This window comes from Anthonomus grandis, unplaced genomic scaffold (genome assembly GCF_022605725.1).
Source record: "Anthonomus grandis grandis unplaced genomic scaffold, icAntGran1.3 ctg00000319.1, whole genome shotgun sequence".
Taxonomy (NCBI): Eukaryota; Metazoa; Arthropoda; class Insecta; order Coleoptera; family Curculionidae; genus Anthonomus; species Anthonomus grandis.
In genome coordinates, this window is record NW_026088459.1 from 1 (window position 1) to 234,694 (window position 234,694).

The following is a 234,694-nucleotide window of genomic DNA, read 5'->3' on the forward strand; positions in this document are numbered from 1 at the left end:
CGATCCATGCCTTAGAACCAATAATTTCAGTATGTATGAAGATATTAAATTACATCATTATGTGTGTTTGCAAACAGCGAAGCAAACCATACATACAGTAATATTTTTCTTTTTGATTTGAAAGAAAGTGATACGGTTTGGTTTGGAATTGGAATATGGAAGCAAATAATTTTCGAAGGGAGCTTATAGATCAATAAGAGCCGACAGGTACACTGTAAAAATTTAAAAATAAAATAAATTATACAGGTTGATTATCCTGATTTAGGATGTCTAAATTAGACTAATATTTTTGTAAAACTTAAGTCATAAACTCTTTTTTTTTTGCCCTACATTACTAGGATAAAGTAAGAAGAAGAAAGAGTTATGTACACAATTATGCCACCCTATATATAATATTTGCTTATGTATATGCTTACTCAGTTATATTGTATTTCATGCTTTATTTGCATTATTTAGTCTATATAATCACTTGTAATATTAAGTTAAGTTAATCTTCGTTCTTGCTAAGAGTACACTGTATCGCGGCTTGTCAAAATAAAAGTTTTTTAAAACGTTATTAACGTGACAGAAAACATAACTGGCGCAGTCGGTAGGATCAGGGCAGTTTTCGATTGAGATTTGCACGTCATCGAGACGATCAATCGTAAAAACGTGAGTTTTAACTCTTCGGTCCTGATACGAACGTGGAAGCTGAGATCAAACCTTATCAGAATCGCTCTGAGACGAGAGATCAGTGGAAACACCATTTGGACACATCTCGTGAGAGTACCTTAGCAACGCGGGGATTCATCTGATTGGAAAAAGGTAAGTGCCAATTTCCTTTCAAACCCTTTCCCTTACTTTGGATTGAGCGAGTGGAAAGTTAGTTTTAAGATTATTATTATTTTAAAATTTTTATTGAAACACATATTTGAAAAACTTATTTTGAATTTATCTTTATCAATTGAATATTATTGAAATTACCATTGAACTTTCTTTTGAGCAAATCCTATCGGAATATACTCTCTCTTTATCGTAAAGGAAGAAAGATTCAAATAATTTAGTAGTAAAATTAATTTTAGAATTAAGTTTATGTTATTTATTAATAACATTATTTTTATTTTTACTCTATGAGTGAACCAAACGTTGACGCATTAGCTGAAGAATTTTTCAGAACTCTCAAATTACAACAACAAAATTCGCATTTAGAAACAATCACTGAACAGTCCGAGTTAACTAATACAATGACTACTACACGATCAAATTCTATAAATTACACTCTTCTAAAAATGTATGTTGATACAATTCACCCTTATAATGGTGATTCTAATACTCTTAACAACTTCATTTCTGCCGCAGATTTTCTATTTGAAACATATGATAACCAAGAAGATCCTATTTTAAAAAATTACCTTATTAGAACTATTAGAATGAAATTAATTGACCGTGCACTAATATTAGTAGGTTGCCGTATGGAATTATTATCCTGGGCACATATTAGAACTGCTTTAATAGATTGTTTTGGCGATAAGCGTAGTATAGAATGCCTTGAACAAGATTTGTTTGTAGCTATCCCAAATAAGAATGAACAACCGTTAGATTTTGCAAAAAGACTACAAGTATTGCGTAGTGCTTTAGCTCAAAAAATTAATAGTTTTGATGATAATTTTATGACAGCTGAAACAAAACTTATTCATCTTAGACAATACGATACTATATGTTTAAGAACATTTATAAGAGGACTAAACAACCCCTTACAAAGTATTATCCGATTAAAAAACCCAGATTGCATAGAAACCGCAATGACAATGATATCAGAAGAAGAAAACTTCCATTATACACAAAATTTATACAAACCATTTATACCAATAAACCATAACAAACAACCAACATTAATACACAAACCACCAGCATATTCACAGAATAACTCGCAACACAAAAATCATAATAATAATATACAATATCCAAATCAAAATAATTTTAGAACTCCAAATAATAACTTTTATCAACAACATAACTATAGACAGAATTTTATTCCACCTAGTTATCAGAATTTCAGTCAAAATTCAAATTTTCCACGAGGTCCAGTTCCAATACAACCTAGGCCAATGCCTCAGAGACCTCTTCCAACCAATCGACAAGTTTTCGGTACCCCAAAGAATGTTTTCAAACCCACAGGTCGAACACCCCTTGATAAACCTGAGCCAATGTCAACCAGAACATCTTATACAATGCCAACAAATTCTAACATTCACCCCAATAATCATTTTAAGCCATCTGGCCCAAGAAATTTCATTTCGCAAGAACTTTTCCAAATGGAAAATAAAAATCTAGAAGAAAATGTCACAACCAATTACCACCCCAGTGAAGACAATGTTGATTATTACGAAAATAATACTGAAAATCCTTATGAGTTAAATTCTTACCAAACAAATAGAAATGACCCCTGTACATCAACAGATTACAACGATTTTGAATATGGACCAGAATATTCTTATGATGAGAATACATTCCCTATTCCAGACCAACAAATAGAAAATGAAAATTTTCCTATTACCAACCCTTCGAAAACCCTAACATAACATACGAAGTAAATACACAAGTCACTAATAGCCTCCCTTATATCGAAATTCAAAACCCACCAATTAAACTGTTAATAGATACTGGCTGTTATCCATCAATATTACGACCCTCCATAGCTGAAAAATATTTTCCTGACAAAATCTATCAATTTTCATCGATATTAAAAACCGGAGTTGGAGAAAAAAGTTCTCTACAAAGCCAATATTCCAGCTTTTGCAGAATTGCAAACAAACGATTCGATCGATTTTATACTCTATGATTTTCATAACTATTATGACGGGATTTTAGGCCTTCGAGAATTAACTAAATTTATGTTTAACATTGACCTATATCATAAAAGGCTGATAAAGTCAGACGGTATTACAACCTTGTCATTCAGATATCGCGAGCCTGACTCAACATTTAAAATCACGGTCAACGCCCACGAAATTCTAAGCACAAAGGTACCCGTGACAACACATGATACTATTGACATAATTATACCTGAAGGAACAATAAATGACTCTTTATACATACCAGAAACGCTCTGCACAGCAGAAAATGGTTTTGCACGTGTTGATATTCAGAATAACACAGATGAAAATATTACTGTTGAATTAATGAGTCCAATTGACTGTAAAATTTTACCAGATTATCATAAAGATAATTTCGAATTTTTTCATTTAGACAATTTAATTAATTCAAACCCAGAAATATCCCATAATAATTACACTACATCTAATAAGAATCTCGATATTACCCAATTTATAAGACATGACCATCTTAATAAAGAGGAAAAATCAAAAGTTTTTTAAATTAATCAGAGAATTCTCAGACATTTTTCATAAAGAAACTGAAAAACTATCATTTACAAACAAAATCAAACACGAAATTAAAACACATCATGAAATCCCAATACACTCAAAATCATACAGATACCCTTTCATACACAAGGAAGAAGTCCAAAAGCAAATCAACAAAATGCTGAAAGATGGAATTATAAGACCCAGCCAAAGTCCATGGAGTAGTCCAATATGGATAGTAAGTAAAAAACCTGACGCAAGTGGAAAACAAAAATGGCGAATTGTCAATGACTACAGAGGAGTCAACTCTAAAACAATTGATGACAGATACCCTCTGCCAAACATCAATGATATACTAGACAAACTAGGAAGGTGTACATACTTTTCCACAATTGATTTATCATCAGGATTCCACCAAATAGAAATGGCACCAAACTCTATTGAGAAAACAGCATTCACAGTGGAAAATGGCCATTATGAATACGTAAGAATGCCATTCGGATTAAAAAATGCACCAGCCACCTTTCAGAGAATCATGGACAATGTACTGAAAGATATTCAAGGAAAAACCTGTTTAGTCTACATGGATGACATTATTGTCTTTTCAGCAAGCCTAGAAGAGCACATAAAAAACTTGCACCATGTTTTCCAAAGATTACGAACGGCAAGATTGAAAATTCAACTTGATAAATCTGAATTCCTAAGAACAGAAGTTGAATTCCTGGGACATGTGATAACAAAAGACGGAGTTAAGCCGAACCCTAGAAAAATAGAAGCGATCCAGAAATTCCCGATCCCGAGAACACCAAAGGAAATAAAATCATTCCTAGGACTCTTAGGTTACTACAGACGCTTTATAAACGGATTTGCGAAATTAACAAAACCATTCACGAAATGCCTAAAGAAAGGAGCAGTAATAAAACACACCCCTGAATACATACAAGCCTTTGAAACATGTAAAAATTTGCTATGTAACGATCCTATACTACAATACCCAGACTTTAGAAAACCCTTCGTTTTAACCACAGATGCCTCAAATATAGCAATAGGAGCCATATTAAGTCAAGGAAAAATAGGACAGGATCTTCCAATTGCATACGCATCTAGAACGTTAAACCAAGCTGAATGTAATTATTCGACCATAGAAAAGGAACTTTTAGCCATAGTATGGGCTACAAAACATTTCAGACCTTATCTATTTGGCAGAAAATTTATAATCGTCACAGACCATAAACCCCTGCAATACCTCTTCAACCTAAAAGAGCCAAACTCTAGATTGGTACGATGGAGACTAAAATTGGAAGAATTCGACTATGAAGTCCAATACAAAAAAGGAACACAGAATACAAATGCTGATGCTCTATCCAGAATAGAGATTAACATGATAGAAAATGATTCTATACTTGGAAGCCCTGGAGACATCACTGAAGAAATTGATCAATACATTGCAAATGAAAACGCTACTTTAGATGATTTAGACCAATTACCAGATCTATTTAACCCTGCTTTAGATCTAGAACCAAAATCGAATAAAATCAAAATTCTTTCTGATATACAAATATTACCCCCTCGTGACCAACGTCCACAAAATGGAGATACAATTCACTCAGCAATAGATGACCCAATATTAAATATACCTATAACAGAAAATTGTTTAAACACTTACAATCATCAAGTTCTAATTACCCACAATACAAATAAACAATATTGTGCCTTTAAAACCAAACATTTTGAGAACAAAATTAGATATCACTTAACTTTGACTAGCAACTATGTAAACGAAATCGTATACTTTTTCCGAGAATATATCGATCCTAAAGTTGTACACTGCATGTATATTCAACAATCTGAAATTGACAATTTAGGAAATAAAATAGGAGTAATCTTATCCAAAACATTTAAACATAACTCTTACAAATTAGTAATCTCCAATACATTCTTAAACGATATAGTAAATGTAGAAATGCAAATGAATTTAATAAAAAACCATCACGAGAAAACTTGCCACCGAGGTATTAATGAATGTATGATGTCACTGAAAAAATTATATTACTGGCCCAATATGAAATTAGACCTCACACAGTATATAAACAATTGTGACATATGTCAACAAGCCAAGTATGACCGCCATCCTCCAAAAATAGAATTTTCATTAACACCTACACCTCGAGAACCTCTAGAATCCATCCACATGGACACTTTCCAAATTTCTAACATAAAATTCCTAACAATAATAGATGTTTTTTCACGTTACGCCCAAGCTTACCCCTTAGAACCTAGTTGCAACGCAATTACACTTCTAGATAATTTAGCAATTTTTATAAGTCATCATGGACTACCTCATCAGATTACCTGTGATAATGGCACAGAATTTAAAACTTCCCTATTAATTGATTTTTGTAAACTTCACAAAATAAAAATTCATTTCACTACTACCGGAAATTCAAATAGCAATAGTCCTATTGAAAGAGTCCATTCAACCTTAATTGATCACATTAGAGTTTTAAAACTTAAATTCCCAAATGCGACAATGAAACAACTAATGATTTACGCGATTACAGGTTACAACCTCTCTGTACATAGTGTTACTAAACAAAAACCCTTTGATGTCTTAAATGGACGTCCAAACGCTTTAGACCCTTTTGACCTTACAGATGAGATCATATTAAATAAATATGTTAATGATCGTAAAGACCGATTAAAAATTATCTATGACGAAATCTATAATCAATCTCTTAATTCTAAATTACGTTTAAATGAAAAACAGAATAAAAATAGAGAAGCCCCTATAGATATCCCATCAGGATCAAAAATCTATGTAACAGATAAATCCGCTTCGAGAACTAAAGATAAAGCGCGTAAGAAAATAGAATACGTTCAAGAAGATATCGGTAATAAAATCATTACTAAAAACAAGAAAGTTGTACATAAATCTATGATACAAAAACCTAAAAAACACTTTCTTTTCCCTAGAAATAATGAACCTCCTGACACTTCAGAAGAGCTTCGCAGTTCTCCTACAAGTATTATCGACAACAGTGATAGCGACTAATCCTATCATAACCCCAATCAAATCCCCTTTATTCCCATTTCACTTAGGAAATGCGAGAATTATTGAAAGTAAACATACTTTCCTCCATTATGTAGAAATTAAACCATTAGTTATAGAGCTTACTAAACTAGAAGATAATTTTAGAATTTTAATTGCTGCTTGTAATGAAACAAATATTATTAACGCTTTGCTTTTACATCATATTAACACATTAGATATGCTTAAACATGCTAGCTTCTTTATTAATGAAATCAAAACTAAACTTAATAACATTAAACCACATAGCCGTGAAAAACGAGGCTTAGTAAATATATTAGGTAAAACGTCAAAATGGCTTTTTGGTACATTAGACTCCGATGATGGAGAAAGATATGACAAAGCAATTGAAGAATTACGCTATAGTCAAAATACATATAAAAAAGAAATAAATATGCAAATGTCATTAACAAAGGATTTAATTAACAGTTACAATAACACCATACATACTTTAAGTAAAAACCAGAACTCTTTAAAAAATCATGTTGACCTTTTCAAAAAGCAAATGAATAAAACAATTAATGATCTTTCTATATATTTAAAACTCCAAAATACTATAAGTCAATTAATTATAAATTGTCAGAGTTTTATTACTTTCCTAGACAATTTAGAGGATGCGATAATGTTTGCTAAACTCAACACCTTACATAGTACCGTAGTTTCAGCTATCCAATTAGAACAAATAATTTTGAATCTAACTACCCTTTATGGTGAGGAAAGACTAATATCATTTAGCGACTTAAATTATTATTATCAATTAACAGGACTTCAAGTAAGTTTTTCAAATGATAAAATAATTTTTGCTATTCATTTTCCTATATTTATAAAAGAAACTTTCGAACTTTTCCACCTGTTTGCTATTCCAACAAACCAAACCATTATAATTCCCAAACTTCCTTACCTTATAATTGGCACTGATCTACACCAATATCAAGAAGAGGCCTGCCCATTGATTGAAGACCTATACATCTGTCAAAATGCCCTAGGACCCCAAGTGGATGACTGTACTACGTCCCTCATAAGAAAAGCAGAAAACCTAAACTGCAAGCTGCTTAAAGTTAACGTAACTACCCCTATTATCCATCCCATAAATCAGCAATATGTTCTAGCTATTCCTGCTAGCACCAAAATAAAAGCACAACAAACGTGCCAAAACAAGCAAATATTCTTTATTGATACACCTAGTTTAATAGAAATACCATATAAATGCGGTATAAGCTTACTAGGATCACAATTCTGGAATCAAGAGGATATCCTGAGATCCAACCCTTTTCATCTACCGGATGTAACATTTACTGACTTGGAAATGCAGCTGCCAGAGGAAACAATCCAACTAGATTCAATCGACTTCAACCACATCAGATCGTTAGCAGAACGCTCCAATATCTTGAAACCCCTTCCAGAGGAAGAAGAAAGAATTCACCCTGCAGCCTGGAGCTTTAGTATAACTCTTGGAACCATACTAGTCATATGCTGTATAGTCTTCGCTATCTACACACTTATCCAAAAGAAAAGGTCTACCGAAGAGGAACTAGAACTTCAAGACAAAGAAGAAGCTGAAGAAAAAGATGCTACCCCTGGTACCTCGAAAAACAACACACCATCCCTGTTGTTTTCGACTTAGGCGGGAGGAGTTATGTACACAATTATGCCACCCTATATATAATATTTGCTTATGTATATGCTTACTCAGTTATATTGTATTTCATGCTTTATTTGCATTATTTAGTCTATATAATCACTTGTAATATTAAGTTAAGGTAATCTTCGTTCTTGCTTAGAGTACACTGTATCGCGGCTTGTCAAAATAAAAGTTTTTTAAAACGTTATTAACGTGACAGAAAACATAACTAAACTCATATAGAATCTTTGTCAAAATATGTCAAGAATCTTCAAAAATTGCAAAAACATACAGGTACAACTTCTTACTTCAAAAAATGCGCAACTCACAGAACACAAATATAGAGAAATGTGTGTTGCCTAATGAACAGACAGAAATTCTGTTGACAGCTTTATTGACGTTGTTGACAAAGACGGGGGCATCCATCTTGGGTGGCGTGTGGCGGGAAATTTAAGCTTGACCTATTGCCTGGTATTTAAATTTCAAGTAATTTGCAGTTGCATTACAAAGTTGATGCGTTAACTGACGAGTGATGAGATATATTCAAATAGAATTTTATTTTATTTAAAAAAAAAACAGTATACTTTCATTTTAGAAATACCCACATTTAATTAAAATCGTTAATTTTAAATGTTGAGAAAAAATTAAAATATTGCATCTCAGACATCCCTCATCACTTTAATCAAGAATTAACACATCAACTAAAATATTATTTAATTTAAATTTGGTTCTCAAGACATTGATTATTGCTTATTTAAGATATTTAGCTATAGATACTTACCAAGAATTATAAATTGGCCCGATAGATATGGGACTAAATTTTAAATAAAAAAAAAACAAAGCTAAATTGTCTTGTAAATGTTTTATTTTAAGATGAATTAAAATAAATTTAACAAAGGGTTTTAAAAAGGGCATAAGAAAGTTACAATATATTCTAAATGAAATACTGCAAACTGTAAGTATGGTATTAATAACACCTTTTATGTAAAAAATAGAATTGTTGCAGGTATAAAGCATATTTTAACTGAAAATCCTAATTTCTGGAGTTTCAGAAAAAAATTACCTGCTTTTTTTCATTTCCATAAGTATAAAACATAATAAGAAATATGTAACAAACATACCTAAATAAAAAATTAAACATATATATTTTTTAACCATCTATACAATTGCAATAAAATAATATATATCCACAAATTATGGAAAACAAAATATAAGCTCTTATAAAGACAGAAACTGAACCTATCTCTAGAAATAAATCTGGCTTTTCATTGTAAATAAGTTAATTAATAATGACTAGATATAACACAAATACATATGTACGAGTTAATATGCATGTTTTTTTCCATTTTATTTTTTTAGTATAAGCAAATAAAAACAAAATATGACTTTTGATTAGTCACAATCGGGTAAAGATGTCACAAGTCAGTGGGGTTGTCTCCAGTAGGTATGCAACATGAAACATAAGAAAACAGATTAAGACAGTGTATTTTGTATACAATATTATATATTCTATCGGGTTAAAATTAAATCTCCTAAAAGTATTTCATCCTAATAATCCAAAATACATAAGTTTTCATTATTAGTAAGTATTGATTATCACATTAGTTATGATTACAATAATTAAGGTTCTAAATAATACTGTAAAGGATTTGATATTAGTCCATAATTTTACTTTAAGCTAATAATATGAATTTAATTATGGGTCAGTAAAAATAAAATAGGACTGTAAAAAGCATAGCATTTACTATCAAAATGTCTCAGGTAATTTAGGTATTTTAAAAAATAAGATATTACATACTAAAATCTTAGCTAAAAAGTTAAAAAACAAAATTATTCTGAGTGTGTAGGTGTAGGATCATGAGTATTAAATGAGGCTATTCAGGATTTTTGTTTTTTTAAAGGCATTTTAGATTGTCAAATATTTTTCTGTTTTTTAGAATGTCCAACACTTAAAGATTGTTGTTGTGGTTTTGAAGTTGGCTTTTGATTTTATACTTTAAATATTTATAAACCAACCAAAACTTTTTCTCTAAATTGACTAAATGACCATGGCTATCCATCCATAAATGTGTATAACTTAAGGTGGATTAAGTCGATTAGGGAAATCAGTTTTTGAGAAGTATATGTTGCGGTTTAGTTATTAATGAAACTCTGGTACCAATGCTATAAATGCATTGTTTAAGATTTTATCATTTATATTAGCTTTTAAAATCTGTATTAATTTTTATATAAATTCGTGTATAAATTTTTATATAAAATTGTAATATCTTGTATGTAACTGATGGCTAATAAATGACGTTTTCAAAAAAAAAAAAAAAAAAAATCTGTTTTTGTTAAATTGAACAAATAGGTATTGTGTTTATACTCCATGTGAATATCATTTCTACTTAAGGACCAGAAAAGTGTTTGGAACATTTTTAGTCGGACTTACATGACAGACAAGATTTTTGTAAGGATGGATTCAATGGCAATTAAAAAAAATTATGATTTCTGTGACTGTCTGGGCAATTCCTCATATATAAACTAGTGAATAAAGAATATTTGTATGAATATCTTAATCTATAAGAATATCTTATAGATGAAGACAAGGAAAAGGAAATACTTCATATTTTCCCAGTGAAGGTTCAAGAATTAAAACTGAATTGTAAAAAAAAAGTTAAATTGAGAACAGTGACATAGATATGTCCAAAATAGGATTAAATCTATAATTATATCCTGGAAAATGATAATACATCCAAGATACACCTCAACATTATTAGAAAACACTTAGGTATGTCATAATTGAAATTTACCTGTCTCCTGCTCTATGTAGTTGCACGATGATTCGATGTTGGCACGTTTGTAAAATAATGTATCAACCCAGAACTCAAAAAAACTACAAAAAGCTATAAAATTACTTAAAAACTTTAAATTGGAAGAAAATCATGAGGCTTGGCTTGTTTTTCACCCAAAGAAAACTTAAAAAAGACAATCGTCAAATACGACAGTTAAAATGTCACTATTGTCATATTTGATGTACGTCAAAAATTAGACAATCATAATCAACCGGCCATCTTGGGTGGCAGACTATTCCGCCCCGCCACATTCAACCTTCATACCGGTGCCGCCACATTCAACCTTCATACCGGTGCCGGTGGGCGCAACTAAAAATACTCATTGACGTGTTTTAATTTAAATCAACATAGCATAGCGCCGCCGCCAGAAAAAAATGTAGGGGGGTCACAGTGGCGGCTCGTGACTGATAAATGCGGAGGTCTTGCAAAAGCCCGCAGCGCAGGCGCAACCGGAGGCGGAAATTTTTTTTCAAACCCAACCCAAGTTGAACCCAAAATTCATTAAACCTAACTCTATTTAGATGACAATTTTAAAATTACATTACTTAATTTACTGTATCTCTCATCTAAAAATATGTTTAAAAAATTTACATTTAAAAGTAAACCTTCATACTCAAAGTAAAACATCACACCATAAAGAAATAAAAATAAGAGAAGGTTTAAAAGGATACCCATCTTTGACACATTAATTTTGACATACAGTTGTGGTCACATAAATAGCACACTTAGCCTTTTCATATATTACTTACAAAAAACAAATTCCTGATTGATAAGAAAATATTTAAGCAGTTAATCTCCTCCTAATATGCAAGACTTTATGTTTATTTTAAAAATATATGCACATACAGAATTTCATTCCAATATTAACGTTTTAAGGCTGGACACATAAATAGCACACCTTTCATTCTTATTAAATATATCGAGTGTTAATTAGTAAGTATTATTTTAACTTTTAAATTTTTGAATATTGTCAAGAGTAGTTTTGTTTTTAGTGGGTAGAAAGAAACATTGTGGACCAGAGAGGAGAGCTCTTATTATAGAAAAGAAAAATCAAGGCTTTTCTATTTCTGCTATAGCAAAAGATTTAAATTGCTCTAGGAAAATGGTTTATAATGCTCTGGCTCTCTATGAGACCACTCAAAGCACAATGAACAAGAAAAGATTAACAAGGCCTCGAAAAACCACGTATAACATGGATAAAATTATTATTAGAATAAGCAAGGGTAATCCATTTTTAAGTTCCGCCCAAATAAAACGTGAAATAGCAGACCAATATGGCGTCAATATTTCTGCAAGAACAATAAGAAGAAGATTATGTGAAAAAGATCTCAAAGGTTGTGTAGCTAGGAAAAAACCACTTGTTTCAAAAAGAAATATTAAAAAAAGATTGGCATTTGCTAAACAACATATAAATAAGGACATTAATTTTTGGAAAACCATATTATGGAGCGATGAAACCAAGATTAATAGATTTGGAAATGATGGAAAATGCTATGTTAGACAGACGTCCTCCCAATCGTGCCTTAAACCCTAGGTACACAATTAAAACTGTTAAGCATGGAGGAGGATCAATTATGATATGGGGAGCAATGTCATGGCATGGTGTTGGACCTATTCATCGTATAGAGGGAATAATGGACCAATACAAGTATAGGGAGATTTTGCAGAATGTTATGGAACCATACATGGAGCATTTTATGCCAATTACATGTAAGTTCATGCACGATAATGATCCAAAACATTCTGCAAAATCAATAAAACGATGATTTACTAAAAATGTGGTAGATGTTTTGGAATGGCCGCCACAAAGCCCAGACCTGAACCCTCTGGAAAATTTGTGGGATCACGTTAAAACCAAAATTAAGGTATTAAATCCCTCAAATCTGGATGAACTATAGCAAAACTTCCAAGAGGCTTGGAACAGTATTCCGGCAAGCGTGTGTGCAAAATTGGTGGAGTCAATACCCAAGCGATTAAGTGAAGTTATAAAAAATAAAGGATACCCAACAAAATATTAAATTGGTTTTGGTGAAAGTAAATATTTTTTAAGTGTGCTATTTAAATGGCCAGCATTTCTTTAGTTTTTTTGTTATGTTTCTTATATATTTAAAATACTCTTTTAATTTTAATTAAATACAACTCTTTGTAGAACATCTAAGCTAAATATATTATAAAAAAAATAGAAAATGGTATTTAATATTTTTTATCGCAATTTAGAAAAGTGTGCTATTTATATGACCATAACTGTATTTGACATTTATCATTAGTTGAAGAACTTAGTTTCGAGGGCGCCACCAGGTGACAGTTCACAGATGATTGATTTGACATTAGCAAAAGTGGTGAAGGGAGGGCGAGGGAAATTAAGGGAAAACGGAAAGAACAAAGAAGAACGTAAATTTCAGTGGCGGAGTTTTCTTGCATTTCGCGTTTTAATTCAGATATGATTTTAAACTTCGTTCAGTGTTCTGTTTAAGATTATTCTGTTTATTAACTTGTTAGTTATAGAGTAAATTCGTTTTTCTTTAAATTTAAACATTAATTTAATTACCTATTTTTAAAATTAAAAGTTAAATTATTATTTGAAAATTGCATATACGCTAATGGGCATTCAATGAATGTTTTATTTACTACTGCGTTTCCAAACCCATGCCGCGTAGCCAGAGCTCCGTCTGTCATATACAGACTGTAGATAGTTATATACCTACGCCACCTTTTGCCGGTTTTTAGAACAATTTTCGATTTCCGCGGTTTTGAGAGCATTTTTGCATCGCTCGTATTTATATAAGTATGTTATATTTTTATAAAATTTCAAAATTTCGTTTAAATTTTTGATAATATTGTTAACACTGTTTTATATTTGAATAGCCAGGGGGGGTCGACCGACCCCCCCTGACCCTCCCTGCCGGCGTCCCTGTTTCATATATCTTACAATGGTATAATTTTTTAGGTCCCATCAAATAAAGAGCAATGGCAACAAGACGCAAATGATTTTAAAAACATGTGGAATTTTGAAAATTGTTTGGGCGCAATGCACGGAAAGCACATTATCATCAAGAAACCACCAAATAGTGGATCATACTATTATAATTATAAAGGCGCTTTTAGCGTTGTGCTGTTTACAATAGTAAATGCCAATTATGAATTTTTATATGTTCACACTGGCACCAATGGACGAGTGTCAGATGGAGGAATATGGAGTAAAACGGGAATTTATACACGTCTGAAAGCAAATAAACTAAAAATACCAGATCCAAAAAAACTTACTGATACAGATGACGTTTTTCCTTATGTATTCATTGGTGACGAAGCTTTTCCATTGATGGAAAACTTGATGGAACCATATTCGCAAAAAGGCATAACCCACAATGAAAAAATGTTCAATTATCGACTTTGTAGAGCTCGCCGTGTTGTGAGGTCAAAAAAGAGTTATATCACAGAAAAGTGCATAGATCGTGAAGATATATGCACAGGTATATTATACTAATAACAGGTACTATTATACCAGGTGAATGGAGACAGACAAGTAATTTACTGAAACTAGAAGGATCCAAATCGAAGAATGCAAATACCTGTGCTAAGAAAGTAAGAGACTTGTATAAAGAGTGTTATACAATACTTACTTTCTTTTTTAGTGTAGTTACGTTTGACTTTTAAATTAATTTTCACAAAAAAACCTTAGTTTGTAGAGTTTTGTAACCACATGTATATCGATAAGTTATTCATTGTTAATATCTTGGCAAAAAATTATTAAAATCCCTTTAAAATTTCAGGAGATACGAGAATTATATCTATTAAATAACAGCGAGCGCGGACTATAAATAGGTTGCTGACAAACGACATATGCTGTGTTCCCGATTTGGATACGAACGGACGCAGCTGCAAACATATTCATTTGCTTACCTTCAGAGATTTAATGACCTTATTAACCAAGTCTGGGAATTTCTTGAAATCAATATTTCTGTACAGATTCCTGTAATTTCTCGAATTTCAACCTGGACCTACCATAATACAAATTATGTTGAGAATCTTTCTGTCAAATTCCGGAAGTTTCTTTGTTGATATATAAGATGGGAATTCGAATGCCGGCCGACAGTTTCGCAATTGTATTTCTCGAGTTTTACTTAGATTTGTGGATAATTAGTTGAAGTTTGTGCTTTATACCAAAATGTCTCTTATTCCATTGATGTTCGGCGATTACGAACCGATGTGCCGCCCATCGAGAATCCTGGAACAACATTTCGGCCTGGGTTTGGACCATGACGACCTTTTCCAACCCTTAAACCTGAACAACAAAATGTTGACCAGAACTCCGGCGGGTTACCTAAGGAACTGGCGCCCCAACGCTGCCAATTTGGATTCTGGGTCTACTGTTCACTTTGACAAGGACAAATTCCAGGCCAATTTGGATGTGCAACAGTTCAAGCCGGAAGAAATCACTGTAAAGGTCACAGGGGACAATGTTCTTACTGTAGAAGGCAAGCATGAGGAGAAGCAAGATCAGCACGGTTATGTATCCAGGCATTTTGTAAGAAGATATGTGCTACCCAAGAACTACCAGATGGACAAAATCGAATCAAAACTTTCTAGTGATGGGGTTCTAACCATCACTGCTCCCACTGTCGAGAAGATGGAGATTGAGCACAAGTCTATTCCAATTACACAAACTGGAGAGCCTGCCAAACAGCAAAAGGCTGTTAAACAAAAAAAGTAAATAGTTCTTACTAATGTGTATGTAATTATATTTCTTGATCAATTCATTTTCTTTTCTATTACCTACCTTCAAGTGTGGTAATGCTTTCATTAAGTTTTTTTACACTTTCAGAAACTGTTAATTTTAATAATAAATAAATACTTTTTTTCTCTATTTATTGTTTTATTTAATATGTATCTTTATTTGCCATCATAAGTACTAATGGTACAGGGATATCTTGCTTTTTGAGATAAGTATTTATTATAAGCAATATTAAAATAGCATAATTATTAATACAGTCTTTTAGCATAAAAAGTGACAGAAAGCAATACATTTCCCAAAATCCAATAAAAATAAATTAGTCAGAGAGGTTAATAATAATTTTTATGCAACTACTGCAATTATACACTTTCATTAGTATCAGTATGGGTGGGAGAGATAAGAGTTGGTTGTTACAATTTTTAATTCAAATGTAGTGCCTTCTTGCATTATTTGTGTGTTATGGGGGGAGTATATAACTTTTTAATATATGTTAGGATATTTAGTTTTGCATTATACTTCATAGTATTCATAAGGAAACATGAAATGATATCCCATTACATTTGTATCAACTTACAGCACTTCAGGGCAAAATGTTTCATGATTGGGACAGGTTGTTACTTTATAAATAAATAAATAACGGCTTTATTTGTACTTTTCAATAGTGTACATAGGCGAAGTCTAGCCAAAGGCTAATCTACTTAACCTACTTAAAAAAAGTAAGCAAAATTATTTTAGATAGCACAACAGAGAGAAAAAAAATTAACATTTGTAATGGTAACACTAATATTATTATAAAAATTAACAGATATACACCCATTGGTCCATAAAAATCAAAAAATTATAAAATAAGAAATACCTACTGACAATTTAGCTATTCTGTTTTGTTAACAAATGCAGCTTTAGTTTTTTCTTGAAACCCGCTACTGACATTTCTTTTATAGGATTTGGAACAAGGTCATTGTAAATTGCCACAGCATTATACAGAAAACTACGACGAAAGAAGGCTGTTCGATATCTAGGAATTGACAACTTATTTATAAATCTCAGATTTGCATCATGTAAATTTTTCCGAAAAGTAAGTTTTTTGCGGAGGTAGGGAGGAGTAGTTGACGCTAGCAGTCCATGCACAAAAACCGCCAATTGCAAAGAGAATAGATTTTCCACGCGCAGCCAACCAAGTTCACATAGCCTTGCAGAGACTCTATCATACTTTCTCAGTCCATAAATAAACCTGCAGCATTGATTTTGCAGCTTTTGCAAACGGTACGCAGTGATTTTGTCTAAACATGGAAAATAAACAATATTGCAGTAATTCATAATAGGCAATACTAAAGACTCCCACAGTTTTTTCCTTACCTTAAAATTAATTATATTTCTGTTTGCATACAATGGCTTTAAAGAATAGTATGATTTTTTAATAACATTAGAAATGTGTAACTAAAAGCGCAATTCATCATCCAAAAGCAATTCAAGATTTTTTGCACATTTAACCATACTTAGCTGATTACCTCCCACAAAAAGCTTTAAACCGTCCAATGCTATTCTTTTTTTGTTCTTAGAAGTAAAGCACATAACACAACACTTTGAAGGATTGAGTTTTAAATTATTTTGAGAGGAAAAGAAGGAAATTCTAGAAAGATCGTCGTTTATTTTATTTGATGCCTCCAATACAGATTCACCTTTAAAAGAATGATAAATTTGCATATCATCCGCGAACCCCTGGATTTGGCAGTATTTTACAACTTTAAACAAATCAGAAATAGGAGAGATCCCAAAACAGATCCCTGAGGTACTCCAGATGTTATATATTTGATATTTAAAAAAAGTCTGATCTTCCAAGACCACCATTTGCCTTCTGTTGGATAAGTAGGATTAAAAAAACATTTGGGAAACATTATCAAAGCTATAATAAGCCAATTTTGCCAAAAGCAAATGATGATCCAAGGTGTCAAATGCTTTGGAAAAATCAAGCATTATAAGTGCTGTGGAGTCACCTTTATCCATTGCAGAAATTATCTCTTGGGTAACGTTTAGTAAGACAGATGTCGTGCTATGTTGTTTTCTAAACCCAGATTGCTTATGCGGAATAATATTATTGGAGGCGAGAAAGTCATAAATTTGCGGCTGTATAAACTTTTCCAAAACTTTAGCGATGACCGGGATAATTGAAATTGGTCTAAGGTCGCTGAAATTAGTTGGATTATTAATTTTAGCCAAAGGTGTTAACGGGAAATACCCAGCTTCTAGGCAACAGTTTATAATATGCGTAATATGTGGAGATAGCTTTGGAATACAGTGTTGCAACATTAACGCTGATATTGAATCACAACCGTGTGCATTTGATTTTAGGCTTAAGACTATTTTAGAAATTTCCTCAACTTTGGCTAATCGAAATGAAAAATTTAGATCATGTTTAAACTGTTTGTTCTGAAAATTAGCAACTTCTTCGGGGCAACTACCTAACGGGCTATAAATTGAAGCAAAATAGTCATTAATTTTGTTTGGATCTCGGAGATTTAAAGGAATAGAACGATTAGAGACATTTTTTAGACTTAGATTATTAATAGCTCTCCATAACTGTTTACTATCTCTTTAATCATTTCTTTTTTCTCGCCTAATCATTCCCACCACAAGATTACGCATCTGTCTATAATATGCCCAATCAGTCAAATTTTTAGATTTTTTAAAACTTAACAATGCCTTATTTTTTTCTTTTATAAAAAGCTGCACATTTGCAGTTATCCACGGGGTATAAGGCTTCGAAATTTTTGACGTCGTAAAGGGTGCATGTCTATCAAATAATGAGCAAATATTACTATACTCTATTTCAGAAGTGTGTAGAGCAATAAAACCCAGGTATGCAAAAGTGATACCTGGTGATCCACCAATATTTTATGCCACTACCTTAGTTGGGTATTAGTTTCAATGTAAAATTCTTTTTTTTCGTTGATTGCAGGTAGTGCCACCCGGTTTTGGGTCAATTTATGAGTTTTGCCCATTGTTACCCACTGATAAACATTGAAAACGGTTCGCCAAAGGCGTGCAACTGGGACTTGTTGTTTTACCTTATAATTAATGTACTTAAATGCTATTTTATTTTAGAAAGTTACTTTTGTTTAAATGGAATAATATTTTTTTTTTCACAAATTTATTGAACATAATATGTAGAGTAAAACAGTTGAAAATGTCACTTTTGGATCTGGCACTTTTTGAACAGTGTATAACAATTTTAAATTATAATAGATTGTAGTCTTCTTCGTCATCTGACGAACTGTCATCACCTCTTGACATTATAATTAAAGGATCGACTGTCTGATCGATGAGGTTGTCAAGATCCCACATTTTGTCCTCTTGCTTAATTACATGCTGGACTGCTTTTCACCAATTCTCTGGTGTCGCTTCCGTAATGGCTTGATCAAACAGTAGCTTAACATCTTTCATTTTAAAAGTCGTGTTTTGTCTTGCTACAAATCCTTTTACCTGCGCCCATATCAGTTCTATAGGATTTAGTTCGCAATGATATGGCGGTAAGCGCAGTACAGTTATATTATATTTTTCGGCTATATCTTCCACGGCGTATTTCATGAAACAAGTTTTGTGTAAGTTTGCTATTGCCAGCAGTTCTTTTTTTATCAAATTTGCTTCAAACGCAATACCTTTTGCAGTCAGCCAATCGATAATTTCTTGCTTTCTCCAACTTGAAGTTGGCGTCTTCTCTATTCGCCGTGAATGATAGCTTGCGTTATCCATAACCACCACCGAATTAGCCGGAAGAAATTTTATCATATCACCAAAATAGTCCTTGAAAACGTCTGAGTTCATGTCTTCATGGTAATCTCCTGTGCGAGTCGACTCAAAGGTTAGCAGACCTTCTTTTAAAAATCCCTCTTCCCTTCCAATATGTGTGATTATAAGTCTTTTTTCTTTTCTCGAAGGTACTTTAATACCCGTAGACAGGCCTTCTATGAAAGCTTGGCGAGCACTGGTTATATTTTTGTCTTGCCACATTTTTTGGACTATATAACCTTCGTTAATCTACGTCTCATCAAGATAAAAAACTTTCTTTTGCTCCCTGCGGTAATGCTTGATACTTCTCAAGTATTGTCGTCTCCAACAAACAATTTCGTCGCTCTCCAGTAAAAGTGCTTTGCGGTTATGCTTTTCCCAGGCAAAATCCATATTTTTTAAAGTTTTCCATAAAAGTTTTCTACTTATCAACGGAATACTGTCATCTCGGCCAAGCTCCATTAAAATTTTGTCTAGGGTGTATATTTCCTTTTTAAAATAAAAAGAGTGAACTTTTGTTCGAATTATACATTTAGCATTTTCATCAAGGACTTTTGTAGGTCGTCCTGGCTTTTGCTTGGGAGATTCCACTTGACCTGCTACTTGTCTTTCCCGCAACAATTTGAAAATGGTGGACTTCAACAATTTCTTGCACAGTAAAACTAGGGTAATCGTGTTTTATGCAATCATGTACATTTAAAATAATAACTTTTTCACTCAGCGATAGTGGAGAATTTTTAGTACATCTTTTCGTTGGACTGAATACCTCCATTTTTTAAATATTGGGATAATAATATTGTGATTACACTACAGCGTAGCAGTGACTACTAACGTTTAAAATATGATTTAAAAGTATTTATAGTCTGTATATATTACCTGACCCCATTTTTGCATGTTACAAAGCGTTAAAAGATAGGTACCTATATAAAAGGATTAAAAGTATTTATTTAGTATTTAATCTCTTTCAAAATAAAGGCATTTAATCCGTGAAAATTAAATTCATAAATATTCATAAGTACCTACGCCTATGAACTACCACGAAATGTAGCCAAACAGAACGGAATTCCCCAGTTTATTGCTCTATACACTTCTGAAATAGAGTATAGTAAGATACTGAAATTTTTCGTCTAGATTATTGATATAGTACACATTATCCCACACAATTTTATTCATGTCCTTATAAAAATAATTTTTATTAAAATGTTTAAAATTACGATAGAGTTTCGTTTTTATCTCCCTGTTTTTATCCATAACTTTATCCATAAATTTGTAATAATTTATTTATATATTAAGAAAGGGAGAATCATATGAAGAACATTATAATATTTAATTGTCTGGAAATAATATCCAATCCAAAGGATATTGCCACCCTGGTCATAGAACAATGCACTGAAGCTAGAGAGGCAGAAATCCAAGCTTTTGGCTTAGGAAAGTTCAATAATAACAGAAGCAGGCCCATTAAAGTAATTTGTAAGTCTCATGATTTTGCTATGAGCATTTTGCATAATGCCAGGAAACTGAAACAAAACTCTCAACTAAAAAACCTGGTAATTAGCCCAGACAGAACTCCACAGCAGCTTGAGGAATACAGAGGCCTTAAGCAGGTTTTGAGGGATCAATTAGATGGAGGCGAAACAAACTTGAAAATCATACACTGAGGTGGTAAACCTCAACTTGTTAGTAATTAACATTTAAACTAATTGGCTTGTCTAGCAAGAATATTAGCATTATTTATGAGAATGTTAGAGGTTTGAACTATAAAATTAGTGAATTTTTGAAATCTGTATCTTTTTTATGTGAAAATAAGCTGGTGGCCATAACTGAGACTTGACTTCAGGATGGGGTCTTAAATGGTGAACTATTTAGCAATAATTATACAGTATTCAGAAATGATCGAAGGTGTTCTGCTTGGGTGCAATCAGAGATACCATCCAAATAGTATATATTTTTGTAATTTACATTAAAGCAAACTCGCCTCCAGCTATCTACCAAACTGTATTCGATTTTTTTTCCTCTTTTTAACCCATTCCAAGTAGCATTAAAGAAAAATATAAATTCTGATCCATTTACATTTAGACTTGTAACAGAACTTGAGGTGCTTGGTGCCTTGAACAGTGTTGGGAGCGGTAAGGTTGGGATAAACGGAGTTTCTATACGCATGTTAAAATCTTGTATTTCGACGTGTCTAGGCCCTCTTGTTAATATTATCAACTTGTCTTTCATGGCTGGCGTTGTTCCTGATATCTGGAAAAGGGCTCTCATAATGCCTGTTCCTAAAGTTTCCAGCCGAACTTCTGTGGGTGAATTACGGCCAATTAGTATACTGCCAACTCCATCCAAAATAATGGAAAAAATTGTAAAAACCCAAATACTAGATTATCTTCTTCCTAAATGTATAATACCTAAATATCAGTCGGGATTTAGGGCTAACCACAGTTGTGCCACGGCCTTGTTGAAAATAACTAGTGATATCGCAAGGTCCTTTGATAATGGTCACTGTTGCCCAACAGTGCTCATTGACGTGACCAAAGCTTTTGATACGTTAAACACTGATCTTTTAGTAGCTAAATTAAATTATTATAACCTAAAGGCTAATGGATGGTTTGGCAGCTATCTGGGAAATAGGAAACAGGCAGTAAGAATTACAGATGCTGAGGGAGCAGTGAGCATCTCAAGCTGGAGGGTTGTGGGCAGGGGTGTGCCTCAGGGTTTTATCCTGGGGCCACTTTTATTTACACTTTTTACATCAGATTTGATTCAACACATAAAACACTGTAAATACCATATGTATGCAGACGATTTACAAATTTATAGTTCAACCCCGGCTAATAAGTTGCCCACTGCTTTAACCTTCATTAATGATGACTTGGAGCGTATCTCTCTTTGGGCTAGTCAAAACTCCTTATTTATTAATTCTAAAAAAACACAGGCTGTATTGTTTTCTAAAAATGAGATAAACTTAGAAACTGCCACAGCTGTAAAACTTAAAATTAACGATTCTGAAATTAATTGGACTAATCAAGTAAAAAACCTTGGTCTGCACATGGATTGCAGGTTGCAATTTGATGCTCATGTAACTCATGTTTGTCAAAAATCATATCACAAACTCAAAATTCTGTATGAATTCAAAAATGTCTTACCCCTAATTAGTAAAAAAATTCTTACTGAAAGCCTAGTACTTAGTATACCTGCCTACCTTAATATTGTATACGGTCCATTCCCAACTGAAATTAACAAATATAAAATTCAAAAAATACAAAATTCATGTGTGCGGTTTACTAAAGATCTTTCACGCAGGGATCATGTTAGTCAGCATATTTCAGAAATTTATACTTTAAATATGGCAGAGAGAAGATTTGCAAATCTTAGCAGTCTAGTATATAAAGTAAAAAATCTCAAAGAGCCTGCTTATTTGTTGGAGTTTTTGATGGGCCGTGGAGATGCCCATTCAGTAGATATTCGCCATAAAAATATTTTTTCTATTCCTCAACATCGCACTGAATTTTTTTAAATCTTGTTTTGCCTACACAGGGATCTATACTTATAATATCTTGCCTGTGAGTTTTAAGGAAGTGAGTCACACTACTTTTAAGCATAAAGTTAAGGACTATATAAGGGAGAGCAATATATCAAATAATTTATTGTGACACATAATTATTTTACTGAATATATACATATGTATAAATAAATAGGTAGGAATATTAGCAGTCTTAGTTTTAGGTTTAGATATTTAAGCACGGTGGTTATTAAAATAAGCGTAGCGGTACTTTCCACCTTTGTATGGTATTCTTATTTTATGTCATACAATAAAGTTTATTTTATTTTATTTTTTATTCAAGATAATAACACGCATGGGATTTTTTCATAGGGGACTTCAATATTACATCTAATTCACAAATTAATAAGTTGAATGACTTTATGGCCTTATGTGGTTTGAAGGAGCTAAGCTCCATTACAAATTATTACAATAATCTATTAGATCTTGCTATCTCTAATTTTGAATGTGAGGTCACTAAAGAAGATCTACCTCTCGTCCCTGAGGACAGGCATCACCCGACTATTAGTATCTCTTTTTCTCTTAAGAACAATTCCTCAAACTTGAACTTTGAACCAAATTCATGCAGTAGAAATTATAACTTTAAAAGGGCAAATTTTCCATTTCTTTATAGACTGCTATCAGAGACTAATTGGAACTTTTTAATCTCCATCACTGATCTCAATCTATCAGTTGCACTCTCCTATAACTTCTTGTATGATACTTTAGATCAAACATTACCTCTTCATAAACCTAAGAAATATAAAGTTAGATATCCTATCTGGTATACAGGGCCAATTATTAAAGATTAAAAAAAAAGGACAAAGCTCATAAAAGGTACAAAAAATATAAATTGCATACTGATCATATATAAATTTTTAATTAAATTTTTTTATTATATTTATTTTAATTTTCCACAGTTTTGGATATGTTCTTGTCAAAATACATTTATTATACAGGGTGTTTTTTATATATTGCGACAAAATTCAGGAACGTGTTCTTTGGACAAAAATTCGCAAAAAAGTTTTTATAAACATAGGTCCTAAATCTTTTAGATTTTGATCTACAGGGTGGTAAAATTTTAACAAAAAAAATATTTTTTTTTGGATAACTTGAATACCCCTGTAGATATTTGTCCAAAGATTGGTATGCAGGGTCTGTGTATCCAGAGCCATTTACCAACATACTTTTAACATTTTTATGTTCTCCAGTGGCGTGTGTGCGGGTTTTCCGCTGAATACTCTTATAAAGAAAAATGGTACGCCACTGGTTTTTCTTGTATTAAAACATATTTTTAAATTCCCCGTTTTATTTGCAACATTTTTGATCCCTTGGACTTTGTCCGTTAGATGCACGGTTTTCGCACAAAAAATTAAAAAAAAATTGAATTCATTACTTTGAATTCATTAGTTCTTTCACTCATCCTTAGCTGCGATAACCTGTCATCGACTCAAGCTGCTCAATAGAAGCGAGAAAAAAATAAATAAAATAATTGTTATAAAAAATGTAGAAAAAATTTTAAGCTATGATGAAAATGCTTTATAAATTAGCGTATATTATTAATAATAAAAATGAAAAATTACATAATTTCCTTTTTGAAATACTAGCATTAGGTAAATTAAACTTAATTTGTGCTTACATGTTTTAGGTCTTATAGATTATGTAAAATACCTTAAAGGCAGATACAGCGAAATCGAAAAACCATTACATGTTCCATGTTGGTATCCATTCGATATCAATAAATTTTATGGAATAGTCATCTTCTATGAAATATCCTCAGTTTACTATGCTGATATTTTGAATATAGGTTTCCAAGTTCTATTTAACACTTTTATGATACAAATTTCTGCTGACCTGAAAATTTTACAGTTCAACTTTAAAAACTTTTCCAAAAATATGGATACCGGAGAGGAGTTATCTGAGAAAGAGGCCTATTTAAATTTTAGAGAATGTGTTATTAATTACCAAAAATTATTGAGTAAGTAAAAGTTTCAGGATATTATTATATACGTGCATATAATGTGATCTTAAAAAAACTGTAACTCTAAAGTTTTGCGTTTCTCAGAATACTTTTAAATCTTAAATATACTTGTATGTATTTCGTCGAGCACACTACCGAATTTGTTTCTTTTGTAGACACACCTATCGCTTAAATAACGAGCTGAAGTATGTCCTACTGGTGGAATATAGTATTTCCTCCATAATGCTTGCAGCTGTTTTAGTACAAATTATGCAGGTATAATTGTATGCGAATAATTGTATTTATTTTACTAGGGAAAACTGCTTTATTTCAACTAACCCTTTTTTGCAATACTTTCATTTCAATGGGGATTACTAGCTTGGAATGCCAATGAAATAGTACTACAGGTAAAGACTTTTGAAAGTCAACTAAATTTCAACCATTATTTTAATTATCAAATAATTAATTTAAACATTTTATAAAGGTGTTATTTTTATTAGCTTTAACTAGGTTTACATTTTAATTTGCTCTATAATACTATCACCACAAATACATAGATAGTGATAGCCATGTCGAGTTACCAATTTATATTACTTCCTGTTTTTATAATTTAATTTTTAGTTAAGTTATAAGCATCAAATTGTGCAGTTTCCCATAATTTATTCTCTTTTTTTTCCATGTCAATGGTCACCACCGAATTTAGGACACCTTGTACAGAATGTTTATAAATTTTTCACTTATTACAAATTGACATACAACCGCTCGTCTTACTGACATTAATTTAGCTTTCTCTTATCATCACTTTTCCCAATCAGTGCTATGAATACTGTGGTAGTAGCAGCAACGTAAATTCTTGCCTTGTCTGAGATAAGCTTTCGCGACCTAAAAAAAGTCTCTTCCTTACGACTAATTTGGGTGATGCTTGCTGATAGAAATGTAAGAATAACTAGTTTATAGCTTGATTTTATTTATATGCTTTTGTTTTGACTTTTTTTAGATATTCTTTAACTTTTGATTTGGTAATTAATAAAATCTATTAATTTGTACCCTTTTACATAATGAGTGATGACACGGGAACGAATCTGCCCAGCTAAACAACCAGTATCCAAATGAAATGTAAAATCTTTGGGAAATATTACAAGGAATTTTGTTACTACTAAACGATATTAGTAACTATAAGTTAAAAGTGAACCAAATACATCCAAGGTCATAAGATACACACTCTTCAATAAACAACACAATTTTTTACTCAAAAACTGATTCTGGTCCGTTTGTTGTTTACTTAGAATCTACAAAACAGGTTGGCTTCAATATAGGAAAATTCAATAATATTAAAATAGCGAGAAACATACTTAATTTAAATTTGACAGACATTAAAAAAATTGCCAATGAATTTACTATTTTTCAGTCAGCTAATGACTTTATTATAAATAAAGTTCTTATAAATAATTGTTACGAAATATTTATCCCATTTAACTGTGTTACATGCAAAGGAATTGTACGACAAATAGGCTCTGACATATCAAAAGACGAAATTATAAAAAGATGCAGTGTAAATAGAGATATTGCAATTATATTAATAGAGATATGACTTCTTTTCTACTTTGACTGATCGCTAAAATCTATTTTTTCTATGATCGTTATAAAAAGTAAGTTTTTTTTTATATTTTATTTAAAATTTCATTGTAACGTGTTAATATTTCACGCTTCCAAAATCGCGAAGTAGCCTGTGAACTTTTTTTTAACGTAACTACGGACAACTCCGCCGCACTTTTAAACATTCTTGTTTAAGAGTTTAATCTTTTTACCACATTCTTCCTCTGCCCACGATAAAGTTGATATTTGTAGGATTTTGTGATATTTTAAATCGTAGTCACTGTCCGCTAGTTGACAAGATTAATTTGTTAAAAAAATTGCTAACAATTACACAAATAATGAAATGTGCGATATGCACTTCATTTATGAACTGGCTAACGGAAACGCACGAGAAGCCTTGCGTATTTATGCTGAATGTTACCCGAATCGTGTTATTCCTCATCACTCCATGTTTACGCGTTTACACCAACGTCTAAGTGAAACCGGCAGCTTTAAAAAACTCACCGCTCAAAACGGACATCCCCGAACAGTTACTCCTCAAATTGAAGAACAGGTACTCAATGAATTCGAGGAAGATCCCACCACAAGCACTAGGAAAATTGCTCAGACGGTATATACACATTAGTAACTTTACAGTTTGGAATATTCTTAAAAGAAACCTTTTATACCCGTATCATATTCAGCGGGTGCAGGCACGGCTTTGTGTCGTTGGATGCAAGAACGCATAAGGCAAGATACACCGTTTATAAGAAAAATACTTTTCAACGATGAGGCTAATTTCTCCAGGGACGCAATTATGAACTTCCACAATAACCACATATGGCATTATGAGAACCCACATGCTGAAAACCGTCATCAGCACCAGTTTTCACTTAATGTATGGGTCGGCATTATTAAAAACTCATCGGTCCATTTTTTTTACCAGCAAGGTTGACTGGACAAGTGTATCAAGAATTTCTTGAAAATGAATTACCAGCGATGCTAGAAGATATCCCCATTCAGCTGATACAGCAAATGTTTTTTTTACATGACGGTGCTCCAGCCCATTTTAGTTTAGTGGCTCGGCAGTATTTGGATATTACGTATCCAAATCGTTGGATAGGTCGGGAAAGTATTCACCCTTGGCTCCCATGGTCTCCCGACTTAAATCCGCTAGATTATTTTTTGTGGGGCCACCTTAAATCACTGGTTTATAGAAATCCAATTGATAATGTGGATGAATTGCGTAATCGCATTATAACGTCCTGTGACATACCTTCGGCAGACACCAGGAATTTTTGAACGTGTCCACCAATCAATGCGACGTCGATTAGATGCTTGTATTGATGTTGGAGGAGCACACTTTGGACAACTTTTGTAAAAATAATAATATTACTTAAATAAATAATAAAAAATTAAATATTTTTTTATCACTTAAAAACTTGTATTTTAAATTAAAGATTGTAGAAGCAAAAGTTTTAAATCCTCAATTACAATTTTATTAAATTGGGTTGGCTTTTGTACTAAATTAATTAATAAAAATTTTATTATTTATTATTAAAATTGCAATAAACTAAAAAAACGAATAATTAACTAATCAAATCTGAGCAACATGTCCATGGTTTTTAATTTTTTGTGCGAAAACCGTGCATCTAACGGACAAAGTCCAAGGAATCAAAAATGTTGCAAATAAAACTGGAAATTTAAAAATATTTTTTAATACAAGAAAAACCAGTGGCGTATCATTTTTCTTTATAAAAGTATTCAGCGGAAAACCCGCACACACGCCACTGGAGAACATAAAAATTTTAAAAGTATGTTGGTAAATGGCTCTGGATACACAGACCCTGCATACCAATCTTTGGACAAATATAATATCTACAGGGGTATTTAAGTTATCGAAAAAAAATCATTTTTTTGTTAAAACTTTACCACCCTGCAGCTCAAAATCTAAAAGGTTTAGGACCTATGTTTATAGGAACTTTTTTGCGAATTTTTGTCCAAAGAACACGTTCCTGAATTTTGTCGCAATATATAAAAAACACCCTGTATAATAAATGTATTTTGACATGAACATATCCAAATGTGTGGAAAATTACTCAAATCGTTCCAGTACATAAATCTGATGAAAAAATCAATATTTGTAATATATCACTGCTAAGTCACTTTGGTAAATTTGTTGAACTACTTATTTTTAAACAACTTTTCTTTGGTGCGGTACAAAGTAAAATTTTCGGCCTTTGCCTAAACACCGTAAGAGTAATTTTGTGTATCCATTTTTTAGGGACAACACGCGAACAAAGAAAAACAAGGTCGTGAAAGTAGCAGTGGAAGCGGAAGTGATGAAAAAGACAACCATCATAAAACTACTCATGTAATGTTAAGATCATTGCATGCTAACATTGGGCAAGCGTCACATTCCCAGCAGAACCTGTAAATATATCTGTTGTCGACTATTCTTCTCCATCGACGTCCCAACAAACTTATGACATCAACGTCGATCCTGAAATTATAGTGGACGATGGCTATCATGAAAATGATCTGGGTCGTTATGTTGGGTTGGCTACCCAGCTATCGATAGAAAAGAAGAGGGAGTTGTTACAAAATCCTTGGATCCCGCTCAGAAATTACATTTTGAAAGTGATGTAAGCCATTTGAAAAGAAAATTTAATCATGCTTGGTTGGATCAATGTGCACCATGGCTAGTATATTCCAAGCGACTAAAAGGTGCTCTTTGTAAGCATTGTGTTTTGTTCCCTCCGCCCATCAGCACTGTGAAAGGAATTTTGGGATCATTTATGGTCAGGCCATATATAAAGTTCAAAAATATGCAAGACTACCGAAAGTATGCTACGACCAACCGTCACCTAACAGCGACAAATGCTGCAAAAAATAGGCGTGCGATTCTACGACGAAAGCAAAGGGAAAATCAGAGAATTTGTAGGGTTCGTTGAACTAAAAGCTTAAAATGCTTCAGCAATTGCCGAAGGAATGGACAATTTCTTGATTAGTTCTAACCCTCCTACCGAAGATTGCATATGGTTTAGATTCGATGGCTGTTCTATATTGGCAGGGGAAGAGAGTGGCGTACAAGCCATTTTGAGAAAAAAATTACCTCGTGCTTTATATTTTCATGTCACAAACTGACCTTGACCTTGTTGTGAATGATGCGAACGGGGTGCCAGAAATTAGAAATACTATCGCCACTGTAAAGGATGTTATAACGTTTTTCAGAGAATCGACTTCATGTCAAAACTACGCTCCAAACCTATCACGATTGTGTGAGACGAGATGATCCGAAAAATAAATCAATTAGAAAGTTTTCTTCAAATTTCCCAGCTTGTATAATCTCTAGAAACGTTATCCGTAGAGGGAAATTATGCCACCAGAAAATCTGCATATCAGTTGCATTCAGCCGTTACAAAACCAGTGTTTATTATTGCTCTTCTTCTTCTTCTACCTCAATTACAATGGACTCGCGTCGTATTTCGACGGCCGCCCAATTTTGTTGTTTTTATTATGGACCTACAGTTTAATGTGGGTTCCGAACCACAAGTGCTTTGTTTTTATAAGACAAACACAAACAACCATGCCCATGCCAGGATTCAAACCTGAGACCACACGATCGCATCGTGAACACTTTGCCCACGGTGCTACCGAGGTCGGCTATTATTGCTCTACAAACACTAGCCAAATATTCAGCAGTTTTAGAACCAGTAGTTAGCGCACTGCAAGCTAAATCGATCGACATGATCTCGGTGGGGGACCACATCAAAAATATCAAGGACATTCTTAGAAATGACCGCGAGTTTCCTGATAGAATAAGTAATGAAATGCTTCAAAAAGCGCGAGCTGTTTCAATGGATTTGAACATAGAAATTTCGGTTCCACGTCTTGCTCACAAGCAAACACATAGAAGTAACCCACCATCAGACAATGATAACGAATATTGGCGGCGTTCCCTGATAATACCATACATTGATTCACTCATTTCATCATGGAATATTCGATTCTCCCAATAAAATACTCCGGCGTTTGCTTTAAGTAAGCTACATCCCTTGTATATGACCAAGACCAAAACCAGCATTATAGACTTACACCAGAAGAATTTTATAACCTGGATATCACCGGAGAACTGAACCTTTGGCATAATTTATGGGTGAAGAAGGCGTTATCAGATGATCAACTAAGGGACATCGAAGTAGTTGATTTGTTCAACGAAGCCATCATTTTTTACCCTACTGTCAAAAAGGCATTGATTATTTTAAGTGAGTAAAGAAAGGCTTACAGGTTTATGTCTGATGAGCATACATCGCAATTATTTAAAAGAAAGCAGTGAGTTTATTGAAAATACTGTCATAGACAAATTTTCGGCAAATCCGAGAAGATTACTGTTAAATTAATATACATACCGTAAAGTAGGGCTACTTTGTGACATTGCCACTTTTAACTAAAATTATTTTTTTTACCAGGTCGCTAAAAACGATAGAACGATCTAAATTTCATATAACAATAGTGTACCGGGTGCGCCATCTAGATCAATATGACAAAAGCCGGTAGCAAAACATCGCTCCTCATACCAGAGCAGAGTTGAAAATTAGGCAAACAGGTGTTTTTCGATTTGTGTCATAGAGAAATTAATATTAAATACTTTTACGTACTTTTAATTACTCTATGATTTGTGTGTAAACTTTCTATTGAGCGCAAAAAACCGTGAAAGATTTTTTAACTAAGGTAAGTTTATATTAAAGTATAATATGTTGCTTGCTTTACTGTAAAAATTGTATACTTTCGAGTCTTTTTTAATTTGTTTTTTCTATTTTTACGAAAAAAGTACAAAACGGGGAGCGACTTTGTGACAAAAAAAAATGTCACAAAGTAGCCTCTTACCTGTTAAACAAAGTCCAAAAAAATTGTTTTCTTTTAGATACAATGTCAAGGGCGTACAAAAAAAATATTGGCTGCCGCAGCTACAAAAACTATACAGAAGAAACGTTAGCTGAAGCTCTTAATGATATAAAAAATAAACGAATATCATTACGCGGTGCTGCGGAAAAATATGGTATACATCGAAATACTTTATGGCTGAAAATTAAAGAACGGCACAAAAACAGGCCTGGACAACAAAAAGTATTTACCGACCAAGAAGAAGATGCCTTTGCCGCCCATATTATCACTGTGTCAACTTTTGGTTTTCCCGTAAGCACATTTGATCTAAGATGTATAGTCAAATCGTATATAGAACGTCAAGGCAAAAAAGTTAAGCCTTTTAAAAACAATATGCCAGGACCTGATTGGGTCAAGTGCTTTTAGAAGCGACAACCGCAGCTTTCACAGAGAATCGCGCAGAATATTACACATGTTAGGGCTGCCACTGATGAAGAAACTGTAAAAAATTTCTTTGATAATTTGGAGGCTGAGTTAGAAGGAATTCCTGCAGAAAATATATGGAGTTATGACGAAACAAACCTTGTTGACGACCCAGGCCAGACAAAAATAATAACCAAAAGGGGAACAAAGTACCCTGAGCGAATCAGAAACTCTTCCAAATCCTGTACTTCTCTAATGGTATATGCGGAAATGCCGAAGGTCAATTAGCTCCACTTTATATTAATTATAAATCTCAAAAATTATGGAATACATGGATTCAAAATGGACCCGCAAACGCGCGATATAATAGAACGGCTTCGGGATGGTTTGACTACCAAGTTTTTGAGGATTGGTTTTTAAATCTTATGCTGCCAATATTAAAACGGCAAGAAGGGCGAAAGGCCCTTATAGGAGATAATCTTAGCTCGCATTTAAATCAGCAGGTAATTCAAGCATGTGAAGCTAATGATATTCGCTTTATACTTTTACCTCCTAATACAACGCATCTACTCCAACCACTTGACGTGGCCTTTTTCCGCCCAATGAAGGAAAAATGGCGCAAAATTTTAAACGAGTGGAAGGCAAGCAACTACGGCAGCAGAGTCTCTTACCAAAGGATGAATTTCCAAGCCTTTTAAAAAAGCTGATGAGTCAGTTAGAAGAAAGAGGACCTGATAGCCTAAGATCTGCTTTTAGAAAGACAGGCATTTATCCTTTAGATCGAAACGAGGTCATGGACCGTTTATGCACTCGTATTGTAACAGCAGATACCGAAATAGCTGAGGTTGTGGGTAATAGTTTTATTCAACACCTTACCAACGTAAGGACTGATGCAACCAAAGGGAGGCAGATTAAAAGAAGAAAGCGCCTAAACGTTCCACCAGGTAAAAGCATAAGTAGTAGTGATTTTAACATCCCATCTGCTCCCACTTCTGCTGAGAATACGCAAAACAACGATGACCCTCAACCTGGACCCTCCGGCATCCAACAAAAGAAACGCCTAAAAAGCGGTCGAGATAATGGATCAACATCAGATAGTTCCAGTGAAAATCAGGACCAAATTAAATACATGGAAAGTGATGACAGTCCATGGGATGAACATTTTTTCAGTGATGAAGATGAACGGGTACTTGAAGAAAGAACTGTAGCCCAAAAAGCAGAAAAGTCAGAGGGAAAGTACGTCGTTGTTAAATTTGAAGGAAAGTATTTTCCAGGTCAAGTTACGACCGTATACAGCATAGGAGCGACAGTAAATGTGATGGAACGTGTTGGAAAGCAGTGGAAGTGGCCTCAAAAGAAAGACGAGATATTTTATAGAAATGAGGAAATTATTATGGCCATAAATGCCCCAGTTCATCGTGGAAGAAGAGCGTTATTTGACATTCCAGAGTTAAGTGATTTTGTTGTGTAATCACCGGTGTGTGTATCATATATTATTTACCACCAGTTTTATTACTTAGTTTTCTTTTGTTTAAAGTTACCTACACATTAATAAACATTTTGTTAATATTTTGCATAAGAGCATTTAGAAATGTAAAATAAAAGTTATTTTGTAATTATTTATGTGTTTTTATCTATCAAATATCCTTATTTAAAATTTTAATATTATATATTTTTTGTAGATAAATAGAGCATGGGTGTTACTTTCTGCCAAAATTGTATTTCACGGTAAATATCAAACAAAATGATCCCTGTCACAAAGTAACCCCGACCCATGGGGTGACTTTGTGACACTTTATTTTGTTTTTTTCTCAAATTCTACTTCACATGTCGAGTTATCGATTTGAATCAAGAAAGAACAAATGTGAAACGATAAGTTGGTATATCTAAAATAATATTATTTGCAAGTTTACATGATTTATTATCAAAAAACCTAAAAAATTGTCACAAAGTAGCCCCACTTTACGGTATATATTATGATTATTATACAGGGTGTCGATTTGAAAACTTCCCACCCCTATTATCTCGAAACGGCTTAGGTTTTTATAAAATCGCTAGGACACGTCGATTTTATTATCGAGGGGGAACAATTTTTATGCAGAAATCACTTCGCCTCTTTCAACCCCCTACCCCCCAGAACCTCCCTCTCAAAAATCTTAAATGGCAATAGGGGTTGAGTGATACCTCATTTGAAAGAACTTTTTATTCTCTACATTTTGGCACCTTATTTTTTAAATTTGAGTGCTGCGTTGCCAAGTTAGGGTTATTTAAACATTGTTAAATTACTTGTTATTAAACATTATTCCTGTAAGTGTTTTAATTACGTTAAAGCTATGATTTGCATTGAAACATGTTATTTAGGTTAATATTATTTTTACTAAACATTTGCATAGCCGTTACAATTATGGTCTTTATAAAAGCACGCCTAAAATTTATTTTATTAACACATCTACTTTAAGAGGTGTTCAAAGTGTTCTCCATTGTTCTCCAAACAAAAATAAAGTCTATTCTCAAATTCTTCCCGAACATTCTGAAATACCTCTTCTGGAATAGCCCTACTTGCCTCTGTAATTCTTCTTTTTAAATCTTCGATATCATCAGGCTGAGTTTTGTAAACAACCGATTTTATGTGCCCCCATAAAAAAAAATCTAACGGCGTTAAGTCTGGTGACCTAGCAGGCCATTCTATCGGTCCCCTTCTACCAATCCATTGGTTAGGGAATCTGTTATTCAACCACTCCCGCACTGGCCGAAAATAATGCGGCGTAGCTCCATCTTGCTGAAAGTGTAGTTCGTTTTCTTGCAAAATGTTACCAACTTGATTTTCCAGTTCAGTTGTTATCAAAGGATCAATTACATCTTCAAGTAGGTGTAAGTAGAGCTCTCCAGTTAAGTTTTGTTCAATAAACAACAGTCCCGTCCTATAACAGCATTTCCAAGAATACCGGCCCAAACATAAATTTTTTGTGGCCGCTGTGTAGCACCCTCTCTGAAAATGTGGGGATTGCCCTCACTCCAGTATCGACAATTCTGTCTATTGACATGGCCGTTTAGGAAAAAGGTACATTCATCACTGCAAATGTTGCTTACCACAATTGCACGAGTGTTTATTAAGTTGGATATAATTTCGCAAAACTCTATTCTCCTATCAAAATCGTCCTCATGAAGTTCCTGTAAAATTTGCATCTTGTACGGATGATATTTATGTAACTGTAATGCTCGTCGTACAGTTTCATGTGACATTCCAGTTAGACGTGCTACTGTACGGAGAGAATTGGTGGGTTCTGCAACGAATGTTCCCAAAATCTCTACTTGAGCATCTTCGTTTAAAACACGCCGACTTGCCATTTTTTTGTTTCCAACTGAACCCGTTTCATTAAATTTAGCTACTACGTCCAAAATGTATCTGTGACTTACATTACAATTAGGATTTCTATTATTAAAAACTTCTGCCGTTCTTCTTGCGCATCTTCCTTGCTCGCCATAAATAAAAATCATTTCAATTCTTTGCCTAAGCGTGTATACCATAGTAACTAACAATAACACACAAATTATCGAAATAAGTTTTAACTGATTTAAATACCTAGTGACATTGACTGGTAGGAAAGTTCACTAAATACTATTTTAAATTTCGGATCATATCATCGAACTGTATTGAGACGAATTCCATTGCAAACGAAAATAAACAAAAAAGAAAAAAAATTAAATGTTTATCTTTCATGACCAAAAGAATTTGTCGGATTGATAAACACTTTCAGTGAGAAATGCACCGGTTCGCTTTATGGTCAAACACGTTCCAATAGAAATCATAGCTTCAACGTATTTAAAACACTTACAGGAATAATGTTTAATAATAAGTAATTTAACAATGTTTAAATAACCCTAACTTGGCAACGCAGCACTCAAATTTAAAAAATAAGGTGCCAAAATGTAGAGAATAAAAAGTTCTTTCAAATTAGGTATCACTCAACCCCTATTGCCATTTAAGATTTTTGAGAGGGAGGTTCTGGGGGGTAGGGGGTTGAAAGAGGCGAAGTGATTTCTGCATAAAAATTGTTCCCCCTCGATAATAAAATCGACGTGTCCTAGCGATTTTATAAAAACCTAACCCGTTTCGAGATAATAGGGGTGGGAAGTTTTCAAATTGACACCCTGTATAATATTTTGTTATGTGTCAATCAAACTTATTTATACAAACCAAACTAATAAAAGTCAATTTTTATGATTTTTTGTTTTAATATACCCGACCGACCATCTTCTCGAAACAGGTATGAGCTGCCCCTCCTAGCTGAAATCCTGGGTACGCCCTTGCACGAAATACTATGAACTGAAATACTAAGATGTAAACGCTCTGCGATATACACTTTTTGAAATGAGATTTTCAGTCATGCTATTTCGACACCGCAACAGACTTGCATAGTTCAAGATACTTTAATTAACCTGTACATCTGATAATTGAAGATGGATAATCATTCAAAAACGTTAGAGAAAACGTAGAGCTAACTTGTGCAACATATGAAGGATATGTTATACAACTCTTTGGCGCGCCCACATTCACCGTGTGTATTGCTCGCACTTTAGAATACGTTTTTGCAATTGAACTTGGTCTTAGGAGAGTGACAATATTTATAATATTGCCAGTCGAAAAGACCCATATGACGTGCGTATATACGTTGATTTGTACTAAAAGCTATGCACTTTCGCACTTTTGACTGGCAGTACTTAAGACCCTGAGAGTAGGCTGCCAACATTTAAAGTCATACAAAGACTGTTGAGTAATATTTTTTATTACCAATTTAAGAACGTAAAATGCTTTTCGTTTTTGAGTAGCCGTCCCGCCGGGTTTTGATTTGTATGTTAACACATTAATCTCTCTTAATTAGGTGACTTTAAGAAGAAAAGTTAAAATAAAGCTATGTCCTTAACTAAAAATAAATTTAATTTTTTTTTACCAATAGATTGACCATGCATAAAAATGTTTTTTTTCCGCGGTCATCGCATTTCGGACGAAAAAAAGGCAAGAAATAAAATTCGCCCTAAAATGAATGAAGATTAGATAAAATATATCTTTATTTTACGGAAAAGCAGTAGAGTACATAATCTTTTTCAAAAATATTTAGTCTACGTTCCTGTACGGACGTCACTGGGGAAACTTAAAAAAATCTCCTACACTACCGCTCAAAAGAATTTGCCCACCATGTATTCTTTTTAATATTTTAAATTAGATACAAAAGTCTTATCTTTATACCTATATTTAGATTGTATCTCTTTTGTAAATTGCATATACAGTGGCGGTCACATAAATAGCACACCCTAAATTTTGTAAATAAAAAATGTTGTATCAATTATTATAAAGAACTAAAACCCCATTTTGAAACTTTAATCCAATTCTCAGTTGACGTGTCTCGGCGATTTTTTTAAAAAGTTTTTATAATGCCTTTTTGTCACCATTAAAAAAAGGTATAAAAATGTAACTTTTTTCTGTGTAGATTTAGATCAAATTTACTGGTCCCATTCGAAAGAGCAGGAAAAATTATATACCCCTTAAATATTTCATGACAATTGACCAATAAATAGTCTAGATATAAAATTTAAAAAAATGGCAAAAATAGCGCTTTTTTCACGATTTCTGCAAAAATAGGCGATTTTTGTCATTTTTAAAATTTTATATCTAGACTATTTAAGGTTCAATTGTCATGAAAATTTGGAGGGGTATATAATTTTTCCTGCTCTTTCGAATGGGATCAGTAAATTTGATCTAAAATTACACAGAAAAAAGTTACATTTTTATAGCATTTTTTAATGGTGACAAAAAGGCATTATAAAAACTTTTTTAAAAAATCGCCGAAACACGTCAACTGAGAATTGGATTGAAGTTTCAAAATGCGGTATTAGTTCTTTATAATAATTAATAGAGAATTTTTTTTTTGCAAAATTAAGGGTGTGCTATTTATATGACCACGACTGTATACTTAAATAGCATACCTATCAACTATGGTTCGTTGAAAAACACTGAGTATTTAAAAATAGTCTTGCAAATAACAAATAATGTAGTGAAAATATGCACTTCTTCTAAAAAACTAATCTGTTTACAGCTCGTTTCCGATTAAATTTAAAACATTTAAAGGTCTTTAGTCTTCAAGAATTGATTTTGTGTAACATTTGTAGGGGTTTTCCCATCTTATTTGAGGGAAGTAAACACCACTCGTGGATATTCAATTTTTTATTTTACGTAATATGGAGAATTACAGCCATTTGCCGCGAGAGCAACAACGCAGCACCTTAACGTCTTAACGTACAACCCAAGACTCCCTTTTTTCTCGCCGCATTTCGCACGTGAATAATGACAAAGAAAAGCGGCGTTGCCGAAGTTAACAAAATTAAAAAATGCCTCGATTAAATAAAAATATGACTTAACATAATCGCCCCCCTTGAAAGGCTGGACTCAATTAAAGAAAACAAACGATTTAAACTAAATAGACTAATTAAGTAAACTAACACTAATAAAGAAATGAATTAACACTCTAACAGTCTATTTAAGTCTATTGAGTTCACTCTGTTGGCAACAACGCTAGTCTGGTGATACTTCTCTTGAATACACCACCTTTCATTTTTATGGTCACCACACGAGTGACATTGTCCTTTCCAGGGTGTAATTGTACAATTCTTGCCAAAGGCCAGCACATCGGGGAAACATGGTCTTCTTTAACGAGTACCAAACTACCAATATGGAAGTCAGCATCATTATTGAACTGCCATTTTGTCCTTTGCTGTAAGTGGTGAATATATTCCTTCCTCCAGCGCGACCAGTAATGCTGTCCCATAAGCTGAAGATGGCGGTACCTCTTGACAAAGTTGATCTTATCATCCAACAAATTTCGCTCAGGCAATGCTGTGAGCTCGTGACCAATTAAAAAATGGGCCGGTGTGATCGCTTGCAAGTCATTGGGATCGGATGATAAAGGAACAAGCGGCCTTGAATTTAAAATTGCCTCGATTTGGGTGGTTAAAGTATAAAACTCCTCGTAATGTAACCGCATGCCATTCATAATTCGTTTTAAATGATGTTTGCAGGACTTTACTGCTGCTTCATGTAGACCACCGAAATGTGGCGATTTCGCCGGCATAAAATGCCATTCAATATTGGAGTAACTCACGTAATTCTGAACAACCTGCGATTCAATCAATTTCTGAATTGAGAGTAGATCGTTATTTGCACCTACAAAATTAGTAGCATTGTCGCTGTAAATATAGGAGCAGAAACCTCTCCTGGAAACAAATCTTTTTAACATACTTAAAAAACCGTCACTAGTCAAATCGGTGATAACTTCAATGTGAACAGCCTTTGTTGCAAGGCAGATGAAAATGCATACATAACCCTTAACTACCTTGTTCGATCTACCCTTGCTATCTTTTAATTCAAATGGCCCCGCATAATCCACTGCAATAGACAAAAACGGACGTGATGAAGTGACACGCGTTTTAGGAAGCTCACCCATTTTAGGAAAAATGATATTCGGTTTTGCTTTAAAACATGGAACGCACTTTCTAATAAATGATTTTACCACTTGCTTGCCGTTAAGTGGCCAGTATTTTTGCCTTACATGAGATAAAGTTCCATGAATACCGGAATGAAAGGAACGTTTATGTTCGCTATCAATAATGAGTTGTGTAAAAGTATGCTTGGCGGGAAGAACTATGGGATGTTTTACGTCATAACTGAATTTTGAATTCTTTAATCTTCCACCAACCCTAATTATTCCATCTTGATCGATAAATGGTGATAAAGCCTTGAGCTTACTTTTTTTTGATACACATTCCTTACGCTTAAGCTCATAAAGTTCTGATGAGAAATATTGATTTTGTACTAACTTTATTAAAGTTAATTCCGATCGATTTAGTTCAAAAGAGCACAACCTTCCGTTGAATCGCTGCTCTCTCGAAAATTTTAAATTATTAAAGAATCTTAAACAGTATGCGACAACTCGTATAAGTTTATTTAAACTCGAAAATTTTTCAATAAATTGTGTATTTAAATTATCTTGTACAATAAAAGTTACATCTGACCGTGTTTTAATTTCAGGCACATAATCCCTTGAACGAGTAAAATTAGAAATATTTGAACCTTGTGGCCAATGTTCGAGCTCAGTCAAAAAACTAGGCCCGTGAAGCCATAGTTTTGAGCCAATTAAATGTTTAATAGTTGAGCCGCGAGAAATTATATCAGCCGGGTTTTCTTCGGACGAAATATAATTCCAATCTGCAATATTTGTTAATCGATGAATTTCTGCCACCCGATTTGCAACGAATGTTTTCCAGATTCTAGGCTCATTTGCTATCCAGGAAAGCACAATTGTGGAGTCTGTCCACAAAAACGTTTGACTTATTTCAAGTTTCAGAATTGAGTGACATTTTGCAGTTAATTTAGCTAACAACAAAGCTCCTAAAAGCTCTAGGCGTGGTAAAGAAAGAGATTTTAGAGGACTTACTCGGGATTTAGCGCATAATAAGTGACTTTCGACATTAGTATCCACGTTAATGGAACGTACATAAATGCAACATGCATATGCCTTTTCACTGGCATCCGAAAATCCATGCAATTCAATTACTTTTGGTTGTCGGATTACAACATGTCGAGCGATTTGCATTAAACCGACTTGGGAAATTTCATTTTTTAAATCAATCCATTCTGAAAAAAGCTGTTGCGGAATGCTTTCATCCCAGTCAATTTTCAATTGCCATAGTCTTTGAATTATAAGCTTTGCTCTAATAGACAATGGACCCAATATTCCGAGAGGATCAAAGATCTTCGCGACAAATGAAAGAATAGTTCTTTTCGAAACATTTTCTTGATCTGCTACAATGTTATGAGAGTTGTACTCAAATTTATCGCTACTGGGAATCCATGAAACTCCAAGCGTCTTAACGCTTGAATCATCTGTGATTAAATATTTTTTATTATTGAGATACTCCTGCTGAATATCTTCAAGGACTGTTTGATCGTTGGATTGGAACTTTCTTAGTTCAAAACCGAAATTCGAGAAAATCTTACAAATATTGCGCCTCAAATTTATTAAAGAATCAACACTTGTAGCGCCTGTTAGAAGATCATCAATAAAAAAATCTGACGCTAATACTTCACTTTCTAATGGAAATTCCTCGGAAACGATTGAGGAAATTTCGAAAAGACATCGAGTTGCGAGAAAAGACGCTGACGCCGTTCCATATGTAACGGTATTCAACTGGAAATGTTTCACTTCCTCTTCAACAGAATCACGCCAAACTATTCGCTGTAAGTTTCTTTCGTCTTCATGAATTAATATTTGACGATACATTTTGGTCAGATCGCCGATTAAAACATAATTATGTTGTCTAAAACGAATCAATATTGAAAATAGGTCACTCTGTATCGTAGGACCTACCTTAAGGACATTGTTTAACGAGATATTAGTAGAAGATTTACAAGCGGCGTCAAATACCACCCTTACTTTAGTAGTGGTACTATCAGGTTTTTCAACACTGTGGTGTGGAATGTAATATATTGGAGATTTCGATACGATATCACATGGAATTTCCGACATGTGTCCCAAATCTCGGTATTCTTTCATAAAATCGGTATACGCTTTTTTAAGTTCTGGGTTTTTTGTTAACCGTCTTTCAAGAGAATACAATCGATTAAGTGCGGTTTGGTTGGAATCACCTAACTTGGTGAAATCATCTTTTAAAGTTAATCTTACAATAAATCTACCCGTTTTATCCCGAGTCGTGGTTTGTTGAAAATGCTTCTCACATTCCATTTCCTCAGCAGACAGTAAGGCTCGTGGATTTACGCTAACTTCCTCAACCAACCAAAACCTTTCTAGATTTTTATCTAAAGAATCCTGGCTAAGAAAACAGTTTGACAACATGGCATCTTGTTTAGTAGAGTTACTCTGAACAAACGGAACATGACCACTTACTATCCAGCCAAGTAACGTTTTTTGCAAAATAGGAAGATTTTTGCCTAACTTAATTTGCCCTATGCAAAGAAGTTCGAAGAATACTTCACATCCTAACAACATGTCAATTTCCATAGGAACATTAAAATTAGGATCTGCCAAAGATAATTCAGAAGGAATGTTTAGTTTTGATGCGTCAAAATAATTTTGAGGTGAAAACTGCGTTATCGAAGATAAAACGAGAAAATTTAATTTGGCCTTATAGCCAGAATGTTGCGATGCAAATGTTACATCGACTCGACGATCTATTTTTGTTTTGACTTGATTTATACCTATAACTGGAATGTCAACCCTTTGAGATGGTAAATTTAATTTTTCTAACATTGCAGAGCTAATAAAATTTGATTGCGAAGCAGAGTCGAGCAATACCCTACAAGTGATGACGTTTGTATCTACGTCATAGACGTTGACGAGAGCTGTGGATAAAAGGATAAACGAATTAGCAACATTTTGACATGTAATTGATACTACCGTATTTTCTTTAGGTTGGTTTGCATCAGCTTTAATTTCATTAACCTTTATGTTTGAATCTTCTTTGATTTCCGTGAGATATGTTTGATTTGGAGTATCGCCTTGATTGTTATTAGAGTGAATGCGATTGGGATTTAAATTTGACATTTCTTGAGAACGATGAAGTAATGTCGCATGTCTTTGATGACATTTTCTACAAGTTGACGAACGACATTCAGAAGTTTTGTGTCCATATCGTAGACAGTTCGAGCATAAATTCAATTTTTTCACCTTGTCCCAACGGTCTGAGACTGATAGTTGCTTAAAATTATCGCAGAAGTATATAAAATGTTCGGCCTTGCAATAAGGACATTTGGGACGAAATGTTGTCTGAGCAGTGAGAAATGTTTTTGACTCTTGAAATCTTTTACTATATGAAGCCGTTTTTGTATCAAGAGCTTCTAAAATTTGACACCTTTGAGACAAAAATTCATTAAAATTTTCGATTTTTGGGAATTTTATTGACCCACAATAAGTTTCCCACTCACGTTTAGTGTTACTGTCTAGTTTTGTAGAGAGAATGTATATTAAAATCGTGTTCCAGTCGTGAACGTTTTCCCCGAGAGCTTCTAAACACCGATAATTTTTAAAAAATGAGTTTGAGAGTTGTCGCAACGAGATATGATGTTCTTTACTTAAAGCGGGTAACTCCATTATTTCTTTTAAGTGCGAGTTTATAATTATTTTTTTATTTTCATATCGTTTTTCAAGAAGCTCCCATGCTATAATATAATTTGCATCTGTAGGCGTTAGTGAAGCTATTAAATTTTTTGGTTCACCCTTAAGAGACGATTCTAAGTAATAAAAACGTTGAACATCTGATAATGCGCTATTATTATGAACAATAGCCCGAAACATATCGCGAAATCTCTGCCAATCACTATATGAACCGCTAAATTCAGGTAAACTTATCAATGGTAATCGTGCCCCAGCATTTGGCAACATAGCGCCGCCCGCGACTGTATTTTCGTTCCCGGAACGACCGCCGTCTATAAATAGATTTGAATGTCTTATTAATTCATCCCCGCTACTACGGCGGGCGCTTTGAGTTTCAAACCGCTGCCGATCCAAAATCTTACGCGCTGATGCCAACGCTTCAAAATACCGAGTTTCGAAGTCATCCCGTTCCTGACTATTTGCTGTTTCATCGAAATCATCGGGAAAATCAGCCAATATTAATTCTTCGAACTGGGACTGAACACTTTTAAATTTATCGAGAATATTTTTTATAGATTCGTATCGTACTTGTAATAATTCGATGGATTTTTCTAGATCTGTTTTATTTAAAAATGTAATGAATCGGGTTAATTCGGCTTTGATTTGAGCCCTATTATTTTTTAAACGATTTAGATCGAACTCTGGTTGAGCGATTTGTTCATCACCGTGATATGACATTGTGTTTGTTTTATTTTTCGAGTAACAAAATCGTTATAGTTATCTGCAAACTATGTATTTAAATAGGAAAGTTATGAAGATTTACGAGTAAATTTGCAGATATTTACAGTGACAAATGCCAAATAAAACACAGCGTTAATTTTATTAAATAATACGTGAAAATCGTGATTTATTCCAATATTTCGTAGATACTTTGTGTAGTAAATGAAACAATAAATTGCTTACATAAATAGGTATATAAATAACTATAATATGCAAAGCTAACGTGAAATGTTTAAAGTGACCCTTCAATCTTTTGCCTAATAAACGAGATACGAGATATACGAGTTTTAAAAGTTTTACGAGGTTTTACGTGATAACGAGGTTTTACGAGATTTTTCGAGATAACGAGATTTTACGAGATTATGAGGTTTTACGAGATTACGAGGTTTTACGAGATGTGGTGCATAATCTCACTTAAAACGAGAATGGCTTTTGGTACGAGAAACAAATAAATTGTTTAAATTTTAACGCGATTACGAGGCAATATTAATTGCAAAGTCGACAAATTATAGGCAAATGATTGGGGTAAATAAAGGTATGGAAAGGACTGACCTTGTACGTGCGATCCGGGTTCTGGTACTGCGTGTAACGTTTAACTTCGACGTGGAACGTGGATGATCATTACTTTACGTTTGGCTGGAACTATCCAGGACTGAAGGATCATCAATATCGTGTCTACGCTTGGCTGGAACTATCCGGGAGCGAAGGACCATCAATATGTAGGGGTTTTCCCATCTTATTTGAGGGAAGTAAACACCACTCGTGGATATTCAATTTTTTATTTTACGTAATATGGAGAATTACAGCCATTTGCCGCGAGAGCAACAACGCAGCACCTTAACGTCTTAACGTACAACCCAAGACTCCCTTTTTTCTCGCCGCATTTCGCACGTGAATAATGACAAAGAAAAGCGGCGTTGCCGAAGTTAACAAAATTAAAAAATGCCTCGATTAAATAAAAATATGACTTAACAACATTGGTAAATAATTTCGCTTGCTTACTGACGATTGTCACCGTTTCTTTGCTGGTTTTTCAACATTCTTTAAAATGGCTAAAACAAAAGAGTTATCGGTAGAAACAAAAGGTATTATCATTGGACTTCATAAGGCTGGAAAGACTAACCGTCAAATTTCGACGGATTTGGGAATTCCATGGCGGACTGTCGATTATAATGTTAGGAAATTCACCAGAGAAGGGACTAAATATTATAATTACAAGCAAACCCAATAGACGCCTTACCGCCCCTGAAATCACAGCAAAAATCAACAAGGAGCGTAAAAAAGCGGTCAGTGTTTCGACAGTAAAACGGCGACTTTATAATGGTGGTCTTAAAGGACGTTTAGCTGTATCAAAACCGCTACTGAATGTTAATAAGAAGAAAAGACAGTGGGCCCAATCACACAAAGAATACACCATTGATGACTGGAAGAAAGTTCTCTGGAGTGACGAGTCGAAATTCGAGGTTTTTGGAACGAAGAGGCGAGTTTTTGTTCGCCGTTATGCCAATGAAAGGGTCGCTGAGAACTGTACGGTGGCCTCAGTTAAACACGGTGGTGGTTCGGTGATGGTGTGGGGTTGTTTCGGAGGATCTGCAGTGGGCGATCTAATTAGAATAGAGGGAATTTTTCGAAAAGAGGGTTACAAAACAATTTTAAGTGACAATGTACTTCCTTCTGGTACTCGAATAATTGGGGAAAACTTCATCTTTTAACATGGCAATGACCGAGCACACGTCGAAATTGTGCAAGCAATATTTAGGTCAATTACAAAGGCAACATCTTCTGAAAGTTATGGTATGGCCCCCACAATCACCGGACCTCAATCCTATCGAATTACTGTGGGATGAACTGGATAGATAAGTGCGAAAATCATGCCCCACATCAAAAGAAGACTTGTGGAGGATCATCCAAGAAGAGTGGCACAAGATACCTCAGGAAATTTTAGACAAATTAATTAGAAGACTACCAAAACTCTGTGAAGCTGTTATTAAAAATCGAGGCGGACATCTAGATGAATCCAAAAATTAATTTTCTTAAATTTAATTAATTGAAAAATGTATTGTTTATATTCATTTTGTTATAAATAAACCGTTTCATAAGAATAACTGATTGGGTTTATTATTTTTAGTTATAACTTTAAAACAGTGGGCAAATACTTTTGAGCGGTAGTGTACATAAGAAAATGGCTTATGATATGGCTTAGAAACATATCTAGCTCTAATCTAACGATTTTTTTCTTAAGATTTTAACACCCTGTTGCTCAAAAGTTAAGGGGTTTAGGACATACCTTTATTAATACTTTTCTTCTTAAATTCACCTAAGCATTAACATCCTTAAGAATCAGCATCTTATTCTGTAACACCCTATATAGAAGGAAACACAAGGCAGTCATGAATTTAATGACATTTTATTAAAAGAAAATTCCTTTACAAGGTAACATTATTGTTAAAAATAATTTATTTTAAACTTATTCTGCATTATTTACAAATTATTTTTAAATTATATAAATGCGATTTACATTATTTTCTTAACTACGAAAAACAAAATATCACAACCATTTTTATTAAAACCGCATAGAGGCGTATAATCGATAATTAGAGATGATAGTTACAATACATACATTTACAATATTAGCCTTGATAACAACTATAAAACTTAAATAATTTCTAATTCTTTCTTTTAATAATTATTTATTTAGTTAGTTGATGCAAATTTTTCTTTCATATTTTAAAACAAATTTTGAAATTGAAATTTAGAATTTTCTAAGAGGGACAAATTCTTAAAGTTTTTTTTATAAGTAGAAAAATAATATTTTTGTAGTCACTTATCTTAGGAGGTTAAGTAAGCAGTTTAAGAGTAATAACTAAGATAACAAATATGCAGCTACATTAAATAACTTCAAGAGAGTCAATCAATAACAAATTATGTACGGTAAAACGGAGCCATTATAGAAATAAGGGATTATTTTGGAAATTGCTTTTTTATTTTAAATCTGGCAACCATGCTTACTCATGATGCGATTGCGCGGCAACGGTTTTACATCTTTCAATAATAACCTTGCGGCAGTTGACTAGTGCACGTGGTGAGTCTGGACGGGTTGTTTGATGTACCGTGATGGTGTCTTGAAAAACGATTAAAAATTAAGAGAATTTTTAGCTGGTCAAATTTTGCCTTCTGTACCCTCGTTGGAGTGAGTATTTCAGGTAAATTTTTAAAAATATATTTGTGTAAGTCTTAATATTACTTAGAAGTAGTATTTTATGGATTACTTAGACAGAAAATTTTTAGTGGACGATTTTGGTGAACGGTGCTATTTTAGATGGAATCTTACAAAGCACAATCTTATTGAAAATAATACAATTTTTACTTTTATTTTAATTATATAGGTATATCTTAAAAGACTTTCTCTTATTTCAGATATAAACTCGCAGAATATAATTGCAGCAGCTAATAAATGTATAAGTAGGGAGTTATCAATTAGGGAAGCGGCAAGATGCTATAACATATCCAAAACTACGCTTATCAGACACGTACAATCCTTCAGAAATTCGGGAGCTGCAGAATTTTTATATGTTGCTGCCAATAATGTGAAACAGCTTTTTAATAGAAAAGAAGTTGGTTGAGTTAAAAACCTATCTTCTCACTGCTGCACGCCTGCATTATGGGTTGACTAAAATGGATGTTCGTACCTTAGCATACCAGTATGCAATTGCAAATAATAATTTACATCCGCCTTCTTGGGACCAAAATAAGATAGCTGGAAAGGAATGGCTAAGGCAGTTCCTTAAAAGACATGCAGATTTGTCTCTTCGGAAGGCGAGAGACGAGTTTGGCCCGATCAACGTCCTTTAATAAAACAATACCTTCATTAGGAATTACAAAGAAGGCCTATCTCGCGGCAATTTCACACCAGAACCTGTGCAGAACGAGAACAAAACGTTACACTTATAGCCTCAATAAATGCAATTGGCAATCACATCCCGCCAATGATGATATTTCCAAAAGTAAATTGTAAGTCCCATATGCTGAAGTGTTGTCCATTTGGAACCATAGGAGGTGCAAATCCGTCCGGTTGGTCAAACGAAACATTGTTTTTGCAGTATTTAAATCACTTCAAGAATCATGTGAAACCATCAATTAAAGATCCAGTTATCCTAGTCTTAGACAATCACGATAGCCATGTGAATGTCCCAGCTATTAATTTTTGCAAAGAAAATGACATTATTCCGATTACGTTACACCCCTATAGAGTGGATGATTATGCATCCTGGACAAACCATTATGATTTATGATGTAGCTGAGCTTGCAGGCATTTCCAAAAGCATTTACTACATCCAACATTCGGAAGGGGTTTGAAGTAAGAGAGGACCGTTTTTTCAAAACTCGCTTTGTCCAAATTGTGCAAAATTGAGAAGTCGATTGAAGAAGTCGGTTTTTGCAAAACTCGCTTAATCCCAACCATAGGATATATCAAAACTCGCTTTATCCGGTACATATTGGTAAATATATACATAAATAGAACTTGATGCATTATATATTTACATTTCGTGGTTCGTTTAATAATCGTTTATTTTGATCTTAGTTTGGTATAAGTAGCAAGCCGATGCACATGTGTTACGCAGTTTAAAAATGTCTGAATATTTAACGAATGTCGTAGAAGTGCCTGGAGGACGCAAACCAAAAATTCCGCGGAAAAAATCAACTCGATACACGGAAGCGAACGCGGGAGTATTGCATATTGTGTGCTCACATGCTGAGCAGTTAAATAGGAAGCACTACTGTTCAGTAGCAATGCTGACACTCGAAGATTTGGAAGCTACTTTGTTTTTATTCTATATGTAAAGTAGTGCCTTATTTTAGTTTTATTTTTTTTTAGGTTTTCGGAAGCTTTTGTATCTAAATAGCACCAAACAATCGCAGGATGCATTTTTGCTCAAGTATATGAAGGTTAGTGCACCAAAGCGGCACCGTGTTAATCCTGATACCGCACGATGTCCCAAAAATTTATCCGTTAGGTACGAAATCAGAAAAACGAGTAGTAATGAACCACTGCAGATTTGTGCAAAATCGTTTCAGTCGATTACAGGTACTATCCTTTCTATCCACGCAACAATAACTGTATTTAATAACGTTTTATTTCATTTAGGTGTATCGAGGGACCGGCTTGCACGAATAGCTCGTCTGTTTTTGGAAACTGGCCAAACACCCAAAGAACAAAGAGGGGGTAACACAACCAAAGAAGATGGAAGGAAGGTGACTGCAGATGTCATTAATCACATAAAAAAATATAAGTGTAGGGATAGTCATTATAGTCGCAAGAAATGCACCCGAGCTTACCTGCCACCTGAGTTAAATTTGTCCAAAATATACGAACGTTTCTGTAAGGAGCAATATACTAAAAAAAAAAAAAAATATGCTCCATGAGTAAATTTAAAAAAGTTTTCTATGGGCAATTTAATCTGGGATTTGGCTCTCCCCACAGTGACACTTGTTCAACTTGCAAGGAACTATTGATTAAAGTGAAAGTGGAAAAAGATTTGGAAAAGAGAAATGATATTAGAACCCAAAAAAAACCAAATGCAAAAAGATTCTTTGAGGTAATGAAACAAAAAAATGAAAATGAAATTGACATCACTTTTGATATGCAGCAAAACCAACCCATACCAAAACTCTCCATCCAAGGAGAGGTTTTTTACTTAAGGCAAGTGTGGCTTTATAATCTCTGCATTATGACTAATAACACTCAAATAGATAAAAATAAAGTATCGCTGTACACATGACTAGAGACACAAGCTGGAAAAGGAGCTAACGAAGTAGCTTCTGCGTTATTAAATTATCTGCAAATTTTGGAACAAAAAATAATTAAAGAGCAAAGAGAATGGGAGCCTAAGGCACTTCGTCTTTTCTCTGATTCTTGTGCGGGGCAAAATAAGAACTCTTGAAAAATCGAAGGTTTTTTTCAAAATACAGCAAATTTATCCCATTCGCGGTCACAGCTAGGGTTTGATTCCGACATTTTTACGGACATTGACTTTGAAACTGCTCAAACGACAGAAAGGGAAATTGACGCTGAACCAAAATTAATTGAGGAACTTGTGCCTTCCACATCTGGTGCTCAGCGCACGCCAGAGTCAATAACTCCAAACAAAGAGCAGATAGAGGCAGATAATATTGAAAAACCATTAGAAACTTCTGATAAAAAATGCCATCAGAGCCCGACAATCGAGTCGGGATTACCTCCTTTGCCCAAAAGCTACCATCACTTATAATTTCTAGCACGCCCGTTAAAGATGCTTTAGAACAAAAGCACAATGAAAAACTTGAAAAAGAGAAGAAACAACAAATAAAAGCCCCGCCGAAGAAAAAAATCAAAAAAATAAGCAGCATATCGGTTCAAGAAAAAAATAGTAAAGCAAATAAACAAAATAAAAGCAGAAGTGTAAAGCGCCAAGTATTTGAGTCATCTGATAGTTCTGTAGATGTAGCTGTGGTGGATAGTAATGATGACATGGACGAAGAGGTTGAAGAAGATGACAGACTGTGCATTTTTTGTGAAGATGAGGGCAAACATAATGAGCTTTGGTTTCGTTGTAATATATGCACCAAGTGGGCACACGCAGAATGCACTGGACTTAATTTGAAAGAAGCAAAAGCCAAAGTGTGGGTGTGCGATTTTTGTCGTGTTTAAAATTAAGTTACAATTTGAAATTTTGTGTTCGCCCTTAGATTTTTTTAATATTTTTGACTTTCCTTGCTTTTAGTATTTGTTTATTTTATAAAAATAAATCGTTAAAATGTTTAAATGTATTGTTTTATTGCCTTTTTACTATATTCGTCAACTTACCCACAAACGTTCGTCATCTTGTCAGCAACCGCGTGTAAGATGACGATAATTACATTTTTTTCCCCAAATAAATTACCAGCCACAAAGTGCAAATTTCAATTAAAACAGACTCAAATATTGATTAGTCACTTAAATATTATATGCCCTGTTTAAAAAAAAAAACATTTATTGGTAAGAAAATAGAGTTTTAATTGGACCGCAAACCTTAAGTTCGTCATCTTAGGGCCCTCTCCCCTACATTACTCGTTTGTACCTTGGGTCATCTTTTAAGGCCCAGCTAAAACGTCTTTTTCAAAAAACTGGTAAGTTAAAATTATGTTTAAAAACCCAAATTACGTATGCAAAGAGCTAGTATAACTAATGTATGGAATAAATTTCATAAATATATATTTCTAGAATGTATAAAAATAAAAAAACAAAAAAGACCCAAGGTACAACAATTTCCCCTACTCAAGATAGATATAATGACATCCAATAAAAAGAATACAACATCTAAGTGTTTAACGGCTACTAAAGCCGACATTCAAATTGACAATAGTCAAATACAATGCAGCATATTTTCGAGGGTCTGTCTTAGAGATCAAAAGAAAAGAAAATGCATATAAAGTTAAGGCAATAAAAGCCAATAGTTCCAAGTGGAAATGGCTAAAAGAAAATATAATAACAGTTATTAAAGAGCCAAAGATTTTAAACAAAACAGGATTTTACCTTGTTCCACAAATAAAAAACTTTAGGTTTCAGCTATGCATATTAATAATGTTTTTACCGGTGATGTGTGATGCCTAAATAAATGTCTTAATTGTAATATTCTTTTGTATTTAGAACATTTTATTTTTAATTTTTGTAGATACATATATATGTTATTTATTTATTCTCTGATGTAATAAAAGTAATTATTATGCAGTTATTTTAACAAAATAAAGAATATATTACGTCCATCTATTGGGTCAATTCGTGTCATTTTCATGGTCACATTCGTGTTTTCAATTTGTTTTTTGTATTTTAAATCTAATTATGACCTTTTGACACTTGTAGAGAATTTTAAAGTTGAGTTTTCTCCTTAACTATCCGAACATTGGTACATTTCCCTTACTTAATATTTTCTGCGACATCATCGTATTATTCGTGACTTGTTCTCTTACCACAATCTAATATCAACAATAACGCCTTTTTGTTTTATTATTATAAAGAATTCAATAAATCCGAAAAAGGCATATCAGTATGATCCTTAACTTTCATAAAACTATCAACAAACGCTTTCCTTTGGTTATCACTGGTTAGATTGTTATAAAAATCGGCCCCTGCTATACAAAATATTTTTTTGTCTTCGTACTCATACCTTCCCACTCTACTTTGGACGTAAGGAAAATATGCTTTTAGCCACAAATTCGGACTCGCACTAATGAAAAAGCACGTAAGACTCCAAACTGCCATGTTGGAGAAGGATTGCGTAAAATTGGAAAGGCTGAAAACCACCCAATCTTGTAGGAGTGATAGTTGGTTTAGTTGAATTGCACTGTCAAAAACCTAAAAAAAAAGAGTTGATTTGTTACACATGTTATGTATGTGGTTAACTTTAAATAAATATAATTAAATAATGATAAGGAATACATTGATAGTGATAAAATATTTAACATTCATAATAATAATAATATCTTTATTTCCAACAGGCAACTTGGACAATAACAGGAAACAGTTGCAAAACAATGAAAAATATAGTTTAAAGAAAAAAAAAAACAAAAAACAAACCTAAAAAAATAAAAGAGTAAAGTTACAATCTTAAAAGTTATCCAAAAAATTAGAACAAATAACTATTAATATGATATAAAAAGCCAGTTATAAAAGTTTAACAAGATAATCACATATTCAACATAATTAAATTAAATTAACTGCAATATACCTACTAACTATAACTTAAACACATGGGTCTTAATCTCAAGAGTAATGATCCACCAAGATATCGACAATCACTTGAACCAGATAGAAATTTATATCACACATGTGACAGATCCGATTAAATGTAGCGCATATTGTATATAGCGGCGATTTCAACAGGATGTTAGTATGAGGCCTTGGTAGAAAGATTGTTAGGAGATGTCTAGCATTAAGCCTAGGCACCATGAAACGTACACCAGAAAGAAGTACAGGACTGTCAATTAATCCATTCAGTAACCCATGCAGGAATTTTACAGAGAAGATCATTCTTCTGAGACGTAATAGATGTAGATTGAAGCGTTCCAATAGTTGCCGATGATCAAACCCTCTAACTGGATCTATGCCATCCTGTCTGAAGGCCAAAAACTTAGCAAATCTAACAGATTCGAGGTTCCATATAATGCAGCCAGACTCCAGTTTTGATCTCATAAAGCAACAGAAAAACAGTCTTAATGTAGATTCCAAAGTACATCTCTGACAACTTCTAATTATGAACCCAAGCCTTCTCAGAGCTGACTTGACTATGTTGTTGAAGTGTGGAACGAATATAAATTCAGAGTCATATAAAAAAACTAAACAGGAGCGGATTCAGGTTCGAGCCCTGTAGTACTGAGATGATCTGTACAGAGATGAGTTCTTTTGCGTGACTAAATAGCGACCGATTCAGGATAATTTCGAAAAGTTTTGAGAAGTTACGGAGTAATGAGATTGGCCTGTAGTTCACGATTTGAGTCCCCAGCTTTTAAAATAGGTATTATTTTAGCAGTCTTCCAAATTTCAGGAATCTATTCTGTTGACAGTATTAAGTTGAAAATATAGGTCAGCGGATCAGCCAGGACACCAATGCAATCTTTAACCAAGAAGCTAGGTACACCGTCTACACCAGATGTTAACCTATTTTTGAGTTTTTTACTAGCCAAAATAATCTGGGAAGCATCAATGTGGGAAATGTTAAAGTAAGGCATATTATCAGACGTCGATGAATGGTTAATGATATTTGATTGTATAAATGCCTCATCAAATAACAGTGCAAAAGCATCAACTATGTCTTGTGGGTCTTTAATGACCACGTCATCGGGTAGCCTTATCATACCAGGAATCCTGGTACCAGCCTTACTAGAACCAATAAAATTCCAAAAGCTAGATGGATCCGCAGAAATATTCTTTTCAGTGTTTGAAATATACAACTTATATTCATTGCGTATTTGTAGTTTGTTAAGGCGTCTAAGAGAAATGCAATTAATAGATAATGCAATTAAACGGAGTATTTAAAGGGTCGATGTACAATCTTGGTAAGGTGATAGAACAGACAATTTTGAATCTTTTAAGCCATACCAACATACGTTAATACAAAGTCTTATAGTTTCGAATTTTTTAGAAAATAAAAATATTTTCTGCGTTTGTTTCCCGTTATCACTAAAATAGAACATCACGCTTTTTTTAATTCTTTGTTTTCAAGTTTAAAAGGGATTTTAAATTCAGATCATATTGTCAACTAATAGAACAGAGGGTGAATTTAGGGACTGGTACTAATCCTTTTATTTCTAATAGATATTTTTAAATTATTTTTGTGCATACTTTTATTAACAGAAGAAAGGAAAACCAGGAAACCGAGATGCCCTATTTAGCATGGGTCGACCTATAAAACTATTATAGAAATAAACTATTATCGAAAACATGGGTCATGACATGCTCGAAAAATAAATACGAGCCGAGCTTGTGATGCATCATCAGCAGTAACATCGATTGTTGATATTTCGAAAATGAAGTGGAATGCAACGTTATAATAATTTAATTGTATAATGTATTTTTAGACAATATCATATTTTATTTATATATGTAGCACATTTTTGCTAAATAAATATACATTATTATTAATACAAAGTGGCGCATCAAAATTAGAACAGAAGCGACTTTGGGCAATACGTTAATTTTTTTTTTAAGGGACTTAAAAAAAAAGTAAAGCTTTAGACTTTAGGACTATTTTATAAGTGAGATAAAAAAAGATCATTTAGCATTTTTGACATGTGGTAAAAACTAAAACATGTAATTAAGTAAGAACTGTTTCTATCTTTCTATTTCAAATTATTACATTAGTAAAACAAATTATAAATTGTATTTTTTTTTTTAAATTTAGAAATTAGAATTGATGCCACCCTCTCCTAGGAGGTTGCAAATAAAATTGACAGGCTCCAGAATTCTGAAAAAAGCTAATGGATTGTCCGAAATTGCTTCTGTTTTGTTTTCGATGCAGCGTAGTTGCAGATATGCTTTGGCTTAATAGTTTTAAATTCTTTTAAAATCCTAGTGGCAAATAGGTATAAAACAGCTTTATATTATATTAGGTCCAATAGGCAGCAAAAATGAGTGATAGACGCAAACGACTATCTGGAAACCAATACAAATATTTAACAGAGGAAAAAAAGAAAACGAAAGAAAACACCCCTAAATGGAAAAAAGACATGTTTACGAAACTAACGAACCGGGACCGTCGCCAGTATATCGGGCCGGAGACTGTATCCCCTCCACAATGATTGCGTCACACTAGTGGCCGGCGGAAATCGCGCATCGCGCCTCTTTTTTAAATATTACTATTGCAATAATACTGCACAGTGAGCATTTTGGGGCCCAAATGGAAAATTCGTTTTGAAAGAATTTTTACATACAACCGATAATTCAACACTCAAAGCATCAGTGATTAACAGTACCACTACTAATACTATTATTAATACATTTAATGATTCTTTGTTGTATAACGAAATAAGCATATCTGATAATGATTTAAGATATGACTTAAGTATACTAAAGATTATTTTAATAACATAATTATAAACATGTACACTTTGTTTTAAACTATTATTTCTAAAAGATACTCAAAGACATTTTTAAATTTCACTGAATTTTCCTACAAAATCATTTTTATAACACTTGCGGTAAAAAACTGGAGGTAGCAAATTTTGAAATGGATAAATTCATTTGTGACTGTGGTAACAACTTATCAAGACTTAATAAAAAATGTATTAACACCTTTTCAAATATCCTTTTAAATAATTATAGCAAGGCCAAAAATAATATTATCGAGGAAGATTTATTAAAAAAAAAGAGAAAGTTGGAAAACTTTTATGGAAAATCCGAAGTTGGAAAAAAAGAGAATTCGAAAATGTACTGAAGAGGCTGCTTGTTTATGATTTTTGTTTAGATATTAATTAAGTATATTTATAAATTATTTTTTTGTTACCTATATATTTTTCTTTTTGTACAAACACTTTAAATAGGTTTGTGTATAATATTTTGTGTTATTTTTTTCCGGAAAATATATTATTTGAAATAAAACGTGTCTAATAATTATCTTGTTTTAACATAATTTTATCCTAGGCAATTGTGAGATATGTTCATTTTCATACTGTAAGGCTTAAAAATAAAAAGTAACTTTTTAAATTTATGGCTAAAAATATTCCATGTCCAATAATTTTTACTTCAACTTACTACGAGTAATTGTTTCCGAGATATTTAAATTTAAATATATTTTCGACGCCGCTCTGTGTGTTAATTAAACGGGGCAAAGCTGCAATACACGGCCACTAATGTGACGTCACCAGTCTCCGGCCCGATAGACTGTCGACGGTCCCGAACGAACTCGGATACACAGGAGCAGGACGATCAGGAAGCACAGGAAGATTCTTCCTCTAATTCTGTAGATTTACCTGAAGCCTATCTGGAACCACCGACTACATTTTCTAAGCCAGAAAATAGATGTAGTCCTGGCTCAACTTTAGCACAAAAAGAAGATTCTGTCAACATATCAGAAGATCCTAGTAACTGGACAATAAACAAATATACATGTAACTATATTGCCAATGAGAATCTCAAACAGGATATCAAAAATATTGAATTTTTCAAATAGCAAACATGTCTATTCAGATCAGATACGATATTAGGTTTGTTCTCACTGCAAATTTCTTACAAGTTTGAAACTGTTTCCAAGCCATTCTTGATACGCCTGCCTAAAATATTACAACTTCTGATCGATTTGAAACCCTCTGTGCGAACATCAAATACGGGTTGAGTGGAGAAGAAAAATAACATCACTTTTTTATGCCAGTGGGCAATGGGAAAATAAATAAAACATAAACAAACAAAAATTTACACTACCACTTTAAAACAGCTGTACATTATTAATAGAGTTAAAGTGTGATTATTTGCTACTTCAGGGCTTACTCTAAAATGGTCGAGAAATTCTATTCTAATAAATTGGGATACAGTTTCATCAAAATAGTTTTGATTTTTGGGCCTTATAACCTTCTTCAAGTACAAAACACAAACAACAATTTAGAGGTTATGTTCATATTCCGAACATCGGCGTTGACTGGCTACACCGATTCTCTGACACTTTGCTTGAAATAAATCCGAAAACAAGTCTGACTGTCAGATGACAATCAGAAATTTGTGCAAGAACATCAAACTTTTGATTTGAAACCGATCAAAAGTTTCTGCGCGAACGCATTTTACTCTATTGCGCATGTTTATTTGTCGAAAACTTGTGTCTTACCGCTGTGACAACAAACCTATTGCCTATTATCAGTATTCCGGAAAAAATTACCCAATGGTGAAGAAACTAGCCGAGACTGGATAGTTTATCCGGAAAAAATAGGGCGAGTGTTATATGCTGTTTGCTTGCTTTTAAAAAATATGGATTCTCAATTTGGCTTGGGTGGCTTTATGATGTGTGCTCGGGAGCAAAGTCTTCATCATTGGAAGTTAACTGTGTTATCCCACAGGGCTCTGTTTTGGGTCCTGTCTTGTTCTTGCTATATATTAATTATCTTGTTCAGTTGAATATCTCTGTTTACTTCAGCCTTTTTGCCCACGATACTTCAGTACTATGGCAGGACATGGAGATTGGGCGGCTAAAGCGAACAATAGTTGATAATGTGGTTTGACTACAATCGCTTGTGTTTAAATCTGAGCAAGACTCATTTGATGGGACTAAAATGTGATCTCACAGATTTACTTTTTAATGGACATCTTCTTCCTCAGGTGTTTGTGACTAGGTTCTTGAGAATCCTTATTGACTGTGATCTGCATTTTGAGGAGCATATCCTGGGTTTAAGTAGAGCAGACACTCTTAGGGATGCTTTGCAGTGAGGAAAGTTAGGGAGGAATTGGATCGACAACTGGCTAGAACTGTATATTTTTCTTTATTTGAGTCGCATCTCCGGTATGGTATACCGTTCTGGAGTGTGGCTAATCAAGGTCTTTTAAATATCCTCTTCACTACTCAAAAGAGGGCAGTTAGATTCATTGTAAATGTTCCTCAAAGAGAATCCTGCAGAACGCACTTTGTGGACCAGAGGATCTTGACGCTAAGGTCCAACACCACTGCATATGACTCGTCAGAAATTTAATTTACCCTTACCGATTCCTAACAGTACTTTGGTGAGGAGGTCATTGTTGTATGAGGGTCGAAAAGTTTTCAATCATTTGCCTATTAGCTTAAAAGCAACTTATTCGTTAAGGACTTTTAGAGGATTGCTGAAGAAGTCACTTTTAAGCAAACCTTATAACTTGGAAGAGTTCTACCGGGACTTCCTGGAGGATATTGTATAGTTTTATGGGTTCCTTTCTTGTTGTGAATGAGGCTTTATTAGAAGTTTTATTTATATAGCTTTTTAATTAGTTTTATAGTTTATGATACACCTATTAGTTTTTACACCTTTAAATTTTTATTTGTTATACTTTTAGTTTTACCAGATTTTGATATTTTATTCTGTTTTACTTTTTCATAATTCGTTTTATAACTTAAATCCTATGTTTTCCAACTACATTGTATATTCTATAATTTATATATTTTACTACTTTATCGAGGTATAATTATTTTCATTCATCTTGCACTTTTTGACTTTGACTTTGATTGGAAAAAACTATGCGAAGAAAATGTGTGTACCAAGTAAAGTAACGTCCGAAAAAGACTACAAGAGGAGTATTTTCCTCCTCCTGGCTAAACTACGACCAGGTGAAACTACAGATAACGAGGTAGTTTTGACTGGAAAAGATGAGTTTAGAGCTTCAACGTTTTTACCTATAATTGATTCCCATCTAGTTGACATTCTTAAACCGCGAGCATGTTACGAAGAGTTTTATAAAAAAAATCTTTACTAGATATTACCCTACTGAGGAATATAAGTTCTGGTGAATTAAAAAGAACTGTTTTGTAACAGGAGAGCTATCCTAATGACCTGGACGTAAATTCTAAAGGTGAAACATTGCATTTTCTGGAACATGTGTTTAATTCTAAAAAAGATACGGGTGTATAAGTGGTTGATAAATAGGTGGTTTAATACAATGAACTTAAAAAGTATATATTCAAATACTGACATTGTATTTAAATTGTGTTTTTGTTTACCGGTCTCAAACTGTTGTGCTAAATGAAGTTTGTCTTGTTTTAAACGCATTAAGATAAATTTAAGATCAACCCTCATACAAGAAAGACTAGAAGCTTTGGTAATATTGAATATTGAACCAGATGTGACAAATAACTATATATAAATTATATATCACAACCGGTTTTGCGAAAAAAGAGAGTTTGAAAAAATGTAATACATATTTCTTTTAACATTTCATTTTTAATTTTTATTTTTTTTAATATTTTATGAAATGTGTTTGTTTTAAAGAATAATTGTTTTTTTCAGTTTGCGTTTTACTTTTGTTAAATTGGTTTATTAAATGTTTATATATATAAAGTTTACATTAATAATATAATGCTAAATTCCTCGCTCCGATATACAAAAAATATTGACTTTAAAATATTAAATTAGGGCGGCAAAAAGTCCGGCATTGTGTAAAATAGTGGCATTCACTAACAAACAGTTCGCAAATATCGTTTACTTGTATGGCAGAGCAGATGGGAATGGACTAGAAGCACGACGATTGTACCAAGAGCGATTTCCTGGAAGAAGATTGCCTAATCTCAGAGTGTTCTATAATATTTATCAACGTAATGAACCTGGTGTCTAGCGACCGAAGATCTAATTGTGCAAGCATTTGCAGATGATCCCACTACAAGTACTAGGAAACTAGCTGCTGATCTTGGTTTGTCGCCATGGAAGGTTTGGAGTACCATGCAGTGTGAAGGTGTACAAGGACTTGAAGATGGTGATTTTACAGTAAAAATCAACGGTTCTCAAAAAACATTCTATGAACGACGAATCCAATTTTTCAAAGTAGAATATTACAAATGTTTACAATTGGCATGAATGGGCTAATAAGCAGGAAAATCCACACTGGAAAAAACGGATGTCCACAAATTTTACGTATATATATGCATCTTTGGACAAAAATTAATCGTTCCTACTTTTTTGCCTGAAAGATATTAGACGGCGACAGTAACAGTTATCTACATTTTTTGCAACATTTTCTTCAAAAACAAATGATTTTCCAGCACGTACAGCTTATTTATACAAGCAATGCAGTTCTCCGGTGAATTATAACACATTTTCTGAACTTAGAGCAAAATGCAAAAAATATTTTTTAAATTAGATTTGTTATAATAAATATATACTTAAACTTGAGGATAATGTTAATAATAAAAAGGACTTTTGAAAATATTTAAACTCCAAAAAAGAAAGTTATGGTATACTAAATAACAAGCACTTGGATCATAAAAGAGATGCATCATCTATTGTTGAAATAGCTGGTTTGTTTTGTGAGCCTTTTTTCCACAGTTTATGTAAAGGATGATAACATTTTTTTTCAAAATACTTGTGCTTATAATTTTAATTCTGTTGGCAATAATTGCTGTAATGTACACATTAATGTTATTGATGTTTGTAACACCATTGAAAATTTAATCTAAGTTGTGGGCCAGACGGAGTTATTTTCTTGAAAAATACAAAGTTGTCAAATGTCTTGCAAATACTCTATTAGATCTTTGAGTTTGGGTATTTGCCCTGTGCTCTGGAAACAGAGCTACATTACACCTATATATAAAAATGGTGATCGTTCTGATGTCTTTAATTATAGATATATATACAAAATGTCTCTTAAACCCACAATTTTGGAATCTCTTATTACTAAAGCTCCAACATCCCAATTTAATGTTGATTTAGCAACAAAACGGATTTATTAGGTTTAAATCAACTACATCCAACCTATTGGAATTTCAATCTAATGCTGGGAGCCCTGGAGAATCATTATCAAATGGATATAATATACACTGACATCTCGAAGGCTTTCGACCAGGTAAATCATTGTATTTTGATTAACAAACTTGAAGTAATAGAAGTTGGTGGTGCTCTACTCAATTGGTTGGGCAGTTACATTACAGGACGAACCCAAGTAGTAAAACTGAAGAATGTCCTACCTAGAGAGATAACTGTTTATTCTTGTGTTCCTCAAGATAGACACTTGTCTCCATTTCCGTTTAATTGTTTCATAAATGATCTGTATGGTGTTTTGACTTGTGATTTTTTACTGTGTGCCGATGATTTGAAAATTTTTACAGAGGTCAAATCTATTAATGACTGCTTTAAGCTTCAGCAGGATTTTACATCAGTCATGCAGTGGTGGAAATTGAATAAATTAAAGCTTAATATAAATAACGTGTAAATATAAAAAAACATTTAGTAAGAAAAATTCGACAAGCTCTTCAAGTAAAGCAGCACGATAGGTTATTAGTTTCGAAGAAATTAAACTGGAAAATGCCAGCAAACCACGTGACCACATAACGGCCATGCTGGAAATTCCATTCGAAGTGATCATAGATGATCCCCAATCATGGGAGAAAAAAGAAGTACCAAAAGCCGACAATACATCGCTATGGTACACAGACGGTTCCAAACTAACAGAAGGAGCAGGACTGGGCGTGTCAGGCCCTAACATTAAGATCTCAAAGTCACTGGGCAAATACCCTAACATCTTTCAAGCTGAAGTGCTTGCCATAGACATATGTGCATAAGAGTGCATCAACCAAGGCCTCCAAAGAAAACACATATTTATACTATCAGACAGCCAAGCTGCTCTAAAGGCCCTGAAAGCTTTTAAATGTGATTCAAAGCTAGTCTGGGAGTGCAAACAAACCCTAAAGCGCCTTACAATAAAGAATCAAGTAACACTAATGTGGCTACCTGGCCACCGGGGTATAGAGGGGAACGAAGAAGCCGATCGCCTTGCAAAAAAAGGGGCTCAAACACCATACTATGGTCCAGAGCCATACTGTGGTTTAATGAAGACCTACATCACCGAAGACCTAAACAGGTGGGAAAAAGAACAATTGCTGTCGCACTGGAGAAGAGCACCAGGATTAAGACAGGCAAAAAAGTTTATAACCACTTCTAGAAAAAGAGCTGAACAGCTCCTAGACATGAACAGATCAGACATCAGAACAGCAGTCGGACTCCTAACCGGTCATTGCCCAGTGAAATATCGCCTAAAGGCAATAGGTATAACAGAGGACGACCCGACCAATGTAGATTCTGCAGCAAAGCCACAGAAACAGCAGAACACCTGTTCTATGAAAACCGACCCAACTCTGCAAGAGGCTCAAGTACCTGGAAGGGGTACAACCAACACCTTAAGAAGTGGGACAACTACCTCCCAAAAATATAGCTTTGTACGGCAGAAGTCTAAGACTTTTTGAGACAAACTAAGACAAGTAGAGTTATGCACAAAATATCTCACAGGTAGCAGTGCTGAGCGGCGGATCAGCCGAAACGACTCTCTTCTCAATCTACAATCTACAATCTAGGTTATTAGTTAAAAGTAGCGAAGTAAGACGTAGAGCTTGAAAATGGATTATAAACAACAGTCCTCGCTTAGAACACCGTAAAAGCTTATAGTTTATTTTGTTTCATTTGCTTTTATGATTAAAATTTTATTTGTCATACTGACATAAATGTCCAGGTTTCTTGAACATTTTAGAGCCAACTGGAAACGCAAACACATAAAACTCGTTCAAACGGCCATAAATTAAATATGTTTTTAAATTTCATCTATGTGTAATATTCTATTTGAGTGATATTAGGAACAAACGCAGAAAATATTTTTGTTTTTATTGAAAATCGAAAATCTCGCAAACCCTAAGGCATGCGTTAAAATTTTTAATATTTAATCAAGTTACCACGAAAAAATAGTTTCCACTGTATTTTATTCTTTAAATTTTTTACACGCCTATTTAAAATGTAATATTTTTTGGTATTTATTTTATTTTTTAAATTGCACATTATTGGGAACATTCAATTTTGAAATGATTTTTGCCGCAATTATTTGATATGATTTTTTTTTAAACCGATTGATAAATGAGCACAAAAGAAAAAAACTAAGTCACGTCATAAACGTATTTAACTTAATTTCTTTAACTTCCAAGGACGGGTTCATTAATTATTTTTCAATTAACATAATACATGACACCTTGCCAAGCGCAATTATTATTTGAAATTAAAATAAATTTGCCGCAGTTTTTTAAAAGAATTTAAGTGTTTAATATTATTTGAAATGTTAACCAATAAGAAAAAGTTGATATGCTTTTAGTGTACTTAGTAGTTATTCCCAATAACGTGCTTTTATTAACGAAATAAAGTAAATGGCAAAGATACTGGTTCGGATATTTTAAATAGGCGTGTAAGAGACTTAAGTAATAAAATACAATAAAAACTATTTTTCCGTAATTACTTGATCAAAAATTAAAAATTTTAACACATTCATTCGCCCTATTTTACAATTTTAAGAGTTTTTCTAGGATTGTAAAACAAAAAGTAGCAAATGCAGTGTCATTGTTCTCAGAATATTATTTTCTATCAAAACACTTAATAATATAGGAAGTGTTATTTCCGGTTAAATCAAAAGTGACGGGAAAAACCGAACATATCAAAAGATGTTCTTATAACCATTCTATAGATAAATAGATATACCAATTTTCTTGTTATTAAGTGTTTCGTTTTCTGTGTTACTTGGTATAGTAGAGTTATTAGTTAACGTCATAACAAGATCGATTATTCGTTAAATATTTTTTTAATGAAATCTTCTATTTTTTTTTAAATAATTACCTGAAAAACTACACCACTCATTAATTTTGGGTGAGGCTGTTGCGAGGATAAAAATTCTCCAATTACTTTAGTGAGGATATCGGACGGGCTGAAAAAATCCTTTAAAATTAAAGGTAGTACGGAACAAAGAACTTCAGCTTCGTTTATGTAGCTCTTTTTTATTCGATCGAAAATGGCTGATATCTTTTCGATCGTTTGCACTAAATGGTCTGGGCTGGTCTGTTCGCTGTCTACCTCGGGTTTCTCTAGGTGCTCCCAACAGTCTAAAATTTTATTTAAAGTTAATAGGTTAAATGTTAATTTACACATTTAATTTTCTAACTTACCAACATACATATAAGTAACAAGTAACTGAAATCCCAAAATTGAAATAGAAGGATTTTCGTCTCTCATCTTCTCTAATGCCAACTTTTGTAAGCTTTTTCCTATTTTTTCTAGAGTGTACATTGGTCTTATTAGTAATAACCTCTCCAGGCCCTAAAAAGACATCTGCATGTGAAGTAAGGTAATACTAATTGTCTTAATATTACTAGATGTAATGTCTTAATAGAACTACTTTATACCGGGTGACCCAATAAGACTGTTCCTCGGCTATATCTCGGACACCATTCGTATGGCTTAGGGGTCAAAAAAATTATTTTACTAATACTAATTTTAATTCTAAACTTGCATTTTGATTGAATTTGATTGATTTTTAAACTAAAGGTAAGAACTCAGAGATTAATATTAAAGTGACTTAATAAGTTCAGGATGCGTTTATTTCCTTTGGAGCAACTTGAATGTTCTGATGATATACATTTTTTAATAATTAATATTTTTTAGACTCACAATTGCCTCTTTAACATCTTATTCATTTTGTAGATACATTTTTAATAGTTTTAGGAAATTTACCGCGCGATCCTTGCCCTTCAAAGATCCATTAATTTTATTTCCCAAGTCATACGACGAACGGTTCCGGAGATATGGCCGAGAAACAGTCTTATTGGGTCACCCGGTATACGTGTAAACATGAGAATGCCCAATAGTCATTGTTGTATACAGGAATATACCGGGCCGACAAATCTCTCCTTGGGTGTGAAAATACCCATGTATTAAAATTCAACACGTTTTATTATCATATTAAATACATGGTATTTGTTGATAAAGCTACTTATAATATAAAACAACATAAATCGACATATTCTAACATATAATTAAAAAAAAAAACAATACTGGGTTCAGCATACTGTTTACTAGCATAAATAGCAATAACACAAAATTTAATTAATTCAAGACGAAATGAGTTCAAATTTTCTGAGAGTAGTATCACAAAAATAATATAAAATATAACATGACAAAAAATCAAAGCTTTAAATCTGTATTAAAAACGAATTATGTCCTATGGGCCTATCACAATTATCTTCAAAAAACTCTGTTCAAAAATGGCTGTAAAAATACTTGCTTTTAAGCAGTTCCGTTAAGGACTTTTTAAAGCAAGGAGGACTTTTAAAGGTTTTGATGCAATTTGGAAGATGGTTAAAAAATTTTATGCTCAAGTATATAAGGGAATTCCATATTAGTTCACTCTTCGGGATGGATTGGAATATTGTCATTTTGTCTGGTATTGTAATGTTTTGAGGAACCATAATTTACAAGATATGATTTATATTTTTTATATATTAAGCAAGCAGACTCCACAATAAACAAGCAACATAAGGTAAGTATCTTTAAATCTTTAAATAGGGGTCTACATGAGTCCTGTAGAGATTTATGACACATATATCTGCAAACACAGAGTTAAAAAGCTCTTGACTGCAGCAACCCCAAAATGCTATTCCGTGCCGTAGGTGATTTTCAATAAAAAAAAAGTAGACCGATTTTGCAGATTCCAATCCCACTTCATTTGAAATAACTATCAAAGCATAACGTCCTCTAGCCAGTTTTTGCTTCACTGCAGATTATCATCAATAACAATTCCAAGAAATCTGTTAAAATTATTTACTTCCAATTCTTTGTTGTGAATAATTAACTGATTTGAACATACAAAATTAAAACGTAACGATTTAGTCTTATCTAAATTTAAAGACAACAGATTAATTAGCATCATGCCACTGTTTAACCATTAGTAAATCTTCAGAAATTGTTTTTGTTAATGTGCTTTTTATTATTGTCTGCCCATAAGATGGTGATGTCATTTGCAAAAATAGTGAAGAATCCTCTTATCTGGAGAGACGCCAGGTTATTTATATGCAATAGAAATAAAATGGGACCGAGAACTGAACCCTGAGGAACTCCATGACTCAAAGTGCAGATAAAGTGCCATTGGGCCGAACAGACTGTTTTAAAGATTAATTCTGAAAGATTTAAACCATTCTAGAGCAATTCCCCTAAACCAACTTAACCAACTTAACAACTTTGCTCCTCAAGTAATTTCTTAAGAAAAGATCCAGGTACTCACGACGGGTCTTGCAAAATCATGAACAATGATGATTGTTATTTTATAGGGTTGAAATTTTCCAGCTCTAAGAACTCTTTCCACTGAAGTTTGGCTAATTTCGAGTTCCCTAGCTATCTGCCTAGTGGGAACATAGGGATTTTTTTCGAGAGGGAGTACATTACTTTTGACCTCTTCACTGAGCGCATTCCAACGGTGATTTTTTTTTGTTTGCCTTAAATGCCCATTTTCTTGGAACTCTTTTTCGATCTTACTACGATACTTTGCGATATGGGTGGTACATCAGGATATTTCTGTCTGAATAAATGTCCGTAGCAAATCATTATTAGAATTTCAATCTTGTGTGTTAAGTACGGCATTTTACAAATGACGAACAACAAACTGTGAAACGACTAATAGTTTCGTCGCACAAATATGAACCGAATTTGATACTACTCTCGTTACTTGTTTCTATAACTTATTTGTCAAAGTCAATGCATGCATTTATTAAAGATATACTAATGAATTGAATTCATTTTTCGAATTAGATACTGTCTGTTAGATATCTTTTAAAAGACAAAGCGTGAAATTTGGTACGCATTTATTGTTACAACTTGTTAAATCCTTTAATAATAGTCATTAAAAAATTGTTACAAAAATAATCTATGGCGTCAAATCTTACATTTAAGATACCCTGTATAATTTTTTCTTACATAAAATAATGAAAATTTAAAATACTAATCGACGTGTCCGAGCACATTATCGAAAAAAGACCACCTTTGATTTAATAAATTTAGTCCAAGTTATAGACTCGCACTGTATAGTAGACATATTATCAGTAGTATACAGGGTGGTCCAGTTTAAACGTCATTAATTTTAATACGTGATTAAGAGAATTTAAAAAGAAATAGACTTTCATTAGAAATTTTTTCTCAGAAATTTTTAATAACAAAGATACAGGGTGTTAAACTTAAAAATAATTATTTGTTTATTTATCATAATTTTTAAACTACCAGCTCAATTTTAATTAAATTTTGCATGCAGGTTATTGTAGTAAATTTTCAATTACTTATGAAGCCAATTTTTAAAAAAATTGCCAGTTGCGTAATATACGGAGGGACTTGGTCCTTTTTTGCCTCAAATCTGCGAGGTTATAGAATATTTTTTTATATGAAGTCAACTGTTAGATTCTCTATTTAATTTGGATAAAAAAGTTACTCTTGCAAAATTTTGATTTAAGGCACTGTTTTTAAAATATCTTAGTTTAATTGTACAGAAGCGCCAGTTAAAATGCTACAACTGGTTATTGACGCAACTCGCTCTGGAATAATCTATATAAAAATCCCGTAGGACGCTATTTTAATAAAATGAAATTGGATGTATAGAGTTTATCAAATGGAAAAGTCTATCTCTACGTCTTTCTCTAAGGCTTTAATTCCAGTGAATAAAAAACCCGAGTATAAAAATTTCCTCTGATATCGTCTAATATTGTCTCGTTTCTACATATGAGTAATTTTTAATGAATAATTAGGTAGTAATGGCCATTGTAATATGAATTCTTTCTATAAAGTCGTTTTTGAACCTTAATTTTTTCCAAGCTCTGGGTGCCTCTTCGCTTCATTCTCTATTTAAATTGACCAAAAATCTGCAAAAATCTAACCAAATCTTAAATAGAACGTTCCTCAGACAAAATTCCGTTTTAATTTTAAAAAATCTTACTGCCTAATTTTCATTTTAATCACTAAATGTTATAAGACATGTAAAAAAAGTGGGATGCCTGATAAAAGGGTTATTGATAGAATAGATTATGTGACTGCCTCAAAACAAACTTTCATAAATATGTAAATTATCTTACAGCACTATTTCCACATTTCAATTTGGAAGATCAAGTTGTCTTCCTTGAACTCAAGCAATGTGTCGATCGTTTTTATAATATATTAGATGAATACGATAATATACAGGGGTAAATAGAGTTAAGTAGTGAGGATCCAGATATTCAATATAGTGAATCCGAAATTTTGAAACTGCGTTATTGACTTGTCCTATGTTTATTGATTGTCTCTATTCAATCAAGCTTGATTTGTGAGACTTTGACTTTGAGTATACTTTTTCTTCCTTTGGTCATATATCTAAGTCTCTTTGAGAATAATGGATGATTATTTTGAATTAATATAAAAACATTCTTTAATATTCAAAAACTATACCCACAGCCTTCTAATTGTTTGCGAAAATTAGTTGACACTGTAACCACTGACCTTCGAGCCTTGAAAATTCTAAATGAGTCTGTCGATACTTGGGATACGTTGATTATTTATCTGATAAGCGGCAAATCAGATCATATAACACTTCTTAAATAAGAACAGATGAAAACATTAAACACAACAAACACTTTAGACAATTTAACATCGTTTTTGAAAGAACCGGCATCTTCTTGAATGATTGGAACAAAATAAAGTTGTTGAAAATACACATAAGCGACATAGAAAGATTAACTCCTTTGGAGTAGAAATGCCGTTTATAAAATCTAGTTGCTCTGTTGGTAAACAAGATAATTTTGTTCAAAATGGCCCAGACCTTTTTAAATTAGGCATAAATCAACGTAAAGAGGAAGCTAAGATAAGCTATACATTGGTGCTTAAATTGTCTGAGAGCGGGACATACAATCTAAAAAAATTGTAAAACATGTAAAGCTAAGCACAACACACAACACATTGTGATATCAATTCGGGTAAAAAATAATAGAGAAAGAATTCATGAAAGTATCAATTTGTCGTCTATACTAAATTTATCCACCGAAGAAGTATTGCTAGCGACCGTATTAGTTGACATTGTGACCACGAGCTCTACTTAATGTCGGTTCCCAAAGCAGCTTTCTTACTGAACTACACTAATCAGAAACATCTGTTACGATTAACAGTTTCATCAGAATGTTGAATCAGAATTTAACGAAACTCAATCGGATTGTAAAAGTAAATATATCACTCACATTAAATCCAAAGCTAACGGTTCTTGTATTGATATTTCTTGTTTAGTAATACCTCACATAACGAATAGTTTGCTAAACTTTGAGTTTAACAAATTCAATTTTAGTATTTCTAACATAAACTTTAGCCGACCCCAATTACGATATACATTATTATTTTTCGGACTTAATTTCTGTAGGTCAAATTAAACTAAACGTAAATTAACCTTTTAATCAAAAAACAAAACTCGATTAGTTTATATCTGGGCGTGTAGCTAGCGAATCGAGTCAAGAAAGACAGTGTAACCTTAAGAAAAAAAATATTGATATTGACAAACAAATTACGCGTGTTAGGGGCATTGAAGAGTTTTCACATTTAAAACCATTATCGAATTAGGAAAAGGCTGATGAGAAACACTTTGTAAATACACTTAAACGCGATGAAAATAGAGATTCTCTCGTGACTCTAAAAGAAAGTTCAGAAAAGTTAGGAAGTTCTTATGATATTGCTGAAAAACCATTTTTAATTCTTGAACGGAAATTTGAATGCAATGGGGCCACATGCGTTTAGGTCAAAAGTAATAAACACAATAACCAGATTTTTTATTATATATACATGGTGTTTAAAAACACAGTAATATGATGATCAAGCTCCGTGTGGTTTTTGACGCCTCGTGCCTTAGTAGCTCTGGAATATCATTTAATGATATTCACATGACTACTGACCTGACTATCCAGTCAGATCTATTTACCATTTTAGTTCGTTACCGTCAGCACAACTATGTCATAGCTACAGACATAAAAAAAATTTATTGCATGTAACAAGTTTACGAAAAATAAAACTCTTTGCAATATATACTGTGCGTGACAATAAAAACCAAAAATAAAGAGCAAGATGCCTTTATCAGATAGGAATTGATTACGAAGCAGGATTTCCTCTAATATCACGTACTGTAAAAGAACATTTCTATGTCGATGATCTTCTAACCGGTTCTGATTGCATAGAAAAAACTGTTGAAATTGGTTTGATACTTGATAAAGCAGAATTTCATTTAGGAAAATGGGTTTCTAATAGGAGAAGGTTTTTAGAAAGGTTAAGCACTCCTGATAAAGCCATTTTGATTGATATAGGCATAAACGAGGACACAAAAACTTTAAGATTATTTTGAAATGGCACAAAAGATATTATCTTTTATAAAATTAGTATTGGATCACAAAATCATATTACCAAACGTTTAGTTCTATCTATTCGATCCGTTGAGCTTATTAAGTGCAACTATAATCTTAGCTAAAATAATCCTACCAGATATTTGGTTGGAAAGGATCAAATGGGATAACTTTTTATCATACGGTTTGGATTCAAGATGGTTAACATTTCGCGAGCAATTAAGCATTTCAAAATCTCCTTCATATTGAAATACACGGATTCTCGGATCTTCTTATGCCTATGGACCATATGTGTATATTAAATCGATAAATAAAAATGACGATACCTTTACTCAGGCTTATTTGTGCCAAACGAAAGGTAGCCCCGCTTTAGATAAAAACTATTTCTAGGTTACAACTCACATCTACCTTATTACTTTTAAGATTAATAAACAAAGTAAGATTATCGCTAAATGTTTTCATTAGTAGAGTGGTTTATTGGTGCGACTCTATAATACAGGGTGTCCATTTATAAACTGACACAGTTTAACTGCTTATAAGTCGAGAACGAAAAATAACAACAATGTGCGGTTTTCACAGAACTTCATCAATATTTTTAAAGTTTTTTTTAACAGTGTAGCCAAGTTTCAAAATTTAACTGAAATAGGAGGAAAAAAATTGATGATTTTCAAAGGCCGATTTCTCAAAAATTTTAAATGTAACACCCTGTACTTTTTAATTTCACATGAAAGCCTGTTAAATCCCCTTTCCGGAAATGTATAAGTTGTCTTAAATTCATTATTTTTTTTTACAGAGCCAATTTTAGTAAATGACACCTTTTTGAAAATTTTCCTAGAATACATATTCGGTGATTGATGAACATTTTCTGGTAATTGCCTATGTATCGCTTTAGCATGATCATAATTAAATAATTTGCGCTATTGCCATGTCTATAAAAAGTGTTTATTCTATGTATTAAAATACAACTATTTACAACAATTTTAACAAAAAACAATTGAAGAAATTAATTTTAATTTTTAACTAATAAATTAGCTGCTGAATATGACCCCCATTTTGCTCGGAACACAAATGTAGACGGAGAAATAAGTTGCGTTTTGTAGCATTCGCGGTGTAATTTGGTTGAAAACGTTTACTATGTTGTTGCACAGTTCATCCAAATTTCTTGGGGTTGGATTGTAGCAACGGTCTTTTACATATCCCCATATACAAAAATCTGGAATGGTTAGATCGGGAGAATAAGGTGCCCACTCGATTGGACCTGCTCGCCCTATACATCTGTTTCCAAAAGTAATATCTAAGGAATCCCTTGCGACCCTGGAGAAGTGTGGTGGTGCACCGTCTTGCTGGAAGTAGACCGTGTCTAAAATTCCATCCTGCTGAAGTTGAGGATAAAAAAATGTTTCCAACATATCGGTGTAATTGTTTCCATTCACTGTTGCTTTTTGAGAAAAAAATGGCCCATAAATTTTAGATTTCGATACTGCAAACCAAACGTTCAGCTTAGGAGAATCTCTTTCAAATTCGTTATACACTCAAGGATTTTCATCTCCCCAAATTCGGCAGTTATGCTTATTTACTCGACCACTGATGTGAAATGTTGCCTCATCAGACATTATTAAATTGGTATCCGGCTCATTTCTAAAAAGATCTAGTAGTGTTTCGCACATTAAATATCTTTTTTCAAGGGCGCGATTTTCTATTTTTTGGAAAGTTTAAATTTGTAGGGTTTAAACTTAATTATTTTTAGAATATTATGTACTTTACTTTTTGACATATTTGTCGTTTGAGGTATCTTTCTAATAGATATTTGGTTATTGTTTAAGGACAACACTTCTTTTACCAGTAAAATATCATGCAACAGATGCTTGATATCTTGTGCATTTAGGTTTGTTCTAACTTTTCTTTTAACTGTTCCCTCCTGGGAAAATTGACATACCCAATGAAGTATAGAACTGCGTGAAGGTGGAGCCCTTTCAAACATCAGCCTAAATCTTCTTTTCGTTTGCATTCTCTAAATAATAACACGCAACGTGCCTTTTCCCGGGTGATAAAGATATTTAAACCTTTCAAAATCTTTAAAAAATGCAAAAATACATATAGAAATCAAATTATTGGGACTCCCCAACGAATGACCTTAAAAAGATTTGACAGTAGTTGAAGCCCACAAAACAAATTGTGCAAATCACAGCCTCCTTGACAAGCTACAATTGTTATTGTTGTCACTTGATACCGAGAATGTTATTTAATAGGTATTTATTGTAGAAAAATTTTCAAAAAGGTGTCATTTACTAAAATTGGCTCTGTAAAACAAATAATGAATTTAAGACAATTTATACATTTTCGGAAAGGGAATTTAACAGGTTTTCATGTGAAATTAAAAAGTACAGGGTGTTACATTTAAAATTTTTGAGAAATCGGCTTTTGAAAATCATCAATTTTTTTCCTCCTATTTCAGGTAAATTTTGAAACTTGGCAACACTGTCAAAAAAAAAACTTTAAAAATATTGATGATGTTCTGTGAAAACCGCACATTGTTTTCATTTTTCGTTCTCGACTTAGAAGCAGTTAAAATGTGTCAGGATATAGATGGAAACCCTGTAGTTCTGGGTATTTATAGCTAATCATAATATTGAGATTCAAGAACTTTCAGACATTACACAGTGGCGACATGCTCCAACTCAAGACAACCCAGCGGAATGTGTTTCTCGTGGTGTCAGTCCAAATGCGTTGTTGTCACTTAATGTTTATAGGAATGTTTTTTTTAGAAAATCTTCACGAAATTCATAAAGTAGTTCAAGCAAGCACCATGATCCCTGCTCTTGGATCTATTACTGACTTTTCAAAATATTCAAGTTGTCTAAGTTGTCTACTTAGAATGTATAATTATATTTTGTTTCGATTTATATTATTCGATTATTTATTTATTTGCCTATTGTTTTAGATTTTAAAACGATTGCCCAAGAATTAATGAATAACGAAAATTTGGCGCGCTTGAAGCAGCAGAATATTGTATGCAAGAGTAGTAAATGATTAAGACTAAATCTACTTTTACCTGATTTTGGGTTAATTAGAGTCGGTGGAAGATTGACAAATTCGAATTTTAGATATTATAAAAAAAACTCTATCAAAACATGCATTTACCAAATTATTAGTCCTAAAATCAATTTATCATAACTGTGTCTGTTGCTTCAAAAATAACCCTACGCCTATTTTTTTCAATAATGGAGACCTTACGAGTAAGTCCAGCGCCACCATTTTTTTTTACCACAGATCACAAAGTCGCGGTTACAAAATCTTATATTTGTTTTGTTACGAAAGCTATACACCTTCAGTTAGTTTCGGATATGACTACAGAAGTATTTCTTACTTACTTTAAACGATTTTTCATGGTAAACCTTATCAAGTGTTTTTGAATTACGGAGGCAACTTTCTCTGAGATAATCAAGAATTAAAACAACTTGGAATATTCTTACAGGAAAATAGTATATACTTTGACTAAATCTCTTAATAATGAGGATACTTTATGGTCTTTTATACCCAATTATTTTCCACATTTTGATGGTCTGTGGAAAGCCGGTGTAATGGCGACCAAATCTCATCTCGAGCGTGTGCAGGTAATTATTTATTAATATTCAAAAAATGTTACATTTTGTTAGTTCAAATCAAGGCAGTCCGGAATTCGTGAACCATAACGCCCTTATCTAGTGATCCAGAAGGTGTAGCAGCATTTTTGATGAAGAAGACTTTTCTATATGGCTTAAGTATGTTTCAAAGTTGCAGCAACGACTTAAGTGGCGTAATAATTATGACACTAACGATTGGTGATCTAGTTATTATTTATAAAGGAGGATAATCTACTTCCAACTACTACTCCTATTTCTTCTAAGTAAGTGGTCATAGCGTAGAATCGACATGCTTCATCCAGGTAAGGATGGAACTTAAAGGGTTGCGCAAATCAAAATTAGGAAAGGACTTATCGTTCATTTGCTTCGACATGCTTTATCCAGGTAAAGATGGAACTTTAAAGAATTGCGACAATCAAAGCTGAAAAAGGACTTCAATAAAATCAAATGAAACATTCGTCTGCTAAGATCTGCCCATTGCCGTTATAGTGACTTTAGTGTAAGACATTTGTACTTTCAAGGTTGGAAGCAATGTTTACTTTAAAATATTTATGACTTAACAAGAGCGTAATCGGCAACCTCGCTAAATTTTCTGGGAAGCAAACCGGTCCATCAGCTTGAGCGTTTTCAACAACTACCCAACAGTATTACAAGAGAAATCACAACAATGTTATGCTTATGCTTCCATTACCTCTTTTGTGTCTCTCGTAAAAAACCTATATTTTAATTTTATCAATATCTTACCGAATAATAAAAGGCTTATTCGAACAATTTGTAATTTTAACGTGTAGTCTTGTCTTGTTTTACTTATTAGCACTAACGATGTAAGAACCCAAACAATATACACTCCACTTATAACAAATCCAACACAACTTGACATAAAAAAGTTTTGGCAGACATAATATCCAAGTACTCAATCACCCAGTTATAATGTAAGCTTACTTTTCTAGTGCAACTGACGTGGAACGAACACAGTATTGAATTTTCCATTCATAAAAAACTCATCAATTCAATTTTAAAATCTTACCTTTAATATACATTTGTCAATGCAACTCATCGATGTTTTCTGAACCTTATGTAGAGCTAGTTGTAACGTATTAGCAACAAAATTACTCTCCACATGATGTTCATCGACATTTTCTAGAATATAAAAGGCTAAAGACCACAAAACCAAGGCGTGTTCCTGGGATTTTTTCAATACAGGATGATTGCTGCTTAAGTTGACTTGAATATATTCAACAGCGCATGGCAGAATTAGTTGTAACTCTTCGGATATTCCCCCAATAGCAATGTTTGATAAAATACATCCTTCTAGAACATAAAGCAAACCATGTAAAGAAGAAATGCGAGTTGGAAGGAAAGGGCTCTTTAAAAATTGGACTAAGAGTTTTTTGGTTTGTTCATATACTTCCAGGTCCTAAAAAGAAACATAATGATATACAAATATTACACATTTAAAAATCAGGTGGTATACCGGTGTTAAAACTCCTACAGCTTTACAAATACCAACGATTAGAAATTGGTGTAACAGTTCATCTTCAACCGCGTGAACCTTTGCTAAATCTAAAAATATATCCAACATCCAAGAAAACTGGGATTTGTCATTGAATAAATCTGATATATATAAGGTCGATCTGACAGTTTCATGAAGAATTCGTAAATCAACAACGGTAGACTGAAAGTAAATAGTTATTCTTTGTTCAATAATATTGTCAGTAATATTTACCTGAGATTTCATTATCTGTGTATAATAATCCAATAAAAATTGCAAACATGAGTTAATATCCAAACCGCTTTCTTCCAAAAGTTGATTCCTCTTTTTAAACATAATATCAGAATTTTCGCCATCGGTACTGGTACATGCTAATAGATATTTCACGGATACCTGACCATATGAATACTGATCCGTTATTTTTTCAAAATTTTTACTGTTGAATACGTTTTTTATATCTTCCAAAACACAAGTGCCTAGTTCTTCATTGTATTTGTATTCTATATGATTTTGAATCAGTTTAAGCTTTCTCATGCTGCAATAGAACAAAAAATAAATAAATTAAAATTCGCTCTTTATTAATAAAACAATCCTGTTTATACCTTATAGAAGTTTCTGACATAGGCGTATTTCTAGATACATGCATAATTTTAGATACGTTTTTGTTGCCAAGTACGGGGTATCTAAAAGACTGCAAAAGTTGGGCTGTAATAGCTTTTATAGCTAAAGTCGAGGCGCGCCTAGCTAGGTCAGCTGTATCTAAGTCATTAGAGTCTAGTGGGGAGCACAAGACACTGAGGAAGCACATCCACATTTCTTCGAATTGTTGCCTAGTAGTCCAACCTAACAGTGTGGCTCTAAAATTTTACATTATTATTATTCATTACCTTATGATGTGTTACAGAAAAAGTTTCTGTAACACCGTACAAAGTACCGGATGTCCTATCGTTACTAAGAATGTTTGTGACTATTCTAATAAAATATAAGAGATAAACAATTCATTTTGGTGTCATTATATTTATTAACTTATACAGTGCATTCCAAGAGTTATGTTTAAATTCATTGAAAATTCAGGGGTGTGTTCGAAAAAAATCGCTCGGACCCGTCGATTTATGTTTCAACTTGCGCATTTTTGTACGTGAAGTTTGTATATACAGGGTTGCTAAAAAATAAATTACGACCATCAACTTAATTTTTTCAAATGAAAGCACCTTTTTTTATTTCATTTTTGAATTTCGCGTGGAATTCTACGTATGTTTCATGCATCATGTCCTATACCTAAAGTCAACAGTTATCGAAAAAAAGACGACCAAACATTGAGCCTAATGAATAAAATTGCAGCAATTGCTTTTCCTTATAAAATGTAAGTATTTGCTTGAAAAGCAATTAATAAAACGTGAAGTAATTGCTTTTGCCTCCAGCAATTGCTGAAAAGGCCAGAAAATGATTCTAGTCAAAGCTTTTTCTTAAATATTAGAAGCAATTGCTATCACTTGCTGAAAATGTTATGAATAAATTAAGGAATTGCTTTTTGTAGTGACGCAATTGCTCAAAAAAATGTAAGGTAGGTCTTAGGCATCATTTTGCTTGATAACAGTAAATTCGTTCATTTAAGGCTACAAACCTAAGTTTAGTGTGTCGTGTCGGTGTCGCTTAACATGGCTGCATATACTTAGAACATTGAAAGGCCTTTCAATGTTCTAAGTGCATATATGACTGTGCGTTAAACTAAAATATACAGTGTATGTAAAAATTGCAGAGACGATAATTTTAAAAAGTTATATCGATTTGACCGTGAAAATGTTGACTGGTTAGCAAATTACTTTTCAAATAGTACTGGTGAAAGACGAGGAGCTGCATTATCACCTCAAACTAAGATAAAAATATTTCTGAGAGTATTGGCAGATCCAGGCTTCCTTCCCAATGCCATCGGAGTGATAGACTACACGCACGTAAGGATTCCAAATTTCCAAGAATTCGGTGATGAATATATAAACCGAAAAGGATATCCCAGTATTAACGTGCAGGCGACTTGTAATGCAGAAGAAATATTCACAAGTGTGGACTGCCAATGGCCAGGCTCTGTGCACGATAGCAGAATTTTAAAAAATTCTAACATATACAATATCCTTAAGAACAGCGCAGAAAAATGTGTACTATTAGGAGACGATGGCTACTCAATATCGCCTTGGGTTATGACTCCCTGGAGAAATCCGACAACCCAACAGCAGCAAAATTATAATAATGTTTTCTGTCGAGAACGTGTAATAATTGAACGATGTTTTGGGCAGTTAAAAGCAAGATTCCCTATCCTTCAGTACAAAATTAGAAATAAATTAGAAAAAACACCATCGATTATAATTGCCTGCGTTGTGCTTCATAATATCGCAAAACATCTGCATGATGAAGATTTTAATTTTATTGAAGAAATCAATTATGAAATTGACGACCAAAATAACGAAATGCCCACAAATATAGTTCGCCAATTAGGACAGCAAAAAAGAGAATTAATAACTGAAATGCTCTTCAATAATCGTGTAAGTATCTATAATTGTAGTTCTCAACAGCAAATTTTATAGATTTTATATGCAGTGCCAGCGTAAAGTCACGCATATATTTATTAAAGCGTAAGGAAATGTTTTTTTAGAAAAACGCTTTACTTTACTGTATAAACATTAAAATAAATGAAAATATGAAAATAAATTTGACACATTTTGAACTTAACATTCTTTCTTACGATTTAATCCCAATTAAAATATAAATTCTAGTTGTAATATGTAAGGAATTGAACTAATTAATATGGATGAAGAAAAATAATAGTGCTACAAATATAATAGTGTTCTGTAACTATAATTTGCGAAACACTTTGCCCCCTTCTGTTACAAGATTGCTTGATTCAAGTGAGTCATCACTTCCAAGTTTCCTCTTGAGAATTTCTTCCTGTTGCATACGACACAATTTTAGCTGCTCTAATAAAACCAATCGTTGCAGTTCAGCAGTCGATAATATTTTTGTTTCATTAGTTTCCGGCAATTTAGTTGATATTTTTACTTTTTTTATGGGTGCAGCTGCAGGGATAGGAGGATCATACGCTAATGTAGACCGCGCCGGCGGCATATCAAGTATTTCTTCATAAGCTCCAACAGACGCAGCACCTAAAAGTTTATATTTTTTATTAAATATACATCGCTAAAAAAATGTTATGTAACATACCTGGTATTTTTTTAAAAACGGGATTCTTTTCTACCTCGAAAATTTATAATAATAATTTTTCCCAAGGTTTATAGATTATTGGTTTATTACCCGTCTTATTAACATAAAACATTTTTTTTATCTCTGCCTTCATATTACTAAGTTTCTTTAACAGCTGTTTTGTTGTAAGTAGGACGTTAAAAATTTCTTTATATTGCTTTACTAACACGGTTAAAACGGCTTCTTTTTCTACTTTAACTTGCGGAACTTGTGATTTATTAAATACGATTTTATTTTCCTTTAATTTGTGTACGAATATTAAATTCTTGTCTATAATTTCTTCATCACTATCAAATTCTTCACTATCACTCAAATCCCCCATATTACCATTATTTATCTTTAAAAAAATATATATAGACTTGTACCTATGTTCTAAATAACTCGTTAGTTCTGCGAACGACAATACGAAATTTTGGTCTCTTATAGCCGAACTGAGACATAAATAGCAAATGTTTATAAAAAAAAACACAAATATCTGGGATGGCGACGATAAGGCAGGAATTTTGATGAGTGGACGATGCAAAATTTTCAAGTTCGGTACCAAATAAAAACCTATAAATATGAGTGGAGCCGCGTGGACAAATAAGCAATTACTACATACATATAGCAAAAGCAGCATTTGCTTCAAAATGTTATTCATATCAAGATCCAGCAATTGCTTTTACTTATAGCATTTGCTAGTTAAGCAGTTGCTTTTGCTAAAAAGCAATTGCTTCAAGTAATTGCTAGATTTTTATTCATCAGGCCCATTATTATTGAAGTTCACCTTACGAGGCACCTTATCTCTAAAAATTTTTATACAGAGCAAAATCCATTCATTCGTGTTTTTTTATTGTTGGCTGGTGACCGTGTATTTTCATAGAAACTGTATGACAGTTGTACGCCAAACAGATATTATCAAGTGTGAAGTGTACGAGCAAAGTTGCGGTTTTCACAATGGTAAAGTTAACGGAACGAGAAAAAATAGAAATTCTGTGCATGGTTGGGTTTGGTGATAGAACACGTGCTCAAAGAGAAGCTGCTCAATTATTCAATGAAATCCATCCTGATCGTTCTCCGATATTACAAAAGGTGATGAGTAGAATAGAGGCTAAATTTAGAGAATTCGGTCATGTTAAGATCTGCCGAAATCTGGTCGTCCTGCTCGAGATGAAAATGAACAACTTGACGTTTTGCTTTCTTTGGAAGAAAATCCATGCACTCCTCTGTCGCAGACTGGGGCAAATTTACACATGGCGAAATCTATAGTTCACCGAATAGTTAAAAAGCACAAATATCACCCCTACAAAGTTATTGCTGTGCAAGAGTTATTTGATGACGATTTCGATAGGCGAAATAAGTTTTGTGAACCCTTACAAAACATGTGCAATCTAAATAATAATTTAGTAACAAATATTATTTTTTCCGATGAAGCCACGTTCTGTTTGAATGGTAGTGTGAACAGACAAAATTGTCGATATTGGGCAACAGAAAATCCGCATTGGATGATGGAGCTAAACACCCAGTACCTTAAAAACTAAATGTGTGGTGTGGAATAGTGCGCGGAAGAGTAATAGGTCCCTTTTTCTTTGAACAGACTTTAACGAGACAAGTGTATCTCGATTTTCTCCAATTTGAATTAGTTCCAGCATTACTAGCTTTATTTCCAAATTCACTGGACCCAGACTATCCTGACGAAGAACTAATTTTCTAGCAAGATGGCGCTCCTCTGCACTATGCTGCCACTGTCTGTACATTTTTGGATGAAACCTTTCCCAATTGGTGGATAGGAAGGAGAGGAACCATCGAATGGCCTGCTAGGTCGCCTGACCTAACACCAATGGACTTTTTTTTGTGGGGATACCTCAAGTCGAAGGTATTTGTTAATAGGCAAAATAATCTAGACGTCTTGAAAGAGAGAATTCGAAGAGAAGTGCGCGCCATAACTCCAGAAATGATTGAAATTGTGCAACGAGACTTTATTGATCGCCTTGCATATGATCAAGCCGTAATGGCAACCATTTTGAACATTTAACTTAATTTTTGTTCTTTTTTTATTTGTGACATGAATCGTCTTTTTTTCGATAACTGTTGACTTTAGGTATAGGACCTGATGCATGAAACATACGTAGAATTCCACGCGAAATTCGAAGATGAAATTAAAAAAAAAGGTGCTTTCATTTGAAAAAATGAAGTTGATGGTCGTAATTTATTTTTGAGCAACCCTGTATATACAAACTTCACGTACAAAAATGCGCAACTTGAAATAAAAATCGAGCGTCCGAGCGTTTTTTTTTTCGAACACACCCCTGAATTTTAAATGAATTTAGACATAACTTTTGGGATGCACTGTATTTATTATATTTATTTTTTAATTTAAAACTGATACTTTGCCGTCAAATACCATGAGGAACAAAAGTTTGGAATTTTTAACCCATGAGTTGAACATTCAACATATTTTGATTAACCCCATCACAGTTTAACAAAAGGTAAGAAAAAATAAATTATTTTTCAAATTTTCTAATGGCGAATTCTCAAAAATATTTAGATTAGTTGATTTATTTTCGATATCGAAAATATCATTACACAAAATTTTTTTTATCGAGTAATATAGAATTTCAAAAAGTGGATTAAATTGGTAGCGTTACTAACATACTGGGATGAATATGGATGGAATAGGATGAATGAAAGAGATTAAATTAAATTTTTATCTCAGGAATTTGAAAAAGTAAATTTTAAGGAGTATACCTAATATTTGAATTAACTAGATGAAACTTTATGAACTATTAATACTTCTTCTATCGACATTTATATTCCTTACCTGAAAATGTATTCTTCCAAAACATCGATTTCTTGCAACATGTCAATAGGCAGCTGAGGTACTTGAGTAGAAAACTTTCCACTTAAATCAGGATGCCAACCCAATTTCCAAACCTTGTGTGGTACAAAAATAAATGAATTTACCAGTGGCAGCCTCGCTAAAGAAACGATTAAACTTTTGATTCTACATAGTAAAAATATTGGAATCTTCACGTATTTGTTTTGATTCTTGTACAACCAACAAGTCAAGGTATATAAATTGTGGCACGCGTTCTGAGCTTCACTATTGGGACTTTTTGTAGATAATTTGAACACCTGCCTATCAATAGATGGTAACGGTTCATCGTTTCGTAATAAAAATTCTATTAAATGATAGAGGGCACTCACGCCGGCACACAGCCATGAAACGTTGGCATCCAAACCAATATAGCTAGAAAACTGAGACTGTTTTAAAATCTCGTTGGCACAATCAAGCAAAATTTCTAGGGTACTTATATCTAAGTAGCTATTATCTGCTTTTATAATAAAATTAATATGATCCAAGGCAATTATAGAAAACTTAGCAATGTTTTCGCAGTCTATTTCTGCCAGTTCCAAGGTAGGAAGCTCATATAGATGTTTACTGAGCGCTGATAATGAATAACATAAGTGCTCGAGTAAGTAAGAAAACGTGTCGTTATCATAAAGTTGCTTACTTAGGTCTCTGGTTTTGATTTTTATGGAAGCGGTTGAGCCCTAAAAATAAAAAAAATTAAATTAAAAACAGATATGAAATGAAATAAAAAAATGCTTTATTATAAAAAAAAAAAATCTCATTTACAAAGCTACAAAAGAAAAATACAATATACAGTGTGTCCAAGATAAGGATGTCTATCATGGGGATCACGGCAGCTATAGGATAGCCTGAGGATTTTTCGAAATGATTTGCAGATTGATGAAGACATCTATGTAGAACTTCGAGCAATCGAGTCCCCTTTAATCGAAAAACAAGATACTCATATGAGAAAATCCATTAGCACTAATAAGTGTGACCTAATGGATTTTCAATAACACTAATTGTGACCTTAAAGTGTTTGACCACTTGCGAAGTTTTGAGGTCTTAAAATGCACAGCTATTATATGCCTTGGAAAAAAATATCCTGGAAACATGTAAGGCCGTCTGTAAGTTTTGAAATATTTAAATATAATTATTTTCTGCATATACATAATTTCTCACTAAAACGGACTTCATTCTTTTAGTTTCCAAATTCTAAGAAAGAATGGCTACTGGTTGCCAATTGCCGATTTTTTCAGTAAATACAATTTTCCATGCCCACAATTGATGACAAGCACGTTAGAATATCACGCCCTCCAATAATAAGATATTTCTTTTATAACTATAAAGAATATTTCAGTATATTAATAGTAATTATTAATGCTAATTATGAATTTATACTTGTTGATATTGGAACAAATGGGCGAGTGTCAGACGCTGGAGTTATTGAGAACAATAGTTTTGATGAAAAATTAAAAACCTATGCCTGAAATGTACTATCACCCACTAAATCCTTTAATAATTCTAAAAAACTATTATATTTTGTTTTTGTTGGCGTGGCCAAGCTGGTTTTGTCTTTTCCTTACAGAAATAAACATTAAATTATCCAACATAGAACTAGCTGTCTGTGTAATTTTTTAAGAAAAAGGTGCATATTGTCAAGTATTTTTTTAATTTACCAATACATTAGAAGTGATTTCAATACCTTTGTTGAAGCTATTCAAAACGTAACAGAAAGAGAACATGCTTTTGGTGATTTACCGTGTAGCAAAAATCGTAATCCATGTGATGCACCCAAATTAATTCGTGAACAGTTTTATTCCTATTTTAATAATGAAGGCCAAGTAATATGGCAAGAGCCTAAGTAATTTGTCAAATATTGATGTGTTGACAAATTACTTATGTGTTGACAAATTATTTAGGCTAATATGGTGTACGTAGAAAGTAAAAATTAAATACATTTTGGCAAAAATGAAGTACTTTGGGTTTGTTGATTATTTGACTATGTATTAAGTTAGGGATTATTATATAATCTTAGAAACAATTGGAGATGATTGTTTCGTAAGAGTTCCTAATTGAGATTCAAAATAAACCTCATTGATAAGTCTCTTTGCGAAAATTGTTATCGCTGGTTTAATTCTGTACATGCAATAGGAACACCAGATCGCAAATTAATTACCGCAACATGTGAACTAGAAACGAAAACGATCGGAAGACTTTGGCATTATAAATCAGTCAACTGGAGACATTTAAAGCAGTTTCTCTCTTTGATTCCTTGGAATGATATCTGTTTCAAGACCAATGATTCTTCAGTGTGTGCGAGCGAGCTTTCAGAGATCATTTTGGCAGGTATGTAGGATTATATTCTGAACATCCTTAAAAGCTCTTCAAGCAGCAAGCCGTGATTCGATAAAAGTTGCACCAAGGCAGTCAACAACAAAAATGCTGCTTATCGCAAATGGAGTTAGGACCCAAGCCCTGCGAATCGTGTTAGCTTTGTTGCCTTGAGAAATGCGTGCAAGCAGACGATTGATACCTGCAAAAAATATGATGAGAGAGTGAAGAACAAATTTCTCAATTGCCCAAATGGATCAAGATCGTTCTGGTCTGTAGCAAAAGCAGTTGATCAAGGTTTCTGTACGTAAAAAATTCCACCACTAACTAGGGAAGATGGTTCCATTGGCAATGACCGCAATGAAAAAGGCACTTGCTGGGTCAGATGTTCGCATCAAACTCTACCATAGACCCACAAGGCAAAACACCACTGACTTTGCCAAGAAAGGTTTCTTCCATCCCAGAAATCTCGAAAAAGTTCTCAAAGGCTTGAACACTAACAAGGCCACCGCCCCTGATGGAATACCGCGAATAGTATTAAAAAAGTGTGCGGATAGTATTAAAATAAAAAACATATTAAAAAACATTGTAAACACTGTTTTCTCTTTCATACAAAAGAGGACTATTCCCTGCAAACTGGAAGCTTGCGCGGATTTAATCCCAGATACCCAAAAACGGAAAAAAGGCGGTGCCTATCAAGAGTAAGCTTACTGTCCGATTGCTTTAGTCCCGGCAATCGCCAAGGTAATGGCGAAACTTGTCAACCAGAAAGTTTTGAAATACCTGGAGTCCACCAATATCAATAGACGACCGTCAGTATGACGCATGTTTGGACCGAGGCTATCGAGAAATATGATGAATCACGTGCAATAGCTCTGGATATTTCAAAGGCATTTGATAGGGTCAGGCATGGAAACATCGTAAACAAACTATATTCTTATGGTTTGCCACTAACTCTCGTTGCTTTGCTTGATAGCTTCACCAAGAACCAATCCATTTAAGTTGTCGTTGATGATAACACACGTCGTATAGGTGTCAAATTAACGCTGGTCTCCCTCTGAGATACAGACTGTCCCGTTATACAGGATGTTTCAGAACCATAGGATCACAATAGGGGTTATTCAGTGCAACAGTATAAAACATTTGTGTATAGGGACTCATATCCGGAAAAGTGTCACTATGGCACTACGGCCCTAAGATACGTTATAATTTAGAAAGACGATGAATTGCCTAAACAAGATTTAATGCATTTAATTTTTGCCTTTTGTCCATGATATCATCACAATAATGTTCGAAATGCCTTCCTCCAACCTGAATACACCACTTTAAACGTCGCACATGATTTCGGCGAGCTTGACTAAACATTTGATACTTTTTGAATGATTTCAAATGCTGCTATAATTCGTCCGAATAAGTCTTGTTCTGTTTCTAATGGAGTTTCGAAGACCAAAGACCTTACATGTCCCCACAAATAAAAATCCTATGATCGGTTTTCTTCGAAAAACTGCATAGAGATTTTCTTTGTCTTGATGCATGTTGGTCTTAAACATGCCTGTCTCGGAGAGCCGCCGATGAATAGGATACTTTTGAGGAGTTTAATAATAATATACTTTTTGTATTCTGAAACACCCTGTATATCAACCACCTTCTCGACAAGACTTCTAATTCAATTTACAGGTTTGCTGACATTACAGTACAATGGTATCTTCCTTCAAGTCGCTCTACCAGATAACTTCAGCCGCCACCCAGTGCCATAGACGTCATCAGCCGTATTAATGCTAACCTTAACATAATTTTTCAGTGGCTCCCTCTGTCGCCCCAAGCTTTAATATGTCCAGCCTTACTTTGCCGCTGTCTTCGTCAGTTCGCTTAATAGGTGTAGAGGTTGGAAGCTCATAATGCCTTGTGTGCTTAGGTATTATGTAGCAGGAATAGCTAAAGCGGCTTCTCAAAAAATTCGGGCTCTTTTTAAAACGAAAAGTATACACTGCAACAGCTTTTAACGCTTCACAAGGCTCAGATGCGTCCATTTCCTGAGTATATCTCTCACATATGGAGCTCTGCACCAAAACAAACTTTGAAGCTGCTTGATTCCATTTAGAAGAGTGCCATATTTTTTATAGGATATCCGAAGATAAATTGAAGCTTAGGCAGTTTGGCGCATAGAAGGAAAGTCATTCCCCTGTTTTATCATCATCATCGAAAATACTCTTCCAAACTGGCCCATATCATTTCACCTAGAGCTATACATGCAAAATCTACTTGATAGTACAGATGCGACTCATGAAAACCGAGTGCATCTACGGACGCCTAGAACGTGGCTATATCGCAACTCTTTTTTATGCAAAAGTGCAAGTATGTGGATTCAACTCACAAAACACGTCTTTCTCGAACATTAGAACTTGCAGAACTCTAAGAAAAATATCCACAGACACCTTCGTAGCAGTGGCGCTACTCGTGTACCATAAGGTTCGCTCTCTTGTGGCAGAGTATTCCGTAAAAAAGAATCTGTAACATGCTTCTCAAAAAACTAAAAAAAAAGCTTCAAGGAATGAAGTCAAATTCATCTTCATTTCTAGAAACTTGTAGTTTTTGGCTTACAAGTGTGAGAATTTGGTCAGATTCATCCTCTTCTCTGCTTTTAAACCTTCTTTTTTCTTTGATGAATCGCTTGAAAGTTCTTTAGGGATTAACGGAGTTAAAGGTGACTTTAAGAATTCATGATCGTGGGGGAAATACCCGATTTTAGAAAAAAAAATAAATCTTAAGACCGCCGTTATCCATATTTTTTTAGAAAAAAGTTGTTTTTGTTTAAAAGTTTCGAAAAAAAATTCAACTTTTTATTAACCCCGTTTAATAAGAAATCGGCAAAAAACTATTAAAATCGATGAAATACTGAAAAAGTTATTAAGGATTAAATTTGAACCAAATTTTCGTTGTCCGGTTAATTTTGCGGGCCAGTGTATATTATATTTTTCAGATACTGTACAATTTCTAATTTGTATTTGACAATCAAATTAAAAAATCATTCTGTTAAACAACTCATTTTCAATGTCGATGTTATATTATAAAATACGTTATTTGAAGTTTGTGTAGTATTTTGTGAACTTTTATTTCGGAAAATAAATATATTCTTTTAGACAGTCTTTTAATTATTAAAGAAAGTCTGAAGTTTTATTTGGTCGATTATATCTAAATAAAACTCATTGAATTTATCAACCTTGAAGCGTAAAATCTAAGACGATTAGGACATATGTTCATAGAAACTTTTTTGCTTGATTTTATCCAAGGAACACGCCCTTAAATTTTATCGAAATATTTAAAAAAACACCCTGTATATACACAACTCTATGTTAAATAAATAATAAAAAAACAGTATTTGCTTAATAAATCGACGATTAAATAAAAGCTGACTCATTTAATGCCTTTAAACGATAGAAACCACGAAAAAGGTATGATCAGCGAAAAATTTACATTTTCTTGTACTTACCTCATAACTTCCACATTGTTCGCAAACGATCTTGCTAATATCTTTTAAAATATTATCAATAGTTGCCTTTAATATAGGAGGTTCCTGCTTTAAATCTTTATCTTTCATTAACTTCACACCTTTTTCTATACAGTCTCTAAATATAATTTTATTAAAATCGGTGCTTGACATGAAACTAGCTAATTCAATGTATTCTAGTTTCGTCATAATCGTTGAGGTTTCCTGCCTCAGCATTCCGTCCTGGTATTTTCCCTGGATTTGAGACAAAAGCCATTTTCGGTTTATATCCAATTTTCTTATATATTCTGGCTTTATTAAACGCGTCTGGCTAAAGTCTAAGGGACTCATATCGTAGTACCTTACTAACAGTTTGTTTAGAAGACTAATTAGCGTTTCGTACCTAAAAAAAGTAATATTTCAACAAATATTATAATATATATGTAAGTTAAGGAATACACCTAAATTTATGATTAAAAGATATGTTTTTATTCAGCTTTACGACAACAAAGTGACTCATTCCTCCACTGGCAAAAAATCTTTTTTATTCGGCAGATCAATAAATAATATAAGTAGAAGGGAAAGATTGTATAAACTATATTTTATTATATTTCATTTGCCTAAGGTAAAATTCTGTAAAATATATTTACGAAAACGGTTTCCTGTGATACTATGGTTTTATAATTTTCTATTCTTTGCGAAAAGATTAGAAGTATTCGTTTCACGTATAATTGTAGGGGTTACAATAAATATTATTTAAAAAAATAAAACAAATGTAATTGACTCTTCCTCGCTTATCTTTTAGATTTATTAAAAAATTTTATGCGTGGAAATGTCGAAAATTTTAAGAGAATATAATAGTAACCTTGTCCTAAACGAATACTCATCTGTATTGTTTAATGCCAAAATGTCACGAATTAGCCTCAGAAACATACATCTGTAAAGAAAACAGCCCCTTTAACATAACTGAAGATCCATAATGTGAAGTGCAGATGATAATGTTCTCAAAACCCTTTAGATTGGCGAGCGATGTGAAAGCCTTGGAAACTAGTCTTTGGAAATCCAGAAAACCAGAACGAGATGAATCATCGACTCACCATAGAAAACTGTAGATGTACAACAATGCGGCCAAAACAAAGACAATATTCCAATACAAGGCATTTTTCTCCAAGAACTCAACCCCAGCTGTACAATACAGGGTGTCCCAACTCTATTTAAACACGATTTTTTTTCGTCCCTGTATATGAGAGGAAAAAAAAATTGACAAAGGCAAAAAGTGTTTGGAAATACTAATTTTTTGTTGACAGTATTGTAAATGTACAGAGTGTCCCACAAACAAAGTTTTCATTGTTGATTAATTAGTTGAATATTGATGGGTTTTGAGATAATTGCTTATTAGGATATTATTTAATTTTTATTCAATCTACTATTAAAGCAGTTAAACTGTTTTAATAGTAGTTTAAAAAACAATTATAAAATTAGAATAATTTAAAAAACCTTATAGTAAAAGTTCAAATGGCTGACCGATCTCGGTTTCGCAGAGTTCGTACATTTTTATTAGCTCACTGGTACAGGCGCTTCTTTTTACTTCTTCCGGAAATGCTCTATAAGCAAGTGTAATTTTGTTTTTTAAATTTTCCAAATTTATTAGCTCTTTAGTGTAAACTTGTCCCTTTAAACATCCCCACAAGAAAAAGTCTAGGGGTGTTAAGTCAGGTGATCGGGCTGGCCATCTGATAGGACCTCTATTTTCGATCCAGTACCTTCCAAATCTATTGTCAAGGAAATTTGATATAATCTGCGAGTTATGAGGTAGAACACCATCTTGTTGAAGCCACATATTACGTCGTTCTGCTTTTAGCCCCTTTCGTAGACCCCGAACCGTGTCCCAGTCTCAGTAAAAAACAAATCTCTCAGGCACATAATAACTGGGACAAAAAACAAAGAAGAATTAGAGAAGTACAGAAGGTTGTAGACAGGCAAAGGGGATGATACCAGATCATGATGGCTCTAAAGCAAGGCGACTGCTAGCAAAGACCCGACAAGGTATCAAATACTTGCTGGCTGAGCACAATTGTCTACACCTTCTTAGTATAAGAGAAAGCCGGCTCTGTCCGAATTGCCGTACAGGGAAGGAAACTTCATATCACATACTAGGTGGAGTCGCCTGAGAAGGAAAACTTTTATAGCAAAGGCACTTAAACGGGAAGATCTTGAAGATCTGCACTGGGACAACGTGCAAGTCTTTGTTCAAAGGACGGACCGACTCAGTAAAGAGCGCGCACTGGGAGTGGAGGCGTAAGGGTGGGTAATTCTGGGTTTCCCCAACCCATACTACTACTACTCTGTCGTTCTGCTAGAAGTTATCTCGAAAACTATCAATATTTGACGTATAGCGTATTATAAATTTTATATGTAGAATTAAATGAAGAGTAAAAAGTTTGTAAAATTTTCAGGGCATTCTTTTTAAACAAACTTACTTGACAATGAAAACGTTGTTTTTGGGACACTCCGTACATTTACCAATACTGTGAACAAAATCAGTATTTATAAAAAAAAACACTTTTTAAGTTTTTTTCATCATATACATACACTGGGGTGAAAAAAAATGGTATGTAAGTAGGGTAAAAAAATGCTATGTGAGTTGGGACACCCTGTGTACATCCAGGTTTTCCAAATTAGAAACTACCATGGTAGCAAAAACATATTTCACTATATAGAGCTGCCAAACCACCAAACAACCAGGCAGGTTGGTTGCAGCCAAACAACCTGCCTTCCCATCAGAGATTTGCCACTCTTTGAACTCGACCATTTGAACTTCGACGGAGTGACAAACATACTAACCATGATTGATATCCAAAACAAAAAATTCGAAGAAACCAGCCATGAACTTATCCAAGTTACAAAAGTCATTCGATGGACCATTATCCTCTACTTCCTAATCGTAGATACTGTGGCTTAAATATTACTGAAGATGAAGAATTTTAAGAAGCAAACTATTAATAATGCCACCATAAAAGAAGAGACCTACAGCATTCAAGCTACGAGGGCGGGGTGAAAAGTTTCGGGCCTGACCTAGAGATGACGCTAGCAGGTCTAATATTCGACTTGTATTCTATAGTACTACTGTATCTCATATACATTTGAGAGACTCTCTGAGACATTCTAAATTTAAGAAAGGTCGAACGAGCATTTCTCACGAACCACGTTCAGGACGCTGTACAAGCGAAACCCCAGCGAATTTTTGCGATTATATATCCGATTTATAACTGTGGATGAAACTTGGATTCACCACTACACTCCTAAAAGTAAACAACAGTCGAAACAATGGATTGGACCAGGTGAACCAACCCCAAAGAAGGCAAAGATAATTTTATCGGCGAATAAGGTTATGGCAACAGTTTTTTGCGATGCAAAAGGAATTATCTTCATTTATTATCTAGAAAACCATCAATGGTATTCACCATTGATGGTGAATTTATATTACGCACAGTTATTGCAAGTTTGAAAGACGAAGTGAAAAATAAACGACCTCACTTGGCGAAGAAAAAAATCTTGTTTCATTATGACAACGCACCTGCTCATTCGTCGGTCGCTGCGATGGATAAAATCAACGAATTAAAGTTCGAATTGTTCCCCCAACCACCATATTCGCTAGACTTAGCCCCCAGCGACTATCATCTGTTTCCCTACTCTTAAAAAGTGGCTTGAAGGTAAAAAATTTGAGAGCAACGAGGAAGTCATCAATGCTGCAAATTTATTCCACTGCAAAAGTATTTTGAGGGACAAGATGAATCGGACTATAAAAATGGTATGACTGCATTAAAGCACCGTTATGAAAAACGTATTAATCTTGATGGAGATTATGTTGAAAAATAAAGCGAAAAAAAAAACGAAAAAAGTTGTTTTTTTTCTATCAGGCTCGAAACTTTTCACCCCGCCCTCGTATATGACTCGTCAAATGATTCGCCCCTAAGCTCATCTCTTGAGAAGAAAGGAGTTAGAGAGCACTAACCCGCTACCTTATGCCGACCCTACTTATTAATTATGCATGATAAACCTTGTTAGCAATATTATAAAGTTCATAGATTTTATTGTAAGCAGGTTCATTAGTTTTAAGGACTTAAGTAAATTGTAACCGTTGTCAAATAAATTTGTTGTGTTTTAAGCAAATAGCCGGAGCTATCATTTATTTAACTTGCATGGTGGTTTTCGTAAGCGTATTATTAGTTGTTAGCCTGGCAAACACACACGCGATTTTGCGCTTTCTGAATATTGTCTCTAAAATTACTTAACAAATTCAGTGAATGGAGATCACGCCCCGAAATAATAGAATGGAAAGGGATTTTAGATTTTATTCAAAAAGAATTAGGCAATAAGTAATTTTAATAGAAAATACTAGTAGTTTTTAATAATTAATATTTAATAAGCTAGGATTTAAATCACAAATATAAAATAAAAATTACTTGATTAAATGTTGACACACTATGTATTTTTGAAACCAGAATAAAAACATGTTTGTTTGACTAAAAATATAGATGTTCCCTTAAAAAAATTAAACTTGTTAATAACGTTACGATCTGCATTTGGTTTTTGCCAAGGCCAAAAAATAATAAAGGAAAACTAACTTATATCTTATCAACTTTTGTTTTAAAAGTTTGTTTCTAATACTTTTGGTAACCCCTGTAAGTATTATTCCTTATAAAAAGTGTTTCAAAATTCGTAGGAATAATAAAAAATACATATTCCTGCGGTTCAAATATAACATATACTGGGTGAGTCATTAATATTGCACGAAAATTTAAGGGCGTATTCCTTGAGTCAAAATATTTTAAAAAAAACTTCCGATAGATCTATGTCCCAAAATGCTGATAAAATACCGAAAATAATAAAATAATAAACAAAAATAAAAAGTAAACTTCAAAAAAATATGGGAACTTTCATTTAATTTTTATTGTCAAAGAAAAACATATCTATGCATCGCTCGTATATCACAAAGAATGCAAGAAAAAAAGTCGATTGTTGGTCAAAATTTAAATACACTATACTCTCAAGTTTTTGTTATTCATATTGTTGCATTTTTGTAATCCCATTTACATTATTTCTAAAAAAAAAATTAAGTTTTAGTTTTAATCTCTCCAGACCCTTATACCACATATTCAATTTGTCCCTTCGAACTGGAATGTTCCCAGACTATTGGAAAGAGAGTTTCCTAAAACCTATTCACAAGTCGAGCGACAAAACCAGTGCTACCAACTATCGTCCTGTCACTATACTCAGTGCAGTTCCCAAAGTTTTTAAAAGCTTAGTATGTGACATCATCACCCCCCTTCTTGAACCTCTAGTAACTGATCAGCAGTTTAGATTTAGACCACGCAAATCTACGGAGCTGAACTTTCTTACTCAGGTGGACTTTTTGTTGGATGCCTTGGAGAAGGGATATTAAGTGAATACAATCTACACAGTTTTCTCCAAGGCATTCGACAAGGTACCTCACAATATTTTGTTGCATAAACTAAAAATGATTGGTATTGATGAACCTTTATTATCCTGGTTCAAGAGCGATTTATCTGATCGTAGACTTATTGTTAAAATTGGTAATTTTCTTTCTAAAACTATTCAGGTTCTATCTCGAGTGCCTCAAGACTCTCATCTCGGGCCACTTCTTTTTAATATTTTTATCAATGATATAGGTGAATGCTTCACTAGCTGCCTATTTTTGTTATTTGCCGATGATTTGAAATTGAGTTGTATATTCGAGTCCCCTGATGATTGTGACAAATTACAATATGATTTAAATAATTTGGTAGTTTGGTGTGAAGGAAATGCTATGGAACTTAATCCAGCTAAATGTAAAATAATGACCTTTTGTCGTTCTAGAAATACTATTAATTTCGACTACAACATCAGTCACTATACCCTTGAAAGAGCTCTTCTTTTTAAGGATTTGGGTGTCACTTTCGATACAAGCTTACAATTTTCTCATCACTTAGATAGTGTTATCAATAAAGCTTTCCGAATGCTTGGTTTTGTTGGAAGATGTACTCAAGACTTCACAAGTATTGCCGCTTTGAAAACACTCTACTGTGCCCTGGTCCGTCCTAATCTGGAGTATGCCTCCTGTGTGTGGTTTCCTTTCTATGGGATACATATTGATGCTCTTCAACTAGTTGAACACAAATTTTTAAAACTAATTGCATATAAATTAAATATCTTGGATAATTACAATGATGCAGATATACTTGATATGCTACATATGGCCTCCATCACTATCCGCCATAAGAGGAGGGATCTTATTACTTTTTACAATATCCTACATGGGAAATCTGGAGCTTCAGAGCTACTCCAAAAAATCAATATTCATGCTCCACTAAGAACAACTAGAGCCACTGATAGATTTCATTACCCAATACACCGTACTAACTACAATCTTAATAACTTCCTCACTAGAACAATGAGATTAGCAAACCAACATCATGATATTGACCTTTTTGAAACTTATAACAAATTCCTGCGTCAAGTTTTAGTAAGCTTACGTTAGATATTATTAATTATTAATACTTAATGATTTTTTGTATTTCTGTATATTACCTATATTATGTATAACTGTTGTGAATTTAAAAGTTTAATAGAATTGTAATTAGGCTTTGCCCGGTTATAAATAAATAAAAAAAATAAAATAAAATAGACAACCAAACATTACCATTTTGTAATTCTGCTCGTAATCTGGGTGTTATACTTGATTGTCAGCTTAATTTTTTCCGATCATGCTAAGGACATATATATCGCTTAAACAACTATATTCCAACAGAAACCTTTTAAGTACCAAGTTAATGGCAATGTTATGTGAAACCCTTGTACTTTCCCACTTTAACTATGCTGATTTTATTTATGGCTCTCGTCTTCGTCAAGCGGAACAATATCATATTCAAAAGGTGCAGAATATCTTATATATTCGTCTAATACGTGAGTACTGATCACATAATATTAAAAAGTTGAACTGATTAAATATATCTAACCATAGAACTCAACATTTGGCTGTTTAAAGAACTCAACAATCGGGTGTGTTGGGTTTTTCTAATTCAAAATTCATATCTAAAACTCTAAAAAATAAATTTAAAACCAATTTAAACGTCCATGATATAAATATCAGAAATAAATCTAAATATATTATTCCTCGGCATAATACAAGAACATACAAAAAATGTTTTACTTATAATGCGATTAAAACATGTAATTCCTTGCCAAACAATGATGTACTACTTCATAATTTAACTAAGTTTAAGTCAGAATTTTGGTTGTATTTGTTAAGAGTACAGTTGAGCTCCTATTTTTTAAGTCACTAGTATGGTGTGCTCCAGGGGTAACATGATGGCATACCATTGCATACAAAGGCATTTGTTTGTCAGCAGTCTTGTTTTGGTGCAGCTTGTGAGTTTTATTTCTCCCCCGTCTTGGGTATAAAGAAGGGTAAAAGTATTTTTTTTAGCGGGAACAATTATTTCTTTATAATATGTGAACTTTATATTATTTTTCTTATTATTATTATTATGCATGATTACCGAAATTTATTTATTATTTAATATTTTATTATTTTATTTATAAGTGTTAAGTTTGAGTAGCCTCACGCCAGACTTCGCCCTTTTTTTCTTTTCTTTTGGAATATTTGTTGTTTTTTTTTTCATAAAAGTCGATTATTATTATATGGGTGGGAATTATTACAGATAACTTGATTGGTCCATTTTTTTTGCCAGAACGATAACAGTAGATGTTAATCGGCATTTTCACGTAGAAGAACTGCCTGCATTATTAGAAGAAGTTCTTAAGCAAGAAGGCTAGGACACCAAATGTATTTTATGAACGATAGTGCTCCAGCGCACTTTAGCTTAAGTGCTCAAGAATATTTAGATAGAGAATATCCCAATCGCTGGATATGTCACGGAGGTTCACAACTGTAGCCTCCACGATCTCCCGATTTAAACTCATTAGACTTTTTCCTCTGGGGTTACCCAAAACAATTAGTTTATGCTACTCCGATTGAAAATGTTGAAGAGTTAAGAAATAGAATAGTGGCAAGTTCGAAACACAGCAGGCATTTTTAAACGAGTGCGGCAATCAATGGTTCATAGGGTAGGTGCTTCCATTGAAGTTGGAGAGCAACACTCTTGACAACTTTTATAACCTCTATTCCTAGTTTGTGTTTTATGTTTGTTTTCATTGTTGTATTTTAAAACTCAAAATGTAATACGTGGCGCCCTCTATTAGTGACATCAGAACTATCAAAAAATTTAAATTTAACACCTTAGAAAATCTCTTTATACCTAACTTTAGTGGCGTAACTACCGGTGTTCCACTGTGTTCCATCGAACACGGGCCCCCTCGCTCCGCTTACTACTGCTGACTGATATCGGAAAAATTTTTAAAGAACTTTCGGCTAATTAAATTTAAATTTTTTCCTAACATTTAATTAGTTATTACCTGAAAAATCTGTCCTGTAAAGTTGCAGGGGGCTCCCAAATACTTTATAATTTTAATGTTTGCAAGATTATCAAAATTTTTTTCGCAAAATTTTCGTTTCGATCGTAAACTATAAAAACATTTTCTAATGTTTTTGAGTATAGAGTTTTTATAGAATATATGGGGCCCCTACCAAATTTATGGTTACTGAAAATCATATTCACATTTTTCTACATTTTTATTTGATAATGATCTACTGGGGAAGATATTTAAAGCAAAGAAAATCGGACACTTTGTAAATCTAGCCTACTTCAGGCATTAAAAAATTAAGATATCTTCGTGTCTTGGCCAAATAATGCAAATACAGGTCGGGAGCCCCGACATTCAGCTCCTTGAACTTTATTAAGGTTTTTTCACGGGGAACAATGACAAGAAAAGCATCGAGATTTCATAAAAAGTAAGATTTTATATAATGGAAAGTTGAAAAATTTATATTTTTCTGGAAAGGTAAAATAATTCAAGTTTTTCCAATGAAATTTTTTCAAACAATTCATAAAAAATTGATTTAATCAATCAAATCCGCACTTTTTATTTACTGATTATTATTCTATCCCTAATTTTAGCGTCATTCAATGAAGTTCTTTAAAAAAATATTTTTAAATTCAAAATACGAAATTTAATATTGAAATTTTTTATTTTCAATTTCAATATCTAAAGTTAAATTGTGAAACAATAAATTGAAAATATAAACTCACGAAAAAGCATTTCGATTTGGTCCATAATTTACAGATTTGTTCAGAATAAAAAATAAACTTATCAACGTTTGATATCAATTTTGAAATTACGCCAGTTGAAAATTGTGCGTGTCGCCATCTGTTATCGCCGAACAGTGTGACTACGTGCAGCATAAGCAAAGTGATGTTTTCGAAGTTGACCTCTGCTGCTAGATGTGCATTGTTTCAACCAAACATAACCAAACATTTTATCAACATCCTAATGGGCAAAACGTGTGCCTTTATATTACAAAATCCAATTTCAACATGAATCGGACTTATCAGTCTGGTGCACAAAAACGAAAGAAAACAATTCAAATTGAGAACGAAGAGAATAAGTTGCCGAAAATAACATCATTTATCAAGAAAAGCGTTCTTCAAAAAGATACTGAAAGTAAGTTTACATGTACTATAAAGTTTTCTTCTTGATGTGGATTGTATGATGATTACTAGATTGGCTTAATTCGATTTTTATTTTAATACTTTTATATGATGTCATTTTTCATGTATTTACTAAAAATTTTAGTTTGTAATTAAAAATGATAGAAAATAAGCTGAATAAAATAATATCATTTTGATGAATATAACCGTATGATATGACCGAATAAATATAACCTGAATATTATTTTAAAAATTTTCATTTGTGCAGTTCAGCAACGTGATGTTGGAAACAAATATGATGTTCTCGTCGATTCATCGAATACAACTCAAAAAGAATCTTGTTCAGATACTGATTTTCTGGCCAATACTTCAAGGAATCAGATTGAAGATTTGCTCAACAACAATCAAAATACGACATCTAATGATTTGAACTTGATTTCATCTGGAAAGGAACCATTGGTTGAAATTATATCTAGTTCTCCAGTCGATAATACAATTCTGCGAAAAGAAACTGAAGGTTAGTTTTCGAAAACTGTCGATATTCAACTTGACTCTTCTATTCAAAAATAAATTTCTTATTGGCAACAAGTTTTGAAAAGAATAATTGATGTAACTTTAACTTTAACATCTTGCAATTTAGCGTTTAAAAGTCACGATGAATCTATTGATTCCTCTAATCCTGGAAATTTTTTGTCTGTAATACAACTTTTGGCTAAGTACGACCATGTGTTGAAAAATTTGTTGGATAAAAAAACGAAAAATTCAATCACCTATCTCAGTCCTACAATTCAAAACGAAATAATCAACTTGATAGGAAACAATGTGAAGCAAAAAAAATTTTCTGACATAAAGGATGCTCCTTTTTATTCTGTGATAGTAGATTCCACTCAAGATATTTCAAAAATTGATCAGTTGAGTATCATTATACGTTACGTTATGCTGGAATATGAAAGTCAAAAACCGTCAAGAATTGTCATCAAAGAGTCTTTTCTTGGGTTTTTTCCTACAGTTAGTCAAACAGGAGCACATCTTGCTTAAAAAATAGTTAACTTTCTTGTTGAAAATAAATTATCTTTGAAAAAGCTATGCGGTCAAGGTTATGATGGAGCTGCAAATATGAGTGGTTGTTATAAAGGTGTACAAGCAGAAATTTCCAAACTTTCTCCAAATGCAGTATATGTTCATTGCGCAGCACATAATTTGAATTTAGTTCTTAATGATATAGTAAAATCTGTCACTGAAATTGAAAAATTTTATAGTCTTGTTCAAGAGATTTACGTTTTTTTCGGCAACAGCATAAAACGTTGGGAGTTGAAATGTGATATGTGTAGGTCTAGGCCTGATGATGCTCCGACAGGAGCGAAACACGTGTAGCTTTTAAGCTTTTTTTAAGAAATTATATAGATTGGATGAGACCGTGACTTTGTGTCCTTACCTTTGTTTTTGTTTTCGTTTGGTCTCTTAGAGAAAAATGGATGATACGTTTCTACTTTACTCCAATCTGAATCATCAAATATAACTCATCATCATCAAATATAATATACTCATGTAACATTAACTTCTGAAGACAAACTTGAGAGAGCGAATGCACTATCCTTGCGACAGAATTTATAAAAATTTGATACAGTACTTCTGATTGTTATTGAAAGTAAGATTTTGTATGTCGTTGACTTTATTTCAAAAGAATTACAAAATTTAGAACAAGATGTTCAACGTGCTTCTGTAATGTTCAAGGATACATTTGAAAAAATAAGCAACTTTCGTAATGACTTTGAAATTTTCAAAAAAAAGGCCACCGAATTAGCAAAAACGTGGGGCACCGCAGAAGTTTTCACTGTTAAAAGAAAATGTCTCCCTAAAATAATGTTTGATGAAAAAAGTGGCCATCATTCCATCACTGATGATGAAGAATATTTTAAGATCAATGTTTTTTATCGAACCTTAGATATATTGACGACTCAGTTGAAAGAACGTAGTGGCAGTCTCGTTAAAATCAACAGCACGTTTTGCATTATATCTCCTTCGTATTTGACGAGTTCGTCTGATGGCGAAATATTCAATGCAGCGACTGAATTTCATGAAAGATACTCTGAAGATGTTTCTGGTGAATTAGGAAATCAGTTGTTATCTTTCAAAGCTTGTTTTGGCAACAGTGTAAAGAAAATGGAGTCAATGAAACAAATGTTAGAATTCATTTTGATTGAAAACTATTCATCGTGTACTAGCTTCTCAGAAATAATAACGGCTTGTTACATGTTTTTGACTATCCCAGTTACTATTGCGAGTGCAAAAAGATCATTTTCAAAACTGGAAATCATCAAAAACTTTCTAAGATCCACAATGGGACAAGAAAGACTAAGTTCATTAAGTTTACTGTCAATAGAAAATAAAACTGCACGAAACCTTGATATTTGTCAGTTGATAAAGGCATTTGCAGAAGCCAAAGCACGAAAGAAATATTTTTAATGAATATGTTTATGCGTACCTACTGGAAAATTTAATTGGTTAAGACAATCATCTTCGGCATTTTTGATTAATACAACAAAACCTATGTAATTTTCATTATAAAAATATTTTTATTCAATAAATTATTTTGAGATTGAAAAATGATTGTATTTTCACTTATGATATGCAAAAACCGAAAAAACAGGGGGCGGAGGGGGCCCCCGTTAGTGTAGGGGGCCCCGTACGATTTTTCGAACACAGCAAATTTCACCGTTGTTACGCCACTGCCTAACTTCATATGGTTATAGTAATAAATTATTTAGAAACATTGAAAATGAAATTTACATTTGAACGCCCTGTATCTCCGCAGGGAACCATTTTCAAACATAGGTTTATAGGAAGTTTTTGTGAATATTTTGACCCAAGAAATACGCCCTTGAATTTTCGTACAATATTAATGATTCACCCTATATAAGAAATATATTGACTAAAACTATAAAATTATGACTTTCTAATACTTACTTCTTTGAAAAATTCTTAATGTTTAACTCTTCCTTTATGATAAACAAATCTTCTTTCGACAACTGCTTTAGGACCTCTTCGCTCGTCATAGTGGACAAAAACTCAATTTTCCTACTCGCCAAATGAGCAGCTGAGCGGGATACTGCCATTTGGCGACTGCACAACATTCTTGGAATTAATAATTTTATGACAGCACCGGTTTGAGATATATGGCAGTTTTCAATCGAGTCTAAAATTTTCATTTTAAAAACGGCCTAAAATTGTATAAAAAAATACTAGGTTACAATACAATAGCTCCTACATTTATATTTTAATTGATAAATTCCTGTCTTTCCTACGTAAGTTTAAGGTCTTTGTATTATACAATACATATTTTAATTTTTAACAATCTTACGCATCCGTTTCACTACCAGTTTTAAAGTTTTTTTTTTCGTAAATTGCCTTGTTCCCAATTATTTTTTTCTTTAAAACTTAAAGAGATTGTTAGGAATATAAAATTTTACATAAATTGTAAAAGTTTGAGTCGTTAACAGTTATAAAAATAATCAAATCCTTTTAAGTTTATGAGATTAAATGAAATAAATAAACAAAATATTGTAGATGCAATAATAAGATGTTACACGTGTTTGGGCATCATCATTTAAGGCACATCAGATCGGTAAAGCTATTCATTTAACACCACAAACATTTAAGTTAAAACAAAAAATAAATACATAAAAAAAAGTTTGTGGTGTTAAATGAATTGCTTTACCGATCTGATGATGCCTTAGGGCGAAACACGTGTAATAGTTTTTTTAAAAATAAACATAATCTGAGACCATTGACTTTGTGTCCCTTCCATCTCTGAATTTTTATTATTAATAGGTCTCTTTGAGAAAAATGGACTACTTTTTTGAGTTTTTTGTTAATATTTTCAAAACGCCTGGTCGGTATTTTTTCGAAATTTTTATCGTATACTACTGTGATTATTGCTATCTGATTTTATAACATTTTACGCTAAAATGTATACAGGGTCGTTTAAAATTTGTGGTCAGCAAAGATAAAAATGTCATAACTTTTTTTCTGGTAACTTTTTAATTATTTGGATAGTAAAATTGAAAAGAACCAACATTTTTACATAAAAAAGGTATTCTTGTCTTATTTCGTTAGAAGCTTACCGTTTTAAGAAAAATAATTATTAAGTTTAAGTAAATCATGACTTAGTATTGAAAAGGTAACTATGTATAAAATTAAAAATAGTAATTGGCAGTGCTTGTAACTTATGGAAGTTTGGAAGAGCTCGTGGACAAAGCAGGCTACAAGCAAATCATAACTTGGAAAACGTCTTAAACTATTTCGAAGAAAATCCTGGAACAAGCATCAGAACAGTGTCACGAGCCACATATATCCCTCGTTTAATAGGAATTATTTTTAAAAAAATACTGCCGACGTTGGTAATAATAAAAATTACAAAATATTTTTTTAGATAGTAAGAATGGTAAGAATCCAAGGCATCATTCTACATATCACACATCTCTATCATTACCAGAGAGTTCAAGAGTTGGTACCAGACGATTTTGCGCTAAGGGTCCAATTTTGTAAATGGATAATTAACAACCCAAACTTCTTGACTGACTTCACTAGAAATGGTCCGTTTAATATGCATAATATGCATGTTTGTGCAGATGATAATCCAAGAGCGATATGGCGTACCAAATTTCAGAGGATGTTTTCAATAAATTTGTGGGCGGGATTAATCAGCGACTAACTTATTGACCCGATAGAGTTACCCAACCGTCTTACCTCTGAAAACTATTTAAATATACTGGCAGATAATCTTGAGCAGCTTTTAGAAGACGTTCCTCTAGACATACGACAGAATTTAATATTTCAGCATGACGGAGCGCCTACTCACTTTGTTCGTCAGTAGATAGATATCCATTTTGCTGAAAGTTGGATAGGTGGTCCTATAAATTGGCCTCCTCGATCTCCAGATCTAACTTCAGTAGATTACTATTTATGGGGTCATTTCAACGAATTGGTATATGCTGTAGAAATTAATTCCCGTGAAGAATTAATTCAAAGGATTAATTGAGCGGTTAATGGGATAAGAGGAAATCCATTTTCTATTTTAAGGGCTGCTCGCGCAATAAGGCGTAGGGCAAGATTATGGCTCTTACAAAACAGTAATAGGTATTTTGAAAATTATAACAAAAAACCATCTTTAATAGGAATTCTAAAACACCCTGTAACATGGAAACGATTCACTTTTCAAGATTCCTGTATATGAAGTTTTTGTCTTATTTTTAGACAAAGATGCGGTGTTGCGATGTATTTTCGGGACACCGCATCTTTATGTATAGCGATGTATAACGATTATTTAAGTTAATTAGGATTATTAGAGGCGAGCCTTTTTGAACTTTATGTAGTTAAGAGTAAAATGGATTAAGCACGTATTTTTATATTTTAGAGATTTTTTTCTCTCCTACTAAATATAGGTAGTTTTTTTAATTAAGCTTCTTTTCTTCTGTTTTATACATATTTTAAGTTACTTTTTTTGCAATGTAGGAAGAACAGAGCTTGCTTCTTGTAAGTTGCAAGAGTCTGATACATTTGCATTTATTTACCTTATTATTTTATTGTCCTGTTTTTTATTGCTACTACATTTATACTTTTTTGTAAGGTAAATAATAAACGCTTTTATTATTACTAATATTACTACTATTAGAGATAACCGAAAAAAGAATTCTAAAAATTAATCTGCATAAGTCAATACGGTTCCCTAGTGAATTAATCTAATTAATCTATAATTATATTATTAATTATAACCTAGCAAATGTTTTAACTGTACAACAATTGTACATAACATCAGTTGTTAAATTATTGTTGAGTGGGAAATATAAGTGACTAAGGTCTAGACAAATTTCTGAAAGAGATATTAGAGTTCCTAAAATATTGCTTTACGCAGTACAAAGAAGCCTTTACTACACCGCCTCAAAAATATATATTTTAATTCTATCGTATTTGAAATTAAGTAATTGTCAAAATATCCTATCAAAAACGTGATAAAATGGCTTTTAGAGACAGGAATATAAAATTAATAATATTATGCTTAATTGCTTCATTATTTGATTGAAAAGTTAGTAGAGGAAGTCTTTTCTCCACAAAAATAAAACGCTAATCCTCTAATTTCAGGAGTGATGCATTTCGGCAAGTGTTCTTGCCATCATCAGACTCTAAAATATATTTCAAACAGTTCAAAAACATATACGAACATTTTTTTCTTGACAGGTGAAAATACAGATAAAATAATGAAATTGTAAAATACTTACTGGGTTATTTAACACACAAATTCTAAACAATAACAAACAATACTTGAATAGTACATTGCACAACATCTAGTAAACAGTTAAAATTACAATGAAATTAAACAATATGTGGTTAGCAGATTTCTACTGAGTACTAGGAGTGAGTGAGAGAGAACCATCGGACTGTAGTGCTATAGGGTGTGAACAAATAAACAAATAAATATGTGTTAATAAGTCAGATCAAATCAAATGTCCGTGTTACTGTTAGGACCCAAGGAATTAAAGAAAGTGTTTTGATGGCTTTATTTATTTCCAGGATTTCCAAAAGATCCAACCTTAACCCCTTCTGAGAAACATGGAGCATTTCGGTATCCGCCCCATGCTCGAACCCATGTCCGGTCTCAATAATATGATTGGCGAAAGGAGAAGAGGTATTGAGAGGTATTTATATTCAAATAAATTTATTTTATTCTTTTACGTCTTGTTTTCCATGCAATTGTGTTTTTTATTGCAATTTTTTAATTCTCCGAGCTAAAATACATCGATTATCTGTCTTGAATTTCTTGAAAAATACAGCGAAAATTAAAACAAATACCGTTTTTACTCGTAAATAGTTTATCCTGTACGTATGTATTTTAAACTTACGTCGGTTATGTGTAGGCATTGCTGCGAAACACTGCTGATAAACATTTTACTCAAATCGGCATTTCTGTGGACGAAGGAAATAAATTCTGATACTGGTGCTTCCTCAATTAAATTTATTAGTGTTTCTGAATGGTTTAGTAGTATCCAAGAGAGCTGCTCGGATTCTGTTAGATTTTCGCTCTAAAAAGTTACGATATATTATTATATTTTTACATAAAGACATATAAAAACTCAATAAATATTAATCAAAAATATACTTACCAAATAATCACATAATACTATTACGCTTCCCGTCATTACGATAGTTTTATTAATAGAAGTCTTTTCTCCACAAGCTACATTATCCCACCAACCTATTTTATTGTAGTTTAAAATACTTAGTATATGAGACCACTCATTTACAACTGTGGGATAAATTGTCCTAATTCTCATAAAGTTGTTGTTAATTTTATGTAAATTAATATCAGGGTGATGAAGTAGTAATGATGTTGCCTGAGAAACTTTGCATAATCCTCCTAAAATTAGAAATTACTGACTAAAAGCATGTGGAAAGTATATTTTGTTACCTGACTGAAACATGTAAGACCAGAACAACAAAAAACTACTAAATTGATTTACTAAAAATTCCTCGTTAGTATCACTGGACTCCATAATTTTTGTAGAAATTATTGAAACAACTCTCAGAATCAATCTCGCAATAATGGTTTCGGAAGACAAATTTTCAAATGTATCAGCGTTGTTATACACATTCAGTGGATCTGCTGTTGCTATAACGTGTTCAAATATACTTCCGGGGCTGAACTCACATTTAAGAACGTTAATTTTTGATAAGAGTTCCTCCTCTTTTAGCGGCGAGATTATTAGAAATAGAAGAATTAATTTGGAAAGCCATCGGCAGAAAATAGTACAATCTTCACTCTGGAAAAAAATAGTAAACTTTGCATCAATATTATTAAATTATACTAGCTACTTAAAATTAGATTATTTCGTAAAAAATGTACTACGGTGCGAAAGTACTCACTCAAGACACCCTGCAGGGTTATAAAGTTTAACTTTTCATAAACTAGTGTTGAAAGTGATCTGACTTTTATTTGCCATTTAATTCATAATTTGTCAACATTATCAACAATATAGGTTTAGTAGATTTAGTTTAATTGTAAAACTAGACGTACATATTTTGCTTAGATAGTTGCATTTAAACAAAATATTTTACGATCAAAAATTAGAAAGTAGCAATGTAATACAAATAGTTGTAAAAATATACAAATATCCGAAAATGCTATATGTGCTATATTTTTGTAGAAGGTTCCATTTAAGAAAAAAAATATTCTTGCTGTCACACTTTTTTGCGACACTCTGTAAATTTACCTTAAATGTCAAAATATGCCCGATCTAAAAATAAAATAGACGTGTCCGAGGATTAAAAAAAGATACCCTTCTCTTCCCTTTTATTGAAGTTATTCGTTATTAAATCACAACTTTGTATATACAGTGGCAGCCAAAAAAATAAGAGTGTCTGGTTTTATTTGAATATTCCTTATAATATATTGTGCTACAGAGAAAAAAACAATAAGGATTTCATATTTGTACAATATATGCCATGAGGCATCAGTGATAAAAAATAAATACATGTTATTATTTATTAAGGAGAATCCTGTCCATATTCTGGAAGTTCTTTAGGGCACAAGAAGGGGTCAAAAAAAGTTTTAATTATCCAGAAAATTCCTATTTATTGGCTACCAGTTTCGTGACTTCCACATGTCACATCATCAGGCCAAGGACTAAAGTAAAAAGAAGACATTACAACTTTAAAATATAATAGAAAATACAACGTTTTTCTGGCGATACAAATTATGTTAGGTACTTACAATTATAAAACGAGATTTGTCAACATCATAAAATTAAAACACATAGAAACACAATGGACATTTATATTAGTGTACGTGGACAACACAAATATAATAAACACTTTTAAAAAAAATTACGTCCACATTAATATAAACAAATAAAAAACCCAAGATCAACACTGTACTATACGTGTATGTAGGTGTATATAATTTTCAATGTTAAAATCGTAAAAAAACGGACGCCACATTAATTTATTCAAACAAACAATATCATTAACGACATCTATCTATTTACAAACTAATAATCAATTCGTGTATATAGGTTACTTACAGTACTATGTATCTCATAGATATAAATTGCCTAGACGCGCGATAGATAGCTCTACGGCTGTAGATCGTTCATAAATAATTATTAGTCAAATAAAGTTAATTAGGTTATTTTCTCCCATGTGAACTTGTATATTTAAGGAATTGTGATGGTCTTTCTTAAGTGATCTTTGAATTTCTAAGAACTCTAAGTTGTTCAAAAGGCGATTATCCTGTAAACGATAAATTATTTTAAAATTACTATTAAAATCTGTCCAGTTTCAATTATATGTTTAGCAAAAAGAGATTCCGAATTGTGTTGTCTGATACATCTATTATGCTCTGCAAATCTGCTCTTAAAATTTCGTTTTGTTCTTCCGATGTAATAATGTCCATACTCACAGGAAAGTTTATATACACCCTTGCACGCTAAAATATCATCTTTATCTTTATTATTTAAAAGGAGATTACCCAATGTCTTCTGAGATTTAAAAGCAACTTTGATATTGTGTGAAGTTAAAAGTTTTTGTATTTTATAGGAAACAGGGCCATTAAATGTAAGAGTAACGAATTTTATAGGGTTTTGATCCCGGTCATCATTCTGAAACGTGTTTAAATATACATTACTAGTTGAGTTACGTAATGGTTTTTTATTTTTAATTTTATCGATAATTGTTGAGGAAAAACCATGTTTTGTGGCAATTTGCTTAATAATATTAAACTCCTTTTCTTTATGTTCCGATGTCATTGGGATATCTATGGCTCTATTTACGTAACTGTTTAATGCAGCAATTTTATGACTAGTGGGGTGAAAAGATTCGTTATGTATTATTACCCCAGTATGGCTCGGTTTCCTATAAATCTCAAAATCATGCCTATTGTTAAAGTTGGTTATAGTTAGGTCTAAGAAATTAATTTTATTATTAGCTTGAATTTCTAGTGTAAATTTAATATTATTGTGTATGTTGTTTATGTTTGACAAAAAACTATCAAGATCTTTTCGATTTCCATTCCACAATAAAAGACAATCGTCGACATACCGATAGTAGTAAGCGATATTATGACTTAATTTGTAATTATAAATAAATAATTTATTTCTTACACGTTTTATGGTGGACAAAAAAATTAGAGTATTTTTCAAAAATGGCAATAAAAAATTATAATTACAATGTACCGCAACACAAACGGCAGCATTAGATTAGCAAGTCAGTACTTGGTAGAATAACCTTTATTCTTGAGGACGGCTGCGCATCTTTGTGGCATCGAAGCGATCAATTTTTGACATGTTTCAACTGGGATGGAATACCAAGCTTCCTGAACTTCCTTCCATAAATCTTGCTTATTTGTTGTTTTTTTACAAGCTACTCGATTTTCTTTTTCAAAGGTTTTCAATAGGGTTAAGGTTAAGCGATTGTGATGGCCATTCCAGAGCCGAAACCCTATTTTGTGTAAACCATTGTTTAACAATCTGTGTCGTATGTTTAGGGTCGTTATCTTGTTGATACATCGACCTTATAGCCATGTTTTCTTCGGCAGATGGTAGCATGACTCCATCCAAGATATTCAAATACATTTCTTTTGTCACGGTCTCTTTAATCCAAAATATGGAATAGGTCCACTGTAGGAAAAACAGCCCCACAATTTGATATTTCCATCTCCGTGTTTAACTGTGCCTATTGTGTTCCTACGATTATATTCTTCATTCTTCCTCCTTCTAACGAAAAATTTTCCATCTGATCCGAATAAGTTGATCTTCGTCTCATCACTAAAAAGAATGCTGCACCAATTTCTTTGAAATTTTTTATTAAAATTATTCTTAATAAATACCAGTTTTTGTTTTATATTCTTTTTGCTTAGAAATGGGACTTTTCTGGCCATATAATTTTTGGTCTTGCAAACGTCTTCTTATCGTTCTAGTGCTAATACTTAGGCTTAAGTTTCGTTTTATAGAGGTAGATGTGGAAAAAGGTTGTTTACTGACTTCGCGTACAATAAGATTATCAGTCTTCCGTGTGGTTTTTCTCAGACGGCCTCGATTTTCAGGAACATTTTCCGTTTTATTTTGTATTTTTAAAACTCTGGAGATAAAACTCGTAGGTGATTTTTTAACTCTTTGAAGTACTTAGGGACAAAATTTAACCCACCTATTATACAACTCTACATGTATGTTGGAGTAAAATTTAACCCACCTACAATTGTTTGTTTCCCAGTAATGTACGTCGGTTTATTTATTAAACCGTCTGACTATATGATCATATAAGCCTTAAAGATTAAGCGTATAAAGTGCAGATGTCGCTAGTTTGTGCCTAGTGATTTAAGTGGTTATTCGTTTGTTTATGTTTTGTTGTTGCACGTTTCGTTCTAAAAAGGGTAAGATATTTTTTTTTTAAGTTTTATTGTTTTTTTTGTTAGAAATATTTGATATACTTTTTATATAACTGTTTTATACTAAATAACTTGAAATTATTGAGTTACTTACTTCTATATTCTGTATTTTTAACTATGGGTTAAATTTTGTCCCACCATACAAGTAAGGTTTTTTTTAGGTAGGAGCAAGATATGGCAAGTGACCGATTTCCAGAACCATTACCTTTTAAGAATATTGGTTTGACCGAAAAGGATCTTTATAATGAAATTGAAATTATTGAAAATTCGGACAGTGAATTTGTAGGCATTCCATCAGATATCGACTCGGATAACATTATAACTAATGATAGTTGTAATGAAAATGATGTAGACGAGCCAGAAATCACAAATAATTTATCAGAACCGGATAATATGGTAATATCATAATCTGATGAAGAACCGGAGGAATGGGACCCCGAAGACCTTATTCCACTGAGCGAATTAAAACATTATTCATAAACAATAATTGAAACATTATTCAAAATACAGTGGAGTAAGAATAATAAAACGGTTCCACCTGTCCAATTTATGGAATATTCAGGACTAGCCCAAGTCATAAAGGAACTAGATAGGGTGACACCATATAATATTTTTAAACTTCTGATTTCAGACAAAATTGTCGAACATATGGTGTTTCAAACAAACCTCTACGCAGAGCAAACTTTTCACAATTCCGGTAAAAGTTATAAGCCCACCGATAGTGTAGAAATGCGTACATTTATTGGTATAAACTTACTAATGGGTATCAAAAAGCTGCCGTCATATAGGGATTACTGGAGTACAGATCCAATTTTACATGATCCCTATATTAGTAGACTAATAACTGCCCATCGCTTTGGTTGGCTCCTAAGTAATGTACATCTTAATGACAACAACTTCATGCCCAACCGAAATTCCGATAATTTTGATAAATTATATAAGGTAAGACTATTTTTAGAAATGTTGAAATCCAATTTTCAAGCCTGTCTGCATCTCGACGAGCAGACGAGTCTATGATAAAGTTTAAAGGCCGATCTACGATTAAACAATACATGCCTGCAAAGCCAGTAAAGAGAGGCTATAAAGTGTGGATGATAGCTGACAGCACTGTATATTGCTGGGATTTTGAAATATATTGTGGCAAAACCGGTCCTGTTGCAGAAAAATGTTTGGGTACCAAAGTAGTGCTTCAGATGACACAAAATTTAAAACACAGGTATCATAAAATTTTCTTTGATAACTTTTTTACAAATGTCCCCTATGAATAAGCCCTAATGAATCAACTGTATCAAGAAAATTTATATGCCTGTGATACTGTTAGACATACCAGAAAAAATATGCCCCAATTTCTGGAAGATAAAGCAATGCACAGAGGTGATTCTGACTGGTACCTGAGTTCTACAGGACTTTCAGCATTTAAATGGCGCAATAAAAGAACAGTTCACCTTCTTTCAAATTATCACAACCCAGATGACAAAACTAAGGTCAAAAGGAAAGCGAAAGACGGTAGTGTAGAAAACATACCTTGCCTAATAGCGCTGACCGATTACAATAAACATATGAACTCAGTAGATAAATTTGACCAAAGGAGGGCAGTTTACGGCCTCGACCAAAAAAGCAAAAAATGGTGGCATAGAATCATGTTTTTCTTTATTGATGCTGCTGTTGTTAATACTTACGTGCTTTACAAGTTATCTGAAGGGCCTAAAATGAACATGAAAGAATTTCGTTTGAATATTATAGAACATCTAGTTGCTGACAAATTGGTAACATCATTACAGGGTACCGAAAAACCATTACCAACTCCCATCAAAAAAAGGAAACCTTCCCAACCAGAAACGATTAGACTTACTCAAAGTACACATCAGCCAGTACGAACCGGTAGACGAAGATGTGCAGTCTGTAGTTCCAAGGAATTTGAAATACGCACAAACTGGACCTGCAGCGAGTGTCAAGTTCTCCTATGTTTGGGAAAGAACAAGTCTTGTTTTCAGTCCTACCATACAAAATAACTTTAGGTTTAGGCAGTGGTATGGTGGGTCAAAATATGTACCATGGGTTTTGTACCAAGAAAAAAGTAAAAAAATTGATATTTCTGAATGTTATGTTTTATTTAGAGCACCTTGAATTAGTTTTTATGTTTTTTTGTTATAAATAAGAATATTTTTTTTTGTACCACTTGGGAAAATTTTTACCATTTTTTCTGTACCTTAAAGAGTTAAGCACATTTGCAATAAATGCATAGGATTTAATTTGACTCCTCAATTGCAAAATTGGACGCCTTTTTTCGGAGGTAAAATGCTTTGCGCGACCCATATTAACCAACGCGATGCAACGATCTTGTTGAAACTGACTTGTATTTATGGAAAACATCACAAACAAATATTTTACCTGAATAAACAGAGACCAAATAGTTACAATAAAGAAATACTCTTATTTTTTGTCCACAAGATTTTTAAACAATAATTTAAGAAACTTGCTTTTAAACGTTAAGGCATTCTTGGTTTATTTATAAATTTTATCAAGTAGAAAATGCGTAGTATTTTATTTGCAAATTCCAACATATAGCGAAGCTAATTCAATTTGAATTGAAATTTAATATGCACTCTTATTTTTTTGGACGTAGGTTGTGTGCGAAATATATCAAGTGTCATAAAAATGTTATGGGATATTATTATCTAAAACCACTGCTATGCCTAAAGACATAAAAACTCCTAAAATCCCGATATTTTTTAAAGCTATTTGAAATAACAAACGAAAATTTTAAAAGTTAGCAACTTGTGCCATTAATCTTAATTTATAAAACAAAATAGGCTAGTCAAAGTCAAGTATGGATATACATACATTTCCAAATGTCAACTTACAGAAGTAGGTGCTTCCCGGAAAATCATAATAACCACATCATCTAACGGCTTAAACACGTTTGGATTTAATGCAAAAATAAATTTCCTTAGTGACACAAATGAGTTTCTATCGTCAATTCTTATCTTGTTTAACTTCAACATATGCAGAAAAATATTTGCAACTTGGCCAGACCATCGCAGCCATTTGTCCGTGTCGTCGGTGCAATACTTGCTATCTTCCAGTACTAACGTTACGAGGTCTATTACTTCTTTGTATTCCAATAACCGCAAAAGCATTGAAAGTATTACTTCTCTTGTAGTTTCTAATTCTTTCACGTCCGTCGCATTGGTACTGAAAATTAAAAATAGTATATTTATTTTCTCTAGTCAACACATTTTATTTTAATGAAAGTTGGTGCAAACATTCTAATGCCAAGAGAAGGAGTGTAGATCGAAAGTTGAAGATAAGGAAGATGAACTTTGAAACTTGGGTCTCCATCTCTAGGAGATGAGCCCTAAGATACAAAAAAGTTGCAGTACAGTATTATCAAAATTAAAGCGTTATTCCAAAAAGAACTTAAATCGCCCCGCGGATTTTCTACATTAAAACTTCGCGGGGTGACTCTACTAGTAGTGCATTTAATATCATTAAAAAATTTCACGTTACTATTGTTAAAAAATTACACAACAATTGCTAGATTTAATAGAAGTAACTTATATCATGGAGGTATCATAATAATGTTTATTATCTATCATAAGAATTATAATCTCTATATTGTTTGTATTTACAAAATTCCCGACGCGGACGTAAACATATTCTTTCAAACATTACTGAGCTTGCTTGAGTCCCTACCTTTAAAAAGCAAATTAATTTTATGTGGCGATCTTAACATTGACTTCTCGAGTGTGTGTGCTGCTCAAGAATCTCTCCAGTCGATTTTCGACTCACTTGGTATAGTCATGCATATTAGCTCACCAACTGGAACTTCTAAAACTAGCTCCAGCACCATAGATTATGTAGTTTCATCTTTCGGTCCAGGACTCATTGACAATTCTGTCTTAAGTTCAGGTGTCTCTGACCATGAAACACTATTGATAAACTTTGTGTTGTCGTCAAGCACAGGCAAAAATTCCTCGCGAAAATTGAGCCATACTTTTTGTAACAAAAATTCTCTAAATTTCAAGAACCTCTGCCTAACAACTGACTGGAATGTTCTCTCTGGAGATGTTGATACCGAATTCTCTTCCTTTATAAAAACATTATCGAGTTTAGCGTTTAAATCCTTTCCTCTTAAGCCTGTCAAATCTAAAAAACATAAACCTTGGACCACAAAAGGTCTACGTACATCAGCTAAAATCATGCGCTCATTATCCCACCTAAAATTTTCAGACAGCACTTTCTTTCTTAATTACGTAAAACTCTACAGAAAAGTTTACCATAAGACTATAAAGGCCGCCAAGGACATTTATTATGATAGGAGGTTGGCTAAACTTAACTTAACTCTGGAAATCTTGCCAAAGAAACTTGGTCTATTGTAAATGATTTAAGAAATAAGGCTCCCACATCTAGCTACATCTCCACTTCACCGACCAGCCTAAATGATTACTTTGTAAATGTGGCTAAAAATGTAATGAGTACCATAACCCTGTCAATTAATCCAATGTCATATCTTTCTAATTCTAATGTAAACTTGCATAGTTTCTTCTTCACACCCATGGTAACAGCAGAACTTAGTACAATTAAAGACATTAAAAACAAATCTTATCGGGAACTGATGAACTAACGCTAAAAAAGAACTGTCTTAAGACTGCGATAATTATTCCCTTACATAAAGAAGGAGATAAGAAGAAAGCTTCGAACTATCGCCCAATTGCACTTCTCCCTACGCTGTCAAAAATCATTGAACGATTAGTTAAAAGAAAGGCTCCTATCGTTTCTGTCCAAATACAAAATTCTCACTCCTCATCAGTTTGGATTTTTGAATAATTAATGCACAAATGATGCTATGTTTTCTGTTTTTAATAATGTGTACTTCAGCCTTAACAACCACCATTCAACAGCGACAATCTCTCCTGAGTTTTCAAAAGCATTTGATTGTGTAAATCACAACATTTAAATTAATAAGTTACAGTATTACGGATTCAGAGGTACGCCTCTTGAATGGCTTAAGTCGTATCTTAATAACAGAAGTCAGCTTGTAAGGGTTGATTCGACGATGTCTTCTTGCAAGCCAATTGAATATGGAGTACCTCAGGGACCTGATTTAGGCCCTATTTTGTTTCTGCTGTTTATCAACGACCTTTCTAACCTGAATATTAGCGGGAAAATTTGTCTCTTCGTGGACGATAGCAGTTTTACTTGGAGCAATCCGGACAACACAACACTCCATAGTATCGTTTCTATTGACTTATTGACTATAAAGTGTTGGTGCGATTCTAATCTCCTGTGCCTTAACATTTCTAAAAGTAAGGCTTTATCATATAAAAGTGCGTTGAAATCTTTTATACTAAATAACACCACTATTGACGTCATTGATTCAGTAAAAGTATTGGGACTTATTGTGGATAACTTCTTAAAATGGGATTTGCATATTGACGCTTTATCAAAAAAATTAAGCTCTGCCTGTTTTGCGCTCAGATCAGTTTCTAAGGAACTTAATTTGTCCACTGCTAGAACAGTATATTATGACCTTATTGAGTCGCATCTCTGTTCCATTCTGGGGTACGTGTTGCGTTACTTAATTTTAGCGTATTTCCAAGCTACAAAAAAGAGCTGTTTGTTAGTCACTTGGGCTAAACAGTAGAACCCACTGCCAGGATTTCTTTAAAAGATTCAAAATTTTAACACTTCCTTCCTTATTCATATTTGAATCTATTTGTTTAATCCGTAAGCACGTTACAGCTACTTCAGAAGGGCCACTTCACAGTTACTCACTCAGGAACGGAAAGTATGATCTTTATCATCCAACCCCTCGCTCAGAGCTAGTCAAAAAATCGATTCTATATAATGCGAAAAAAATGCACAATCATCTGCCATTAGCAATAAAGTCCATACCTTCCTTTCCCTCATTTCGCAAGGCATTAGATATCGTACTTGCTGGAGAGAGCCTTGTATGCAACGACTTTTTTCTTCATACTTAAATTTAATTTCCACACACTTTTTAATTAAGACAAAAAATCAAAATAAAAATATATTTTTTTAAAAATATTTTATTGTACGCCCTTGTGTTGCTATATATTCTTGATTTGTTTACCTCTTGACCTTGTATATATTTTAGTGTATATTGATTTTTCTTTTTTATTTATTTACTAATTTATTTATTTATTTTTTGTTTGTATTTTGACCTCATACAATTTTGTTAAATTGTATAAACTTTTGTATGTTTGTTTTCTTTATATGTGTATTTTTTATTGTAATTTTGTATGTTCTGTATTCTCTTATTTTTACTTAGGTTTTGTCTACAAATTGTAAAATTTTTTGACAATAACACATTATATTATTATTAAATTAAAGAAAAATGAAAAATTACTGATTCGGCAATAACGACCTTAAAATAAAACACCTTTATTTAGACTAAAGTCTTTATTAAGACTCAAATCTTTTCTGAAAAATGGGTGTTGCTGTGTTACTCATAGTTATAAAAGAGATAGTCAGATTCAAGTAAAAATAAAATTGAGATAATATTGAATAAACAATTACTCTGTACTCGCTCGTCAAAGTTTTTCTAACAAGATCTCAAAGACATAAAAACATAAATGTGGCGTCCTGACGCAAACCCGGAAGCAAATGATTTCACTAGAGAAAAACTTTATTAATGACAAAGAAAGACTTTATTAATGACATGTATCCATGGAAGAACGTTATTCAGACCATAGGTACATCTATTTTAACCCTACAAGTCGGAACTCCAGAGGCAACTAGTGTAGGTTGGTAAAAAGATAATGTATTTAAGTGACCGTGTGGAGAAGTTGACAGATACAATTCTAAAGTCTGTAACCTGGTGGGAAAGAAAAATTGAAAAGATGAGGAAGACAGTAAGAAAGATATTCAATGAGGTAAGAAATGTTGATAGGTGGGAGACATATAGAATACATTTCAGTCTTGACAAGAATTGACAATATCCAGCTCAAAAAAGCGAAAAGGGATTCAGGGAGGCAATACTGTAAGGAACTAGAAAATAGATTCCAAAATATTCGTGTTCAATTACAGGTCTTCCTGTCACTACACTCATTGTATAATTAGACCGAATACTTGGCAATGAGTCTACCCCAAAGATGATCGGGAAAACTGGAAAGTTGCTAAATAAGTAATGACATTTGAGAAGTTCAAATGGGCTATAAGCACCTTAAAAATCTGCTGGACCTGACGGTATCATTCAAGCAATGACGCAACATGAACCAGAAACTTTAATAAATAAGCTGATTGAGATAATGCTTATGGTTATATTCTCGTGAGGTGGCATCAGTCAGTCAGGGTGGCGTTTATACCCAAACCTGGAAAAATCGACCATTGCCAAAAAAAAACCTTTAGAGTAATCAGCCTAATGTCATTTCTTCTGAAGACACTAGACAAAAAAGTAGACCAACACATTAGGGATTAAGCATTAATTTATTTTTGTCCTCTCCTTTAAGACTAATGTGCTTACACAGTAGAAAATTCAGAACAAAGGCAGCGATACATAGAATGGTGTACAAGGTAGAGAAGATTCTGGAAAACGTAGAAGTGATGCTGACCGCTATTCTGGACAGAGGAGGCTTATTTGACAATAAATCATTTGAATCTATAACGAAAGCCGCAAGGGGATCGACTGAGATTTGAAAGCAGCGAATTGCTTAACAACGACAAGGACGATAAATTCCTCTATTGGGAGAAGTTAAATACTTGGGAGTAACCCTAGACTCGGAAACGACCTTTATGATAGTTAGACGAATGCGTGACAGATATGGGGTTTACAACCCAAGATAGTACATTAGACCTACACCAGTAATAAGTAATGATAAACAATTCAGCAAAAAAATATAAAGCCTTAATCATGTTTTAATGGTGTGTTTAAATTTTGCGTTTGTGTATGTACGTTACGCAAGGTTGCCCTTATCCCCACAATAAAATGCCAAATCTTTAAACTTATGTATTATGATTGAATTGCGGCTACTGTGTGCCATCACCAGACAGAACTATACAGTGCTTTCATTTCAAAATGAACTTAACGAACGAACGAACCACCCTTAATAACTTCTTAAAATAATTAAATAAAACACGTCAATTTAGATATTCAGGGACTCTTTAATTTTATATTTGACAAAGTTCTATCAATCACCTCCTCACCTCCAGCTAACCTAACTTTGATATGTCAAATGGGAACTCCCATCGCAGGACACATCATTGTAAGCAGCATTAAAATGTCTATTCAACAATGCCAAAAGAAAAATTAAATCCTTAGAATATTGAAAGACTAGAATTAGTAAGCAACAACTTTGTTTGAGTTCATCATGTGTACAGGGGTAAGGGGGGTTGCTTTGTTTACAAACATATTCACCGATTCTCTGTTCTCAAGCTTTCACACGTTTTCAAAAGAGGAAATTTTCAACTATATATCAACGCATATAATAATGTTAATTTAACTTATTGGTATTAGATTTTGGATTAAGTATAAAAAGTAGAAATAGATATATCTTATTCTAAGCGCAAAGAAAAGATCTTCAAAGCAGAAAAAAATTAGTAACATTCTTATTCCTCAAACCGCCTTTAAAGAAGTTGGAATGGCAACACCGCAAGCAAAAACTGCTGTCATCTTGTCAAACGGATTTATGTTTACATTCGGCATTTGTGAAGTTCTCCATTTTTATGGCACCATAGAAAAAAGGCGATTCATGCCGATCTTTTCACGAGTAAATACCGATACTGACATGACATCATGATACTGTCATCATAAACGTAGAATAATAAAACCTTATTAAGACATCTATAATACTTATAAAATACTTAATTTCCATAAAAATGCTTTTTATTAGATAGGTGCCTTTATTCTAATGAAGTATATTGTAGAATTCTATAAAGAGATAATAAACGGTAATACTGTTAATAATTTAAAACATAATCTAGTATTAATAAATATTTATCATGCAAATATTTTTTGACGACGTCACTGGTAAAGATTCCTTGTGTTGGTGGAATCAACAATGCGATCAAGCGGCTTCATATTTTATTAAAGAGGAACATTTTTTTTGCCATTTCTACGTAAGCATTGGGCATCATTGCATCAGAGATGTTGCAAGCAAACAAACTGCCCATAGTTTCATGGCAATGCTAATTTTAGCCATTCAATGTTCTAAGATTAAATCGGTTGACGTACCAGCGAATAGTGAGCTAAAATGTCTGGCAATAATGAATATTTTATCGACCTCAAACTCATTTCAAATGGCTTGCCTAAGTGGGATACATTATTATATTAAAGGGCATATAATCTCCTATCTAATCAAATCGAAAAAAACAAAATCATTAAGCGAATAGGAAGCAAAAATGTGTGGTAATAAAATACATTTTATTAATTTAAACATTGGTAGGTCAAATGGCTGGCTCATAGTGTCACACATTTTTTTATGGCAAACAATTTTCCATCTTACTTCGCAAAATTGATGCAAGTTGAAGCGATTTACCAGTAAAAATGTATGATAATAAACAGTTCATTGAGTCCAAATATATTTTTTAAAATATGCATTCATTATTTGCGAGAAAATAACTAATGCCATTTTGAAATTCTTCCTAAAATTTTTTGCAGTACCTAATAGTTACAACAATAACACTGCACTAACTAGCATTTTTAAGTTTAAAAACCAGTTGATTACATAGGTCTACAAAATAACACTTTTTGAGAGATGTTATATATAAATAGAGAGATATAAATTTGATACGCTGATTTCAATTTTGTCATCCATTTTTATGCATCACATAAGATGTTTTTGCAAATCACAAAAAATTAATAATATAAGCCTTAAATACAACTATATTTATTAATTAAAGAAAAATATCAGGTATGCTTAAAATATAACGTAATTTTAATGCTTAACTTAATGAAATCTTCGCCTTTTTATTAGAAAACTGCGTTTTGTAGAATTTCTACTGTGAATTTTATGCGTATTATCACGTTGTAGCATCCAGCAGTAGTCTGCTATCATCGATACACTCCATCTACTCTGGTAACGCCTTTCCATCTCTTTAATATCTTGGTGGAAACGTTCTCCTTGCTCCTCGCTACTGCCCCAAGATTTCCCGGAAAGTGGTTTAGATGTGCGAATAGAAAGTGTACCTTTAAACTCATGTTGCAGGCTAACACACGAAAATGTTCCAACATTTTCCTGACTATGCTCTTATAGTCTGGATCCTTGTTATTTCCCAAGAACTTGTCAATAACTTCTTTAAATAGGCACCAGGCTTCCTTTTCGATAGGCGTCATAGAATGTTGAAAGTCTTGGTCTCTACATAAAGCCCTAATATCGGGACCTACAAAAACTCCCTCCTTTAATTTGGCATCTTGGGAAATTTTGCAGTAATATACTTGAAACAGTTTCCGTTTTTGTCGAGAGCTTTGACAAACTATTTCATCAGGCCCAATTTTATATGCAGAGTTTTTTTTGTGGTCAACTAAGGTATTGTACTTTATATTTTTGCTTCCCGGCGTAAGGTTATCTCTTGTAGGCCACTCCTTTTGATTCCACTGTTTATCTCGTGCTCGGCTGTCCCATTCACAAATGAAGCACGGATGTTTAGTATATCCTGACTGCTGCCCAAGAAGCATACAGAGGACATTTAAGTCTCCACAAAGCATCCAGTTATGTTCTCGGTATTTTATTTTTTCCAAGAGAAGTTTCAAATTTTCGTAATTTACCTTTAGGTGAACAGAATGAGCAACAGGAACAGAGGCTAGCATATTACCATTGTGTAACAAAACACCTTTTAGACTTCTTTTACTGGAGTCAATAAAACGTCGCCATTCTTCCTTTTCGTAAGAGGTAGCTCCTTCCTAGCTTTATAACTACTTCAGGTATATTGTTACAATATACTAAGGATCCTTTTTGAATGAAAATATGGGCTTAGATCTTTTTCTCGATTTCTGTAGAAACTGGTTGATGTTCCTGGAGCCAGCAAATTCTTGTCACGAAGTCTGGATGCTAGAAGTTCTGAGGCATTTTTGGGAAGATTAAGGTCTTTTACTAAATCATTTAATTAAATAGTTCTGGCCTTCTTTCGGTTCCAGAAGTGAAGTCGACATCAGTGCCAGTCGAGTCAACTACAGACTGCTCCGAATCAGATGATAACAAATTTTCAATTTCCTTAGGTGGAACAGGTAGATCAGGACCATGAGGAATAAGCCTAATAGCGGAATTTAGATTGAGGTATAAAATGTCCTTTTTATTCTTGCCATTAAAACCTTTTAAATCGAAGGAACAAAAGTAGCAATCATCAGTATGGTTTTTTGACTCATGCCACACCATAGGAACCGCGAAACTCAATGACTTTTTTATACCCTTTGTCTAATTCCTTAAAGCTTCTACACAAACCCTACATACAATGTGTGGTGCCCAAGATTTGTCTTGACTTCCAATTTGCACTCCAAAGTAGGCACAATACGCATTACGCACAAATGAGGTTCTGTCTCTGTTTTGTAACCACAAAAATAACAAAAATAGTCTGCTTTATTAACACAGCGTCTCCTTTCCATGGCTCAAAAAAAAACACAACGATTACGGAGCACGGCAAAACACTCACTCGAACCGTTAAACAGTGACTGGTTTTTACGGTTTTTGTTAAGTTCAGTTACGGCTGTAAGAGCGAACTCGCGGTTTTACGCTAGTTAACAAATATTACAATGATGCCACAATTCAGTATTTTAATTAAATGTTTTTCAAATATTGGTTTTTGTCATATTTATGCTAAAAAACTTTTTGCAGAATTTTATATATTATACTATTTTCTTATAAAATAAGGAATTTGATCAAGATATCAGTTTGTGAAAAATAAGGATGTGATAGGACAAAGTTAAGGTCAGTTTCGGATTTAGGAGGTCAAAATTAGTTAAGAAGAGATGTTGATTCAAAAACATTGCAATTTTGCTGTAGACCTGTGTTATTATTGTTAAAATTGTCATTCTGACGCCCAGTTAAAATTTCAGAAGTGCGAATAGTTTAAAATGATGTATACGCTAGCCGAAAGAATATAAATGATTTTTCTTTATAGCGCTGAAGATTCTTATAGAGAATTTAATGACAGACATCCAGACAAGAACGTGGGCCATAAATATGTGCTAGAATTGGTAAGGAAGTATGTTTGCAATAAAAAGTGTACTGAGGAAAGGGTTCTTAATGAAGCATGCCAAATTGAGGTACTGGGACAATTCCCAATGGATCCAACATTATCAATCCTTAAAGTCGCAGAGTTAACTAATATTTCAACAGGTTGTGTACACAAAATTTTGAACACAAATACGTTTTTTTTCCCTATACAAAATTCAAATCCTTTAACAACTACGACAAGACGATTTTGATAGGAGAATTGAATTTTGCGAACTGATGTGCCAGCGAATTGATGAGGACCACTATTGAGTAAAGAACATCTGTTTCAGTGACGAGACAACTTTTTTTTCTAAATGGACTGGTAAACCCGCATAACTCTAGATACTGGGATAATGAAAATCTACATCTTTTTCGAGAGACGAAAAATTTAACGAAATCATCGGGCCATTTTTTTTAAAAGAAAATTTAACTGGACAAATTTATTTAGACCTCCTCGAAAATGGTTGTTAAAAAAGGGGGTGCACAGGAATGAAGAACGAAGAAGGTAGGGAGGAAAGGGAGGAGGAAATCAAAAACAGGTGCTCAAGGGACCAACTTTAAAGGGAAGTCGACTAGCACAATCACTCAAAAGGTATAGTGGCGTGGGTAGTAAAAACAAAAGTAAAATAAGGGAGCGCCACCTGTTTTTTCCCTGATGGAAAAGAAGATCCCGATGTACTTACCGAAAACAGGAAATCTAACTAAGACAACGTCTAAAACCTGAAATTAAATCTCTCAAGAAAACTACTAGGCATAGGGAAACACAAACAATATATATTAGCTGCAACCTCTATTGTACACCTTAATTACAATAAGCTCTTTCTTATTTTATAATTATGCTCTTACCTACTTACCCCTATCAAAAGTATTTAATTCTAAACGCAAGTATAAATCCACCCTAAATAAATCTCTGACCTTTCTTTACGACCGGCAACCCAGAAAACAATAGAAAGGAACTTTCAATAACTTATAAAAGATAAAGAAAAATGGAAAAATATTTTTCTTGTGAGGTTATGTTAACAGCTTATTCGGCCTCTTACTTTATTTGTTCAAATAATGGCAAAAATTTGGCATTTTGTGTTTATAAAGCCGTTTCACTTACAAATCAATAATCATAATCAACATTTAGTGCAAAATTACCTTCGAAAGTCTAAATGATAATGACTTTTAAGGATATTTAGGCGTTAGTATATAAAGTCGCTTTTGGCAAGAGCTAATTGTCTTTAAGTGCTATCACTTTTCTTCCATAAAATTTGTAAAGTGGTCCTACCAAGAGGATTCTAAAGCCTACTACTAACATCACAACATGTATCAAACCTGACTTTATATTGCGAAGCTGCTGGTACTATAGGACCTCAAACAGGTTTCAGGAATGGAAGAAAACTTGGCGGATATTCAAAAAGCTGAAGCCATAAATCTTAAAAGAGAACTTCTCTCTTGTGTGCTTCCTTAAATTGTCCAATGTAGCTTAAAACAAAGCTTTGGAGGTGGAAGAATCTTGAAAAAGTTGAGAGTAAGCAAAGACAAGCATGGAGAAGACTTCTCTGGTACTTGCTCTTCTATGGAGCATAACATCAAGGAATGGGTTTAGCTCAATTTCACATATAAGTTAGAGCACACACAAGAAAAGGGCCTGAAAAGAGACTCCAGTAAGTAGGGACTCCTCAGAAATAGCCAAAGGAATAAAGTTTTTATGTCTAACGTATCATTAATACCATTTTTCCCACCATAAAATATAATGCAAATTTTGTGAAATTAATTAAACCAAAGCACAATAAATGAATAGTAGGAAAATCCTGGGACTTACCAATGTAAATTGACCTTTTTCCATACACTGACACAAAACCTAAATTGCGGATAGAACAACACCTTTTTAAATCTGCACTAAGGCAAGATGGTACTTACTAAAAACAGAGGATTAAGCTACCAAGACTAAGGTGAGTTTTGACTTTTGGAGTTCAAATCGGCAAAAAAAACTAAGAAGTAGACCTTCTCTAAAGGAAGCATCTGTTAAACTCCTAGAATGTTAGGATTTTTACACCAGTCATCAGCATAGTGGGGGAATTGGATGGAAAATAGTGGGTTAGGATTGGCCAGAACTTGACTTTTGACAACTATGAAATCAAAACATAACAAAAAATAATAAAAGAAATTATTATTTTGATGCAAAATTCGAGATTATTATTAATTGTTTATTAAAGTCAAATAAAAATTAATAAGTTACCTTTGTATTTTATTAAAATCGATTCAAGATATCTCGAGAAATTTAGCATTATAGTTTTTTTTGACTTAATTTTGAAATAAAATAATTTAAACAGTCTTAAAGCTTAAATATCAATTGAAAAGTGCTTAATTAGCTAAACCAAATCTCTATAATTAATATGTTTAACATTTTAAATAAATTAAATAGTATTTTTCAGAGTTTGAAACTTAAGGGTGATAGGAAAATGTACACAACTAATTTGGTTTCGTTAAGGCAACTTTAAATGAACCTGACCAAAGAAAATAAACCGTAACAAACAGTTTCCAGGGATGTGGCAGGCGTGGTGCAATTGAATGGCCCGCACGGTCGCCAGACTTAACATCACTAGACTTTTTTCTTTTGAGTGTATTTAAAAACCACAGTTTATAAAACCCCACCTGTAAATATTAATTATTTAACGGTTTGAATTACTTGCGAATGTAGAGATTTTATCGGACAAACACTTGCTAATCTTCGTGAGGAATTTCATAATATACATTATTATTGTCTCGTGAATAACGGAGCTCATTTTGAGCACTTAATAAAATAAATTTTGAAAACTGATTAAATTGTTTATTTTTTAAAAACCCTTTTACATCCTTACTGTTTATACGTCTACACACAATCCTATTCTATATTTAAAACTAAAGCCACTCTTGAAATAACTATCTTGAAATCTAAGAAAAAATTATCTTGAAATAACTGTAATTATGTTTAAATCTAATGTAACAAGAACACCTTAATCTTATTTTAAGTCAAAATAAATTTGTAATGGTTCAAGAACAAGCTATATTTAACATTAGGGAAAATATTGCAGTTAAATTAACTGTAAGTTTCTGTTATTATAATTACATATAATGTTCTCACAAATATATTTTCAGTGCCTTCACACAAATATTTATTTTTCTTAAATCAAGAATTAAATTTTTTCAACCGGAAATAATTATTTAGCCTTCTTGAAATGCACAACAGATTAATTAAATTATATCTTTATTCTCTGCAAGATGCCAAATTATTCCACCCGATATTTGCTATACTTGGATCCAGTTAAAGGTAGAATGGAAACATCACGTGGTAATACTTCGGCCAATAGCAGAAGCGAGTAAATTTCATTTAGACTCGATTCGATACCTTCTCGATTTCCTTTTTAAATTGTTTGTTTAATAATTTGCCTTAAACGTAGTTTGTGATTTGTGATTTCCACGAGTGTTATTTCATCCCACCAATACAATTGATCCTTCAAGGTATGTGATAAAAATGAACCCAGTTTTGATTTCTCCGTTTACATTACTCTCTGTTCAAAATGCTTAGTGATACATACACCGGTGTCGGGTACACGTTGCATGGCTGTGTGTGATTGATATCACTCAAAATGGAGGATATTATAATAGTGTTTTATATAAGTCCATTGTTTAATAGCAAGTGTGTATGTACTATTTTATTGATTAAATTTGGTTTGTTGGAAAAATACCGGGTGTTCTGGAATTTTAAATATTTTTTGTTTTGGAATTTAAATTCTTTCTTAATTGGAAAGTTGTTAATTGGAAAAAATTGTTTAATTCGTTTCTAAATTTTCTTTGCTGCATGTAAATGCCTCCTGGAGGGGTTTTTTTCTTTAAAATGTTTTAATGCAAATTCATTCTCAAAACCCTAGAATAGAATAATTTTTTTTTGTTATGAATTATTCAGTCCACATATATTATATGGTATACCTACTGTATAAAAAAGAATAAATATTTTTTTTAATGTTAATATGAGTTTTTGTTGCCTAGACTTACGTTGTTATATGCTTTTATTCCATAATGAAATAAGAAGCTTGACCTACATGTTATTATATTAATATACGGATGGAGACCAAATTATAGGGTAAAATTCAATTATAATTAACCAAATTACCTACATTATAAATTACGGCTAACGTTATCATTTGTATTAATGACTTGTTGACAAAAAACTTAAATAAATGCCATAAGATTTGAGTTTCTTTTTACCTAACCTAATTAATTAATCAATCTATTGAAGAACTGTTGAAAATTTGCTAGTAGGCGAAAGTAGCTTTTCTTTTTTTTAATTCTATCGCATTTTTCAATTTCGATGATACAGCAAATGTTATATTCTTATTAAAATATACAAGCGTAACTTATCTTTGTAATAAAAATCCTAGTATTAATAAAGTATTAGCTATACTTATTTCAAGTTTACTTAACTAATAATACAATTAAAAAATTGTATCAAAAGATTACTATTTTTAAATAAAGCTTTTATCCTATTGTAGTAATATTTGCAAACGTGTTCTGCCGAGTATTATTGCTATACTAAGACAAATATTATTACTATTTAAATAAAATGTAATTTTTGCATTGGATTAACACCAATACGTTTTCTGGAATAAAATTAGTTGTCATTACGGATATATGAATCTAAGCTTATCTTCAGTCAAGATTATTATTCTTAGTTCTAGTGAAGTTTTTTTTCGTGTACACTTACATTTTTTATATACCGTTGGGTAGTAAAATGATGCCCTTTAAAAAGATGTATCACACACTACAGGATAGCATTTGACATACCAAAGTATGACGTCCATAAAATATTTATTATTACCAGATATTTTAGCTCACTATTCGTTAGCTGGAGGTGAGGAGGTGATTAACAGAACTTTGTCAAATATAAAATTAAATGTCCCCCTATAACGTGTTTTTTTTTAAGAAGTCATTAAAGGTGAGTCGTTCTGAAATGAAAGCACTGTATAAAACACATCACATCAAGTCTTAAAATTTAAAGATGTTTTACATTTTATTGTGGGGAGAAGCAAGAGAAGAAGTCCTCTGCTAAGTATGGACTTCTGCACTACTATTAAGTTTGTGTGTGTGTTTATCTTCATTCCACTATTACAGTGATGACTTTTAGTATTTCTCCAAGCTCAATTAAATGCTCCAAAATATATTAACGAATTTCTGGAACCAATTACTGTACTGTACTTTCAAAGGAACGACATTTAAAAAAATTACCGTTAAAGAAAATGCTTAATCATTTTTTCTTGTCAAATAAAAAAGATTTCTAAAGGTTTCTACAGGGTGTTTTTTAGTAAAATATTTACTATTTTTTAACTCTTTTCTTCCAAGAATTCTTGTAAAAGGGTCACTTACCGATTTCTCAGCAAAAAAATATCTTCAACGATAGGCTTCAACGCTGGTATACAGTGTGTCTGTGGATCTTGTCCACTAGCCATTAGACCATCGCAGAGTTGAATAATTTTCGGTACATCTATTATCATTTTGCTATGCTGTTTTGAATAGGATAACTGAACCAAAAACTGGAAAATTTTGGGTATGAGTTTATCGGAATGCCTAAAATTCATAAAAATTAAGTTTTTTTTAATACTTCAAATTCAATGCTATTAAAATGGGAAAAATGAAAAACATTACTTTACTCCAAGTCGCTCTCATTGCGTTCTTTTTTAATGAATTTGATTGGTAGTGGGTTTAAAACTGAAAATATTATCCCTTTTTGATAAAAAATTAGTCCTTTCAGCCTTATATTTTGCCGTCTTTAAAATTATTTAACTTAAATAGTTTAAAAATATATTGCAAAATTATCGACCAACCATCAATTTTTCGAAATGTTATGAACGTACTTTTCACTCACATATTTTATCTATACTTGAAAAATTAAATTTAAATTCATCAATAGGTTTTTTTGAATGGAAGATCAATCAGTACTGTATTAGTTACCTATACCAAATTTCTTGTTCATTTTTATTCCTAATTTAATTTTGATTGAATTAATCTCAATTGTCAGATAGACGTTATTTACACGGATTTTTCGAAGAATTTTGACAGACTTGATGGGATTCTTATAGGTAACTAATTTAGATCAATTTCTACTCCAAATACATGGATTTGTCAATAATGTAAAAGTGACTTGGTGGTTAAGACGTCATTATAAGTTTTCCACTTTACCGATTTCACTCACGTAGTTCGCACGTGGTAGCATTCTGTATTGTTAAACAGCCAATTTTCATTGCAAAATAATAGCAAGTTGGCGAATAAAACTATGCCTATAATCTTCCGAGGGTAAAAACTAATAACTGTGTGTAAATATTATGGTTCTTATGTTATACGCGAACATAGCCACAGATATTCACATTTGTACCGTGGTCTCTAAATTGTCCCTCCCCCCTCTTATCTTTTGAAGCGTTTATATACAAATTTGAAATTTGGCACACATGCTACTTTTTGGTCCCTAGCTCATATTGCAAAACTTCAAAATGGCGGCAGAACGCCATCCACTGATCTTTGAGATTATTGAGGGCAATCCTTATGAATTTGAGTTGGAAACAGTTTTTTAAGAAGATGGGGCACCGCCTCACTTTAGCAGAAATATTAAAAGAGAATATTTTACTAATACTTATCCTAATCGGTGGATTGGTCGTCGAGGGCCTACTGAGTGGCCAGCCAGGTCGTCCGATCTTACACCTCTGGACTTTTCTTTACGTCACCCTGTCAGAATCTATCTTCGATCTACCTCAAAGAATAATTGATGCATATGGCAATATTGATATTGCCACTGTCCAAAATCTACGTGAAGAGTACTTCAATAGATTATTTTACTGTCTTGAAGTTAATGGTGTACATTTTCAACATCTTTTATCGTGAAATAGTTCTGTGGTACCTGTACAGTTCTGTGTTACCTAAAGTTTAATTATTTGAAATAGAAATAAAAATGCGAAGAAGTTTTTGAAAGGCATTTCGCTATGGGTAGAAGTAATTACTTAATATTCTAGGACCATAAAGCATTCAGTGGGAGCTTTCATACGATGCATGACTCCCCCCCCCTTTTAATTTAATTTTATTTTTCAAAACGGCACACCGTCGACATTTTGAAGATTTGCAAAATGTGCTAGGGACCAAACAGTAATATGCAGGTTGCAAATGATGTGTGCCAAATTTTAAATTTGTATATAAACTCATTCAAAACATAAGAGGGGAGGGGGACAATTAAGAGCCGCACTGTATAAAAGAAGCAAAGAGGTATATAAAAGAAGATAGATACATTTTTACTAGTATTATGGTTTTTAAGGCCCTTAAATACTTACTATAAACTTATAGTGGAGACAATTAGTAGAGACAATCTCATCTCATTACCAGGTCTGACAGGTAAAAATTCTTATTATCCTTATAGGCAATTACATATATAGTTTAGTTAGTGTTTAAGATTTGTTTGGCCATGCTTCATTGCTCTTTCCGCTCTATTAGTTACATCATGTTACATCTTCTCCCGAAGATGCTAACGTCGTTAGTGAAACACGTATCGAGAGTAAAAATAAAGAGTTTTGGTTAGTGGTAAAACTGTCTCGTAATTTAAATAATTCGCCGACGGTGAACATACAATCGGCCTCCAAAAACTTCAATATCACACCAACTGGTCTTCATCCCTCGATTACTCGAGCTCGACTGACTCTCTCCTTTCTCTCATGGTTCATTAACGTCGCGCGTTGGCTGGTTGAGTCACATACTTTTGGATTTCTATATTTATAGGAACCCTTCACTGACGCGCGGTCTGGTTAGGCAAAGTTTTGGCTTACAAAATATTTATGGGTAATAACTATATTGGCCCATTACAATATCTTCTGTAAATAGGTATTCATCAATCTTCATTCGTCGATGAAGAGCACATTACCCCAATCACTTATATTCCAATCTTAGTTCGAAACCGACTTCCACTGATGTGTTTTTACCTTTATTGCAGATTGCCTCAGGATGTGTTTCGGTTTCTGATGATATCCGTACATTTCGAGTGGCACCTAACTCAGGTTGGAGTCGAGTTGCTGTTACATGTCCTCGACAAAGAGCTTGCAGAATCAAATATCGATTATCTACGGGCTGGTTCTGTTCGCTTGTCGTACTCTACTGTTTCCTGGTACCTAACAATCGCACTGTTTATTGATTAACGCCAACTTAATTAGCAATATGTCACTGACTGTGTCCATCTTGAAAAAGATAAATTATTCTGATCACTTGAGCTCATGTTAAATTTGAGTTTGTATTATGTTCCACATTCAATCTTTTTTACAATTATTATTATGATTTAACCAGAAAAGTGTGCTCCTAAATGATTCAATTTACGGACTGGCAAAACACAAAATTAACAAAATTGTTTTATCTGCTTTTCTCTAATGCACATAGAATTTAACCAGTATAAGAATATTATCTTGACCAAAATAGTTATACTTAAAAATTAATTGTCTCTAAGCTAATTGCTGGGACGGAGTGTTTTGCGCGTAAACGCACTTTTATGCAACCACTTGTGTGCCACTTGTAGTATTGCGTTAAGTGTGTTAAATCAAAAAAGTTCTGACCACTTTTACGTCATTTAATTAAAAAGAACCCAGGGCTCCGTTTAGCTTTAAGGTCTAATTTATACTGACTATATAAAATATGAAACGTAACCACAAAAACGGTGCTACGTGACAAAATCGACCGCGAACCCCCTTTGCCTACACACCAGTTCTTAGAAAAAGAAAGAAAAATAAACCGAGTGTCTCGCCGCGGACCTTTCGATTGCTTAGCTTGCATTTCTTCTGGTCTCTTCAAATTACGCCGATAAATAATTGAGTTGATAATTCGAACACGGGGTATGGGAGTCTTTAAGCCCAAGGGCTGAAATCTCAGGCACTAGTTTTATATTACTTTCGATTTATTTTGTTTTAATGAAAAAAATATATCTAAAAGTTTCAGTTGCTTCATTTTTCTCCAATCGAATAATAAAATGAAATGTATTTTTCTTATAGAACTCATTCTTCTTCCAAAAAAAAAGTAATAAATAATTGATATTAAGGTTTTTGTGTATTTTTATATGACATGATTAACGTTATTGAGGAACACACTTACTTCAGGAATACTCTTTTATGTGAGGAATACACTTTTTATTGACAACGGTCAAAACTCTAACCTGACTCGCGTTGACTGTCGTTTAATTGTTTCCAAGATAAACAACAAAATTAATTAAAATGTCATGAAACGCGATCTCTTTTAAAGACCCATGTAACAATTTGTAAATGTTTAGAATTTTCATTTACGTTTACATTGTTTTTCCTAGGGAGACCAATAATTTCAAGAGAATACTGACAATTAAAGCAAGAAAGTATATAAGTTTTAGATCATATAACTTAAATAACCTAAATTGGGAACCAAATGGGGCTCTCTAAACCAAGATGAACCTCTAAAACTAGATATTATAGGTGAAAATAATAAACTTAACTCATCAACTTAAACTATCAAATACAAGCAAAACAGTACTTGAACTATGAGAATAATTAATATTTACATTTTCATATGATTCAACATTTTTGCAGCGTGAGTATAATCATATTCCATAACCTCTTACAAACTTATAACTTTTAATTCTAAGTAACATACACTTATAAAAATAAGAAGTTTATTCCATTTAAAAAAAAATATTTTTTTAATTCAATTTTTTTTCTATTTTTTCTTAATTGCCCTGTATTAATGTTCGTCAAATATTATAGAAATACATGACACTAAGTCGATCCTTCACTTTAAGAAATTAAACTTCTAATAAATTTAATAATGAAGACCTCTGTATACGGAAAAAAAAATACGATTTCTTTATAACCTGAAAACATTTTATGCAGTCATTTAATGCATAAAATTAAAAATATCTCAAAAACCATTCCACTTAGGTATAGGAAAATACACAAAATGTGCTCAGATTTTCATGTAGAATCTATAAACGTAAACGTCACTCTCTATTTTAATCATAATAAAAAAAACTATTTAAAATGTATTTTCGAACAAAAAACTTTTCTTTTGCAGGCTATGAAACCAAAATATGAGGATTGCCTTTATTTTAAACATTATATTTCTTTTGTCCTTAACTCGCTACCAATCTAATTCTTTCGTAATTTAACATAAAGATTAAAATTGTTTACCATAATTTTTTAATAATCATATCACGAAATAAATGTTAATATTCGTTTAAATTCACTTAAATTAATCCCTTAGAACATTGAATACACTAGAATAAACATTGGCTGCTTGGATTGAGCGCAACATCTACACAGGGGGTAGAGGGGATATTTTGTTGATAAACATGCTTAGTATTTCATGTTGCCAGTGATTACTCAATTTACTCAATTTTAACAGAAGAAAATAAAGTGATGTAATAAATTATTATAATTAGCAGAAACTGAGTTGTATTCTTTATTATAAAGCAAAAAAAAGAGTGAAACTCGTTTAATAACCAAAAGTATTTTATACTATATTTACACTAAACAGTTATTAATATTTCATTTGGATTCTTTAAATCACCAAATTTTCACACACCGCGGCAACGCTGTAGTTTTTGCCCAGAAATATTCTCGCGATAAAGGTATTTGGCAACTGCGCTCGTTGTTTACTTTTGGATGGTGCACCTTTCGTACAATATTAGTATTAAAAGGTTGTTTTGAGTGGATTCAGTGCGTTTTTAATTAATATTAAAACTAAAAACTCCCTTTTTGCTGAAAAATTATGAAGAAATCTGAAGTGGGTCACATATATTGGAAAAAAGGAAATTCAAATCGTTCCTTTCACAGGCGAGTTAGGTGTCATCCTTGTTATAATATTAAGACAGCATATTTGTGAAGTATCTATATAAGTATTGGATGCCAAAATGTTAATAAAAATGTGTAATTAAGTATGTTATTATAATCTAGCAAATTTATCGCTTATTCGAACCCGAAAAGCCGCAAAATTAATGTGTGCAAAAATGAAGGTAGTATCTAGTCGATATCCAGCAACCAAAATCGAGAATGCAGCATATGTCGTTTGACAGCAACATATTTATAGTCGGCGCCCATTATTATTTAATCAATATAATGCCCGTGTCTAGATATTAACTATGGATAACTAAATCGGTTTATAGTGGGTATAAACTGTGACAAACTAAGAAAATTAATTAAAAGGTTAACTTCCAAAGGATTTGAATTAAACTTTTTCTGTAATATATAATAAATATCTAAAAGGATTTGAGATGTTTGCAAACCTCTACAAACGAAAGTTTTTTGTTTAAAAATTATTAAGTAAGTTATAAATGGCTATAACTGCCAAAGGATATGGGTAAAACTTTTTTTTATAGCCGTTAGGATTTACATAGCCCCTTATATTTTTTACAATTTAATAATTTTTTGCCCAAAAAACTTTTGTTTGTAGAGGTCTTGCAACCCTCTCAAATGCGTTTAGATATTTATTATAGAAAAAAAGATTAATTCAAATCCTTTAGAAGCCTTTTTCATTTCGTTGACATTCGACTTTTTACGTAATTTTTACAAACACAGTTGTAGAGGTTTATAACCACTATTTAGTTTTTAATGAAATCTGTTAGAGGGTTGAGTTTGAATAGCCTAGGCTAGACTTCGCCAACTGATAGGTTAAGAAACATAATATAATATTATATAATGAATTTTTGCAAATAAAAGTCGTTTATTATTATTATTATTATTATTATTAAATTGATTTAGTTATTGATTGTTAATATCTGGACAAAAAAATATTAAAATTCCTTGGGAGTATCAGAAGATACGGACATTATTACGATTAAATAACAGCGGGCGCGGACTATAAATAGGTTGCTGGCAAACGACATATGCTGCGTTCTAGATTTTTGGTTGCTGGATATCGATCGGGCGCTAACTTCACAGATATGAAAAAATATCTAGAGCAACACAAAGCAACACAAAGTGGCAACTTCGGATACGTGCATTGTAAATATAGAGGTATTCTAAGTTGCCAAGTTGCTTTTTTTTTTATCAACTTTTTTGTCATGATTCTTTTTTTTTTTATTCTGAAAAAAATGCTCTCAAAGCATATTTTATTAGTCGGCAAATAAACGAAACTTTTAAAGAGTACAATTCTCACCTGTTACAAAATACTACAACACATGATTAAGAAAATTATACATTGAATGAAAAATCGGAAAGTCTATTTGACATCATTGTCTGAGAGATGGTGAACTCAAACAATCTCGCCCATGGTTTGCAGTTACGCTTATTCTAGGCATTCAATGTTCTAAGATTAATCCTAATAATCAAAAGCACTTACGGAACAAATCCTTCTTCAATATATTCAAACTGCTTCAAAACGAAATCTTTAAACACCTGCTTAGAATCTAAAAGGCAATAATTTACTCGCAGTTGGACCAACTGACAGAGCAGTTTTAACACATGGCTTTGAAATAGTACATCACTAGTAACCGTGTATTGCTGAAAATAAAGTTTTCGTTTATGCAAATTTGCACGAATTGTATTTTTGATGTAATAAGTAATTTACCTCTAAAGAATTAATAACCATAGACTCAAATATCCGAATATAACTGGCCAAAGTTTTATCCGAGGTCCTGCTAATGACGGGGTTTTTCTTAACATCTCTTCGGTGCAAATAACCCATAATGGTTCTATCTCTATCACATTCTATCTTGTTAATCGAGTTGAGAGCTTTGATGCAGGCAGACATATCTTCGTAAGGTTTTTGAAATAGGTTGTGGTAAAAACTGGAATTTTGGTCCTAAGAAAATTGAACATCATAAAAATACGTTTTAAATAGTTTTAAAAAGATTCAAATTCAAATATATTACTTAAAATTGTACAGTATTGTTACAAAGTTAGTGTTTGTGCCCTAAGTCACAAGTGACTTGTCGGGACACAGTATTTCAGAATACAATAATCATTTAACAATAAATTTGAGAGCTTGTTATAAAAAACAAATTAAATTAACTTAGATTAAATTTGTAAAAGTAATATTTAAATAAATTCATTCTTCTATTCTATCAATAAATAATATTTGCAAATATACCTGTAATTATAACATTTGTTTACGTAAGAAAAGGTAGCTTTAACAAAACATTTTCATAGTTACACCTGATCCATTCGGTTATGCGTATATTAAACAGACTTATTTTTCTTATAGCCTTAAAAGCGTGTGGTATAAAATTAAAGATTCTTGGCCCCACATAAGAAATATGACGTTGACAAATTGTAAAATCCACCTTAGTCAAAAAAACATATTCTCTCGTGACAGATCTAGTAATATTAATAAATCAAAGGAGAACAACACAAAGTATCGGTCTCAAAAAATTCTTTTATTTGTTAGAGTGGTGACACGTGTTTCGCTCCGAAGAGCATCATCAGACCTAAAAAATAATGTAAACAAAACCGTATATAGTAATATTAAGGCGTTGGGGTAGAATAAATGTTTTTATTCTTCATAAAGTTAAGGGTGCTCTTCAGGTAAAGTTCTCTTACAGTGAGAGCACCACTTTCCAAAAACAAATTAACTGTTGGGTATCTTTTTGGTTTTTGATTTATTATTTTTAGTATATATTTTTGAGTGATAACCAGCTTTGTTAACATTGTGCGACACGCACTACCCCAAATTCTTATACCATAATTGAGAATTGAGATATTGAGGACTCAACCAGAGCCTGAGAGACCAGTTCCAACAACTCACGAGGCATAAATTCGCGTAGTTGATAAAACTTATAAATTGTTTTCCTTCTCTTTTTAGTTATGTAATCAATGTGCATATTGTATCTTAAATTTCTATCAATATAAACGCCGAGGTATTTTGTGTACGAAACTGAAGAAATCTTAGAATCACAAGTACAATTTTCCATCTGATTTGCGAAACAAGGATAAATATGTATTGTTAGTTCGGCAGGTTCTTCTTGTTGATTACTGTTATAAATCGAGAAATTTATAAAGTGGGTTGGGTTGGGTATATATATATATATGTACAGGGTGGCCAAATAAGCGAGGTAAGCGGTTGTATCTCAGGACCTGTACATCCGGCAACAATGGAATTTTTTTTATTATTATAAAAGTGGCCATGAGAAAATTCTGGAAATTATTTTTAAGTTCCGTATTTCACCGCAAGAGGGCGCAACTGAAAATGAAATAAACGAAACGTCTTTTTCTCCGAAAACTTAAATATTAACCTATACTTTTGATATTATTTTTAGTAAGCCTAGATAATTTGCTATAATTTTGGTTTATTAATTATTGACGTACGAACGATATTAGGGGTGGGGGAAGCTATTGAAAGTGGAATCATTAAAATCGGTGTAAATTCTAAACCACTTATTCCATTTGAGCAATTCAAAATTTATTTGCAAGATAAATGTAGCTGCTTTAAAAGTTTGATCTCATCACTACCCTATACTTCCTAATAAAACCGCCAGAAGGCGCAATTTGTAATAATTCCAGTTTTTTTCATTTTGCTCTAAAAATTCAAATTGAATGGTATATTTTTGACATCATATTTAAAAAGTAAATAAAATTTCCAAAAATACTGTGAAAACCGCACCATGATATATTTGCTTGTTTTAAAGTTATAGCGAATTAAATTCTTTTACGCACCGAGTCCAAACTTATGTACCGCCATCTAGCGCTCGGCCTCTAGTTAGCGTATAGTAGGCGGCAAAAATAAAAGAAACTTTTAAAAAGGATTGTATGGAAACTTCAAATATTTATTAGACGGCCAGTTTAAATCTGTTTTCAATTTTCTTTGCTCGATTTTTTGTAAAATGCCTTTGACAAATAATAAAGCTGTGGATTTAATTGCGGTTTTCTTTGAGTGCTTTTAAAATGCAGCAATAGCTGAAAGACAGGATGCCCTTCGGTATCCAGATCGCCGCCATTATGGCAGAAGAATTTTTCCACGGTTGGTACAGCGACTACGCGATACTGGGAGTTTTAGTCGGCCCAAATTTAGAAGGCGTCGCGCTACTAAAAGAACTGAAGAAAACATTATTAATGTGTTGGCCTACATAGAGTTTAATAGGCATATTGGAACTCGTGCATTATCTTTCGATTTGGGAATAGCTCGAACTACTGTTCAAAATATACTTAAAGACCACAGGTAATACATCTTTTTATTATAATTTTCTTCTCGAATATAGGCATTTATTTTTATTTTAAGGCTACACCCTTCCCATATAATCCTACATCAAGCTGGATGCGAGAAGTCCAGCACCAAGCTGGAGTGTAAACGTGTGGTGTGGCATTATCGGAATGAAAATTATTGGTCCCTATTTTTTTGATGGCACATTAACCGGTAATGTTTTTTTTGCATTTTTTAACAAATTCCTTGCCTATTTTATTGGAAGTAAGACGGATCATGTATTTCCAATTGGACGGGTGCCCAGCACATTTTTCCCGTTTGTTGCGGCATCATATAAATAATTACTTTCAAGGGCGCTGGATCGGAAGGGGGAGTCTATATCCTTGGCCGGCCAGCTCACCCGATTTAACATGCCTAGACTTTTACTACTAAAAGATATGGTGTACCAAACTCCACCTACAACAAGACAGGATATGGAAAACTGAATCCGTGGTGCAATAAATGAAATATCAGCTGCTGAAATCGAAACACCAGTTTTTATCCACGCAAAGAAGATTGGAAGCTTGTTTGGAATGTGATGGAAAGCAGTTTGAACACCTATCGAGGCATTAAATACCAAATATGATTGGGTTTAAAATCGGTCCTTTTCAGGACCATAATTTAAATATAAAAAGAAATTCGTTAATAAAATTATTCGCCTTAAGAAAGTCACATAAACTTCCAGTTATTCTGTGATACATAGGTATTATTAATTTATTATTTATCAATCAATTATTACTATAATAATTTATTAATTATGACATCATGGTATTTTAGTTGTGGTAATGCTAATTAGAGATTTTTAGGCGGGACACAAGTTTAGGCTCGGTGCGTAAAAAACTTTAATTCGCTATAACTTTAAAACGAGCAAAGATATCATCGTGCGGTTTTTACAGTACTTTTGCAAATTTTATTTACTTTTTAAATAAAATGTCAAAAATATACCATTCAATTTGAATTTTTAAAGCAAAATGAAAAAAACTGGAATTATAACAAATTGCGCCCTCTGGCGGTTTTATTAGGAACTATAGGGTAGCAATGAGATCAGACTTTTAAAGCAGCTACATTTATCTTGCAAATAAATTTTGAATTGCTCAAATCGAATAAGTGGTTTAGAATTTACACCGATTTTAATGATTCTGCATTTAATATGCTTTTCAATTATATACTTACTTTTGTGATAGCTATTTGTTTTCACAGCAATATCAAGGGCAAAAGAAAAAAACCACAAAAATTAAAAAATTAAAAAATCAAAATTTCATTAAACAAATCTAAAATTATAACAATTGTTCAAAATGTCTTCCCTCTTGTTCAATACATTTGATGCATCTTCTTCTGACACTATCGACAACCCGTTCAAGTTCAACGCATTTTAGTCGCATTTCATTGTACACACACACACTAATTCGATTAGTTAGTTCGTCTCGAGTATTAATGTTAATACTATAAACTTTAGATTTTAATGTGCCCCAGACATAAAAGTCAAGTATCTTCCGATCCATTTCTCCCCAAAGCATTGATTCAAGGAATTTTGCACAATTCTGCCATTATGGGCTGGGCATCCGTCCATTTGAAACCAAAATTCCTGTCTAGCGGCTAAGGTGATTTCTTCCAGAAAGTCAACAAGGTCATTATTTAATAAATTTGAAAACTCATTGGAATTAAGCCGATCAGGAAGTATTACAGGCCCGAAAAGGCGACCTCTCATTAATCCTATCCATACGTTGACCCTTATCTCATGTTGAAAATGTGAAACAACAGTCGCATGAAGGTTTTCTGTATGCCATATATGGCTAATTCTTAAATTCATTAATCCGGCTCTTGTAAATGTTGCTGCATCTGTCCAAAATATTTGATCTGTTCCTCACTCTTGCAACTTATTAAAGTACCACCTACAGAATTGAAGCCTCACCTCACCATCCACTGGCAATAAATCCTGGATTTTTTTCAAATGAGCATCCGTTTCAATTATTTTTTTTTTAAGAACTCTATGTTACAGTGGAATGGTGAATCCTTAATGCAGCACCAATGCGCCGAGTATTTCAAGATATATCTTCTGTAACAGCTCTCATAATCGCAGGTTCTTGTCTCCAGTTTCCCCACAGCGTCTAAATACTTCTGCGAATGTACAGGGTGTCCCATTTTGGGTACTTTTGCGGGATATCTCCGTTATTTTTAGAGATAGAGAGTTGCATTTTTTCATTTTCATTTTTTCATTTCATTTTTCAAAACACTTTCCTTCAAAAAGAAGCTTGACTTATTAGAGAAGATGGAGATCACAAGGGCAAAAAGGAGTCCTGTACCGTCTTGTGTGAATGATGTTTTTACCTTTGAACCGCATTTAATTTTTAACAATATTTATCACGACCTGGATAGCACGTAAGTTTAGCGCTTGCCTACGAACCCGATGGTCGCTGGTTCATTTCTCGACCAAGTCATATTTCAGTTTTTATTTTTATTTTATTTTTTGCTTTATTTCCGTTCTCCCGTTCAACTTAACCTCATTTTGCTTGTTTTGTGTACTTTTATTTTATTTAGTCTTGACACTGGATTTAATGTGAACGTCAGCATTATTTTTTATTTTTTATGTATTTATTTTTGTTTTAACTTAAATGTTTGTGGTGTTAATCCAATAGCTTTACTGGTAAGTCATATCTCAATATTGTAATTTGTGTCTATGCATTGTTGTTTTTATACTAGAGTTGCTTTCTATTTTCTTTTAGATCTGACGATGCCTTAGGGCGAAACACGTGTAATCGTTTTTTTAAAAAATAAACATAATTTGAGACCATGAGACCAGACTTTGTGTCCCTCCAATCTCTGAATTTTTACTATAAAAGTATGCAAGAACACTGAATGTCATAAAAGACTTAAGTATGTGAACATAAGATTTCATTTTGTTAGACATAAGATTAAAGACAATGTGGTTATGATAAAATATGTTAGTACACATGAACAAGAAGCTGATTTATTTACTAAATCCTTAGGTTTTAAACACCTTTAAAAGCTGTTTAAAATAAAGTAAAAATTTGTGATTTCTCATTGAGGGAGGGAAAAAAACATCAGTTTTCTTATAGGAAAAATTGAAAATTATTGTACGGTCTGCAAACGTAATTTCACATAAAAACTGAAATATGTCAAATGTTAGACTTAAATAAAAGAGGAAATTATACACAAAAAATGTTTAGATTCTAGTGTAGAATCTGAAAAATCTCACCTTGAAAATATTTTTGCCAAATTGTATCTATCGACTTAAGTATATTGTCAAATTTTCAGATTTTTCCTAGTTATAGTTTACCCTCAATCTATTCCCCAATATACAGGGTGGTCCGGTTTCGATGGCGGAAAATTAAATGGACAACGGAGAACGAAAAAATAATAAGTTTGCTATTATAAATAATATTCGAAAAATGTTTCGTTAAAAAATTACAGGGTGTCAAAATTCTAATTAAAAAAATCAATTTTTTTTATTTTTCTTAAACCACTTTAGATATTTTAATGAAATTTGGCACGTTTAGACAGTTAATCAAGACGCATTTTTTTGTGCAAAAATTATTAATTTTATTTACCAGTGGCGTGTGTGCGGGCCGATCTTCATACAATTTTAATTAATTTTAATTAAAAAATGATGCGCCACTGTTTTTTTTTTTAATTTCTTTTTTTATGAAATCCTTGTTTAATTTAAAATAAAAAACATCTCTTTACTTTTTGTCGTACGACACACCGTTTGCGAGTAAAAATGCTGATTTATAAAAACACATAAGAAGATCACACATTTAACTCGTTTAAAAACAATAACAAAATAAAAACAATTAATAATTAAAGAAGTTGTTCAAAATGCAGCCCACCGACCTCAATACATTTTCTACACCGAGTTATTAAGGAGTTTATTGCAGCCAGTACCACAAAATTTTGATTTTGCATGTCATTACATGCTTCCTGAATTCTTAAGATGAATTCCTCTCTGTTAAATACGGCATAAGCGTAAACTTTATCCTTAATGTTTCCCCAAACGTAAAAATCTAGTGGATTAAGATCCGGTGACCTGGGTGGCCAGGGTATTGGTCCAATACCATTTTGATCATTAATATCATTCCTCCCTAGCCGGCCGTTAGTTATAATAATTACCCTGGAAGGCCGTTTCTTACACCTATTTCAAAATGTGGGGGGGCTCCATCCAGTTGTATCCAACTTTCATGTCTCAAATTAATGGGTAAATCCTCAATGTAGTCCGGCATTATTATTTCAGCATTATCAGCACTATTATTTAAAAACTCCAGAAATAGTTGTGAGTTTAGCCTTGGAGGTAGGAAATGCGGACCACAAACATTATCACGAATAACGCCCAACCAAACATTAACGGAAAATTCATTTTGAAACGATCTTGGCCGAATTGCATGAGGATTCTGTTGTGCCCAAACATGAATGTTATAAAAATTTATCACTCCGCGTCTTGTAAAACAAGACTCATCCGTCCAAAGTATCTTGTGTAAAAAGTCGGGATTTTCCTCTGTTGAGTTTAAAAGCCACTGACAAAATCTTACTCTCTTTTCAGCATCACCAGGGTGTAAACCCTGAACAGGCTGTAGGTGATATGCATGCCTGTGGTCAGCGTGTAAGGTTCGCAATATTTGAGATTTAGGAATTTGTAGTTGTTGAGCTGCCTTGCGAGAGCTCAGCCTTGGATTATTATCAAAAGTGCGCAGTACACGATTTTCATTATTATTTCTCTGGTTTCGGTATTGTTTATTATTACCACGTAGACCAAAGTTCCTAAAATGTTGATGTGTTCTAATGAACACGCGAACATCTGGAATTCTTCTATTTGGATACCGTCTTCGATATTCACGAACTGCCGCTTCCGCATTTCCATCATAAAATTCATAACAAAAATGAATATCAGCGTATTCATTACTTGAAAAACGCATTTTTCACAATACTTTTAACAACACTGTTAACAATAGCAAAATTAATAAGTTAACCAACGCAATAATTTCACTTACTTAAATAATTAACTGTCATAATAAAATACAAACAAACCGTTTTTGGTTTTATGCATGCATTGCCTTCTTGCCGGCATTATTATATTCATTATTTATTTGAATTTCGGAATCCAGATTCTTGTGTCTTTTTTAGAACCCAACAGAATAATTTAGTCTTTAATTAAATTTAGTATTTTCATATTTTTTGTTTAATAAAAAAAATCAGCATTTATAAAAAATTATTTTTTTACTCGCAGTGTGTCGTACGACAAAAAGTAAAGAGATGTTTTTTATTTTAAATTAAACAAGGATTTCATAAAAAAAAGAAATTAAAAAAAACAGTGGCGCATCATCTTTTTAATTAAAATTGTATGAAGATCGACCCGCACACACGCCACTGGTGTATAAAATTAATAATTTTTGCACAAAAAGATGCGTCTTGATTAACTGTCTAAACGTGCCAAATTTCATTAAAATATCTAAAGTGGTTTAAGAAAAATAAAAAAAAATTGATTTTTTTAATTAGAATTTTGACACCCTGTAATTTTTTAACGAATCATTTTTCGAATATTATTTATAATAGCAAACTTATTATTTTTTCGTTTTCCGTCGGCCATTTAATTTTCGGCCATCGAAACCGGACCACCCTGTATAACTCCTCAATATATAAGTAAACAAAAAATATGTTCGTTCTCAGGTAAATATTTTACTCGCTGCTTTTGAAATTTATTCAACGACGTAATATAGAGCGCAAAACCAAACAACATTTATTTTAATTAATTTCTTTTCAATTTATATGAGCAACATTTTCAGGCAAACTATGAATTATACAGGGTGTTACAAAATTCGGTGCAAATATTTTAAGACCGTATTGTTGGAGTTAAAATAATACTTTTTTTTCCTATAAACATGTGTCCTAAGATGCACCTCCTCAGAGCTACAGCCCGAGCAAATTGCTTGAAGAAAATTGATTATTTCAAACACTAACTACTGTTATACGTCAAATCATTTGGAAATTTGCAAGTTTTAATTTAAACTAATTATTTGATATTTTCCGTCCCAAAAATGGTGTAAACCCAATTTTAGGAAAGGATTCAGAGGGGCTTATTTTTTTGATGGTCCCTATTTTATGTTTGCATTGCATAAATTCAAAAATGTAGAACACCATCTAATTAGCCATGAAAAAATCTAAAATTATCGGTTTTTGCATTTTTGCATAAAATTTAATTTGATTTGACAAAAAAGAAAACAGTTACAGCCCATTTTGTTTTTTCTAATTTAATAGATTAATCGGGTTTATTAATACCTTTCCGTTTATCAGCGATTTTCTCGAAAACGCCTAATTATACAGGGTGACCACGGTAACTTTGGCATAAATTGTAGCGAAGGTGCGGGCTCCATAGGTAAGTATTTTGAGCATAGGAACCCATGTCCGAAAAAGCCCTCATTCGGAGATGGGGCTGTTTCGCGGCAGGTGGGTAAGCAACCCAACGTACACGAAAAGTTTTTTTTACTTTTTCTGAATACCATGTATTTTTTTTGTCAATGACAGCGTGTTTGTAAATGTCGACCGCACACTACGGGAAACGGGATCATTTTAAGTAAGTCTTGTTCTTTAAAAGTATTTTTTTATTGCCAAAGTATAAATTTATTGTAAGTCGTTTATACGGGACTGTTAACTAGGTACCGGGTGTTTCAAATTCGAGCCACATCATTGGGATTTCGGAAACGGTAAGAGATACAGGGTCGGTTAAATTGGGGCAAAGTTGCGTATTCTTATGCTTAACAAAATGCCGTTTTAAAATTTAAAAAATTCCGACTACGTACGAAGTTATTCGGAAAATACCGAAATTTTGGAAAATCGTTTTTATTTTTTTGTGAGGTTATTTGAAAACATATTTTAAAATAATTGACACTTTATTATTGTCACTTTTTCTCCTCTACCAGATGGCGTCGTCAAATTTAAAATCCGACGTTTCGTCTTTTGGCAACCATCATCAACTTTATTTTTTTAAATACGGCCCTGGAATTTTTTTTACTCATTTTAATTCCCCTTTTTATTCTTAGAGATTTTCCAATATTTTGATGTCAAAAATTTACTTTTATTAAAAAAAAGTTAATACTGTCCTGTTGTTTGAAATAAAAAGTAATAATTTATCTTAACACTATCATTTATTGAATAAATCAATGTTTTTAACGAAATTTTTTAATTATTAACATGGTAAAAATAGTATAAATTTGATATATTATACTAAATTTTAACAATAACAATAGTAACAACTATAATTTATTACTAATTTGTATGTTGAACAACACAAACTAAAAATAATAGAACTTAATGCAAAAAAATGCAATATTTTAAGTTTAAAGTAAATATTCAAATAGTTGACCCTGCACCTCAATACATTTCTGTATCCTTCTACGTAAATTTCCAGACACTGCCCGCTGGATAGTCCTGGCTCGTATACCCCTTAATTCTGTCAATAAATTTGCACGTAAAATGTTTATATCATTTGGGGTGTTCTTAGTCTGTTCTTTAAATAGCCCCAAAAAAAATAATCCAACGGGGAAAGATCGGGACTTCTAGCTGGCCAGCGCACCACCCCTTGATTTCCAATCCACTGATTAGGAAAATTATGATTTAAAAATCGTGTGACATTCCTTCCATTATGGGGTGGTGCACCATCCTGCTGCCACCACAAATCGCGGATAATATCAAGAGGTTCATTTTCAAGAACATCGAATATATTTGGCAGAATTAAATCTAAATAGCGCTCAGCAGTTAAATTACCGTCGTATATAATAGGTCCCAAAATTCGATTCCTGTAAAGACCCACCCAAACATTGAAAGAATTATGCCCCTGTCTTCTTACTTCGCGGTTTTGTCTCGGATTTTCGACTGAATAAAAATGTTCATTATTCCGATTAAATAGCCCGTTAGTCGAAAAGTAACATTCATCTGTCCAAATTATTTTGTTTAAAAAGTCTTCATCATCTTGCAGTTTTTCGTTCAATCAATTGCAAAACTGAAGCCTTCTATCGGTATCTCCATGCCTAAGTTCTTGACTGATATGAAGTTTATAGGGGCGATAGCGATTTTTTCTCAATACTCTGTGGATACGGGTACTTGGCATATTCAATTCACGGGAAAATTGTCTGGTTGAACCTTGCGGATTTTGGGTAACCTTTAACGAAAGCTATCTGATAAAAAGTTATTGTGAAAGTATATCGTTGTAATACTTACAGCATTAATAATCGCCTGCTCGGTTTCAGGATGCACTCGAGTCCCATACATATTTCGAGGTTTAGTGAAACTTCCATAGAGGCTAAGGTTCCTGTCCAAAGCTCCGAAATACGTATAATTAGGTTGGGGGCGCTCTGGATATTGCTCCAGATATTGTTGGCAGGAGCGTTGCGAATTTCTATTCAAAGAATAGTAAATTTGGACCATATCACGTTGTTCGCTACTAGAGAATACCATTTTTGATTTCACAAAATATCGAAAAAGCCAAATGTCAAACAGATATAAACAATTAATGACAGATGGTCGTCCATTTTTTTCTAATTCAAAGCCATCTTTGCTAATAAGAATTTTCAAGTTTTCAGCCGGAGACTTAGACATCAGGCCCTGCAGAAAAATTTGTGAAAATATAATATAATATAACATATTAGCAATATTTTTACCATGTTATTGATTGAAAAACAACATCAAGACAATTTTTATTTGAAACAACAGGACAGTATTAACTTTTTTTTAATAAAAGTAAATTTTTGACATCAAAATATTGGAAAATTAAACTATGTGATATGTCATTTCTCTAAGAATAAAAAGGGGAATAAAAATGAGTAAAAAAAATTCCAGGGCCGTATTTAAAAAAATAAAGTTGATGATGGTTGCCAAAAGGACGAAACGTCGGATTTTAAAATTGACGACGCCATCTGGTAGAGGAGAAAAAGTGACAATTAATAAAGTGTCAATTATTTTATAAATATGTTTTCAAATAACCTCACAAAAAAAATAAAAACGATTTTTCAAAATATCGGTATTTTCCGAATAACTTCGTACGTAGTCGGAATTTTTTAAATTTTAAAACGGCATTTTGTTAAGCATAGAATACGCAACTTTGCCCCAATTTAACCGACCCTGTATCTCTTACCGTTTCCGAAATCCCAATGATGTGGCTCGAATTTGACACACCCTGTACAGCAGGAGCGAGGGACGACTGCGTCTAGCACGTGATGGACTTGAAGATGCTGTAATGGCACGTATTGCCCCAAAAGAGCATTCGTCAGGTCCGCTTCTAAAGTGGGTTGCAGCCATCGGGACGGTATGGAATATCTTTCACTACAACAATTTACACCCAATTAAATTGAAGAAAGTTCAACATCTCTTTCCTGACGATTCCCCTGGGCGCCTTCACTACTGCCAGTGGTTAAACAAACGCATTGGGGAAAATCCTGATTTCCTGCGGTATGTTTGTTCCACCGACGAAAGGGCTTTTCTAGAGAAGGTATGTTCAACGCCCACAACAACCACTTCTGGTCGGAAGAGAACCCGCATGCCATGCATGTCCGAGGGATATCAAAAGAAGTTTTTTGTTAATGTTTGGGCTGGCATTGTCGGCGACCACTTGCTTGGTCCATACGTTCTATCCGCCCGCTTAAATGCAGAAAATTATTTGATATTTCTCCAAGGCCAGTTACAAAAATATTTTGAAGATTTGCCCCTACAAATTATTAATAACATGTGGTGGCAGCACGATGGTTGTCCTGCGCACTGGCCAATGCCACTATTTAGATGAAATTTTCCCCAATCGTTGGATAGGACGTGGGGGTCCCATAGCGTGGCCACCGAGGTCTCCTAATCTTACGCCACCAGATTTCTTTCTGTGGGGCACCATGGAACAAATGGTGTATCAAACACCACTGGATTCGGAGGAGAGCCGCAGGGTGTTTTCGCTCGAATGAGAACTTCATGGCACCAACGGATCGATAAATGCATCCAGGAGAACGGGCAGCACTTCGAGCATCTGTTGTAGTACCCCTGTCCATCACTTTGTTTTTGTTTTATTTCTTCGTTTTATTTTAATCCTGTTAATTTAAGACTACTTTTACTTTAATAATTTTAGTTTTATGAGTTATCTCCGGTATTTTTCATGAAGAGCTTTATTGCAATTGTTACATCTTTTTGTTTTTAAACTAAAGCGTTTTAATTTATGGCTCGTGTACGATAGGTTGCCAGGATTGCCTTTTGCTTTCCCAAAAATTTCAATTTTAAAACAACCGCTCAATTCACAACATTTGATCCGACTAGTGCGGTCTGTGCGGATATAAATCGTGATTTCTTCCTTAACCGCCAAATAGGCGATTTCAAATCGGTCACCCTGTATCGTAAAAAAGGCACAAGACAACAATTTTGTATTTTTTCATGGCTAACTGGATAGTCTTGCTAGATTTTTAAATTTCTTATAGGAAACATAAGATACAGGCCATTAGAACGGTAAGTTTCCTTAAGTCCTTCCCCAAACGAAAAATAAAAAGAGAACTCAAAAAACGTGGACAAGCAAATTTTCAGAAGAATTGATGGATAATAATTATAATTACCTAGTGTTTTGTCTAAATAAACATATTACCCAGTTCTGGGGTTTAACCGTAACATATTATATACCTCTTGGTGTTTTTCGGGCTCCTCAAATATATGTCCCAAATTTACTATCAAATTTGTCCCAAATAAACATTTTAAAAGCTGTTGTACACATTGAAGTGTAACTGTCCTATCCAGCGGAAACGTTGTCTTTAGGTAACTTAGAATTTCTTCGGCTATTCTACTAAATTCGTTAATAGTGCCTACTTCTAATATTACACATAACGTGTGAATAGCTTTCCGAAGCGATTCTAAAAAGGTTTCTGACGAAGATGCCTCAAGCGATATCTAAAAAAATAAATACAATGTTTTTGAGTTATACCTTTTGAAAAACTTACGATAATGCTTTTATTTGATCATTATAATTTATTTTTGAGGAAAAAGGCGGAAATGATTATAAAAAAGTACCTTATAATTAACAAAAGCGCTTCTTAAAGTTTCGAAAATTTTCATATAATGTTGCGACGAAGCAAAACAACCAAAATTCGTAATTTTTACTTCCTTTTTCTCAAGTTTCTCATCTTTATCAGGTAAAACTTTGCCTCCACTTAAGGGTAATTTTTTCTCGTCACTTTTTCGCCTTTTTATTGGCGATAAAGTACCGGTCGTTGGCAAATGTGGCAAAACCGTTTTACCTAAAAATATATTTAAATATAAACCGAAATGGTAAACCTATTTTTATACTACTTTGTGGAGGGGTTGGCATCAAATCGTTAATGACGTGATGAAAAATGTTTAAGAGTCTCATTGCATGTAAAAGATATTTTTCGGAAAGCGATTTCAGAGCTTCATTGGAGGGAAACATTAACCAGGGGACGCTGGACCTATCTGTCACATCAATTGGTTTGACTGAAACCATTGCATAACCTATAAAATAAAATTGAGACATTATTACAGAATATACAGAGAGTTTCATTGGAAAAGGGGCATATTTTAAATGCAAATATTAGTTATACAGCAGGTTTCAAAAAAACATAACTTATGGTGTCATCAATATACAGGTTGATTTTTATAAGGTCATGCTTTTGGGGGATGATAGGGGACGTTCGAATATAACTTTTGATATAAGACACTATGGGTCGGAAATGCCTCGGAAGCAAAATACAGGGGGTTAAAGTTTTTAAAAAAATTAAGAAATTAATTTTAAGTTTTTTGACTGTTTAAGATATCGGTGTCAAATTTTCTCAATAAAGCTACCTAATAAAGATGCTTTAAATGTAAAAAGTAAATGTTTTAGTTTCAACCAGTGGCGTAGATCAGATAGACATTAGAGTAATTTTTTAATAAAAAAAATAGTACGCCACTGATAATCAAAAATTTTAAGAATCCTTGGTTTATTTAACAGAAAAAAAGGTATCCTGCATCTTTTTTCCCAAAAGGCACCATTTTATCAGAATTTAAAAATAAATAACTTTAATAAAAACCAAGGAAAAAAAATGGATTGGATAACGTTAAAAAATACTAAATAATAAATAATAATAATTAATAATTAATTTAAAAGGTGGTCAAAGTGGCCGCCATTTTGTTGGATACAGAGCCTGCAGCGTAATGTTAAATTGTCGTGAATTTTCTGAATAACTTCACCCCTATCTTTAATTTCGGTATTTGGTCTCGCACGAACTCATCGGATTCGCCGAGTGTGCATATCCGCTAACTCAATGCCACGCAAATTGCAAAGAGGGACATGATAACAAAATAACTAATAGCTTTGACGGTTTCTAGGATATTTTTGACATACGAATCAAAACTTTCTCATAACGTCATCTTCCTGATTAATTTTAATAAGGTAGTTGTTCTGCCGTTGCTTTATTTTGAATCTTATGGAGCGATTTACGTGGAATGAATTGGCAGATATGCATTTAACCCTTGGTGAATCCAGAGGAAATGCTGTATTGGCTCGCGCGATTTATGCTGAACGTTTTCCCAATCGAATGGTCCCAGAGAGAAGATTTTTTCTTAAGGTCGACAGGAGTCTACGTGAGAGAGGACAATTACAAGTAAGTAGCTACTTAAAAAAAATAAAAACAAAAAATTAACATGTACTTTTTGTTTTAGGTGAACCCAGGCATAAGAGTTCGTGCAAGACATATTCGTGATAATGTTAAGGAGGAAATACTTTACAATATTGAAGAGGATCCAAATACAAGTACCCGAAGAAAAATTGCTGATCACCTAAGGATAAGCCAAACGTTGATTTGGAAAGTTTTGCATGATAACCACCTTTATCCATTTAAAAAACAAAAGGTTCAGCATCTGTTGCCCCAAGACTATGCTAATAGGTTCGCGTTTGCCACTTGATATCTTCAACAAGGCACTGAACACCCAGACATTCGCCAAGCTATTTTGTTTAGTGACGAATCAACGTTTTGCCGAGAGGGACATTTCAACCCAAGAAACAATCATGTCTGGGCTGATGAAAACCCTCATGCTAAATTTATCCGTGGCTACCAACAAAAATCCTCTGTGAATGTTTGGGCAGGCATTGTAGGGGAGAACTTGATTGGTCCGTACATTTTGCCAAGACGTCTCATTGCAGGGAATTATTTGATTTTTCTTCGAGATGTACTGCCTGAACTTTTAGAAAATGTGCCATTGGATGTTCGGCAAATAATGTGGTTTCAATATGATGGTTGTCCGGCACACTATGGTCGCGTTATCAGGGAATATTTGAACCAAAGATATCCTAGACGTTGGATTGGGAGGGGAGGCCCAGTGGCTTGGACAGAGCGCTCCCCCGATTTAAATCCCTGTGATTTTTATTTGTGGGGTCATTTGGACCAACTTATTTATTCTACACCTGTGCCAGATGAACATGATCTTTTGGCTCGCATTGCAGTAGCTGCAGGCGAAATTAAAGATAGGGGTGAAGGTATTCAGAAAATTCACGACAATTTAACATTACGCCGCAGGCTCTGTATCGAACAAAATGGCGGCCACTTTGAGCACCTTTTAAATTAATTATTAATTATTATTATTTATTATTTAGTATTTTTTAACGTTATCCAATAAATTTTTTTTGCCTTAGTTTTTATTAAAATTATTTATTTTTAAATTCTGATAAAATGGTGCCTTTTGGGAAAAAGATGCAGGATACCTTTTTTTCTGTTAAATAAACCAAGGATTCTTAAAATTTTTGATTATCAGTGGTGTACTATTTTTTTTATTAAAAAATTACTCTAATGCCTATCTGATCTACGTCACTGGTTGAAACTAAAACTTTTACTTTTTACATTTAAAGCATCTTTATTAGGTAGCTTTATTGAGAAAATTTGACACCGATATCTTAAACAGTCAAAAAACTAAAAATTAATTTCTTAATTTTTTTAAAAACTTTAACCCCCTGTATTTTGCTTCTGAGGCATTTCTGACCCATAGTGTCTTATATCAAAAGTTATATTTGAACGTCCCCTATCATTCCCCAAAAGCATGACCTTCTTATAAAAATCACCCTGTATATATAGCTGATTTTTATGCAGAAAGTTTTTATATAGAAAATTGAAAACTCCCGCCATTTATATCATTTTATATCATTTAAAATAAAACCTAGGTTTTATTTATGTACTGTGAAGTGTGTGGATGGCTTCTAAAGGCCTGATGATGCTCTAACTAGAGCGAAACACGTGTAGCCCGTTTAATTACATGTTGTGAGACCGTGACTTTGTTTTTTTTGTTTTTCGTCAATTTTATATTACCCAAAGATAATAAGTTGGATGCTAAGGCCAAGAAAGCTGTCATGGTAGGCTACTGCGGTGGTGGATACCTGTTGTGGTTAATAGGAGAGCAGAAAATTGTGAAATCCAGAGATGTACGATTTGATGAAACCTATATGGAGTACAAAATGGGCTGCGACGAGAAGAATATAAATAAACTCTCAGAAGATCAATTAGCATACTTACCTAATGAGTCGGAGGATGAAAAGAAGGTAAAAAAGATTAAAGAGGAAGACATACAGATACCCATTGAGACAGAAGATGACCAGCAAGAATTGAGTGGTAGAGCTTCAAGAGGTATATATATCGGTTTGTAGCGTTTATTAATAAATGACGCTAGATGTATCAGTTTAATATTTTATCTTTGTGCTAGAATCATGTGACCAGTTCCGGTGTCATGGCAGCTGTTTTAGGTTGATATTTCTTTTGTATCTTTGCCAACATGTTTTATTCCCAAATTAAGTTAAGTTATTAAATCCTTTGCAAAATGCTTCCGAGTTTCTTTTGCCCCAATAACTTTGATAAAAAGAAAGTTTTTGTTAACTAGATTTATATGATGATATTTAATTTAAATTAAAAGATGACCTTTAATAAACTAGATTAATGCATTTTGTTTTTTAAAGCGTTTTTTTTTTGGTTTTTTAAAGGCCAGCGGTTATGTTTCGTCTGCAATTATAAACAATGTTTATTAAGGTGGTTGATAGGGCACCAGATTCAACGTGTAAGTCAACCATGACAGATACAATTTTAGTAAAATACAGTCCACTAATTAGACAAAAAATTACATTTATTTCCGGAAAATATCTGGTTTACAAAAGCCATCCAACACTATATTTAACTATGTTTTTAAACAGAATTAGGTAAAATAATGCGTAAATAGTCTATTAATAGTAAATCTAAGCGAATATCCATTATTACTTACCCGAATATAGATTTAACGTTAAATTAGAGAGATTAGCCAAAAATAAAATGTCATAAACATGGACGGAGCTGTTCAATAGACTAATGCACAGGCCTAACAAATCTTTGCTGCTACCAATTTGGATTGTATCTGTTTTGTGTTCTGCAATGCCCCAAGCTAATTTATATACAGTGCATGGGTATTTTGTAGATAATTCTGAGAGGGCCTCAATACAACCAAACTAAAAATATTTATCCTTTATTCTAGCTTCGAAAATTAATTGGTTACAAACTTACAATAAAAAACTTAGAGTTGCTTTCTAATAAACTGTAGTACAGGTTCGTAATAATTTTGGACAACATATAGTCAATTTTTTTACACACTGGTACCGATATTTGAGAATAGGGAAAAGGCATATTTTCTACAAAATGAGTCCAACAAAGATCTTTTTCATTTTTGTCATCATAGATACCAGAAATGTATTTTTTGGACAATAAAATTCCTTTTGTAGTTTGATGGCTTTCTTTTGAATGGAATGTTTCGCAGTGTAAATGTGGTATTATACTGAAAAAAGTAAAAATAAGGTGTTTATATTAAAAATAACAACTTTATTCTACTTCAATATTTCAATTCTAATTCAATCAAACCTCATTTTGAAATCAGAGTTTTATCATTTTTTATATTGACTAAATGTATTTTTTTCAGAAAAAAAAATTGAAATAAATATTATATATCGTTTCTGATAACTATTTGTTTTAAATACTACATACGCTAAAATTGCACTACTGGAAGCACTTCTAATTCTTTGGTCGGTATCTTTTAAAAACTCCAACAAAACATTATAGGTAATTTGCTGTTGAAATACGCTACCCCATAAGTGATTTATGGTAATATATGGCAGTTCACATACGAGTTCACACAAGGCAACCTAAAACATTTACAAATTATTATAGTAAATTTAAAGCAAATCTTAACAATATTTACCTTGACCAGCCAATAAGGATTAACACATCTCGTGAGAGTAATTTTTAAAATCGGCTCAATCTTAGTGCACATTGAAGATTCACATAAAATTCCTAAAACTGGTTTAAGAGCTAGAATCGTTTTTCTAAGGCAATTTGAATTTTCATCTTCCAGACCCTGAAACGATATACATCGAATGGATATAAAAGAATGCCTAGTTCAAAAGAATTATTTTATTGTCCTATGTCTTTAAACTTGCAACCATCAATAGTTTTTTTAATTCACTATAATGGTGGTTTATGATTAGAGCAAATCATATAATAATACCATTAAAGAAAATCACATTAGGCGCTAAACCATTGACTTTTCAAAAAAAACACATACACATTTAAAAAAATATACTCTAACCATTAAAAAATATCTTTCGTTTATTGTTTATTGGCAGTACATTGCCCTTTTAATGGAAACGTCCGATATTCCCCCAAAGCCGGAGTTATATCGGACGCACTTTAAAAAAATAAATAAATATAATCGTGACAATTTTTAAAATATAGTTTAATATTAAATATAGACAGATAATTAAAAATATCGTCCAATATAACCCCGGTTGATGGTATGTGAAGAATGGCACACACAATGACACACTATATGCTTAAATTCATTGTTCGACTCTTCTGAAAATTCAGAGACAACTTGTTAGCCACAAACTAAGACTCGAACCTTTCAAAAGCAAGTGTCTGACACTATTCCATATTCATATCCTTCATATAGAAAAATAGATCGTGGTATCATCAGCAAAGAGGATTCATTCCACATAATGTTTACTAAGTCTAAAATCAGTAAAATCCTTTTTTTAAGGTTTTTCAAAAAGCCGGTGCGACGCCACATTTTTCAAGTAAGCCTTTTGAATGCTCTTCTAATGATTTCCGTAAAAAAATGCTAAAAGGTATTTTTTCGTCAAAAAAATTTGAAAAATTTAATGTAATAAATAAATTCATTTCTAGTTCGAACTGGTTCTTAGATGTTTTCTTGAAGCGCACCCCCAAAAATAAAAATAAGTAAAAGTCCAAACCAATGTAATTGTCGATCATAGAATACGTTATGAAACTTTGTGTATTAAAGCCTGAAACACCCTGTATAAAATAACGCATAATCAAGTTTATATAGAATTCTAATATCTAGGTGATAAATTATTGAAAGTAGTACATATATCAAGAACAAAAGAGTAGTATTTGCAGCACACAAAAAAATAAAAAAAACATATACAGGGTGATTGATGGTACCTTAGACGTTTACGGAGAACGGAAAATGGAATTTTGTTGAAAATTTGGCATCATGGATTTTAGCAGCATTGCCGCTTATACCAAAAAGTAGTAGCAACTTTGTTATTTTAAACGGAATACCCTGTATATTATTTTATTTCTGATCTGCTATCGCTTTATGATTGTTTTTGTATAAAGTGTTTCTATAGCTATTTTTAGTGGTTTTCGAGAAATTAATTATTTTCTTTATTTTTTTTACCAAAACATAGCTTCAAAAACCAAGTTTTTATTACTACGACACTGGAACGCGCAGAAAATTGAAATTATAAACGTAACTAACGGAAGTATTGTATACATTAGTTTTCACTATAAAAATTTGTTCTACGTTGTAAAGGGTTGCTCAAAATTAGTGATTTTACCGCTAGATACAAAAATTGTGAAAAATTCATTTTTTTTAAATGGAATACCTGTCCGTCGCCGCAGCACCCGGTATAATTAAGGGGGTCAATTATTGGCTTCCCTGTACATTTTACAGAAAAAATGTAAGATAACTTTTGAAGAGACTAATCTGGCAAACCCTTGTGCAAAGATTCAAAAAATTTTAATAAGCGAATCTTGAATTATTGAATTAAATGTAATTGCAAAATCACCAAATTTTCGGTTCAGGTAAAACCAGACACCAAACACATCTCGTGAGAGTGTTATAAGGCTTTGTCAAATCTGACGTAAAGCCGAATACAAGAAATGTTTTTTTTTCGTTTTATCAATCTCAGAACCATTCAAAGTAAGACACGTTAACATTACTTTTTTATCTAAACTTTTATTTAATATAACGATGGAGTTAAACCAATAACTATTATTATCGATTAGTAAAAAAATAAATTTATCATACTTAGAATTTAATTAAACCAATATCTGAAATATTTTCAATTTATTTTCCCATCAAACCTATCTGGTCCATTTCAACCATTAAACCTATTGTTAGTAAATTCGAGTCCAAAGATATTGCAGTAAATAAGTGTAAATGTTTAACTCAGAAGATCGAAAATAGATCCGAAAAAAGAGAGAACAGAACTCTTAATATTTTACTAAGTGTGGAAAAATAAAATAAAATAAAATACAATAACTTTTATAAAAATAATAGAGAATTACATAAAAACATCAATTATTCAAATGTTCAAACAACCCCCCATTAACAGCTAAACAAAGTTGATATTGAGAAATTTTATTACACTCTAATGAAATAGCGTTTTGTAACTGGTTTAGATTCTCAAATTTTAATTTAAAACTAGACTTTTATAAATTAAAATTTTTAAATTACCCCACAAAAAGAAGTCATTCGGTGAAAGATCAGGTGACCTGGCTGGCCAAAGTATCCGGTACCGTGGACCAATAATATTGCCGTTAAAAGCACTTTCCAAGCACTCTCTAACCATACGGGCATTATGGGCCGGGCAGCGTAAATCCAAACCTTACTACGGTACAGCTGACCCTGTTGCTGTAGCGCAGTAAAGAATGGATTTCAGTTACGCCTTTTAAATTAATACAATCCTTACCGTGGTACAGCGAAGAGTGCTGCTGTAGGGCAGTAAACAATGGATTTACGTTAACGCTTTTTTAGTTAATACAGACCTTACCACGATACAGCTGAAACGGCATGACTGCGCTTCAGCAGCTAGCGTAATAAGCTTCTTCTGCTGTTTTCGTAATTTTAGGATGTTAAAAAATTTATTTGATGGCAAAAAACTGATTTTTAATTTTTTTGGTACTTAAACATCCCAAAATCTGCTTTTCTGATTTTTCAGCGTTCTACAACTTACAGTTAAGCATATACAACATTAAGCATACGCAACATCTTAATAGCAGGTAATAATTTATGTATAGGCATCGCAAATAAATAAAATACAAGCAAGTCAATACCTAGGTACATTATTTATTATTGAAGTAACGCGCATCAAAGTACACAAAACAAAAGATACAAAACACTAAATTAAAAAAAAAAGATTATTATTAAGATTTTTTGAGATATTACTGCTAGAAGTCTCGTTAGCGGAGTGAAAACTAATGAGGCCTAGCGTTCGGCTTATTTAAATTTATATTTTCCTGCAAATTCCTCTTTCTTTTCCTTACAACAACGCTCTCGCATTTTGAAGGTCTACCTGCCTGTATCCTTTTTGCTCCCGATGTCAGTCCAGGCCTATTTTTTCTTTTAGAAATAGATGTTGGCTGAACACCTATTTGCCTTTTTCTAGAAATTGGTAACGAATGAAAGAAACTCAACATATTAGAAGGCGTCTCTATTCGTTTTAATGTTCTTGTAAGTTTAAGGACGGTGTTTGTCATATCCACGGAATTACTATTTGCAGCAATATTAGTTATCCTCTGAAACTCTTGTGAGAGATCAGCTACTGCAACCAAGTGGTCATTATTACTTAAATTCTTGTTAGTATCAGGGGAAACGCCGTTGATGGGTATATCTATAGAATTTTCCGATTCCAAATTTTCCAATATTTGTTGAGGAGTGTCAGTTTCGAAATCTTGCCCCGTTTCATCGGTATCCATCGTGTTAAAAAATTCTGTACACGTATCTTCGCCCAGAGCCAATTTAGCTAAATCCTTCCTGTCATTTAAGGTGAGATTGGGTGCTGATTTTAATATGATGCTTAACTTTTGCTGAATAGCACAAAGGTGCTTACAAAATCGACCGCCTTGTCCATATATGCAATCACAGAATGAAATATCTGTGTATGCAGTATAAAACATAGTTTTATCAGTACTAGAGGAAACTCGGTATGTGTTCTTTGCAATTTCACAAATTGATATGTTTTTGCTTTGCTGAGGCATTTGGTTGTTAATATATTTATTTTTTCTGTTGTTTGCATAAGTGAGTAGATGCCTCCTGTGATATGATTCAAATACTGTTACAAAGAAGTCAACAAGGGCACATGCGTTGAAAGCTCTACAACGTTGTAAAACGATGTCCTTAAAAATTCTAATAGAAGCCTCAGCAAAGTTGTTGTCTTGTGTCCTTTTGTTAGAAGTTGATTTCTGAAACATAGAATCCAATCTCTTTTGCGTTCCCACATACCTTTTACGTATTTAATAAGGTTATCATATAGCAAATATATTTCATTACTTAGAGGCAGCAAATAAGAATGTTATGGAAATATTAGTTTGGTCGCACGAACCACTGGAGTCGATAAAGACAATGTCATGTGAACTGCGTATGTGGTTCACAAACATTACCGCGCTACAGCGGCAAGTTTCGCTGTACCGCAGTAAGGTATGGTATATTAAAATATGCGTATTGCAACTACAATGTCTACTGTTATACAGCATGAAGCCGCGCTGTACCGTAGTAAGGTTTGGATTTACGCACCCACGCGGCCGGGCAACCATCCATTTGGTACCAGATCATTTGATCTTCCTAAACAACTTCTTCCAAAGCGGGTCCAATTTGATTTTAAAATAAGTCCAAATAGGTTTCAGCTGTTAGGTTATAGTCCATAAAAAAGGGTCCAATGATACAGTGGCAAAGCGTGAACTTTTTTTTCGGGTAGACAAACAATAAAAATCGTTAATTAGAAAAAAATGTGTATTTGTTTATGAATGGACTGTATTTGATTATATATAAAAAAAAATTAATAAATGGCAAAACCAAAAGACTTACCTCGATCAGCGTCGGTTTTCACTTTATAGGTTTTGGCCGGCCATTGTTAGTACGAGTTCATACATCCGCATATACGTGGAAACTGCGCGTGTCCATGGAACTGCCATTTTGCACGCGCCAATTTTAAATTTAATTTAGTATTATGCAAGCTGTGTTTATCATTTTTAAGAAAGCTGCAAACCCAATTAAAAAATAACCCAAGAATATTCCCAGTATAATTCTTAGTTTAGCGTTAATATTTTAAGTCCCAAACATTACCGCCCACCAAAATACCCAATGCGTATTTTGCACACACAAAAAATAAAAAAATTAAAAATATTAAAGTATTCTATAACGAAAATTCTAAGACAAAATTAAATTATAAGGTCAATAAGCTTAAAAATTATTGACCGGGTAATGGACAAATTTTCACCACTGGGCGCTGATATAAACCACGAGCCGTTTTAACTGTTACGACTCTACATATTCCATCAGAGCCCTGATGCAATTTTACCACTCTGGCAAATTCCCACTTTGAAGGGGGAAGTTGCTCATTTTTGATTAGTACAAGCATATCAATTTTTGGTGGATTAGAAGACGCATTCCACTTATATCTTTGAGACAAAGTATGTAAATATTATTGCGCCACCTCTTCCAAAAGTCCTGGCACATACGAACCAATAGCTGCCAACGCGTCAATGTGTTTAATTTACAGTTAGTCAAATCAAAATCGGGAAGTGCCGTAGTTGGCTCTAAAAGAAGAAAGTGACTTGGCGTAACGGCGTTAAGGTCGTTTGGGTCTGAACTTATAGGACTTAAGGGTCGTGAATTTAACATAGCTTCTATTTGTACTACCACAGTATTAAACTCTTCATATGTTAATATCTGATCGCCAATGACCCGAACCAAATGACTTTTCACAGATTTAATTCCAGATTCCGCTAAACCATTAAAGTGGGGAGCGGCTGGTGGATTGAAATGCCAGGAAATTTTCTCAGTTTCGAAGGCGGATTGCATGATATCCTTGAGATATTTGCTGCTGGCCACAAAGTTAGTGCCGCAGTCACTGTATATATTTGCGACTTTTCCTCGCCGGGAAATCATTCGTCGTAAAGCAGCTAGAAATGACTCTGAAGACAAATCTGTTGTAACTTCAAGATGCAGGGCTTTCGTACAGCAGCAAACAAATAGACATAAATATGCCTTTAAAATTTTACAGCCTCTAGTCCGATTGGGAGTTATCTGAAAGGGCCCGCCCATATCCACGCAAACATGTGAAAAGCACTTTAACTGGTTGACACGAAATGTAGGGAGATCAGCCATTTGAGGCATATTTGACCTGGGATGTACTAAAACATCTTAAACATTTTCCAATTACGGAGCGAATTGCCCTCTTGGGATTTAAAATCCAGAAATTTTGAACAATAAGTGAATGAGTGGTTTGGAAACCTGGATGAAAATTTTCCACATGAGTTTCCAGAATAATTAACTCAGTAAGTCTTGCTTGACGTGGAAGTAGCATGGGATGCTTATAATTGTATGCTACATTAGCATGTTTAAGTCTACCTCCTACTCTTAAAATATCGGATTCATCCAAAAAGGGAGCTAATTTTCGTAACTGATTTGAAACCAATTTTTTATTTTTTAAGTTCAGAATATCCTCAAAAAAGTACTCGATCTGAGTCTCTCTAACCAAGACCAAAACAGCCTTATGTATTTCTTCTAAATCAAGACCATAATTTCTTTTATTTTTAGGATTTTTGCAATTGAAGATAAATCTCAAACAATAAGCAATTATTCTTTTAATTTTTCCAAAATTTGAAAATTTTGTTAGCAAATCTAATATTTCTGAAGAACTGCGTGTTGAAATAAGAACAAGTGGCCTGGATTCTTCATGACAATCACTAACATCAATTTCGCTACAAGGAACAACCCCAGACTGCAGCCATTTAATTCTATTACGTTTACTATTTACATTAATAAATTTATATTACATTTAATTCTATACGGCACTTAATTCTATTCCCGAAACGGATGTTTCCAATGTGTCGGAAAACCGTCTGAAACGTTGGCAAAGATGCCAACAAATACGTCAAAGTTTCTGGAAGCGTTGGACGCTTGAATACCTTAGTCATCTGCAAAAAAGAGTAAAATGGACAGATTCCAAGAAAGATTTGAAAATTGGAGATCTTGTGTTGCTTGTGGATGAACAAAGTTATCCTCTAAAATGGCCTTTAGCTAAAGTATCAGAAATTTTACCTAGTCGGGATGGCAAAGTAAGAGCTGTGAAAGTAATTACCAAAAATGGCGTGTTTACTCGATCTATTACGAAACTATGTCCACTTCCCCAACCTGAATGAATATTGAAGTGGTCACTCCAACGGGGGAATATGTTGCGAACAACGCAACCATTTATTTTAAATTTAACTTAAATATGTTTGCATATCTTCCTTTCTGACATTGCTTTTTACGTAGTCTAATCGGCACGACAAAGCTGTGCGAAGTTAAAAGAAAATCTATAAATAACGCAGTCAAAGAAGCCGCCCCGTTTAAGTTTTGCCGTCGTACAAAAAAAAGGTTACCGGGAACCAAGCAGCGCGATGCAAAAATCTAATATTGACCGATCAGTGTTCCAGTAGTCGAGTTACTGACAAAAGCTCAAGAGGGTGACGTCTCGACCCGCCTAATCGTTTCTTTTACGATTTTCACGCGCCAGTGATGTTTTGTTTTTTAAAAATAATAGTTTCTGCCCCAAGAAACTTTTATATAAGTTATCAGTTAAAGGGTTTTTAATTATGAAGTTAATTAAACCTGTGAACGAGTCAGTTCAATCAATTTAATTTATCCACGAAAACCGTAAATTTCTAGCCTGGAAGAATTACAAGTTGGTAACCTTTGTGCTGGGTGACTAAGTATACAGATTGGGTCTTTGTAGCTTTGTACTCTTTGTAATGTCAAATATGTAGTAAAGCAAACAAACAAGTGTTAAAGGTGTAAAGGTGCAAGTAAACAAAAAGAAGTGAGTGCAAACAACCTGTAAAAAGTGAAAACAAAAAGTGTCCTGTTTGGAGTATAAATACTGGAATTTACAGACTACTGTAAGTGTTTTGAAACCATTTTTATGTAATAACTATTTTGTGCCAACTGTGTTTACTTTGGCTTTGACATAATTCGTTGCGAATGTCAACATTTTTGTAATTTTAGTTTTAGTTTGTAGCTTTCATAAAGATAAGGTTTTTATGAGTGAATGAGAGAGGGTGCGTGTGAATTCTGTTAAATATTTTGATATCCTATGTTGCCACATTTATTTCTTGGAAATTAAATAATTAGTTTGTTTGTGTATAAAGCGGTTTTTTATTCAAAGTTGCCACCCAGTGTCCTAGATAATACAGTTGCTATTGTATGGAAAAAAATAGATGCTTTCTGATAAAGCTTGATATTGGAATCAGTTTCTAATATATCTGTACGGTGGGAATTTCACCTCCCACACGTAACAAACTCATTAGGCAATAAGCCTCTCGAAGCACAATCCGCTGGGTTTTCCTTAGTGGAAACATAATGCCAAATATTTTGAGATACCTTTGATTGTATTTGTGTTACTCGGTTGCTGACAAAAGTCTTCCATCTATGCGGAGATGATTTTATCCATGCGATTACTGTTTTGGAATCACACCAACCATATACCTTGTCAAAGGCAACTTTAGACGAGTAACACTTAATAACTTCTGAAAGTAAATTAGCTAGAAGACCTGCGCCACAAAGCTCCAACCGTGGAACCGAAATTCTCTTTAAAGGAGAAATTTTTGACTTAGCACAAACTAATGAAACAATGGGTTCTTCATTACTACGTACCACTCGACAATAAACAACAGCTGCATATCCTTTTTCGCTTCCATCGCAAAATCCATGAAGCTCAAGAGACTCGAAATTATTTGAAATAATTCTGCGAGGAATTTTTATGGCCTGTAATAAGGATAATTCATTTTGAAATTGCACCCAGCGATTTTCGACATCTTTAGGCACAGGCTGATCCCAATCCATGCCCAATACCCATAAATACTGTATAAGATATTTGGCAAAAAATGATATAGGGGCTATAAAACCCAAAGGGTCAAAAATTCGTGCTAATTCAGATAAGATGCCTCTCTTTGTCGGCAAATTATTTTTCGGTATGCATGTGTAGGAAAATTTGTCTAAGGTAGGTAACCATGTCAGACCCAAAATTTTTATAACACAATCCGAATTGTCAAAAGAGAGAGGTTGCTGCTGACAATCAGACAAGGGTACTGCTTGAAGAATTGCCTGATGATTTGAGGCCCATTTTCGCAGTTTCAGCCCAGCTCGTCCCAATAATTGGATAAGATCCGATTGCAGGCGTAAAGCTGATTGAATGGAATGTGCGCCCGTTGCCAAATCATCTACAAAGGAGTCCGACTGCAAAACTTGTGAAGCAATAGGAAAGCTCGCCTTTTGATCTTTTGCTATTTGCACAATAGTACGCAAAGCGAGAAATGGTGACGAAGACACACCATAGGTAACCGTGTTTAAAATAAACTCTTGAATCGGGTCTTTTTGTGAAAATCGCCACAAGATTTTTTTATATCTTCTATGCTCTTCTTTGACTAAAATTTGGCGATACATTTGTTTGATATCGCATGTAAATACTATTTCATGAAATCTAAAATTTAATAATAAAGAAAAGATATTTTGCTGAAGCTTAGGGCCAACCAAAAGAGCATCATTTAATGAAATCCCGTTTGCATCTTTAGCACTGGCATCGAATACTACTCTTAATTTAGTAGTGGCACTGTCTGGTTTAAAAATGCAAAAATGTGGAATAAAATACTCCTGGCCGTTTAAGCCCCCTACTTTCAAGGAATCTAAAGACATATGTCCAAGATCTAGATAATCTTTCATGAATTCCGAATAGGCAGCATATAGAGTAGGATTTTTAATTAATCGTTGCTCCAAGGAATAAAAGCGCCGAAGAGCAATTTCTTTTGATCCAACGAATTTAGGATCGGTTTGTTTAAAGGGCAATGAAACGACATATCTTCCCTTTGGGTCAGTAAATGTAGTATCACAATACAATTTTTCACATAAAATGTCTTCCGCTGAAGGCAAAACTTCAGCCGGAATTTCCTCAATTTCCCAAAATTTTCTAATGGTCTCATCCAAGGGTGACTGACAGATAGTAAGAAGAGTACGAATTCCTGTTGGCCGAACATCTGTTTTCCCCATGACAACCCAACCAAATATAGTGTTAAGAGCTACTGGCTTTCCAGGCCCTGCCTCAATTCGTCCCACATCCATAAGGAATGGAAATATATCCGCTCCAAGCAACATATCTACAGACCCGGGTTGGTTGAATTTGTCATCAGCCAATTTTAACGTCGTTAAGTAGGAAAAGGTTTCCAATGAAATGTATTGCTCAGGCAAGTGAGAACAAATTTTAGGTACGACCTTAACCTCAACATCAAATGTGACAGAAGATTTACCAATAGGCCCAATTGTACAGCAAGCTACACCAGATGAACTTGTGGAAGTTTCACCTAATCCATAAATGGGAATCGGTGACCTTCTACGAGGTAAACCTAATCGCATTAGGCATTTATCTGTAATAAAACTGGCTTGACTTCCGCTATCCAGTAACACCCTGACAGTCTGAAAAATACCACGACTATCAAGTACTGCTACTTTAGCTGTTGACAAGAATACCAAGGAGGAAGAAGACGTTACACTAGTGAATGTTTTTACCTGAGGAAAGGCACTGTTCTCAGGAGTATCCTCCAGGGTACTGGGCATGGTTTGAGTTTCTGTTGAGGAGGTGGAAGCGGTGTTATGGGGCGGAGAATTATCATTAAAATGCAAAAGAGAATTGTGTCTCTTTTTGCAAATGGAACATCCATTGGAAACTGGGCACTGACGTGCAGAATGGGAGCCAAAGCAATTTATGCAGGCATGTTTGTGTTTAATAAAGGATAACCTTTGATTTGGAGTTTTCTTCAAAAAATATGAACACTGTTCCAAATCATGATCTTTTGCGCAACTAATACAGTTTTTCCGCTCAGAGGTATTACCCTGGAGAAAAAAGGTAGAAGGACCTGCCCTAGGGCCCTTATATGTAGGTTTATTTAGGCTAGAGGAATGTTTTGGCAAATTATTACCATATGACGGCTTAAATAATGGCTTTGTAGTTGGACTCGTAACTGTCAAAGCGGCAGAGTCAAGTGCTAAACATTGTTTTTGTAGAAAAAAAGTTAATTCCTTATAAGAAGGAATATCTTGAGAAGGATCAGTCGGATTAAACTGCAATTCAAATCGTTTAACTGATTGAGAATCAATCTTTTTTTGTAATAAGTTAAAGATTATAAAATCCCAGTGGGGTACAGGAAATCCTAGACCTTCTAAAGCTTTTAAATTTTCATTAAAAATGTCCAACAAATGTCTCAAGGCCTGAGGATTCTCAGAAGTTACTCTAGGGGCATTTAATATTTCATTCCAGTAATGGGAACTTTGAAATCTTTTATTTTGATATCGTTGGTAAAGGGTATTATAAGCAATTTCATAATTAGAAGAATTAAGTGGAATAGTCTTTACAATAGTTAATGGTTCACCTGTCAGAGATGTAACTAGATATTGGAATTTTTCAATATTAGATAAATCTTGATTTCTATGTACTAAAACTTTAAACAAATCTATAAAAGAACTCCACTCTTTAAGATCGCCCTTAAAAATGGGCAAAGATAACTTAGGTAGTCGTATATTATTATTCGAATATTTTATTCCAGAAAAATTCAATGAACTCGGAGGATCTTCACGGGAAGGAGGAAAAATATTGATGTATAACGTACCAATTGAATGAAAAATGTCATCAAATGAAGATCTGATAGCCTCCTCCTCACGTAACATATCTTCAGACTCATCCAAGCCTGACAAAATCCCTACAATATTACTGTGTGCATGATTAAAGTCTTTATATAATATTTCTCTCGACGAAAACCTTAATTTAAAGGAGCCTGCTTTAGTTTTATCATCAGGATCTGCCAAACATTCTTCGGCGAGTCTATATAATTCTTTAATTCTATTCATCTCAATATTACGCTGATTCTGCAGCTTTTTTATTTCTTTTTTAGTTCTTTCTGCCATTACAAAAATATAAATTTAAAAGTTCCACCAAAAATTTGTCAAGAAAAAACCTTAAGTTAAATTACTCTAAACTTTAAGTCGCTAGATCTGCGAAAATATTTAAATTTTGTCAGTTTCCACCTTTATAACATTATTTAGACTAAGCCTGGATAACAAAATAACGTATGACACTTTAAGAAAATTAGAAGTTTCTAAGTACTCACTTATTCTATTTAATCCACAGGACATAGGTGTACGAGTATTTATATGTCTTTTATCCAAACAATAGAACTATGTTTACACTTGTTAAGTATAATTCTATACCTAATTACCCAATAAATACCAAAACAAAACCCCTAATGTTATTTAACACTAATTTTAAATATATTTATTCAAAACCGTATTAGGTACACCATTGATATGCTCGTATTATTTACTTGAAAGTAAATAACGCACCGAACAATCCTGATAATTATTAATAAGATATTTCTTGTCGTATCAGTTACCACGGCATTTTTTTACTAAAATTCCAAATCTATTTGTGCCATCTACAGCAGAAGTATTATTAAAAAAAAGGTAAAAATATGCGTCCACTTTTCAAGGTTGGCCAACTTCTCCCGCAATGTGGAATTTTGGTAATATATTTATTGGTATAAGACCAATGTTAAATAATTATTTTTAAAAGACTAAATTTTCATTTTAAAAAATGTTAAAATGAGTTTGTTTTTTTTTGGATAAATGCAATTATAATTAATTGAATTTCCTAAAGTCTTTAATGACTAAATTTTACCATTAAATGTAAAAAATATATTAAATTATATATTTTTTTTTTACACAACTTGCATAAGACAAAGACCGGTAATCCGGCTTCAGAAGGTACCAAATGTTTATAAATGGACTGTATTTGATTATATATAAAAAAAAATTAATAAATGGCAAAACCAAAAGACTTACCTCGATAAGCGTCGGTTTTCACTTTATAGGTTTTGGCCGGCCATTGTTAGTACCAACGTATAAATTAGTACCGTTCGCAGTGCTAGCACTATTGCAAGAGAGCTCGCTTTTGCTGCGAGTTCATACATCCGCATATACGCGGAAACTGCGCGTGTCCATGGAACTGCTATTTTGCACACGCCAATTTTAAATTTAATTTAGTATTATGCAAGCTGTGTTTATCATTTTTAAGAAAGCTGCAAACCCAATTAAAAAATAACCCAAGAATATTCCCAGTATAATTCTTAGTTTAGCGTTAATATTTTAAGTCCCAAACAGTATTAATAATTCACTTTAATGAAATAGAGAATGAAAGCGCATGAAATATTAACTTAAAGAGAAAAATTATGTAGTGATATAAAAAAGAAAAAAATAATTACAAAAAAACACAACATAGGTATAACCATAACTTATAAGTCCATAATTGCCAATATCGAACAGTCGTTTATAAATAACCACGAAAATATCCACTAAAAAAAACCTTTTCTATACACATAAAAATACTAATTATTAAGTCGTAGCCATTTGACATACCAAAGTTTGGCGTAAATAAAATATTCATTATTTCTAGACATTTTCGCTAACTATTTGCTTACACATTTACCGATTTCATTTTTTGTTGGTACCGTTGAATAGAGAATTTTACGCTCCTTACTATGATGTATCACACGATGGGGGTTCCCATTCGACATATTAAAGTGAGGTTAGCTGGAGGTGAGGAGGTGATTGACAGAACTTCAGTAAATGCATAATTAAACGTCCCCCTGTATATCTAATTTGACGTGTTTTTTTTTTGTTTTTTTTTTTAAGAAAGTTATTAAGGGTGGATCGTTTTGCAATGAAAGCACTGTATAATAATAGTAAGAATAGCGACTACGTTCTGTGTTAATTTTTTTTAAATTTTAATTCAACAATTACATGAAATAATTACGTGATAAATTAATGACAAATAACTGGATAATTTTGGGTAGACAGTGTCTACCTTGTCTACTCGTACGCTTCGCCACTGCCATGATATTGTGTCCGATAATTCCCACGAATACATTTGTTTTTTGGGGATATTGTGATATTGAGTATGAACAAAGCGATGTTCATTTTCTTGGCTCCAATATCGTCAATTCTGAACATTTGGTTCATTGTTGAGGGTACATGTACATTCATCGGTAAAACAAATATTTCTTAAAAAATTCCTATCATTATTTGATCTTTCCATCATTTCAAAACAAAATGCCATTCTTCGCTCATCTCCTTCCTGCAGGTCTTGATGTTTTTCGAATTTATACGAATAATATTTATGTTTTTTTTTAAAGTGCGCAATACCGTTGTATGATGTTCATTTACTTCTTGCCCAAGAACCCTCGTACTAACCATCTTGTTTTCCTCCACACTCAGTAGAATAATAAGATCTCTGTTCTCTCTTTCTTCTGCTCTATTTTCGAAATCCTGAGTTGAACATTTACAATTATTTATTACGGTACCTTTGAACTCGAACTTATTGACAAAACGTCTAATAGTTGAAATGGACGGAATGGGCTTGGTGGGGAAATAAACTGAAAACATTTCAGATATAATGTTCCTATATCTAAGTAGTTCGGTTTCTGAAATAAAAACAATTTTCTGTAAAAATTGGAATATTTTCACATTTAAACTCCCATAAATACCTTCAGATTTTGCGCTCAATAGTAGAAGATTTACTGGAAAATGTAACGCTTGAAGATTATCGCACTTGCTGGTTCCAAATGGATGGAACACCCGGTCATTGCACTAAGGAGATGAAACGTGAGTTATTTGAGAAATTCGATGATCGCTGGCTTAGGCGTTTGGGACAATGGGATTGGTCTGCGAGATCACATGATCTTACACCACTTGATTTTTACTTTTAGGGTAATTTGAAGCAAATAGTATACAAGACACCGGTAAACAGTAAACAGGACCTACGTCAATGACTTATCAATTGCATTGGTCAACAAGATTCTTCTGAAATACAAGCAGCGAAAACACATACTGCAGTGCAGGATTTTGAAGTGCTTAGAAGTCAATGGCAATCATTTTGAAAATGTATTGTAAATTACTATTATAATCTTAGGATAACTATAAGTTAAAACATTCTTATGTTATGAAATAAATTGTATAAAGTTATTTTGTATTCGCACAAATTTTCTTTTATCCATTTTTTGTAAATTAGAATACATTTCGTTGGACTTTCCGCATGTTCTTGCTACAATTTTGTTACAATGTCCATGAATAATAAATAGATTCATCAAAACTTCATTTGAATAACTATTTCTTTCCATTCCAATTAATTTTTAGGTAACTATTTTGAAGAAACACCCACGTATATTACTATTATTGATCAACTAAATGTAACTGTCAAATGTCACTAGCATAGCATTGTTTGGTCATGACCTTTCATGGCCACCTAAAGCAAATATGTCAAAATATTCCGATTTTTACAGAAACTTGCTTTTATTTCAGAAACCGAACTACTTAGATATAAGAACATGATACCTCGTTAGAAAGAGATTTCAATTTTCCATTAGAATATGTTATAATGTATGAAGTGTAAAAAAGGAATGTGAAAAAATGCATTTTTCACAATTTTTGTATCTAGCGGTAAAATCACTAATTTTAGCGAACCCTGTACAATGTAGAACAAATATATACTTATATATACTCCCGTAAATTACGTTTATAATTTCAATTTTCTGCGCGTACCAATGCCGCGGTAATAGATATTTATTTGGAGCTATGTTTTGGTCAAAAAATAAAAAGAAAATAATTAATTTCTCGAAAACCACTAAAAATTGCTATAGGAACACCTTATTACTAAAATATTCATAAAGCGATAGCGGATCAGAAAATAAAATAATATATAGGGTATTCCGTTTAAAATAACAAAGTTGCTACTACTTTTTGATATAAGCGGCAACGCTGTATCGCTAAAAATATTTTTAAACGTTAGATCATTAGCTAAAACTCATGATGCCAAATTTTCAAAAAAATTCTATTTTCCGTTCTCCGTAAACGTCTAAGGTACCATCAACCATCAATCACCCCGTATAGACATATTTCTAGTAATTGACTTGAGATATTCAAATTAATTAAAAATATAAAATTGAAAATACAATTTATTCAAAAAATTACTACCACTACTTAGATATCCGAATTATCGAAATTATTTATCGAATAGTCTGGTAATTTGAGTTTCACACCAAAGGTTCCAACCATACGACTTAGTTACCAACTTGAACATCAACACTGTAAGTAAATCTAAATAAAGTATTGATAAAAATGACTTACCGTTAGCCAAATTCTAACAAAAAAGTCAATGTCGTATGGCACAAACATATTCTGCTTCATTATTTTTTTACCATGCTCCTCTAAAACAGTAGCCCATAAATGAAAATTTAAATGCGTTTTCTTCAATATTGCCACCACCACGTCCGAAGCTACACATCTTGCTATGCCTCTCAATTGTGGATCTGGGTGGTCAGCCAGGACCATAAGGTCAGTTATTCTCTGGGAGCTGACGCGGCTATTATTTGGTGAATAGTTTTTGTCTAAATAAGTAAAAAAACCATAAGGATATAATTTGAAGATTGAAGACAGACAAGTCAAGGCTGAAGATTTGACTGATACCCTGACGGTTTTATCGCTGATGTATTTGTTCGGAATTCCTGAAAGGAGAAATAGCTTTGATAGAAGCCTCGTGCAGTAAAGAAGGGGGACAGATTTATCTAGGTAATCGCCGACATCGATGTCCTACGAAAAAAAAATAGAATTAGTAACACATATAAATAGGGAAGTTTAATAATTGTTAGCACTATTAATTTTAAACTATGGAAAACAATAAATAAGATACCTAAATTAAGACTTCCCAAACAACAATTTAACGACCTTCGGTAAAGAATAAGAGAAAGTTTTGCAGCAATTTGGTTAAAAAACAGATAATTATTAACAGATAATTAAACGTTATAAAAATGTTCTACAACGTTATATAATAATCTTATATTTTAAATGTTTTTTGATATACAGGAAGAAACAAGGGCGTTTCGAGAAGATGATCGATCGAGACTCGGGTAGATTAATACAAAAAATCATGAAAATTGAATTTTATTAATTAGTTTGATTGACACAAAACAAAATATTATATATATAATAATCATAATAGGGGAGACCGGGGTACGTTGCAACACGGGGTAAGTTGAAACAGTAGCCGAATTTTAAGTCGGTGCTACTCGGCAAAACTCGTATTGCGTATACAAGCAGGCCTTGGGGCCTCTCAGTCAACCACCAACTTTCGAAGAATGCGTACATTCCGTTCAAAATTTAAGTGCAGTTTAGGAAAATTGTGACGTCAAAGTAAAATTTGAAGGTAGGAATATAATTTGAATATCTTTTTGCATGTATTCCCATTTGTTCAACTTAAGTCGGAGTGCTGTTTGTTAGTAGGGTATATAGTTGCACTTTTACAGTGTTGCCGATTATTACAGCTTTTAGTTTTTTGAAATAAAATAAAATAGTGGACACATGTCTGCTGGGGTAAGTTGAAACACTTAGCTCGGGGCAAATTGTAACGTGTTACAACTTACCCCAAAAATTGCAACGGTTAAGATAATAGTTTTTTATTGTTTAATTTTAGCATAAGAAACTATAAGAAGAAAACAAGTAGAGGCGACACATCCAAAGAAGATATGGAGGAAGCTATAACCAGAGTTTTAAATAATGAATCCATTCGATCAGTAGCAAAAGATCTTAAAATTTGTCGTGTAACACTTAGCAGATATGTTAAGAAAATTAAAGAGAAAAACTATAATAATAATATTACACATGTCTCATTAGAAAAGTTAGTAAAGGTAAAGTAATTATTAAAAGGTAAGTAATTAAAAGGTATAGTAAACACAAACAAATATTTACAGATGCCCAAATGAGTGAACTCGAGCTTTATACTAAGCGGTGCGCAAAAATTTATTTTGGTCTCTCTCCAAAAGAGGTAAGAAAATTAGCTTATGATTGTGCTATGGCATTTAAAGTTAAAGTGCCTGAGTCATGGTCTAAACTAAGACAGCGGGCGAAAATTGGTTAACGATTTTTCTTAAAAAACATCCTAATTTATCCATTCGAGTTCCCGAGGCAACCAGTATTGGACGTGTGACAAACTTTAATAAGACAAATGTTGATTTGTTTTATGACAAACTTGCTAATGTCCGGGACAGATTTCAATTTACTCCATCTGACATATGGAATCTGGATGAAACTGGGCTGACTACAGTTCAAAGGCTAGGAAAAGTTATAGCCGAAAAAGGCACAAAACAAGTTGGGGGTATAACATCCAGCGAAAAAGGAGTTCTAGTAACTCTATGCATTGCAGTAAGCGCTATTGGTAACCATGTCCCGCCGATGTTTCTATTTCCTCGAAAGCGCTTTCGAAAGGTGCATTGGAGCTGGCAATGGATCAGGTTGGATGACTGTTGATTACTTTTTTTATATTTATTCAACACTTTATTTCACATGTTCGGCCTTCTACCGAAAAACCCATCCTACTACTACTGGATAACCATGAATCTCACGTGGCATATAAAACTGTTAAATCTGCCAGAGAAAATGGAGTTGTGTTTTTATCATTTCCACCTCATTGTTCCCTTCGCCTCCAGCCTCTTGACCGGAAAAAAATATGATGTCCCAACAAGACTCCTGGATGCGTAATCATTCTGGAAAATCTATGACAATATATATTCCAGGACTTGCTTGTGAGGCACTTCCTTTAGCACTTTCACAAGATAACATAACCAAAGGCTTTCAATGTACTGGAATTGAACCATTTAACAGGAACATTTTTGGGGAAGAATTGAAGACTGCCTTCTACCTCTCATGCTGTACCATCTAATCACGTTTCCTGTGAAATTACTTCGATGCTGAGTTTTTCTCCAGCAGCAGTGAGACCATTTCCAAAGTCTGCGCCAAAAAAACAAACAACTAGAGGCCGGAAAAAACGAAAGTCTGCTGTTTTAACTGATACGCCCGAACTGGAGGCTTTAAAGTCGGAAACTAAAGCAAAGCTTGTAAAAAAAGGGAAAGCATTGGCGCCAAAGGTTAAAGCAGCCAAAAGAAAGATTCTTCAGTCTTCTGACGATGACGATACAATTTGCATTGTTTGCTGCGAGAAATTTTCTAATAGCAAACCAGGAGAAGCATGGATTCAATGCAAAACATGTAAGCAGTGGGCACACGATGATTTCACTCTCGGTGATCTCGGATTCTATATATGTCATCACTGAGACGACGAATAAAATGTTTGTTGGTTCTACAAATGCATATTTTGAACTTTCTCTTTATTTGAGTTATGTTTTTTCTTATTACGTTAAAAAGCTATTGATATAAGAAGATTATATTATTGAAATTTTATATTTTTTGAATAGAATTTTCTTTTTTTTTTCTTTTGTTAGACTATTACATGTTTTTTTAATAAAAATAAATGTTTATTTTGTAGCTATTTTTATTTTATTTTTTTCCTGTTAAGCAAAATGTTCATACTCATTGCTTTAACTATAATTTAAGCTAGTTTTCTAAAGTAGAAAACGATGTTACCCCCAAAATGGTACAACTTACCCCAAGGGCGGGGTAAATTGTACCAAAATCATGCCTGCTTTATTTCTGATAGTTTTGATACTTTTAAAATAATACTATAGTAAATAAATAATTAAGTCTCTTATAACATTTATAAAGGTTTGTAGAATATGGTAGGAAAATACGAAATTTGTAAGACAAAAAGTTTGCCGAAAATTTGTCTATGAGTCTTTTCAATAAACTCACTGCTTTCTTTTAAATAATTGCGATGTATGCTCATCAAGTCTTTCTTTACCCATGGTGCTTCTAAGCCACGTTTTAACTCTTCGCAGCATACTGAAGGACCGTTCTACGGTCGCCGTGGTACATGGGATAGTACTTAAAATAATCAATGCCTTTCTGACAGCAGGGTAAAAAATGTTGGATTCGTTGAACAGATCAACTACTTCTATATCCCTTAATTGATCATCTGATAAAGCCTTCTTCACTCATAAATTATGCCAAAGGTTCAGTTCTCCGGTCATATCCAGGTTATAAAATTCTTGGAATGATTCTGCATTCTTGTGTAAGTCTGTAATGCTCGTTTTGGTCTTGGTCATATACAAGGGATGTAGCTTACTTAAAGCAAACGCCGGTGTATTTTCTTGGGAGAATCGAATATTCAATGATAAAATGAGTGAATCAATGTATGGTATTATCAGGGAACGCCGCCAATGTTCGTTATCATTGTCTGATGGCGGATTACTTCTATGTGTTTGCTTGTGAGCAAGACGTGGAACCGAAATTTCTATGTTCAAATCCATTGCAACAGCTCGCGCTTTTTGAAGCATTTCATTACTTATTCGATCAGGAAACTCGCGGTCATTTCCAAGAATGTCCTTGATATTTTTAATCTGTTCCCCCAACGAGATCATATTGATCGATTTAGCTTGCAGTGCGCTAACTATTGGTTCTAAAACTGCTGAATATTTGGCTATTGTTTGTAGAGCAATAATAAACACTGCTTTTGTAAAGGCTGAATGCAATTGATATGCAGATTTTCTGGTGGTATAAATTATTATATTCTCTGGGAAATTTTGAGCAAACTTTCTGATTGAAATCTTCTAGTAATTTTTCGAACCATCTCGTCTCACACAATCGTGATAGGTTTGGAGCGTAGTTTCGACATGTAATCGATTCTCTGAAAAACGTTATAACATCCTTTACAGTAGCGACAGTATTTCTAATTTCTGGTACTGCGTTCGCATCATTCACAACAAGGTTGAGTTTGTGACTTAAACAATGAAAATATAAAGCACGAGGATATTTTTTTCTCAAAATGGCTTGTACGTCACCCTCTTTTCCTGCCATTGTAGAACAGCCATCAAATCCAAATCCTACGCAATCTTCGGTTGGCAGGTTAGAACTAATTGTCAAATTGATGATTAATGAAATTGTCAATTGCTTTTGCTGAAGCATTTTGTGCTTTTAGTTCAACGAACCCTACAAATTCTTCTCTGATTTTCCTTTTGCTTTCGTCGTAGAATCGCACACCTATTGACAGCTGTTCTTTCCCAGCTACGTCTGCTGTTTCATCAGCTAAGACTGCGTAAGCCATCGTCTTCTGAACCTCACTTATTATATATTTTGTCGTCCCCCGAATTGATTCTCAACTTCAATAAAGTAAATGAAACACCCTCGTCTGTTTGTTTTCCCCTACGCATATCATGTGTGTCGCAAAATACTATACAAGAAATAATTGATGACAATATTTGTCTGTTTTCATCGATTGCTTTTTGATGTCCACTTTACAGTTGGATGTGTACAGGAACATTTCAAGAAAATTTTTTGCAGCATTTGTCGCTGTTAGGTGAAGGTTGGTCTTTGCATGCTTTCGGCAGTCTTCATGCATATTTTTGAACTTTATGTATGGCCAGAACATAAATGATCCTAAAATTCCTCTCACAGTGCTGATGGAAGAAGGGAACAAAACACAATGCTTACAAAGAGCACCTTTTAGTCGCTTGGAATATACTAGCCATGGTGCATATTGATCCAACCAAGCATGATTAAATTTTCTTTTCAAATGGCTTGCATCACTTCCAAAATCGTAATTTCTGGGCGGAATCCAAGGGTTTTGTAACAACTCCCTCTTCTTTTCCATAGATAGCTGGATAGCTAACCCAACATAACGACCCAGATCATTTTCATGATAGCCAATGTCGATAAGGATCGACGTTGATGTCATAAGTTTGTTGAGACGTCGATGGAGAAGAATAGTCGGCAACAGATATATTTACCGATCTGCGGAAAATGTGATGCTTGTTAGCATGCAATGATCTTATCATTACATGAGTAGTTTTATCATGGTTGTCATTTTCATCAATTCCGCTTCCATTTTTCCGACCTTTTTTTCTTTTTCCCCGTGTTGTCCCTAAAAAATGGATACACAAAATTACCCTTACGGTGTTTAGGTGTAGAACGAAAATATGGAAAATAAAGATCAAGATACCTATAATAACAGCACATTCAAATATCATTTACTTCGGACTTCCTATCAGTAAAAGTAAAAAGCGATATTCAAAATTCGTGGTTTGAACAAAGAAATCAACTAATCATATTAGGTTTTGTTTAGTTTTGACTCACCTCTTTCAAAGAACTTCCTGATATCCATTTGACAGAGTAATATTTCCAGTCTCCAATTGTTGCGCAGTAAACGTAAATTAAATCTCGTGTCGACGTAACTAAACTATAACACACTATGGCGCATAAAATATTCGCTTGTATTAAACTCCGAACTGAATTAAATTGTATTCGTTATCTCGTCGTCTTGTCGAACTGAATTGCCTTGCTCTGCCTCACGATCCCGCTTATATATTCAAATATTCCTGCTCCCGAAATACGTAGAAAATACTCGAATTTCCGTCCTTCTCCCATACTTGCTATCACTGCCTTTCCCTTCCAGCTAGAACGTTCTTCGTGGTATTGCTATTCAATAGAAGATGTCGCTATTGACCGTATAAATTGATGCTATTTCAGATTTCTCTTTACTGGAAAAGGTACTGTCGTCCGTAACTAGCGCTACTAGATGTTGTTTTCTCCCAATTATATTCGGCTTTAATCCTAGATGGCTCCGATTGTCTCGTCAGGAGCGGAAACTACGAGTTGCGACGGTTTCGCATGAGATTTAAATTATATTGAGTCCCCACAGTATACTATATCAAATGTTGTAGAATGTCATTTTCATGTTAATTATAGATAAAAAAATATTAAATCAAAATATCTGACTGAAAACATATTTTGTTTCTAACACTTCATTTTGCGCAGATTAGTTAACACGTTTTTAATTCCCACTTGCCCGGAAAATGGACGTTTATTTTATCTTCTCTGCTTCAGCTGCCTCCCCCCTGCCCTTACAATAAATAAAGTCTTTTTTCTTTCTTGAACTTCTTGCAGATTAAAGGTTTTAATCTGCAAGAAGTTCAAAGGGATTTTCAAAGCATAAGTGACCATGAAATAATTGAGGCAAATATACAAATACAGAAACCGCCAGAAAAAATATCGCTTTTCTACTACAGACATCTGAGTGACGAGAATATTGCTAATATAGCTGAGGAACTAATAGGAAAAACATGGAATTACACCTCTGTAAATGTAGATGTTATTTATTCGGATTTTATCACTAACATTCAGACAGCCTTAGATAAACTTGTACCAAAAATGAAAATTAATCCTAAAAAAACGTGGATAAATCAAGATGTAAAACAGTTACAGGAAAAAAGAGACAAGGCCTATAAAATATTCTCTATTACAAAACAGGAAGCAGATTGGGAAAACTTTAAGAAATATAGAAATGAGGTTGTATCTGTGATAAGAAAAAATAAAAAACGGTACTACGAACAAAATATTGACAACTGCAAAGGGAACAGTAAAAAATGTGGAGAGTTTTAAAGGACTTAGTCGGAACAAAAAAGCAGGGCAGTGAGCGGTTTACTGAGCTAAATTTTGAAAATTACAACGGCTTATTGGAGGAAAACTTTAACAACTTTTTTTTGGACTCTTTGAATGAAGTTTCTGAAAGTATAGAGGATAGAGACTGGGAGGCGCCAGACCTAAATATTAAATCAAAACTCTCTCAATTTAAAACAATTAATATTTCACAGTTGAAAAAATCGTATATGGTTTAAAAAACAAAGGCTCAAGTGATGATTGTTTAAATGTTAAATTGGTAAAACAACTCTTTGACGTGATTGAATATCCTCTACTATATTTAATTAACACTTCAATAGTCACTGGGAAGGTACCTTATGACCTAAAAACTAGCGTTGTAATTCCAATCCCCAAAGTGAATAAACCAACTGTTCCTTCGGAGGTTAGACCTGTAAATCTTTTACCAACTGTAGATAAGATCTTAGAGACTATAATTTGTAATCAATTGAGGGATTATCTTGAGAAAAATCATTTGTTGTTTGAGGGACAATCAGGATTCAGAAGTCAACATTCCTGCGAATCTGCAATCCAGTATGTATGTACAAATTGGAGAGAGAAAATGAACAATGGTGAAATAGTTCTTGGTGTATTCGTAGATCTTAAGCGTGCGTTCGAAACCATTGATCGTAGAATTCTTTTAAAGAAAATGAGGCTTTATGGTATTGATGATTATGCTCTAAGTTGGATTGATAATTATCTAAAGGACAGGTTTCAAAGGACAAAAATAGGACATAGGGTATCTCAAAAAAAGGAAAGTGTACTGGGTGTACCCCAAGGAAGTGTTTTGGGGCCCTTATTGTTTATTCTTTATATAAATGACCTGAATAGGATATTAAATAGATGTTTTATACCCTTATTTGCAGACGATACCCTCATATCCGTCTCTGGAAAAGATTATTTAGAAATTGTAAATATATTAAATAGTGAGCTTAATGTGTTGTATGATTGGTTATGTAAAAATAGATTAAAACTGAATTCTTTAAAGACTAAATGTATGGTAGTAGGATCAGTAACAAAATGTAAATATTTTTTCGATTTAGGATTGTCTTTGTTCATAAATGGTTCACCTATAGAGTTTGTAACTGAAATTAAATATTTAGGTGTAATCCTTGATCCGCAATTAAATTTTTCAAGTCATGTAAATTATTTATGTAAGAAAATAGGAAAAAAAGTAGGGTAGGGTTTTTTCATAGAATATCGTATGTTGTTTCTAAATGGTCAAAAATGTTAACTAACAAAACTATAATTTTACCTCACTTCACGTATTGTAGTTCATTATTGATTTCTTGCAACAAAGAAGAGATACAAAAATTACAAATACAGCAAAATAAAATAATGCGTGTATTATTGAATTGTAGCAAATATGTGCCGACTAAAGACATGTTAAATTCTTTAAATTGGTTAAATGTTGAGCAAAACATAAAAAAGGCAAATCTTTCTATCGTATATAAAATTGAAAATAACTTATTGCCAGGGTATCTCAACGTTTATTTAAAAAGAAGAGTACAATTCCATAACTATAACATTAGATCTAAGCAAAACTTTAACATTAGGCAGGTAACGACATCCGCGTTACAAAAAACTTTGTTTTACGAGGGACTGTGCATGTTTAATAAGTTGCCTGAGGAGGTAAAGAATGCACCAAGTGTACATATGTTTAATAGGGGACTATTTGTTTATTTACGCAATCAAAATTGATTTTTTGTTTTCTGTTAATTAGGTATAAGTAGCCAAGTGCTAAATAAAGATTATTTCATTTCGTTTCATTTTTGTTTATTTATATGTTAGGTGTTTTGTGTTGTTAAGGTCTGATTATGCTATGGTCGGGCGAAACATCTAACCCTTGTCATACTATTAAATGTTTCTGTGATTCTGTAGACTTATATTTTACCGTTCAGTGTGTGTATATAATTGACCCAGTCGGGCGTGTTAAAGGTTAAAAACCTTCTTAAGGTATAGTTTTTCGTTTTACTTTTGGTCTTTTTGTAATTTTATCTGATTTTATTTACATTATTTTTTAGGTCTGATGATGCTCTTAGGAACAAAACACGTGTCACCACTTTAACCAATAAAAGAATTTTTTTAAACCGAGACTTTGTCTTGTTATTTATATTAAGGTCTCTTTTAATTATTCTACGTTTATGACGACGCACAGTAGAACAAGGCAATGTAAATAGGTGGACATTGGCGATTTTTAAAAATTATGATTTTCTCCGACCTATTTTATATTTTTATAATATAAACATATTGTTGTTTTTAGAAAATACCGCCATATGGTTTTGGCTACCTACACGGTGGCAAAAATTATGTGATTTCAATGGTAAAGTCTATATTGTTAAATATGACAAAAAATATTAACCATTTTTTGGTTCCCCAAAAAAAAGATGTTTTAGAAAACTTACAATTTACACTTTGCGGCATATTAAAACTAATCTATTTAGTGTATAAATATTGTTTTTGTACTATCTCTTTTATCTGTGGTACGATATTTCTGTTATCGATGATTTTGTTTCTCAATTATTAAGTTTTTTTGGGTTTTAAAAAAATGGCTTCAATTGGCTAAGCTAAAATTAGGCGTTTTGGTAAGATCAAACCTTACCTAAGTAATGCCAATAAATATTGGCTGCGACCACTTGCGACCCCGCGAAATAATCGCGTTACGCTTAGGGTGCATAGGACAGCTGAGTTCAACGATTGCGTAGACTAAGAAACCTTTCTAATCACAGAGATACAAAGAATTGTTACAAAAAATAGGTTTCAAGATACGGGGTGGTGTATATTTTGAATGTATTTTTAGTTATACAGGGTGTCCCAATATGAAGGTACCGATATCAACTTTCAAATTTTCAATGCGACATCATGTATTATGCATTTTTGAGTTCTATGCAAAATGTTTAACAAAAAATCTTCTTTATTTGATATTGATGTTTGAAAATTGACAATTTCCGGATTTTCAAGCGACATAGGTATCTCGAAAATGGGTTAAATTAGCGCGAAACGTCTTTGAGGCTCCCATCTTCATTTTCAACTTTCAATCATTTGACATCAATTTCCGGTTTAAATTGCACATTTTTCACATTTTAAATTCAATTGGTTTTAAAGGAAGCGTTGGTTAAACCTGAAGTACCTAACAATATGGATGTCAAATTAAAAAAGAAAGGCAGGAGCATGCATAGAAGCCGTTTTGCTATATTTTGAACCGTTTTCAAGATATAAGATATCGTGAGTGGGCCGTGATGTAATGTCGTTACCATAGGTACACAAACTAAATAAATTTGCATGTCACGGTCATATTTTTTAGTTTGACAGCTAAATCTTTTTCACAAAATGCAAAACGGTGAAAATAATACCTACGATATATCAAAAAGAAGTGAAATAGAGCAGTATATGGTCCGGCTCTTCGACAGACATTTCCTACCTGCACTGCGCCAAATGAGCAGGGAAGCATTATCAGCCTTAATACATGGACGTATTGGACAAAATAGGCAGGAAATAAAACAGGACGTTATTAATTTCCTGCATCTTATAAAAGAATCTGGGGAAAATAATTTTATAAGACGTTAAGTAAGACCTTTATTTTATAAGATTCTTTTATATTTATCTGGAGAAGGCTAACAAAAATGATTTGCTAAGTCCTCCGGCATCAGCACCCAATCTCTCGGATGCTTCCTTGAACGTAGAAGAATAGTAATGAATATATTATGTGATAATTATTGATAATGTGTTGAAATATAATTACATTTAATTAAAAAATGAATTATATATATTGAATAACAGGGTGATTCAGGTTTTAAGCGACAAACTGAAGTGATTTGAGCAAATAAGTTTATATAAACATGATTCCAATCTCATTTAGTAGCGGAGCTACAGGGGAGTCAAAGTTTATTTAAAACAAAAGTTACTGCTGATTAAAATGTTATCAAAGAAAATGAAACGCACTGTGCAGTTTGCGGTACGAGCGATTTTAACAAAACAAAATATATTTCGATATTCACAAGTTACAGATTACATCAGCCAAGTTGGGTGGTCTTGTCTGAACAATAATATCAGTACTGCTGAGAATTATATTATTATTATTCTGTAAATGATACTCATCGAAATATTGACAAGAATTTTCGTGACGTTTGTCATTTCGCGTATCCTTATATTAGTTTCATCTAATTATGGAACGTTTAAAAACCATCCAGGATTTATTTTTCTTTATAAAGGCTCAAAGCATTGACTTTAATGACTTTACAATACTAACAAACCGTATTCTTTGTGTGCTCAAATTTAGCCACAGTGAAAGTGATATTACGAAAGTTAAAGAATGTTTAAGGCTCTTTTGTAAAAATTTGTCAAGTAAATGGAAGAAAGCATTTAGGAATGAGAAAAGGTTTTTGCTACAAAGTCGGTTGTGGCTTAGTTTGAATTATAGCTGACCAAAATTTTGCAAAAGTAACCTTGACCCTTCGGACAGCAATAATACCAAGAGAGGACCTCGAAAGAGTTTTCAAGAATTAGGTAACAGACAGAAACTAAAAAAGACGCACAGCTTAAGACAGGCAAATGTCGACGAGCTTAATTTTGCAATTTTGTCAAAAATGAAGGCAGGTAAGATCGATTTTCATGACTAAGTGAAATTAGAAATTGATCATTAATTTTTAGAATCTGCTAATAAAGATATCAATAAAATACTACAATTTTTAAATGAAAATCCGAACGAGGTGCAAAACGTACTTCACTTCTGTAAAAACATGGATCAATACCATTGCCACTCCTACACAAAAGAGTCGCCTTAATGCGTCGCCTTAATACGTCGCGCCCCAAAATGCCCTTGCTCTATTTGTCTCCTTAGGTCTGTCAAAACAGCAATACATTAACATTAGAAAATCAGCACAAGAAGAACATTGTAACATTTATCCGTCCTAATATCAGATCCAGCAAGCGAAACAAGAATGTTTCCCTCCAAAGTGTTCAATAATGGTCACTGACACATTCGCAAAAATAACTCTTCAATCTTTACTGGATACTACCGCAAGAAGAATTTTGAATATTTCAGATTACCGTAATAAAATTGAAGGCAATAGCGAGCTTACGCTCTTTGGAAAATGTGGTTTTGATGGTGCATCAGGACAAAGCGTGTATAAACAAACCTTTGATACGATGAAACGATGAATGTCGATGACTCTAGTATTTTTATTTCAGCTTACGTTCCATTAAGACTAGTTCATTCCAATGACTGTACAAAGGTTATATGGGAAAATCCAAAACCATCATCAACATTTTATTGCAGACCGCTTTGCTTTCAATTTGTAAAAGAATTCAAGGAAATTATTTTACAGTGTTCGGAGTCCTTGAATGAAGAAAAAAGCCATGCTTACCACAACATTTTTTTCTGGTGGTGTTTCTATCAAACATGAAATTTTTACAACCATGATTGATGGAAAAATTTGTTCGTGTTTAGCGGGCGCGTCAACAATGGTCTGTTACATATGCGGAGCAAAGCCTAGTAAAATGAACAATATGAAGGTAAATTTTTATATGCTTTTGAGGCTTTAAATACCGTATGTATCTACTTTTTGTATTTGTAGGTCATCGAGAAAAAAATTCCGAATGAGGACAAGTACGCTTTGGGGCTTTCTACTCTTCACTCTTGGATCAGAGCTTTAGAATGTGTGCTCCACATATCCTACAATTTAGATTTAAAAAAATGGTCTGCAAAAACTTCCCAAGAAAAACAATAAAAGGAAACAAGGAAAAAAGAAATTCAAAAAAGGTATATGCATTTGCTTTTATGATAGTACTGTTATTACTTTGTACTTTCTTATTATCAGAAGATACGATGCAAAATACCTAATAAAAATAGGCCGCGCGTTAATATGATTTTACAATAAAAACATCAATGGAAGTATAGTTTAAGTTAGATTTTTTTTTGAACTCCAACTATTTTGTAAAAACATAAAAAAAAAATTGTCCAATAAAATGAAATATTTTTTTTTGATTTAAGGAGGAAATGGGTCTACACGTGGATTTTGTAAAGCAAAGGCTGGGAACGTCAAACGATGGAAACACAGCAAGAAGATTTTTTTTTAATTTTGAAAAATCTGCCGATATAACCGGCATAGATCAAACTTTAATAAAAAACTTTTACATTATTCTACAAGTATTAGCGTCTGGAGAAAATATCATTCCAGAAAGATTTGATAAATTTGCCAAGGAAACAGCTAAATTAAATACTAATTAATAGCTAATTAGATAATAATTAGCTACTAATAATATGTAGAGTTGTATGGATGGTACTACATACTGGCATCTATACACAAACTTCTCATGCATGGAGCCGACATAATAAGAAATTTTATATTCCCTATAGGCAACCTTTCAGAAGAAGCAGCAGAGGCGAGGAATAAACATTTTCGCCATTACAGACAGTTCCACGCAAGAAAAAGTAGTAGGATATTTACAAACGAAGATATTTTACATAATCTAATTCTCTCATCAGATCCATTCATATCTACCATAAGATTAAAATCTGATAACAAAAAACTAACTATCATGACAGAAGAGGCTCTTTCCTTGATTAATTTGAAAACTAAATTTATTTACCTAGTTTTTTATTATTTGTTTGTTGTTTGTTGTTATTGTTATGTTATGAGAATAATAGGTATGGTATACTTTGGGCAAAAATGAAAATTGTCTTTGTCAATTCTCTCTATTCTGATTGAACATCAAAACCAGTGAGTGAGTGCTAGTTATTAAACTCTATTGCTCTTGGAAGAAATAATAAAATATTAACTCTTCATATGTCATGTAATGTATGTAATAAATGATTGAAAAAAAAAAGAAGAAATTTTGCCATTTCTGTTTTTTTTTACTTTGTATAAATAATATCAGAAATCAAAAATCATTATCTTGTAGCAATTTGTCGTCTTGTAGCGTCCGCGTCCTTATCTAGCGTTCTCAGAATTTTAATCGTAGGTTCCGGTTCTTGCCAGCAATCAGTTTTTGGATTTTTCATAAGAGGTCCTCATGAAATTGAGTCTTATAAGAAATATTTGATTTTAAATAAACATACCGTGTTACCGTGTACCAGAGTTGCAAATTACTGAATAGAAAATAAAACGGTCATTTCAACAATGTTAGAATCGTTTACGGTTATAAGAAAAAACAAAGTTGATGATGGTTGACAGGAACCGAAACGTCGAATTGGAATTCTGACCGTACTACCTTATGAAGGTAAAAAAACTGCTACACAAAAGCATTTCTCGTTTTTTATAAACTTTTGACATACAGTCAGAAAAAACTTAAATGTTAAATATCCTTTCTTTTGCGGATGTATCCAGAAGGTCTAAGAATATTTTTAGTTTCTTATTTAAGTAAGCTTTAAAATAAATAAATTTGCCAAATTTAAACTACACATTTGCTACACCTTACGATTTTTAAATCGTTACGGTAAACCTAGAATCTTAATCACCCTGTACTCTGGATTACGTCAATGTTTTAATCAAAATTTAAAAAAAAAAACATCTTATACTGTTATCAAACAAAAATAACTAATTCAAAATAATAAGACCAAAAAGTTATTGCGAATGTCGGCGAATGTCCGGGTTTTCCTATACTTCGATCTACTGTGCGACGGTTCTCTCTTGATATAATGTTATAACAATATTGGTATTTACTTTTGAAAAGATGGGCTTAAATCGCCTTTTTTCCATGGTGCGGCACAAATGGCGCCAACTGCCAAAGATGCGATTTAAATAAAGTAGTAAATAAATATTATTTTAAACATTTTTTCGAAAAATGGTGATTATGTAGAAAATGGTTGCTCCTAGCGACTTTAATAAGGTATACATTTTTTAGGTAAAATTAAAAAAGGAATTTATTTTGATACTTTTTAAACCGATATACGGGGCTGAAAAAAAGTTAGAGGTTCTAAAAAAGTAAAAACTAACGCAACGAGCGCCCTCTACTGAAAACACGAAAACTGTAAACGAAATTTTATTTTTCTTTTTAAATGACTCATATGTTATAAATTTCATGTCGGTATGTCATTTGGTTCAGGACCTATTAGAAAAAAAACGATAAATCAAATAATACTTTGACACCCTGTATTTCAGTTACTATTAAAGTTAGAATAAGGCAAGATGAACTCAATCACATTATTTTGACCTATTGAATCTACTGTTGTTCTATGTCCCATTACTTTCGGGACACCCTGTATATGTCTGAAGCGTATATTAATAGAAATGTATATCAAATTTAGATACAAAAGCGTTATCTTTGTTACATCCCACGACTAAAAAGAAATTGGTCACCAATGGGTCCGTTTATAACTTTACAATAATCTGACTCTATTAGTTTTGCTTATTATCAGTCAGGACTATTTCAATACGTCGCCCTATGTAAAGCTCCTACAATATTGCTGCGGAATGTGATACATATTTAGCAATAAATTTGTTGCTTGTGCGGTTTATAGCAAAATTAAAAGGTTACATTTACATTTGCGCCCAAAGATCTAAGAGTACGGTACTGAATACCTTAGATCAATCAGAAAGTATTGCTAAAAAAGCATAGAATAAAATACCTAAACATACCATAAACCCTTCTTCTGCATCCAATAATTTCTCTTCACTGCCTGCAGTGCTTCCTTCTGATAACCTATCACTAAGATTATCCAGATTATTATTTACACTTAAACTTCCACCAACCATATTATAAAATTCAGGTAATTTCAAATGAGTTTCTGCAAATAAAACAGACATAAGAAAAGTGTATCTTACAAACTTCAAAATTAATGCTAGGTACCATAATATTCTTCAGTCCTATTTTTGATATCAATACTATCGCCTCTCGAGTCTTTTTTATCTAAATTCACTTTCGAATTATTGTCACTTACAACTGACAACTTTGACTCCCCTATCCAGTTAACAATATTACTGTCGATAGTTTCTGTCAATTCACATTCTGCAATAGACGTTTCTTCAGCTGAGGTAATATTAGTTGATACACTTAGTTCACCTAAAGTTCAATAATCAAGTATATTAATTGACTAACAGATATGCTAATTATTTCAATTATACGTACTTAAAGATCGCATATTGTTTATTGAAAAACTTTTTAATATTCTGCAGCGATCAATTCCATTTGGACTTTGTAAAGTTTTAGTAAGTTCTTCAGTAGCATTTAGAAGTAAAGTATTTAAAGTATCCAATGATGCATTTATTACATTATGGTCGCTACTTGTTAAATAGTAATGACAAAGCTCAAAAATCTAAAACAAAAAATATGAGCGATAATAGTAATTTTTTTGGACTACAATATTTTAAAATTACCTGTAATAATTTGTTTACCGGAATAGGATAAACATCGACATCTTTGGAGTGGCCTAAGCCTTCGTTGGTATTTACAATGTTTTTTACTGAGGGTAATAACACTTTTAAGCAATGAAATACTCCTAGTATTAAACTGCTATTTTCGTTACTATCCACTGGTATTACTAAATCTAAAATTTTTAATTTGTATTAGATAAACAGATAACTTTTTTTATGTTGAAATAGGTACAACACATTGCATATTGCAACTAGTTCAAAGAGGTCTACAAGAAAATATAAACCAGTAAAAGAATCTACAATGCAAATTGAGACTGACAGGTGCGGGTTTCTACAAACGGTGTCTCTATTTGTTCGATTTAAGAATCCGGAAGAAAAAATTGTCACATGTTCAGGAATTTAAGCACAAAACATTAATATTTATCATATTACTAAAACCACAAACTGCATTTAATTTTTTAACGTTTTAACGTCACTGAATTTACTGTGAAGAGACAAACTAAACGTGCCACGGATGCGTATATGCTTGGTACAATGCATACAAAAAGAAAGGATTTTTTTTCTTTCTTTCTCTATGATACAACGTGGTGCGCATGAGCATTAGGTGCAGCAGCTGAGCAGCAGACCGCAGACGCGATCGCCGAACGCGAAATAAAATTAGTCGACTCCGTGTTCAGTTATTAGTAGTACATAGATAATATATTAATAACTAGAATAGATAGGCAACTCCGTAACAACGGGCCGGACCTTTATATAGTGGCGCCGTACTGCGACCTGTGTGTGAACTATTTACGTGCGCCGCTAAATGGCGGGAATTTGAAATTCCTTGATTGATTCTTAATTATATTTTAATCGTTTATTAAGTATTTTTTTGCTAAGCTCCATATTTTCGAAGGTTTAAAATACGAATAAATATTTAACTACTTTAGTTTATTATTGGGGTGTCTCAACGATAAAGTAAGTATGTGTTTAATTAGCATTTTAAAGAGCACATAAATATTTATTCATATTTAAATCTACAAATATCGAAAATATGAAGTTTAACAAAAAAATATTTAATAAACATAAAAAGGGAGAAAAAATAAAACTACAAATATTTATTATTGCTTAAATTGTATTGAAAATACAATTCAATACAAATAGAATAAAACATTTGAAAGAAAATGGCACTAAGTAAAACTAAAATTGCGATAAAATCTATATTATTCTAGCAAAAACATATTTAAAAGTATTTAAATGAACATTTCACTACAAAATTTAATTTAAAAAGAACTCATATTATGACCTATTAAAAAGCAGAAAAATCTGATTAATAAACACTCATAATCTCAAATTTTGTAAGGAAATGACAACTTAAATATGTACCTTTAAAATCATGATTTCAAATTTTTCATTCTCTCTATCCTCTGTTTAAATTTCTGATGCTTTTCATATTTTTTTGAAGCATACAATTTGATTGAATCACTTGAATTACGAATTGTAGACTTTCCCTTCAATATATTATTAATATTTCTGATCCATATAAATGTATGGAACTTTGTTACGTACTGAAACAGCATTTCTGAAAGGTTATGTTTTTGACAGTTAAAAATAAAAATGTCCTCTTTGCATAAATGTTTTAAGAAAAACTTCAAAATTGCTGTTACATTTAATGAGAAACAGATTTGGAGTAAAATGGTTGAAACCAAATGAATACATTTTTGAAAAAATATGTTAAAGTTTGTTGAAGGCGCCAGAAGAGCTCTAGGAGAATAAGCTCGAGCTTCAATTAAGAAATATTCTTGTCGACTCCTATCACCTTCAATTAAGTTTTTCCTACAGACTGCACATAGTTTAATTTTCTTTAAAATTTTTTTAGCAACAAATCATGCAATGTATGTTAATTTGCCCCTTCTTAAAAGAGGACATTTGCTCAAGTCTATATAAGGCACATCTACATTTGGGATGGACAAAGCAGAAGGTATTGCCGGTTTTGTTGCATTTAGTAACAATGTCTTAAAATTATCCAGGCCTTCTAATTCATCATCTTCACAAAAGGCTTTCAGGACCAAAGTGTTTGTGACACACACGGTATGAGCTTCTCACGCTTTCTATTGATTTTCCTTGCAAATCAGTTCTTCCAATTTTGACAAGCCAAAGATTGAGTAACTGAAATAAATTTTTGGTAAATATACTTTTAATTTAAATATACTACTTTCTAAATTACTTAAAATAATTTCTTTAATTATTTAGAATGGGATTGAAATCTTTTCTTTTCAGTTTTAGACAAAAAATAAAACCAAGGGAATGAACTTTAAACTATTGAAGGTGACTGACACAGAGAAATGTCATGATCCTTTTTTTGCCACCACCTTGAGATTTGAATCTAGGAATATTTTCATTTTTAAATAAACAGGCAAAAAAAGACCCAGATTTTTTTTAACCCTTCTTTTTTTATTTATTTAAACCAGATAAGAAAAAAATGTCTCAAGATACATCTTTTGTTCTAATTTATTGGTTTTAATCAAACTCATGTAATTTCAACCTATGTCTTCCTCAGAACTAAAAATCAATGACAAACAAGTTGATAATATCCTGTTTTCAGACTGGAATATACCTAACATTGGAATATATATGTATACTGGGTGTCTGCAGGATCACTTTCACTCCAGGTTTTGTCTAGTTCTGTTTTTTCTTAATTTGGTACACAGTGTAGGTTTGTAAAATAGCATCTTTAGACATACCTATCTGTTTACACTTTTTGATTACTCACACCTACGACTACCAACATTTTAAAAGGCTGTGTGGCTGTTTTAAATATCTTTTTTTTAGTATTTAAGTTTTAAATAGTGGATTGCCTTGATTACAAAAGTGTCAAATTAACAACTATTCGAAAAAATTTAAATGATATTTTTGAATAAATTAAGATCGTCAAACTCAGCCCAAAACTGTTCAGTTTTTACCTTAAACATCTTTAAAAAATAATGCATTATTTTTATAAGCACTTAAATAAGAAATTCCTGATAAAAAAAGAAGATTTTAATGGTAAAACGAACAGTTAGGGCAATGATGGAACTTTTCATTGAAAAATAATTAATTATTTTTGTAAAAAGTTGCAAATTTGATAGTTTTGTAATCAGATTGATCCACAGATTTCAGAATCATAAAAAAATAATATAACTGCCACTTGAAATTTCAAAAGATATTGTAGTTCTTGGATAAACAAGAAGTTTTCATGTTTTCAAACTCTGACAGATGTGTCAAAGTACATAAGATATTTTCCAAACCTTGTACCAAAATTTAATTTAAAATAAATCAAACCAAAACTAAACAAATGCCAGTGCAAAAGCAAATACTTAGACACTCAGTATATTTAAAAATAATAAAAATGACAGGAATGGTTTTTGGGACATTCCACAAGTAGCAGAATATATTAAAGAGATGGTGGTGTCTGACCGATATGCATATTTCTGGTCATTGGCTTCATCAGGGCCAGGTAACCAGGAAACCATGGAAAAAGAAACATAAGAGATCACAAACAGGAGCGAACAACCAAATTCTCAACTCAAGTACCTCCAGTTTCTGAGGAAAAATTATGCTTCAACACAAAGGAAGTCCTCATTGATGCAACCTTTACTCGAGTAGCAAAGTAATAAAGTAAAAATAGTAATAAGTATAAAGTAAAGTCCCAAAAACCTTTCCTGTCTTTACATTATTATCCGCATTAACCTTCCTTTCAAACTTTACTACTCGGGTAGAGGTTAAATAAACTCTGAGGGCATCGATTGATTTTTTTCCAGGATTTTTTCATAAAACTAATATCAAAAATAGTGAAAAACCATTTTATTAACTTTTACCTTTATTTTTTTAAGTCTAAAAGTTAAAAGAGTGTTACATTAAAGAATGTCTGAGCTCTGAGGGCACCTCAAAGTCTTACATTAGTGAAACTCCGAGACCACCTGTAGGGCTTTTAAACAAGCTAGATTAGGGTTCATATGTTTGGGGACTAGCAAAGGGATTAGTGAAATTTTCAAGGAGTTTTCTAGTTACTTTTATAGGTCCTACTACTTAACCAAAGTATTTTAGGTGCGCTCAGAGTTTCCTTAACATATGACTTAACTTAAGAGTTACACTCCTTATTGTGTTAGATGAATTATATGTATGCCGTAAAGACTTAAGCCCTAAGGAAATGGAAAAGGCTCTGAGGGACCGTTTTAACCCCTGACCTTGTGTTTTTATAAATATGCTTTTCTATTGTAAAATTTTGCATTTCAGAGGCCAAGATATTTTGGTTAAGTAGTAAGTACCTTATTGATTTTAAGCATAGTTATTAGCAAATAGTTGTCTAGGTATTATTATTATTCTATAATAATCAATTGAATGGAAAAACTTACCACTGCATCCTTGGGGAACGTATGTGTTTGGCTCTCTTTGTTGGTGTTTTTACACCCAGGAACACAACAATAATACACCATTTTTTCAAAGTTCAGTTTGTCTATAGAAATCTATAGATAAATGTTTTTAAAAACTCACAAAAAAAGTAAAAATATCGATAAAAGCGCACTAAACACAGGTATAAACAAAAACGTAAAACGTAATGGCGTCACTTTCACTTGTCACGCCACGATCGGTAGCCTTCGCGGCATCTCGGCCTTCCTCGTGTCGAAATAACGCTCGTGGCGCCCCACTGCGACCTGTGTGTCAACTGCTACAAAAAGAACTGTCATTTCCATAAGAGTTTCCTATGTATGTTAGTAGTATTATTAATCTATGCTCCGCGTTCTCTGTGCGAATTGATGGTAAATCTGCCACTGTTGCAGAACAGAAAGTGAATTATACAGTTATAACGGACGTTACGCGCTGGCAAAATTCTGCCTATTGATACTAAAATATAATTTTCTTATATTATAGTATATAGCTTTTCTTGACCTTCTGAATCTGTGTTGTGACTTGTGATTAAAAAAATAAACGGTAATTAAATCTTACTATAATTATGTGTTTTTAAATTTCCGGAATTAAAATGCATCTTTTGGTGCAAAATATAAAATATCAAACATCCAGGGATATCTTACACAGGAGCTAAAATTTAAATTAATTTATAGGAGCTAAAAAATTAAATAATTTAATTTCTAAGTAACTTACAAAGTAGAATTTAATTCAGATTTTTTAAACTAATTAAGATGTCAATGAATATCTCATAATATCTTTTCATTTTTTCTCAAGTCTGCTCAAGCATCATTTGTACAAGTACAAGCTCAATTTACTGAAGAATAATGAAGAAGACTTCTTCAGACATCGATCTTTTTTCAAGCGAAAATCGCCAATAAACAAAAATGTGGATTCAACACGAAAAAATGATTTGCCAGGTAAAGAAAAATATTGTTATAATAATGTCATTTTGAGAATAAAGGACGATTTTCATCTAAAGGCACGCGTCCACTATTTGGCACGGTACGAACGGCACCCACCGCACTGTACGGATTTCCTAATCCATAGTTTCAAATGCAACTGCGTCCACTAGTCGGCCTGATGCCGATGATCCTGACACACAGTATAAAAAAATGCGGTGCGTACCGTCCGTATCGTGCCGAATAATGAACGCTTACCTTAAGCGGCGGGCGGCACGAAATTATTTTTTTTTAATTAAGTACATTTTTTTTGTAAAGTCGTCGAAAATTTTGACAAGTGGAGCCGCGCCGCACTGCCCCCGAAGCCGAGTGAAAATCAGTAGGCTTAAATTTAATAGGAATTAAATATAATTTTCAAGAATATTTTAATATAGAATACAATAAGACGTGGTATCAAATAAGAATAAGTAAATTAGCAAAATGTGAGTTCAGTACCAATGCTTTGAAAGTTTTACCTTTTTTTTTCGACGAAAATTGTTACTTTCAGATGCAGAATCATCCAGCACAGAACCTCAACCTTGTACTTGTCATTCTACTGATTCGAGAAGCCTTCTTCCCGGGCCATCCAAGGGTCGAGATGGAAGTCAAAATACTTTGAAGGAGAGAGTGCCTATAGATTTAGGTACTATAGACTCTAATCCTTCTCAGCCTATTCTTAACTTATACCCATTGACTAATTTTGGCCAGCAAAAAAGAGGATTTTCAGAAAAATACTTCAGTTTGTATCCATGGATGGAGTACAGCATTCAAAAAGACGCAGTGCATTGTTAAACCTGTCGGCTCTTTGGTGATATAACGTATTCTGAGCAAATTTTTACTATTGAAGGATTCAGAAATTGGAAGAAGCTGGGTGAAAAATTAAAAAAAAAAACATTCAGAAAGCCAGCAGCATCTAAAGAGTAACAGTAAAAATGCATTATATTTGTAATCTAAAAAGCATGGGTCAGTAGTTGCTCGCATGCACTCAAGATATAATGAGACAATCGAAAAAAATAAAGAATATTTTAAGATAATATCGGATGTTATTTTAACCTTATCACGACAAGTCATTTCGAGGCCACAAAAAATCTAAGGAATCTAGATGTACGTTTTCAAGATTGTGAGAAATTAAAATTTGTATGCTTAGCAGATTCAACAAAATTCTTCAAAATTTACTGGAATTTTATGGCACAAAGTTCACAAAACAACAAAGACTAAAAAATTAACTTTGCCTTCTGTATGCCGATGAAAATTAAAAAAATGTGAATTTTCAAGAACTAATAATAAAATTAAAACCAAATAAAGACATTTTTACAGAAGCTTATAATTTATTTTGTATAATTCTCACCATTCCATCGACAAGCGTGTCCGTAGAAAGGAGTTTTTCATGTTTAAAAAGGCTAAAACATTTACAAGAAATACTATTTCACAAGAAAGACTTTCCAGTTTGGGTATTATTTCACTACGTAAAGAACTATTAAAAGAACTTATGCAAATGCAACATCCGTTTTACGAGGATATTATTAACCGATTCGCTTCACTAAAGGACCGAATGATCGACTTGATTTATAAAAACTAGGTAAGTCAGCTCTAACTATAATACTGTTTTCTGGGCCATGCAGATCTTCACCTACTTTTTTGTTAACATTAAAAAATGTTATCCCAATATTACAGTATTTTTAATTGCCCCTAATTTTATGCTTCCGCAGGGGCGGCTCATCAGGTGAAATAGGTGATGGTGTGCTTCACCAAAATATTTAATTAAAATTAAAAAAAATATTACATTTTTACCGAGCGCCAACACATTCATCATCTATTTATGCGAATTTTTAACGCCATTTGGGCGTGGCGTCTACGAAAATTTAGCCTTGGAAAAAAGCCCCCCCCCCCTCCCCTAAATTAGACCCCTAACTTCGCCTATGTTTAACTGCAATTTCAAGTGAAAGTAATTTTCATAGTGGATAGGAGGCGCTAGCACAGCAGGTAAGGGACGGAAGCCCTCATATTACGTCACATTCCATCAATGATCGTTAGCATCTAGCGGAAATCTTTAGTATTGCCAGGTCTCAAGTTTTTGCATGAGATCTCATGTTTTTTAGCTTTTATTGCTATACCAAAAAAACTCTTTTTAAATTTTATATTTTTGTTTATGGTTTTCTTTCTTGCTATTAAAAATATAGCAAGAAACTCATAAACAAAAAAAAAATCATTAACTTTTATCGCAACTTTCTAAACACTTAGAATCCGGTAAATATAAAGAACCAGTCCAGGAAGCTGAAACTAGCAGTAGGCAACTATTGTATTGCTGATATGTTTGCTGAGAGTAGGAGTAAAATAAGCTTAGAGCAGGAAGGCGAAAGAAGGTATTATACGTACAGCAGGTTTTTTGGCCGAACATAATCTACCCATGAACTTGATGGAACGTTTTATTGATTACCTAAATGCTGTGTGTACCGATTCCGATATAGCAAAAAAAATAAAAGCAGGTAGAACCAAAATAACTAGGGTTCTTAAAAAAGTAACAGGATCTTCATAAAAAGTCGTATTTGATAGAGCTCAAGAAAAATAATAAGTTTAGTTTAGTTGCTGACGAATCGACAGATAACTCGTGCATCAAACATTTGTGTTTAGTGGTTGAAATGGAAATTGAAAATAAAATAGAAGATAATTTTTTGGATCTGATACCGGTATCAGAAACTACAGGAGCAGCTCTTTTTCAGATGTTTATATACTTTTTCACAATATACCTTATAAAACAAACTTTATTGGTTTTGCCTCGGATGGTGCCAGTAATATGGTGGGTATAAGAAATTCTTAAGTCAGCCGACTACAAGAAAATATGCCAAATATATTATTGTAAAATGTATTTGTCATAGTTTCCACCTTTGTGCGTCATATTCATGTCAAAAACTCCCAGAAGAGGTTGAACAACTAACAAGAGAGGTCTATTTTTTTTTTAATGTAATAAGATTAGCTCATTTGAAAACAATAATTATACTTTTTGTTTACAACTATTTTTCAAATAGCCCGAAAAAAGTGGAAGAATTAAAGAAATTTCAGGAATATGTACGTGTTGCTCTAGTTAAAATCCTTCATCCAACCCAAACCCGTTGGCTTTCATTGGAGAGTGTGGTGAAAAGACTGTTAAATCAATATAACGCTCTAAAACTTTATTTTACGGATCAAACTGCCAATAATATTACTCAGGCAGATCTTATTTTAGAAAAACTGAATAGGGAAGAAAATCGAATTTATCTGGAGTGTTTATCTAATGCTTTACCAATCTTCAATAATTTAAATAAATTAATGCAAAGTGATTGCAAAGTGAAAGATTGCAAAATTCATATTCTTGACAAAGAAATAGCCAACATAGTAAAAAGAATTCTAGACTTTTTTATAAAAGACGAGAATATTACCTCTACAACTATCGATAAAATGCATTTTAAAAGCATCAGAAATTTTTTAGAACTGAATGAAGTGTATTTTTCAGGAGAAATAAATTTAAGCAGTTTAGAAAAAAATAGGCTAGAAAGAGTTAAAATTAAATTGCTTAAATTTTTAAATCGAAAGTATTCAGCTAATTTATACAAGATTTCCTCTTAAAGATTCTATATTTGAAAAATGGAATTTACAGATCCAGAAATTGTTAAATCTCGAAAGATCAGATCTATCAGTCATATTTCCAAACTTGTTTGGTGTTAATATACAAGAAATTGATAATGAGTGGTTAGCTCTAAGAAACTTTGAAATTGATTTTAAGACTGATAAGTCGCATGACATCTGTGAATTTTGGAAATATATTGCAGAAATAAGAAGTTTAGATAATAGTGGTCAGCGTTTTCCAAATCTGACAAAATTCATTTTCAATTTACTTACTTTGCCTGTTTCAAGTGCTAATTTGAAAAGAGTATTTTTCGCCATAAATTTAAACAAAACAAAACAAAACAAAACAAAGAATTAGTCTAAAAACTTCTACCTTTACAGCAATACTGCATACAAAAGATCTGGTTAACAAATATAAATCTATTTGTTCAAATTTCTCAATAACAAAAGAAATTATTAGAAACCTCAGCCAACAGATCTATGAATCTGACTCTGATTAACATTTTATTTTTAAATATATTATTCTATATAATAATATGCACTTAGATATAATCTTTGAGTTTTTAAATATAGGACATGTGTGGACATTATGTTATGTATTTATCCCCTGTAACCCATCCATAAGTAAAAAATCTTTAAAATATTGTTAATTTTTTATTTCCTGGGGCAATATATTTTGTTCTTTTATGTTAAAATATTGTTTTTAAATAGCAATTTAAATTTAATTTAAAATAAAAAAACTGATATTTAAATTTAACTTATGTTCAGATTTCTTGGACACCCTGTATAAAGGACAAAGAAAAAGTATAGTTTTCTATACGCATAGATTAAGCTATTAGTCCCTTGTATAATTACAACTTATGTTCATCCTCGTGAATAATAGCTGTTATAAGTCCAAATATATTAACTTAAATTGAAAACGTTTATTCCAATAATTTATGATTGCCTTGCCGTAATGAAGCCGATAAATAATAGAAAGAAGTCTGAGCCAGCTAAGACACCATAAATACCTTTTTTTATAAAATAAAAGAGATAAGCTGCTACAACCATAGAGAATAATGATATTTAAATAAAGTAATTACTTACCTAAGATACAATTTAAACAATAGGTCAAAAAATAATAAGGCCTCCGAGAATTCACACATATTGTCTGTATGCAACTAGCAGATGTTCTTCGCATTGTAGGCGAAGGTTTCACAACATTACTAAGAAATGCTTTTAGAAGAATCTGAAATTAAATTTTCAGAATTATATAAATATCCATGTTTGTGGTATAAATGCAAAACAAATTATGATTGGTTTGTAACACATACCCTAATCTCATTATCAGAGGCAAATGTTCCCAATACTTTTAATATCTTGGGAAGGCATGCAGCTAGGGTTTCATGTACTCCTTCTTCAGTTCTATCTGCTATTTTAATCAGAGCAGGGAAAAGATTCACCACATAGGGCTTGCCCTTATGAGGCCTTATGTGATGTGCCAAATGTGAAAAACGGGTTAGGGCTGCTCTAAGCGATCTTTGCGATCCATTTTTCTTTATTTCTTTGTGTAGTTCTATTTGTATTTTACCCGTGTGACCATCGCTCATGACCTATATATAATGAATACAAATTCCATTTAATTAAATTAAAGGTGAAAATGGTTCTCTATAAAAAATATAAATATTTCAAATATAACCGACCCAGGACAAGTAATCTTAAAAACTATAATATCTTTCCTCATTTAGGTTAGTTATAAAATGTGAAAGCTCATTTTTTGATTTATTCAGTGGTTTTCTGTCACTTCCGCTTTAACGGCAAATTGCCTTAATTTTCTAATTTTAACCATAAAATTTAATTGGGATTCTAAAAACAACGATACTTCACTTGTGAATAATTAAATGGAGTTTGAGTATCTCACGAACTAAATACATAGCAGCCTTTTTTAAGTAGCTGACAATTGACACAAGATCAGACAATACTTTTTCAATAATTAATTTATTGTTTTCATAACTATTAAGATAATATTTTTATGGCAACATGAAGAAATAGATGGATTACAGCATAGGAAAGAATATGAATATCATTAATGAATCGCTCAAATCAAACCAAAACACTTATTATTGGAGATAGCAAGTCTGATCTTAAATAATAACTCTTTGCAGGAGGTTAAAGTAGCTAATTTTTTAGACATTCCAATTGATTGAGCATTAAGCTTAAAAGACAATGTTATTACAGTAACGTTGAGGACAAAAGCTTTGATCAGGATAGTAAAGGGGGAATTAGAGCAACAGCTGTCATGGACACTATGGTTTTTATTAAATATAAAATATAAAATAATCTGTTAATTTTATTATTGAATTAGACCACACTTTGTTGACCTAAAAATCTTAACTCTTACATCTCTATTTATATTAGAAACTTCTTCCCTAGTTTTAAAAATTTCCAGTTCCAAGATCTACATTGGTAAAAAAATCAATTATACAGAGTGTTACAAAATTCGGTGCAAATATTTTAAGAGCATATTGTTGCTATCAAAATAAGGCTTTTTTCCTATAAACATGTGTCTATAAACAAGTATGTGTTGAAAATGACCTTCTCCTTTAATTTGGAAAGCCGCAAGGCAATGATAAAAGTCATCGACGGAATTCTGAATAGCTTCAATTGATATATTATTAAATGCTATTCTACTTTTTCTCTCAATACGTCAATGTCGTTTGATTTATTTTGGTAAACCTTTTCTTTGACATATCCCCAAGGACAATAATCCAGTGGTGTTAAATCAGGAAATCTAGGTGGCCATTCAATAGCAGCTCGTCGACGATCCGGAAAAATGAGATCAAGATACCTGCGCACATTAACAACATAATGTGGCTGAGCTTGTTGCTAGGTGCATCTTGCTAAAACCATATGTGGTCATGGGCTGTATCTGAATCAACCGCACTGGGAAAAATTACAGCTAAAGAAGGAATCAAATCGAACCATAAAAAAAAGTATAGCCTCAAAATTGTATGATTGATAATTCAGTTCAAACACATTCACTTTTTTAGGATACTGGGTATGTGCTTCATGTATCCACATTGATTTCTTGAGCACAAAATTAGTACTTTTCTCTATTAACAATGCCATTTAAACAAAACATTGCTTTGTCAGAGAATGGAATATTATGTGGAAAGGCATTATTTTTATTACCCCTTGTCATCCTCACATAACTGCATATCAGGATCATCTTCTAAAAGTTCTTGTTCAAGGTCTACTTTATAAGTCAAAGTCAAGTTTATTGAAAAGCAAAATTTGCTGTTCAATTTACATGGTTAAGTCCTAGTTCTAGATTACTAACAAAACAAAAAAAAACAAAAATAGACGCATTTAGTTATACAAAAAATTTAAACATTCACATCTGTGTCAAAGATACCCCAACAAATTCAGTAGAAAAATAGTTTGCACATCTTAGCAAAATACTCTTTATAAGGCTGTCAAATTTGTATTTATGTAAATTTCGAATCCTTAATAGTAGCATATTGTATAATAATTTTCCATAATGCAAAACTGTGTTTCTAGTTAAGGCGCTCTAAGATTGAGGTATTTGTAGATTTTGTCTAGATCTAGTTGGTTAAGTATGGATGCTTTCTCTTTAATGAAAGGCATTACCATGGCAGTAACGAAAAGTTTCATACAGGATCTGATCCCAAAGTGTTATGATTTCAAGTTGCTGAAACAATATATGGGTGATACTTTTTCATTTCTTATAAACCTGTTAATAGTAGGTTGTGGAACATTGTTATCTTGGCCTAATGAACCAGTTAAGGTATGTGGATTCTCTCATTTTTTTTATATATATTTATTTTTTATTTTAATTTAAATGTTTGTGGTGTTAAACAAATAGCTTTACCGGTAAGTCGTGTCTCATAATTCGTGTTTATGCATTATTGTTTTCTTAAACTAGGGTTGCTTTCTACTTTTTGATCTGATGATGCCTTAATAAAATAAACTTATGACACATGAAGGGTACAGGGAAAAACCATATATATCACTTTTTATTGAAAATCTCGGTAGAGCGCCATTGAATTCTTCGAATGAAGACGCTTATTTTAGAGTACTAAAACCGGGAAACAACCACCGTAGTCTTGCGTAAATTAGTATCTAAAATATAGCGTACCGAATAAAAACCAGCTTAGTCCAAACGTCCAGGGAAAAAACCGCGATGTCATGTAAACAAACCAGCTGATGCAATATTCATTTTTAAAAAACGTGCCAGTATTATTGTAACCGCAAAAGTGTGACTTCTTGTTTGTCTGTGTGATTAATAATAAACCATTATGGCTAATAGTGATTCGGAGGGATCCGTTCAGAACAAAATTATGCCTTCAAAAAAAAGAAAGAGAACCGGTCGGATGTCAGAGGTCTCTAAAATGTTGAAGTTACATGAAGCTGGACAGCTTTGTAATTGCTCAAGATTAAAGTGCTTTGAGGTATTTAATGAGGCACAAAGAGCAGAAATATTGAGATATTTTAATGCTCTGAGCTCTCACGATGAGCAAAATTATTATTTAGCTGGTTTAATTACAGTCTTACCTGTCCAGCATAGAAGACCTCGTCAAAACGAGAATACTGCCAGTTTCCATGATGCAAGTTATGCGTATCGAGTTCGCGATGGTGATATTCCGGTGTGTGCCAAAGCTTTTCGTTCCATTCATGGGATTACAAATAAATTATATAAAGGAAACCCTCAAACGAAGTGGTGCAGCTCCTAAGGACAGACGTGGAAAGCATAGTGCAAATCATAGGAAGCTGAACGACTTAACAAAAGGTTTGGTATGTGACCACATCAAAAGTTTTAAGGGTCGTCAGAGCCACTATAGTCTAAAAGATACAAAAAAGACCTATTTACCAGAAGAACTCACAATCAAAAAGATGTTTAACCTCTTTAAGGAAAAGCACCTAAATGCTAAAGTCTCGTATCAAACGTACAGAACAATCTTTAATAAAGAATTCAATATTGCTTTTGGATACCCTAGAAGTGACACATGCGCAACGTGTGATGAATTTCAAATTAAGCTTAAAAGTTTGACTGATACTGATGAAATTAGAGAATTAACCGTTATGAACGAGTTGCATAAAAGAAAGGCTGAGGCGTTTTATTCAAGGAAAAAGCAAGCCAAAAAAGCTGCAAAAAAAAGCAACAAAAAGGAAGCCATCTGCATTGGTTTTGCAAAAAATATTTCAATTCCTAAAATTGCCACTAACGACGTGCATTATAAACACCAATTGTCTATGTACGCCTTTAATGTACATGTCCTCTCTTCGGGTCAATCTATTTTTTATACCTATCATGAAGGAGAGACTAAAAAAGGATCAAACGAAGTTGCATCTTTTCTTCTCCATTTTATCAATAATTATTTAGACGACGATGTTGAAGAACTGCAAATCTTCTGTGACTCTGCCGAAGGACAAAAAAAAACTTTACCATTTTTTGATTTATTCATTTTGTAGTAAAAAACAAAATTCATTATCTGAATGAAATAAAAATCACATTCCCTATAAGAGGACACTCCTATTTAGAATGTGACAAAAATGTAGGATTGTGGGATTTGAAAAGCCCCTTTGAGGTCCCGGAAGAGTTCGAAGAAGTCATTAGGCATTCCCGCTCCAAACCATCTCCGTTTGTTGTAGTGAGTGTGTCACAAAATATGATACTGGATTGGAAATCATTTTTAGACAAAATATATTTACAAAAATGCCCATTTAAAATCCAGATTTTGAAGGAAATAGTGGCATCATCTAATCATAGCCGCCTTATCTACTATATACCGTTCAATATACAATGGGCCAATTTTGTCTTGATTAATACGAAAACGCTTTGACCGAAATTCAGCTTTAAGATGCGGAGAATTTTTGCTGCCCGTTCCGGTATACGATGGTAAGTTATAAGAAAGTTTTAAATAAAAATGAGATGTATTAATTTTTGTAATTTTTTTACCGGTTCATTACCAATCCCAAAGGCTAAGTTTAATAACCTAATGACCCTCATGAGGTTTTGCAGTCCAAATGCCGTGACATTTTTTTAAAACCTGGATCATCTCTAACTTACTTTATAATAATATGTTGATAAATAATAATTAAAAATTCCAAAAAATTAAATCTTCTTTTTTATTTCAAAAATAAAAGCAGCTGGTTTTTGTCGGTTTCAGGTGACATTGCTGCTTTTGTTCCTGCAAAACCCTTAGTGATGTAGATTTTTTTGCAATAAAGCCGTATTTAGTTTTTCTAAACTAAAAAACCATAGTCATAATACTTTATAATAATATTAACTTCTGTTTTATGTAAAGTACATGTTTATATTCGTTTGGAAATAAAAATAATTGTTTTGATGAATTTTGAACATTAAAATTCAATTTACTCTAATGTGAAAAAAATGACATATCTGGTTTTTTCCCTGTACCCTTCACATGTAATAGTTTTTTAAAAAAATAAACATAATCTGAGATCATTGACTTTGTGTCCCTCCAATCTCTGAATTTTTATTATTAAGAGGTCTCTTTGAGAAAAATGGACTACTTTTTTGAATGGATTCTCATTAGTAGCCCGTAATATCTTTAAAAAGGGCGATGCTGGAACAATAGAGAATTACCGCCCTATATCCATTCTGTGCAATTTCTCAAAGTTATTCGAGTTGGCTCTTTATGAATTAATTTTTCCCAAGGTTAAGTCCATGCTGGCCAACGATCAATATGGCTTTGTTTCTGGCCGCTCATGTACTACAAACCTAGCATTCTTCTCTCAGTTTGTGTGCGAAGCACTTAATGATAGAGGTCAAATCGATGTTATCTACACAGACTTTCAAAAGGCTTTTGACCAGATTGACCACTTCATCCTATTAAATAAGCTTGAACGCCAGTTTGGATTCTCCGATCGCTTGATAAAGCTCCTTAACTCCTATTTAGTTGACCGCTCTCAGTTTGTAGTGGTCGAATGCTTTAGATCTGCTTGTTTTTCACCCACCTCTGGAGTTCCTCAGGGCTCTAACTTGGGCCCCCTTCTCTTTAACGTTTTCGCTAATGACTTGATCTCCACCCTCAATTGCTCTCGGTTAGCATATGCTGATGGCCTAAAGCTCTTCCATAGGATTGACTCTATAGCAGATTGTGGTCAACTGCAAGAGAACATCAATACTGTACACCATTGGTGCACTTTGAACCGGCTTAACCTTAATGTTTCCAAGTGTAATGTGGCCAGCTACTTTCGAATCAAAAGTCCAGTTGTCTTTAACTACTCAGTTAATGGAGTAATTAAAGACAGTCTCTGGCAAGGTCTACCTGTTTTAAGGATCTTGGAGTCACCTTTGACCAAAAATTTTCTTTTATCCCTCACATCGAAGATACTGTTTCTAGAGCTACTTACATGCTGGGCTTTATTATTAGAAATTGCAAACTTTTTTCGAACACTGCCAAAACTCTCTACTATGCATTTGTTAGATCCAGGCTGGACTACAGCTCCCTCATTTGGTCTCCCATTTAGAACCAGCACATTCACCTATTAGAATCAGTCCAACGGCGATTCCTTAAATGTTTGGCATTTAAGGATGATGGAGTCTATCCTCCAAGGGGTTTTGACCATAACCTGCTGCTCTCTAGATATACTGAATGGTCACTTGCGAAAAGGAGAGAAATGCATTTGGTGAAATTCTTGTTTAATTTACTTAACCATAAAATTGACTGCCCATCCCTTTTGCAAAGGATTTGCTTTCATATACCAAGCCCAGGATCTAGACAGTGTCCAGCTTTTAACTTGGACACAGCCAGGTCCAACATTCTGTACCAGAGTCCTATTCGCTTTATGTGTCTAAACTTTAACACTATTGCTGATTCTTGTGACATTCACTATGACAATTTGGCACTTATTCTGAGTCACCTGTATATGGTCAGTGAGGGAGGCTAGGTTATTTAGTTTTTAGTTTGAATACATTTATTTACTCTTTTTTTTTCTGCTCTTTTGATTTAAATTAATTCTTGATTCTTATGCTAATTTAGTGTTGATTTTTTATTATTTATTTTCTCAAACTCACTACTTTTTTTATTATATAGCAATTCTTTTATAGTTTAGTTGCATGAATCTAATACAGTTCATGCATTTGTACTTGTACATTTATATATACTTAATTGATTTTCCTGTAACTGGGTATATGTAACCTGTTGGAAATAAAGCTTATTATTATTATTATTATAATATATCATTTTTTTATCTTCGCTCAAACCAGAAGGTCAATCACTCATTAAACCAGTTTCTTTCTTGAGGAATATCCTACAAACAGTTGATTGTGAAATATGATTTTCAGGAAATTTTGCATTAAATATTGCACAAACTTCATCTTAACTTCTTATTTTATCAACTTTTTATTTTTAACACAAAACTTCTGAGTGAGACCATCTTAACATTTGAACTATTTATATTGCTACAGTGAAATTACTAAGGAGATAATAAATTTTAAAAAAATGACAGATCAGGTATGCCTGTATTTTGTGTTCACTTTAAAAGACCTCTTAATGAAAAAACTAGTGTCAAGGTAATTCATAGTGTCATTGGAATTTGTTGATTCACATTTTGAATAAAATCAATTGGTAACAGAAATTATCTATAGCATACATTATTAAGTAAAAATGAAATAACATATTTTTGTTAAGAAAAACTGATTGACATTTTTCTAAAATAAGGCTGCCTTGAACATCACCTGAACCACTGTTCCATTTCATTTTGTAGGGGTCAATTTCACCCTACTCAATGGGTTGAAATAGCAAAGTCCAAAATAGACTCAAAAGGTCACCTAATTAGTAGAAAAATTAAAAATACTATTAAATAGTATCTGTAAATGTAGAAAAAAAAATACTTCTCACTCTTGTACAGGGTGTTTTAGAACTATGGGATCAAACTTGTCGGGGTTATTCAGTGCAACAGTAGAAAACATTTGAGTATAGGAACCCATGTCCGGAAAATGGTCACTATGGCATTACGGCCCTAAGACTCTTTAAAATTTAAAAAGATGATAAATTGCCTAATATTAGGTCCTAATAATAGGTAGGAATGTTATATGAATCTATTTTCTTATATAATTAAATTAAAAATTAATTACTTAAAAAAATTATCTGAAAACAGTTTCAGCTGGCCCCAAAAAGTTGACATTAATTATGTGAACCAAAAATATGTGTTATATAGGCCAATTAATTTGATCGGCACTGGACCGTTTTCTATTCATAACTCAGTCTTAAGACATATTAAAATTCTGTACAAAAAATTTAAAATAGAAAATCCAACATGGTAGGAAATTTAGATGTAAGATCTTTAAATGTTTCTGTAGTTTTTTTTATTTTTTTTCTAAATAAAACTATGTAAAAATAACTATCGGCAATTATTGATTTTTAATAGGGTGACTACTGGATAAAATTGGCAACTACTGGTGAAAAAATGCTACTTTTTCAAAATTAATTTAGATTTTTAAAAAAATGTTTTTAGCTGATCTGTCTATGGCTTTTGTTTAGCAACATACCATTTTATTGGAAAAAATAATAAGTGAATAACTAATTAAGTTTGCTGTTCACAACACATTTTCAAAGTCTTAAGTTGGCATCTAGGGGTGTTTACCCTAGGATCTTATGCATTTAATTTTTGCATTTTGTAAATTTAAAATAACTAAAAATTTGACCCTTGTTTTGAATTATTCCAAATGCTGCTATAATTTCATCTAATTAAGCCTTGTTCTGTTTCTACTGGAGTTTCGTAGACCATAAACTTTATATTTCCCCACAGGAAAAAATCTAGCGACATTAAATCGGGTGACCTAGGAGGCCAAAAAACTGCTCCACTGTTATCATTTTTAAAGATAACACACAAGCACTGGTAAATTGTTTAAAATCTCCAGATAAAAAATTTTTAAACATTGACATTGACATTCACATTTTAAACAATTGTTATGATGATATCATATACAAAAGGCAGAAATTAAATGGGTTAAATCCTATTTAAGCAATTCATTGTCTTTCTAAATTTTAACGTGTCTTAGGGCCATAGTGCAGTAGTGACACTTTTCCGGACATGGGTCTCTATACTCAAATGTTTTCTACTGTTGCACTGAATAACCCCTACAAGTTTGATCCCATAGTTCTTAAACACCCTGTATAGTAGATATTAAAATACCTTAATGCCTTTTGGTAAAAAAAAATTGAGTTAAAAAAATCAATTACAAGGTGTTTCAAAAATATGAGAAAAGTTAAAAAAAATTTGTATTGAAGCTAAAATGCACTTCAAATATATGGAATTTTACATTTATAGAGGACTCAATCACATTATATTAGAATATAGTTAATTAGTGTTGTAAAAAATATTCTTAGAAATACTTATAATTATAATTAATAAAAACTTATAATTAAATTTAATACAACCACGGATATGAGTGATTTTTTAGATATTTTCTAAATTTCTTTTAATTTTGTTATATTTTGATGGATTGGTATAAATATTAGTAAATATCTAGAAAGGAGGATGATAGAAATGGAAGAATAAAATCTGGTAAATTCATTTATTTTATGGATATTTTCAGTATTGGATGATGTTCTAATAGTCTTACTTTCTTATGTAAAAAGAGAATACTAATAATTTTAGTATAATAGTTTTTTATAATCTTTTCAATAAGAACACAAAATACAATTTGTATTCTTACTCGTCAAAGAACAACAATTTCACAAGTAAACTAGACATTTACATTTATCAGCTATGGAGTAATTCTATTAATACTAGTTATTAGAACCTTCCAAAGTGCAGTTTATTTAGTGCAGTGCTTTTACAGTTTTTTCAAGTTATTTACAGGGGATTCATTAAAGTTTGTGTATGGCTAATTATCATTTAAAATGTTTTTATGAAGGTTTTTAATCTTACCCTGATTATTCTATTAAGGCATTCTTCACTAGTCATTCGAATATCAGCATCACTATCGTCGCATAACTTCAAAAACGTCTCAATTGTGACTTCAAGAAGTACTGGCAAATTAGTTGAAACTTTAATTGTAGGATTTGAAAAGGCTTCTGAGACTACATAACAATGATGAATTTTGTCTTTTTTTCTGTAAGAAGTAATTATTGGTTCATAAAAAATAAAAATACAGCAGTAAAATAAATAAAAAAATTTAAACTTTAATTTACTTACCTAGATTGGTCAGGAGGCTGATTTTGAGACAAAATTTTCAAAACCTCTAAGGATTTTTGCAACCGTTCTTGAGAAGCCATCTTAAAACTAGATTCAAACAGTTAACTTATAAAAATATTCTAACATACAAAATCATTTGCGTAATTACAGTATATCTACTATTAAAACCTTAACAACTCAATATTTTCTTGGCTATTTCTAAAAAATAGCGACACTTAAATAACAAAAAAATAAACATCAAAATCAGCTGGAATATTGACATATAGTTGACATTTGACATCTAGAAACTGTTTATTAACCGATTCCAAGCGGTGGGCGCTTTTCAGAATTCACCGGTGGATACACCGGTTTGCACCGCATATAACCGAGGCGTTTCAGAATTAACCCGGTACAAAAAAATCCCACCTTTAAAAATTAACCGGTGAAATCAGCTGGTTGCGACCGACGAGATAACAAGCAATGGTTCAACCTGAAATGCAAAAAGGCAGTAAAGACTTAAAACGCAGCATATCGCAAATGGCGTCAACATCCTTCAGAAATAGCTGCAAGCGAATTATTGATGAATGCAAAGAGAGTCACAACAACAGGATCAAAAACAAACTGCTAAACTGCCCAAATGGAACAAGATCTTTCTGGTCGGTATCGAAAGCCGTTAGTCAAGGATTTGCTAAGTCGGCCTTGCCACCCCTAACAGCAGATGATGGTTCTATCGCGGTAACAGCAAGGGAAAAAGCCAACTTACTGGGTAAACTCTTCGCGTCCAATTCTACTCTGCACTCGCAAGGCAAAACACCGCCATATCTGCCAAGGGTGAATTCATCAATGGGAGAAATTTCGTTTCCCTAACGAATTATAAATAAAATTCTTAAAAGCGTAGACACCAACAAAGCTTTTGGACCCGATGGAATTCCAGCCCTAGTACTAAAACGTTGTGCAGACGAATTGACTCCTCCCTTATGTAGACTGTTCACGGCATCGTATAAGCAGGGCTCATTTCCAACAAGCTGGAAAACTGCTCAAGTGCAAGCTGTACCCAAAAAGGGAAAGAAGACGATGCCGTCCAATTACCGCCCGATTGCACTAGTTCCAGTAATATCGAAGATTATGGAGAAAGCAGTCAACCAACAACTGTTAAGATATCTGGAATCATCTGGACTAATCAGCGATCATCAATACGGCTTCCGAAAGCTTAGATCCACCGGCGATCTTCTGGCTTACGTCACACACTTGTGGACGGAGGCCATGGAGAAGCACGGCGAGTCCCGCTCAGTTGCTCTTGACATTTCCAAGGCATTTGACAGAGTGTGGCATGAGGGACTACTAACCAAGCTCTCCTCAATCAGCATACAAAACTCATTAATGGATTGGATCAAAAGTTTTCTTGAACAACGAACAATCCAAGTAGCCGTCGATGGACACCTCTCCGACAAATTTAACATTAACGCTGAAGTCACCCTTTTCTTGATATATATCAACGATTTGCTAGGAACCACTGTCAATCCAATCTACAGCTTTGTGGACGATAGCACACTTATTTCCACATTTAAGTCCGCCAAACCAATGACAGCCGCAACTTCTCAGAATCTTAGGCAGCAACAAGTAGCTTCAACCAACAACGATATTAGAGCAATCTTGGAGTGGGGCGATAACAATCTGGTCAATTTTAACGCTAAAAAAACGCAGGCTGCAGTATTTACGATGAAGACTAACCTTGGTGGTCCGGAGCTGGTTATGGCAGGGAAAGCATTGCCAATGAAATCATCTTTACATCTTCTAGGAGTCGAAGTCACCAACAGTGTATCCTGGCATGACCACGTTGCCGAGATCGCCAGGGCAGCTTCCAAAAAACTCGAAGTGCTTTTCAAAACGAAAAAACTGTATACACCAGAACAGCTGCTGACTCTATATAAGGCTCAAATACGCCCTTCCCTCGAATATTGCTCGCATGTCTGGAGCCCTGCACCCAAGCATAGTTTAAAACTGCTAGATTCTATACAGAAGTTCGTCTTATCGACAAACAAGAACTGACAAATAGTCTGGATAGTCTAGAGCACAGGAGAAAGGTGGCTGATCTCTGTTTATTCTACCGTTATTATCACGGTAAGTGCTCCTCTGAGCTGGCAGGCCTGATCCCACTCAGGGCTGTTCATCTGGAGAACATCTTCTTTGTGGAACGGGCTTCCACCTCACATATTTCCCGACGCATACAACCTGCAGCGATTCAAGATAAATGCCCACAAATATCTTCGCGCAAGCACCACTCCAAGAGTGACATAGGACTTTCCTCTTGTGCTTGTTTTTACCATAAAAAAAAAATCGGATTAACCGGAATTTTAAGGTAGAATCTTGGTCAAATAGATGCTTCCTAGGATTCCTAACCTAGTTTTGCATTCTTACGGCTTAGTTTTGTTAAATTTGTTGTTGTTTAATTTTCATTTTGATTTTTTTTGGATATTTTAACTTTATTTTGATGGTCGAATGAGAATAGTAGGAGAATAACATAAAACTTTAGTACGCTTTTTTTTTTAATTTTGTTTGTTTATTGGTGCCAACTAGAAAAGCCACAAACTGATAGCAACAGAAACAGATCCTTACAATGGAACTGGGTTGTTTTTGTTTGGTTTTTAGTTTCTTAAACATCACAACAGTGATGTTTCACAACCTTTTCACAACCTTTCAATCTTTTCCTGGAAAAGGCTACCATAGTTTGTTTGGTTTGCTCTGAAGAATTTAAAAATATAAACATAAACAGAAATCGATATTATTACAGGGTGTCGCCCACTAGAGCGAAGTGCGCCGGAGCGTATGGCAGCGCGCCGGAAAGTACTTTTTATAATACATTGTTCTAAATGGGAGTCCGCTCACTTGTCGGAAGAGCACCGATCGACAGCGCAACGAAGCGACCGGAATTCTATGTTGGGTATATCTTTCCGCTGCTGATTGCGGTGCTACGCCGCGCGCTGGCTAATGTGCGATACGTAGCGACCCAAATAGGCATTTTTTTGTAAGTAAACGTTTCAAGATTAGTTTAGTATTGTCTTTTGAAACACGAGCGCAAAATGTCGGACGAAGAAGAAAAGCTCGTGGGTTTAGTTTCAAAATATGAATTGTTGTTTGATATGTCAAACAAAAACTATTCTAACACTGAAATAAAAGACAATATTTTTGGAAGCAGATAGGAGAACAAATGAATTGGCCAGGTAAAAGCACACAATAATTTATTACATAAACTCATTGTACATAGTATCAACTACTGGACTTCCGCCTAGTAACAATTTATGTTTATTTCTACAGGGTGTTTTTTAAGATTATAAGTTGTAAGATTTTTTCTTTCTTTTTTCTTATAATTTTCCTACAACTGCAGATATTTCTGTGAAATATAGTACACTCCTTTTAAATATTAAATAAATATTTTGATATAATTTTTTTTTTCTACCAGTGGCGTCCGATTGAGACTGAATAATATAATATTTGAACGATAAAAAAAGCATAAACTTAAATTCACTCTATATAGTCTAAGATCGGTCTTAACCCATCATTAGAAGAAATAATGAAAGGTTTTTTATGAAAAAATAAATCGAGGATGGGTTGGCAAATGATATCAGGTCAAGGCTATCCTACATATTGATTAAGATCGATCTTAGTTTCGGATCTTATACTATAACTAAATACACATTTTATTGTCAGTATGTTCTTAATCCATTATTCCTCTGTTTATCATTGAATTTTGCCAAGGAGCTGTACCCTCAGGGGAAGAAAAATAATTTCAAAAACATTTACAGATAACCTTCTGGCTCGGCTCAAGCGATAATTAAAAGTTTTTTTTTGATATATTGTCTTTAATTTGTGAACCAGGAAACGGTCGCAATAAATGCTTGTTTAGAGGGAATGCTTCATCGCCTACAATTACGTGAGGCACAATAATATTGGTTCCTGGAAGACTTTTTTCAGGAGGTATATTAAAAGAGTTCTGCAACAGTGCTTTTCCCATATTAGAAGAAGCAAATATTCCTCCATCACTGTTCTTTCCATAGACACCTCCATCTACACATATAAAACGATAATTGGTATCTACTAATGCCAGTAGAACGACACTAAACATCTTTTTGTAGTTAAAATATAGCGAATCACTATTGGCAGGTGCTTCAATAATAACATGTTTGCCGTCGATGGCACCGATGCTATTGGGGAGATTCCATAGTTCGTAAAAGTCTTTTTCAACCGTTTTCCATGTTTCCTTTGTTGGGTTTGGCATGACAATATTGCGTATTTTAGTCCAAATTATGTCACAAGTTGAATATACAATTTCTCTAACAGTGTTTTCTCCTAAGCGATACGAAAATGCAATTGATCTAAATGAATCTCCTGTAGCCAAGGATCTGAAAAGAAAATTTTTATATTTCAGCTTCAAAATGTAAAAATAAATGGAAAAAACTAACAGACAATTTTCGCAAAGCCATTAAAGCTCGTAAAACAAAGAGTGGGGATCCTGCAAAAAAAATTAGGCCCTGGAAGCTTGAACAACAGATGGCTTTCCTTCTTCCACACGTCACTAAAAGACCTCAAACATACAAACAACAGAGGAAAAAACTGGTAATTCAAGTGAAGAGGATTCTTACTCCAATATTAGTTCACCACCGTCCACTCCATCGACTACATGGACCTCATCAGCCCCTAAGAAAAAAATACAGAAATGCCGTCAGATGCCCCCAAATAAGGTACAGCTGTGCTGCAAAACTACCTATCAACTAAAGACATAAGTAAAAAAAAAGTAGAAAATAATAACTCAATAAGAAGTTTTTTCCTTAGTATGTCGGAGGTAACTGAAAATTTGCCGGCTCATCTCCAAATAGAGGTAAAATCGAAAGTTTTTAAAGCTGTCAATGAAGCTGAATTATCAGCTTTATCTGAAAGACAAAATGTACAATCAAATAGAGCTGAATATACACCATATCCACTCTCATCTTTATCACGAACATCTCGTCAGCATTCAAATAACTTTCAAGATTCTGTGCTGTTGGCAATACCTCAAACATCACCAGACATAAACCATCAATACTATTCCTACACTCAACCATCATCATCATGTCAACAGACACAGGCGCCACAATTTTCCGAGGATCTTACCAATTTACATAATTTAGATGATTCACACTAGTTGCCTGAACACTTAGGAAAACTTTTAATTTTATTTTTTTATTATAATTTAGAAAATGTGTTTTTTGAGTTTTTTTGCATATTAGAGGTGTACTTTTTTTGTAATATTTTTTGTATGAGAATAAACAAGTTATTTTAGAAGGCTGCCTTTAACTTGCCTTAATTATCTGTTAAATTAAAAAAAAAAATTTTCTATTAAACCACTTAAATTATTAATTTTTTAATGTAATTTACCTTAAGCATACAGCTAACCTTTCTTTTGGACCTGTAGCTTGACGAAATGACGTATTTTGTCTTTCTATTTCTGGTTTTAGGTAACCTAATAGTTTCATGAATTGTCCATGCGTCATTCGGAAATACTATTGAAATTTAATTTCGTCTTCTATTAGATCAGGAAATAAAGTATAGAATTCACCCTCAGTCTTACGTTTTTTACATATATTATGTATCCAACATTTTCTTTTCCTTTTTTGTTTTTTTTCTGCTTCTTCGCACAAAGCAGAAATTATAAATACCTCTTCCTCATCGAAGGACAGCATTGTACAAACTGAAGAAACTCAGCTAGCCGCTCCGCGTCGCTTCGGTTCAGCGCGCTCGATGTGCGTATGGGCAAGAAAATGCGCTCTGCCGCGCTGCCATGCGCTCCGGCGCGCTCCGCTCTAGTGGGCGACACCCTTAAAGCTGCAAACTGTCAGAAAAATTCTAGGAAAATCAACCTAAGCGTTTCCGAACGTTTAAGTAACCGAACGGCAACCTGAGATCTACCGAATTTTTTTTTTTGATTAACGGGTTAATTCAACCGATGAATTAATGGTTAATTCTGAAAAATGTCCGGTCTATCGGTAATTACCGTTCCTAAATGGTATTAACCAAACACATCCAAGCGGTTATAGTTATAACCGTGTTGAGATACGTCACGTCACTAATTAGCCCTTTATACGTCATCAATTTGGAACAGTAATTACCCACGTCCGGAGCTGTTTTCTAGACGTCAAATGTCAAAAATATTGAAATAAGTGCGGGAAAAAATAGAAACAAACAACAAATTATTTCCTTTTTAAAGATGACACAAATTTATTATGGCTAATAAGTTTTCTTTTTTGATATTTATGTTAAAGAAGTAATTACATATAACATTACTGGCATCTGGTGTATTATTTACAAACAAACAAAAAGATGACAGCGACAGCTGACAAGTTACGAGGTTACTTCATCCAAACGAGTCCAAGCGGACACTGTTATGTTATAAAGGGATTGTTCAAGGGCCTAACCACGGTAAAAGTGTTAAAACCGATAGATCGCTTGGAATCGGTTATTAAGAAAAACGCCTGTTAAGGTTCTGCTACATTGACGCAAAAATGTCTTAATTATCTAAATATATAAAAATGAATCCATATTTTCCTTGGTCATTAAATAACTTGAAAATGACTTTACCGATTTTATTAATTCTTTTTTCTTAAGATGTATTTTAGTTTGTAGAAGGATATTAAAGAATAAACCATCAGGAAAATTGCACCAGAAATTGGAAATTTGCAAAAAAATTAAAAATGCTTTGCGCGACATCTATCGGTTTCGATTAGAATAAGACAGTCTAAAGAAATCTATCGGTCAAAGTAATTTTTTAAGAAATAAAAAATAGATGGCGCTTGGGTGGCAGTAGGTGACATAAAATATTAAAAATAGATGGCGCTTTCAGCAATTTCTATTTAGCATGTATGCATTCTGAAACATAATAAGTCAGTTTTTCGCGTTTGACAGTTGCTTTTAATGCTTTGCGTCATTCGAAAGAAAGAATGAAGTGTATTTGTTAAGCGAGTTATTTTCAAGTTTGTTTAGCGAGTTTTAGTGAGTTTTCTTCTTAGTTCAGCTTAGTGAAACTTTTTAGTTTGTTGAGTGCAACAGTGGTTGTTTAGTGTTTAAAGACAAATTATAAACAGGGTGGCAGTAGGTGACATAAAATATTAAAAATTTTATCAGGTATTAGAGTTATTAGACTTTTAATAGACTACGTGGTATGCATAAGTTATATGTAGAAACATGTTTTAGGGATTATTTATTTGACATATAAATCTCAAAAATGCCAATAACTGGACGAACCAACTTAAGTCGTAGAACGCGAAATGCTGCAAGCCAACAACATATACGGGCAAGTCAAACCAACGAGCAACGCGAGATGTGAAATGAAGTTGAAAGGAATAGATGGAATAGGAATAACCAAGAACGTAGAAACGTTCCGTTCAGGTTTAATCCAAATCGAGCTGCATTTAGTTACGATGCAGCAATCGATTATGGTTCGCAGCAAATCGTTGTTATTGGACAAATGAACGTTGTGTGTTCACATTGCAAGTCAATGAACTTTAAAAATAAAGCATTTGGATTGTGTTGTGCAAGTGGTCAAGTCAAATTTACACAATTTGTACTGCCCCCAGACCCACTATATTCATTAGTTTTCGGAAATCATCCAGATTCAAAACGTTTTTTAAATAAAATCCAGCAATATAATAATTGCTTTCAAATGACGTCATTTGGAGCAACAAAAATTTGTAGTTTTACGGAAAGTATTGTACGTTGAATGTATTTGTACGTTGAAGTATATTGGTAACTATAAAAAAGTCACCTTAGAGTGTTACAGAAGTTGCTTTTGCCAGTATTTACTTTGCCAGTATTTACTTTGCCAGTATACAGACAATACCTACATTAAATATATTTCCTTTTGCAGATTCAAGGCCAAATATATCATAGAACAGGATCTTTATTGCCAACGCCAGATAGTGACTACCAATTTTTGCAAATTTATTTTATGGGTGATTCAACAGAACAAGTTAATCAGCATTGTGCATACAACAATTCGGTGAAAAGACCATTAGTGGAAAAATTACAAAGATTTTTTCATCAACACAACGAATTGGTTGCATTATTCAAGACCGCTTTAGACCGCATGCCATCTGATGACCACAAAATTGTTATCAGAGCCGATAAGAAGCCTGCAGGAGAACATGCAAGACGTTTTAATGCGCCAACAATTGATGAAGTCGCTATTGTCATCGTAGGTAAAAATTTAGAAAAACGAGATATTATTTTAAATCGGCGGAACGATCAACTGCAGCGTGTGTCCGAAACACATCGATCATATGATGCGTTACAATATCCTATATTATTTTGGCAAGGTGAAGATGGATATCATTTTACAATCAAGATGATAAATCCACTTACAGGTAAATAACTAAATATACTTCTTATTATCTAATATACTATATAGATATTAACAAATCTCGGTTTCACCTGCATAGGATATGCTGATGATATCGTTATTATAGTCAAAGGCAGGTATAAGGGCACTTTATACGACCTCATACAAAGAAGCCTAAGCATCACGGAAGAATGGTGCACATCAGTGGGGCTGAGCATAAATTCAGCGAAAACTACTATCGTACCATTCACTCGTAAAAGGAAAATGCAACCCACCAGGGACATCCACCTGGGCGGACAAGTTGTACATACATCGGATGAAGTAAAATATCTAGGAGTGACGCTGGATAGTAAGCTTAGTTGGAACAAGCATCTAGAATTCACAGTAAACAAGGCCACCAAAGCCATTATGATCTGTAGGAACCTAGCGGGTAAAAACTGGGGATGCTCCCCAAAAATACTGCGATGGATGTACACCATGATGGTTAAACCCATAATCACATATGGGGCAGTGGTGTGGCATGACACTACAAAGTTAAGTACAGTAAGGCGTAAACTTGACAAGGTTCAAAGACTTGCATGCGTATGCATCACAGGAGCTATGAAAACATGCCCCACAGCAGCACTGGAGGTCATAGTTGACCTGGCACCTCTTCACCTGGCAGTAGAGGGAGCTGCTAAAAGGGCCATGTTCAGATTAGCAAGGGATAGAACGAACAGTAGGGACATTGATCAGAGAGCCTGGGTATCTCAAACAAGATCCATTCCCCTGTTCGATCTTCCCAAAGACGATATAACTCGGGAATATCACTTTGTTAGGAATTTCAGTACAAAAATTGACAGCAAAAGTGACTGGGAAAATGGATCTGTCGCCCGCTCACTTAAACAGAATACTATCAAATGGTACACAGATGGTTCTAAAACCGAAAAAGGAACAGGAGCTGGAGTATTTGGGCCTGGCACCAAATACTCAGAGCCACTGGGAAAATACACCAGTGTCTTTCAAGCGGAAATACACGCTATAGAAAGATGCGCTCAATTAATCCTGAACAAAGACTACCTCAAGCAGGACATCGCAATCTTCACCGACAGTCAAGCAGCCATAGCAGCACTGAGTTCACATGTCATCAGTTCTAAAATGGTAAGAGACTGTTTGGGCAAACTTAATGAGGTAGGAAAGAGAAATAAAGTCACAATATTGTGGGTACCTGGACATACAGGCGTGCAAGGTAACGAAGAAGCCAATATTCTGACAAAAAAGGGATCTGGTTCTCAATTTGTAGGACCGGAACCTTTCTGCGGCATAGGAAAGAATACTTATATAATAATAAGAATACCTATATGAGCTTACAAAAATGGAGGATCAACTCAGAGAAAGCCTCTGGGATGATCATCCAGGGTTGAGACACTCCAAGATGTTCCTTGGAACCCTCGACCCAAAAAAATCTAAAGCTCTAGTAAGTTTAACTAAAACTAAACTACGGATTGTAACAGGATTCCTAACAGGGCACTGTCACCTTCGAGAACACCGCAGGAAACTAAAACTAGAACAGGCAGGTGAATGCAGATTCTGTGGGGAAGAGGAAGAGACCCCAGAACACCTAGTAACTACATGCGAAACAGTTGCCGAAAGTCGTGCCATGCACCTCGGTAATTATGAAATTCCAGAAGGAAATATCTCATTACTGGAACCGTCACAACTACTAGCCTTTATTAAAGCCATAGGATTGTACGAAGTAATTTGACTTGAGAATAACATCAAGCAGTAATTAGAAAGGGGCACACAATAGATCTTTTAGGTCGCAGTGAAACTTCACCCTTATTTTAATCTAATCTAATCTAATCTAATCTAATATACTACATTTTATTTACAGGTGCTGAAACTAACAAAAAAGTTAGTTCAATGAATTATTATTCATATAGATTGATGGTTAGGGAAAATCAGGATAATCACATTTTTAAATGTCGGCGTCTATTACACCAGTATGCTGTAGATATGTATGTGAAGGTTGAAACTGAGCGATTGACATTTATCAGGTTGAATCAGGCAAAACTCCGTTCCGAGCAATACATTCATCTTGTCGGGCTGCCATCAATGCTGACGGAAATGCACAGAATGTGGGCAGAATGACTATTCTTCCAGAAACGTACATCGGAAGTCCGAGACATATGCATGAATATGCTCAGAATGCTATGACGTATGTACGTCATTATGGAACACCAGATCTGTTTATCACGTTCACGTGTAATCCGCAGTGGACAGAAATTCGACAGGAATTATTTGCTGGCCAATCACCTATTGATCGCCATGACATCACTGCAAGGGTGTTCAAAAGAAAATTAAAATCACTCATGGATTTTATTGTTAAGCATCGCGTATTCGGCGAGACAAGGTGTTGGATGTATTTAGTAGAGTGGCAAAAACGCGGACTGCCACCTGCACATATGCTCATTTGGTTGGTTGAGCGGATAAGACCTAATGAAATCGATGATGTGATATCAGCAGAAATTCCCGATAATGAGGAAGATCCACTGTTACATGAGATTGTTACAAAAAATATGATTCATGAGCCTTGTGGAATATTAAATCCAAATTCACCGTGTATGGTTGACGGAAATTGTTCTAAGCGTTATTCAAGAAAATTAGTACCAGAAACTATTACTGGAAATGATGGCTATCCACTTTATCGCCGCCGTTCCACCGATGACAATGGAAGATCAAGAATTGTCAAAGTGAAACAACAGGACATTGAAGTTGATAATCGTTGGGTTGTTCCATTTTCGCCATTATTATCCAAAACATTTAAAGCACACATAAATGTAGAATATTGACATTCTGTAAAACCTATTAAATACATCTGCAAATATGTGAACAAAGGTAGTGACATGGCTGTGTTCGGAATTGATGCCGAAAATGCAAGAGATGAAATCACTGAATTTCAAATGGGTCGCTATGTTAGCAGTAATGAAGCGATGTGGCGTATCTTTTCATTTGCTTTGCATGAAAGACACCCCACTGTTGTTCACTTGGCGGTACATTTAGAAAATGGGCAACGAGTGTATTTTACAGCACATAACGTATTACAACAAGCTGACACGCCGCCATCAACAACACTGACCAGCTTCTTTGAAATGTGCCAGAATGATGACTTTGCCCGAACGCTGCTTTACTCCGAAATGCCAAGATATTATACCTGGAATCAATCGTTAAAGAAATTTCAACGAAGAAAACAAGGTCAGCCCGTTCCAGGTTACCCACAAGTATTTTCCACCGATGCACTAGGACGTCTTTACACAATTCATCCCAACTAAGACGAGTGTTTTTATTTGCGTTTACTGTTAATCAATGTTCGTGGACCAACATCATTCCAACATCTGCGAACTATTAATGGTGTATTATGCGGCACATACAGAGAAGCCTGTCAACTTATGGGTTTGCTAGAAAATGATACTCATTGGCACCACACTCTGGAAGATGCTGTAGTTTCATCAAATGCTAAACAAATACGAACATTGTTTTCTATAATTTTGTCTACATGCTTCCCATCAACGCCAATTGATCTGTGGAACAAATATAACATCATATAGCCGAAGATATATTGCATCAGATGCGACTTAGGACATCGAATGCAAATTTGCAAATGAACGAAGAAATTAAAAATGAAGCATTAATTTTAATTGAGGACATATGCTTGATGCTTACCAACAAAAGATTAATACAATTAGGAATGATAGGTCCCAATCGCCCAATGCACGACGCATTTAATCAAGAGTTAAGACGCGAAACCGAATATGATTCTGAGGCATTGTTAGTTCAACGAAACGTTCCCCTATTAAATCAACAACAAAAACATGCCTATGATACGCTAATGAGAGTAGTCAACGATGAAACTGGGGGACTATTTTTCTTCAGGAAAAACAGGAAAAACAACTTCAGGAGCATCTCCTGGTGGAACTGGAAAAACGTTTTTAATCTCATTAATTTTGGCAGCAATTCGATCGCAAAATAGAATTGCACTCGCACTTGCTTCATCAGGTATTGCAGCTACGTTGTTAGAAGGCGGTCGAACAGCTCATTTAGCACTCAAGTTGCCGTTAAACATGCAAATTATCGAAACTCCAACTTGCAACACTTCGAGGAATTGTGCTATAGCCAAAGTCTAACAGCAACAACAAACAAAGCAAATTAATCGTTTAGGATGAGTGCACAATGGCAAAAAAAATCTCTGGAGGCATTAGACCGCATAATGCAAGATTTACGACACAACCAGAACCGGTTTGGTGGTGCGATGATTCTATTGGCAGGTTCTATTCTATTGATTTTCGACAAACATTTCCGGTAATGCCACGATCAACACCAGCCGACGAACTTAATGCATGTTTGAAGTCGTCAAATTTATGGAAGTATGTCAAAACACTTAAATTAAATATAAAAATGCGAGTCGAATTGCAGAACGATCAATCTGAAGAAGCTTTTTCAAAACAATTGCTTGATATTGGTAATGGCAAAATTCCAGTAGACATATCATCGGGATACATTAACTTCCCTCCCAATTTTTGTAACTTTGTTAAACCCAAAAACCGAACTTATCGAGGAGGTGTTTCCAAATATTGTTCAAAATTATAAAAACCAGGATTGGTTAAGCGAACGAGTTATATTGGCTGCGAAAAACGTTGATGTCAACGAAATAAATTTTGAAATTCAAAATAAGATTGCAGGCGATCTTATGACTTATAAATCCATTGATTCCGTTACCAACCAAGATGATGTCGTTAACTATCCAACCGAATTTTTAAATTCGCTGGAAATACCCGGACTTCCACCTCATAATCTGCAATTAAGAGTCGGTTCGGTTATTATTATGTTGCAAAACATAAACCAACCACGTCTTTGCAAATACACCCGCCTTGCGGTGAAGAAACTGATGAACAATGTCAACAATTTTGAAAGGGAATTACGAAGTCGAAGACGTTTTAATTCCACGCATCCCCATGATTCCCATGAACGACATGCCATTCGATTTTAAGCGGATGCAATTTCCTGTGCAACTTGCATTTGCAATGTAGATAAATAAATCGCAAGGGCAGTCATTAAATGTTTGTGGCATACATTTAGAAAATCCATGTTTTTCACATGGTCAATTGTATGTGGCCTGCTCCCGTATTGGAAAACCTTCCACATTATTTATTTTCGCTCCAGGAAAGAAAACTAACAATGTTGTGTATCAAAAAGCGTTACAATAAATATTTACTAGCTTTTTGTAATATTTTTTTGATTTTTTTATTAAATTGTTAGGTATTAAATACGGCGGTACGAAGTTCGCGAAGTTTAAATATTAATGTATTAAGTAACTAATTATTTTGAGCAAATTTGGATTGAATTTAATATACAGGGTGTCCCGGTTCATGTAATCGAAAAATAATAACGAACGTTCCTATAAAAAAATACTACAGGCCTTCTTTACGAAGATACAGCCTTCTAAAGGACGCTGCTGGAAATTGGTTTTTCGTAAATTACTTTTAAACTACCCGGTAGAATTACCTCTTACCTCTTAAAATGACATCCTTAAAATACATTTACCTTGTTTACTTTACCAGGGGCAGACTAGGTTGTACACTTTAATGCGTATATTTTAACACCTTGTATGTTAAAGTCTAATAAATTTGGATACCTTGAACCCCAGGCTAAAAAAAAGGTACTCTTCTTCATTATCGATAAAATGAACCGTTTTGGAGAAAAAAAATAATAAACGAGATGAGAATAAACAACTTACAAAAAAATGCCAAAAACCAAATATATAAACAAAAGTTAAATTTTTCAATACGAGCAATAAACAATTAATTATTAAAAACTTCATAAGTAGGTTCGACGTAGGCTCCGTGAACTCTAACACATTCGCGGGCAAGACGAATCGAGGACTGCTGCACTCGCCACAATAACCCAAGATTGTTTTTTATATTATCACAATGAAATGTAATTCTTTGGAGCAGTTCTTCCCGAGTATCGACTGGGGTGGAATACACCAAGGTTTTGAGGTGACCCCATAGATAAAAATCTAATGGCGTTAGATCGGGAGACCGAGGAGGCCAAGCAACAGGTCCTCCTCTACCTATCCAACGGTTGTCAAAAGTATTATTTAAGTGGCGTCTTACAGCAAGGCTAAAATGGGGTGGGGCTCCATCATGCATAAAATACATATCTCGGCGGGTTGCAAGGGGCAAATCTTCTAATAAATCTGGAAAATTGTTCTGGACGAACTCCAAATAAAGTTCTCCGTTTAAACGTGGTGGCAATTCAAATGGCCCAATCAAAAAATTGCCAATAATTCCTGCCCAGATATTTATTGATTGGAATTCATGTTGATGATGAGAAATAATAGTATCACGGGGATTTTCATCAGCCCATACATGCGAGTTATGTAAGTTTTCAATTCCATTTTTGGTAAATCCTGCTTCATCGGTAAAAAGAATCGTGCTGATAAAGTTAGGGTTATTTTACTGCTGATCTTACAGCCAGTTTGCGAAGTGTATTCCAGGAGGAAAATCTCTGGGCAGTAGTTCATGCACTTTTTGTAAGTGATATGGGTACAACAGTTGTTCTTGAAGTACCATATGTACAATTGTTTTGGATGAATGAAGCTGAGCGGCTAATTTTCAAGTACTCGTTGTAGGAGTGTCAGCTACAGCGTCTAAAATATTTTCTTCCAATTGCACTGTACCCAACAGCACTGTTCTCCTCCGACCACCATTATTCTTTTTTTTTCAAAAAAATCCTAAAATTGCATTAAGGAAATTTAATAGTATTACCTCATTAAGTGGAAAACAGAAACCTGCCAGTTTCCCTTAGACGTTGATCAACACGTTGAAATGTTTTCTGATCCTGAATAATGCGATTGGGAAATCTTTCTTCGTACAATATTTTTGCTTCCAATGCATTGCAAGACGCCAGACCACAGCTTAAATAATTTTAGTCTTCCTTATGCTGTGGCCAGACTATACATAAGATGCATATCTGCATACTCAATAAAAGTAAACTCCATATTTTGACGTAATTTAAATTAAAAGTTACCAAAAAATACAAAAATTAAAAAAATATTATTAAATAAAGGATGAATATGTTGACAAAGATTAGGTTTAAATGATAGGTATTTGCTAAATTTGGAGTATAGCAACGTTTGTAACAATAATGCGTTCAAAAATGCAAAAATTCCAATAAATAAGTCAGGTACAATACAATTGGTTTACATTCTTTTTTTAGTTTTTTTTTATAATTTATAGAAATTTAGTTTTTATCTTAAGAATAACAAAAAGGAAATAAATGTATAATAAATAAGAAATATTTTGTAAAAGTATTTTTTAGGACACCACTGTATTTTTAGGAACATGAATTTTTTTTAAATTAAATGACTTACATCGAAATTTGCTGGTCTTTGAATAACGGGCGTACTTATCTCATTTAAAAAAAATTTAAAAAAAACATTGGCTCGTTTATTATTTTTTTTCTCCAAAACGGTTCATTTTATCGATCTAATTCGACGTTCTGTTAATAATAGAGGCAGAGGAAGTAGAGTTACCATTGAATTGGCAGTTTTAGTATGTCAAAATTTTATGCCACAGGTTGTTACCAAGGAAGCATCAGACAAGATTTTCATTTTGGAATTAGCGAAACTATTGGAGTCGTTGGATCCATAAAATTACTGAAATTATTGACAATCACCTTGATTCACTCATTTTGCAAATACAAGAGATAAGAGACAACTTAATAAATTAACATTTATGGAGGGATCCAATTTTCCTGTTATAGGTGTATATTGATTGCACCCATGTTGCAATATTAAAACCAAAAGTGGATGAACGTCATGAACACAACAAGTTTTTGTGATTTTTCATTAATTCAATTATTATTTCCCAGTGGTAAATTTAATGTTTATTAATAAAAAAGACAATTGACGTTTCCATCTGTCAAATATTAGGGAAAATAAGAAATATATACCAACAAAGCTAAATCAAATTAAATAAAACGAGTTTAGCCGTAGCCGATCGATAGTTCTAGCCTGGACACTTATCCCCGCTTCCATCGATACCTCACAACAGAAGCCGAAATCATGCGAGGCGACGACCGCATCGCGATGGCAAAAATTTCGCGCTGGGGCACATATTTTGCGTTGATTCGAAATAATATTTTACTGCAGTTATTATTGTAGTTTATAGTAAGATTACACATGTAAAATTTTAAACTACCATACTATTTTAATACTCGCCTTGAGTTTTAAAAAGAATAAAAATTCGGTATTTAAATTAGGTGGGTAAATGAGTTTTTGAGACCAAAAATGGGCATCAAAAATGTCATATCTCGGCTATCGTAAAAGCTATGACCTTGCGAATAGCCTCGTTGGATTCAGAACGAAAAAACTAAGACAAAACCGTTGGAATTTTCCCGATAGCTCCCATAGAAGCCGAGATATCGACCTTCAAAGTTTGGGTTTTTTCATTTTTTGGATATACCCCCCCCGTTTAATTTTTTTTTAGAATTTTTTTTTAGAATTTTTTTTTTTTTTTTTTTTTTATTCAAACTAACTATACCAGCGTCTTCTTTAGACCACCTACATTACGAAAATACCGGATTATAACGAGATTCGAGCAGAAATAACTGAATGACAGCACTTTGAAAATTCGGAAAAAGTCGTTTTTCGATCTCGTTTTTGAGGCCAAAAATGGGCTCCAAAAATGCGATATCTCAGTTTCTGTAAGAGCTACGACTTTGCGAATGGTCTCGTTGAATTCAAAACGACGAAACTAAGACAAAACCGTTGGAATTTTCCCGATAGCTCCCATAGAAGCCGAGATATCGGCCTCCAAAGTTTAAGTTTTTTCATTTTTCGATTTGCCAATTTTATTTTTAACTTACATTTTACAATCTTCATTTTATTTAGAATAATGCCTACCTCTAAAATGGATTTTAAATTGTTTTTTGGTTTTTTTTTATTATCTTCGGAATCATTCAAATTTTTGATTTTTTAAATAAGCAACAAAAATTTGGCGTAGGTACCTACCTAAATTTGTTTTCGGCATTAACATTTTTACGAAAAAGTAACACAGTAATGCAAAAACTTTCCCATACCAACCAAGATAACCCACAAAAGTGTCAAGAATAAGTTTTTGAAAATTTGTTTTTTTTTCGATAATCTTCAAAACCACATAAAATATAATATATATATATATTTTTTTATATGGCATATTCTTTTACAAGTAAATAATGTGCAACTTTGGGGTAAATTATCCATTCTCGTATTTTGAGGGTAGACGAATTTGAAACACCGTTTATGTATATTTTTCCAATAAAATAAATAATAAAAAATATTTAAAACATTTATCATATAGCTAAAAATACGTAATAATAAAACAAATATATTATCTTGTAAAATATTAGGTCCCGCATCTCCACTTAGTCGTTCCACTGTACGGCGTGCGCCACCAAATCTCGGCTTCAATTTTGACGCCACGAAACCAGTGTCACGGCTAGAACTCTCGATCGGCTACGGTTTAGCCGACGATTGAAATTTAGAATCACTATTCTCGTCACGACTGAGTCGCGATCGAATTCGAAGTCGTGATCGTATCGATATCGAGTCGTGATTTTAGAATCCCAGTGCAGTTTAATAATGATCCCTCGTCGGTCGCAACCAGCTGATTTTACCGGTTAATCTTGAAACGTGGGATTTTTTGTACCGGGTTAATTCTAAAACGCCTCGGTTATTTGCGGTGCAACACGGTGTATCCACTGGTGAATTCTGAAAAGCGCCCAATCCGGGTTAATCCGATACCTTGTCGCTTACAACCAGCTGATTTCACCGGTTAATTTTGAAACGTGGGATTTTTGTACCGGGTTAATTCTGAAACGCCTCGAAGTATAAGTGATCTCTACGGACGAAGCGCCACATATAATTTCAATTGGAATTCACAGGTAAGTTCGTTTAATCGCTAAACTTTGCTGATTTTGAACGTCAATCCAGTGGTTTGTTTGTTTTAACAGTTGGCAACGCTGGTAGTGTCCTTGCTGTAGCCCGACCAGCCATGTTTGCGTTTTCATCAAAATCAGCTGTTCAAAACATCCCGGCAAAATTATTAAACCAGTGGTTGATTTTGTCCAGCCGTTTTCTTTTCGTGGCAAATCCAAATTTAGCTAATAAAATGAGTTGGGAATCTGAGAAACGCAAATATATATCTGAATACGACTCTCGGGATAATGAACAATGGACAAAGTGGCAGGACATCAAAACCTGGAAGCAGTATGCCCAAGAAAAAAATTTGGGAAAACCTGCAACTGCTTTGCCTGGGAATGAGATTGATAATTCAAAAAATGAGATTTTAGGTGATAAAATTTCTATTTTTGTTGGTGATATTACAAAACTTAAGGTAAGTAAAAAGATTTCTAGTAGTAAGTTTGATGTTATAATTCCGAAAGTATTTATACAGGGTGTCTCATAAATAATGGTATATAATTGAACAGCAGATTCCTTTTATGAATCAGGTTGCCTAGTTCAAAAGTCAAAGACAACCAATATAAGGGTGATAAACTTAATTTATTTTAAACACAGTTTGTGGGAATCACACCATTTCTTGATTTCAACAATATCTCTGTTAACTGTGGTATTTAGATTCATCTCACTCCTGTCATGCCATAAAATTGTTGAATCATCCGCAAACTGAATGAATTTACCTGGGATCCTAAGATTGGCCATGTCATTAAAATAAATGAGAAATAGAAGTGGCCCAAGAACTAAACCCTGAGGAACACCATGAGTCACAAGCTGCTCCCTTGAAAGGGCACCATCCACAGAAACACTCTGCATTCTAGTATGCAAATAAGACCCAAACCACTGAAGAGCAAGACCTCTGAATCCATACCGCTCAAGCTTCCACAGCAGTATTTCGTGACTAACACAGTCAAATGCTTTGGTCAAGTCACAAAACACTGCTGCAGCAATATCACCACTGTTCAAGCTGAAAAATAAGGACTCAAAGAATGAAAAGATTGCATCTGATGTTCCCTTCGCACTTTGAAACCCAAATTGCTCCGATCTTATAATTTGCTTTTCAGCTAAATATGACATGTCACTTTTTAACCAATTTTTTGATGATTTTTGAGAGGGTGGAAAGCAATGCTATTGGTCTGTAAGAAGAGGGTGATTCTTAAGCTCCCCCCCTAAACAAAAAATAAATAAATAAAATAAAATAAACTTTATTGTATGACATAAAATAAGAATACCATACAAAGGTGGAAAGTACCGCTATGCATATTTTAATAACCACCATGCTTAAATATCTAAACCTAAAACTAAGACTGCTAATATTCCTACCTATTTATTCATACATATGTATATATATATTCAGTAAAGTAATTATGTGTCACAATAAATTATTTGATATATTGCTCTCCCTTATGTAGTCCTTAACCTAATGCTTAAAAATAGTGTGACTTACTTCCTTAAAACTCACAGGCAAGATATTATAAGTATAGATCCCTGTGTGAAAAAATATTTTTATGGCAAATATCTACTGAATGGGCAAAAACTCCGACAAATAAGCAGGCTCTTTGAGATTTTTTACTTTATATACTAGACTGCTAAGATTTGCAAATCTTCTCTCTGCCATATTTAAAGTATAAATTTCTGAAATATGCTGACTAACATGATCCCTGCATGAAAGATCTTTAGTAAACCGCAGACATGAATTTTGTATTTTTTTAATTTTATATTTGTTAATTTCAGTTAGGAATGGACCGCATACAATATTAAGGTAGGCAGGTATATTAAGTACTAGGCTTTCAGTAAGAATTTTTTTACTAATTAGGGGTAAGACATTTTTGAATTCATACAGAATTTTGAGTTTGTGATATGATTTTTGACAAATAATGAGTTACATGAGCATCAAATTGCAACCTGCAATCCATGTGCAGACCAAGGTTTTTTACTTGATTAGTCCAATTAATTTCAGAATCGTTAATTTTAAGTTTTACAGCTAAAAGTTACAGTTTCTAAGTTTATCTCACTTTTAGAAAACAATATAGCCTGTGTTTTTTTAGAATTAATAAATAAGGAGTTTTGACTAGCTCAAAGAGAGATACGCTCCAATTGATCATTAATGAAGGTTAAAGCAGTGGACAACTCATTATCCGGGGTTGAACTATAGATTTGTAAATCGTCTGCATACATATGGTATTTACAGTGTTTTATGTGTTGAATCAAATCTGATGTAAAAAGTGTAAATAAAAGTGGCCCCAGGATAGAGCCCTGAGGCACATCCCTGCCCACAACCCTCCAGCTTGAGATGCTCACTGCTCCCTCAGCATCTGTAATTCTTACTGCCTGTTCCCTATTTCCCAGATAGCTGCCAAACCATCCATTAGCTACTAAAAATTAGCTATTAAAAGATCTAAAAAAAAAAAATAAAAAAAAGATAAATTTAGCTACTAAAAGATCAGTGTTTAACATATCAAAAGCTTTGGTCATGTCAATGAGTACTGCTGGGCAACAGTGACCATTGTCAAAGGACCTTGTGATATAACTAGTTATTTTCAACAAGGCAGTGGCACAACTGTGGTTAGCCCTAAATCCCGACTGATATTTAGGTATTATACATTTAGGAAGAAGATAATCTAGTATTTGGGTTTTTACAATTTTTTCCATTATTTTGGATGGAGTTGGCAGTGTACTAATTAGCTGTAATTCACCCACAGAAGTTGAGCTGGATACTTTAGGAACAGGCATTATGAGAGCCCTTTTCCAGATATCAGGAACAATGCCAGCCATGAAAGCCGAGTTTATAATATTAACAAGAGGGCCTGGACACGTCGAAATACAAGATTTTAACATGCGTATAGAAACTCCGTCTATCCCAACCGCACCGCTCCCAACACTGTTCAAGGCCCCAAGCACCTCAAGTTCTGTTACAAGTCTAAATGTAAATGGATCAGAATTTATAGATGAGCTGAGAAAATCATTTAAAAGAACAGGATCAACCTGTGCAGCAGGTGTACTATCTATAAAATAATTATTTATTATATTTGGTTCTTTAATGCTACTTGGAATGGGAGTAAATTCATTATTAATAATTCTCCAATTAGCAAATTTTTTCCAAAAATCTGTACTAGAACCTTTACATTTATTTATTTCATTGGAAAAATATGCCTTCTTTTCTAATTTTATAGCCTTATTGACATAATTTTTTAGATCAATATAATAAGTTCTACTAGAAGCAGTTTTTACTGAGATATATTTTTTAAAGGCTTTATGTTTCATTTCAATCATTTTTTTTAGATTATGGGTTAGCCATGGTGAACTGGTACTTCCAGATTTTCTCAGCTTTAATGGACAAAATATATCAAACAAATCTAACAGTTTAGAATTAAGTATTTCTACTTTAGTATTAACATCGTCAGTCTTATATAACTCACGCCAATCTAGATGCTCTAAATAATATTTAAATTCTTCAGAGTTAGTCAGTGTAAAATCTCTTTTATATATCATAGTCTTAATCGGGTTCAGTTTATCACATTTTATAGTACAGAATACAGCTCATGATCTGTCTGTAATAGATCACAGGGTATCACACCATGATCCTTGACTAGGTTAATATTATTTACAAAGATGAGGTCGATTAGAGATTCACTATTTAGTGTTATTCTTGTAGGCTTATCAATAATTTGAGTCAAATTAAAAGTCGTAAAAATATATAAAAATTTACATTTTACAGTGGTGCTGTTTAAAATATTAATATTTAAATCTTCTGTACATATAAAGACGTCACAGGTACAAATCACTTCTGGAATTAAGTCATGCAAGTATTTTAATTCAGAGTATGCCACTGCTGGTGGCCTATAAACTACTCCCACAGTTATGTTTTCCCCCTCATACTTAAAACTTATCCAAAGATGGTCAATGCCTTATCCTGAGTAAGGCAGATCAATAAGAGTTGTTTTTAATTTATTAGTTACACACATTGCAACACCACCTCCCCTACCCTCCCTGTCTTTTCTATATAACTTGAAATTTTTTATTGAAAAAGATTCAGAAAGGAGTTTATTGTTAAGCCATGTTTCAGAGACTGTAATTATATCATACTTAGATTTTTCTATAAAGTGCCTAATATCTGAAAATTTATTACATAAAGACCAGGGATTTATATGAACTATATTTAATTTGTGCTTACAATTAGGTATGGCTGGGTGAGGGTCAGCTTCTTTGGGCAGTGATGAAAGTTTCCAAGTTTAAATGCAGCGCTATTTGGGTTTTTATACTTTGACTGAAGTTTTACACACTGATAAACACCAGCATATTTTGGGTTTAGGACTGCAATTATATCTTGGGGACTAGTGTTCACATCCAGGTTGGAGAGATAAATCCAAGTTAATTTAGCTATTCTCTCACCAATATTTTCATTTGCCACGCGTAACGGTTGCTCTGGACCTGTGCATATCTTTCCAGATGATGCATTGGATAGGTTAGTCTTGCTACTAGGTGGATTTCTACTAACTTGTGTGTCTTTTTGTTTTGGCACATCATCATTGACAAATATAAGCTCATTCATTTTAGTATTTTGGGCCTCGAGCAGTTTGGATGTTGGAGTTGGCCTTTTAGGTATCTCTGATGCATAGTTTGTTTGATTTTGATGTTCCAGATTCTTGGTTGTATCATTTTTGTCAATTGGCTCACTTATTTGTGTGTGCTGCTTCCCTATGTTGTTTAGATTGGCGGAAATTTGGGAAATAGAAACTTTTATTTCACTTAAAGACTGATCTACAGTGGTAGTGAAAGTCTTAAAACAATTTTCAAGTTTCTGATTTTCAGATAAATTCTTGCCTCCACCGATCACAATCGAATTTTCCTCCAAAGCTTTGGTTTTATCAGTTGACTTCAAAATTCGAAGAGTTTCAGTTGCTTCCATAACTGACTTTTTGTTTTTGTTAACTTCGCCTTTTAAGGATTCAACTTCAGCCTCTAGATGTGCAATTTTTCCATTAAGCAGCGGCAACTTTTTTACTAAGAGCCTATACCTCGGAGATCCGAGTTATCGGATCTCCGAAGCCATAGCACCTGAACAGTTTCTACACACCACTTGCTCGCAGATCTTACATGGATATCCGAAGAGTGCATTTTTGTCCTCTTTTAAAATGCAATCCGCATTACATTTAAAACACTTTGACATGTCAGTATAAATAATTAAACAAACAATGAAACTGGAACGCAGCTATGATCTCAAAATGTAAACATAAAAGCAAGGGCATGATTCTGGCTACTTTAAGACAATTGGGAAATTGGCCATTATTGAAAGAATGATTAATTGCAGATACAAGTACCTCCAGTGCCAAATCAGGTAAATTGAAAAATAACTGTACATTAAGTTCATCATAGCCAGATATATTTTTCTTCTTTATCTCCTTTAGAGTAGACTTAAGCGCAACTAGATCAGTTGGCAAAAAGAAGAAAGAATATGGTCCAGCCCTATACTCAAAAAACTGTTTATAGTTGGAAAAACCCTGAATTTGACTTGCTATGTTGACTCTGTTGACTACCTGTGGTACAGTAGAAATTCAGCCTATCAGGTTCAATATTTACCTTTACAATATTGCCCCATGTTTATACCTGATGATTTGTGACATACCTTTTAATTTTATTAAATGTGATCAAAAATACTTTATAAGTGTAGGTTGCAAAACATTTATCTAATTATTTCAAAAATGGGCGCTCCTATTGAAATAAGTCAAGAGCACATTTTTATGTAAAAATGTTGGTTTATTTTTAATTTTACTATCCAAAGAATTAAAAAGTAACCAGAAAAAAAATATTACATTTTTATCTTTGCTGACCACTAATTTTAATCTACCCTGTATATATTTTAGCATAAAATATTATAAAATCAGTTAATAACATTAACAGTAGTATACGATATACATTGCCAAAAATTGGAAGGAAGTACGCAGTAGTACCTACACACACTTGCAAGTAGGTTTTGTAAAACAGCTAACCGCTAACAGCCTTATACATATTGACCGCCGGTGATTTTCCTGCAGTAATTATTTAACGAATTAGATTAAACTTATAATAAAGACTTAAATTAAACTTTACCTAAAGTGTGAGTGCCTGATATGGAAGGAACGATGAACTGGTAGCGCTACCAAGCCCGACTTCAACGAAGCAAGGTAAGCCATTATGCATCACTAATGTGCGTTCGAACATTCCTTGAAAAAACGAAGAGCCATATTAAATCTCAATCTATCTCAAAAACCTAATACAGTCCACTAAAACAAAAGTCTGACGACGACACATTTTTTCTGTATTATTATATTTTTTGCTTTGTTTACAATTCGAAGTTGAAAAACAATAAGGCATATTTGATTTGATTTTTATATGGCAAATCTTAAAATTAACCTTTTTGAAAATTATGTCATAGAGGGCCCCACCAGCAATAATTTGACCCATTTTTTTTAAACTCTACTTCCCCATCTTTGATTAAAAGAATTTTGAATATTCAGACAAATGGAGATCATGCCAATCATTTACTGGAAAATATTCATAATTTGTATCTTTAGTATTTCATTATTCATTCAAAGTGTAATAAAGCAATTTAAATAGTTTATGAATGTCATTTTTTTTGAGTGCATTGAAAACTTTAAATGTAAATATATCGAAAAGTGCTAACCCTAGCAAGATTTTTGAAGTATACCTTTTTAACCAAAACTGGCCGAACACAGAACAATGCAAAATGCACTATGCCAAGTCCAAAAATGTTAAAGAGTGAAAAAAAAAATCATGCCAAATGTTGCTGGTGGCACCCTCTATGACATAATTTTAAAGGTTAATTTTAAGATTTGCCATATAAAACCAAACTGATTAAATATTTCAAAAACTAGTGTTATGAATTTTAAATGCAATTTAAATAATGTGTTTTTGGAAAATTACATTCTAAACAACTTAGACGAAAATAAATTTTTACGTTTATTTATTGATAATAAACAAAAATTTGAGGGCCATATCACGCAATTGTGTAGAAAAATATAAGCAAATTGTTATGGTCTTAAAGTGGTCGCAGGAGAGGTTGATTTTGACATGGCGAGAAATGTTTATTTTTCTTTAATTGAGTCCCATTTAAGGTATGTTTTGTGTTTCTGAGGTGCATGCCCACATTACTTATTTAATAGTGTTTTTGTTTTGCAAAAGAGAGCGATCCGACGTCTGTGTAATGTGAGTGTGAGAGAGTCTTGCAAACAGCTATTTATCGCTCATAAAATCCTAACCCTTCCTGCCTTATTTATATTGGAATCTGTTTGCCTCGTTCATAAGAAATTTAGAAATGTGAACACAACTAATAGGCATGAATATAGCAGTCGACGAGCTAATGATGTGCTCTTGCCTATGCCTACAAGTTCACTGATCAAAAGAACTTTTATATTTGATGGTAAAAAACTCTTTAATCATCTTCCTGCAGATTTGAAAGGTATAGGTAGCTGGAAACTTTTTAGAAAACGTGTTAAAAAAACTCTTAGTAGCAAAGGGCTATTATGAAATAACTGAATTTTTGTCGGATAGATTTTAGTCATTTTTACCTTTTTCTTGCAGGACTTTAGGTATATTCTTTATATTTTTTACACCATATCATTTCGCCTAATTTATTTCTGTGATTAATTTTTTTTTTACAGTTTTACATTTAATAAAATTGTATATTTCGGGAGTGAATGATATCTGTTTGTGTTATACATATTGATACTCTTCACATTACATTAGCTTTGTATGTTTTGGTTCAGAGTCTTGGAGGAGTATTTCTAAAGAATGGGGATGTTGTTGGTTTTACCAGTATAGGTAAACCATATTCATGGAAGCAGAATGCCTTTAGGATGATGGACCATAGCATGCTAAATAACCTTTTCACATGTTTGTGAATATGTTTTTCATTTTTACAGCTTTGTCAACAAATTTACTGTTATGACAATAAAGCATATATTGATTGATTGATTGATTGATAATACTATTACAAATACTTAATTTTAAGATCAAAAACTGTTTTCCTTGTTTAATATTTTATTTTAAAATTGTAAATAATGTGGATAATTGAGAAAAATTAAAACAATTAACTTATTAGCTAAGAAAAAAACTGAAAATACCAAACAAAACAAACAAACAAAAAATTTCTTGAAACCAGAGGCTTCTAACGAAATAAGACAAGAGTACCTTTTAATGTAAAAATTTTGGTTCTTTTGAATTTTACTATCCAAATAATTAAAAAGTGACCAGAAAAAAAGTTATGACATTTTTATCTTTGCTGACCGAATTTTAAAAGACCCTGTATACATTTTAAAATAAAATGTTATAAAATGAGTTAACAATAACAGTAGTACCTATACCGTAAAATTTTCAAAGAATAATGACCAGGCGTTTTGAAAATATTAACAAAAAACCATCTTCAATAGGAATTAAAAATCTGTAACATGAAAACAATTCACTTTTCAAGATTCCTGTATATGAAGTTTTTGTCTTATTTTTAGACAAGGATGCGGCTGGTAAAATATTGCGATGTAATTTCGGGACATCCTATATAAACTTTAAAATTCAAGTAGGAAGTTCAAATAAAATTAACAAAAAAAAACAACATCAAATATTCAAGACTTACAAAACATCTCTTTAAAACTCTTCTAGGCAGTAATATGCTTTTCTAATAATAAACCCTTGACAGAACAACTGCTTGCTACTACTCATTACTTTGCATTCCAGGGGCTAGTGATTATACATTTGAATACCCTCATATATAATTTTGTAAGGTACTCTTTGGGGTGCATAGATGTAGATTGCTAGTATTAAATTGAAATTTAAATTTAAAAAGTAGCTTTATTGTCCCAGAGTTATTGACAAAGCCTTATTAAATCTAAGTCAGTAAAACTTAGGACTAATAAATATCAGAAAGCAAATAGAGTTACAATATTTTTTTTTAATCATACATACATATTTGGAAATCAGGACAAAACATCATTAAAAAATTTGTCTAATGTACAGGGTGTTTCAGAACTATGGGATCAAACTTCTAGGGGTTGTTCAGTGCAACAGTAGAATCCATTTGAGTATAGGAACCCATGTCCGGAAATGTGTCACTACGCCACTACGGCCCTAAGACGCGTTTAAATTTAGAAAAAATATTAATTACCTAAATAGGATCTGATGCATTTATTTTTACCTTTTGTACGACCTACTACCAAACGATTACAAAAATGCAACAATATCAATAACAATTTAAAAAGAAAGGAAAGATTGAGAAAAAAATACAAAAAATCTAATAGTCTCGCAGATAGAGCAAATTTCATTTATATCAGAAGTAAAGTAAAAAGTGACGTTAAAATTGCATGTAAAAAATACATAGAGGAGGTAGAAACAAAAATAGCTAGCGACCCTAGTAACTTCTGGAGGTACACAACTTCAACAAAGTCAGGTACTTATTCATACAATACACCAATGTTATACAGAGACCAGGAAATAATCGAGAGCAGGGATATCGCTGACGCTTTTGCCTCGCATTTTTCTTGTATTGTTCAATCAGATCCCTCTAGCTACACCCTGGATTTTACTCCGGCGGTTCCTCTGACAAATGCGACTTTGTTTGTAAAGGGTATTATTGTGGAAGATATTAGGGTCGCCGTAAAAAAACTAAAACCTATAAAATCGGTCGGGCCAGATAAGATACCATCCATACCATATCTTTAAAGCATGTATTGATTTTCTAATTGAGCCCTTAGTAATAATATTTAACCTAATATTGGAAAAAAAAATGTATCCAGATTTATTGAAAACCTCAAAAATAGCTCCTATATTTAAAAGTGGTGACAAGGCTGATATTTAAAACTATAGACCTGTAGCATTAATTTGTTGTCCAAGCAAAATTTTTGAATCAATATTATACAGAGTGTTTCAGAACTATGGGATCAAACTTCTGGGGGTTGTTCAGTGCAACAGAAGAATCCATTTGAGTATAGGAACCCATGTCCGGAAATGCGTCACTATGCCACTACGGCCCTAAGACGCGTTAAAATTTATAAAAAAACATTAATTACCTAAATAGGATCTGCTGCATTTATTTTTACCTTTTGTATATGATAACATAACAACAATTGTTTAAAATCAACGCTTGTCAATGTCAATTCTCAATGTCATGTTTAAAAATTTTATATCTTACAATTTTTAAACATTTATTGCTAATGGAAAACTTTACCAATCAAGAATTGACGGATATGCATACGGAGCAACAAACTGCAATGCACGAGCAGCATCGCGGTTGTATCATGAACGTTATCCCGAACGACAGCATCCTGGATACAAAAAGTTTATTGCGGTTCATCGGCGGCTCGCTGAGACAGGCATGTTTAAGACCAAGATGCATGATGCTGGTGTTGCTCGAACCGTAAGAACGGTCGAATTTGAAGAAGAGGTGCTTCAGCGAGTTGCCGATGAACCATCAAATATCACACGTGACGTCGCTAAGAATATGAATACGAGTAACGCTTCTGTCTGGCGGGTACTACACGAGCAACAACTCCATCCTTACCACTTCCAGAAAGTTCAAGGTATGACTGCAGCCGATTATCATTTTAGAGTCCAATTTTGTCGATGGCTTCTGGATCACATCATTGCACAACCAAATTTTTTACGATATGTTTTGTGGACCGATGAAGCCTCTTTCACAAGAGACGGTATTTTTAATAGTAGGAATAGCCATGTTTCGGACGAAGAAAATCCTTATGCAATTAGGATTCCAAGAAAACATCAGAATCGTTGGTCTGTCAACGTATGGGCAGGCATTGTTGATGACTATTTAATTGGGCCATACCTTCTACCGGAATGGTTAACAGGACCTATTTATCTGCGTTTCTTGAAGAAAGTTCTCCCAGAACTCTTTAAAAATGTTCCACTAAACGTTAGACAGCAAATGTGGTTTCAGCATGATGGAGCGCCGGCTCACTTTGCTGTACAAGTACGCGAGTATTTGGCTCAGCGGTTTGGGCACCGTTGGATTGCCAGAGGTGGAGCATTTTCTTGGCCTCCTAGGTCACCCGATTTAACGTCGCTCGATTTTTTCTTGTGGGGACTAAAGTCTATAGTCTACGAAACTCCGGTAGAATCAGAGCTAGACTTAATTGGACGAATAACAGCAGCAAATTTTTAGTGTAGTCCGCCGAAATCATGTGCGGCGTTTAAATCGGTGTATTAAGGTTGGAGGAAGACATTTTGAACAATTGTAGTGATGGTATCATATACAAAAGGTAAAAATAAATGCATCAGATCCTATTTAGGTAATTAATATTTTTTCTAAATTTAAACGCGTCTTAGGGCCGTAGTGGCGTAGTGACACATTTCCGGACATGGCTTCCTAAACTCAAATGGATTCTACTGTTGCACTGAACAACCCCTAGAAGTTTGATCTCATAGTTCTGAAACACCCTGTATAACAAAATTTATAATCATATAATCGGTGTTATCACTGAAAAACAGCACGGTTTTATGAATAAGAGTCAACAGTCACAAATTTAACCACATTTTTGCAAAATGGCGTGGTTGACTTATCGAACGCTTTAGAAAAA

At 33.2% G+C, this 234,694-nt stretch overlaps 2 protein-coding genes and 1 long non-coding RNA gene across 4 annotated transcripts; 2 read left to right on the forward strand and 1 right to left on the reverse strand.

Annotated features, from left to right (window-relative positions):
• The first annotated feature begins 14,831 nt into the window (after window positions 1-14,831).
• On the forward strand, window positions 14,832-15,751 carry LOC126749564 (protein lethal(2)essential for life-like). The gene has a single exon (XM_050459280.1). The coding sequence runs from the start codon at window positions 15,053-15,055 to the stop codon at window positions 15,596-15,598; it is 546 nt and encodes a 181-aa protein (XP_050315237.1). The 5' UTR covers window positions 14,832-15,052; the 3' UTR covers window positions 15,599-15,751.
• A 30,447-nt stretch (window positions 15,752-46,198) lies between these two features.
• LOC126749565 (huntingtin-like) lies at window positions 46,199-204,925 on the reverse strand. Its single transcript, XM_050459281.1, has 33 exons — window positions 204,730-204,925; window positions 204,463-204,646; window positions 194,871-195,149; window positions 194,644-194,785; window positions 184,592-184,761; window positions 184,344-184,530; window positions 184,065-184,277; window positions 183,854-184,002; window positions 168,042-168,503; window positions 151,731-151,886; window positions 151,517-151,674; window positions 151,043-151,310; window positions 150,768-150,987; window positions 146,823-147,002; window positions 146,544-146,770; window positions 146,160-146,423; window positions 132,903-133,136; window positions 132,675-132,835; window positions 125,721-125,921; window positions 111,024-111,354; window positions 104,188-104,539; window positions 103,883-104,136; window positions 103,622-103,801; window positions 99,690-99,943; window positions 87,115-87,514; window positions 81,258-81,991; window positions 75,808-76,062; window positions 75,440-75,740; window positions 75,188-75,388; window positions 74,741-75,130; window positions 63,875-64,025; window positions 63,549-63,811; window positions 46,199-52,101 (listed from the first exon to the last, which is right to left on the reverse strand). The coding sequence occupies exons 1-33, from the start codon at window positions 204,807-204,809 to the stop codon at window positions 51,757-51,759; spliced, it is 8,346 nt and encodes a 2,781-aa protein (XP_050315238.1). The 5' UTR covers window positions 204,810-204,925; the 3' UTR covers window positions 46,199-51,756.
• On the forward strand, window positions 180,093-182,070 carry LOC126749563 (uncharacterized). Of its 2 annotated transcripts, XR_007665139.1 has the most exons (4): window positions 180,093-180,398; window positions 180,465-180,788; window positions 180,851-181,035; window positions 181,267-182,070. It is a non-coding gene; the product is annotated as an uncharacterized LOC126749563 (long non-coding RNA). The 2 variants fall into 2 exon arrangements; XR_007665138.1 differs by having other exon boundaries at window positions 180,093-180,788.
• Window positions 204,926-234,694: the final 29,769 nt, after the last annotated feature.

Excerpts from the sequence above, each read along its gene's own strand:
- LOC126749564 (XM_050459280.1), top strand. The coding sequence starts at position 15,053 with ATGTCTCTTATTCCATTGATGTTCGGCGATTACGAACCGATGTGCCGC.
- LOC126749565 (XM_050459281.1), bottom strand. The coding sequence starts at position 204,809 with ATGGCTTCTCAAGAACGGTTGCAAAAATCCTTAGAGGTTTTGAAAATT. Across the intron at positions 184,278-184,343 it reads AAACAATATGCGATCTTTAA|GTGAACTAAGTGTATCAACT; the intron begins GTACGTATAATT and ends ATTGAACTTTAG. Across the intron at positions 111,355-125,720 it reads ATTTTTTTGCTGAGAAATCG|TACCAATGCGACGGACGTGA; the intron begins GTAAGTGACCCT and ends TTTAATTTTCAG.